At 37.9% G+C, this 243793-nt stretch overlaps 1 protein-coding gene and 2 non-coding genes across 4 annotated transcripts; all 3 read left to right on the top strand.

Moving 5' to 3' along the window:
* Positions 1 to 26717: 26717 nt before the first annotated feature.
* LOC124716854 (CUE domain-containing protein 1) lies at positions 26718 to 243526 on the top strand. Of its 2 annotated transcripts, none has more exons than XM_047243416.1 (8): positions 26718 to 27072; positions 27165 to 27361; positions 28384 to 28565; positions 75269 to 75434; positions 94065 to 94260; positions 135539 to 135655; positions 178559 to 178789; positions 243005 to 243526. In XM_047243416.1, exons 2-7 carry the CDS (start codon positions 27263 to 27265, stop codon positions 178786 to 178788), a joined length of 990 nt encoding a protein of 329 aa, XP_047099372.1. In that variant the 5' UTR covers positions 26718 to 27072; positions 27165 to 27262; the 3' UTR covers position 178789; positions 243005 to 243526. The 2 variants fall into 2 exon arrangements, with proteins under 2 accessions (XP_047099372.1, XP_047099366.1); XM_047243410.1 differs by lacking the exon at positions 243005 to 243526 and adding an exon at positions 196072 to 204064.
* Trnaa-cgc lies at positions 82996 to 83068 on the top strand. The gene has a single exon. It is a non-coding gene; the product is annotated as a tRNA-Ala (tRNA).
* On the top strand, positions 134080 to 134152 carry Trnag-ccc. Its single transcript has one exon. It is a non-coding gene; the product is annotated as a tRNA-Gly (tRNA).
* Positions 243527 to 243793: the final 267 nt, after the last annotated feature.

Here is a 243793-nt window from a genome sequence, read left to right on the forward strand (position 1 = left end):
TAGAATGCAGTCATTCGGTGGAGTGGACATTCTTGATGTTAGCTATGCAAAATTATATTGTTTCTTTAAAGTACAAAAATAATGGACAAGAAGCAGCCAACCAGTAACACACAATGAAATTAGAAGTATAATTACTTATCAATCTGTCACTAGCTGTATTCATAAGAAATACAAGTATCTTCTGCTTGAGACACTACAAATAATTCACATTTTCATCAGTTAATTGGTTTATGAATTTAGATGCATCATTGTGGCAGCTAAAGCTGCGCCTCATCTGTATAACATACAGCTAAAAAGACTGAAAGAGCTAATTTCCTCATTTGTCTTGTTTGGTACATTTAAATATAAATGATTTATAGATATTTTTTAAATTTAGGTAGATGATGAAACTAATTCAAAGAACAAGGTTCTTCAAACATGCAAATTAATTATTTCTCAATAAAAGTGTATTTACAATTACTTATTTCATAATTTAATTTTAAAAAACATTAATAAGAATTGTTATGTTCATCTAAAAGATAAAATTCACTAAATTTATCGTTGAATTTCATCTGTTCAAATTTAAAATCCTCATATAATTTTCACATTGAATCATTTTTATTTATCTTTATTTGGATATGTAAATATAATATGGTGCAGGCTGATGGCTGCTTTAGCTGCTGCTCATCTTGTTTAATAGAACAGTTAGCAGAATGAATATTATAATTAATATCAAACATTTCTAAATTTTCAATAACAAACTCCATTTATATATAAAAGATTTTCATTAAGATTTTAAAAAATTACTTTAGTTAGTAACAGCTAAAACAGTCAAAAGACTGTGTCTTCATTACACAACTATTGTGTTACTTATCGAAACCTAACCATTTATCATAAACCTTATCTCCTTTCATTGTCAATACTTTCTCAAGAAGACAAAATCAGGATATTTTGTTTTACATAATTCATACCCTTAAAAATTTCTTGTTCTTCCTCACCATTTAAATCTTTCAATTTATACTGTATGTGATTGAATTCCACTGAATAACATGTTGAATTTCGAAGATTTCTGTTGAGCAGTTGGCTGTATATCCTTTCCAAGTAATTCCTTTTCAGTTTGTTTATTCTATCTTTATCGACAATTTTAAATTTATTTTTATCTTCAGCTACAACAACAGTTTGTTTATAATTCTTTTTGTTAGCTTCAATTGGGTTCATTTTCAAAATTGAATTTTTCTGTTAATATAAATGTCAACTAATTTCGAAATTAGTTCAACCCATTTACAATATCCATGAGGACAAAATTGTTTCCATATATTTTCTTTAGTGTTCTGTTAAATCGTTCAACAACAGATACGTTTAATTCACTAAAAGTTGAGCAATGACTAATATAAAATTTTCTTGACAATTCCTGAATATTTTATTACAAAATTCTTTTCTACTATTTGTTTGTATATTTTTTTGGTTTGTTATAGAAAAATATTTTTTCAAAAGCATCAACTATTTATTTCCTGTATTATCTATAACTGGAATACACCAAGCAAATTTTGAAAAACATCTATATCTGTTAACAAAAATTTATATTCGCTATTTATTTTTAAAAGTCGTTTCTACATTTCAGAGTCAGCACCAGCTGAAGCTGTCTTATGCCTGTGGCCCATTTCAAATAAATCAAGTTGTGATAAATCATCTATTCCAAAAGAATTTACATTTTTTCTTTTAAAAATTTCTCTCATTGGTTTCCGTAATTCATTAACAATTTCTTCAAGTGTATTTATACCTTCACATACAAAAATTTTTAATGGATATACTCTGTTTAGTTTTATATACTGTACAAAGACCTTCAATTCTCTGTCTTCCATTTATAGTTGCTACTCTATGAGGATTATGTGTTTCAGTAAACATTTTACACTTCAAACAGTAGACATTGTGTTCTATTTATACAGACAAATAAGTCAAGGATTTAAATCATTTTAAGAAATACAATTAACTTTATACCATCTGGGAAGCTTTAACAGAATCTTTTAACCCTTTGACTGCTGGAACCACACCATCTGCCCATCTGCTTGGCGCGCTGAGGCGCCACGGCCTATGGTGTAATCTGGGTACCTGCACTGCCACTGCCACGATGCACCTGCCAGTCGTAGCCGCCGCCGAGACCGGATCGGCCCGACCTGCCCAACCCGCCCTGTACTGAATACTTCTCAGCTGATTACGACTCGCACTGATGCAGTGTGAAGTTTTGGCGACTTCGAGCTGTAATATCTCAGGCAATAGTTTTTGTAAAGAAATCGAATTTGGTCATATTGTAGAACTTTATGCGTTCTCTTAAAAATCATAACGAAAAGAATTTTTCCAGCCACATTGAGCGAGAAAATTGCAAGTAAATCGGCAAAAAAAATAGGCGCTCGAAGAAATTTGGTAGTTTGGATTCTTGCATCTCCTGAACTAATTCTATGTCGAATGTGAAACTTGGCATGTAGTAAACCAACAACACAAGGTTCTTGAAATACAGTTTAATTTCTTCTGCACCTTCCAGTACTGAATGAATTAAGCACCAAATTGAAGATTTTGTGAAAACGTCAAAAATACGATATTTTCGTTCTGAATTTGCTAAAAAACTATGTAAAACATACAAACCTGTATAACTGGAATGAAAGTTAGGCGCGAAACTCAGGCCCAAAAACAATGTAAATTTCTGATTCTCATATCTAGTAGAGTGAACGCATGATGAAAATGGAATTTTAGAGTGCAATCGATTAACAGCACAACGATAAGGAATAAAAATTTTTGTTCCCCTGCCATTTTCCAATATTCTACATATCAGTCGAAAAGATGTTGACTTTTATGAAAAGATGAAAGCAGGGTATATTTGATACTTCTTTTACAAACATCGTTTTCCATTAATTCTTCAAAGCCAGTCTCATGCAAGCAATAAATGTTAAGCCCCACACCCTCCTGTGATCAATTTGTTTAATTTCCAATATTGGCTAACAACAGAGGCAAAGTAGCAAGAAAAATCGCACTGAGAAGAGAGTTTTAGTTTGGCACGATGTTTCCCATGAATCAGTTGTCGAAAATAGATTTTGTACAAATAGACCGAATGTGATTTATATTTGTACTACTGAGGAATAAAGAATATAACTGTCCATGTTATGTGTTAATAAATTAAATATATCATATGTCAATTAATATATGGGTTTTGTTATATTGATGCGATGTACTCAGCATAATTATGTTTGCCATAGTACAGATATTGCACCGTCTCAATCATCAAGTCCGTTCATTTGCCAGTAAACTACTATATATGAAGAAGACAGGCTTCGTTTGAATAATTTTACACCTGTTGCATCTATTTCCCATCCTTCTTTTCGATCCAGGCTTTGGAGTAGCTCTGGCAAAGTTAAAAATAGATTTATATATTGTTTTACATTTTTTCCTTTTTATAGTAATTCATTCAGAAGTGTCAATAAATTTTCTCAGATATAGCTTACAAAGATTAGTAATGCTTCTTTGTATGATAAGACTCAAAGCAGGGTACAAGCATAATGGAATGTTGCAAGTTTTGCATTGGTTCGTAGTATCCCGGCGTACTTTCTGTTTTGTGCAAACCACACATCTGCACATTAGCGTACTGTTCTGCGAATGTTCACTCACGATAACAGCCGGAAAATGTCTCCCTGTGAATCGCAGATGGTCCTCGCCATCGTTGCGCCTACCCCTACCAGCTTTTTTCCGTTCTGTAGCATATTTTTCTGCACTCTCCCTTACGAGAGAAAGGAGAAACTATGCGAGTGCCAGTTTCCACCCTGTTACCGACCGGTGGAGAGCATGAGCATTTAGAATGCACAAATCCAAATAAATATTTCTTGCAGCAATTCACAGTCTTATGCACTGAACCCATTGAGCTCAGTAACATGTCACAACGGTTAACTGCACCCTTACTCGAATTATAATCTACAATACATTGCAGTTTCTTTATTTTTCGCCAATATTTTTTGTCATTCTTCTCTCTTTCAACCATTTGTGTTGTGTGACTTGTGGTCAACATGCTCACCTCTCTCTCATGGCACCACTTAATAGCAAGGACCTTGTTTTAATTTCTGTTGCAGTTTTAGCATGTTGCTCCTATTCTTACGAATAGTGCTACATGTGGTTGTTCCATGGCTGCGAAACCAGAGGAAGAGGTCCAGGCTGGAGTACCAATTATCGACATATAGAATATGACCCTGTTTAAATACGATCCCAGAAGAGTTGCTACTATGTCGCCACTTTTTTCCCAAATTGTTGAACCCAATATCTGTTGTTGCTCCTGTACATACAACAAAATCCTAAATATACCCAATTTGACAGTCACTCAGTACAAATATCTTTCTTCCAAATCTACTTCGCCTGGTTGGAATAAATTGCTTAATAGGTAATCGTCCGTTGAACAGCAAGAGACTTTCATCTCTACAAAGCTTGTGATATGGGCGAAATGAATTACGAGACATCTTACGAACTCTGTCAACAATCGTCCAAATTTGAAATAGACTGTCGCCTCCAGTACTCACAGAGTTATCACTGACGTGTATCAATCTCAGACGTAGACAAAAACGGTCTTAGGACATAATATCGCTGAAAACTGGTGTGTTCAAAAGTGTTTCTCTGGACCAATAATAACTTGCGCCATTAGAAGGCAAATAGCAACAAAACAATACATTTCCACAAATCCAGTGTCTTTCCGCTTTGACAGTCGATAATTCACAGATTCTGTAGTATTTTCTCTGGTGTAAACGTAAAAACGATTTGTTTCGTCTGCAATAAATTGCAACAATTCTTGAGATATAAAATGAAAGAATGCTTGGGTCAGTATCTAATTGACATTTGTGTCCTGAACTCGAGTCATTGAAGTAATGGTTTAATGGCTGGAAACCGGTTTATTTCCAGTCAAATGTGTCACTGTGCTGTTTCCCGAACCGTTTCACTGTCACTTTCTGATTCCTCAGCTTCAGAGGACCTGCGCAAGCAACGTTGGATAATCCACACTCACTGTCGCTCTTAGTGAGCACATCCAGGATTTCTTTATCTGTGCAACCATGGCGACGTGACATTTCTCACATAGAAAACAAGAAAACTGGCGAAAACACAGGAATTGAAGTCGAATTATGCAAAGAGCGAACACAGCAACAAACATATATGCACTCTCGAACTATACAGTCAGACCACTAAACAGTTACTGGAAGAGCAGGATGGAAAGACAGCTCTGCGACTTTACATGGTCGTAGCGCTCAGGTAGCTGTGACTCAGCGCGCATTAACTCGTTCTTAGTGGTGTAAAGGCCAGTGGCGTGGTACGCATCAACAAGTCTTTAGTGCTGTAAGGAAGACCTATGGGCCGCATTTATACATATCAGGCATGCCAGGGAAACGATGAGTTAACACTTCCCCAGCAGTCACAGGGTTAATCTTACAGATAGAAAATTTGATTTGTGTACTGTGATTGAGTGATTGTTATTATTTATTTCATATTTTTTATCATATACACACACTTAATATCAAAATCGTCAAATTCCAAATCTTTGATTATATTCCTAGCAGCAACAATAAATATTTTAAGGCTGTAAGCATATTCAGAATGGTGTATTTTTTGGTTATCTCCAGTCAAAAAGGAAATTCAATTACTTTTCTATCATATACCATATTTTCTAATCTATTACAACTATCTAAAGCAAATGTATGATCTACATGCTTGCTTTTCATTTTTTCATTAAGACTTACTGTAGTGTTAACATTATCTTGAAGAATCTGTGAAACTTTTTCATTAAAATGTGTTTTAGACACACAATTATTCAACTACGTGAAAAAACTTGTATATTCAGCTTTTGTAACATATTCTTTTTCAAAGTACTGTTTAGTAACAATATCATGACCGTTTACTGGATTTATATCTACTATTCTTCTACCTTTAAAATCAATATATCATTAGTAACTTTAAAAATGACATGAGATTCTTTGTGGAATTGTTTAATTAAACTTTCTATTTTTGCTTCAAATTCATTTTTTATGTTTTCTAAATTTATCTGATCATTAAGTGTTTGACCTTTAGGCTGCACCTCGTTTCAAAATGGGTCCATTTATTAAAATCAAAATATAATTAAACTTATAATTAATGCATGATAGTTTCAAAACAAATAGACACAAATATCCACATATTGCTTCATCAAAATTCTGAATTCAGTCATTACTTTTATAATAACAAATCCAATAAGTATAATGATGATCAGATGCATATACTGATAAATAAACTATTCCACATTCTAAATTTTTTGTTTCATTAGCTAATTCATCAATCATAAAAAAACACCAAAATATTAAATTTTTAATTGTTTAACTAATTCTTCTATGTCAAAATTAGGTAATGGATTATTAAATTATTGAATTACTTACTTGATTTTTTTTTACTTTTTTTACTCCTGTGCCAGCTTGCTTTTCCATTGCTTCATTATGCCTTTTATGTTCTTACAAACCTACATCAGCTTGTTTCTTGTTTATTACTGCATTAGCGAATGCTGGAGAACCCCCAGCAAGTGAACCAATAGTTGCTAAACAAGGTAAAGCAGCTAATAGTAATGGAGGAAATCCACCTTTGCGTTGTGTTAGTCCTCTACCTTCTTAATTGTCAGATACTGAATAACCTTTTTACAACAGAACTGACTAATGTAATAAGTAAATTTCCATAAGTTTTTTCTCTTTCTTTCTTTCTTTTTTGTACATCAGTTAATTGTTCATAGTTTAATTTAATTTTAATTGATTATGGTTTAGTCTTTCCACTTGGTAGCAAAGTATAATCAATTGAAAAGTTTAGATAAAGAATTTAACATTTTTTAATTCTATTCTATGTAACTTCATAAAAACTTCTTCAAATAGATTTTAATTACTACATTTTATTTTCAGTCTCAGTTTATTTGTATTTCTTCATTTTCACACCATTATTGATATTGAATATGTCTATGACAGTAATCTCTTCTATATTTGCGTCTTTTCTCTTGATCTCTTGTTTCTTTAACATTGTAATAATATGCTAAACGTGGATTCAATAAAACTGACTTATCATATTATTCTATTTCATTCTGCTCTTATATTCGAGTTTTTCCCTTGATGAAACTACTACAGACCTTATAGGTTCAGTTCTAACAATCTCAATTCTTAAATTTCTCAAATAAACTGAAATTGGTATTTGAATTCCTTTTCTAGCATCATATCGATGAATAACCATTCCTCCACATAACATTTTAGTTGTCAATGTTTTAATCTTGTACATTGTGCCATGTATTACTTTCATTTAAATACAATAAATTTTATTAGAGGATAAAAACTATTAATTTTATAATCCCCACTGTAACATCGCACTTAGTGCATGATCGCCCATTTGTCTATTAAAAGCTTTACTTCAGAATGTATGTGGGCTGCAATGTAAGCCAGTAGAGTATTATACGGTCAGTAATGGACGAGTTGTGTCCTGCAGACTGACGTCACGGCCATATGTTGCAGCTGCGCGTGTGAAAGCAGTGGAGTAGCACTGGAAGGCCACTTACATTATACGAAACGAAATATATTAATAACTAATAAAGGAATAACCTGAGGAACGTCATATTTGATGTACATCCTTCTGTTTTGAAAACAAACAATATGTCAAAGTCTGAGATCAAAAATAGTTGTACTTTGGAAGTTAGTAAAATTCCAAAAAAAAAACAACGTAATTTTCCAAGAGTCAAGAATTTAAATAAATACAGTGATGTAATAGTTCACCTTCAGTGACTATGTACGATGATTGATAACACTTTCAGTGTTCATATATAAATTTGGAAAGTTTTTAGTTTCAGAAAACCTCTGTAACTTTTCTATAATAATAATTTCAAGAATTCTAAGTAAATATGAGTATTGTGTGTTAGGGTGTGTGTGAATGAGAATGTGTGCATGAGAGTATGTGGGACCTTCGGCATTATTAAAAAATGATTCATGTAATTCTCGAACTTACACCACATATAGCTCGAACAGCCCGTTTTTGAGCCAAAAATACCCTTTTTGAATCAGAAGAATTACCCCAAAAAATAATACCATACGACATAAGCGTATGAAAATATGCGAAGTAGACTACTTTCCGTGTTGAAATGTCACTTATTTCAGATACTGTTCTAATGGTAAATAAAGCAGCATTTAGCTTCTGAACAAGATCCTGGACATGGGCTTTCCACAACAGCTTACTATCTATCCGAACGCCTAGGAACTTGAACTGTTCCATCTCCCTTATAATATGCCTATTCTGTCTGAGCAAAATATCGGTTCTTGTTGAATTGTGAGTTAGAAACTGTAAAAACTGAGTCTTATTGTGATTTAGCATCAAATTATTTTCCACAAGCCACAAACTTATTTCATGAACTACATTATTTGTTACTATTTCAATATTACACACATGATCCTTCTCTATCAAGCTGGTGTCATCAGCAATCAGAAATATTTTTGAACCACCTGTAATACTAGAAGGCATATCATTTATATAAATAAGAAACAGCAGTGGCCCCAGCACCGACCCTTGGGGAACGCCCCACTTAACAGTGCCCCATTGGGACTGAACATCACTACCACTCTCAATATTGCGGAGAATTACCCTCCGCTTCTGTTCTTAAAGTAAGAGGCGAACCAATTGTAAGCTACTCCCCTTACTCCATAATGGTCCAACTTCTGCAGTAATATTTTGTGGTCAACACAGTCAAAAGCCTTCGTTAAATCAAAGAAAATACCTAACGTTCGCAATCTTTTATTTAATCCGTCCAAAACCTCACAGAGAAAAGAGAATATAGCATTTTCAGTTGTTAAACCATTTGTAAAACCAAACTGAACATTTGACAGCAAACTATGTGAATTTAAATGCTCCAGTAACCTCGTATGTACAACCTTCTCGATAACTTTAGCAGACACCGATGGCATAGAAATAGATCTAAAATTGTCAACGTTATCAATGTCTCCATTTATATAAAGTGGCTTCACTACCGAGTACTTTGAACGGTCAGGAAACCAACCACTCCTAAAGGAAAAGCTACAGATATGGCTGAGAACTGGGCTAACATACATAGAACAATACTTCAGTATTCTGCTAGATACCCCATCATATCCATGAGAGTTCTTGGTCATTAGTGATTTAATTATTAACTCAATCTCCCTCTTGTCAGTATCATGGAGGAGCATTTCAGGTAACAGTCTCGGAACACTTTTTTCTAAAAGCGCTATATGATTCCCTGTTGGGACTAGGTTTCTATTTAGTTCACCTGCTATATTCAGAAAGTGATTATTAAATACTGTACATATATGCGACTTATCAGTAACACGGACATTCCCACTACACACTGATTCTATATCCTCGGCATGTCTCTGCAGACCAGCAACTTCTTTACGACTGACCATATGGTTTTAATTTTATCCTGAGACTTAGCTATTCTAGCTGCATACCACATACTTTCTGCCTTCCTAATAACATTTTTAAGCACCTTACAATACTGTTTGTAATGGGCTGCTGCATTTATATTTTGACTGTTTCTAACGTTATGATATAATTGCCACTTTGTTCTAGAAGATATTCTTATCCCTCTAGTCAGCCACCCAGGCTGCCTGTTTATGCTAGTACCCTGTTTTAAACGTTCTAACGGAAAGCAACTTTCAAAGAGCATGAGAAAAGTTTTGAGAAAAGCATTATCTTTATCGTCTGCTGTATCAGCGCAATAAAAATCTTGCCACTCTTGTTCCTTTATAAGGTTTACAAACGTCTCTACAGCAACTGGATCAGCTTTCCTGAACAGCTGATGACTATATTTAACACGTGTTGCAGCACAAAAAACTTTTAAAGTTAAAATTTGTGCATCATAATCTGAAAGGCCATTCACCTTTCTGCTAACAGAATGCCCTTCTAGTAATGAGGAATGAACAAAAATGTTCTCTGTGGTTGTTCTACTGTTCCCTTGCACTCTCGTTGGACAGAATACGGTTTGCATAAGATTCTATGAATTGAAGAGGTCTACCAGCATCCTCTTCCTTGCACAATCACTTATACAATTAATATTGAAGTCACCACATATAACTAACTTTTTGTATTTCCTATAAAGTGAACAAAGAATCTCCTCTAGCTTTAGCAAAAATGTTGTGAAATTGGAGTCTGGGGATCTATAAATAACAACAGTTAGAAGTTTAGCTCCGTTAAATTTAACCACACCTGCACAACATTCAAACACCTTTTCAGTGCAGTACTTTGAAACATCAATTGACTCAAATGGGATGCCGTTTTTCACATACATGGCTACTCCCCCACATCGCAAAGAGCTCCTCGAAAAGCTGCCAGCCAACCTGTATCCTGGTAAAGGAAGCCTCTGAATTATCTCCTTATTTAAGAAGCTGCAGAGCTAAGTGCTTGACGAGCACTAGGTCTTGAGTCGTATGATAATACTATTTCCTTTCATTTGTATTGTCATCCTTCCCCTTCATTTCATTCAGAACTTTTTTACTATCTTCTTTCTTTCTTCACTATCTAGCATCAGAGAGAGTACCAGGAGGTTGTTTTGGGAAGAGAGGCAGGGTGTGGCCTGCATAATGTCAGTAAAGGAGTGAGAGGCTAGGTGTTGCCTGCTCAATCGTAGTATTAAGTATGTGAATAAATGGCGTGAGAACCTCGGGAGGTAGTTTTGGTAAGGGATGTTAAGGTATGATACAGAGCAGCAAGGCTATCTGTAAAATAATGGTAATATGTTGTAAGAAGGATATTTGTGTAAGGTAATGAGAAAATGTTTCAATAAGTATGTGTGTGAGGAAATAATTACAGAGCAGCAAGGCTGGCTGTAGAACGATGGTAATGTGTAACAGAGCAGTAAAAATGTTGCCTGCTAAATAATAAGAAACAAAGGAGTGAGAGGCAAGGTGTTGCCTGCTCAATGTTGGTAAAAGAAGGAGAGGCTATGTTTGTAAACGGAGTGAGGTAATGTAAGTAAACAAAAACGGGATCAAAGCTTAAAAACAGGTGGATGTGCAAATGAGAGAAGTGAGAAGGAACCTGACATAACCCAGAATAAATTGAGACGTTATTAACCATTACTAATCTGAGTGAGTGTAGTATGGGTATGTAACAAATACTGAATGTGACTAGAGAAACATGATGTTGAATTTTGTGAAACCTGAGTTGGAGATTATTGTAACAGAGCAGCAAAAGGCTGGCTTGAGAAACCCTAAGTTGACTTTAGTAAAGAGAAACCCATATATGAATCTGAACCATTCAAGTGCCCCAGAAGTCAATAGAACAATTTTAAGATTAGTAGTTTTAAGGAATGTGTAGTGTTTATATGTGTTTTCAGATGATGTTTTTTCTTGTACAGGACTGCAGGAGATTGCCTGGAGAAAAATTGTACATATATGTATAATTTTGTGTTTTGTAAGGTTACGTGGTACACCGGATTTGGAGAGCCATAAGCATCGGCTGAAATTTGAAGTGTATTTGTGTACTATTTGTCAGAAATAATTTGTATATATTTATATGTAACAGTAACTTGTTTGATTCATTGCCATGGAAAAAAAATTGAAGAATAATTAATAGTAAATGTGCCACTTTGGTACTTTTTGTAGGAAAGTTAGTTCACTTTTAACTAAAAACAAAAGTATTTGTAAATAGAAATATTGGAAAGAAAATTTTGCATGATGACTTGGAAAAGTAGAGTTATTCAGTAAGAGTCATGAAAACTATTATTAAAATAATTTTGAGAGGGTTATTGTGTTAGGTTAAGACGTAGCATTTAAGCATGGAAACTGAGGCCAGCTGAATTTTTCAGGTGCGCTGGCGAAAGGTTGTAGTAGCATGAGACTCATATGGACCTCCAAAGCAGGGCCGAGTCGGACAACGAGAGCTAGCAGAAGTGAAAAGTGTAAGTGTTCAGAGGTGATGCTCACCAAAGCAATTATGTTGTTAGTGTGCGTGTGATGTAAAAAGATTGTATTGTAGGTTTGTTTCTTTTGCGGCAACTTGAAAAAAAAACATATGAAGATTGTAACTTATTTATTTTGGTATTGATGATTTACCATATATGTCTACAATTAACTGATTGTAGGTCATCAGCCCTATATATTGATGAATGAAATATATACAGAACCAGAAATGACAAATAATAAGGGTTAAAGTAAATCTTTAATAGAAAAACATTAAGAAACAAAAATTTGTTAAGAAATTAAAAATTTTAGTTCCTCAGGAGGTGTGTGGCATCGCAACCAGTGCGCAATCGCCTATTTGTCTATTAAAAGTTTTATTTCAGAATGTATGTGGGCTGCAATGTAAGCCGGTAGAGTATTATACGGTCAGTAACGGATGAGTTGTGTCCTGCAGACTGACGTCACGACCACCTGTTGCAGCTGCGCATGTGAAAGCAGTGGAGTAGCGCTGGCAGGCCACTTACATTATACAAAACCAAATATATTAATAACTAATAAAGGAATAACCTGAGGAATGTCATATTTGATGTACATCCTTCTGTTGTGAAAACAAACAATATGTCAAAGTCTGAGATCAAAAATAGTTGTATTTTGGAAGTTAGTAAAATTCCAAAAAACGTAATTTTCCGAGAGTCAAGAATTTAAATAAATACAGTGATGTAATAGTTCACCTTCAGTGACTATGTACGATGATTGATAACACTTTCAGTGTTCATATATAAATTTGGAAAGTTTTTAGTTTCAGAAAACCTCTGTAACTTTTCTATAATAATAATTTCAAGAATTCTAAGTAAATATGTGTATTGTGTGTTAGGGTGCGTGTGAATGAGAATGCGTGCATGAGAGTATGTGGGACGTTCGTCATTATTAAAAAAATCATTCATGTAATTCTCTACAGGATCTGGCAAGTGATCCAACTCTGCAACATGGGAACGAATCCACTAGTGGTTCCCCTACTAGTGAATGTCGGATGTCCAAGTATGTATGTTTATGTATAAGACAGCCAGAACATTCGCAACTACATAATAAATTTCCAGATGTAGAGCAAAGCTTATAGTTCATTTTGTTTTGTTTATTTAATTAGAGAGTTTTGTGTTACTTAATTTGATGACGTCAATGTGCCTAGAGAAGTGGTTGGTGCTTGCTAGATTTTGGCGCAAGCCGCACCCTAGAAGAGAGTTCTCATTGGTCGTAAGTGCTGACAGCCAATGAGAAGCGAGACGGTTGGCCGCCTAGCGAGGAGATATAGTTTGAGTTTGGGTGAGTGAGAGGGGAGTCGCGAACTAGCTTTGATTGGAGGCGGTTATGCTGGAGGTGACTTTTCGCATTATGTGTAAGATAAAGTCTTGGGATGACTTCCACGTTATGGTCCAGTGTTAATGGTATCTGGTAGTGACCAGAAACTGTTTATGAAAACTTTAGAATGTTCTGATAATTCGTTCCGACGAAAATCGCGAGTGAACGTTGAATTAGATAGTGTGGCGGTAATAAGTATATTCTTACTGAGTATTTTATGGCGAGCATAAACTTTAACGAAAGACAACCACTGAATATCGCGTGCAGAAGTAATTGGCCGATCATTGACTGTGTTACAAGTAATTGGTTTCGGAATTTCGGAAGGTAAAAGTTCTGGCTGTTTTAGGTATGGTGATAACTGTGAGCAGAAACGTTAGTAATTTTCGTAAATGTGGGCTGATGATCTTGCTTTATGGCAATAAAGATCTATTGAAGTTTTAAATTTGAACTTCGTGTTTAAAGTACGAGTGACATCCCCTTTCCGAATAATTTCTTTAAAGTACATAGACAAATTTCAGCAAATTTTACTTATAGCGGCCTTCTGCGTGTAGCTATGAGGTTACAGTTTCCTCAACACTGCGTTTCTATGATCTCGTAAGTAGCTGCAGTCAGGAGTTTACGTGCGAAGATCTACCGCTGTAAAGAGGTAGGTGAACAAAAATTATAAAAGAAATTGCATTGCAGCAGCAACGAATAATCTGTCGCAGTTGGTGCATCGCACGCACGCACGCACATAAAAATCCGTCGCTCCACCTATTTTCATCAACATCAAGCCACGGACTTCAGCCTGCTTCTGCTGGTGCCACATCTAAACCCATTCTTAATTTTTGTTTTCCATACATAATTCCTCTAACTGCAGTTGCAGCAATTTGTCTGCTAATGAATCATCACTTGCACACATTCTTTCTTTGGGAGCTAATTGAAATTCTTTATCAGATTGATGCCTAGATTCTAAAGCTTTAGGATCACATTAGGTAAACCATTTTTTTACAAGCTTCATCTAATTTATTTTTTCCTGGATCACCACATGCTAATCTTTCTTCTAGTTCAGTGAAAGGTCTGCAGAATGATTATCCTGATAGAAGCGTCTCTGGCAATTGTAAATTATTTAAAGCCCAATTTACTATTCCTTTACCATATTTTTCACTTCTCCAAAAGAAAACACTCCGTCTTCAGGCCACAAGTAGCCCGTTGGGACCATCTGACCGCCGTGACATCCTGAGCTAAAGATTCGGATGGGAGTAGCATGTGGTGAGCACACGTCTCCCAGAAGTAATAATGGGTTTCATTGACCAGAGCCACCACTATTCAGTCGAGTATCTCCTCAATTGGCATCACGAGACTGAGTATACCCCAAAACATGGCAACAGTGCATGGCGAACTGGATAGTCACCCATCCAAGTGGCGGCCACTCCCGATAGTGCTTAATTTCCGTGATCTGACAGTAACCAGTATATCCACTGCAGTAAGGCAATTGTTAATTTTCCAAAACGTAGGTGGTAAACTATTCTAAAATCCAATCAAACATGGAATTTCTTTGGAATTGTTAATAACAAAACGCTAAATTTGTTTGTTAACTTCTGCATCATTCCAACTTTTTCATTATGGTAATTTTCATTTCTAGCTAATACTTCACCATGAATTACTGTTAAACTATCAATTAAATCTCTCACATCTTCCATTCAAATATATTCAACTGGTTCTTCTGAATATATTTTTACTAAAACTTCACCTGTTTTTGCATCTGAATAATCTGAAGAATGTGATGATAATTGATATACTCTTGGAAAACTGACATTAACATTTTCTTTTACCAGTTTAATGTAATTTTTACCTGTACTCGACTTTATTTTATTTGCATTAGTTTAAGAATATAATGCTTCTGAATGGTACAATATATCTGCATAACTTGATAAATCAACAGAATCAAATTTTTCTCCCATATGATCCACAGTAATTTGCGTTTTAGTTAAGATTCATTAGAACATCTGTGCCTTTGTGTTCTTTTCCACAAATTTTTTAAATTTATCGCCATCTAAAACAACTGGGAAACAGCCAACAAATTTAAATCTATCAACATGTTTTAATTCAAAAGTTGCATCTTCACTATGATTAATGTATTTTAACATTCTTTCACTAACATTTATTTTTGTAAATCTTCCTTTTTAATTTTTTTAACAGCATCCTGGCAACTGCCAAAAAAACTTATAGACTGTGTCTACTTTATTTTTTTAACAGCACCTTTTTTCTCTTCTTCATATTTTGCAATGCAGTTTGAATTTCTGATTCACTTATGTGTATAGTCATATTTAATAGGAATATCATGAGACTAATTTCCTACTTTTCTGGTTGCTGAAAAATTTTCAAATCCTTCTAGATGAGGTTGTTGCTGATAATTAATCAATCGTTTTTCAACTTCTCCTTTTAATAGCTTTCAAAACATAATATCCTAATCCTTGTTTAAGTTTTTCAGTTTAATCGATAACTGGTTGACCTTTTTTATATTTTCATGTTCTGTTCATGGTTGTTTATTCCAAAGCTTGAATTTTTCTTTCAATTCTTCAGCTTCCTTTCTAGTTTGTTTAGCTTTTTTAACAACTTCTGCATTGTAAATTGTGAACATTTATTGGAGATGAAAAGAATTAAATAAACATTTATTATTAATGTGTATGTTTAACACTTTTAAGTAATTCTATATTTTATTTTTAAACTTACTTTATTCAGATTTCTAGTCGTATCTATCATAAAAAATCCAAACTGACCAGTCCAAAATTTACTATACATTTCTTTAAAATTGTCAAACTTTAAATCACTACCAACAAACACATGATAAATATGATTTAAATTTGTGTCATCTTGTCTGAAAATACTTAACAATTAAGATTATCTCTTACTAATTATTTTGATATTTTTTAATAAATTTGGGCAAAATAAAAACAATCTGTTCCATTATGTCTTCCTCTAGTAACATATTGTCTAACTGAATCTTGATTTTCAAGAATGAAGTCATCAAATATAACTGAATTATTTTGACATTGATCTGCTGGAATAATTTCTTCATTTCTTCATTATTTTCAATAAAGGTAGCCTTAATTTTTTCACATCTTTTCATAAATTCTAGATATTTTGTTTGATCTAATCTTAATTTTAATCCAATTCAGCCATCCTGTGACTAGAATATAATAGCCAATCAATGACATTGGCTTTCCACAAATGCTTGGTCCTGTCGAATAGAATTTGGTAAAAGTTTACCATACAATTTTTTGATACCTATTCTGGAATTCTTATTTTTGATTCCCAAACTATCATTTACTTAAAAAAAATTTTAATAGCACATACATAGATTATTTCAGTTAAATGATAAATCATCTATTCTTAAAAGAAAATTAATCATTCGAATTAGAGAAACCTATAAAAATGTTTCACTAGTTGGTTTATATTCAACTTTCTTAACTCCAAATGTTATATTGAAAAATAATAAAGTTTACATCAGAAGAGAAACAATTGAAACTCCTATAGGTAATATAGTTTGAAAAATTTAGAAAAATTTATTCAATTGGAAAACCCAAATATTCATTTTTAAACAGATGAAATTTTCAGTAGAGTTGTCATTGAAAGTGATTAAAATTATTTATGGATAAAGAAAATTGTGTTGGTCGAGTTTTGGGATTTAATAATCAAATTATTGAACCTAATAAACAAACTGTTACTGAAGATGTTCCCAAAATTATTCCATAGGAATAAATTACTATAAATTTTAATTTAGATGATGGAATATTTGTTAAATATACTGATCATTTTCATAGAGAAATTAATATTATTGCTTCATTTAAACCAAATGCTGAATTTTGGAGACCAATTATTTATGAGCCACATTATTCTGTAGATATTACTATTTTTGATGCTATTCAAGATTTAAAAATTACTGTAGTTTCTGAAAATGAAAGTCTCTTTGACTTTAATGGTGCTTGTGTGGCAGTTTTTTAAAAATTTCTTAATAAATTTTATCCTTAATAAATCATAACAAAATCTAGAGCTAACAGGTTTACTCATTTCATGTGAATGAGAAAGCAAGAAGTAATTAAAATGCACCCAACAAGGAAGGATACAGAAACTGAAATAAATATTGGAGATAGATGGTTTCATCCGAATCATGCACAATTGTACATGAACATTATAACTGTTATAGCTGATCCAGATGGGTCAGAATCAGATTATAAAACATATGAAGGAAAATACAATAAAAATTAATCGATAATTACATGGCAGGACTGTTTGATTTTGTGACCATAAAGAAAATAAATAATATTTTATCTTGAACGATACATCCTTTTAGCTCATAAACATCTATATTATACTTGACTTCATCTTGTTAATGATAAAATAAGCTTGGTAGATTTTTAAAGATTATGAAGAAATTATGTGGGAAAGAGATTTAACAGTAATTTTTACTAGATCTACTAGTTCTGGAGAAGCAATTCTTAGATAGCCTGGTTATGACGATGCTGGAATTGAAATTAATGATACACTTCACAAGGAAGGAAAAATTGTAACAGAATCGATTGAGATTCGTGTATAAATTGTTAAATATGAACCAAGTTAAGAGTTAGAACAACGAGAAAGTATTCTGAAAAATCCGAAAATTCCTATACTTATTATTATGAACTACAAACTGTAGAAGTTGCAGGATTGAGTGGGAAGATAAATTTCGAACTAGATATCGCAAATTACTATAACTTAGTGGAGTTTGATAGGCCTTATTTCGTATTTCTTACGTTTCAAACAAATTGCAAATATAATCAATTACTTGACTCTTCATTATTCGACCAAGTTAATCTAGAGAATTTGTACTTGTAAAATGGAAGAAACGAAAATTTCCAGCAATAAATATGGAATAATAATCCTCCAAATAATTTTCTCAAAATATTCGATGCATTTCTCGATTTTAAACGAGTTACACTACTCAAATCAGACACTGACGTAACCTCACATAATTTCATGACGAACATCCAATCTATGTGATTAACATGACTCACAGAAAGAATATTGTATCTTCATAGAAAACAAGTATGAAACTTTGTATAACTTTTAATGAAAATATTCCTACAGATACTGTAGCATATGTGATGATGTATGGTAAGAAAACTACAGAGCACAGAATACTTACAGAAAATTTTTATCAAAAATGAATAGAAAATTAGAAAAAATTTTAAAAAATCTTTAGAGATGCAAAATATTCACGGATGTACTGCCGGTCCACAGTGTCCAGCGGACACAAATTTTTGGCGATCATACATGTCGCCATCATCAGGTGAACTGGCGGACTGAGCTACTGTGAACGTGCCGGCACGGAGATCCGTACGCTCAGAGGGAGCTGAGTTCGGTCGCGGTGGCGGCCGATTTAAATACCCTCGGCCCGCGGCGCGCTCCCTCCCCTGTCCGCGCCCCGCGCTAGGGTCGCTCGGTGGAACAGATTGCGACGGCGTCTGAGATGACGACATCGATCCTCGACGGTACGCATCGTCTGACCAACATACGACTTGCCACATTGACAAGGAATCTGATACACGCCGGCCTTTCTCAAACCGAGGTCATCTTCGGCGCTCCCCACCAGTACACGAGTTTTATTCGGAGGACAAAACACAGTTCCGACCCCGTGTCGTCCACGTAACGGAAAAAGCAAGTAGGTTTCCATTCGGATGACGACAGGGCTTCCTCCTCGAAGTTCTCCATGTACAAATTCGTTACCACCAGTGATAGTGGGCTACCCATGGCGACTTGCTCCGTGTGTTCGTAGTATTCTCCATTAAAAAGAAAATACGTGGAAGTCAAGACATGCCTAAAAAGTTCAGTGGTCTTCACGTCAAACTATAATTATATTTTGATTAGCAAATACGCCAGGAGAAACTCAAGAATCTCTTTAGAGATTGTTTGCATTTCATTTTGAAGTACTTTCAGAAGAAAATAAAAACATAAAAATTTGCTTTTTTGAGAATGAATTTTTATTTTTCCTATTATATTTTGTTATCTTGGAATGGACAATACCAAACAGCTATAGCGGCGTGGTGACTACTTAGAGAAAAAGAATGTTAATGAATTTCAAAATGATTAATTTCGAAAAGATGGATTTTGTTAGATTTGTAAAGAATGTGTATCAATACATCTGAAAATAAAAGTTACATGTAATTGTGGTAACACTGTAAATTTCGTCTTACCTCTAAAAACATATCAGATACAACAGATCATAAAAATCTTATTGCTGATAAAGAAGAAAGAATTAGAATGGAATAGATTTCTTGTATTCACAATAATGCATTTTATTTATTTTCTTATGTTCACTTTTTATAAAATAATATTAAATTCTATTTTCTTATGTTCACCTTTTGTAAAACAATATTAAAATTCTATTTTCCTACATTCTCCTTTTATAAAAAATATTAAATATTATTTTCTTAGATTCACATTTTGTGTGAAAAATGATTATTTTTGAAAACTCTTGAACATGATAAAAAAATATTCATTTCTAAAGTTTTTCTATGTTATTTAATTCAAATTAATTGAGTTAGAAGTGATATTGATTTCACAAAGTGGAAGTTTTGATAATGAATTTATTATTCCAGGGCAGATGAGTATACTTGCTGGAAATTCAAAGAATAATATAAAAAAATTTTCATTAATAATGCACCTATTTAGAGACACTTCTTTAATCATGTCTAAGATTTTCTTATTAAATTAAAAATGAGTTGATTATTAATTTTATTTTATATCTTCTTATTACAGAATTCAAAGAATAACAGACACTTTTTTACATTAACCATAATGCATTTAATTTATATTATTATGTTAACCTTCTATAAAACAATATTACATTTTAGTTTCTTATGTTCACCTTTTATAAAGAATTTATAAAATTCATTTTCTTATGTTCACCTTTTGTATGAAAAAACTAATTATTTGTGAAAATTGGTGAATGTGATGTGAAAAAATATTCTTTGTATTAATTTTTTTTTGTGAGCTGGGCCTGAAGAGTGAATTATGGTATACCCATTTAGCAGAAAATGAAAAGTGAGCGAGAACCTACTACATGTGTCTACTGTCCAACATTGTAACCACATATCCATGACATCTTAATTATACAAATATGCTTGATGCTGCACATCTTAAGCTTGTACTGTTCATTGTTTCTATTTGGCTTCTTTCTTCATAGTTCATGGCATCTTCCCGTTCTCATGCTTGATCTACAGTGTGAGTTACTAACTATTGCCACCAAGAATAACTGATAGTATGATAGGAGATGAAAAGTTTGTGAGACAAACGTTTCATGGGACAATGGGGCCCCTAATATGACGTTGGTTTTTTGTCGCTAGGTGTGGTCGCTTCAGAGATATGAAGGTCAACTTTTGATTCTTTAAATGGGGTGCTATAGTTTGATACTTATTTTCTGATAGTGGTTATCAATCATGGATTGAGTGGTATTCCTTATCATTTCGGCACTTATCGAAGCACATGCTCTGACAGTTCTCTGTCGCAAATCTTCATCCAATCCAACGATTTGGGAATTGTCTCTGCAACTCATTACTAGCCATCAGAGAAAAATGTGCCGGACACCCATCGTGTTGATATAACATTCTGTACCTTGTTTCTAAAGGTATTTCTTGCAATAACAGACCTAAGGTTTCTTGCAGGAATGTGGTGTGCTTCCTACCATTAAGATTTCCTTTGATGAGATAGGGGCCTCTAATTCTGTCCTCCTGAATCCCACACCATACATTCACCGGCCATAGTTTTTGGTGTGCAACTTCCCACAGCCAACATGGATTTTCAGTTGCCCTATAATTCATGTTATACACATTAACAGTTCCATAGTTAGTGAATGTAGCCTCGTCAGTAAGTAATTCGATTTAATAAGTGTGTCATACCTCTGAATCTGAAGTTGTGCCCATCAGCAGAATTCAATGTGACACATACAATCAGTGCCAGTTAATTCTTGGTGGAGACTGATACGGTAAGGATGACATTTATGGTGATGCAGAACACGAACATATGGTAGTAAAATGCCATCAGCATTGAACATATTGAAAAGGAAGAAAGGGTAGACTAGAGAGTCTGTTAAGGAATTTGCCAGACTGATTGGGCAAATCTGGAACAGAGTGCAGAGGGGAAATAAATGAGCACTGGAAAAACAGGAAGAAGCAGTGGGCCATACACCAAGAATGCCACAGTGTAAGATCGGTCAGTGGGTGATGCTGTCAACTCAATGCAAAACGTAAATTCAAATGTACTTTATCTACTGTCATATTTTCTGTAAGGCGCAATTTTCTGAAAATTATGTGAATGAAATCGAATATAATCATAACAAGGTAATGCAAGAAAATGATATATTTTTCATAGCAAAGTAAATAAATAAATTAAAAATAAATGTGCTTTTAGTATTTTTATTTTCTAGCATTGTCCAGGTATGCATTTATTCCAATTCTATTCATCCATATTCTTCTCCCCTCACTCTGTCCTTTTGCTCCACATTCCTCTGTGTCCATCTGCTACTCTCCCCTGTCTCAATCTATCTGCTCCTCCCCACTCTTTCTGTCCATCTGCTCCTACTCCTTCTGTCCACCTGTTCCTTCTTCCTCTGTTAATCTCTTCCTCCCCCTCTGAGACGCCTTTGCCAATCCCTCTGTCTTCTTCTCACCCCCTCTATCTACATCCTCCTCTGTCCATGTCGTCCACCTCCTCTCTCTGTCCCTCTCCTTCTCTAGCTTTCCTCTCTCTATCCATCTCCTCCTCATCCCATATCTGTTTCCATTTACACCTTCCCATTTCCTGTCTGTCCGTGCCTGCAACACCCTCCCTATTCTTTCCATATTATCACCCCCAAGCTCAACATGAGGTTGCTGATTCTCACCACCACAGTATTTCTTTCCAAATAGTAAGTGATATGTAAGCCAAGTTTGGCTGAAACCGATCCATCTGTTTCAGAGGAGGTTTTTACCCAGTGTCTTGCCTGCATATGCGCATGTCACAAATATTCCACATATATTGAGCATATTTCACACAAATTTGTACACATCTTTCACGTATATTACTAGCAAATTTCGTCTTGCATTTTCGTTTTCATGCTGCTCAATGTGTATGACGTCACATCTCGTAAAATATGGGTAGTACAATGATATAATTTTGGAGGTACATTCAGTGAAACAGGTGGATACTGCCTGCGAAGTGTATCGCTAATACAGTTAGTAGCAAAGAGATAATAAATTTAAAAGTCATGCATGATGCGGCAGTGTTCACATGTATCAGTGTTTATGTTTCCTGAACTATGTGTTGTACAATGATATAGCTTTGGAAGTTCATTCATTGGTATACGTGCATACTGTCTGCAAAATGTGTCACGAATGATGTTAATAAAAAAGAAGTAATAAAACATCACGTCTGATGCGAGAGTTTTACTGCACAAACATTGAAGACATATTAAGCAATAAACTTTTTTCTTTTCCCCATTCTGTGGAGGTTGTCAGCGAGAAAAAGTTTTGTAAAGGGCTGCAATTGTGTGCAAAGTCTGCTGCAAGTCACTAAGTGCTCTCATTCTTAAGTAATTGATGAATAAATTCTGAGTTTTCGCACGTTGTGAGATACATTGCTTTTTCACCCCATCTGTTTGATAGGTAGGTGGTTATTACCCCCATAGCTATTCTTTCTACACAATATGTGATACATTTGGTTGAAATTGGTCCAGTAGCTTAGGAAGAGATGTGATGCAGCTTGCACACATACATTTTTACAAATGCATGGGTTATATATCGCTCTGTAATGTGATATTCTAATTAAATACTCAACAGAATGTACCTAACTGTAGTGTACTTTTGTAATACACACCTACATGGTTTTACTCGTGTCTGTAACTCCTTTTCTAATGCCTATTTTTGATTTAAAATGTTTAACTCCGAAAAATGAGTACTTACCTCTTTTACATTAGTCATAAACTGACAAGAATGCTGACAGGTCAGTTAAACTACTGATGCCGTCGAACCACTAAACATCCAAATAGAATCACTGACACAGCCCACACTATGCTGTGACAGCAATCGCTCGCCCCCCGTCCATCCCCCTAGCCACTCATGCTTGCCACTGTGCACCAGGAATATGGCCCAGCACAATCCGCCTAAAAAATCCTTAATGACCTGAAACTAATAAAAATTCGCAATTTTATGTCTTTTGCAGGCCATATCTCATGCAGATCACTGGTGGGAACCAATGGTCTAACAGGTCTCCCACCCCCAGACATTATCCGCTGTAAATCTACCACCTAACTAAAAAGAAGTAAAGAAAAAAGCAGAAATCTCCTCATCTGCAAGCTGTGTCCAGCTACATGCTCACTAAAAGAAATGGTGGCAACTACTCAAGAAGTCTGGAAGGTGGCTAAGTATTGGCCACAAAGCATTTAAAATGTGTATACTTCAATACCACATGTTTGTAGAAAACTGATAATGCTTTTAGTAGCAGAATGAAATTATGTATGTATTATTTTAAATATGTGGTGTATGTATTCCGACATTATAAAATAAATAAATATTATTTATTTACAACATCAGTTCACAGTTTGTTACGAGGCTAAGTGAAGTGGCATAGTGTTGCCATCCCGTTTTTTTTTTTTTTTTTTTTAAGAAAATCATCAACATTTGACTGTGTTGTCCAGTGTAAATAGATCTTGCGTTCTGAATTGAAAGATTCTGTGCTCAGGCAGATCCACCACGTTTATATGGCAAATCTTCTGGAGGACGAAAACCGAATTTCGGAAACCGATTTTCGCTCTCGCGTTTAAATGTTAAGGGCTGAAGCGGATTTGCTAGCCCACTTAAATATGGCGCCTGGAAAACAGCTATTAAGCCAGGGTCACACACGCATCTTATGTGGTGACACAGCTTGTGGCTTGTGGGACATCTTCCTCTTACACTACTTTTCCTCAAAAGTAGTTGTCGATACCAGTATTATTTTTCGAATTTTGTATGGGTCAGTATTATCTCAGCTGCTATTCTGAAAACTCGTATAATTTTATACACAGTATGTTATATTTCAAGCTAAAATTTATGAAAAGGAATTACTTTATAAAATATTTTAGTTTCGATGTCATAATCGATAAGTACGAGTTCTGAATGTACAGTTAACGTTTTTTTTAGAAACATTTGAAATTACGAATTATTTGAACACGTAAAATTTCTATTACGCAATCCTGCACCATTTACTATGTTTATTTCTAGATTGATTTATGAAATGATAATCGAAATTAATAATGTAATTTCTTAGACTTTCCTGACAATTTTGTGACATCTCGTCGAATTGGGTGTACTGCCGGTGGTCTGCGTTTTCCTAACGCAATTTCTAGTCACAGGAAGCACCTAATGAAGACGTCGATGTAGGACGTCGAAATATTGCGTTAGAAAAACGCAGACCACCAGCAGTACACCCGATTCAACGAGATGAAATTAATAATGTAAGGAAAACTAGTAGGAATTAATTTTGTAAGAAAAATTGTATACCCTTTGGAATATTGTTGTTTTCACAGAGTGCGAGAGTCTTAAACTTGTCTCTGATGTGATCGGACGTATTTTTGTATAATTGGTGTGAACAATGTAATTTTGGCTTTGTTAATGTGAAAAATCCAAATCCTGTATGATATACTAATACGTGAGAAAATCAGTGGCAAATATATTTCCGTAAAAAGAAAAAAAAATCTGCACCAATGATCTTCTAATTTATTCAGTTAAAACCAACCATGAGGACTTGATGTTATTTTCAGATTTAAGAATCAGGCCCCTAGACAAGAAGAACTGGAGCCATCTCAATATGACAAGCTAAGTAAACGTGAAGGTTCTTTGTAATCTTCGCTCCTCTCGAATCTTCGTAGAAGACTTTGCTTATTAATTACTTGGACTAAGCATTGTCTAATGTGGACAATCGATGGAAGAAGGAAGTAGGAGGGAGATTACAAATGGCAAACAAGCCAACAGTTGGCATGTAGAAAACATCGGCAGACGAGCAATTCTTCCAAGATTTTGGAATATGATTATATTCGTCGATAAAGGCATGTATGGCTACATGGTGAGAGACCCCCAGGATATAGTAAAATTAAGATTTATTAGGAAACAAAAAACTGAAACACCGATCAGTCATAAGCATTGGCAAAGACGTTAATTATGAATGTGCATTAAGGCCCACTCAAATGAAAAAATATTCGTTCAATTTTATTGCTCAGTTTTTTGTTTTTACACACACACTATCGTATGTAGAAGGACGATCAATATGTGCGATTTTAAATATGAAGTGTTACGAGTTTTATGTATCATATGTGTGCATGAATAATAGTATATTGAACAACAGTATCAAGTATTCTTTATTTGTTGAAGTGAAGTGAAAATCATACAAGGAGGCTTTTATAGATTATTGCAAGCGCCGGTGTTCCCAGATTCCACTGCCTGGAATTACAATTCAAATGTAAGTCCGATAGCCAAGAAAAATTCAAATAAGCACATAACATTTCTAATAATACAGTCATATTATATCCCACAAAAACGTGCCTTCATGTGAATATTCAATAATATTTAGAGATATTTATTTATTTTTCCTTTTTTTTATTATTACAACACAGGCTTTTCGAATAACAATTATTAGTTTAACAGCTGCCATATTACACTGTGGATCTATTTCCTGCGTGTAATCCACAATTTATACGATGCTTGGTCTCACAAATTACGAGTTTATACGACTCGCTTTTTCGGTTAAATACATTAAGTTTCTTTATTCGTTCAAAAAGACTGTACGAAAGTGTACGTGCCGGCCATCGTTCACTGGAATCCAATGGTGTACAGCAGCAAATACACCACGATAACTGCGACAGAATGCTCGTGTTTCGAAATATTAACCTACTGCCACCAGGGACCAGTGGTGGTAGGAAAGTGCGCAACGAAGTACTGCCACAGGTTAGACTGTGGTACTACCAAACTGAGCTTTTTGGGGCTTTTTCCCTACTAAAAGCTCTGAGTTTACACATGCAACTGCAATGCAATTGGAGTATGCCACTAGCTGTCGCGATACTTTTGTTGCTTGTGTGAACCCGGTTTTACAGTTTATGATTTAGTCAGCACAGTCGCTATTTCTCTTCAATCAGACGAGGTGTAAACAGCTTGAATCTAATATTTATACTTATCCTTCACTACACAAAAAGCCACTCCCTGCACATTACCCGAAACTTGAAGCGCATTTCCATAACCAATTTTGAAGTGTTAACATGACCGCTCAGAAACGGTAATGGAAAATCGGTTTACGAAATCCGCAGTTTGCAGCCGCACGTGATCGTTGCGTGTTCACAAACAGCAGCCAATTAGGGAAGCAGCCGCTCCGTTATGATCCGCACTTTTTCACGCACAGTATTTGCGGGAGTCTCTGCGAAGCTAGAATGCTTTGATGAGCAGCGTTAAAAAAAATGGCTGTTCGTGTATACATCGCTAAAATTTGTATAGTTCAGTAGAATTTTATTGAACTAATGTCCGAAATGAGGCCATATTTGCAGGAATTCCACGTCTCATTGAAAGAAAATTGAAAATGAGTCATTTATTTGAATATATGTTTGCGTTTTTACAGCTGACTGTTACTTCCAACGGTTGAAGTTCGTTCGATAACTGACCTTATAGGATTAAAATCTTAGCAAACTTAATTTGCTCTTTACTTGAATTGTCCAGCAACTGATGTCGGAAATGCGTCTCCCTAATTCTCACAACACTGATCGTCCGTAGCGTGATACAGGGTTAGCTGTCATCTGTTGTATTACACAATAAAGTATTTGAGTCTTGCCTTACTAAGGTTTACAACAGATACAGTTGTTGTTTTATTTTGCAGTTTTTGCTCTTATGGAACATGATCACAAGATATATTAAGGCAATGTGAAACATTAACTTAATGAGAAAAGTAGGTTTAACATACTCGCCGATTACACGATGGCCACAGTTCAACAGCCAACCACACAATTGGAATTCCACCAAGCCATGGCAGACTTCAGAACAATGTTTCCAGATATGGACGATGAAGTTATAGAGGTAAAAAGTTTAATTTGAATTTGTATATCATAAGAACTCTGTTAAAAATGCAGAAGCAGTTAGTACTATCAGTGGGGTACTAGTACTGATGTGTAACAAAAACAGACTATGCTTCCTTCCCATTTATTTCACCGAAAACATTGTGAGTAAGACATAGTGCATGCTGAATGAAAATTGCAAGTTGGTGAACTGGAACAGAACCAAGAGAGGTAGAAATCGAAGATATATTTCTGATCTGATGATGGTTTTTATTGTGTAACATAATATTGTCATTGACCTCCTGTCCAGTTAATGGCAGGGACAAGAATAAGAGCCAGGGGGAGACTGTAGATTAATACAGTACTGTGCAATAGAAGCAAAATAAGAATGAGGGGTGTGGTATCTTGATTTTTCATGAATTTCGGTCAACAAGCAGGTTTTTTAGGATCTTATGTCAAAATGAAATTTATTTTTTAACTATGAGAGGCGTTCATAATATTTGTAAATATCACTAGCTTTTCTCATTTTACTAGAGCCTGCGACTTGCAGTTTACTCTCTAGTCATCTCGCTTTGGACCATAATAAATGCTGTTGTTGGTTTTTTTATTTTATTTAGGAAAGGAGTTACTGCAAAGATAGGTAGACTTTCTGAAACTTCATTAATTAGACCTATTAAGTTTTGAGATTAAAGAAAAAAATCATTGCTGCTTTGTCAAAGAAAGTCTTTTGAAGATGTTGGCTATTTTTAATGTGTGTTGAATCGTGCAGGAAGTTAATGCTGTCACTCGTACAGAATAAGAGTAATTTTAATTTTTGTAATTTGCCTGTAGAGAGCCAAAAGAACAGCAGATTATTTATTTGTGGTTAGTCTGGTACCAGATGCTTTGTTGTGTTGTTGTTCAGTGGCTTTTTTCCCAATAATTGAGGTTAATGGCATAAAGGTTATATTTGTTCTCCTTTTAATAAACAGTTGTGCTAAAAGCTGTTTTAATAGTGGTCAGCTTTGCATGAACTTAAATATGTTCTTATCCTTCTGCACACAGGCAGTCCTAAGGGCAAATCAAGGTGCTGTAGATGCAACCATTGACCAGCTTTTGGCAATGACAACTGACAATGAGAATGAGAAGTTGCGCAATGAAATTGAACAAAAGGAAACATTGGAAACTTCAAAAGGTCTTGGCACGACTGCTGAGGTTGCCATTATAACAAGTTCATCTCCTGCAAAGTAATGAAGTCAATCTTTTATGCTTTTTCAGTATAGAGTAGAAAATTTTGATATATTTTGAATTTGACTTAACTTTCTGAGGTGTAAATACATAAACAGAAGAGTGAGTTGTATGTAATAGATATTAAGACATGAGTTGGTGCAATGTAACTAAAGGGGATGTGCTTCTTTTGGCCACACCTGGTCACGAAGCTAACAGGGCATTATCAAATTAATTTGATATGCAAATGGAAAGCATAGGTGGCGAAATAAAAGTGAATGGAAGAGGAACACTGTTGCCTTCTACATAACATCAAAATGATCTTGATTCTACACACACTAGATTGTGTACAATGATGTGTTTATTGAAGCTTTAATAAATTTGGAAAGAAGTTACCAAAAGTTGAGATACCACCCATTGGCTTTGATCTGTGACGGTATCAACTTTGATCTGTGATGGCATTGAGAGGGTGGTCACCTCTATTTCAAGTGTATTCAACGAAGAAAGTGATACCAAGAACCCACAACTATTAGAACTAACTCTTATCAGAACCTAATGAGACCAAAATAATAACAACAACAGCACACTCCCTGATACTCACCACTGTAAACTACTAAATACGAACTTCACCTACCAACACAAACCACAAAATCATAAAAAACTAATTCAGCATGAATTTAGATACCCACATCTCAAAGAAAATTAGATACATAAAGAATCACACTACACTCCTTACTATGGAGACCAAAAATACAAAAAATGTACATTCCCACAGTTGACAAATCTACTAAATTTCATTGTAAGATCTATACCTAGTACCATACAAAACACACACAAAAAAAGGAAACAACTTGTAACCATTAACAACACAACAGCCCAACAATTTCAAAACTGAAAACAAATCAGAAGCCAATAATGAACAACATTCAAATAACTCACTGATAAGGCAACAAAAACAAGTGCTCAAAACACTGAGTAACAGCACTAAATCCAGTGCTGCACTAACATCTCTCGTAAACAATTTAGAAACATGAACATCGCACACTAGAGTGCACCACTGTTTACTCTGACATGCTCTCTGCAAAAACGATCCACTTTAAACATGCCGAGCCTCAATGATGTCACACAGCACAACACAGTTACATCACAAACCAAAGCCGATGGACTGTATTCTAGCATTTGGTTGACCTCTGATTGATGTGTTTGTGGAAGAAAAGGAGACATACTGTAGCAGAATGATTATTAACTCTCTCTCTCTCTCTCTCTCTCTCTCTCTCTCTCTCTCTCTCTCTCTCTCTCTCTCTCTCTCTTGTCTGATGATGGTAATCTGCTAAAAACAGTGTGATAGATGATTTTTGTGTAACTTGTATGGCTATCATAGCAGAATCTTATTGAAAGACTTCTCACACTCCAAAGAAATTCAGATCATATGTCTAAGCTGTCGGTATTACAAAAGTGTCCAGACAGTAATGGATGACACGGGAACTGAAACTGAGGGTAGCAAAACAAAAGCAGAAATGCTGAACTCATGTTTTCAAATTTTTCATTGCGAAGGAAGACCAAGGAATAGTGTTGCAGGTAAACTCCTACACTGCTGCAAAAATGAATCGTGTGTGATATTTCTGTCGATGGTATTGTCAAACAGCTGAAATTGCTAAAATTGTACAAGGTCCAAGGCCCAATCTAATCTGTGACACATACTATATTACATTTACTGTAGAGATAGCCCTTCTCTTAACCGTAGTATACAATATATCCCATGAACAAAAAAACTGTGCCCGGTAGTAGGAAGAAGAACAGATCACTCACTTTTACAAGCAGGACGGTAAATATCCACAAAACTATTGTCCAGTACCACTGACATACATCTGTTTTAGGATCTTCCATCAAAACGTACTCTGAGCTCAAACATAATGAGGTATCTAAACAGAATGACCTCCGCTATGTCAACCAGCGTGGATTCCAAAAATGTCAGTCCTGTTAAACCCGCTATGTGCTTTTATTCCTTTTTCTTCTTCTTTTTCCTCTTCCTATTAAATTCTCCTGTACTTTCAGATATCAGCATTCAGGGCATTTTTCTCACATGCATTTAAAACCATGGGTGAAAGCAGTGAGGTAGGTGCAATATTTCTTGACGTACAAAAAGTATTCGACTCGGTAAGACTACATCTATGCTTAATAATAAGAGTATGAACATGTTGGGTATCGAACAAAATTTGTGACTGGAGTGAGGATTTATTGTTGGGAAGGACACAGCATGGTGTCTTGGATGGTGAAATATTGAAAGATTTGGAAGAAATTTTAAGTGTGCCCTAAGGATGTGTGTTGGGACCATCGTCGTTCATACCATAAATTAATGACGTGGTGGACAGCATTAAGTAAACTTTTTTTTTTTTTGCAGTCATTTCAAAGTGGTACAAAGGTTGGCAACTTGCTTTAAATGTTTAGAAACGTAAAATTATGCACTTCACAAAATGAAAAAAAAAACATGGTGTCCTATGCCTGTAGTGTGAATATATCACAATTGGAGTTGATCAACTCTTACAGATACTTGGGTACGACAGTTTGTTGGGAAAAAATTGTCACATAGGTCCCATTGCGAGTAAAACAGGTGGTGAACTCGAAACACTGGCAGGACTGGAAAAATAAAATCAGGTGAGATTGTTGCTGTGTATCATTCAACCTGTTGTAGGCTGTTGCTCAAGTGTGTGGGATCCATACCAAACAGGACTTCACTAATGTATACAAAGAATGATAGCACTTATTGGTACAGGCTTGTTTGGAGTGTGGGAGTTTGTAACCGAGATGCTGAAAAATGGTAGTCGCTTGTAGATTTAAAAGTATGCTACAACCATTTACATATTACTACTATAGAAAGTGCAAAGGTGAGATTCAATTAATGACAGCATGTACAGAGACACTAAATCAATCATTCTTCCTGGGCTCCACACACAAATGGGATGGAAAGAGCCCTAATAAGTGGGACAATGGGAAGTACATTCTACCGTGCCCTTCACTTATAAATTTAGATGCATATATAAATCTAGAGGCAAAACTGCTCCACACAGTTTGCAGGTTAGTTAGTTTGTTAAGTGCTCAATAGGTCATTGGAATCTTCTTTCATCTAATTGATATGGAACGAGTCTGTTTACAGAATATGTATGTGTGATTAGTGTTAATCTACTATGCCTTAGTCCTACTGATGTGACTATACTTAAAAACACAATATTTTTGTTCTTACAGGCTACCAGTTTTTAAATATAAATTCGCCCATGGAACTGAAGACTTTGTCCAGGAGAATGATTTTATGTTAGATTTAAAAGTTGATTTGCTACCTGTCAGACTTTCATGCTATTTGGTGAATGATCAAAAATTTTTGTTGCTGTGTATTGAACTCCTTTCTGAGCCAAACAGCTTTATTAAATGGTAATAAAGGGCATTGTGTTCTCTACTGTTGTAAGTATGGACATCACTATTCTTCTCAAATTGTCACGGATTATTTATGATGAATTTCACTAGGGAATATATGTATTCTAATGGTGCACTTAAAATGGTTAACTCTTTTAAGAGGTACCTACATGACGAGTGGATAAACACCACATATTATTGTTACTGCTGACATTTGTGTGGTCAGTACTTTCGAAGTGATAAGTTACCCCAAAAAATTATTCTGTGAGACATTATTGAGTAGATGCTGATTCATTGGTTTTGGAGACTAGCAATTATACAAATAGCAAAAGTTGATGAACTCAGTTTTTTGAGAAGCACAGTAATGTGCAACTTCCATTTCAGTTTTTCGTCAGTATTTACGCCCAGAAATTTGGCACATTATACCACATTAACTTGTTGATGTGTGATATCATTGTTGGTATGACCATTTGTTGTACAGTACTGAAAATGGTGTGCTTTTTCAAAATCTAGGGTGTGAATCACTTAATTCTTTGAAAACTTCATTAACAATCTCTTCTGCTGCTTTTTCTCCAGTAGGATTTATTATAACATGCATATTGTCTGCAGAAAGTGCCAGTTTTGCCAAAGTTATGTTGAAGGTCATTCACATATATAAAGAATGAGAGTGGACCCGGAATTGAGCCCAGTGGGACTCCCTTTGTGATTTCTCCCCAGTCACTAAAATTTTCTATCATCTCAATGTAGTTTGAATTATTCATAACAACTTTTTGCATTCTATTTTTTAAGTATGATTCAAATCAGTTATGTGTAAAGTCATCGGTACAATAAAGTGTAAGTTTTTCTAAGAAGGTAATGTGACCTATGCAGTTAAGTGCCTTGGAAAGATTGCAGAAAAATACAGTGTGTGTGAATAGTATTCTCAGTTGAGCATCACTTCTGGAATCCAAACTGTGGTAAGCTACATTAGTTGTTTCTACTAAAATGTGGGACAACTATTGAGTACATTATTCCAAAAATATTTTGGAAAAAGATGCCTGTAACAAAATTGGATGATAATTATGTAAGTCTTTCTCATCACCTTTCTTATAAAGAGGTTTGTGTTGTTGTTCTCTTCAGTCCAAAGACTGGTTTTTAATGAAGGTCTCCACAGTACTCAATCCTGTGCAAACCTCTTCATCTCCTAGTGACTACTGCAACCCAGAACTATTTGAACCTGCTTACTGTACTCATCTCTTGGTCTCCCTCTGCAGTTTTTATCCTCCCTCACCTCTCTCCAGTACTAAAATGACAATTTCTTGGTGTCTCAGACTGTGTCCTACCAAACAATCCCTTCTTTTAGTCAAGTTGTGCCACAGATTTATTTTTTCTCCACATGTATTCAGTACCCCTTCATTAGTTGCACAATATACTAATCTAAATTTTAGTATTCTTCTGTAGCACTGCATTTCAATCGCCTTATACTCTTCTTGTGAGAACTACTTACTGCCCACATTTTACTTCCTTATAAGGTTGCACTTGAGACAAATGCCTTCAGAAGAGAGTCGTGCACCGTTAATGACTGCATCACACAGCCGTAGCCTTGCCTGGGCCTGTCGACACCAACATTGGACTGTTGATGACTGGAAACGTGTCACCTGGTTGGATGAGTCTCGTTTCAAATTATATTGAACAGAGGGCCATGTATGGGTATGGAGACAACCTCATGAATCCATGGACCCTGCATGTCAGCAGGGGACTGTTCAAGCTGGTGAAGGCTCTGTAATGGTGTGGAGTGTGTGGAACTGAAATGATATGGGACCTGACACTGACAGGTGACATGTATGTAAGCATCCTGTCTGATCACCTGCATCCATTCGTGTCCTTTGTGCATTCCGATGGACTTGGGCAATTCCAGCAGGACAAAGCGATACCCACACACCCAGAATTGCTTCAGAGTGACTCCAGGAACACTCTTCTGAGTTTAAACACTTCCACTGACCACCAAACTCCCCAGACATGAACACTATTGATCATATCTGGGATCACTTGCAACAGGCTGTTCAGAAGAGATCTCCACCCTGTCGTACTGTTACGGATTTATGGACAGCCATGCAGAATTCGTGGTGTCAGTTCCCTCCAGCACTACTTCAGATATTAGTGGAGTTCATGCCACGTCATGTTGTAGCTCTTCTACATGCTCGTGGGGGCCCTGCACGATATTAGGCAGATTTACCAGTTTCTTTGACTCTTCAGTGTATTGCAAAGATTTAGTGTGAAGGATCTACATTAATAAATATGTTCACTTCATAATTATTCCACTGACATATGGGTCATACATGACAAACAAAACTCATATTTGTATACTTGACAGTTGAGTCGGAACTTTTCAGAGACCTTTGTATAGTGTTGCAGCTTAGTATTTGCAAAGCAGACATCTGTGACTGTTAATACAACTTGCTGAAGTGGGTTTGTGTAAAGGTTTTATTCAGATTTTGTTAAAGAATTTCTTCTAGCAGTTTGCTGCTTCATTAAATAAAACGAAAAATAAGAACTTTGAGTGCTCTTGTCTGCAGCGAGTTTATGACTAACAGCTTGCACAGCCCTTCCTTGGCAAGACTTGCAGAAACACTGAGCTAGCAAGACACTGCTGGCAGCAGGTCTCTTTCATCCCAATAGTGGTTGATGAGCCTCATGACACAATGTTAAAGATAAGAACAGATGTTACTTATATGAAGTACAGCTGCTTGCATGAAGTACAATATTCCGTTAGTCTAAAAATAAATATTTTGTCTCAGTATCACAGCTTACATGTGAATTATGCAGCTAAGTCATAGAAATGAAAAGGGAAGGTGAAGTGAATTTAGCTAAACAATTTAAGATTACAGCTGTGAAAATGAATGCTGCTTGTCACTAGCATACTCAAGACTTTGGAATATTGTAGCCATTGCTTGACAACACTGTTGTCATAACTGTGATTTGTGCCATAACAGTTATTTTTGGGCATGGGACTCATTTATCATGCTAAATTCACTTGACTGTTTTTGTCGCCTTTCAGGTTGTGAGATATCTACCTCAGCTATGATTGTGGCAGTGAGAGCGTGTTTTATTGTAGTAATGCCTTGTCTGCATAATTGTAAAGTCTTCATTTTCTAAAATGGTAGCTGATTTAGAAATTGGTTCCAGTTTTGCTGCGAAAAGTGTACCTTACAACTTGCTTTCACTGCTAGTTTAATTGAGCTGACTGTTACAAGTTAAGTGATGAACCTTAGCATCCCGTGTTTCACGTCTCCTAGCAACCTTGCAGGGATAGCCATAGTCCTCTGCTTTGTAAATACTAAGTTGCATAACCAACAAAACAGAAAAAGTCTCTGAACAGATGTGAATCTACTATCAGTGACATGAAGCTAAATTTGGTTCATCACCTCAGTATCAAATTAGATGGGAAGAATTTTGGAAACAATAAACAAGCTTGTTAATAAGCATTACATATACATTTGGAGCTGAAAATGAATGAAAGTGCACAACTGCACATTTGCCAGGTTTTTTCTGTTTTGCTTCTACTTCAGCAGCCATATATTCATTTTTCATGTGAATATACAGTTTGATTTGTTGCTGCATGGCATTGATGTGTTAAGTATATTATCTTTAATATGTACACATTTTTGTGGTATTACTGATACTTTAGTCGTGTATGACTCAAGACTGAATGTAGATACAGTCTGTTTGAGGTCAACTGTGCATAGTATCTTACTGTTTCTTGGTGCTTTGGACAAAGCAGTTGATACATATTTTTAGTTTTGTTAAAATAAGCTTTAGCTACAAACTGAAAAGAGTATGTGTGCAGCTAATTAGTGTTTTTCAATGGTGTAATCATCTGTCAGTTTGAAGCATTTCCTTTGATCGATGTCTGGTACCGCAGCTCCACAGAGTGCTAGTTTGGAGCAGGCTGTGGATGGCAGTGAGGATGCTGTAAGCTGTGCGTGAAGTTCTTCGTATTACTAGTGCAGAAGAGACTTGGCAATATTGTTGATGATGTTTCGCACCTCATGATCGTTCACTCACTTTCCGGATTGGTGTTGAGTGATCCTGCCAAATTCTGTACTAGGCTATTCTGTTTTCGTATCTAAATAGTCATGGCATTTATATGGCACCGAGATCATAAATTTAAATTTTTGATCCTAAAAAGGTCAGTTCCTTACTTTAGTTTCAACTGGTTTTGTATGTCGTGAAATGTGTGCATTAACTGCCACCAGAGCAATGACAGAGAGGTAATGTTTGCTATGTGGTGCCATGTTCATCTTTTAAGTCAAGGGCAGTTGTTGGTTCAGACATGTATCACTTCAGTTTTTTCTTTTTTACTCTGCAAATAGCCAGAACCGAATTCGGTAACAAAATACCAAGAAAACCTTTGAATTGCACCAATTAAATGATCAGCCTATTTTTACTTATTTTTCTTTTTAATTGTCAACCTTCTTCTGTACTGCAATAAACTTCATTCCGTATTAGTTTGTTATTGTTTGAGAATGGTATGTTAGATGTTTTGCCACGCAGAATACACACATTTACTTCGGCATCTTGTTTTCAGGACAGTACAAGAAGACAAATAAGAAAAGATAACAACAGGAGGCTGGTGACGTAGGCAGAACTCTGCAACAATTACTGGTGATTTAACACCATCACAACACACAAATTCCCCTTGCAGTACATTACTCAACAATAGAATATGTAGTGTGGAACATTCCACAACTACAGATAACTGTAAATTTGTGAGCATAGCTGTGGTTTACCATTGACTCATCTGCTGGTTACAGTGTTACAGTTGCAATAGGAAGACTATGTTTCATAATTTTGTGCTACTGTTGTTTGAGTGAGTTCTGCTGATGTATAAATTATTGTTTCTTCTTGCTTTTATTCATGAGCTACATAGCTAAGTAAACTAACATGAAAATTCTGGGTAATCAAGAGCGTGTTTCACTTCCGACTTTCCAGTTCGAATGTAGTACAATTTGTTAGCCTTTTGGCAACCTTGAGCATATACCTTGTGGGAGCAGGAATAGTAGTCTGCTTTTTGAATACCATGCAACAACACACAAGAAGTTGCTGGAAGATTCGGAGGAACCATCAGTGACATGGATTTGGGTTCTTTTCATCACTCAGAGACTAGACAAAAGGGAAACATTACGAAGGCAATGAACAGGCTAGTTGCTATGCATTATATGTATAAAAGTTGCTATTTGTGGGAATGGAACCCTTGTCTGCAAGTTACCAGACCATGCTTTAGGCATCTCACCCATGGTAGTCACACAACAGAGGAGCGGGACTGCAATAAACACACAAATATTTTGCTATGGAACATTGATGGCTAAAAAATTTGATACCATTCATACCAACAGAGACACTAGCAAAGTATGACACCATAGTTTTCACAGAAACTTTTTTTTTTTTTAACAGAAGAATATACTAAAAAGGATATTATGGATTTCATTCTTTATCACACCAGACTCCAGACTGACCAGCAGGATTAATTTCAACCATCCTCAAACTAGGATTAATAAAGGAAATAACAAGAGGTGAAAATACAATTATTGTTAAAACAAATCATGTCATAATGATAGTCATATATGCTCAACCATAAATGATGGTAGAAAATGAAATCAAAAGAATAATAGATGGAGAAAAAGAGGATAGAGAAACCAAACAGCAAAACAGAACTGGTCCTGGAAACACTAGGAGGAGAGGATGTAGTCTTCAGTAACAAATCCAACCTGAAAATCTACATAGCACCCAATGGAACCAGTGCAGTAGACCTAATATTATTTGTAGGCGAAATCATAAAGGCAGTTAACCAGAAAGTAATCTAGACATCATCAGTAGTGCCAATAAGAAAACATATATCAGTCACAACAACTTTTGAATTTAATTGGCCATTACGAACAACGAAACCCAAGCCAAGCAGGATATTGGACAAATTAGACAGAGAGAAGTTAAAAGGAAGTCTAGCAAAAATAGAAAAGCAAGACATCTGATACACTTACACCAAGCAATGGAAGCCGTGGAACTATATGCAATGCCTGCAATCCTATCAAATAGAAATAAAAGATGGGAAATCACAACCGTGGTTCAACAACAAGTGTTGTGATAGTGGCAGAAGCAGCTTTCAACACTACATTGACCCAAAACCACAACGCAGCAATATGACCTGTCACTGTATCTCAGGCAGAAACACTAATAAAGAAGAAGAAGCAGGAGGAGGAGGAGGTAGACCACATAGAAGAAGAGGCTAGGTGACGAGCAGAATACTGTCAAAGAGACCCATTCATAGCACTCAAAAAACGAAGACCACCAGCAAGAAAAGGGATCTCAGTGACCACATGGTAAAATCTCTTTAAATCCATCCTAAACCTTCAACATAAGGAAGCAGCCTGTGGATAAAGTACAACGGAAAAAATAGAAAGTTACACCCCTACAACAAGACAAGAAATATGCCAAGTGATAATAAAGGCAAAAAGGCTTCAGATGGCACATAAACAGAACATCTCAAGCAATCCTATCACGTGTGGAAGACTACTATGTGGAACTATGCAACAACTGCATGAGCACAGGAAAAATACCAGAATGATGCCCAAATACCAGAAAACCATAAAGGGAAGAAGCACCCTACATGCAGCGAACTGCTTAGGCCGGTATTACACTATCAAATTTCTTTGTCCAATATCTTTGTCAAAGATATTTGATGGTGTAATAGGGAACTTCATCAAATGTCGTCCAATATTTGATCAAATCTAGGGCCTCACTGTAGATTTGATCAAAGAAGTTGCTAGTCTTCTGTTCACTGCAATGTGACATGTTACCACATGGAGCGCTAGCATCGCTGCATTCTGTCATCTGTAGTGTTTTTATAAACATTGCCGGTAAATACAATTGTTGTGTGCCGACAACTACAAAATTAATAGAGATGTATGAAGCTGATGAGGCGCTTTACAACGTGAGGCGCGCTGAGTACAAAAATAGATAACGAAGATTGGAGACCTGACCTAACCTAACCCTCTCCTGTAATGTGTTACAGTGAGCCTGTCTTCTGCAGATGTAGCAGTTGTTAAGTGTATATTGTTCTTTGTGATATGAGGATACACTTCATTGATCATATACAGAAATGTATGCTCATCCATTCTTAAGTAATTGATGTACGACTTGACGTCCGCCACTATAAGCTCACGTAACAAGTTTTGTTGAATGCTTTTATCGTGTCGTCGTAAAACCCACGGCTTCACCCAGGTATGTTTCCTTTTTTCCTCCCGCTTCTCTTCCGCATGTGCACACAGTGCAGTTGTGGTACATGCAACTGCTGTGGTTAATAACAAGTTGTTGTCAGCCATCTTGAACTTTGACAAAAAATATGACGACAGTGTAATACCCCTTCTAGCGCTATGTCAAAGATGTTTGTCAAATATATTTGATGGAATATTTTATCACATCTTTGATCAAATCTTTGTCAAAGAAATTTGATAGTGTAATACCGGCCTTAATAGAGCAAGTGCAAGACACATTAAAACATTCAGGGAAAAAATATAGCAAAGCCTTCATCAGAAAAACATTCATCCAAAAATTCAACCTGTTAATTGGTGCCACACACCAAATAATGAAAGTACTTTCAGATGTTCTAATATACAATGATATCCAAATATCTGACGAAATCACCATATCCAAGAATTTAATACAAACAGAGTACTACTAGGAGATCCAATCAGTCTGTCACTGTTCAACATCACGGCAGCAGACACTTTGAAGCCCATCAGGGACCCCTTCAGGGAGCTCTCCGCTCTTTGGTGAGTTTGTGCTAGGCTACCACAAGGCCGCAGCTGTTGTAGCATTTTTTCCCTTCCGTGTTGCATGTCTATCCTCTTGCTATTGTTTTTCCGCTCCCTTGGGGAACATGTCTAAGGTGTTCTTGGGAATGTCCTGCATTGTCTTTTGCTGACATAAGAACAGTCCCACCACTGTTTATCATTCCCTTTTCCTTTCTTCATTCGCCTTCTCCTCTCCTTCCTCCGCTTTGGCATTTGGGGCTCCTCTTTTTCTTCTTCCTCCTTGTGCACTCCTGAAAGCCAGTCCACATGTCTGACACATAACAGGTGACTGGGTAATGCGTAGTTCCCAGCCTCGGGCCAATCGGTAGACTTCACACATACCCACTGGTACAGGTCAGGCCCAAGGAGGGGTGATTGCCTGAGCTGCTACCATACCAAATTGCTAATTGGTCCCTCTGTCAGGTGTTTGTGAGGTGTGGCCTGAGGTGCGAACAATCACCTAAGGTGGGTACACCCCCTTATGAAGGGGGCTGCCAGTTGGAAGGAGTGCGCCATCAGAGACACTGGCAATCATGGGGGATTCTCTCACAATGAGCCAATAATCTTCACAATCAACATCTACGAAATGTAAAATGAATTAGGCTAACAATTCAAAGATGCTTCCAGCTGCACCGTGGTGCCTCGTGGTCTTATATACTGAAGATGATCAGTCCTTGACAACAGTAAATCCATTTATTATTCAGGAAGGTGTTGTTGCACTTGCTGGCCCTGTGAAATCCCACTCTCATTTATGGAATGTCATTTTGCTTTTGAAGACTACTTCTGATTCTCAAGCACAACACTTGCTTGCTACTTCGCATCTCCATGGCTGTCCAGTTCATGTCAAGGCCCACAGAACTCTGAACCTTCCCATGGTGTTATTTACACTAGGCTCTTTGACGGTCTGACTGAGGTTGAAATCCAAACATACCTCTCTGTTCAGGGTGTCATTGCTATCCATCAGGTGATGAAAAAGATAGATGCCTCCTTAATGCCCATATGCACTCTGTCTCTAACCATTGATAGGATGGTGCTTCTGTCCAAGATCAACACAGGCAATGAAGTTATCACACACCGACTGTATATTCTGAAACTGGGGGCGCTGCTACCAGTGTCATCGTTTCAACCACACTCAAATGTCTTGTCGACGTCTGGCCAAATGTGTAACATGTGGTAGGGATGCGCATGAGGGTGACTGTCTGCCTTCCCCGGGTCAGCTGCAATGGCGACCATGCCGCCGCCTCTCAAGATTGTCCCATGTATCTTGATGAGTGGGCTCGCTTTAGTCAATCTCGTGTTGTCCTGTCCCTGCCATCTACTTTACCGGATATTTTAGCTGATGACGCTCGAGCAGCTGCTCGTGTTCTGTGTTTTATAACTTTGACTGGCTTGTCCGAAGACATCTAACTTTTTTACTTATTTTATCTGCATCTTTGTCAAGCCTTTCTGGTGTCCCCCCTTCCCCTTGAGTTTTACTAGATTCCATGTGCTCTAATAACTGTGACTGGGCGCTAATGACCTCAGTAGTTGAGCGCCCTTAAACCCCACACAAAAAAAAAAAAGAAAGGAAAAAAAAAAATTGATGAGTGGGCTGTCCACGAGATTTGGGTAAAGGAAAAAGTTCCTTACCCGGTCGCTCACAAGTTATTGGCTAGTCGCAAACCATGCATTCTACTGTCTGGCACTTACAGTAATGTTATTGCTACATCTCACTCTGTGAAGGATATATTCATCCAGATGTGCGACCTCAAATTCAGCTCTGAGGTTGTGAAATCACCCAGCATCATGACAGCATCGCCGTCACCTCGTCCAGCTGCACAACAAGCCATCAAACTCTTGGCTCATGGAGCAAAGGCACCAGCTACACAACTGGCACACCGGAAAGAACAGAAGGAATACTTCCGTGAAGACTCCCTGTGCCCCTCCAGCCAACCAACACCCAAGTCTTCCCCTGCTAACCAGAAAGGCTTGAAGAAGTCCACCAAAGACAAATGGTCTTCTCCTTCGCAGACTCGAAGAGCCTCTTCGATGGTGTCACCATGTGATACCTTTGGCCACCGAGCCTCCATGTCACCAGTGCACGCCACCAACCGTTTTTCTGTGTTAGGCTCTGCAGGCTGACAGCACAAGAAAGCCGATGCTTCTGTGGACCTCATGGAGCAGGATCCTCGTACCTCAGTACCCTGTAGCAGCGAGTCTTTGCAGACTGGCTCTCGGCAGCCACTGAGGTGACACCCCTTCATTTTTTCCTCAAATGTTTGTGGCCTTTGATCCAACAAAGGGGATTTATGGCTGCTTTTAACATTGGAGCATCCACTTGTACTCTGCCTTCAGGAAATGTCTTCACAACCGCTTTGAGCTTTTGCATTTCTTCCCATTCCATTTAGGCCTCCCCCCCCCCCCCCCCCCCACCCCGAGATCAGCATTCCATCTCATGGGAGATTCATGCTGCTCATATGGGGTGATGTTCATAGTCAACCTTTTTCCCTGACTACCTGTCTTCAAGCTGTTGCAGTTCCTTCCTCACTTTACCTTTTCCCATTGTACCATTTATAACCCTCTGTCATTCGATGTTACCAGTGCAGACTTCCTCCAGCTTACTGGGCAGCTACCTCACCCATTTCTGCCGCTCGGTGACTTAATGTGCACCATCCCCTTTGGGGTTCTCTCAGAACCTGTCAGAGAGATGCCCTCTTGGCTGACCACCATAATCAACTCTTCTGCCTTAACACAGAAGCACCCACATTCCTTTCCGACTCCTCGCACACCTATTTCCCTTTGGACCTATCCTGCACTGCCCAGCTTACCCATCATCTTGAGGGGTCCATTCTTTCTGACACCTACTCAAGCGACCATTTCCTGTATGCTATCCATTTGCTGACTCCTACACCACCTGCATTCACACCCAAGTGGCAGCTTACTACAGCCGACTGGTGGGTTTACTCCTCCCTGGCGACCAGTGACAAACAAGATTTCTCCAGTTGGGATGACCAGGTGGAATATCTTACAAACATTATCCTTACCGCTGCAGGACATGCCATTCCTTACACTTCCTCTTTACCACGCCATGTCCCAGTCCCTTGCTGGACTGAGGCATTCCGCGCTGCAATTCACGCGCGGAGACATGCTCTCCGCATTTTTAACCATCATCTTACAATGGCAAACTGCATTCATTATAAACGGATGCATGCACAATGTTGTCGCATTCTTCGGGTCAGCAAAAAAGCTAGCTGTATCTCATTCACTAGCACTTTTAATAGTTCCACCCCCTCCTCTGTCGTGGGCCAACCTCCGACGGCTCTCTTGAGACCGAGATCCATTGCCCAGTTTTCGGCCTGACAGTAGCAGATGGTGTCATCGTGGACCCATTGCTATGTCCAACACCTTAGGCTACCATTTTGTGGAAATTTCCAGCTCTTCCCACTGTCACCCTGCCTTCCTCCATCGGAAATGAGCAGGGGAGGGTAGAGCGATACCCTTCTCATCTCAGAATTGTGAGTGCTACAATGCTGCCTTTACTATGAGGGGGCTAGATCATGCTCTCTCTTCATACTGATCTTCTGCTCCAGGGCCAGACAATGTTAACATTCAGATGTTGCAGCACATTTCACTTGTGGGCAAGCACTTTCTGTTTAACACGTACAACCGCATATGGACATATGCTGGCATGAAGACACTGTCGTACCCATACCTGTAAGGACAAACACCTTGCTTCTAACTACCACTCCATCTCTCACCAGCTGTGTTTGCAAGGTGCTGGAACGTATGATTCATGCCCGGCTGGTATGGTGCCATAAGTCTCGCAATTTACTAACCACTGCACAGTGTGGATTTTGAGCACGCCATTCTGCAGTTGACCATATCGTCATTTTGTCCACCTATGTCATGAATGGTTTTCTGTGAAAATCACAACTGGTATCTTTCATACTCTCTACACATGGCGCTTTTGTGGCCGCCTGCCTCATTTCCTTGAGGAATTTTTAAAAGACTGAGTTTTCAAGGTCCATGTGGGTTTAGCCTTATTGGACACCTTTATCCAGGAAAACAGTGTGCCTCAGGGTTCTGTCCTGAGTGTTGTCTTCTTTGCTATCACCATTAACCCTATAATGGCCTGTCTCCTGCTGGGCACCTCTGGCTCTTTTTTTTGTTGATGATTTTGCCATCTATTGCAGTTCTTCATGGATCTGTCTCATTGGGTGTCTTTACTCATGGAGCATTGACATTGGCCTTCATTTTTCCACTGAAAAAACAGTTTGTATGAATTTATGGTGGCGCAATTGGTTTCTCCCACCATTTTTACATTTTGAGCCTGTTGCTCTTCCGCTCTTTGAAACTGCGAAATTCCTGGGGCTCATGCTAGATAGGAAACACTCTTTGTCCTCCCACGTCTTACCTGGCAGCCCGCTGTACGTTGTCCCTCAATGTCCTACGTGTCCTCATGGTACTTCCTGGGGTGCAGATCGAACCACTCTCCTTCATTTGTACCGCTCTCTTTTCCGTTCAAAACTGGACTACAGGTGCTTCGTTTATGCATCTGCACGTCCATCCCTCTTACACTGTCTCAATACTATCCACCATCATGGTATCCATTTGGCCACTGACGCCTTTTACACTAGCCCGTTTGAGAGTCTGTATGCAGATGCTGCTGAACTACCACTGTCTTACCGCCATGACTTTCTGCTCAGCAGGTATGCTTGCCTTTTGTCTGCCATGCGTGTCCACACATCCTATGCCTCCTCTTCCGATGACTTCTTTGATTGTCAGTATGGTGCGCATCCCTCTTCTCTATTATCTCCTGGAGTTGGCTTTCGGCTTTTGCTCCAGCAGCTTAACTTCACACTACCTGCAACTTTCCTGGTTGATATGCACCCTTCAGCATCCTGGCTTTGTGCAATGGCTCATGTTCACTGTGGCCTTCATTTGCTTCCTAGGTACACTGCCTCACTCTATCGCCTTCAGTTTCACGACCTTCACATGGAACTTTGTGATAGTACCTATGTGTACACTGATGGTTCTTGGACTGCCTGTGGTGTTGGGCATGCCTTTGTTATTGGCGCCAGTGTGTTTTGGTATCGGCTTCAGGCACACTTCTCAGTATTTACAGCAGAGCTGTTTGCCCTGTATCAGAATATGGAGTACATCTGGCGACACAGGCTTTTCAATTGTGTCCTTTGCTAAGACTCTCTCTGTGCCCTTCAAAGCCACTGTGTGCTGTACACTGCACATCCCTTAGTGCAATGGGTCACTGTCACTTGCTCACTCTTGATGGAGCCACTGTGATGTTTATGTGGGTTCCTGGTCATGTCGGTCTGCCTGGAAATGAGGCTGCTGACACTGCTGCCAAGCCTACAGTCCTTGTACCTCAGCGCACTAGTTATTATCTTCCCTCTGATGATCTCTGTGTAGCTGCCTGTCGGGAGATATTGCCACTGGTCCCCTCCCTTCAGGGGAATAAACTCCAGATTATTAAGCCTTTCCCAGCGACTTGGACGACCTCCTGTCACCCCTCTCACTGCGAAGAGGTTATTTTAACTAGGTTGGGTGTTGGGCACTACCTTTTTAGCCATCACCATTTGTTAAGCGATGCTCCCCACCACTTTGTGCAAATTGTGCCCTGTCATTTCCTGATGGAAAGCCCATTTTTTAACCGTTTATTCTCCCGTTGGGGTTTGCCATATGAGTTACCAGTGGTTTTAGTGAACTCTGTGCGGGCTGTTGACCATGTTTCACTTTTTATCCATCATAGCAATATGGCAAAGGCCATTTAATTTCTAGTTGTAGTCCTCTGTTTCTCAATGATGTATTTTTATAGATCTTTCTCCACGTCCCTGTTTTTAGCTGTCTTCTCGTACGTCGATTGTGATTGATGTTTAGTCATTTTTTAACTCCTCTCTTTCTTCGAGTTCGATAGTTTTGACATGACCCCTCATTGCTTTTGCTTCTTAAAACAAAACAAAACAAGGCCAAACCCCTAGGGACAGCTCAATAGCATTCATACTTTATTCAAGGACATGGTAATAGGTTCAGGAAACAAAGAAGTGCTACTAAACAGACTTATGTCATGGGCTGTAGAAAATGAGCTACAGGTGATTTTCAGAAGAGGTGGTAAACTCTCATCAAAAGACAGGCTTGTCCATCAGTACAAACTAGTAGTAGTAGCAGTAGTGGTGGTGGTGGTGGTGGTGGTGGTGGTGGTGGTGGTCGTAGTAGTAGTAGTAGTAGTAGTAGTAGTACCACCAAAATATAAATATCTCGGAGTCACTCTGCAAACAGCAGCCTCATAAACTCTCAAAATGGCAATGACACTGTTTAAAATGGCTATAGCACCACAAATCATGGGCATTAGGAAGACAGTGTGTTCAAGATTGACTTACATCTTAATGAAAGAATCCTTCTTCATAGAAAACCTCAGAATGCAGATTCTCCTGCCCAATACCAAGGCCTGTGAAAGCACATGTAAAATACTCATAGAAAAACAGAACTCTGTCTGGGACAACTTCGACTTGACTGACACCGTAACAACAGAAGAGTGGAAACAGGCAAACTATGAACTCCAACACATGGTAACATGATATGCAATACAATGATTCCACCACAAGTTCTGCCCAAACAAGAGATTCCACCAGCTGAGTAAAGACTGCATTTGTGATCTGCGCAAGGAACGCTGTGAAAGATATCGTGCAAAAAACTACAGAAAAAGAACAATGTCAATAATATAACTAGGACTATAGCAATATAAGTCAGCCTTGTATTTGTATTTGTATGTATTTGCACATTGGTTGCAGTTTCATTAATAACTGTTATATGTATAAATCTCAAGGTGAGACACATTGGTGCAGAATTGAACATGCCCACATCTACAGTTTAATTTCTGTGTAATGAACATAATTTTCAGTTTGTTCTCTTCTGAATCCTCAAACAAAATGATTAATGTGTGGCATCAAATAATTAGTTAACTGTGTTTCTTCCTACTTCGGTCCCCACCACCATACTTTGCAATCTCATGGTAGTCGCGAAATTCTGTTAGTACGTGGCGCAAAACTGCTCGTAGACACAGTTGATTTTGGAGTGCAAAGTGTCTGACATTGTACTGTTTTGTGATTTGTGGTGCAGTGTTGATTTTCAATTACTTTTTATTCCATTGAAATAAACTGTCATTGCAAACTGTCAGTGTGAGTGTTTTATTTGTTTGTATTTTGGGGAAAATGTTATGATGATAGAAAATTGTATACCTCAATATTCTACATGCCATATACTGCATGAGCAGAAACTGATATCACTAACTTTCCTGTCCCTGTGCTGAAATTATACCACACAGGCATGAACAGCCTCCTTCCACTCTGAAAGCTTCAAAAATGAGGAAGTCTTGATTAAATCTAATTGAATGCTGTAAATCCATAACACTTGACAGGTTTCATTAGAACACATTAGGAGACAATGTTGCATAGAAATCACACACACTTGTCCCCCCTCAGAATCCTTACGATATAAGCACAACAAGCATTTCAATTCATAGCTGCCCCTAACGCAGCTAAGAAGTGACAAAATTGTTGAAAACATTTGGGAGTCCCATGAATAGTGCATTTCTTTCTGCATGTGGTCCTGATTTTACATAATACTCAAGTAAGATAAGACACCAAGACAGAATATTTAATATTTGGACTCCCAGGATGCCACACTTCATATAAGTAACACCTGTTCTTATCTTTAACATTGCGTCATGAGGCAGAGTAACCATTATTGCGATGAGAGAGACCTGCTGCCTGCAGCATCTTACCTCAGTGATTCCACACGTGTTGTACCAAACAAGGGCGGTGTGAGTTTTCAGTTCTAATTGCACTACAGACAAGTGATAAGTGCACTTGTAGCTCTTAGTTTCAGTTTTATTTAATGAAGCAGCACATTTCTAGAAGAAATTCTTTGACAATATCTGAAGAAAACCTTTACATATGAAGTCTTCTCACAGGTTCGCCTCTGTAAGCTGTGTTTATGGTCATAGGTATCTGCATTATGAATATCAAGCAGCAGCACTATAAGGACATCTCTGAAAAGTTCCATCTCTACCATCTATGATAAAAATTTGAGCTTTGTTTGGCGCATAGAATCCATAAGTCAGGTAAATAGTTATGAAGTGAACTTACTGGCTAATGTAGTTCCACCATGCTAAATCTCTGTAACAGTAATTAGGCACCTCTCTAGATGTTTGCCGACACAGACATTAGCAACTTCCTTCTACTCTGTGTAGCTTCAGAAATGGCAGTTTTGTTGGTTTAAAAGTAACTGAATACCTTACATATAACTTTCAACCATTGTCAAGTTCTCCATGCGTCCATACAGAGACCTCAAAATGTGCAGTGTGCATGCGTTGCAGTGGAGCATGCAGTGCTGTGTATTCACATGGTTTATTCCATACATTTGCTTTAAGGGATCAAACAATGACAGAAAACTCATTGTACCACAGGTACTCACTGTGACTCGGCAAAAACACAAGAATTCTTGGGGAAAAAATAAGGAAAGAAATTTTAAAAAAATTGCATGAAGAATCTCTTCTTAAAGGAAAAGAAATGTGATACACAGCATTAATAACAACATTATTCTGATTGGGTCATAAACTGTATAATTAATTTTGAGCCTTACTCATGTCTTGCATATTAATATAGTACAATACATTTCACATGGAGTATTTGCATCTGTGGTTATTGGGCATGACATGAAAATTGTAAATATTTCTTGCGGAACATCGCTGAATGACTTTAAAGCATTTTATACCATCCAGAGTGATGACCAAGTAACTGGCACTTTTGACAAAGGGTGAGGAAGTGCCTCGGCACTTTTGACAAAGGGCGAGGGACTGCAGTGCTGGAGCTACAGCTGCTACCAGTTTCCAGGTAATGGGTCCCGGAGAGCACAAGCAGACAATCTGCCTAGAAATCTGTCATAAAAATGTTCTCGGATGGAACTGTTATTACCAGTGTGTTGGAAAATGAAATTTGTTGAAACTGTGATACCATCACATCCATGACTTTAGTATGCAGATGAAAGTGCTATAAAATTTTTGGAGAAGATCACCAGACGTTGCAATCAGATGACACATGGTTTACTGCGAGACCATGGGTGCAGACATCATGGAGTGCCACAAATTGGAGACAAGACTTCCTCCAGAAAGTGCCACATTGTGCATTGTTGCCAGATTATGCAGGTAGCAGGGCTTTGAGTATTATTAGTGTGGCCATGTTACTTGTCCCATGTAGTGATAGTCACAGATTTAGACTCTGCAGCGGCCAGCCACCGGCCAGGTTTTATGTTGAAGAGTGTATGTAAGTGCCATCCCTGAAAACAAAGTAGTTGTAGTGTGATAAAAAATAAAGTAATAGCAGAAAGGGACAATCAAATAATTTTGATTAAGTGCTTGTGAAGTATATTTAGATTTTTATAAGCAATAACCTACATATAACTAAGGGTATAATCCACAAGAAGAATAACTACACTCTTCATTATGGAATCAATAATTTATGCCTATCATGAGCCATAATTTAATGTAATTGGATAGATAAAAGAATATACTCACCAAGCAGTGACGGGAAACCACACACATAAGAAAGATTTTACTTATGCAAGCTTTCTGAACAAGTGGCTCCTTCCGGATGAGGGGTGAAGGAAAAGGACTTGAGGTTTAGGAAAAGGGCTAGGGTTTGGAAAAGTCATCCAGAACCCAAGGTCAGGGGAGACTTCCTAGACGGGATGAGAAGGTTCCTATCACAGAATATTTCAAGTGACTACTAAACTGATCTAGCACAAGAAGAGAACTCTTCTCCAATAAAGCACCTTATTTCTCTCCCACACTCTGTTAATCCATAATTTCAAACCTTCCTTGTCCATCTGACCCTTGTCCTTTACATGAACACCACTCCCTGGCAGTATTTTAGAAGACTTTGGCATTTTTTGCACATGAACATGACCATTGGATTAAGTTTAGTACTGTCAGCAAGACGTGAAAAGACAACAGTGTAGTGCATTGTTTCAGGTCTACTTTTTATAGCTACAGTTTTAGCACCTTTTGTGGCAACAGTTCTGTTACTCAGCACAGCAGATGTCAGACGAGTTGCATCCATGTTTGCTATTTGCCTTAGTTTCACACTGGTTTTGTTTTGTTGTTGAACAATAAAGTGGTGGAAAAATAATATTTTCTCTTCATAGTCTTGTGGCATTTTCTGAGATTTTTTGTTTTTGGTTCACATGCTAACTCCATGGTGCTTCATAAACCTGTAGCACCAACTAGCGCCACCCTTAAAGGCTGTTAAGTTCCACTTAGTGTTAGCTTAAAGTGTGTATTTGAATCATTTTTGTGTTAATTCCAGTGCCATTTTGACGATGTCCATGAATCCATTTCAGTACGTCATCTTCTAGTTTTGGCCATTTTGCATTCAGTCCTGTATTTGTACATGTTGTCTCCCTAATTTTTTTCAGTTCTTCTTTACCAGCATGCCAGTTGTGAATGTTCTTTCCATTGGTGGACGGTTGAAATGTTGCTCAGCTGCTCTGTTTCTATGTTCTTCTGCATATGCTAATACTTTAGTTTATGGCCCACATCAAATGAATACCTTTTATTTTTTCCATTACAAAATTAGCTACTAACAAAGATATTGCACTGTTACTGAAAACACAAATTACTTTCAGTTCGAGTTCACTGGCACCATAGACTGCAGTGACACATAGTAGGCTAGATTGTGTTCTGGGTTTGTGATGGTGGGGCAAGAAGGAGACAGTGTTAGCAAGCTTGTGAATCCCTGCAATTCATGTTCGTCGCATCGGAGCACTACTGCTGCCATATGAATCGAGAGTTGTCAGATAGAGAGAAGTTACCAGTAGCATAGAACATGTGGCTATTCTTAATACTGGCAGGAAATTTAAATGAAACACTGGACATTTTTATATTAATTTCAAGTATAAGATGTACCTGAATTTTTGGGCCATTTTTCGAAGAAAAAAGTTGTGTTTATAGTCTATTAAAAATGTGGTATGGTCCATGTTTTGCCCCTGTACAAGGTTGCACTTCAGACAGACTTTTAGAAAAGATTACCTAACACTTAAATTTATATTAGACTAGCTTACCCGACAGTGCTTCTCAGTTGCTAAATAAGTATGAAAATTAGATATAGGTTCTTATCTCCTTCTCCCCCTCTCTCTGTCCATCTCTTCCTTGCCCTTCTCTTTGATCACCTACTCCTCCTTCCCCCTCTGTCCACCTCCTCCTTCCCTGCCTTCTCTGACCTTGAGCTATGGTTGTTATTATTGCATATGAAAGCTTGATTAGGATCCGAAGCCACTTAAAATGATTCAGTAAATAGGTTGGGATCTTTGGTATATGGGGCATGAGAGAGACTTCTCCAGCTGCTGGATCTATGGGGATAGTAACTTGAGTGACAATATTTCACATACATTTAATCTGCGTGAATGTGTAGATTATAAAGTTTCGGACAATTCGGATTCAGTAGTAATATTTTAATCATAAAGCCATAAATAAAATTTTCCTATACTCTGTTAGAACCGACAGCAGAGAAGAAAACAAAACAGCACATCGTTGTGTTTACAATTTTTGTGTAACTTAAGTAAAAGAATACACACTACTTGACAGTTGCTAAGGAACAGAGACAATGTTGGACAGGAACAATCACAGGCAATGATGGACGACATGGAACATAGTACATATGTAATAGAGGTGAAGTGGTATATTTGTTATGAAAAATTATATTCCCACTTGGGAAAGGATAACATACATAAATAACATTTGCGTTTGGCACAGGTGAGATTCTCAACATAAAGATCGATAGTGAACTTTCAGTAAGTAAAGCACACTGGTACTAATACACATTTGGCACCTGTTTTTCATGTTGGCTATCAAACTGCAGAGGAGTGTTTTGGGGATATTATCCCACTCCTCTCTCAAGGCGTTTTTCAATTCTAGCACAGTTTGGGGATGGGTGTTCATTGAGAAATGCATCCTCCAAGAGCATCCCAGACATGCTCTATAGGAGGGGTGTCCTGCCCACGAGCTGTATGCGGCTCAAAAAGTGAGCATCTATCACGTGCTCAGTTAAAAAATCTGTTTATGTAAAGTTATGATAAACTGAATATTTTCAATTTGAAACCTCCTTCATACAATGCTGTTCTGTCATTGGTCCATGCCATTCTTAACATTGCTGCTCACACTATACTTGAACCACCAGAATCTCATTCTTATAACGGGCCAATCCACCTGTTATTATTTTGCGGCAAATTCAGCTGCAACCATGGAACAAGAGATTTAGGGATGAATAATGAAATTAATTTATGAGAAGACAAGGAAAGTCTGTGTTACTTCGGTACAGTTGTGTTTTGATCACTACACATTAGTAGAACTCTTATATTCTGACATGATTGTTGTAAGGAGTGTGACTAAAATATAACTAATAAAAAAATTAACATTCTTCCCCCCCCCCCCCCCCCCCCACACACACACCGCCCCCCCCCCCCCCCCCCCCCCCCGCCCCGCCCCGCCCTTCCACCAATTCAAATACACAACGCATCCAGCCCTCTACACTTTTGATAAATAGCATTTTAATTTGTTTTTGTACTTGTCTGTGTGAAAAACTGTAACAAATGACATCTTAATGGGAAGCTTGGGACTGGCATATTGTAACGTATGTACAACAATATTTTGGTTGTTGTAATGCTGTATTGAGATGAAATTTCATTTCTTTGTTATCATGTCCTATCAACTGTGATGTGCTAGCTAATTTTCAAGCAGTAAACAATGTATACCAATGTTTTGGATTGTGTACGTGTTCAGTATGTGTTTATATTTCAGCTAGAGACTAGTTTCGTTAAGACTTGACAGTGGTGCCATCTAGCACCTGTTATTGTACATTATGTAGGTCCTTTTTTGTTTCTTGTGTTTCTATACTACATTCATACACTCTAGTGACAGAATGGGCTGCCAAGCAAATGGAGGTGTGTTATGTTAGGAAGTTAGTAGTGTGTCAGTCATATGTGAAAGTACATTGTGTTTTGAGATTCTTTTTTCGGAACATAGTAAATTATGTTCTGCATTCCATATGGAAACTTGCTATGCTTGATACACTTACAGTGAGATTATTGCATATATTTATCTCGGAGGAGGTTGTACCATAACCATGATTAAATATACATACAGGGTGTACATAAAGTCCGGGAACACTTTCAATTATTTGTTGCACAAGAACTAAACATTGGACAGATGTAATACATATTGCATTTTGAAGAGAAACTCTGAAAGTTTTTTTTACAAACATTCAATATGCACACCTTGAGTGACCCGGCAGACGCCAATAAGGTAATCGAATTCTTGCCATACTCATCCCAGCGTGGCATCGTTGACTGTGGCAGTCGCTTCCCGTATTCCCTTCCGGAGCTCTGCTACATCACATGGTAGAGGCGGTACATACACCAGATCTTTAATAAGTCCTCACAGAAAAAAGTCACACGGAGTGAGGTCTGGTGATCGGGGAGGCAATTTCATGAAACAGTTGTCCCCTTCTGTAGCACGGCTGATCCATCAATGCAGCAGCTTCGTGTTCAGCCACCCACGAACTTCACGATGAAAATGGGGTGGAGCCCCATCACGCTGGAAGATGAATGGAGAGTCCAATTGCATTTGAGGCATCAGCCATTGCTGCAACATGTCCAAGTAGGAATATCCAATGACAATGCTCTCGGCGAAGAAGAATGACCCATACAGTTCTTGATGTGGCAAGGCACAAAAAATGTTTACCTTTGGGGAAGCATGCTCAAATTCAGATCATTCGTGTGGATGCTTTGTACCCCTGATTTGACAGTTATGCTTGTTCACTTCCCCATAAGTGTCAAAAGTGGCTTCGTTGCTAAAAATTAAGTGATCAACAATGTCGTCCCCATCCTCATTCAATTGTTGCAACTGCGAACAAAACTCAAAACGCTTGTCTTTGTTGTCGTTATTGAGCTTCTGCACTAGCTCCAATTTGAATGGTTTCATAGACAGCTTCTGCTGCAGGACTTTCCACACTGTCATTGGAGCCATTTTGAGTTCACAGGATGCATGATAAACTGATTTCTTTGGACTCATTAAGGATGTCTCTCGTAAGGATGTCTCTCGTATGTGCTCCACATTCACTTCACTCACACTGGGACGTCCGCTTCTCTTTGCCGAGCACAAGCAACCCGTCGTAATGAATTTTTTGTGCCAGTGGTACATGGCCTTCCTTGTTGGTGGCTTCCTACCATAATTGGCTCTAAACATCCGTTGAACAGCTGTAGCACACTTCTTTTGTCGAACTCCAACACACAGAAAGCTTGCTCCGCACCTGAACTCGCCATGTTTGCGACTAGTGCTGACTATCGGCAAATCACCAAACTACGCTGTGGTGGTATACATGAAACAAAAACTTTCAGGGTTTCTCTTCAAAATAACATATGTATGATATCTGTACAATGTTTGGTTCTTCTGCAATAAATAATTGAAAATGTTCCCGGACTTTACGTACACCCTGCATCTGTGTTTAATTTTCAGAATTGTGAATTTATATCATGATAAAAATTTGATCTTTGTTTGGCGCATAGAATCCATAAGTCAGGGAAATAGTTATGAAGTGAACTTATTGGCTAATGTAGTTCCACCATGCTAAATCTCTGTAACAGTAATTAGGCACCTCTCTAGATGTGCTACAGCTGTTCAACGCATGTTTAGAACCAAGTGTGGTAAGAAGCCACCAACAAGGAAGGCCATGTACCACTGGCACAAAAAATTCATTATGACGGGTTGTGTCACAGCAGGACACATTGTAAGAATTCTTGGCAAATTTCACCATGGTGTAGTTTTTATCTATTATACATTAGGAAAAGGAATGAACATTTGGGCAAGCAGAGGCATAACTTGTAGTGACTTGGTTGTGCCCGCATTGCCTCAGTTGCCTGGTCTCATTATTTCTCATAATTTTTGTGAGATGTATGGTCATTATTCCTATTATATATTCTCCAACTGATGTTTTACATTTGAAAATGATGATGTAGTTCGTTGAAACCAGTAATGTAACCCTTTCTCTTTAAAGAAAAATTTTTATATGCTATGACTATGGCTTTACTATTATAGTCGCAAATAAACATTAGTAGAAGTTAAAAATCTTCATGTGAATTGCAGTTACTGCCAATGTTTGCTAACTAATAGGACCATAATTCTGTTACAACAGTTTTGGTATGATATCCTTTGCCACAAATCCATTGCTAAGATGATGATCATCTATATAATCGGCTTTCATGATGGCTCTTTACTTTTGTATGCAAATTCTACCATAGTAAATGATTAGTACTAGGAGATGAGCTTTAATTGAATTCAATTTTTTTAATTTGACAGCCTACAGACTAGCTTCCTATAAGATTTAATCCTCATCAATTCAAGGAATTCCTCAGATATTTAGATGCTGAGTATGGAAATATCGTATACTGGCTCAGTCAATGCCAGGCGTTAAAAGTATTTTATAACATAATTAATGAAATCAAATTGTTCATGATATGAAAAGCAAAATCTGTGCAAGAACTTGACTGTGCTAGATGGGTGGCAGATTTAGTATTTTTGGTGGATTTAACTGCTCATTTAGGTGATTTAGACAGGCGTCTTCAAGATAGAAACCTTCTTATCAGTACAATAAATATGTTCCAAATGAAACTGAAATTATGGCAAGTGCAAGTAAATAAAAGCATTTTTTTTTTTCATTGCAACATGTTGGCCTAACATAAGCCTAAAGGCAGGATGAAATACACAGCTATACTTTTCAATTTGATGCAAAAATTTGAAAATAAATTTTAGGATTTTCGAAAAAGTAATTGAGATTCATGTATTAATGTGACATCTTTCACAAACCACATTAATATATTGACGCAGCTAAGACAGGTCAATCCAAATACATCCAAAATCAATTAATATATTGAGGTGTAGTTTTCACCAAGTTATAGCGGATAATATGGTGAATTTTCCTTACTTCACAAGTAATTTTTATTGTTTATAGTTGCTGAATTAAGACACTGGCTTCAAGTTTTTTAATGGGACTGTGTACTTTTTTCTGTGGCATTTGAAAGGAACTTCTAAGAGAACTCCAACCACATAATATATATGGGACTTGATCCTTGGTATCAAGATAAATGTTGCAAATCATTGTCCTGCTGTCAGGAGAACAAATTCCACAGATGTCTATTGTACCAAAAGTAAGCAAACATGTAACTCACTTACGGTTACAATATTTACCTGTGTGCTTGAAGTCCATCAGTTTGTCCTCAGCTGTTATAGCAATCAGATAACTTGCACATAAAGCTGTTGAGACATTCACAATGTATATGACAGTTGACTGTTCATGGTGAATGTCACCAGACTTACAGCAGCAGTGCAGTTGTATGCTGAAGAGCATTCAGAACATGCCAAGCACTCATGATCTGTCTTTGCAAACATTATAAATAAAATGTTCTAGAAACAGTAATTGTGGGGAATAGAATACACCAAGGAAAATGAAGAGCAACCGAAGAAAGAAATGAAACTTAACAGTTTAACAGCAGTAAAACACAATGCAAATGTCACTTAGAGGCATCTCGGAAGTATGAGAGGATCAACCAAACAAATGTTCTGCTATCACTACAGTCAGTTGCATTTCACCATCTTCACATTTCGTTGCATCTATAGCTTCGTGGCAACAGCTTCCTAAATTGTTTACAGTTATCTGCATGTTCTCTGTGAAAGATGCAAAATAAGTTAGTGATGTGACATATTTATTCAGAATTTTGTTTGCGGAAGAAGAACCGATTACAAACCATGGGATATCACCAGACTGAAATTTTCACTCTGCAGTGGAGTGTGCATTGATCTGAAACTTCTTAGCAGATTGAAACTGTGTGCTGGGACCTTCCCGCAAAAGGCAAAGGTTATGACTTAGAGTCTTGGTCTGGCTCATAGTTTCAATCTGCCAGGAAGTTTAATGGGATGTCAGTCTTTGCAATATGCACTAAATTTCAGTTGAAAATCCACACTGACTCGAAGAAGTGGATAATAACAACACTCTCGGTCTCTCAGTGTTGGGTGTGTGTTTTTCAAAACCTACATCATTCATCATTAGTCCATTTTGTACAGATGGGAATCTAAATACACTGAAATATCTTCAGGCATGCTGTTGCTTGGTTTAAGAATCATGAAAGAAGGTTGTATACATGGAAGAACCCTGGAGATACTAAAAGGTATCAGATAGATTATATAATGGTAAGACAGAGATTTAGGAACCAGGTTTTAAATTGTAAGACATTTCCAGGGGCAGATGTGGACTCTGACCACAATCTATTGGTTATGACCTGTAGATTAAAACTGAAGAAACTGCAAAAAGGTGGGAATTTAAGGAGATGGGACCTGGATAAACTAAAAGAACCAGAGGTTGTACAGAGATTCAGGGAGAGCATAAGGGAGCAATTGACAGGAATGGGGGAAATAAATACAGTAGAAGAAGAATGGGTAGCTTTGAGGGATGAAGTAGTGAAGGCAGCAGAGGATCAAGTAGGTAAAAAGACGAGGGCTAGTAGAAATCCTTGGGTAACAGAAGAAATATTGAATTTAATTGATGAAAGGAGAAAATATAAAAATGCAGTAAGTGAAACAGGCAAAAAGGAATACAAACGTCTCAAAAATGAGATCGACAGGAAGTGCAAAATGGCTAAGCAGGGATGGCTAGAGGACAAATGTAAGGATGTAGAGGCTTGTCTCACTAGGGGTAAGATAGATACTGCCTACAGGAAAATTAGAGAGACCTTTGGAGATAAGAGAACGACTTATATGAATATCAAGAGCTCGGATGGAAACCCAGTTCTAAGCAAAGAAGGGAAAGCAGAAAGGTGGAAGGAGTATATAGAGGGTCTATACAAGGGCGATGTACTTGAGGACAATATTATGGAAATGGAAGAGGATGTAGATGAAGATGAAATGGGAGATACGATACTGCGTGAAGAGTTTGACAGAGCACTGAAAGACCTGAGTCGAAACAAGGCCCCCGGAGTAGACAATATTCCATTGGAACTACTGACGGCCGTGGGAGAGCCAGTCCTGACAAAACTCTACCAGCTGGTGAGCAAGATGTATGAAACAGGCGAAATACCCTCAGACTTCAAGAAGAATATAATAATTCCAATCCCAAAGAAAGCAGGTGTTGACAGATGTGAAAATTACCGAACTATCAGCTTAATAAGTCACAGCTGCAAAATACTAACACGAATTCTCTACAGACGAATGGAAAAACTAGTAGAAGCCAACCTCGGGGAAGATCAGTTTGGATTCCGTAGAAACACTGGAACACGTGAGGCAATACTGACCTTACGACTTATCTTAGAAGAAAGATTAAGGAAAGGCAAACCTACGTTTCTAGCATTTGTAGACTTAGAGAAAGCTTTTGACAATGTTGACTGGAATACTCTCTTTCAAATTCTAAAGGTGGCAGGGGTAAAATACAGGGAGCGAAAGGCTATTTACAATTTGTACAGAAACCAGATGGCAGTTATAAGAGTCGAGGGACATGAAAGGGAAGCAGTGGTTGGGAAGGGAGTAAGACAGGGTTGTAGCCTCTCCCCGATGTTGTTCAATCTGTATATTGAGCAAGCAGTAAAGGAAACAAAAGAAAAATTCGGAGTAGGTATTAAAATTCATGGAGAAGAAATAAAAACTTTGAGGTTCGCCGATGACATTGTAATTCTGTCAGAGACAGCAAAGGACTTGGAAGAGCAGTTGAATGGAATGGACAGTGTCTTGAAAGGAGGATATAAGATGAACGTCAACAAAAGCAAAACAAGGATAATGGAATGTAGTCTAATTAAGTCGGGTGATGCTGAGGGAATTAGATTAGGAAATGAGGCACTTAAAGTAGTTAAGGAGTTTTGCTATTTGGGGAGCAAAATAACTGATGATGGTCGAAGTAGAGAGGATATAAAATGTAGGCTGGCAATGGCAAGGAAAGCGTTCCTGAAGAAGAGAAATTTGTTAACATCCAGTATTGATTTAAGTGTCAGGAAGTCATTTCTGAAAGTATTCGTATGGAGTGTAGCCATGTATGGAAGTGAAACATGGACGATAAATAGTTTGGACAAGAAGAGAATAGAAGCTTTCGAAATGTGGTGCTATAGAAGAATGCTGAAGATTAGATGGGTAGATCACATAACTAATGAGGAAGTATTGAATAGGATTGGGGAGAAGAGAAGTTTGTGGCACAACTTGACCAGAAGAAGGGATCGGTTGGTAGGACATGTTCTGAGGCATCAAGGGATCACCAATTTAGTATTGGAGGGCAGCGTGGAGGGTAAAAATCGTAGAGGGAGACCAAGAGATGAATACACCAAGCAGATTCAGAAGGATGTAGGTTGCAGTAGGTACTGGGAGATGAAAAAGCTTGCACAGGATAGAGTAGCATGGAGAGCTGCATCAAACCAGTCTCAGGACTGAAGACCACAACAACAACAACATGCTGTTGCCACAGTTTTTCAAAGACTTCCCATTGGACAGAAAGCAGTCATTGTGGTACCAGCATGGTAAATGTCCCTCCTCTGCCACACATGTGATGACAGACCCTTGTAAGAGAACATTTGGAGAGCATTGGAACAGTTGTTCAGGAAGCACAACATTGTCTCCACACTCATCAAATTTAACACTTCTATACTTTTATCTGTGGTGAAATTTAAAACAAGAGATCTATTAGGAAACACCAATGACTACCGAAGGCATGAAATGCCTTACAACACGGGCCTGTGTTCCTGTTAAATGCAGATGAAATTCAGTGTGCGGTATTGTTTCTCCAGAATCACTTTAGACTGTGTAGCAATGCTCAAGGTCAACATTTTGAGCACTTGGTGTGACAGCTGTAAGAATAAGCACATGAACAGTATCTGAGTTATATGTTTGCTTACATGTGGTATAATAGGGCAGGCATTTGTGGTAGCTTTTCTCCTGACAGTGGGACAATGGTTTGCGGCACTATTATTTTGATACTATTTGATTAAGTCCCTCCCATACATATTATGTTGTTGAGTTCTCTTCGAAGCTTCTTTCAAAAGCCACACGTAACATTATATAGGTCAATTAGAAGTAAATAAAATTCGGTGACTATAAATAATTGAAATTACTTGCAAATGTCAGGAAATTTGCCATATTGTCCATTATAACTTGACAAAAACTGCATCTCAATATACAGAGTCCGACAGAAAAATGTATACAATCTTTGTCAGTCTCTATCAAAATATCAATATTGTCATTTAATCTGTGTTACAAGTGTGTTGTAGTATGGTGTTTGGCTCAACAGATGTTATTACTTTCATCTCAGTATTGTGAAAAGAAGATGGCTGGAGCACATTTGACATTCAAGCAACAAAAATGTATTGCGAAGTGGTTTTTCAAGTTTGATAATGCCATTGAAGTGCATTGTCAGCGGGAGTTTGAAACAGAACCGCCAACCTACCTAACAATTAAACACATCATTGACAAGTTTGAATTGCATGGAACAATTTGTGATATTCGCAAAGGAAGATAAAGAAAACAGTGTACAACTACAAGTTCTGCTTTGTCAGCTCTTGTGTTGGAAACATGTGTTAATTCTCCACAGAAGTCTGTTTCACAATGTGCACGTGAAGTGGGGGTTAGCAGTACAAGTGTAAAAAGAATTCTGAAAGCTGCAACATGGAAAGTTTACATTCCATGATTACTGCATGTGATTAATGATGATGATCCTGATTGCTGAATGCAATTTTGTGAATTGTATCAGCGAATGGTAACTGATGTTGAACAATTTATGACTAAGGTAGTGTGGGGTGACGAGGCACAATTTAAACTTAATGGAACCGTGAATCAGCATCACATTGTGAACTGGGCACCGGAAAACCCGCATGTTTATGTGGATAAAGTGCTCAATCTACTGGGGGTTCATGTGCGGTGTGGACTATCATCTATGGTCGTAGTAGGACTCTTTTTTTTCTCTGATGCTACTCTCACTGAAGAAGTGTATCTGGAAATGTTACGCACATCAATTTTGCCAGGTATACGTGTGCTTTATGCAGCTGATGAAGTGGTCTTCTAAGATCTAATACCTAAGGACTTTTACTTGTGGGGAACTGTGAAAGATAACGTCTATCGACGTAAGCCATGCAGGCTGGAGGAACTTTGCCAGGAGATTACTGTGACATGTGCAGTGATCTCCACTGTAACATTGACTGACGTAGTTGCGGTGACCACTCGTTGTTCTATTATGTGTGTTACCGTCAACAGTGAAGAGTTTGAACATTTAAAGTAACCATGTGCTAAACTGGAGGTTGTACATGTGTGACCAATTATTAAATGTAAAATAAACACATAAGTAATAATTTTCATTCCTTAAAGTGTGTATACATTTTTCTGGCAGACTCTGTATTTATTCCTTTCAGATATTTTTGGGCTAGCCTGTCTTAGCTGCTTTATCCTGTATATTATATATACCAAAAGTCAGTGTTCAGCACTAAGAAATTTTGAGAAGTGGCGTCCAACAGCAACTGCAAGTATGTGTTGCTTGAGTCAATGTGTGATAAATACTAACCCCCTTACAATAATGACGAAAACCTGGCTGGCCATGGAATTGTATGTGATGTGCAGCACGTGGTTTTGTATCCAACAATCATTTGGATTTACCACTTAGCACAGACATTGACATGTCAGAGGTATTAAGGCTGTGAGCGGTAACTCCAGACTGCCACCATAAGGGTAGCAACCACTGAGGTATGTGCATCAGGGGGTGCCACCCTGTGGCGACTGCATGCTTGGAGCCTGTGGCCTGGGCTCCTGGTGCAGCTCATTCCTTGCTGTACTTTGCAGCTATTTGTATTGTCCCAATGCACAGGGCCACCTGGCTTCTGAATCACCACCATAGGGCTGGCCCTGGGATTCAACAAAATAGGAGAAATGACTCTGAGGTCCTTGTCCTTGTCGCGTAAAAAAGGGGACGGGGCAGGGGTACAAATTTGAGGTATTGTAGACTGCTTAAGGGAGATGTGTACCTCGAAAAGTATTTTCAAACAGCTGGTCCATACAACTGCAGTAAACAGCCCAAATCTTGAAAAGGAAATGATTGAGTCACCAAATATGCTTTGTCAACCATCTGGAAGCCAAAAACAGAAAAGGCATCTAACCTAAAAATATTTTGTGCCAACAGTGAACTAACCACAAATGTTGTTCGACACTCATATAGAACTCAGAGATGGAGACTTGCTCCCTCAAAGGAATACACTGTTTACTATAAGACAAAACTTGGTGTAGTGGCTGTTGCAAAACAAGGCTGCCAAAGATCCTGTTTGTATCTCAGTTAACTATGTTGACTGCTGCTCCACCTACCTGAAAAATGGCCGTCTATCCACAACCAACACTTCCAGCTAGTGTGTGAGGTATGAAAAGCTCAGGTATGCTCATCCACTAACAGGACTTTCATATACCCACCATCCTGTGGATAAATCTATGAGATTTAGGAATAGGCAAACTGAAATCTGCAGCTGAATCTCTAGTTCATGTTGAGGTCCTAAGTGAGTATTTTGCCTCACTGATATCTTTACTTCACCAAATCACAAGGACACAAACCATCAATTGTTGATATAAATGAAAAATTTTCCTTCAGTCGGAAAGCCCTAATGCAGTCAAAATGTCAGATGTATGAATTTGGTACAGTGCAAATTTTCATTTTTTTTGGTCAATCCATTATTGTCCAAAATAACTGACTTTTAACCATTCTCTAACCTTTATCCTTTTCCCAACAGCCTGCTAGCAGGGACACACAAATCCATTACCCAATAAGGAATCTGTGAAACAAAGTTCCAATTACAGGCTCATTTGTGTTCTGCCAATGTTATCCAAGGCTGTAGAGTCTACAATTCATAAACAGCTCACTAATTATTTAAAATAACATAATAAATAGTATAAAATTGACTGACAAATTGAAACAAGCTATGGAAAAACAACATAAATGGACTAAGAACTGAAACAAGCTATGGACAAACAACAGGTGACTATTGTGTGCGTTTTGGATTTCAGCAAAGTTTTTTACTCTTTCTACTTTGACATTTTTCTTGCAGAACTTAAAAGTCAAAATTTTTCTTAAGATGCTATGCAATGGTTCCACTCACACCTTACATTTTGCCAATGGTGTGTAATGATTGAAACAAAAATATCACAGGGGAAGGATGTAGAATCAGGAATCCCAAAAGGACCAACATTGGACTCATTACTCTTCTCATTACATGCTAATGATATGTCAATTATTCTCTCCCACTGCAAGTATCACCTTCGCACTGATGATTTTCAATTAAATTTATTAGGTTGGTGTATTGGTTCACAGCTTCTTTTGTGTTGTGTGTTGGTATTGCGGTTGCTATGGGTTTAACTATCAATTATTTTTTATTTGTAATTCACTGTTGCTGTTTGAGTTTACATATTGTCATTTTGTCATTTGGAGATAGTGAGTGGAGCTGTGGATGCTAGGAAATGGAGTGCGAAGTGGAGAAATCAGAATATTTTCGACATGTTCTTGTGTCTGAGTTCAGTAGAGGGGTAACAATAGTGGAGGCAGGCATAAACATTTGCACCGTGCATGGGGATAATGCCATTGGACAGAGCGTGGCAAAAAAAAAGGTTTTCTTCTTTTAAGGATGATCATTTTGACATTAGTGAGTCTTCACATTCAGGAAGACCCTTGGGATTTGATGAGAATTATTTAAACACACTAATCCACAATTATCCACATCATTGAACTCGAGAACTAGAACTGTGGTCATTTCACCATTGTGGGAATGGTTCAAAAATCAGTTGTATGGGTACTGCAGGCTCTAAGCCGAAATCACAAAAATCAGTGGGTGGCCATAGGCACATCTCTGCTTATTTGTCATCAATTGGCTCATGAACAACACTGACCTTTCATTTACTCTGTTGTTACTGGCGACAAGAAATAGGGCCTTTATGCCAACATAAGGCAAATAAATAAATGATTGAACCCAAACAAAGCAGCAACTCCCCGTATAAAGACCTGTGCACATTCTCAAAAGATCATGTCATGCATCTGGTGGAACAGTGATAGTGTGCTGTACGACAAATTGCTTGTCTGAGGTGTAACCATCACTGCTAACATTTATTGTCAACAAGTGAGATGTCTTGCAGTTGCAGTTCGAAAATAATGACCAGGTACTCTGCGTAAAGTGATGTTATTCCAGAGTAATGCCTGTTCGCATTCTGCTAGACTGACAAAATGTACTGTATGAGAACTGGGCTGGGAAGTCGTGCTGCATCCATTTTATTCATGTAATCTTGTACACTCAAGTTTTCACCTTTTCTCGTCTCTGTTGAACAATCTTCATCAACTTCCTTTCCAGATGAAAATGGGCTTTAAATGTGGCTCAATGAGTTTGTCACCTCAAAACCATGTTATTTCTACAGTTGTGGAATCGAAAATTTACTGCAGCATTGGCAAACAGCAATAAATAGCAAAAGAGAATGTATTAGTGGTTATTGAACTCTTAGTTATCTGTATCTGCTGTGTCTATAAACTTACAGAAAAACACTGTACACTTGTGCACCAACCCATCAAGTGCAAGTCCAACAAATCTGTGCGCAGATGTTCAGCATCCAAAATGCAAGCAACTTAGTCACTCACAAAAAACTTATTTCCTCTTGGTTCAGAGACTGTTCCACCAATAATACTGAATGGCACAGAAATAACCTTTTCCTCTTCTGCAAAGAACTTAGGGATCATTCTGAACCATCAGTTAGACTGGACTGAATACAGAACTACAGTCTGTAAAAAGGCGCTCTCATCACTTCATATGCTATAGAAATATAAAAAAATATTTTCTTTCGAGCTTAAGAAGAAGCTTGTAGAGGCAATAATACTCCATATAATTGACTATGATGATACTATTCTTGAAGGACTTTTGTACAGAAACTCACTTGGGCTGGAACTGGTGATGAATGCTTGTGTAAGATACATTGCAATGTATGCTTTTTGGACCATATCGCTCCTGCGATATGAACAGTTATCATGGTTACGTACATGCTCATAAGGGTAGCAATTATCATACTGTTTGTTCTACGGTCTTCTCAATTAATACACTCCCTCTTATTTGTCTTCAACTAGCACACTACTGTCTGAACAGCATAGCAGAAATACTTGTTCTAAACAAAGTAAAATCCTCTCTGTATCATCACGTAATGCTGTGATGTTCTCCAAATCATTTTATGTATCAGAGCCTAGCCTTGGAACAACCTTCCTTAAAACATCAGAGAAATTAAATTCCTTCCAAACTTCAAAAGGCAGTTAATGGTGCACCTTCTATCACAGTATCCATCTCTTCTATATTCCATGCACCTCACTCTTGTCAGTTGCCCTCCACCACTATTTTTCTCTACCTCTTGGCAGTGAAGTTCTACATTTATATTGTGTTCTGTCATAATAGCCACTGCCACTGTCATTGTCATTTCAATCTTCTCTTTCTGTATTCTTTCTGATTTTAATAATACTAAACATGCCTTCTAATGTACTAATCTAATTATATAATTCTAAATGCCCATTATTATTATTATTATTACTACTACTACAAGGTGTACAACTTTGCTTCTGCCATTTTTTCCCCAACATTTGAGGCTTTAATGAAACAAATTGCTTACACATGTATCATTCAAAGTATTTTCCATCACTGGCCATTACAACTCCCATCTTTCGGGCAGTGTATGAATTGTTCATCTTTTGAAGCAATCCAATTTGTGACTTCTTCATGAGATCAGAAGTGTTGGTCAGCCAGGCCATGCACCATTAATCTAAACCGGTGATAATCAGAGGGAGCAATGTTTGAAGAATACAGCAGGTGGGATAGGACTTCTTATTTTAATGTTTCCAAGTACGTTTTGACCTCTTTTGCAATGTGGGGTCGAGTGTTGTCTTGCTGTAAAATCACTTTATCGTGCCTCTCACTGTATTGTGGCCATTTGTCTTTTAATGCTCTGCTCAAATGCATTAATTGCATTCGATAACGTGCACCTGTGATTGTTTCACTTGGTTTTAACACCTCATAGTACATGACGTCGAGCTGGTCCCTTCAAATGCAGAGCATGACCTTGGAACCATGAATATTTGGTTTGGTAATTGACGTGGAAGCATGGCTGGGATATCCCCATGATTTTTTGCATTTAGGGTTATTATAATGAACCCATTTTTCGTCCACGGTCACAATGCGATGCAGAAATCCCTTCCGTTTTCGCCTCTGAAACAACTGGTCACAAACACACAAACGCTTTCAACATCTCTTGGTTTCAGCTCACATGGGACCCAAGTTGCTTCTTTCTGAATCATGCCCATAGCCTCGAGACATTTTGAAATGGCTTGCTGTGTCACTCTCACTAATCATGCCAATTCTTCTTGAGTTTGACACGAGTCTTCACTCAGCAATGTCTGCAATTCTGCATCTTTGAAAAAATTCTCTCTTCCATCCGTACGCCAGTCTACGACATTAAAATCACCACTCTTGGAGCATTGAAACCACTCACGACACATTCTTTCACTAATAGCCTCCTTACCATATGTACTTGAGAGTATTCGATGAGACTCAGCTGCTGTTTTCTTCATATTGAAACAAAACAGTAACACCTCCCGCAAATGACGAGAATTAGGATCGTAAACTGACATTTTCAATCAAGAACAACTTTATGATGCAGACACAAATTGATTAATGTTTGAATTAGGTTATTTTGACCGAGGTCCAAACTAACTGCCTGACATCTGCAATCTGTTTCTTTCGACCTCTACTCACCGTTGTCGCCACCTATTGGCAAATGGCAGAAGCAAAGTTGTACATCTTATATTATTATTATTATTATTATTATTATTATTATTTCTTTCTTTTCTCAGACGTTATGTCTGGTCAGAAATGAAAAGTGATGCGGACATTGATCAAGCGTAACTTCCTTTTAACTGTACGGTATATGTTATATTGCATTTAGGAACTTTCGGGTAATTGAACATGTATCAATAATTATGGATTTCTGTAGTTGTATATATAAGTTTGGATGTAGCTGTATTGCGTTGATGTACTGGTGAATATTGTGTGGTATGACTCCTGTAGTTGATAGTATAATTGGTATAATGTCAACTTTATCCTGATGCCACATGCCCTTGACTTCCTCAGCCAGTTGGATGTATTTTTCAATTTTTTCTCCTGTTTTATTTTGTATATTTGTTGTATTGGGTATGGATATTTCAGTTAGTTGTGTTAATTTCTTCTTTTTATTGGTGAGTATGATGTCAGGTTTGTTATGTGGTGTTGTTTTATCTGTTATAATGGTTCTGTTCCAGTATAATTTGTATTCATCATTCTCCAGTACATTTTGTGGTGCATACTTGTATGTGGGAACATGTTGTTTTATAAGTTTATGTTGTAAGGCAAGCTGTTGATGTATTATTTTCGCTACATTGTCATGTCTTCTGGGGTATTCTGTATTTGCTAGTATTGTACATCCGCTTTTGATGTGATCTACTGTTTCTATTTGTTGTTTGCAAAGTCTGCATTTATCTGTTGTGGTATTGGGATATTTAATAATATGCTTGCTGTAATATCTGGTGTTTATTGTTTGATCCTGTATTGCAATCATAAATCCTTCCGTCTCACTGTATATATTGCCTTTTCTTAGCCATGTGTTGGATGCGTCTTGATCGATATGTGGCTGTGTTAGATGATACGGGTGCTTGCCATGTAGTGTTTTCTTTTTCCAATTTACTTTCTTCGTATCTGTTGATGTTATGTGATCTAAAGGGTTGTAGAAGTGGTTATGAAATTGCAATGGTGTAGCCAATGTATTTATATGAGTGATTGCTTTGTGTATTTTGCTAGTTTCTGCTCGTTCTAGAAAGAATTTTCTTAAATTGTCTACCTGTCCATAATTTAGGTTTTTTATGTCGATAAATCCCCTTCCTCCTTCCTTTCTGCTTAATGTGAATCTTTCGGTTGCTGAATGTATGTGATGTATTCTATATTTGTGGTATTGTGATCGTGTAAGTGTATTGAGTGCTTCTAGGTCTGTGTTACTCCATTTCACTACTCCAAATGAATAGGTCAATATTGGTATAGCATAAGTATTTATAGCTTTTGTCTTGTTTCTTGCTGTCAATTCTGTTTTCAGTATTTTTGTTAGTCTTTGTCTATATTTTTCTTTTAGTTCTTCTTTAATATTTGTATTATTTATTCCTATTTTTTGTCTGTATCCTTGATATTTATAGGCATCTGTTTTTTCCATCGCTTCTATGCAGTCGCTGTGGTTATCCAATATGTAATCTTCTTGTTTAGTGTGTTTTCCCTTGACTATGCTATTTTTCTTACATTTGTCTGTTCCAAAAGCCATATTTATATCATTGCTGAATACTTATGTTATCTTTAGTAATTGGTTGAGTTGTTGATTTGTTGCTGCCAGTAGTTTTAGATCACCCATGTATAGCAAATGTGTGATTTTGTGTGGGTATGTTCCAGTAATATTGTATCCACAATTTGTATTATTTAGCATGTTGGATAGTGGGTTCAGAGCAAGGCAGAACCAGAAAGGACTTAATGAGTCTCCTTGGTATATTCCATGCTTAATCTGTATTGGCTGTGATGTGATATTATTTGAATTTGTTTGGATATTAAGTGTGGTTTTCCAATTTTTCATTACTATGTTTAGGAACTGTATCGCTTTAGGATCTACTTTGTATATTTCCAATATTTGTAGTAACCATGAGTGGGGTACACTATCAAAAGCTTTTTGGTAATCAATGTATGCGTAGTGTAGCGACCTTTGTTTAGTTTTAGCTTGATATGTCACCTCTGCATCTATTATCAGTTGCTCTTTACATCCTCGTGCTCCTTTGCAACAGCCTTTTATTAGTGTCATTTCTTATTGTAAATGTTTTGTAAAGATCCTAATCTGGTCAGGCTAAAAAAACAGTAGCGAAATAAACAATAAATAAATAAATTATTAAAAACCTAGCAGTATACAGTGGACGATGCTTGTGAGCAGTTGGGGACAGTCTTTGAGTCCAGGGAAAACACTGCATCTCCAGCGTCTGTCCTGCAGCTTCCCAACTATCGCAAACTGTTGCCAAAATTGCCTACTTTACAGCGTACCCCCCACAAGGCATCAGTGTGCGGGCAGTCCTGTCAAATATGTGCCAAATGCCAATCAGGGTAGAACTGCTGGTATGCCCGTTGAGTAGAAACAGGTGTGGAAAGTGAATGGTGCCGAGAATTAGAAAAATGATGCAAGAGGAGATTATGACACTTTGAGTAGTACCCGCTGAGGCCAACATGACTGAAAGCAGGCAGAGCCATGACATCACTGTACACAAATCATGAGTGGCATTTACATATGGTGGCTCATTGGAACGCGAGGCTGCCTGGCTCACCCCACGTGGCATCAGGGCTGTTTATTCAACATATGTAACTTCGTCATCCACCAGTTTTCAGACAGAACATCCTCTGGTTGAAACTGGTGAACAGCATCGGGGGAAGTGGAGTGTTGGTGGGGAAAATTAACGGCAGGTGCTTTGGCCAGCAAGTAGTGTGTTGTGAGCACAGAACAATTTCACATTCTGTTTAAGCTGTTCCTACATCTGCTCCTGCTGCAACTTTTGTTGCTGCTCCTGGAGACACACTCCTGCCAGTGCAAAATGTTGTGCCCATGTTGGTTACAATTTAATTCTGGAAAAGAAAAGTGATGTACATGTAAGAATGTTCTACGTTGCCACTGTATCTCCACAGACATGACAACACTGTACAGCCATCACTGTCAGCACATATATAACTATACTAGCTGACAGTGACCCATCTACAAAGTCTGGAAGCAGAACCTTGGAAGAGGGAAATGAAACTCGATATGCCAGTCAATCTTTGTGGGAGTTAGAATCCAAGCGCCACATAGAGACGAGTGCAGAGAAAAACACAGTAGGATCAGCGCAAGTGACTTACAAACCAAATACATAGAAAACAGAGCACAGCACAAGGCCTAGGTGTGTTCTAAGGTAGTTGATGTCTGTGTAAGAACTGCTGGGCCAGGTCTATTGCCACTGGCAGATAATTTCCTGGTTCAGGAGTCTGTCCATAGTACACTTCTTGCAGGGTCTCAGTGACAGCATTCTGCACTATTCTGCTGTGCTACCCACACCACCTCATCCACATCCATATCGATATCTGTCGACGGGTGTAAAAAAAATAATTTTTTTTTAACCTATCAATTTCTTGTCCTGGATTCTTGAGTGAATTTTGATTGCCAAGTCATGCAAGACTTTCAGGGGCTGCAGTAAGTGTGACATCTTGTCATGCATTTTCTTGCAATCACTTATCTACTTCAACAAACCTAATGTCTTTGTATTCCTTTACTCTTTCACTATTTACTGATATAAGTCCAGTATCAGTGCCTTCTTTCACTATTTTAAATCTAATATCCAGATCCTTTTTCATTTCTTCAAATGTAAATCTTCATGTTAGTTTTTCTGTTCAACAAAGAAAATCCATTCTTTTGGCTGTGTGTCTGCTCAATTTGACTAGTTTGCCCTCTGTATCCTCTTGCCCTTAAATCATTTTTATTTACTGGGCTTATTAAAATGTTTCATCCTTTAAAGGAGATATGATCCTCTTAACACTCTTTTCTCAATGCTAATGTTTTTCTGTCTTGTTATTTGTTGCTTGTCCCTCAAAACTTGATTTCCATCCACCCACTGTGGATTTTTTCCTCTGGCAAATCTTTTTATGTCACTGCTGGGTCCATTACACACCAATGGTTCCCACCTCATCATCTCCAACCAAATGAAATTTTGTACAAATATTCCCCACAGATTAAAAGTAAGCTGTGCAAAATTTCAGCTGAAGATAAAAGAGAATTCTAGGTTTTAGGATTTCACTGGAGTGCTCCAATATCTGAGGCGAGCTCTACAACTGTTTAGGCAAAATTTAACACAGAAAAAAATTGAAACTAGTAGTAATATAAATGAAACAATGGAAAATCCAGTCTGCCCAGAGTGGGCGGTGAAAGTGGTCGCATGAGTATGAGATGTGTGTGTGTGTGTGTGTGTGTGTGTGTGTGTGTGTGTGTGTGTGTGTGTGTGTGTGGGGGGGGGGGGGGGGCGTGTGTGTGCGTGTTTTCTTTCTTTTCTGAAGCAGGCTTTGGCCAAAAGCTCAGTGTGTAACAGTTTTTCTGTTATGACTGACTGCAACTCAGTGTATCATTTTTATGGGGAGTGGCAATGTATCCTTGTCATAAATGTTAGTAATGTAATTGAGATATTTCTGTTAGGTCAGTCAACTATATTAATACCTGGGTGTTATAATTTGTAGGAATATGAAATGGAATGAACTCAGTTCTTGTTCATTATTATATTTCGCAGATCTCTTGATCAGGGATCTGTTCCCTGTAATTGGAAGAAATGTCACACCATAACAGATTCATATAATTACCTTTCTATATTGTGCGTATTGTTGTTTATTGCGGACATTCACTATGTTGGTTTAAAACATGAAAATATCAACAACCAAGTCAAATGGAAGAGACCAGGTTGGAATATTGTGGCTAGAACAGCCAGAGATAGTGGTCACATGTGCGTGAGATATGCTATCTTGTGTGAATGTGTGTATGTGTTTTCTTTTCTTTTCTGAAGAAGACTTAGGCCGAAAACTCGATATACAACAGCTTTTTTTGTTTTGTCTGTCTGCAACTCAGCATATCTTTACAGTGAGTAGCAATCCATACTGTTCGTAATACTGTCAAATGAAGAGACATAGTAAAATAGTGGACCCCTTATTGCAGCAAATGGTAAGAAAGAAAGAAAGAAAGAAAGAAAGAAAGAAAGAGAGAGAGAGAGAGAGGGGGGGGGGGGGCTCTATCTGTTGCAGAATTCTGCAATCCATGTTCAGACACAATGATCTAGTTTTAACATAGTGGAGTTCTTGATTTTCAGGAGGGATTCCAAAACAACAATAGTGTCAAACACAGTTCATTCTATCTGCATGATATGCTAGAACCCATGGATAAAGGTTACTTGGCCAGTTCAGTGTCTTCACTTTTCAAATGTTTTTGATCATTGCTGCAGTGACATGTAAACACAGCACATTCTTGCGAGATATGTAAGAGGGTTGGAACTTTAATAGTGGCAACTATTTATTTACAGCTCTTACAAAATAGATACGTGTTTCAAAGTTTTACTCACCTTCAAAGTAGTCACCAGCACTGTGTATAACCCATTGCCAGTGGTGTGGAAGTCATAGTATACTCTTAGCAGTGCCAGTTGTGTTGACAGTCTGAGCGGCTCAGTCTATTGCCCGATGAATTTGTAGCAGTTCTGAAGCGTATGCCTTGAAGTGTTTCCTTCAGTTTAGAAATCGAGTTGAACTTACGAGGGCTTAAGTCAGGGGAGTGCAGTAGGTGGTATAGCACTTAGCAGCCCCATCAGTCAAACAAATCAGTAACAGCTTGCACTGTACATGCTTGAGCATTGTCCTGCAAAATGATGGCCAGGTCCTGCAGAAAGTGTTATCACTTCTGTCTCTAAGCTGGTCGTAGGTTGTGTTCCAAAAATGAACAGCATAGAGACAGAAGTGATGACACTTTCTGCAGGACCTGACCATCATTTTGCAGGACAATCCTCAAGCACGTACAGTGTAAGCTTTTACTGATTTGTTTGACTGATGGGGCTGCTAAGTGCTATACCACCTACTGCACTCCCCTGCCTTAAGCCCTTGTAAGATCAACTCAGTTTCTAAACTGAAGGAAACACTTCACAACATTTGCTTCAGAACTGCTACAAATATGTTGGGCAATAGACTGCGCTGCTCAAACTGTCAACACAACTGGCACTGTTAAGAGTATACTATGACTTCCACATCGCTGTCAATGGGTTATACACAATGCTGGCGACTACTTTGAAGGTCAGTAAAACTTTGAAACACGTATCTATTTTGTACAAGCTGTAAATAAATAGTTGCCACTATTGAAGTTCCAACCCTTGTAGTTACACCACAGTTGGACAGAACACATACATACTATTATTCTGATGAGTCATACACAGACATAGCAGTAATTCTGGATACAATCCCGGAAATTGCTTACTGTGTTATATTTTACTGACCTCATGCGCAGTGTTTGTTGAAATCTCAGACTTTTTCATAGATGATAGTTACTTAGGTGCTGAAATTTATCCAGTAAAAAATATAATAAAATTAAATCTTATCTAAATAAGAAGCTGATGCTAAGGCTTTCAGCTACATAAGCATATCGAGATGTAAATTTGTGCATTTCATGCCACACAAAAATTAAAAAAAGAACTAGCAGATTTGAAGAAAATGCCTGGTATTTTGTCAAAATCTTAGAATATCAAAGAAAAATATTTTTAGTGCTGAATGTGTGACTCTCCTTAAAGCCCCTTCAAACATGCATGCTCACTTACAGAATATGGTGATAAAAATATCTTTCATGGAGGTTTAAAATTCACTAAGTCATCCTAGATTTCATGTGTGGGTGGAAAAGTGTGGAATTTTAATATTTGGGACAGTGAGAAGTACTGATGTGAACAGTTCCATTGTTTGCTGGGTACACATCTATATGTAGAAAGAGTATTGAAATGGAGATATGGGGATCTTAATACAGATACCAACTTACAGCCTTAATTTACTGACTTTTGATAGTGAAAGTACTGCTGGTGGGCTATCATGGGCAATTTTAAGCTAATATCAGTGCATATGTTTTTTTAAATTATTTACATGTAGTCAGTAGTTTTCAGATAAGAGTTTGATGAATGCTTAAATTGTAATTTTGTGTGATTGCATTCTATCTTCTTATTCACTGTCATTCCTTTTGGGAGTCAGTTAATTACTAAACAAAAGTTACATAACTAATTAGTATGATGTGGTGGCAGAAATGAGTTATGTACAAGAATTCCAGAAAATATAGAAACTTTGTGACAAATGCATACTTGAACATCAGTACAGAGGATAACCAAGCCTGCAGGTTGCGCCATTGTATTTGACCACATATGCCACTTGTGCCACTATACATTATAAGTGTCATTCATGGTTAAAACAGTGTTCTGTGTAGTTGTGAATGCATTATGTCAGAGCTCATTGAATTCAAACATGGGCAAATTGTTCATGTTTGTATGGTGGATGCTTCTCTAAACAAGGCAGCCAGAGTGTTTTGGTGTTCCAAGAAGCACAATATCGAAGATTTATACCGCATGCAGGGGAAGTGGAAAAACATTGTCTGCGAAGTCACATTGCGGTTGAAAGTGGCCATTGAGTGAGGTGACAGATGACCATTGAAGAGAATTGTGATGAAAAATAAAAGGACTACGCCTGCAAAAGTCACTGCAGAACTGAATGCCACCCTTGTGAGCTGTCAGAACCAAAACAACAAGCAGGGAGCTTTATAAGCTGGGAATTGCAGACTGAGCTGGAATTCCAAAACAACATATTAATGATCCAAATGGCTGTAACAGGAAAATGTGCTGCCAAGGCCATAAAACCTGAAATGTGGAGCAATGGAAGAAAGCCATTTGGCAGGATGCTTCTTGTTTCACAGTTTCCAGCTTCTTGTAGAATTTGTGTCCCAAGCGTGAAACATGGTGTGGGTTCAGTGATGATTTGGGCAGCCATATCGTGTTATGCTATCTGCACTGTGGTTACTCTGCAAGCTTACAGTACTGCGAAGGATTATGTCACCATTTTGGCTGATGTGATCCATCTGATGGTACTGTATTTGTTCCTCAGTGGCGATGCCTTATTCCAAGACAACAGGCCCCCTTTTTCACACAGCTTGCATCGTCCATGACTGGTGTTGTGAGCAGGAAGATGAGTTGCTGCATCTTCTCAGGACACTAGTCACCAGGTCTCAATATTATTGAGCCTTTGTGGTCTACTATGGAGAGAAGGGTGCATGATCGCTATCCACCTCCATCATTTATACCTGAAATTGCCACTGTTTCACAGGGAGAATTGTATAAGAGTCCCTTGAAAACCATACTGTGTCTGTACTTTGTATTTGTTCATCTCGAGACAACTGTAACCTGTTTTGAATGTCAATGGGTTTTCTACATTGTATTAGGCATGGTAATGTGTTGTGTTTTTGTTTTTCCATGCTTATATATTGCCCCTTTCATATAAACTGTTTTTTACGAGAAACTTCTCATTAAGGTTATGGTAGACCCAGTGATAAAGAGTTGTGGGAAATTGTTGCTGTTTGCTTCATAAATAAGTAAATACTGAACTGTCCTTCCAATTGCAGTTTTCTATCTTCATTGCTTCATTTTATTCATAGAGGCATACTGTTTTTTCTTGGAAATATTTTATGAAATGCATTATTTCGTCAGTAGACATTTAGTACTTACAGTTGATATAAAAGAATTGTTGTCTGTCGTCAGAAGCCCTCAGAGGCCAGCTTCTGGAGATGAAGTGCCATTGACATTGTCTACAACACCTCCACTACATTCACTCCGTGGTTGGGTACCACCACTTGTAGGACCATTGCCTGATGACTTTCTAAGGATAACACCAGCAACGACATGGGATAGTCACCATAAGAAACAGGTAATTAGCATTGTGTGCACTAGGATGTGCCTAAAATACACATATTTTTTCTGATATACCAACAGTCTATCATCCACATCTTGTGTAAGTAATGATGCCCATTTGCTGTCAATCTCTAGAGAAGAGTGGAAGAAAGTCTGATGTTCAGGCACTTTCTTGTCTTTGTTGGAGGTAACTGCATCTATAAATGTGTGACATAATAATTAGTTGTTGCAGTTCTTCCTGTCAATGTGTATTTGCTATCTACATAATACTTATGGTTAAGTTGCACGACATATCTTCCAGTGGTAAACTTGACTATATAATATTTAGTAAATATCGGAGATGCTGAGTTGCACACACATCTGCAGACTCAGACAGCTGTGAGTGTAGTTTCAGCTCTCTAAGACTGCAGACGTGTGTGCAAGTTGCGGTTGCGTTTTTGTGTGTGTGTGTGTGTGTGTGTGTGTGTGTGTGTGTGTACGCGCACGCGCATGCGCGTTTGTTTGTTTGTGTGTGTGTGTGTGTGTGTGTGTGTGTGTGTGTGTGTGTGTGTGTGTGTGTGTGTGTGTGTGTGTGTGTGTCTACTGCTGACAAAGGCCTTAATGGCCGAAAGCTATGAGTGTGTGAATCTTTTTATTGTGCCTATCGCGACTCAGCATATCCGCTATATGGTGAGTAGCAACTTTCCTTCTCTGTATTGTTACATTCCAACCTGGATTTTCCATTGTTTAATATTCAGTAAAAAATTTTGTTAAGCCAAGATCGCCAATTGTTATAAAATGTCCATGTTACCAGTTTTTGCTCGTTAAGTGCAATTGACAGTATAAGCAAATAACAGGCAGAGAAGGAAGTGAAGGACAGTATGATCACAGTTGCTGAGGAAACAGTTCAGGTTATGAGACCCAAGTAGCATGGATGGTGGAACCAAGAATGTGAAGAAACATTGTCATACTAGAAGGAAGTGTGGCAAGAGTGCTATCCACAAAAAAGGAAAGATGGTTTTTAAAATTTAAAGAAGTGTGATTACAAGCAGCAGAATTGATGATAAACATTAAAGATGCATATGATAATGATCAGCTTGGTTAAATTGAAAATGATTGTCAGGGAAAAAATCAGAGATTTCTACCAAGTTTTGGGTATAACCTCTCAAAGTTTAATCCCCCCAATCTCTGTTGTTGAAAAAATAATGGAAACCTAACATTATCCAACAAAGAAATCTGTGAAGTATTAGCTCAATATTTTGAGATTTTGTTCACTTGTTTATTTTGTTTTGTGGTGATGCCTCAGAACATGTCCTACCAACCGATCCCTTCTTCTAGTCAAGTTGTGCCACAAACTCCTCTTCTCCCCAATTCTATTCAATACCTCCTCATTAGTTATGTGATCTACCCATCTAATCTTCAGCATTCTTCTGTAGCACCACATTACGAAAGCTTCTATTCTCTTCTTGTCTAAACTATTTATTGTCCACATTTCACTTCCATACATGGCTACACTCCATACAAATACTTTCAGAAAAGACTTCCTGACACTTAAATCTATACTCGATGTTAACAAATTTCTCTTCTTCAGAAACGCTTTCCTTGCCATTGCCAGTCTACCGGAAGGCGTAGGCAGCAAAATGAGAGGACTTGCCCATTGACTAGCTTGAATGGGAGCAACTAGACAATTATCTTGCAATTCTTTCAGTTCACTGTCTGCTTTGTCTCTTAAAGCAATAGTAAGAGCCTCTTTTTCAATTTGAGAATAATTGCACCAAGTTTGTGTTAACAACTTTGAGGCAAAAGTGATAGATCTGTCTTGTTCACCAACTCTGTGTGAATGTACAGCACTGATTCTGTAAGAAGCAGCATCGACTTGCAATACTACCAGCTTGGCAGGGTCAAAATGCACTTAACATATGTCACTGAGCAAAGCATTTTTGAGTTTCTGAAATGCATACAATCTGTAGTTCAGACAAAAGGGACATTTATGTGATGCAAGTAATGCACTGGAGCTGTAATCTGAGTGGCATTCAGTGTGAACTGAATGTAGTATGTCATCTTGCCTAATACTGACTGCTGTTCAGATGCATTAGAAGGAACAGGCAGTCACTGATTGCAAGCAAAAGAGATTGGAAGGGGTGCACACCCCGACTGTTTATCACATGACTTAAGCACAATAGTAAAGTTTGAAAAAAGTCACACTTTTCGAGATGACACTTTAGTCTTGCTTCTAAAAAAAAAAAAAAAAAAAAAAAAAAAAAAAAAAAAAAAAAAAAAAAAAAAAAAAAAAGAGAGAGAGAGAGAGAGTACGCAAATTGGCAATGTGTTCCTCTGATGTACGATGCGAGACAACAATATCAGCAAGTTAGTTTGAACAAAATGGCACTTTTGCAGTCAGCTGTCCCAAGTAATGTTGAAAAATAGCGGGTGTGGAAGCACGGCCAAAGGGCAAACACAAATACTTGAACAGTCCAGATTGTGTATTTACAACAAACACTTTCTGTGATTCTTCATCTAATGGAATCTGCAAGTAGGCATCATGCAAATCTAACTTAGGAAAGTAATGTCCTGAACCAAGCCTATCCATGAGTTCCTCAGCGTGAGGTAACGAATAAGTGTCAGCTACTGTCTCTGGGTTGACTGTAGACTTGAAGTCAATAAAAATGCGAAAGCGACCAGAAGGCGTAGGCAACAAAATGAGAGGACTTGCCCATTGACTAGCTTGAATGGTAGCAATTAGACAATTATCTTGCAATTATTTCAATTCACTGTCTACTTTGTCTCTTAAAGCAATTGGAATGGGGTGTGCCCGGAAAAATGTAGGCTGTGAATTTCTTTCAATGTAACTTGCGCTACAAAGCTGTTAGCTCTTCCCATTCCTTCTGAAAATAGTTCAGGAAATTCTCTAAGCAAGCTAACGACACTGTGTTTAGGGTCAAAAGCCGATACTGAAAGTACATTGTCTTGGATGGTAAGGCCAAACAAATCAAAGGCATCAAAACTGAATATTTTCTCACTGTCTCTTGATCTCAACACAATAAAATTCACCTTCCTAGTGTAAGATTTGTAAGTGGCAGGCAAACTACACTGTCCAAGCACTGGAAATTCCTGCCTGTTGTAAGCAGTGAGGAGCTTGCTAGATTTAGAAAGGCATGGTGAGCCTAACTGCTTGTACATGGCATGATTAAGCAAGGTTACTGAGGCACCTTTGTTTAACTGAAAGTTCATACAATGGCCAGCAGTTCATAAAGAGACAAATAGTTTGTTAGAACGTCATTGCACAGCACTAGGGCAAGAAGGAGGCACAACCTTAATCTTACTTTTGTCAGAACCTGTTGTAGGTTTGGAAAATACAACATTCACTGCATGTGCATGAGTCTGTTTTTTTCTAGGAGTCGACAAAACTGGCGTTTTCGTGCCATTGCAAACAAACTGCTTGGATATGGCCTTTTTTTCTACATGTACAACATGTTGCATTACACGATGGACTATCCTCTCTTTTATGGTGAGCAAAACATCTAGGGCAAGACTTGACAAAATGCACAGGTCTGTTTACCTGTCTACCTGACTGTCCATGCGGTTGTGTATGTGCTAGGTGTTGTGGCTGCTTGGTGCGGTTGCGAGCAAGGGCTGACTCAACCCTACAAACTGGGGCCTGATCAAACTAATCGGCTGCTATAGCACCCAAATCATATTGCTCTATTATTTGCAGTACTTGAGGAAGTGATGGATCAGAGTACTTTAGGATCTGTTCCTGTATTCTACTATTGGGGACATTGAATGTTATTGCATCTCTAATCAATAAATCACTGGAAAAGTTGCCACAGCTACACTTAAATTTACACTTCCTAGTCATGCCTGTTAATGCTGTGTACAACTGATGGTACGTCTGTTCCGGATTTTTCTACAAGCGAAAAAACTGATATCTGGCTGCAGCTACTTGGAGTTGCTGGTACTGAGTTAATGCAGCGATTACTTCACCATAACTAAGTTCATCAGGAGATGCAGTAGGGACCCCGCAGTTGAAAGAAAGTATTGTAGCTTTACAGTACCTTGAACTCAATGAAGTTCACAAAGTGTTTGGAAGTGTGTCAGGTATTCAAACCATTCTCTCTGATGTCAAAAATTGCCAGAACGGCGGTATGCTGTCGGCCGCACTTATTGGGCTGGTTGGGTTGTCTGTCACGCGCCCGACACAGCTTCTGTAGCCAGGAGTTGTTGTACCATTGTTAGTAGGGCAGCAATTTGTTGTAGCCCAAGTAATATGCCTATGACTTTCAGATTTCTGGAAATCTGTCCTTTAAACTTGTCATAGTTCAAATTTAATTACAATTGTTTCATGTTATCATATGTTTCTTTCATGCAAGGTGCATACCCAATTGGAAATGGTAAAATATTGCCATTATGCAGTAGCAGACACTTCAAACTTACTTTGGAGGAGTCGATGAATAACCTCCACTGATCACTTTTATAATTAATGCCCATAGCTATCAATAGTCCTGTGCATCACTACAAAAAACAAGTCCTTTTTCACTTTTGAAAAATGGAAGGAATGGCAAATTTACAGTCACATTTACTGCCTTATCATGATGATTCCACTGTTGTAATCTTGACGCCAGCAGTTCAGCTTTACCTTTTGGCAATTCCGGATCCCACACTAGGACATTAAGTTCACACTTTGTTATTTTGTGAATCTCTGTACATTCACCATTACACACAAAATCAAGATCTTTCGAAGAACTGGTTTTTGAAGGTGATGGTGTAGTACTAGTTTCACTACTGCCCTCGTCACTGTCAAATCAAGTGGCCTCCATGAGGCACTGGTCGCATGGCAGACGGTATGTTAGAATATGTCAGGGAAGACTTCTTAGAAATACCATTAACATAGTTGTCATACAAAACTATGTCATTCATTGTCAACCATTGATGGTTCTTGACAGATCGTGGGTATAGCAAAGCCCATGGAAGACCTTTTATGTTCCAACCATGAATGGAGACTTGAGACACAAGTTATGCGACATACATGAGGAGCCCAGGGCCTTTCTCGGTCCCTTATTACAAGCCTAAGTACTGTCTTTTTGCCTTCCTAGTATGTGGGGTTATTGGCCTCCTTTGTGATTTCAGTGTAGCCTGTCTGCAGATGTAGCAAAAATTGTCAGCACTGTTGATGCATTTGCAAGGCATATTGAATCACAGGAATTACGATGACCACACACACACTAACTACACTCTAGAATCCCCATCCCCTTCCCCTTCCCCTTCCCCTCCACTTTCCCCCTTCCCCCCTCCGCTGCCCCTTCCCCCTTCCCCTTCCTCTTCCCCTTCCCCTTCCCCTACAACTTCCTGCTACGAGCTCAGGCTAAAAATAGCTCCCAAATACAGCTATTGCTGCATGAAACTTCATTATTCTGTCTGTCATCAGTGGGATTTTGAAGCCTATATGGGAAGGGATTGACAGTGAATGCTCATAAGATATATTATAGTTAAATCCACCCTACTTTAACTTGGATGTGAGAGCTAATTCGAGTTTTTGATTTTCATTTTCGTTGCCAGTGTGGTTGATATAGTTAACGAACATTTATTTTATCTTAGTTATATTTTCGTTGTTGGCTAGTGTTATTAAATTATGCTCTGTGATAGTTCTACAAGGTTGTTTCCAGAATGAATTTTCCACTCTGTAGTGGAGTGTGTGTGCTTATCTGAAACTTCCTGGAAGATTAAAACTGTGTGACAGCCCAGGACTCAATCACAAGACCTTTGCCGTTAATGGGCAAGTGCTGTTTGAGTTGAGTTACATGAGCAGGACTCATGACCTGTACTCATGCCTTTACTTCCAACAGTAACTGATTTCCTACTTCCAAACCTCACAGAAGTTCTCCTGCGAAACTTGCAGGAAACTTAAAAGAAAGGATATTGTGGAGTTGTGGCTTATCCACAGCCTGGAGGATGCTCCCACAATGAATTTTTATCTGTGAGTGGAATGTGCGCTGATATGAAACTTGCTGGAAGATAATAACAGTGTGCCGAACTGGGACCCTGAATCCTGGACCTTTGCCTTTTGCAGGCAAGTACTCTACCATATGACCTACCAAAACATGACTCGCAACTCATCCTCACAGCTTTACTTCTACCAGTATGTCATTTCCTACTTTCCAAACTTCATGGCAATTCTTCTGCTACTCTTTCAACTTTCATGCGAGAACTTCTCTGAAGTTTGGAAGGTAGGAGATGAGGTACTTGTGGAAGTAAAACTATGAGGAGGATGGGTTGAGAGTCACGCTCTGGTAGCTCAGTTGGTAGAGAGCACTTGCCCACAAAAGACAAAGGTCCTGGCCTCAAGTCCTGATCTGGCACACAGTTTTAATAAGCCACAAAGTTTCTGCTAGGTTGCTTTCCCTTCCGTTCCTTTTCCCGAGTCCATGTCCTCCTCCTACTACTTTTCCTTCTCTCTTCCTTTTCTTACTGCTAAATTCCAGTCCACCATCAATTTTAGCCTCCTGTAACTGTCAGGATAATTTCCTTTACACCCTCATACATCCTCTCAGTGTCTTTATCTTCAGAGATAGTAGGCATATACTCGTATACTAATATGGTGGACATAATCTTCATATGTAGCTTTGCTGCGATAATGTGTTTACTGTGTTCATAGGAGCTTACCCACCTTCATATTTTCTTATTCATTATTAGGCCTGCTTGTGCATTATCCCTGTTTCATATTGTATTTAGAACCCTGTACTCACCTGACTACTAGTCTTATTCTTTCTGCCTCCACTTCACTAATTCCCTCTGTATCTAACATCAACCTACCTGTAAGATGATTAACCTGATTTTTTGCGGTATTTCCTTCTCTCTCTGTCTCCTTGGTAGTACATGTGTACACAACACCTCAGTTTTGGTTTTACTTTTCCATACATTTATTATTCTATTTTTGAGATGATGAACGGTTTCTCAACTTCATAAGATGAATTGTGCTCAAATCAGGTTAGCACTCACTAACAAACAAGAATCCAGTGGCAGAATTCATCAGATAAATTGTGATGTTATTGAAGCACAGTTTTTAGAAGCACTGTCCAAGAATCAGTAGTACCTCTAACAAGTCATTAAGCTGAAATGATAAACTGTGGCACGTAATTCAGTTCCTGTTTGCATTATAGCTGTCTGACAGTAACCCATCAGATAAAAGTGCTCTGTAACACTTCACTTAATTCAGCCCTCAGTGAAGGCCGCCATGCTCAACAATCTCGTGTTCCAGTGACATCTGTATTTTGGCAGCCAGGTTGCACATAGCTGTTACATGAGGGATTACTGGGAACAGACTTGAAATAGGTATTGCTCATGTAGTTGCTCAATTGAGATTGATTTTTTGGGTGCTGTCCCACTATTTAAATACTGGTGTATGAACAGATTTTTGTTTTGGGAACTACACAATCATTTGAGAAACTGTTAGGTTAGATTTTGCTATTCATGACAGTCTAAAAATATTGATAAAAATTTTGTTTGTGAAATATAAGCAAGCAGTAACTGCTTCTGAACTTTACTGTTGATTATCTCGTAAGTTAGTTAGTTCTGTGAACTATGTTACTGAAATGTCACCGAGCGAGGTGGTGCAGTGGTTAGCACACTGGACTCGCATTCGGGAGGACGACGGTTCAATCCCGTCTCCAGCCATCCTGATTTAGGTTTTCCGTGATTTCCCTAAATCGTTTCAGGCACATGCCGGGATGGTTCCTTTGAAAGGGCATGGCCGATTTCCTTCCCAATCCTTCCCTGCCCCGAGCTTGCGCTCCGTCTCTAATGACCTCGTTGTTGACGGGACGTTAAACACTAACCACCACCACCACTGAAATGTCGGAATGTTAGTCTTTATAAGGAGTGGTATCATTAAGCCCATACATATGCATTAAGTCACAGGATATTTGCTGAGTCATACTACGGTAAAAGGTACAGCTATCTGTATGTTTTGATTATGAACACTTCCATGAAAACTACATACATTAGTAGTATCAGCACATTAAATATAATAACCCGATCAGTGTATTTCAATGAAATTCAGTCTGCATAATGTTTTGAAATATTTATGTATGTACCTCATGTAAATTATGTAAATATCTGTATCCAGATGGGATAAATATCCGGGAAAAGGGTTATCAAAAGTTGAAGCAATAACATACAGAGTAATTACAACTTGGTGTGTCTCATATCCATTTCCCTAAATACTGAATGAAGAGCTCTAATATTCCACACTCCAGCATACAGAACATCAGTTTGTGTTTCTTCATGAACCGTGGCTCAAGTTATAAAGAATAGTTGGCCATGCACTGGATATGTACCCAGGAGAATAGTTCATAATGGGAGGGACCATCCAGGGTATAAAGTCACTGTAAAGAAACTTCTAAAGAAACAGAGAGTAGTGCATAAAGGTGTAATACAAAGCTTAGGACTATAGATGGAGATATGTTGAATGAAACATGTTTGGCTGTCAAGAGAGCAATGCATGAAGCCTTCAATGAATACCATATTGTCAAATGATCTTTCACAAAACCCAAAGAAATTCTGGGTTTATATAAAGGCTGTTAGTTGTACCAAAGTTAGTGTCCAGTCCCTAACAAAAGAGTCAGGAACTGAAATTGAGGGTAGTAAAGAAAAAGCTGAAATGCTTAACTCTGTTTTCAAATGTTCTTTTGCAAAGGTAGAGCTAGGAGAATTGCCCCAATTTAACCCTTGTACCACTGAAAAGATGATTGAAATCAGTACTAGTGTTGATGGTGTTGAGAAACAGCTGAAATTGTTAAAACTGAACAAAGTTCCAGGGCCCGAAGGAATCCAAGTCAGATTCTATACTGAATTTGTGGCTTAGTTAGCACCACATCTAACTATAATCTGTCGTAGATCCTTCAGACAAAAAAACCATGCCCAGTAGTTGGAAGAAAGCACAGATCACATCCGTCTACAAGAAGGGTGATAGAAGTGATCCACAAAACTACTGCCCAATATCCCTGATATTGATTAGTTGTAGAATCTTAGAACATATTCTGAGCTGAAACCTAATGAGGTATCTTGAACACAATGACTTCATCCTTGCCGACCAGCATGGTTTCTGAAAACATCAATCATGTGAAACCCAACTCTCACTTTTCTTACATGACGTACTGAAAGCTTTGGATCAGGGCAGGCAGCTAGATGCAGTATTTATTCTTCTCCTGTTCTAAGGCATCATCAGTGGGATCTATAATGATACAGTTTTGTTAGTTTTAGGTTATTAAACAGTTCCCTTCACGATTTTTTTGTAAAAAAAAGTAATTACTTATGATTTGCTGATCTGCGTTTCCTCACATCTGGTCGGGAGGTCGTACTACTACTTTTATCACTGCCATATAATCACATCCTTGTGTTCTCACCTTCTCACTCTTTTTCTGTGGTGGGCTATTGTTCTTTTGTCACTCGATACAACTATTTTGTCGTACACTGTTTTTCACAATATAAATATTGCAACTCCATTATGTGTTTCATCTTCTTTGGTTTGTTTACCTATTTGTTGCCAACCTAACGAAGTATATGTTCGAGACATACTGTGTGTGTGTTTGTGTGTGTGTGTGTGTGTGAGAGAGAGAGAGAGAGAGAGAGAGAGAGAGAGAGGGAGGGGGGTGGGATAGAGCCGACGAGTCTTTTTTTTTTGGGGGGGGGGGGGAGGGGGGGAGGTGGGTGTACTAGCTGTTAGCGGGTGGTTGAAAACTGTGATGACAGTTGATTTGACTTTTTGTTTCAATATTCGGTGTAGGGGTTCATGGATGAGTGAGTGTAAAGCTGCTGGGTTCTATTATTATTATATTGGACAGTATTATTATAGTAATACTTTTTGCGAACATTATTCTATTATTTTATCTGTTAGTGTAAACAATGAATTGCTTGGCATGTGTACTTGGTCATTCAACAGGATTTTCCCCTCTGCTTTGATTTTCTGTATGTGGTAATTTTCTTGTATGGTTAGGAGGTGTCTTTTATTGTTGATTCTAATTATTTTCATGTCATCTTCTCTAGTGGTTGGTTTGTGGTCATTTTCTCTTAGGTGTTCTGCAAATGTGGAGTGGTTTGTCCCATATTTCCAGGCTCTCATGTGTTCTTTGTATCTGACATCAAATGTTCTCTTTTTTTTTGCCCTATGTATGTACCTTCACAAGTGTTACACTGTAGCTGTTATATACCTGCTTTCTGGTATATATCTCTGTTTTTTGTCAGTTTTGGGGTGTATTTTTGTATAGAATTATCTGTTGAGTATGCTATGTTTATTCCTTGTCTTTTGAAAATGTTGGTGATTTTGTGGGTGAGTTTGTGTTTGTATGTCATTGTGTACCATCTTGTGCTTTCTTTCATCTTTTTCTGACTATCCTGTGTTGTTGTTATGGGAGTGTGTGTTTGTGTTTGGTTCTGTTGTGTTGTTGTCTGTGGTTTGGAGCTTTCTGCTTTTATTTTACTTATAATTTTGTAGTTTGGCTTTGTGACTGTGTTATTATTGTAACCATTATTTTGTGCTACCTGCATTATTATGTCCAGTTCTTTTTGGTAGCTTTCTTTGGTGAGTGGTACTGTGTTGAGTCTATGGAGAATGTGTTGAAGTGCTGCTTGCTTTTGTGCTTGTGGGTGGTTCGAGGATTGGGGAATGATAATGTCTGTTGCTGTGGGTTTACGGTAAATTTCAAACATATGCTTATTGTTTTGTTTTTTGATTGTTATATCCATAAAGTTAATTTGGTTGTTCTGTTCTCTTTCAGTTGTGAATTTTATGTTTTTATGTATCTTGTTGTTGTCAGTATGTAATTTTTCAATTTTTGTTTGTGGTTCATCTATTAAGCAAAGGATGTCATCCATATTCCTGAACCAATATAGCATGTTGTATTCTTTTGCTACTATTTTTGTGAAAATGATCTGTTCAATGTGGTTTACAAAAATATTTGCTAAGGTACCTGAAACTGGGGACCCCATTGGTAATCCATCTTCTTGTAAATAAAATTCATTATTGAATTGGAAGTAATTTTGTTCTGTTATGAGCTTTATTAGTGTGCATATTTCCTCTATCTGTTCTTCAGGGAGTTGACTATAAGTTTTCAGGTTCTTATCTATAATTTCTATAGTTTTTGGTACTAGTATGTTGGAATCCATGTTTTCTATGTCTAATGAGTGGAGTGTTGCTGAGTCTGGGATTTTTATATCTTTTATTTGTTGTATTAGCTGTGTAGTGTTTTTAATGGTTCTGTCTCCTTGTACTTTGAAATTTTCAGAAAGTAATTTTAACATGTATCCTGCAAGCTTGTAAATAGGGGATTTTCTGAAATGCAGTATTGGCCTCACAGGAAGATTCGGTTTGTGGATTTTTGGTTGGCTTCGGAGGACCCGTGCAGTGGGACTGATCTGTGTCAACTTCCTTTTGTCTGTGTTATCCAGTGTGATGTCAATGTATTTCAGAGCATTTTTTACTTTTGTCTGGAATCTGTTTGTTTGGTCTGATTTTAATTTTGTAATACTATTTTGTGAGATGAATTCTTGTGTTTTTTCAGTGTATTGTTCTTTGTCTATCAGTACTACTGTGTTCCCTTTGTCTGCTTTTGAAATGATAACTTTTTCATTTTGAAGTTTTATCCTAAGTTTTCTGAGTGCTGCAGATTCTGTGTTTTTGTTGTTTTTGTGTTGTTGTGTTTTTATACTGGTTATTATATTCTGGATTTCTTTTTTTACTAGTTCCCTAGTTAATCCAATGTTGAAACAGCTGTTTTCATTCCTATCTTCCTTTGTCAAAACACATTTGCAAAAAGTATTAATATAATAATACTGTCCAGTATAATAATAGAACCCAACATCTTTACACTCACTCATCCATGAACCCCTCCACCGAATATTGAAACGAAAAGTCAGTTCAGCTGTCACCACAGTTTTCAACCACTCGCTAACTGCTAGTACACCTGCCTCCCCTCCCCGCCTCCGCCTCCCCCTCCCCCCTCCCCCCCAAAAAAGATTCACACACACACACACACACACACACACACACACACACACACACACACACAGTATAAACATCATAAATAGAAGTTATCTCGAATATATACTTCGTTAGGTTGGCAACAAATAGGTAAACATACCAAAGAAGATGAAACACGTAATGGAGTCGCAATATTTACATTGTGAAAAACAGTGTACGGCAAAATAGTTGTATTGAGTGACAAAAGAACAATAGCCCACCACCAAAAAAAAAAAAAAAAAAAAAAAAAAAAAAAAAAAAAAAAAAAAAAAAAAAAAAAAAAAAAGAGTGAGAAGGTGAGAACACAAGGATGTGATTATATGGCAGTGATAAAAGTGGTAGTGCGACCTCCAGACCAGATGTGAGGAAAGGCAGATCAGCAAATCATAAGTAATTACTTTTTTTTATAAAAAAATTGTGAAGGGAACTGTTTAATAATCTAAAACTAACAAAACTGTATGAATTTCCTGCTACTGTAATAACTCAATATTGGTAAGTTCTTAGTGGAATTAAAAAAATGGAAAGACCAAAGAAAACAATTGACATTTTATTTCAGATGTCGAGTAGTACAGAGGCTCATAAACGAGATTGAACTAATAATTAAGTTTTTGGAAAACATCATTCCTCTGTTTATCATCTCATGCCTTTGTATGAGGTCAAGCACATGGTCCAATTCCACCCACATGCTTTTCCCATGACGTTTTACGTGACGTCATTAGTTTACATTGCAAATGATGTAAGTGGCCTGTTGCTAAATGTTTAATGTGGTTGTCTTACTTACTATGGTAATCTTTGATGTTTGTAAGGTTTGCTGTTTATTTCAAATATGTTGTTACGTACATTGGTGTGGTTTGGGTGGAACCTGGGAGCATAGCTTAAACAACTGATAGATATACTAGTAGTGATTTTTCTATTTTTTATTTATACTGAGAGTGAAATATGTTGTTTATTTGACTGTTTTTGTAAGGAGACAAGTTTGTTGAGTGTGAAGGTTAGTAGGAATCTAAGTGCATAACCACATGGTAATGAGGGAAATGAGTAGTGATGTTACTGATAATTTTTGTTTATACAAATATTTTTGAACATGATGTCGTTGAGGCACTGGGTGTATGATATTGATTGCTCTTTTAGGGGTCGTGTTGTTGTTACTGGTGTCACTCTTGTGGTGGATGTTTGTTTTTGTGAAGTGGTTTGTAGTAATAATCTAGTTGAATTGGATTGAATCTTTGGTATTTATTGGTTATTTATTTGTTAGCAGTTCTGAAATATTAGTTTTCATTTGTACTGCAACTCAGATTTTTTAAAAGTTTTTTTAAAGTTCTCTCCCATCTTCTTCTTTTCTTTGATCCTGGCTGAATTACATGATCATTATCGACCTATGATTATGGCGTATGGAAATAGTGGCACACACATCACTGGCAATTCTAGTAAATTATAACTACTGAAAGATTATATCTGACCATCTATAGTGGCGATAAAATAGTGGATGTAGATGCATGTAATGTCATCCACATACATGACTCTGGCATGAATTTGATCTTGGGTATTAAAATTGTACACAAAGGGTATAAAGTAACATTTAAAATGAGAAGTGGTTTCATGTATGATGCAGAATGTGACTAATTGCTGTAGCATAACTTAATAATGGCATTTGTTGCTTGAATGTGATCGATATGGAAGAATGCTACTACACATGAGGCAGTGGATTTGTATGGCATCACAGTTTAAGACATACAAATCAAAAAAGTATGCCGAAGTTGGCAAAGGTTTCATTGAGATTAAATGACAACATGGTGGTAAAGGATCCCCTTAAGTTGTGCATCAAGAGAAAACAATCATGTCTTCCATTGAAAACTAGCAAACAGTCTTCTTAAAATATCTTGCACTTTGTTCATTCTGATTTATGTGGACCAATGGAGACATCGTCTATTGATGGAATGCGTTATTTTCTCACATTTATTGATGCTTTATCAAGATACAAGTTCCTCTTTTTTGAAGAAAAAGTCTGGGGTCATGTAGATATTTAAAAACTTCAAAGTCATGGTGGAAAAGCAGATAGACGGAAGTATCAAGAAGCTGCAGTCTAACAGTGGAAATGAATACGCCAATGATGACCTACAAAGATTTCTGAATTCTGAAGATACCATCCACCAGCTTACTATAATATACAGTCTGCAGCTGTTGTTGAGAGAGCTAATCAAACTTGGGTTGAAAAAGCTCATACCCTGATGTTTGATGCCAACTTACCAAAGGAGCACTGGACTGAAACTTTGTCTACAGCTGCATACCTATCAAATCATTCTGACTGAAGCTGTGTCTACAGCTGTATACCTATCAAATCATTCTCCTTCCTCCAAACATGGAGATAAAACATCACAGGAGAAAGCCTTCTTTATCACACTTGAGAATTTTTTGCTGCAATGCAATGGTTAACATTCTGAAACCTAATCAAGAAGTGACAGAACTTGACATTCATGGGATATTGCTGGGCAACAAAAGGTTATTGATTCATCAGTAGCAAGACTTGTTTGATAACTGCCAGAAGGTATGTAAATTTTCCAGAGAGTGAGACTTTTCCAAGTTAAAAGATGGGAGAACCTAAGATAGCCAATATCTTAGGATTGGAACAAGAAGCATTTCTTCATGACATCAATACTTTACATACTGAAGAAGAAATTAAATCAGAAGACAGTGATAAAGAAGCCTTTTATGGTTTTGACAATGATGCAATGGAAACTGAAGCTCTAGATGAGTAACTTGAGAATTAAAATATGGGTCCTATAGTTCTACAAGGGGTTGCACTTCGAAGGTCAAGCAGGGAACCAAAACCCAAGGAATGGTCTGACTTCCAAATGAAGACATTGATGCCAATGAGGTCTTGGAAGGGATAAATAAGAAAGAATGGAAAAAGGCAACGCAGAAAGAATTCTCATCTCTAGTTTGTAGTAATACATTTGAAGAGGTTTTGCTAACCAAATGACAAAAACCTCTCCAGATTAAGTAACAACTAAAGATAAAGCCTAGGACTAGCAGTACACCAGAAACATTTATTGTATGCCAAGTGGTAAAAGGGTGCTCTTAAGTGATAGGTGTCAGTTCTCAGGAAACCTTCACAGTGGTGGTCAAACGTTGGTTAGCAATTAGATATGTCTTGTCTGTGGCAGATCGGCTTTGTTGATATCACCACTCCTTATCTCGATGGAGACTGAAATGAAAAAGTTTGTGTCATTCCACCAGAAAATTTTGGAGCTCCTGGAAAGGTATGGAGGTTGAAGAAAGCTGTTTATGGACTTAAACAAGTTGATGGAACTGAAATCAAAAAATTGATGATATGTTAAAAAAACATAAATTGACCAGCTAAACCTCTGATCCCTGTATCTATTTTCATAGGATGGAGGACACCAAGCTAGTCATCCTAGCTTTATATGTGAATGCTATGTTGTTATTCTCAAGTGATAGAAGTGCTCTGAATTACATAAACATTCTTTGAAGGAGATTTTTTGAGATATAAGATTTAGGACAAGGGAGCCGGTGTTTAGATGTGAAAATTACATGAAATTGTGAAAAAGGAAAGATTTGGATCTGACAGGAATCCTATGGAAGAAAAGTTCTGGAGAAATTTGGAATGAGTGAAGCCAGGCCAATGTCATTATCACTTGAATTTGGGTTGGAATTTGAGACAGTGGAATCAGCTGCCATCAGTGTACCTTATCAGGAGGCAGTAGGAAGTCTTCTATATTTATCCCAAATCTACAGGCCTGACATGTGTTTTGCTCAGAATGTCCTTATCAGATGTAATCACTGTTTTAAAAAAAGGTCCATTGGTTGTCAGTTAAAAGATATTTAAAGGGAACCATGGGAAATAAGCCAGAACTTTTTGGAGGTGGCAGTAGAGAAGCAATGGCCTTCAGTGATGCAGATGGGAAAATAAAGTCAATTACAGATACTCTGCTACTGTTTTGTGCATTAAAATGCAAAATTCTTACTGTGGTCTTGTATAAAACAAAAAATTATTGCATCGCTTGTGAAGCTGGATATATTTCTTTGGCATCAACTGTGAAATTTACTGTGGTTCAGACAACATGTCTGAGGTAGATCCAAGTAGTGTCATAGAGTGACTTAAAGTATATTGTGATGATAAAGGAGCCCTTGAGTTGGCCAAGAATCTAGTGATAAATTCTAGATCCAAGCATATAGATATAAAATATCATTTTGTAAGGTAGGCATTACTAATATTGAACATCTGCCTTCTGGAGAAATGCTAGCTGATGCTTTTATGAAACCCCTAACCCCAAAGACATGAAACATGTGTAAGAAACTTGTGTTATGATGTAAGTGAACAAGTAACTGTACATTTGAACTTCATATTGTCAACTTAAGGGAGCGTGTTAGGATATGCAAATAGATTTTGATAACTTTCTATTTACTACTTGTTACTGTTACACAGTGTCTGCCAAGAATTCATGTATGTGTAGTCATAGTAATGCACATACTGATTTTCATTTAATAAAATGTTATTTCACAAAGTTTTCATAATTAATTATATTAAAAATGCTCAACAGATTGTGTAGTTGCCATTTGTCCTCACATCTTGTGACCTGAGGATTTAGTGAAATATATGAATTATGTTATATGGTTGCTGAATTACTAAAACAGTCAAAATCATTACGAGCTATACACAACCATAGTAAGAGTAAAACAACAATGGCCACTGACTTGTCATTAACAATGAAGATCTTACTTAAACAATTTGTTTAAATCATTCTAATTTCATATAATGATGTGGTAATATGATCAGCTACAAACATTACATGCAACTACGTACATGCATTTTATTATTATCACAAGTAATTATTTTTTTATACAAATGAATGTCACTCACCATGTTACAAATATTAACAGTCTAGTTTTGCTGACTAATTTTGTGAAATTTCTTAGTTATTAGAGTTATGCTGTCCTGATGACTTTACACAACCTTACTTGCCACCTTGCTTGTTTTGAGACACACTACATTTGATTACAGATGGAGCGGTAAGAATAAGTAAAAGAAACAAAGGCAAGAAGGAATCAAGTAACAAAACTGTACATGTTTGCTGTATAAAAATAGTAATCCTGTATGTTTACATTTTAAACAGATGTTAGTGATTTATAAAAACAACACACAGTAGGGCAATACCCTAACCCCTCCCCATTTTTACACACACACACACACACACACACACACACACAAATGAAGCATATGCCACAGCCTGTAATATCAACATTACAACTTATAACTTTGTTTCATTATAAAAAAGTCTTTTTAATATCAACAGGACACGTTATTTTCACTGTTTCCTTTGCTACCCCATCTGTATTTGTGCTTGTAAAGAAATGTTTTATAGCTATTACATGAAACGTAATTTCTTATCAGTAACATGATATTATTTAATTTTAACAAGAGGCACACAATTCTGTAATCATGGGCTATTACACAGAATCAAGAATTATTTGTTCAGTTATATATCAAATGAATTTATCAGTGTCCCCGTATGAGTGGTCCTCTGTTTGTGTGTCATGAGTCACTGTTGTTACCTAATTGAGCCAATCAACTCAGTGGGCTTTTGTGTGGGCTGCAGCCGTTAGGCAGTTCAGTACACTCCAAGAAGGCCACATGCACTGGACAGTTGCTTTTATTTGTGTTGTTCCTCTTCCATTCATATTTGGATGTTTTCTTGTTTATGAATGATTTACATAAATAGAAAGAATTCACTTCAAAAGTTTTGTTCCACATTAAAAGAAAGTAGGATATTGGAGCCAGTGTTTATGCTAATACTTTATTTTTAGGTCACTGATACTGAGATAAGTTGTAGATAATGGAAACAATGCTGGTAAACTATGAAATTAACTTTTCTGATGTTAACTATCTTGATTTTTTGGGTTGGAGTGTGACAGTTATGAAAAGTTACTTTCTGTAGCAGAAACTGAAGTTTTTTTATACTTTTTTCAGTTGATATTACACTTGCAGTATTTTATCATTGGGTAAAATATTAACTTATGGACATGGTTGCATTTAAACATTTTTCATGAACCTAACATTGTTGACTAGTTTTCTTGGTGACACCACTGGATATGTGCTCCATAACTTTACCAGTATCTGAAATTAATTTGCTCAACTGAACAGTGTCTGTAATAAAATAATTGAGGGCCAAATTATTTCCAAGACTTTCCACTCAAACACTCTACAGTCTTGGTTAGATCTAGCAAAAGAAATTTCTAATGTGGCGTCAAATGATTTTGCGCCTGCAAGCTAAGTCACGCCGTTTATCAACTCGATGGAATGAATACAGAGCTCGCAGGAGGTACTTACTTCGTGAAAAACGGAGACGGAAAGCAGAAGAGGTATAACCATTTGAATGTAGATTTAATGACTGGTAACAATGTGGATTTGGTTTGTTGTCCATAAACTGATAGTACTAATCTACTATAACCTGTAATTAGAATTTTTAATCATGTATAGTTAAAAATTGACTTAAGAATGAAATCCTTTCCAGATTTTTTTTTTCTTAGCTATACTTGTATCTTATGAGAGGCAATAATATGAATTTTGTACATTGAATTATTTTTTTATATTAGCTGGTGGCTGTTTAGGGAAATATTTTTTGTTCTGCACAGGCAATGATGCTTAATCAGCAGATGTTACAGAAGAAATTTGCAGAAAACCAAAAAGTCCGTGGTGTTTTATGTGATGGTGCTGACCCTGAGTTAGATCGCTATCTTGAAGATGAGAGAATTGCTCTTTTCTTGCAAAATGAAGAGTTTATGGCAGAATTACGTTGGAACAAAGACTTTCTTTCTACATTAGAGAAGGGTAAGCCTCAAGTGTAACTTTTTAATGAGTCTTCTATTTGCTCAGAAACTGAAGCTGTAAATGCAAAATTGATGTTTGTGGCATAAGTGCTATGTGTGTTTCTTTAAAGTAACTTTTATTAAGGCTTTTGATTGCAATGTCTTGGAGAACGATAATGTGTGGCCAGTATGTTGTTACATAATAGTAAATGAAACATAATTGAATACTGAAATTGCCCCAAGTTATATATGCCTTATGTTGTTTACATAACATCTTTTTGTATACACTCATTTAACATTCACTAGTTAGAAACTGTAGTTGGCATACTAAGCTCACAATCTATCCCACATAAACATATGACGTCTGAAGATAGATCCATCAGAATGGTGTAGAATAGGTAGGAGGATTGCTATTTATTTAAACACGAGAAAAGTTGAAGAATAATGTGACTAGACTTCTGATCTGGAGTATAATGCAGATCGGTGGAGTATGAGATTCTGAAAGTTACATGTGCAGTGTGGATTTATAGTGTAAATGATGTACACAGGTGGAGCTCAAGGGTTACCAATTATGGTAAACCCCGGGTATGATTTTGTCATGACAGTGAAACATAATGGTTTTCAGAGGACAGGGTTCTTGGCTTAACGGTATAGATCACAAGGATTCCAAAACACACATTAGCAAGTGACTTTAGAAAAATTGCTGCACCTTTGCTGTGTTAGGTTTACTCATGGAGGTGGGACATTCAGAGGGTCTTGAGGGGTTACTGGAACATTGAAATCAGTGAAGACAATATAATTTAGGATTCATCACTATTCATCAAATACAGAAGCAGCTGAACAATGAACAGGTGTGTAAAAAGAGGTTGAAAGTATAACAATGAATAGAAACAGGCTAGACCCCTCATGGCACATATGAAATGAGTATAACATTGGTAAACATGATTATCTTTTTCAGAAAATTATTTGACAACATTCCTACCCTGAAGCTATGACTTTGTTCCCATTTTTTTGTTTATAAACAGAATATTTACAAAGTAAGTCCACAACTTTAAAAAATATTTATTGAATTCTTCTATCAGATTTTATAATTGTTTTTAATTTTTCAGTTAAACTTAATAAAAAAATTAAGTCTAATTGAGGTTTCATAATGAACATCTTATTCAGTATAATAGTGTTAAAAGATATTTTCAGTCTCTGGACCTTATTTGCACATCATGTTGTTAATGAAAGACAACAATTGATGAAATTTTTTGTGGTTCTCCTTCATACATTGGCCGTATGTGCTATTAAAAATGCTTTGGTGTTACTATATCTCAATTAAAATTACTTTGTGATTGACATTTCAGTGATTCAAGTGATAGGGAGTGGGCATCAGCCAATCATAGCTGTTTCTTGGGCTCCACATGATCGGTTTGTTGCCTGTTTTGTGGGCACAAGCCTTGCCAGGTGAAATGGCCTGTAGGAGTTGGGAGAGAGTCAGGCGGGGAGGAAGGACCTTAAATAAGCACTAATTTTTGCATGTTTAGTTGCGCTAGTGTGCAAATGTTTTTACGCAAATAAGGCAAAACTGGATCTACTGCTGAAGTTAGTACTATTGTAAACATTTAGTTTCTGCACAAAACTATTAAAAATAACAATGTCAGATTCACAATCTTTATCAACCAATCATAAAAAAATTCAATTCTTTCACAACTTAGAGTCTCACATCATAGCTTGCCTTTAGTGGTCATAGTTATTATGATGCTTTGGAACCTACAGGAGTTAATTTGGAGAACTTACTGTGAAAAATTTGGCCCCATGATTTTTTACGTTCACTGGAATCTGGGTCATACATTACTGTAAGCCAAATGCAGCTACCATAATGAAATGGTTTTTAAGGGTGGAACGAAAGCTGTCTCTCACTATAAAGTGGAGTAAATCTAATTTACATATTCTTAGTATGCTACTGTGTGCCACAATCAAAGTTGTTTCCATACACTAAGCTGAATTCATTTGTGTTTTTTGTGTTTCTGTTTCTTTAGCAGTTTACCAGATCATTCACAGCTGCAGTCTAAGTTGGCCGAACAGTTGCATTGTACTGTACACAGATAATTTATTACTTTGTGACTGAACTGTAAGTCTTTTACTGTTATTCACCAATAACTAGTGATTATGGTATTTTACACATTGCTGACCATACAGCAGCAGCAGCACTCATCACTGCCCTCCCTACTACCTACAAAGACATGGCAACAGACAGTAAGCAGATAACCCGTTTCTACTTGATGCATGTCCAACTATCGCACCAAGTGAGCATGTGACATGTTGTGTACGAGTGTGCAATCCCGCTCCCCTCCACTGCCATCTGTTAATCACAAAGTAATTTTAAACAGAGAAATAGTGTTAATGTTAATAGTTACTTGGCACATCATATTTTGTTGTGCAGGTCTTAAATAGGTAAGCAACCATTATGTTGAGGGTGATTATTGTTACTGTGGAAGGCTTTGGTCAAACCTGTAATAATAAAGATAATCATCCTCAAATATTTTTAAAAAGCTGCCCTAATTATCACAGCTAATTTCAAATGTTAAAAAAAAATTATATTGTAGGCAATCTGCATTTAGTGGATTTTTTCATCTCTCATAAAACAATTTGTAAAGTTTAATTTATGTATGTTTCTTGTCTCTCTTTGTGTCATGTCATCATGATGTTAAATCACAGCCTTCATTACAGAGTCAATTTCCCTCCACCCTATACGTTTGGCAGCTTTTCTATTAATCTCAGAGTAGTCCCAGTTTTTTATTTTTTATTTTATTTTATTTCTTTTTTAAAGAAGCAGCCTTGTCTCTGGTTCTGAAGGCTTCAGTTTGTTAAATTCTGGCCTCATTGTCTGCTCTGTCTGGAAGGAATTTCTTCTTTTTTTTTTTTGCATTCATTTAGTTGCATTATGCATAGGAGTGCATTTTATTTATAGACATGTGTTTATTTTTTATGGAATTAACAGTTCCATATGAGACCTACCATATAATAGTGCCAGTTAACGAAGTGAGTGGTTATTGTTCATTTTTATTACCCCTGTAGATTTTTCCCACAAAAGATGTCATGGTGATTTAAGGGCAGAGGAGGTAGGGGTATACTTTTATCAAATTGAGACAGTTTGCATTGGGAGGGGAGGATGGGGAGATCTTAAGGATCATCCATGAAATTGAAAACTATACACATCAGGGTTTGAAACAACTTGCACTAACCCATGCAGTCTTTCCTATGTGAATGTGCACCACTCATACCATCAAAGTTACTACTTGCCACACTCAAGTAGTGGAGGCATTGTCAGACTGTTTTTTGTACCTGTCCCATGTTCGACTGCTTCTGTAGATGGTGAGCAATGATCTGTCCTCTTATATGTAATTGTCTCCATCTTGGATTTACCATTAATGCATGAAGAGAGCATCAGGATATAATTGGAATGCACATTTAATATAGCATGATTGCCTAATATAAATTGACAGATTTAACTATCTTCTAATATTGCTCTTGGGCCCACAATTTGGCATAGCTAGCAGCATACGGCACATTATGCACAGTGTTTGCTTAAGTCAGTTTATAAAAAGTGTAGGGTGTAATGTAAATACAACTCAATAAAGTTGATAATGAGAACTGCAGGACAGTGTAATTAGAAACTATATTACGTTAATTAAAAAAAATTTACATCATAATTGAAGTATAATTCCCAAAACATGTACTGGAAAGACAATTAAAAGTGACTTGTTACAGTTATTTGTGTATTTCAACTGATAGCCATAAAAACCTCAGTTAGGCTTAACTTAAAATGCTTGCATTTCAGATAAATCCTTTCAGCTGGACAATGGTAAGAACTACTGCAAGAGCCACTGTACAGCCACTAGTCTTAAGTTGGTGACTATACTTTTGTGTTCATGTCCATAGATACTGAAGAGTGTGCTCCACATTAATGGTTTTCTCAAGGATGGCCATGTATCTGAATTGATGTTTGTATTTGTAATAATATATTTCTTAGCTGTAAATACCTGCTTTGGTAGTAGTATTCACCCCTTCACTTCTAGTAAACATCTACTGCCTCCCATAACTACATACCAAAGATAACAGAACTACTTTACTTAAGTAAATGTAGTGTCCTCATTCTTTATCTCCATTTTCCTTTAATGAATCTGTAACCAAGTGAGATCTAATGGTGGGTACCTCTTCACTAATGACTTTATTTATTTATTTCTCTTTCTTGGTTTATATGGTTTATTCGATGTGAACTAAGTCTCTCCCCCAAAAATTCATTAGACGCATTTTCTTAGGTACCTCAGCAGTTGCTTGTTACTTCATTTATGCTATGTGTATGTGGAGTCAGCCCAAACAAATAGTGCTCCATGTTTCACCCGAAACACAGTGTTTACAGAAAGCATCAGGTTTTTTCCTGTTATAAAATGTTATTGTTTTTTTATAGTAGTTTTGTGTACACATTTGATAGAGCAATCTAATTAGACTAGTCTAGTATTTGATGTAAGAATATGTATTAACAGGTACTGGAATCTGAGCTTCTGGTCTGTCCCTTAAGACCTGGCCAACAACATGATATGGATCTCTAATTTCCATTCTTTTCTGTACCTTCCACTCATCTTCACAAAGCTATAAAACACTCTGAGCTCATTCTGTGTGTTACCCCTCCATTTTGTCTGACGTAGTTCAAATGGCTCTAGACACTACAGGACTTATCATCTGAGGTCATCAGTTCCCTAGACTTAGAACTACTTAAACCTAACTAACCTAAGGACGTCACACACATCTATGCCCGAGGCAGGATTCAAACCTGCAACCATAGCAGCAGTGCGGTTTTGGACTGAAGCGTCTAGAACCGCTCTGCTATAGCGGCTGGATCTGACGTAGTCCTTCAAGATTTATGTTGTTGTATCTTGTCTCATATTTTATTTCTTCCAACTTTCCCCATTTCCATTACATATTTACAAAAAATTGGACCACTGTAGACAAAATGGCAGAAAATTTAACCATTTTGCAATAGCAGGAGAGAAACTGGACTAGTGTGATACATCAGACAGAGAAAGTGAGTAATTGATATAGAAAATGCAGAATATCGTCTCTTGCTTTCTATGACCCATGTGTAAAGTTTATAAATTCAGTAGTTTCTGCTGAACCCAACCATGAAATTTAGGGAAATGCGTACTAACATTGTGTAATCGACTGTGAGAGTAACAAAATGACTGGCCTTACTGCATATAGAGTGCACAGTAATCAAAATAGTTTTAATATTCAGAAAATAGTGAAAGATATGGAGTCTTATATCAGAAAAAATGCCCAATAAATTTGTGGAGTGTGAGTCTTGAATGAAAGAATTGAACTTTAATATTGAATATCTCTCCTCCCCCCCCCCTTCCCCCCCTCCCACCCCCCCCCCTCTCTCTCTCTCTCTCTCTCTCTCTCTCTCTCTCTCTCTGTGTGTGTGTGTGTGTGTGTGTGTGTGTGTGAGTAGGAGGGGGGGCGCACACGCAAATATGCATATTTGTCTCTCAAGAAACATTTGTGATTCCTTGACATTGGATATTTACGATTAAGTACAGACTATAAAAGCCCTGTGCATGAGTGTAGAGGTTCAACAGCAGTTTCCAACAATGGAAGGTGAGTGGTGTTATTTAGTGCAGAGGTGCGACAGTTCGACACTTCGCAGAGGCAACCTCTGGCAGTGACGGCTGATTGGTAATTTCATAGTTCGAAATTGCATGTGTGCAGACATCAGTCTAGTGTTATTACATTAATAGGAGGCAAGCTTATCATGTAAATAACTAGGGGTCGGAAGCTTCTTACGAGGAAAATGAACTATATCGTTTCCATAAGAATTGAACAATAGAAAATCCTGGATGGAATGTAACAGTACCAAGAAAAGGATAGTTGCTTCTCACCATTTAGTGAGATGCTGAGTTGCAGATAGGCACAACAAAAAGACTGTCAGGAAGTAACTTTCAGCCAGTAAGGCCTTCGTTGGAAGTAAGCAACACACACACACACACACACACACACACACACACACACACACACACACACACACACACACACACAGCCTCTTACCCACAACCTACAACCTACCGTCCTATATAAAAGATACCAACCATTTCCTACACTGTCTCTCCACAGTTTTACCACATGGTGCTCTGCTCGTCACTGTTGATGCCACCTCCCTTTACACTAACAATCCTAATACCCATGGCTTTACCACTGTTGAACACTACCTTCCCCCACACCTAATGGATTCCAAACCAACTACCTCATTCCTAGTTACCATGACCAACTACATCCTCACCCACAATTACTTCTCCTTTGAAGACTTTCAGTACAAACAAATCCGGGGTACAACTATGGGTATCCATATGGCACCATCCTATATTCATGAGCGATCTAGAGAAATCTACATCTACATCTACATCTACATCCATACTCCGCAAGCCACCTGACGGTGTGTGGCAGAGGATACCTTGAGTACCTCTATCGGTTCTCCCTTCTATTCCAATCTCGTATTGTTCGTGGAAAGAAAGATTGTTGCTATGCCTCTGTGTGGGCTCTAATCTCTCTGATTTTATCCTCATGGTCTCTTCACGAGATATACGTCGGAGGGAGCAATATACTGCTTGACTCCTCGGTGAAGACATGTTCTCGAAACTTCAAAAAAAGTCTGTACTGAGCTACTGAGTGTCTCTCCTGCAGAGTCTTCCGCTGGAGTTTATCTATCATCTCTGTAATGCTTTCGCAATTACTAAATGATCCTGTAATGAAGCGCACTGCTCTCCATTGGATTTTCTCTATCACTTCTATCAACCCTATCTGGTACGGATCCTACATCGGTGAGCAGTATTCAAGCAGTGGGCGAACAAGTGTACTGTAACCTACTTCCTTTGTTTTTGGACTGCATTTCCTTAGGATTCTTCCAATGAATCTCAGTCTGGCATCTGCTTTACCTACAATTAATTTTATATGGTCATTCCATTGTAAATCATTCCTAATGCCTGTTGTTGTTGTTGTTGTTGTTGTTGTGGTCTTCAGTTCTGAGACTGGTTTGATGCAGCTCTCCATGCTACTTTATCCTGTGCAAGCCTCTTCATCTCCCAGTATCTACTGCAACCTACATCCTTCTGAATCTGCTTAGTGTATTCATCTCTTGGTCTCCTCCTACAATTTTTACCCTCCACACTGCCCTCCAATGCTAAACTGGTGATCCCTTGATGCCTCAGAACATGTCCTACCAACCGATCCCTTCTTCTAGTCAAGCTGTGCCACAAACTTCTCTTCTCCCCAATCCTATTCAACACTTCCTCATTAGTTATGTGATCTACCCATCTAATCTTCAGCATTCTTCTGTAGCACCACATTTCGAAAGATTCTATTCTCTTTTTGTCCAAAATACTTATCGTCCATGTTTCACTTCCATACATGGCTACACTCCATACAAATACTTTAAGAATAGACTTCCTGATATTTAAATCTATACTCGATGTTAACAAATTTCTCTTCTTCAGAAATGCTTTCCTTGCCATTGCTAGTCTACATTTTATATCCTCTCTACTTTGACCATCATCAGTTATTTTGCTCCCCAAATAGCAAAACTCCTTTACTACTTTAAGTGTCTCATTTCCTAATCTAATTCCCTCAGCATCACCCGACTTAATTAGACTACATTCCATTATCCTCGTTTTGCTTTTGTTGATGTTCATCTTATATCCTCCTTTCGAAACACTATCCATACTGTTCAACTGCTCTTCCAAGTCCTTTGCTGTCTCTGACAGAATTACAATGTCATCGGCGAACCTCAAAGTTTTTATTTTTTCTCCATGGATTTCAATACCTACTCAGAATTTTTCTTTTGTTTCCTTTACTGCTTGCTCAATATACAGATTGAATAACATCGGGGAGAGGCTACAACCCTGTCTCACTCCCTTCCCAACCACTGCTTCCCTTTCATGTCCCTCGACTCTTATAACTGCAATCTGGTTTCTGTACAAATTGTAAATAGCTTTTCGCTCCCTGTATTTTACCCCTGCCACCTTTAGAATTTGAAAGAGAGTATTCCAGTCAACATTGTCAAAAGCTTTCTCAAAGTCTACAAATGCTAGAAATGTAGGTTTGCCTTTCCTTAATCTAGCTTCTAAGATAAGTCGTAGGGTCAGTATTGCCTCACGCGTTCCGATATTTCTACGGAATCCAAACTGATCTTCTCCGAGGTCGGCTTCTACAAGTTTTTCCATTCGTCTGTAAAGAATTTACGTTAGTATTTTGCAGCCGTGACTTATTAAACTGACAGTTCGGTAATTTTCACATCTGCCAACACCTGCTTTCTTTGGGATTGGAATTATTATATTCTTCTTGAAGTCTGAGGGTATTTCGCCTGTTTCATACATCTTGCTCACCAGATGGTAGAGTTTTGTCAGGACTGGCTCTCCCAAGGCTGTCAGTAGTGCTAATGGAATGTTGTCTACTCCCGGGGCTTTGTTTCGACTCAGGTCTTTCAGTGCTCTGTCGAACTCTTCACGCAGTATCATATCTCCCATTTCATCTTCATCTACATCCTCTTCCATTTCCAAAAAATTGTCCTCAAGTACATCGCCCTTGTATAGACCCTCTATATACTCCTTCCACCTTTCTGCTTTCCCTTCTTTGCTTAGAACTGGGTTTCCATCTGAGCTCTTGATATTCATACAAGTCGTTCTCTTATCTCCAAAGGTCTCTCTAATTTTCCTGTAGGCAGTATCTATCTGACCCCTAGTGAGATAAGCCTATACATCCTTACATTTGTCCTCTAGCCATCCCTGCTTAGCCATTTTGCACTTCCTGTCGATCTCATTTTTGAGACGTTTGTATTCCTTTTTGTCTGCTTCATTTACTGCATTTTTATATGTTCTCCTTTCATCAATTCAATATTTCTTCTGTTACCCAAGGATTTCTACTAGCCCTCGTCTTTTTTCCTACTTGATCCTCTGCTGCCTTCACTACTTCATCTCTCAAGGCTACTCATTCTTCTTCTACTGTATGTCTTTCCCCCATTCTTGTCAATTGTTCTCTTATGCTCTCCCTGAAACTCTCTACAACCTCTGGTTCTATCAGTTTATCCAGGTTCCATCTCCTTAAATTCCCACCTTTTTGCAGTTTCTTCAGTTTTAATCTACAGTTCATAACCAATAGATTGTGGTCAGAGTCCACATCTGCCCCTGGAAATGTCTTACAATTTAAAACCTGATTCCTAAGTCTCTGTCTTACCATTATATAATCTATCTGATACCTTTTAGTATCTCCGGGATTCTTCCATGCATACAACCCTCTTTTATGATTCATGAACCAAGTGTTGGTTATGATTAAGTTGTGCTCTGTGCAAAATTCTACCAGGCAGCTTCCTCTTTCGTTTCTTAGCCCCAATCCATATTCACCTACTACGTTTCCTTCTCTCCCTTTTCCTACTGACGAATTCCAGTCACCCATGACTATTAAATTTTCGTCTCCCTTCACTATCTGAATAATTTCTTTTATTTCATCATACATTTCTTCAATTTCTTCGTCATCTGCAGAGCTAGGTGGCATATGAACTTGTACTACTGTGGTAGGCGTGGGCTTCGTATCTATCTTGGCCACAATAATGTGTTCACTATGCTGTTTGTAGTAGCTTACCTGCATTCCTATTTTCCTATTCATTATTAAACCTACTCCTGCATTACCCCTATTTGATTTTGTGTTTATAACCCTGTAGTCACCTGACCAGAAGTCTTGTTCCTGCTGCCACCAAACTTCACTAATTCCCAATATATCTAACTTTAACCTATCCATTTCCCTTTTTAAATTTTCTAACCTACCTGCCTGATTAAGGGATCTGACATTCCACGCTCCGATCCGTAGAACGCCAGTTTTCTTTCTCCTGATAACGATATCCTCTTGAGTAGTCCCCGCCCGGAGATCCGAATGGGGGACTATTTTACCTCCGGAATATTTTACCCAAGAGGACGCCATCATCATTTAACCATACAGTACAGCTGCATGCCCTTGAGAAGAATTACGGCTGAAGTTTCCCTTTGCTTTCAGCCGTTCGCAGTATCAGCACAGCAAGGCCGTTTTTGTTAGTGTTGCAGGGCCAGATCAGTCAATCATCCAGACTGTTGCCCCTGCAACTACTGAAAAGGCTGCTGCCCCTCTTCAGGAACCACACGTTTGTCTGGCCTCTCAACAGATACCCCTCCATTGTGGTAGCACCTACGGTACGGCTATCTGTATCGCTGAGGCACGCAAGCCTCCCCATGAACGGCAAGGTCCATGGTTCATGGGGGGGGGGGGGGGGGGGGGGCCCTAATGCCTACTCCCAGATAATTTGTGGAATTAACTGCTTCCGGTCGCTCAGGTGCTATATTGTAGCTAAATGATAAAGGATCTTTCTTTCTATGTATTCGTAGCACATTACACTTGTCTACATTGAGATTCAATTGTCATTCCGTGCACCATGTGTCAATTCGTTGCAGATCCTCCTGCATTGCAGTACAATTTTCCACTGTTACAAACTCTGGATGTACTACAGAATCATCCGCAAAAAGCCTCAGTGAACTTCCGATGTTATCCACAAGGTCATTTATATATATTGTGAATAGCGACAGTCCTACGACACTCTCTTGCGGCGCACCTGAAATCACTCTTACTTCGGAAGACTTCTCTCCATTGCGAATGACATGCTGCGTTCTGTTATCTAGAAACTCTTCAATCCAATCACACAATTGGTCTGATAGTCCACATGCTCTTACTGTGTTCATTAAACGACTGTGGGGAACTGTGTCAAACACCTTGCGGAAGTCAAGAAACACGGCCTCTACCTGGGAACCCGTGTCTGTGGCCTTCTGAGTCTCATGGACGAATAGTGCAAGCTGGGTTTCACACAATCATCTTTTCCGAAACCCTTGCTGATTCCTACAGAGTAGATTTCTAGTTTCCAGAAAAGTCATTATACTTAAACATAATACATGTTCCAAAATTCTACAACTGATTGACGTTAGAGATATAGGTCTATAGTTCTGCACATCTGTTTGTCATCCCTTCTTGAAAATGGGGATGACCTGTGCCCTTCTCCAATCTTTTGGAACACTACGCTCTTCTGGAGACCTACGGTACATCGCTGCAAGAAGGGGGCAAGTTCCTTCACATACTCTGTGTACAATCGAACTGGTATCCCATCAGGTCCAGCAGCCTTCCTCTTTTGAGCAATTTTAATGGTTTTTCTATCCCTCTGTCATCTATTTCGATATCTACCATTTTGTCATCTGTGCAACAGTTTACAGAAGGAACTACAGTGCAGTCTTCCTCTGTGAAACAGCTTTAGTAAAAGACATTTAGTATTTCAGCCTTTAGTCTGTCATCCTCTGTTTCAGTACCATTTTGGTCACACAGTGTCTGGACATTTTGTTTTGATCCACCTACCGCTTTACATAAGACCAAAATTTCTTAGGATTTTCTGCCAAGTCAGTACATAGAACTTTACTTTCGAATTCGTTGAACGCCTCTCACATGGCCCTCCTCGCACTACATTTCGCTTCATGTAATTTTTGTTTGTCTGCAAGGTTTTGGGTATGTTTATGTTTGCTGTGAAGTTCCCTTTGCTTCCGTAGTAGTTTTCTAACTCGGTTGTTGTACCAAGGTGGCTCTTTTACATATCTTACGATCTTGCTTGGCACGTACTCATCTAATGCATATCGTACAATGGTTTTGAACTTTGTCCACTGAACCTCAACACTATCTGTACTTGAGACAAAACTTTTGTGTTGAGCCGTCAAGTACTCTGAAATCTGCTTTTTGTCACTTTTGCTAAACAGAAAAATCTTCATACTTTTTTTACTATTTCTATTTATGGCTGAAATCACCGATGCTGTGTCACCAGAAGATCTAATATGTTATCGCCACGAGTTATTTCTCTGTTTAACTGCTCAAGGTAGTTTTCAGATAACGCACATAAAAAAAATTTGTTGGAATCTTTGTCCCTGCCACTCGTTTGAGTCTCCTAGTCTATATACGGTAAATTAAAATCTCCACCCAAAACTGTAACATATTCGGGAAATCTAATCGAAATATTTTCCAAATTTTCCTTCAGGTGTTCTGCCGCAACAGCTGCTGAGCCAGGGGGCCTGTAGAGATATCCAGTTACCATGTTTTAAATGTGACCTTCACCCAAATTATTTCACACTTCGGATCTCTGTCAATTTCCTTTGATAGTATTGCACTTTTTATCGCTGTAACAAGCCCCGCTCTTCACTGACCAGCGTGTCTCTGCGGTATACATTCAAATCTGAGTTTAAAATTTCATTACTGTTTACATCTGGTTTCAGCCAACTTTTCGTCCCTAGTAGTATGTGGGCATTGGGACCGTTTATTAATGAGAGCAGTTCTGCGACCTTTCTATAGGGGCTCCTGCAGTTTACTACTACCATATTAATATTGTCATTCCCTGTTGCATTTTGCCTACTGCTACCTTGTCGTGTCTCAGAAGGCATCTTGTCGGGCCTAGAGAGGGAATTCTCTAACCTAAAAAACCCACATGTGCATGCCACATGTACTCCACTACCCTTGTAGCCACTTCCTGCGTGTAGTGCATACCTGACTTATTCAGGGGGACCCTACATTTCTCCACCTGATAGTGAAGGTCGAGAAATTTGCACCCCGGATCTCCGCAGAATTGTCTGGTCCTCTGATTTAAGCCTTCCATTCAGCTCCATACCAGAGGACCATGATCGGTTCTGGGAATGACACTACAGATAGTTAGCTCAGATTCCACCCCACAAGCGAGGCTTTCTGCCTTCACCAACTCCGCCAACCGCCTGTATGAACTGAGGATGACCTCTGAACCCAGACGGCAGGAGTCTTTGGTGCCGACATGAGCAACAATTTGCAGTCGGGTGCACTCAGTGCTCTCTATTGCTGCTGGCAGGGCCTCCTCCGTATCTTGGATGAGAGCCCTGGCAAGCAGACATAGTGAACACTGGCCTTCTTCCCCAACCTTTCCGCTATTTCCCTAAGGGGCTCCATCACCCACCTAACATTGGAGCTCCCAATCACTATTACACCCCTCCCCCCGTGTGCCTTGCTGAAGGAGCGGCCACATTTCCACTCACAGGCAGAGCGGGTAATGCCACACGGCCAGCCTCCACATTGACCCTCCACCTCGTGCGATGTGCACGCCATTGAACATGCCACTCCCCTTGGGGAGAGGGTGGCCCAACCACACCTGGTACCTGAAAAGATGTCTCGACAGCAGCCACTACACTCTGAGGCAGCAGCCTGAAGATGGCTGACCGTGGCCATCAGCACACTCAGCTGTTCGCGAATAGTGGCCGGCTCCTCCTGCATCCATACACAGCAGTCACACATCCTACCCATCCTAAGAAATCAACAATTTACTGTAGAGAGTTAAGTAATCTACTTTTAAGTAGACTGCTAATTCACTAAAGGCATCTGATAGCTGACTAAACTGTGGTTACTAGACACTTCTTGTTGGAAATAATGAAAATAAGCACTATCTGTCACTGGACTGTATTCGAAACAAACACGAAATCTATGGAACACTATTACTAGTACTCGAAAAGTAAAGCTTCCTAAAAGCAAAAACACATGGAAAAAGAAGTGACAAGTAAGAAAAAGACAGTTAGTTCTTAAATTTACATAGCTTGCTGCACAGGAGATGTGAAGCAGATGGCAGTTATGACGACATTGGCAGTACTGGCACTACAGCTGACTAAACACCCAAAATTCCATGCCCCACCTGGTTAAGATTCATTGATGACATCTTCATGATCTGGATCGAGGGTAAGAACGTCCTATCCATATTCCTTCAGAACCTCAACAACTTCTCCCCCCTTTGCTTTACCTGGTCTTACTCAGTCCAACAAGCCACCTTCCTCAATGTTGACCTCCATCTCAAAGATGGCTACATCAGTAACTCTGTCCATATCAAGCCTACCAAACACCAGCAATACCTCCACTTAAACAGCTGCCACCCATTCCCTAACAAGAATTCCGTTCCATACAGCCCAGCCAACCGTGGCCGTCCATCTGTTGTGACAAGCAGTACCTCCTGAAATATATTAAGCGTCTCACTGAGGCCTTCACAGACCATAATTACCCTCCCAACCTTGTACAAAAACAGATCTACCATGCCTTATATCGCTAGTTACCCATCAACTCCCAAAGTCCCATTGTCAGACCACAGAGGAGCAATCCCCTCATGAATCAGTACCACCCAGAATTTGAGCAACAGAATCGCATTCTCCGTTAGGGTTTTGATTACCTCTTGTCATGCCCTGATATGATAAATACCCTACCAACTTTCCTTCCCACCCATCCCACAGTGGTATTCCACTGCCCACCAAACCTTCACAGTATCCTTGTCCATCCCTACACAACCTCTGCTCCCAACCCCTTACCTCATGGCTTACATTCCTGTAATAGACCTTGATGAAAGACCAATCCCATACATCCTACCACCACCACCACCACCACCTACTCCAATACAGCCACAAGCATTACCTATCCTACCAAAGGCAGGGCAACCTGTCAGACCAGTCATGTGATATACAAGCTAAGCTGCAACCCCTGTGCTGCATTCTGCGTGTGCATGCCAACGAACAAGCTCTCTGTCCGCATGAATGGCCATCAACAAACTGTGGCCAAGAAACAACTTTACCATCCCTTTGCTGAGCATGCCGCCCGACACAACTTTCTTCATTTCAGTCACTGCTTCACAACCTGTGCCATCTGGATCCTTCCCACCAATATTAGGTTTTCTGAATTGCACAGGTGGGAATTCTCTCTGCAATATATCCTACAGTCCTGTAATCTTACTGCTCTCAACCTTTGTAAGCCCCTCTCTGTTTCCATTCCAGTACTACACGACCCTCTATTCCACCAACACAACCTCAGTTTTTTTACTTTCTTCCTTTCCACTACCCCCACCTCCTCCCGCCTTCCGTCTAACCAACCTTCCTAGTTGCCCTACCCTTTCTGCATCTCATCCCTGTGCACTCCCACTATAATCAGCTCTTTACCGTCCCCCACCCCCCACCTTCTATCCTTCCCCTTCCCTGCCCCAGCTTCCTCCTTACCTCTACCACCCGGATGCCTCTCTCATGGTGTGCTTCTACTAGCAGTCTGGCTTCAGCCGCTAGAAGTTGTATGTCCTAAAAACTTGAAAGTTCTTACACCAAACTTACACTTAACTAACTTAAGAATCATTCCTCTCTGCCTGAGCTTATTAGCTACCTCTTTGATTGCACTGACATGCTCGTTTCAGGTGTTGCTTGTTATGAGTATGTCGTCAAAAGTGACTTCACTAGAGAATGAGAAAGAAGTATATTTCCTAGGTTTTGATTCTAATGTTATCTGGTGGAAACCTGATGTCAAATCTAGGCATGAAAAAAATGTTGGCACCAGAAAACTTATTGAATAATTCTTCTGTTGACTTGTGATCAGCTTCTCTTTCCAAAAATTTATTTAGATGATGGGAATCAAGCATGAGCCTGACCCCACAAACTCTTTTTCGTTACGACAACCAAAGGGTTGTTGCATTGGGTAGTACTCCTTTCAGTAATCCTCTACTTTTGCAAAATCTTCAACTTTCTCTCCACAACCTGTCTTTTACAAAAATAGAAACTGAATATGGTTTTATAAAGAAAGGCTGGTGCCCTTTAAGCCTTAACTTGCATGCATAGTCCTTAACTCTACCTGGTTTCTCACTAAATGTATCTTGATGGGATCACAGTACTACTTCCAGTTCTGACTTCTCATCTCCAGTAAGCTTGTCTGCTTCTTTTACCTTATCAGCAACAAGTTGATCAAAATCCTTATCAGTTGTATTATTACTTGACAAATCATCATCTATATAGCACCTTCTATCTCAGTGTCAATTATTAGTAGATGTGTCACCAGCTTTTAACCCTTTAACTGCTCTGGACGTGTTAACGTGTGCACCTTTGTACCTGTCCCTGTGTGTTTATGCATGCCACCAGTCCTCCTACCTAGTACTCTGAAAGTGTCTATGCATAGAGTAGCAGGTAGAAGGACTGGTGGCATGCGTAAACATGTTCAGAGCACACAGGGGCAGGTACAAAGGCACGTGCATTAACATGTCCAGAGCAGTTAAAGGGTTAAGTGTAACCTAGTATAACTAGAAAAATGTGTATTGGCATCAGAAAAATTTATGTGAACTTCACCCGTTCAAATGTTACATTATTCTTCAATATCCAGTCCATGCCTAGCAGTAACTCCTCATTCAGATCACTGACTACCAAGCATCCTTCCTCAAAAACTGCATTGTCAACATGAAATGTGATTAAAGCTTGCTTTTTACAACTTTACTAAACTTACCTGTAGCACCTTTAATCCTAACTCCCGTTATATAGGAAATTCAATGTACTCAAAGCTCTGCTTAGGTCTATCATTGAACTTTTCAGAAATGATAGAAATTGCACTACCTGTGTCAATCAAACAATAATCTTTCCAATTTCCAACTGTGATTTCGATGTATGGACTATCACATAAATCCTGCTGTCTGTTCACATTAGTTTTTCTAAGCAAATCATCCTTTATGTCTTCGAAATATAAATCTTATTGCAAATGGTTCTCATTATCATTAGGCAGATGTATAGGGCAAAGTGGTATCAGTGTGCTTCTGTTATAAATAACTTCCAATGCTTGATTGTACATAACAATTGGACTTGAATAGCTGTACTCATTAGTGTTGCAAGTAAAATCTGGCTGAGAATGATCAATAAACTGAAATCTGACTCATCCTTACCAACATTTCTGAAATGTTTGATAATCCTCTTATTTACCTCACAATGCTGTGTTCTAATGTCCTGGCACTCACACAAAATATCACTAATGTCGATTGGCACAAGTTGACTCTTCTGAGCCTCAGCACTGGCCAAGTCATAATCAATTACTTCAACGTAAACCATACTGTCCAGCTCTCCTAAATTAAGTGTATCAGCTTGAACCACTAAATCATTAGTGCTGACGCCACCGACCTGAGTGTCGCACACTTCCACCACTACTGACTCGGGATAAATAAGCCCCCCCCTCCTCATCACAGTTAGCCACATAAGTCGCCTGCTCAGGGTACATCAAAACACCAATACCAGAGTAATCACTATCAACATCTACATCTTCCACAGAACATTCCATTAATCAATTTTTCTAAAGCACCTTCTTCAAGTTCATAACGATCAACAGCACATTTCTTACCACTATACACCTGTTTAATTATAACATCCCAAAACTTCCTTTCAAAATTAGTTGCTTTAACAGGATAGTCACATACATTTTCATCATCACATTCCTCCTGATTTGAATTTGTTATTGGCTGGTCATGAAAATTATTTACCTCCCCCACCTGACAGGTACCAGGTAAAGGCATAAAAAGTTTTCCTGGTTCCTGTCACTAAGGTTTCTATTTTGACTATTACAATTTCTATTCCTGTTATTACAATTTCTATTCCTGTTATTATTGTTACTATTATCATAAGTATTATGGTTCCTCTTGTTACCATTCTGTTTTGCTGGTTGTGTTGAGATGACCCCTCATTGTAATTTTTGTTTCTGTTGTAATGTGAGTTATTAACCTTGTCCTATTCCTCAAAAGCTTTGTCAGGCTCATCAACGTGTTTAAAAAAATTCTCTAATGAATCATCAGAACTGCAAACAAGGCCCCTAATGACCCCTCATTGGTAGATGTCTTTTTCAAGATGTCAATGAGAATAAGATCTCAAAAGATTTGTCCAGCTGATCAAGCTTACATAACTGTTTCTCATGAAATTCCCACATCAAGAGATTACCTGGTCTGTACCCACTACCATTCAAAACTGCTGTATTCGTGCACACCTGCTTACTTTCGGACCAGAATTTATTCAAGACCATCTATTAGAATTCATTAAATGTTATTTTTGGCTTTGATTAGCCCATAAAAATGCTTCACCATCTAGGAAACATTTGGCTATTTTAATAATGAGGCAAGTTTGGGAGAAAACTATCTTTACATTGCCATAGGAAGACCACTGGGTGTATTTTAAAATACCCAACAAAGTATTTAAGAGAGAAGTTATTACAAAATGGTCGAAACTTCCGCCAATTTGCGTATATGACATATTTGTTTCAACATCACTTAGTTGGGTGGTAACCTGTTGTAAATTTTCAGATGAAGTCTCAGTTATATTGTTAACACTGATAGGATGTTACGAATTTGATCATTGTTTAATTTTAATTTCTGTTCGATGAATTCATTTTCCTGCTCTATATATTTGTGCACGATTTTGAATTCAGAGTTCCTTCTACCTAACTTGGTATGAATAACATCTTCAACGGTCTCCACATGCAACTGTACGTGATCAACCTTATCATTTACTGTTTGAATTTCAAGGGCAATTGAGTCACCTAATTGACTAAGTTTTGGAAGGGAGTTTGCTACTTGTTCCTGTGTTGCCTGAATTTTTGTCCCCATTGTTTTAACAGTGTCATTTGGATGAATAAAACTCATTTTTAGGTCATTACGTTTTACTTGTAAGTTCATTCTTTAGACCATTGTTCTGACTTGTAAGCTCGTTGTGTTCCAGGGGTTGAGACTGACTTGTAAGTTGAGATAATCTTTATAATAAACCTGAGGCCCGTTCACTCGGAGAAAATCCTAAGAAATGTGACGCCTCAGATGACTGTTGCAGGTTTAGCATTGATGATTGAGGATTTATATGAAATTTCTCCAGTTGCATCAAGATTTTCGATGCTTGCCATATTTGAAGATAATATTAGGTACAAAACCAAAAAATAAACCTAGCTAACCAGATTATTGTCACATGCAAATTCACAATAATCCTGCCTGTCAACAGTCACAGGCCAAAAGAAAATTGTAAAAATGATAGTCTGAGGAAAAGTAATTTAAAATTCAAAAATTATACTCACCTAAAATGTGGTCGAACGACGAGTTGCCACACCACACTCTCTGTCTCGTTCCAACTGTTGTCCAATAATTGATTGTCACATGTCACAATTAGACTCTGAAATGGAGTGCAAAAATTAGTACACAGTCTAACGTGTAAGGGGAGGAAATCATTTTAATTACCACTGACACTCAGTGAGAATAAAATATGCAGTTTTTGTAGTTCCGTCTATAATTGGACAGTGGTAATAGTGAATTCTCAGTCATACCATTGGAGCAACTTAATAGTCTGGGTCTCCACCATTCACAAGTATGAAGACGAGTGAAAACTCACAGTTGATAAAAAGTTCACATAATAACTTAGCTGCTCCATATGATGTGAGACTCAACTTTGATATCGTCGGGTGTGGTTGTTGCTTCAGGAAATCCCTGCATTTGACGTTGCTGATATACTAATTTTTAAATAAAACCCAGAGTATATCACTTGTCTTGTGTTGTGACAGATTTGGATATACATAGATGATATTTGCATATCTTGTCTGACAGCTTCCAAAAGTCTCACACATACAGCTTCCGAAAGGTAAGAATGCAGACACACTGCCTCAAACTGTCTCTCATTTGCAAGCCTCTTCCATACTCTTACTACTACTCACGTGGCTCATGCCTTTTATACAGAGTGTCCCAGTTATCTTGACCACCATAAATAGCTGTCTGTCCAGATGCAAGTTACAAAATGTTTCAAGCATGTTTAGATGTCAGGGGAACATCATTCAGCATGATTGCATTTGTTGCAGCTGCTTCTTCTTCTCTTTTTTTGCAAAGATATGAACAGCGGTATAACTTTTTTAAATGGCACCCTGTATTTTTTATTTGGTAATTCATTTCCTCTCCTAAAGACATATTCAAAAATGTATCACAGTGTACCATTCACTGAACCACAACATTATTAATTACATAACACAAGATTGATGTTGATGCTCCCAGTGGTTAGTGCAGGTACTGGTGGTAAAGGACCACATCCACGTGCTGATGTTGGCAGAGGACAAATGTAAACATAAGTAGACTGCACACCCATTATTCCATCAACCATCGTCAGTTGAAGAGTTGTGTATGTACACCAGCAAATGCTACTCATTTATGGGGAATGTAAGTTAGCAGAACAGTAATCGCAATACTGTTTTCTTATGTGCGAGTACATTTAGTAAAGTAGTTTAGTCCTTTTAAATACTGTTGTGTAGAGTAGGCATACAGTAAAGGCTGTCCTTTCTACAAACTGCATCGACATAACGTTTCTTTTATTGCTGTTGTTAAAGGTAGGCATACTGCTACGCAGGCTGCGGAACTGTACAGAGAGCAATATCCTGACAAGAACCCACCTTCCCAATGGATGTTTTCTTGTCTTGTAGCGATGCTTCAGGAAACGGGAAGTTTCAACCCATGACAATGCAATCGTCGTAGCATTTGCACAGACGAAGCTGCCGAAGTTACTATTCTTGCTTCCGTTGCTATGAACCCACATGTGAGCCCATGACAGATTGAACACAAGATTGGCATTCCTAAAACCAATGTACATAGTATTCTTACATGTCACTAGTTCCATCCTTACCGTGTACACCTACATCAAGAATTGCATTAGAATGATTTCCAGAATTGTGTACAGTTCTGTCAGTGAGCACAGCAGCAAATCCTCACCAACATGAACTTCCTTTTATATAAAACTGAACTTTTATATAAAACCGGAATACGTTATTAAATGTAAGATTTGCAAAATAACAAAAGTCATTAGATAGTTTTTTGTTACTTACACCAAAAAATGGGCCATATAATGCCGTGCATGTTCTGATAGGCAATTTGGAAGAGTTTACTTAATTTCATGTACAATTTCAATGAATTTTACAGTACAACAGTTTGAACTACATTTAGTAATTTATAAACAAATTGCTTTGAATAAGATATTTTTGTTGGTGTTTTGGATTTGCACTCACATAGAGCAATCATTTTAAACAATCATAATGAATAAATAACGTAGTTTTTCAGAAATAGGGAAGAAGCACATTTTCAAGAATATATGGTGCAACATGGCTCCACAGTTCATATCACAAAATTTCACAGCTGGATTAATAACAAACGGCTTACTCCCCTTAGTTGCTGATATAAATCTGGTAACACATTAATGTGAAATTTAATCTGAGATAGTAAACTCATTTGTACTAATTTTTAAATTGGAAGATTTCTACTGGAGCATAGACATAACAATATAAAGTCCAGAAAGTTAAAAATTGTGGCTCAATTGACCTCTTCAGAGAATGTTGACATGGGGAAGGAATTTCAGATTGGGATGTGAAGGTAGTCTCATTTCTAATCACCTCACATATTATGTGACATGCCTCTTGAATCACCCTGTATATAGGTGTCCAGTTATGGTCATTGCTTTTTGAATGTTCAGTCAGGTCCATAATCAGTTAAGAAGCCAGCAGGTATTTTATAGTGTCTTTAAAATTAGTTTCGACTTTTGACGTTTGGCTGACCGGAGGGGGATGTGGTGCCATTGCCCAGGTAACACGAATGGCAAGCTGGCTTTCCCTACCATGCTGCCTGCAGTTTTGCTGGTAAAGTGCGCCTGTTGCCATACCATGAACAAACAGTACCATGTCGTGTCACACATTAGATACATCAACATTTGTCAGCTCGGTAGTAAAGTCATATTTTCTGACTTTGAAGTGTTCTGTAGTCGTTGGGTATTGTGAAAAAGTGTTTTGCATGCGCAGTACATTTGAATATGTGATTTTCAATAAAAGTGTCATCTAAGAACACATTCATTGGCTGGGAAGATAACGTTTTGCTGCAAAACATCCCTTGGAATTCGACAACAGTAATGGACGAAATGCCATACCACTCTGTTGTGATGCAAAAAGCTCCAACACTGCAGTGAAGGAATGCGGAAATTTTTCAAAGAAATGTTCCACAAGAGTAAGTTGAACCTAGCATGTATAGAGTGAAGTTAGTGGAACTTGTACTGCTATACAAGCCAAAACTTCACGCTACCTGGTCGACGAACAGGCCGACAATAAAGGGCATAATTAAATTACGCTTCCTCCACATTATGGTCCATTAAATCTGAGTGAGAATATATGGGCCTAGGTGAAAAGTAATGAGACAAAAAACAGCAAGAAGTTTATGCTTACTGCAATTGAGATGTTGACCAAAGAAGCCACTGAAAATTTTGCATGAGAGGACCGATTTTGAGGCGTTAGCCATACCAGGAAGGTAGTTGAGGAGACACTGATTCATGAAGGACAGTAATGAGTTTTGAGGAATATGTAGCTTCTGTTTTTGCCATGTTAAAAACTGCAGCTTTGTCAAAACACATTAGAGCTTAGAAAAATTCATCTCTGTAACATTCTAATGCAGTTAAAATGGCCACAGAATCGAGAGATTAGTGTATTATTGAGTGTGATTCAGGTCAATAGTTGATGAAATGGCCCATTCTCAATACAAAAATAAACATGTAACGTCTTTATTTACATTGTTACAAAACCCACAGCAGTTCTCATTTCACTAGCTGTGATGGCACACAATAATTACAGTAGTTACTTGAATACCATAGATATGGAACTTTCATGTATTTATCATATGGCAAAACACTCTCGCGTTTGTGTGCTATCATTTACCAAAATCTTGTTTCAATATCTCAGACCCTTTATGAAATACAAGGAATTCATGAATATTTTATTCCAGTTTTTTTCACTGACACACAGTTTTGTGATGGAGTGCTTTACATACATTCCATTTTCTCAAGATTGGAAACAGACAGTGATATCGCTCCAAGTTTACAGAATGATTCAATATATTATCTTAATTCAGTATGCAACAATATGTAACCTAACACACACCAAACACAAATTGATAGTGTCACCTATTTTTCACTGCAGACTAAGAATTTCTAGCGGTAGTAGCAGTAGTTACCTACTACTGAAATATCACAATAAGTATGGCCATTAAGGAAATGATAGGTGTTTCATCATGAAGCTGACTAATTAAACTTTAAGATGTGCAAGAATGAGAGTGTATTACCGATTGGCTTCTTTAAAAAGCGTTTGAGGAAGATTGCAGCATGCTGTCAAGTGAGCTGCTGACGCACCTAGCACATGCTTCCCTCCACTCGCTCCATACAGAACTGTCAAAAATCACAACTTATTTTAAACACACTATAGAGCACCCTCTTCTAGCCAGTCAAGTAAGCAATCTTTACACATGGGGCATTGGCAGGTACAGAGTGAGAGTGGATATCTCTTATTTTCTAAATCAGTGACTCAGTTTCAAACTTCCCTCTCATAATTTAAAACTTTACGCTCAAACGCCATTGTACATGGGATTAAAAATTTACAGTAGATTAAATAACACAAATCTGTTAAATATGGAGTTTGACCCGCTTAAAAGATTGTTATTTAATACACTAGTCAGAAAATGTTATTATTCAGTGCAGGCCGGTTTTGTATTTTGAAAAGAAAAGAAACAATAAAGTTTATATATTGTATAATAAATTGTTAACATATTGTATAAATTGTATTGCACGCTCCAAACTGACTGTAAGTGTTAAATATGTTCTTGATAAATTGTTCATGTATAAAAATTCAGAAATGCCTGCTGAAATAGGTTAATTATTATAACCTTATTTTCTAAAATAATTTGATGTGTCTCCAGTACAAAAATCTTTGTTTTGTGGCTGTACGTTATGAGGTGAATAAACTACATTCTACATTTCCTCTGTCTGATGTCTCATACTGGACTGTTTTTTTTTGCTGCTATTGCAAAATCGTCTGAAAATATCCTGCTATTTTATCTGCATTGGCTCAATTTTTTACTGTTGAGTGTACGTTTTGATTTTGACTTGTTAGGAATTTGGGTTGATGATGACTTGACAGGCCCTCCTGTGCCAGATGTAGGATTTTTAAGCCAGTTTCAGTATTTCATTGTTGTTTTTAAATCTTTTTCCCTGCTTTCACACTGCTTGGATTATTCCTCAGAATCTTCTATGAAGTGGTTTCTTTCTGTTGGATTTTCAATTTTATGCCATTAAAAAGATATACAATTTTCTTCTCTTTTATCAACAGTTTCTATCCTCAAGGACTAAAGTGGGCCATCCCACTGTTCAGTCATGCTGCATCTAAGCACAGTTTATACTGGTCATTAATCAGTTACATTTTAGTTGACAGCCCTTGCCTACTTGTGCTGTTTTGATGCTACCAGTGCTGTGATAACAGGCAGCAAGGAGAGTCATTCACCTCATCCAACATTAAGATAGAGTATGAATAACAGATGTTAGAGCCATTGGCCCTGTAAACCATCCAGACAGGTGACCTTGTGGTGTGTTGTCATTCAGATCCAGGTGAGTCCTGATTTGTAATGAGAGATTACTCCTGCTACTCATCCTCCTCCTCTTTCATTTTCATCCATACTTAGTAGATCAAATAAGGCAGTCAGGCCAAACATGACGATTTTCTCCAGGAGCTGTAAGAACAGGATGCTTCAGAGAAAATTTAAAAGATTTAGTAAATAAATTTCCTTTTTAGTGTAGTAATAGGCGGAGACTTCAGTTTGTCAGCTATAGAGAAGGAGAGTCGAGCAGCTGAAACTGGTGCCAAGGACAAAGATTTATGTGTGATTGTTCTTAGCGTCTTTTCTGAAAATTATCTTGAGCAATTATAGTACTACAACCAAGAGAAACATTTTAGATTACCTTCAAACTAATAGATTAAAAATTTATGGAATCTGTAGAAATATGATAGGGATATTGTTGATATTTGTGTTATGGGCATTGGGCTGCTGTTCAAGGCATGTGTCAGTAATATTGCAAATCCCGGTCACGAGAGCCTGCATTCTATGATACAAATGGGATTGGTGATCATACAATTGTTGCAGCATTAACGGCGACAGGAGCTAGAATAATTTTAAAAAATAGTAGAAAAATATTTTTGCTCAGCAAATATAGCAAGAAATAGATTACATGTTCAAATAACTTACGGGTTTGCTGCCGGGTGACATCGTCGAACACCGCCGATATTTCGACAGGAGCACACCCTGCCATTATCAGGGCACAAATGCAAGGAAGAAAAAATGTGCAAGCAAATTTAATACCCCGGTTCACAGAGGAGAAACAAGGAAGACACCACACACAGAACAAGTGTCAACACAACCAAAGATAACCATCAGAAATATCGATAGTTACTATTAATCAACAGGTGAGGTAGCACTAATTCTGTCCCTCTGATTTTTGATGAGAGACAGAGCTGGATTCCAAGCAGCATTTACACAAAATCCACCATCTCTGTTAATAAGGTTGCTTGATAGTCTGATTTCAACAGCTTCCTTAATAACACTATCCCAATAGCTGGACGTGCAAGCCAGAATCTCCGTGTTGTTGTATTCCATAGGATGACCGGTGTCAAGGCAATGTTCTGCAATAGCGGATTTGCTCGGTGGTTGTAAACGTGTGTGACGCTTGTGTTCAATACACCGGTCTTCCACAGTCCTGATTGTCTGACCAATATATGACATGCCACAACTGCAAGGAATACGATAGACCCCAGCCTTACGCAAACCAAGATCATCTTTTACAGACGCCAACAGGGCCTTAATCTTAGAATGTGGTCGAAAAACATATTTCACGTCACATTTCTGCAAAATGCGGCCAATCCTGGTGGAAATGCTTCCTGCGTAAGCCACAAAGGCCGTAGACTTAGGTGCCACTTTGTTGCTATCATCACTCACCCGTTGCACAGAAGGCTGATGGCGCAACACATGTTTGACCTACCTCTCACTATAACCATTCTGACGAAAGGTGACTTCAAGATGTGCTAGCTCACCTGCCAAACTTTCAGGGTCTGAGATAACATGGGACCTGTGAACCAAGGTGCGAAGTACTCCTTCACGCTGAGCTGTATGGTGACAACTATCAGCTCCCAGATACAAGTCAGTTTGGGTGGGCTTCCTATAAACAGAATGTCCCAACGTACCATCAGTCTTCCTTTTGACCAACACATCAAGGAAGGGAAGGCATCCATTCTTTTCCACCTCCATAGTGAACTGAATATTCGGGTGGATTGAATTAAGATGTTCCAAAAACCGATTTAAATTCTCACTACCATGAGGCCAAACAACAAAAGTATCATCTACATATCTGAAAAACGCGCAGGTTTCAAGGTCGCTGACTCCAATGCACATTCCTCAAAGTGCTCCATAAACAAATTGGCCACAATAGGTGACAACGGGCTTCCCATTGCAACTCCATCAGTCTGTTCGTAGTACTGACCATTGAATAAAAAGTAACTGGAAGTCAGCACATGTCGAAACAAATTTGTTAACTCGACACCAAACTTAACCTTAATTAGCTGCAACGAATCAGAGAGAGGAACGCGAGTGAAAAGAGAAACCACATCATTTTTTCAGATATGTAGATGACACACACACACACACACACACACACACACACACACACGACTAAACTGTCTTGGCCAACTTGACTGAAGTGTTACTGCAGCTGCTCACCTATGCAGTTGACTAACCTTTACTCCTTTCATTATTTCTATCCCAGTAAGGATTTTCCATTGTTATATTTCAATTATACTTTAGACAGGTGTGTGTCAAAGAGGACTGTCAGGGACAAGAAAGACTCACCATGTGTCAGTAACTGTGTTGAAAAGATGTTATCAAAGTGAAGAGGGCTTTACATTGGTTTAACTGAAGTGGAAACATATCTGACTAACAAGAGCCAGAGAAAACTGAAATGAGTGTACAGAGAGCCATAGAAGAAGCATTTAATGAATTCAAGATTAAAATTCTGCTGATCAGGGTGACAAAAAAATCCCTAGAAATTTTAGCCTTAGATAAACTCAGTAAAAAGATTAATAATAACCCTTTCAGTCACTTTTTGATCATATTATTGCCAAAACACAAGACAACCAACAGAAGGTTGAAATACTTTATTCAGTCTTCCAAAATTATTTCTCTGCAATAGATTGCAATACAGTTTATCCTGTCAGTTAAACCATGACTGCAGAAATAATAAAGTAAGAGATAAATAATTGTGGAATAGAAAATTGGTTAAAACTGTTCAACAATAGGAAGGCAACAGCTCAGTGGAGAAACGAAGGTTCCAGGTAATTATGAAAAGACATAGGTCATTTCCATTTCCAAGAAGGGTTATCAGATACATGAATATTAATAATTAGAGGCCTATATTCCTGATGATAATACATTGTAAAAGTATATAGCATCTTCTATGCTTACTTACTGTGACCTTTTTGGAGGATAAAATCGACATGGATCCCACCTAATGCTCAGCTCACTTTGTTCATCCATGGAATTCAGAGTGCTATCGACAATGACAATCAGGTTGATGCCATATTCAATGACTTCCAGAACACATTTGAATTAATTCTTCATCATTTAGTGAAAAAAAATATGAGCTTACAGAGCACTGAACCAAGTTTGTGAGCGGGTACAGGGCTTCTCAGCCAAGTGAATTCAACATGTCATTCTTAATGAGGCTAAAACATCAGTTGTAAAAGTTACTGTGAGTTTAGCACCAAGGGAGTCCTATAGGGTGTTTACTTTTTGTGATTTATATAATTTCCTGGTGGATAGTGTTGAAAGTTGAATAAGATTGTCAATGTTGATATTCTTGTATATGGCAAAGTGAAGATAGGTGAAAACTGTATTGAAATTAGGGAAGGATTGACACTTGGGGGGCATGGATTGCAGATACAATATACTACTCATAAATAGGCAGAAAGATGCATTACAGTTACAGTACATTATTGGCAGTAATTCACTGAAGGCAGTAACAACAATAAAACAGTTGCGAGTGATTGTCCTGAGTGATGTAAAATAGAATGACAAAATAAAATCATTTGTAAGAAAAGCAGATGTCAGCCTGAGAACTATTGGAAGAACATTAAGGAAATGTAATTAATCCACAAAAGAAATGGCTTACAAAACACTTGTTCCGCTGATTCTTAAGTATTGATAATCATTGGGAAACCTTACAAGCCAGGATTAATAGGGGAGATAGAGAAGATACAGTGGAGAGTAGTGTGTTTTGTCTCAGTGTCATTTAGTTAGTATAAAACCACTTTCTTTACAGAGACGCTTATTAAACCCCAAGCCAGGCACTACAATAGAGGTGCTGTACATAATACTGTTTACTGTCAAAATTCAAAGAGTGTACATTCCAAGTAGAATCAGGCAGTATATTGCTTCCTCCTTCCTTTAAATTGCATTATGACCGCAACAGGGAAACTGGTGAGTTAAGCACTCATATGGAACCTTAACAACCATCATTCCCCTATATATTTTCAGAAAGGAATAGGAAATATGTTACTAAAATTGCCCTCTGCCACAACCTGTTTGGTGACTTACTGTGTGTGTGTGTGTGTGTGTGTGTTTTTAATTGCTACTGTTCTCCATCTATTCACTGGTTTAAAATCTACTGTAATCAGTGCCGACCCCCATCTTCAACGTTCAACATAATCCCAATTGCAATTTACCCAGAGTTGAGATTCTCATGATAAACCATTGAAACAGTGGCAAATTTAGCCAGATTTCTTTTGCATTCTTGTCCTATCAGATCTTGTGCTACAACTATGAAAGAATTTATAATTGAGGAGCCATTAAAAAAATTTCTTTTTTTTCTGCCTTTTGGTCCTTTCTCACGTTAGCTCTCAGTTTCATTTAATCTCTCATTAAGTAAACTTTGAGCAAATTGTTAAGTGATTATGTGCCTACCTGTAATTTCACACTATTTCTAGTGGTTATCCAAGTTTTTTTCTTTTAGAGATAACCAGAGCCTGGAAATTTAGGCATTATAAATCTTTAAAATATATATAGGCAAATGGACATTATTTTTGTAAATAGCTAAAATAGGCAAAAAAGTCAATATAAAAAAATCTTACATTATGCCTATTTATTTACTAGATTTCATTATTCAGACAATCTTGCAATCAGTATATTTATGTCAGCATCGTCCTATATTTTTAAACTTACTTAAATCTTTAAAAAACAATGCTGATGGTACCTGAGAGAAAAAGCCTGTGCATAAAAATGTCTTTTTTAATGTGTTTTTAAAAATTTCCTGGAGTCATATTGAGTTTCAGGTAATATATTCTTCATCTGAGAAAATTACTTCTCAATATCTACAGGGAAGCAAATCTAAAATGTTGAACTATTGTAGGGTCCATTTCTATTGCAATAGAATTATCACCTTGTAGAATTTTTGAAATACTTCTCAGTTTGTCGAGAGCAGTATTTTTTGAAAATGCCATTTTATACTGTACCCTAATTAATGAACCCCATTTCCCTAATATATTCTACAGTCTTTGCACTGCATCTTGCTGAAATCCATGTTCACCATCTGGTTATGGTAGGCTGAGGGATGACATACCTGGTGCAATGTCTTTGAATGTGTGAATCCTTGAGAACGCTTTCACAAATATCTTCTTAATATTGGAAATCAGTTTATTGTCATCTGGAAACAAGCTTCGTATCTCTTCAGACACCCTGTGAAAATCATGCAACATGGGTCACGTGAAGCATGTTTGGAAATAGTGCCTTCAAACTTGTCCCAGTCTTTTTCATTTAAGGTAAGCATCTGACGTGAAAAGTAATCCACATCTACATCTACTTGATTACTTGGCAATCCACAGTAAAGTGCCTGACAGAGGGTTCAATGAACCATCGTCAAGCTGTATCTCTACCATTCCACTCTCGAACAGCGTGCGGGAAAAATGGGCACTTAAATTTTTCTGTGCAAGCCCTGATTTCTCTTATTTTATCATGATGATCATTTCTCCCAAAATAGATGGGTGCCAACACAATGTTTTCGCAATCAGAGGAGATAACCGGTGATTTAAATTTTGTGAGAAGATCCCATTGCAACAAAAAACACCTTTGTTTTAATGATTGCCACTCCAGTTCACATATCATGTCTGTGGCACTATCTCCCCTATTTGCTATAATACAAAATGAGCTGCCCTTCTTTGTACAATGGTTTTGTATTGAATTTCTTCGAGCCAGAGTAACTGCAATGAAATGGTAGATAACAGTGCGGTAGTTGAGTTATTAACTTTTTCCAGACACTCTGTTGTATGCTGGAGTGCTTTTATTGATTCACCTTCTGAAGGATCTAATGGTCAGACAATTACATTGGTAGTAAAACAATCCATAGTGTCAGTTGACTTTTCAATTGAAATCCAGATCTTTTAATTTTTTACTTCATTCCTAATGATTTTCATTACTTCAGCATAACATTCATTGTAACATATTTGCAAACTTGACTGGCTGGATGTAAATTTGCCCACATACTTCTCCAGAAACTCTGTTAATATAGATTTCTGTAGTTTCCACAGAGGATTCCAACATCAGTAAAAGCTTTATATAACTCAAATGCAAATTGGGATTTTCAACTCGATGTTACAATTGTCATTGGAAGCAAAAACAAAAAAAAAATCTTTTTCTCAGCACTCTTGGAAAGTGAATTGAGTAAATTTTTGTGTTTGGTTGTACTGATGTGTTAAGAAATATTTTTATTTATAGTCCACTGACTGCTCACGTATTTTGCATGAAAGCATTTTACTATTAGCAGAAAATATGTCAGATCTGAAAGCATTAATGTAGTTTCGCAATTTACTGCATAAAGGAGCACTGAATTTTGTCTTGTTCATAACTGTCTTGCATGACAGTGTCACAGTGGAAACTGAAAGAAATATAAATTTAGAACAATAGTGAAACTCAAGCACTCACTGTTGTTTTTGGAGGTACAATCTGATAGGAAGCCAAGTAAACACAGGTGATAATTAAAGCATTTACCTACTGTTACCTGTTTCACCTCAACACTCATTGTTGTTTGTAATATTAAAGAAATAAATAACAATCAAAATGGCAAGAAAAGGCAGTTATTGTGACAGTTGGGCATTTATATTAAAAAAAAAAGGGCAGGAAAAGACAAAATAAAACTGTGGCATTTCAATCACAAGGATGTAAATTGTACAGAGTCACATCAAAACCAAAGGTAGATTTAACACATTTAAAAAGGCATTCTGACAAAAACATGATCTCTGTTGATAACACAAAAAACTGGATGTAATTTTACACCCCATGATTTTATGAAATACCTCTGAAATTCGTATGGAGCATAGATGCTTTAAATGTGCTAGTACTGTTCAAGGCATGAAAAACTCAAACTTGTAAAACTTTAAATGTTTGTATTAAGAAATCTGCACCTCCACCTAACCTCTCGGACAACACAAGATAATCAGATTGTTATGTATAGTGTTATTTTAAATGTATGCACTCTCTCAGTTGTGAATGATTAGTGAAGTGTTTCAATCATACCACATTAATGAAAGCAGCAGCCATATTAAATACTTGCAGTGTTTGTCACTATTACACTTCTTCTTCACAAAGAACCATGTACAAGATGTCTTGAATAGAGAACATTTGTAATTTATTTTATTTTTGCAGTGACATTTCATCGAGGACTTGATCCCTTCCTCTAAGAATTATTCCAGACTGTGAAGTACTTTTCTATTCTAAGACATATTTTTGTGTTATATTGAAATGATTTGAATTATGGTCAGCTGTCTTGCATTGTTCTGCACTCAGTCAGATATACATTCAAACCAAACTTTGTTGAGAGCTGCTGAATTGATTTTGTAGCTGTCTGGAGCTGTAGCTCCTCTTTCAGATCAATGAAAATGATCTTGTAGCTGATGAGATCTTATAAAGACATTGGTGTAAAAATGATGGGTAGAGTGATTTCAGAGGAGTGGAATGTCTAGTTTGTAAACTGTGATTTATTCATTTCATAATGTACATTTTCAATTCACTAGGTTTGCATGCAGTAGACATGTCAGAAATGTAAGTACAGTTACAATAATTTTTACATTTGTAAATAATAATATAATACTAAAACTCCAGAAAAAGACAATGTCCTATTTATGGGAGGACTTCACTGTCTGGCTAGGAAAGGAGAAGAAATACAGAAAGAAATGTTGGATACTGATGGAATAATGCTAAGCACACAATATGATCCTGAAATCCACAGCCTTTAAAAAGCTACTTCACAAACAGAGAATGTGGGTTTCACCAAACCAATACCTTGGTAAATTCCAACTCGATCACGTGACAATCATATTGAAGTTCCATACAGAAATACAAAAGGCAAAGTCCTCAGAAGAGCCAACTTAGATTCTGACCACTACTTTTCTAAAACAAAACTCAAAGTCATCCCCAAAAGGAAAAACAGAACCAACAACCCCCAAAAAAGAAAATATGATCCAAATAAGATAATAACTCCAAGTAGTTTCCCCTGAGAACTGAAGATATTCAAAACCAAAACTAGCAAGTAAAGCAGAACAATTAACTCCCATAACCAAAGCTGAAAAACTTGCCTGGTGAACAGAAGAATGTGACCAACTCCTTGAACTAAGAAGAAGAGTCTGGAAACAGTGAAAATCACAGAAAAATGGACATAACAGACAAAACTTCTTAAACATAAGAAAATTAGTGAGCAAAAATATCAAAAGAATAGAAAAAGCCAAGAAGACTAACTCCTCTTTCAGATCAATGAAAACTTTATCAAAATCAACACAAGGAATTTTTGTAAGACCTTTAAATGAATAATAGCCAAATACAGCACACTGACCCTACAGCTCCAAGACAAAAACAGGAATATTCTGTCAACAACAGGTATAATTCCAAAATATTGATAGAGTATTTCAGAAACCTTCTCAGCTGTGAAGAACCCACAGAAAAATTGACTTTAAGGCCTCAGCAATAACCAGCCCTAACTCTGAGCCACTTTCCACCAAGGAACTACAGTCAGTCATTTCAAATCTCAAAAACTGTAAAGCCTTGGGAGAAAACCAAATCACAACTGAACCTTGGAAAAAATCAATAAAAATGCCATAGACTCTCTCCAAAACATCTTTGAAGAAATCTGGATAAATGAAAGAATTCCAGATGAGTGGAAGATGGCTCTCATCCACCCACTTCATAAGAAAGGGTCCAATATAGATACCAACAACTACAGAGCAATCTTGCCCCTAGACGTAACATTCAAGATACAGTATTCTTTAAAGTCCTACTAAACAGAGCAGAGCCCCAATTAGACCATCAACTTGGAGAATACCAAGTAGGTTTCAGAAAAGAAAGATCCTTCCCAGAACAAATCCCTAACCCCAAAAACCTCATGACCTATCAAAAATGAAGAGCAAAATCATGTGTTATTCACTTTCATTGGCTTTAAGAAAGCGTACAACTCAATAGACTGGGAATCCCTCATATCCATACTAAAAGTATTAAATCTAGACGACAAAACCACGAACCTAATCAGAGAAACCCTTACTAACACGTACTCCAATGTCAAATTCATGGGAGAACTCTCCAACCCATTTGAATTAGAAACTGGTGTACACCAAGGAGGTGGACTCTCTTCACTGCTATTTAACTGTGACCTAGAAAAATTAGTCAGAGAGTGGAATATGAAGATCCATAGTTGAATCTGACTAGGCACAAGAAACAAAGGCATCAAAGTCAATTGTCTAGAATTTGCAGATGATATAGCCCTTATAGCCAAGACCTAAAAGAAGCCAAAGAACAAACCCTTGAACTTAAAAAAAAGGCTGAAGAAATAGGTTTCAAGATCTCCTTTGAAAAGACCAAGATAATTATAAACATAAAAAACCCACCAGAATATTTTAAGGTGGGAGAACGAGAGAGAAAGAAAGAGAGAGAGAGAGAGAGAGAGAGAGAGAGAGAGAGAGAGAGAGAGATAATCAAAGAATTCAAATATCTTGGAGACTGGATCAGTTGGGAGAGACACCAAATGGTGCAGGAAGCCTACAATGATGAATGCTTAAGCCATACTCGGTACAAATGGTTCACACAGTTTAAAAATGGTGACCCTCATTCTGGATGCCTTTCGAAGTCTGCCAACGATGCTCATGTCAGGAATGTAAATGAAATTGTGTGTGCCAATCAAAGACTGAATGTCCAGGAGATTATACAAGAATGTAACATTTCAGTTGGCTCATGTAATGAAATCCTGTGAGAAGGAAATGACCTGAAATGTGGCGAGACAATTCATGCCCTTGCATCAAGATAATGAACACACACATTCATCCCTCTTGATGCATGAGGATTTCACAAAAAACAAAATCACTGTGCTGTCTCATCCGCCAAATTTTTTAGACCTGACCCCTGCAAACGTTTTTTATTTCCAAAGTTGAAAACCATGTTGAAAGGATGAAGATTTGCAATGATAGATATGGTAAAAGATGCCCTAGCAAGGGGCATACCAAGAATGCTTCCAGAAGAGGAAACGGGAGTTGTGCATCAGTTGTGGAGAAGAGTATTTTAAGGAAACCATGCACAATAAGTAAAAGGTAAGCACAGAAAAATTTTGTGTCCAAAGTTCTGGAATTTTTTGAACAAATCTCACATACCAAAAAGTTCCTCTCAGGGAATGCAAAAATAAGACATTACAATAAAGTAATCAAACTGGAAGCCCTGTATGCAGCTGAAACATTGTCCATCACCAAGCATGGCTTAGTTGAAGGGCTGGAGCTCAAAGAAAGGAAGATACCAAGAAAAACCCTGGGCCCCATATTCAACAATAACAAAGTAGTTCACATAAAAAATGAAACCGTTTACTAAACTACTGAAAAATTCTCTAACACAATGAGGAAAAGTGTGTATATGTTGTATCCAGCTCACATTACCAGTTCATCCTCATGAATTCATCCATTGAGTAATAGCATTTTAGTATCAGTGCCTCATACATCATACATCTTTCGTTTCAGTGGGCCAAAGTTCATTGGCATTAACTTGTTCTCTGTTAATTTATTATAAATTTTCATTCCTGTGTATTGAAGTGTTGGGGAATACAAGTTGAGACTGTGGGTACGAAGCTCAATGTATTTTTTCTTTATTGTGTCACGTGTTTGAACAAAATGGTTTCCCTCAAATAATTCCTGTTTGTATGCAAGTTGATGCTAGTCTTATGAATATGCGGAGGTGGGAGAGCTAATGTTTGAGTTTTCTAACTAATAGAGTACAAGGTTCTTTATGAAATGCAGCGCACATATTCTGAACAATTGTTTTCTGTGCCTTTTAGAACCTGCACTATGTTAGCCTAGTTTCTCTTCCAAAAAATACCATATCTGATAATAGTTTCAAAGGAACTTGAATATTACACTACTTTTCGTGTGTCCATGTCAGTTGTAGTTGATAATATTTACAATGCAAATGCAGAGCGGCTCGGTATGTTAGCTAATTTATTGATGTGTGCTCCCACCCCAACTGCAGTTCTTATCAAATTTAATCTTAAAACTTTGACTGAAATGATTTCTTCTATATCTTGTTTGTTGGGAATAATCTTGCTCTGCTCACATTTTGACAGTTTGAATTTCATCAGTTCGGTCTTAGATATGTTTGGATCCAACCCATTTAGCGGAAACCAAGTTTCTAAGGTGCTGAGGATATCGATCAGTGGTTCACACATATTGTTTCCTCATCCTCAGTTTCAACTAATGCAGAACAAACAGAACTGACGGGGACCTGATCTTTAATCATAAATTATTAACATACTCATAGAACAGAATATTTGAAGGATTTAAATTTCAGGTACAAGGAATAAAGGCTTTGAAAGTTTGCTGATTATTTTGTAATTCTGTCAGGGACAGCAAAGAATTTAGTAGAGTAGACAAATGGAATGGACAGTGTCTTGGAAAGAGAATATAAGATGAACATGTTGCCAAGGTTGTTTTGACTACCGGAGAAGTTTCTCTGGGAAGCATTTTTCCATGAAAGTGTTGGCCGTTTTGTCTCACAATGGGACAAATGTATTAACATTGGTGATTATATTTGAAATAAGGAGCAATATTTACTTTTTCCCATCTGTCTTGTTTTCATTTGGCTGCCCTTTATACATTTACAATGAAATCATTGAAACACCTGGGTATTTGAGTTGGACTTGATAGTATTATTTCCTTGAGGGTTAATTTCCAAAATTTTTTGGTTACAGACTTTAACAGCTAATTCAGATTTAGTGAAAAACCAGACAACCTTACATTAATAGTTGAAAATTATCATGTTGTTTGCCTTGGTGCCTTGACAACTCTTTTTGAATGTAATTGTGTAAAGTATAACATATTCAGTTAAATCAGTATTCGTATTACATTTCAGTTATCTTTGCAGCTGATTTTTCCTTACAGTGGAAATTTTTATGTCCTAGGTGATCCACCTTAATTTATTTGTCACTTAATTGCTTCAGCTCTTGGTGGAAATCTTTCATTTAAGACATAGGTCACACCAATATTCAAGAAAGGTAGTAGGAGTAATCCATTAAATTACAGGACCATATCATAAACAGGATTTTGGAACATATGTTGTGGTCAAACATTATGAATTACCTCGAAGAGAATAGTCTATTGATACACTGTCAACATGGATTTAGAAAACATCATTCTCGAGAAACGCATCTAGCTCTTTACTCACACGAAATGTTGATTGCTATTAACAAAGGATTTCAGATTGATTCTGCATTTCTAGATTTTTTGGAAGGCTTTTGACACTGTAGCACACAAGCGGATTTTAGTGAAATTGTGTGCTATGGAATATTGTCTCAGTTATGTGACTGGATTCATGATATCCTGTTGGAGAGGGCACAGTTTGTAGTAAGTGATGGAAAGTCATTGAGTAAAACAGAAGTGACATTCCCCAAGGTAGTTTTATAGGCCTTCTGCTGTTCCTTGTCTATATAAACGGTTTAGGAAACAGTCTTAGCTGCCATCTTAGGTTGTTTGCAGATGATGCTGTTGTTTATTGTCTAGTACAGGCATCAGAAGAGCAAAACTAATTACAAAACAATTTAGAGAAGATATCTGTATTGTGCAATAATTGGCAATTGACCGTAAATAATGAAAAGTTTGAGGTCATCCACATGAGTGCTAAAAGGTTACATGATAAGTCAGTCTAATTGAAAGGCTGTAAATTCAACTAAATACCTAGGAATTACAATTACAAACAACTTAAATTGGAAAGAACACACAGAAAATGTTTTGGGAAGGAAAAGCGAAGACTCCTTTTTATTGACAAAACACTTAGAAAATGTAACAGATCTACTGAAGAGACTGTCTACACTATGTTAGACCGTCCTCTTTTGGAGTACTGCTGCACGGACTGGAATCCTTACCAGATAGGATTAATGGAGTAAATCGAGAAAATTCAAAGGAGAGAATCACGTTTTGTGTTATCAGGAAATAGTGTAGAGTGTGTCACTGACATGATATAGGATTTGGGGTGGAAATAATTAAAACAAAGGTGTTTTTCGTTGTTGTGGAATCTTATCATGAAATTTTAATCGCCAACTTTCCCCTCCAAATGCAAAAATATTTTGTTGATGCTGATCTACATAAGGAGAGATCATCATCTCCATAAAATAAGGGAAATCAGAGTTTGCAAGGAAAGATATAGGTGTTTGTTTTTTACACACACTGTTCAAGATTGGAAAAATGGAGAACTATTGTGGAAGTGGTTCAGTGGACCCTCTGTCAGGCACTTAAGTGTGATTTGAAGAATATCCTTGTAGATATAGATATAGATATAGATGTAGGCATAGATGTAGAAAACTATTTAGATCTTTTCAGAATTGTGTTACTTGAGGGAAAGTGATCACAAGACCATTTTCTCTCCTTTTGCATATTACTAAACATGAAGAATTTCTTTGCCAAAATTCCTTCTCATAAGGACTTTCATACACCTCAAGTGTTTCTATCTGTGGTGGCTCAATGAGCAATTATCAATGATCCAAGGTGCCTAAATCTACTCAAAATTTACTCTCATCTTCTTATACATATTTAGTTAAAATATTGGAACTTCCTGGCAGATTAAAACTGTGTGTTGAACTCTGACTTTAACTTGGTACCTTTGTCTTTCACATGCAAGTGTTCTATGACTGAGCTGTGTAAGCATGACTCAGGACTCACCCACAAAGTTTTATTTCCACCAGTACTATATCTGAAGTAAAGGTTTCAGGGTGGATTGTGAGTTGTGCATGGATAGCTAAGTCAATAGAGCATTTGCCTGTGGAGTGCAAAGGTCCGAAGTTCAATTGCAGGTCTGGCTCACAGTTTTATCCACCAGCAAGTTTCAGTTCAGTGCACATTGTGATGCTGAGTGAAAATTCATTCTGAAGTTAAAACATTGTTGATACATGTTAATGACTGGCTGTCTTTTCATAGATTCAAAGAAATTCAATTTGAAACCACATGTCTTTACTAGTGAATCTTCAAGCATGATAGCTTCCACTTGTGATATCAGTGTTAAATGAAATAATGGTACAGCATTACTGACCGGGAGATCTCCCCTGGTGTTGTTTGGACACCTGGTGCAAGTATTTCTATTTGACATCATTTTGGTAACTTGTGGATTGAGTAATGATGACACACACACACACACACACACACACACACACACACACACACACACATTGTGTCGCCAAGCGAAGAAAATCTCGGACTTGGCCAGGAGTTGAGCCAAGGCCCCCATGATCAATAGGCAGCAACGCTAACTACTAGACCATTAGCAGCAAATGTATCAATGTTACAATTAGCAGCTATTACAGTTTCTTTATTTTATTTCTACAAAGATCTTTTAGCATATTTTACAGCTTAGATAGGAAGAGCTCTGTTATTGATCTTCCTGGGTTTCTATATATTTGAATAATTCTAACATATGGTGGCAAGTGCCTTATTTCTACATATCATTTGAAATTTCCAATTGTGTTTAAAATTTTAATTGTGTACACAGTAAACCAGTGCTCATTTGGACATCTAACTAATATTTGCACATTCTGACAGAATAATTACCAGTTTGTTTGTTTTAAAGCTTATGTTATTCGAAGCATCAGTATTTAACCCATTTTACAATGCTCTACTCTGACACACTAATTATAAACTTTGGCATATGTCTTTTTGGGTAATGGCGTGCTTTGTCTTTCTTATTTCCACACATATTTTATCACTCCTATCACTACTTACCAGTTTCCCTTATTTTTTATAAACTGGGAAGTACTGTGAACATCATACTAAATATTTTTGCATGTAACCTATTTAGATATAAACCAACTTTTATGACACACATTGTATGTAGAAATCACTTGGGCTCAATAAATAGCAGTCCTTGCTTATTGCATTGTTCTTTAATTTTGCCTTTTATTTATCTGTTTATGTCTGTCTGTCACTGATTATTAGCCTTGAATTGTGTAGAGGGTTCTTGCTGTTCGAATTATGTTCCTTGGATGGTTAATGATTTCCTCTTTGCTGCTGCCTCTAAGGGAACTTGTACCCATGCGGATATAAATACCTTTGGGATTCCTCTTATGCTTATCTTTTGCTCTCTTGAATTTAAAATAGTGTTGAATTGTTTATTAATTGGTGCTTCCTATTTCCTGATTGAATGTCAATTTTGGATTTAGGAACAACTAGGTTTTAACAAGCAGTCACCTATAATGAATTATTTGCTTTGTCTTACTATGATGCTTCTTTTTCTGTAGCATGTGTTACTCTGGTCCACTTACATTTGTTTTGTGCCTTCGTATCTTCAGTTTCTTTTTCTTCCATAATGGTACCTGAATAGTTTCTGAATCAGACATTTGTATCACTCCATATTTGCTGGTTTACATTCAACTATCACTGAAGATTTTCTCAAGCACAATGATTTTCATGCTTCAATTCAATATTTTCCTTCTTTAGCAACTACAGACCTGTACTCACAACATTAGTATCACTTTGAAGGACACAAATGATTTTAGGTTTAGAACTCAGACTGAGCGAGGTGGCGCAGTGGTTAGCACACTGGACTCCCATTCGAGAGGACGACGGTTCAATCCCGTCTCTGGCCATCCCGATTTAGGGTTTCCGTGATTTCCCTAAATCGCTTCAGGCAAATGCCGGGATGGTTCCTTTGAAAGGGCACCGCGGATTTCCTTCCCCATCCTTCCCTCACCCGAGCTTGCGCTCCATCTCTAATGACCTCGTTGTCGACGGGACGTTAAACACTAATCTCCTCCTCCTCCTCCTCCTCCTCCTTTAGAACTCAATGTGGAATTTAGTTGCACATTTTCGTCACTTGTACAGCTGTGGCATGACTGTTGAATATCGTCATTTATACATTGTGAATTGTGGTTTGTGTGTCTTGTAACATACATAATTATTTGCTTCAGGTACAGGAGACACATCAAATTGTGGTAAAATTTCACCACATATAAAGAACAGCTGATGTTAACAGACAGCATCATAATAATAATACTGTTCTCTTATACATACATATAATAAAATGTAACACTTAATTACCTCTTGCTCAAGTGATCATTTCATCCTCTATGAATTCTTCTATTGAATAGTATCATTTCTCCCACAAAATCTGCTGTAGCCTCATTTTTAAAATTTCTGGCTTCATATTAAATATGTTTTTGCACAGAAACATTTCAGATAAACTTTTGTGCAGTTTTTGTCGGACCAAAAATTGTACTTAACACGCTGCATTCCTTTCACTACAAGTTTTTTACACTTCCAACATGAAGAAACATTTAAATTCAACCATTTTTGGAGTGTCATGTCAGTACACAGTCCTAAATGCACCATCCTGAAACTGGTCACTGTAGTGAGTTGGGATTAGCAGACAAATATAGAAAACGCAATGAAGAAGAGTTCCACATATTATCAACGGGTTTGTGAGTCTATTTGTGAGACAAACTATAGCCACAACTTACAAAATAAGCTGATAATATAATGTTATTGGATATAAAATAAACTGTTAGTTTATCATGATAAAGGTTGCTTCTAAAATTCCAAGAACCCTATTTCTGAGAGACATGATTATACATACGTGTCATATAATTAAAATGGTGGTAAAGTTGGAGATACTTGGTTTTATGTAAAATTGTTCTGACATTGCTGTAATGTATTCACATTCGTTAGAGTATATGCATCATATGACAAGTTGTGTAGCCCAAATGTAAAATGTACAAAATATTAATGGAGAAAATGGTAGAATATTTTTGAAGTATTATTCCTCACCATCATTGATGTTGCAATAGAAACCTTAATGTAAGCATAAGAATTAGAAATTTTCTTTGTGCATTCATTTACCAAAGCTGTGTAAAGATACGACTCTATTTCCCCTGTAATCATTTGTGTATATTTTTCTCTAAGTCTTAATTAAAGATGATGTTTGTGTTTTGGCTTGCGTATATCTATTTAATGTGCATGCTTTGCTTTTGTTCCAGACCAAGCAGATGAGAGCCCTCCTGAAGAAACACTTGCACCATATCCCTTAAAGCCATTGTCTGCTGCACATGATGAGGATGACATATTCAGAGAACGTCTGCGTAACATGGGAAAAAGTATGAAATGCAATTTATCATCATATATTGTAATGTTTGAGAAAGCTTGTAGTCACTTCAGACAGGAAGAAAATCTTTGCAAAATAACTTCTTCAGTGTTATTATATATCTCATAGTGAAATTCTTCAGACCATTTGTGATTGCCAACAATATTTTGGGAGTGTATCAACAGAGGAGGATTTAGCTATTACTCTCATCAGTTCTGTATTAGGGAATATTATGCTTTAAAGTAAGGAAAGGATGTATTTTGTCTCTGAATATCTTACTTAACTTGGACAAAAATCTCATGAGACTGCCAAAACTTTAGTTCTGGGAACCAATATCTTCTGATAGTTTTAAATTTTTCCCTTATTTTTGTGAAATTGGAGGTTAGTATTGTGCAAAGGGAATATTTTTCCTTTACAACTTTTATTTTATAGAAAAGCATGTGTTGGAAAGTCATGCTTCTATATGATATTTCGATCTGACTGCTCAGATCACAAGCATGATACAGTTTTAGAAATGTGGTGAATGGTTTTCATGTTCCAAATATTTGTGTGTTGTTTAAATATATATTTTTGATGTTGAAAGTTCTAGCAGAATGTAAATAATAGTTCTTGCAGAATAGAAGATAGTCCAGTCAGTGAAGGAAGATTGGAAGGGGGGATCATGTGGTTGCAAGTTTTTATATGGTAGTAGGAGGAAATGTCATGAACAACATACTAAAAATCCCCACTGCTGGGCTGTGAAGTGTGGGGCCATGCAAAGGTTACTTTATTATATTTTTCTCGAATAGCTCAAAAACCACAGCTGTGTACTGTTAATTATGTGAGTTAAGAACACACACTAAATATATGTATCAGCTCTTAGTGCAATATAACCATATTAAGATGTAAATTGTGTTCTCGTGGTGTTCACCACAAGTGCTGCTCACTTTTCAGTAAGTTATTGCACTTCTGTCACCGTTAATTGCATTACTGGTAGCCTGCAGATATCTCTTACATTCTGGAATTGCTGGCACTTGTAGAGTAGACTACACAGAGTGGATCCAGTTACAAGATGTCCACAGTATATTTTTGAAGGTGGGTGTGAATACTTCTACTGGAATGTAACTGATCACATTCAAGTCTAGAACAGTAATCTTCTGTAAAATATCATTTGTCTTATGTTGAAGTGTCAGCAGTTCCAGAACATCTAGGCTATCTCCTTCTGCTGCAGAGAGAGATGATTTAAGCCTTAGGAGCCCTTTAGATGTTGGTAGAGCTGAAACTGGAATGATGCTCTTGATATGCCACATGCTGCCAAAAAGTATTCTAGCTAGTGATGGTGGAGACAATGAAACCAACATTATCGAATACATATTGACAGCTTGTTACACTCTGGCTAGGCTGTTCTTTGGAAGATGATGCTACCAGCTATTGAACTTTTTTAGTAATGGACATCTAACAACTACAAATAAGTTCTCATGTTGTTGTTGTTCTTGTTGTTGTTGTGGACTTCAGTCCAAAGACTGGTCTGATGCAACTCTCCAAGCTACTCTATCCTGTGCAAGCTTCTTCATCTCCCAGTACCTACTATAACCTACATCCTTCTGAATCTGCTTAGTGTATTTATCTCATGATCTCCCTCTACGATTTTTACCCTCCACACTGCCATCCAGTACTAAATTGGTTATCCCTTGATGCCTCAGAACATGTCCTGCCAACCAATCCCTTCTTCTAGTCAAGTTGTGCCACAAATTTCTCTACTCCCCAATTCTATTCAATACCAACTCATTAGTTATGTGGTCTACCCATCTAATCTTCAGCATTTTTCTGTAGCACCACATTTCAAAAGCTTCTATTCTGTTCTTGTATAAACTATTTATTGTCCATGTTTCACTTCCATACATGGCTACACTCCACACAGATACTTTCAGAAATGACTTCCTGACATTTAAATATATACTCTCTTCTTCAGAAACTCTTTCCTTGCCATTGCCAGTCTACATTTTATATCCTCTCTACTTCGGCCATCATCAGTTATTTTGCTCTTCAAATAGCAAAACTCATTTACTACTGTAAGAGTCTCATTTCCTAATCCAATTCCCTCAGCATCACCCAATTTAATTTGGCTACATTCCATTATCCTCTTTTTGCTTTTGTTGATGTTCATCTTATGTCCTCCTTTCAAGACACTGTCCATTCCATTCAACTGCTTGTCCAGGTCCTCTGCTGTCTCTGACAGAATTAGTGTCATCGGCGAACCTCAAAGTTTTTATTTCTTCTCCATGGATTTTAATTCCTATTATCATTTAATAAAATTAAAGTAACTCCACTGTATAAACATGAGCTGAGTGAAGTTATTTTGACAACTCACGTAAGATAACCGGACAGAAAATGCTAGGTGGGTATAGACTGTCTCCAGAATGAAAAGCAAGCAGCTCTTGTGGTGGGGGATGCTGCCTTTCCCAGAATAATACTGAAGCTGCTGTAAAGGATGATTATGAATCAATTGCCTCTTTAACCATGTTGAACAGTGTGCAGAGATTTACGTAGATTGCATCCATATGCATTCCTTGCATTAGCATTATCAGTAACTCATATTTTTATTTCATGTGATTGTAATGCACTTTGTGGAAAATAAAAGCCATTCTTGCAGGCCTATGAAGGAGGAAAGTGCATGGCAACAATCGAGCGACCTACCTTTCCTTGCACTATTACACTCCGCCCTGCCCCCTCCACCCTGTGACACACGCGGAACACACTTTGTCCCTTAATACCATTTTACAACACTTAGACGTGGTAAACAAATAATATTTGTTCTTAAACCATTTCATTTAACAGTAAACAGTAATTGTGTACCATTAAAAAGCTATTTTTTATAATTGAGATTTTTCCCGTCTCATGCAGTGTGGAAGCTATTAGTCCCACCCCAAGAAATCTTCCCATACAGCCTGGTCACCTGGGCTCAGCATATCAGCAGTGACAGGAGCTCCCTTCCTAGCATGCTGAGGGTCTCACAAAGCCCATCACAGACAGTCACCAGCCTCCAGACCCAGCCTGCAGACAGATTTCCTGTGCCATATCTCCACACAACGCCAATCCTCCCACGACCCCCCAAGAACCAACTATAAAGGAGCACCCTCTTTGTTCGACTAGAACAACTGAGCCACGTCCTTCATCAGGGCTTTGATCATCTGCTCCTGCCCTGAAATGATAGACATCCTGCCTCAAGATCCTTCCCACCACGCGTAAAGTGGTGTTCCATTGCCCATTCCACCTCCACAGTATCCAAGTCCATCTCTATGCAACTCCCAATCCCAACCCCTCACCAAAGGGATCATATTCCTGTGGAAGATCCAGGTGCTAGTCCTGCTCAATCCACCCACCCAGCAATTTCTGCTCCAGTCCTGTCACACGCTTATGCTACTCCATCAGAAGCCAGGCCCCTATGAAAGCAGCCGTGTCATATACCAACTCTGCTGCAATCGGCATTGTCCATGTATTTATTTATAGCTGTGCTCCCACACTGATACCACACTGCACCTAGCCTTATGCTTAATGTATATGAAACTATCTCCTGCACTGTGTGTCTTACAATGATATAGTTTTGTAGGTGCATTCAGTGGAATATGTGGATATTGTTGGTGAATATTTTTCCTTTCATCATTTTGTAGGGGTTGTCAGAAAGAAAAAATTTCATAAATGTTTGAAATTATTTATAAAGTTCGTTGCAAATCACTGCTCCCATTCTCAAATAATACGCTTCTTTTATACCCCACCACCCTCCCTTCAATAGGCGAGTGTTTCTTACCTGCACAGTGACTGTTGTCTGTCGATAAGATATGTGGGTACCAAACAATAAGGTATGCGTGTACCAAGTTTGGTTGAAATTGGTGTACTGGTTTAGGAGGAGACGTGGAATTTACGTACATACATTTTTAATAATATGTGTGGATGACAGCAAACCAGCTGTCCACCAGTATGAATGGCCACCACCAAATTGTGGTCAAGAGCAAAATAGACCACCCTATGGCACAACATGCAGCTGAACATAACATGCTTGATTTCAGTGGCTGCTTAACAACCAGGGCCACCTGGATCCTCCATTCCACCACCAGCTTTCTGGAACTGCACAGATGGGGATTACTCCTCATAACACATTTCCTGCTCCCAAAATTGTCCTGGCCTCAACCTACGGTAACGTACTGTTCCTGCAGACTCCATCCAACAGTTTCCACCCCTTCTGTCCTACCATCTCCTCCCAATTCACATCCTCACCTTCATTGTGCACTACCCTCTGCTAATTCACTTACCAGACTTTTCCACTTCTCTGCTCCTCTCATTTCGACTCCCTCTCCTATCCCCTGCCCCTCTCCCATCTCCACAGCCTCCTGACACTGCAACCGGCAGTGTTGTCCCGCTAGCTCTAGCTGCTGCCTGCTCCACCCGGCAGTGCTGATTCCTCTTCCCCCACCCCATACCCTGCTGTCACTTCCCCTTCCCCTTCCCCTTCCCCACCCCATACCCTGCTGTCCCTTCCCCTTCCCCCTCCCCCTCCCCTTCCCCTTCTCCTTCTCCTTCCCCCTCCCATTCCCCTTCCCCCTCCGGATTCTTGCTCCCATTTAGTGTTTTAGTTGCATTATGGCTGGAGATGCTGGAGATAGTGGTCATATGTGTGTATGAGGTATGCATGCTTTTGTGTGTGTGTGTGTGTGTGTGTGTGTGTGTGTGTGTGTGTGTGTGTGTTTTTATTTTCTGAAGAAGGCTGTGGTCAACAGATTATGTAACTGTCTTTTTGTTGTGCCTGTCTGTGACTCAGAGTCACTTGTATTGTGAGTAGCAATTTACCTTTTTATAATATTGCTGATAGTTCTAGAGAAAACATGAATAGAACTTTTCGTATAGGAAATTCATGTAGTTTAATTTTGTACTGGAAGACATTTTTGATAGAAACTCCCCTTTTTGAGTTATTCAAGAAAATCATAAAAAATGACTTGCACGGCCCCCTACTACCACGTTCACACTCTAATGTTGGGGATTTTTAGCATATTATTTATGACAATCCATCCTACCAATGTAAAATTATTTGTAACCATTTGATTTTTTTTCTCCTGTTTGTTCTTTTTTGGTTTTTGTTGACTGGGCTGTGAGATGTTGTTGAGTCATCGGCAGGCACATAAACAAGACTCAAAACTTAAATACACACACACACACACACACACACACACACACACACACACATGCGCGCGCACACACACACACCTCTACAAGTACATTCTGCTGGCTGAATGCATGTTGCCAGGACTGCTGTTCTGCAAGTAGTCTGCAGGACTGTCTCCATTTATATATTCATCCATACTCTGTAAAACAACTGCAATGTGCATGCCAGAAGGCACTTTCCTCTGTACAAGTTACTAGGCACAGTATGAGGCAGGTTGTAGTGTACTCTTATTCCATTTAAAATCTGTTCTTCAAACCTTCTTGGGATATTTTATGTCTGTATTAAAGTGTCTGCCAGTTCAGTATCTTCAGCATCTCTGTGACACACTCCCACAGATTGGACAAACCTGTGACAATTAGTGCCCTTCTCTGGATTTGTTCATTATCCCCTTTCACTCCTAGTCAATATGGGTCCCACATACTAGAGCAGTATTCTAGGATGAGTCATGCAAGTGATTTGTAAGAAGTAGACAGCATTTCCCTAGTATTCTACCAACAAATCAATGTCTCCCACTTGCTTCATCTACAACTGGGCGTATTTGATAGTTCCGCTTCAAAGTGCTGCACACAGATATTTGTATCAATTGACTGAATCCAGCAGTGACTTGTTGATACTGTCTACAAGGTTTTGCTGTTCCATGGGGTGCACAGTTTTACATTTTTGAACGTTTAAAGCCATTTATGAATCTTTGCATCACTTTGAAATCATATCATGACCTGACTGCATATTTGTGCAATTTTCTCAGACAGTACCTCAATATAAATAAATGCGTCATCTGTTAAACATTTAGGTTATTATTAATAATAGTCAACAAGGTCATTAATGTACAACATAGAAATCAAGGGTCCCAACACACTTTCCTGGAGTGCACCCAAAAGCACTTCATCTGTCGATGACTCCCCATCCAAGATAACGTGCTGTATGCTTCCTATCAAAAATCCTCAATGCAGCCACAAATGTTGCTTGATATCCCGTATGATCATACTTTACTAGCATAGATTTGGTACTGAGTCAAACGCTTTACAGAAATTGAGTTAGGCTATGGCTGTGTGGATGTCACATAGGAAGAGTGTGAGTTGGGTTCCACATGATCGATGTTTTCGGAATCCATGCTGATGCCAAGGATATTAGACGGTGGTTTTGTAGATCCCTTCTACTCTTCCTGTAGATGGGTGTGACCAGTGCTTTCTCTCATCTACTGGTCATTTTTTTCCCCAAAAGCTGGTGAAGTTTTTGATATCTTCATGTGTCTCTGCCATTGTTTCAATGCGTGTTCCATTTGGTGAGCTGTTACAGCTGTTACCTTTGCACTTATATTATTTAAGTATTTGTTTGTTACTCATGCTACAAGATTCTTAAGATTGAAGCATCATAGGCAAGTGCTACATTATGTTGAGCGCCAACTTTCACAGCTTTGTTAGATTTTTATTCAAATGCTTAATCCCCCTGTTCCACATTGGATTGTACTCCTCATGCTATTTTATATTATTTTTGTCAATAAAAACATCGGTTGTAAAAAAAGGTGGCTCTAGAAGGCACCCTCAGAACTCAGAGAATTATCAGTCATGGAGAAGTGTGATGTGAAACTAATTACCCCAGGTGGTCAATCTGCTGAACATAAGTGTGCAAGCAGACATTTGGATTCTGGGGAATCTGCAAGATCACACAAAGATGAATTGGCACGTCTTGGAACCCCAAACGAAAGCAAACTACTTAGCAAACGTTAATGCCAATTCAATTTTGAAAGTGAGGGAACTTAAGACTCTAATGGTCACATTAAATGAACATACAATCATCATTATGGCTGTGCAAGAGACCAGGTGCTTGGATGAGGACAGCTTTGAATCGGGAGGATTCAGGATACTTAAAGGGGAAGACAGGGACACATTATGAAAAATGTTCCCCACCTTGGGACAGATTTCGTAATTGACAAGAAAGTATTAGGCTCCATTATAAGCTTTGAGCGTACCTCTGAAAAGCTATCAACACTTACGTTATGTCGACCAACAAAGTATATACCATAGTAAGTGTTCACACCCCTATAAACATTGAGAACAAAAAGAATAAGGAGAAGGTTGAATAATTCTGGGACAAACTAGATGGCACAATCCAAAAGATCCCTGAAAAACATAACGTCATCCTTCTAGGAGATTTTAATGCCCAAGTGGGGGGAGAGGCAAAGTTCAGGCATATAGTGGGGAGATACCCAACACCTAACAGGACGAACCAAAATGGTATCAGGCTTGTTGAATTATGCCAGATGCACAGTTTGGTTCTAAAATCAACTAGCCTTAACAAATTGCCAAGAAAACAGAAGACATGGATTTCACCTAACCCCCTTCTGGGAGAATTCCAGTTAGATCATGTTGCGATAAAGCAGAAATTTCATAAGGAAATTAAAAATGTTAGGGTTATCAGAGGGGCCAACCTCAACTTTGACCACTACCTATCTAAAGTGAAACGGAAGATCATCCCCAAGAATAACTTTCATAGGAAAAACCTTGCACGAAGAAGATATGATCCAGAGAAAATAAAGGAGAAGGAGGAGGAATGGGGCAAGTAAACCAGCGACTAGAAGACCAGGACTGGAAGAAGATGGAGAAGAGTCTTGTAACCAAAGCAGAGCAGCTTGGTCCTGTTACCAGGATGAAGAAGCACAGGTGGTGGAACGATGAGTGTGATGGACTACTTGATCTGAGGAAGAAATTTTGGTATATCTGTCAAAACAAAACGGACGAGAGTGCCTGGCAGCACTTTGTGGAAACTAGAAAGATGGTGCCCAAGCAGATCAAGAAAGTCAAGAAGGTGCAAGAAGACCAATTGCTCAGGAAGATAAATGACGACTTTGTGAAGAACAACATTAGGAACCACACCAAAAGATGGCGTTCAGTGGTGGATCAAAGTCGTTCACCATCCCAGACTCAGAACACCCATCTGTAAGTGAGATCCAGGCAATACTAAATTATATGGAAAATTTCAAGGCACCAGGGGAAAATAAGATAACAGCCGAATTATGGAAGTATACTAGCAAAAACTTTTTAAGGAGATATGGAAGAAAGGAATCATTCCAGAGGAATGGAAAATGGCCCTGATACATCCTCTTCACAAAAAGGTCCTAAATCTGATCCTAACAGCTATAGAGGGATTTCCCTGGTGGTTGTGACCTACAAGATATTGTCCAGAGCTTTACTTGAAAGAGCAGAATCCTAGGTGGATTGCCAAATTGGGGAGTATCAGGCAGGGTTTAGGAAAGGGAGATCGTGCCCTGAACAGATCTTAAACCTGAGAAACATTTTAGCATATCAGAAGCAGAGGGCGAAGCTGTATATAGTGGCTTTTGAAGACTTCCAAAAAGCTTACGATTCTATAGACAGAGAGTTGTTGTTCTGTATTTTGGAGGAGTTTAGCTTGGACAGGAAAACTCTAAACATCATCAAGGAGATGCTCACAAATATGTCCTCTATAGTCAGATTCATGGTTGAACTATAGAAACCTTTTGAGATTAGAACAGGGGTCCGACAATGCGATGGTCTCTTACCCCTGCTGTTTAACTGTGCACTCAAAAAAATTGTGAGGGAATGGAATGCAAGAATGAAAGGGAGAATAAGATTTGGAACAAAAAACAAAGTGTTTGGCATTTTCTGATGACATGGCGCTTCACGCGGAAACATGAGAGGAAGCTAAAGAACACATTGTTGAGTTACAAGAGCGGGCAGGGAAGATAAGACTTAAGATTTCTTATGAAAAAAATGAAGATTATGATGAATATACTAGATACTCCTAAGAGAATTAAAGTAGGAGCTCAAAAAGTAGAGGTGGTTAGGAGTTTCAGGTACCTAGGGGAATGGATTGAATGGAGCAGCCTTGAAGGGAAAGCAATGGAAGCAAGAAGGACCAAAATTAAACTTGCTTTCCAGAAAATCAGAAACACATAAAATAAGAAATCCCTCTCTTGGACCACCAAAGTAAGGCATTATAACACAGTAATTAAGCTGGAAGCACTGTATGCAGCAGAGACAGTAGTTGTGGGGAGGAAAGGGCAAATGGAGAAATTGGAAATCAAGAAGAGGAAAATTTTGATGAAGATAATGTGTCCCAAATTTCAAAATAACAAACAAGTTTTCTATAGAAATGAAGCCCTCTATGCAAAGTCAGAGAGACTCTCAGAAACGATGTGGAATAGAAGATACTCTGAATGAATCCTGACAGACTAACTAAACAAATCTTTGTTGACTATACAAAAAAAAAAAAAAAAAATAAAATAAAATAAAAAAAAATAAAGGACTAAACCCAATTGGTTTAAGGAAGTGGAAAAAGATTTGAGAGAACTCCAGATTTATGAAGTCATGTTAAAGAATGGTACAGCCAAGATCGTGACCAAAGACAAAATTAAGAGGTTCCAAGTTAAGATCAACACCAGGAAACCGATTCAGATATCAGAGGAGGAAAGAAAGAAGAGATCAGACAGAATGAAGAACTATTGGGAGAAAAAGAGAGCACAAGCATGTAAGTGATTGATCTGATGTATCCTAAAGATGGGTGATTTGAACTGAACAAAAAGAAAAAAAGAAAAAAATAAAAAAAAAAGTTCTTCCCGTATACATTCTTGTAACCCCATGTTTATCATTAACATGGTGTGTCACCTATCTGTGCCCATGCGTGAGAGATGTAGGCCTACTCCAAGATCCAGTTTGGTTAAAAGTGTTTTATACCCAGTGTACTTTCCATATCTTAAATATCTCCGCACATTTATCAACTGATTTCCCAGTATTTTCAATTCATCCTTGTTAGGAACACAAATGTAATTACTATATTTTTTGTTGGAATTCAAGAGGGATTATTAAGTTTTGAAATGAATAGAGCGTTTATTTATTTGTTTGTTTGTTTACATATTTTACACCCACATTGGAGCACTTTATTCAATCCATATATATTTAAGTCTTAATACTAGTTGTAGATTTGGCTTTCCTCTTCTGCTCCCAAAACTTCTTCATCGTTTCCAACCTGGCTACCCTTTTCACCGTCAGTTATGGTGTGTTTTTTGCATGTAAATGTCTGTAGTTCAAAATATCGTGACACTGTGTTCCAGGATCTTCTCTTCTCTGCCTTCAGTTTGTTGCATTGTCAAGCCTAACTCATCTAAATCTTCTTGAACTTCTTTAAACCAGTTGTTTTTGGTCTTACTTTTCCAAAAGTAGGTGAACAGTTGTTTCAGTAGCCTGGTTTCTGGTAGTCGGGAAATGTGGCAGAAAAAAGCAACACTCCTTTTCCGCATTGTGTCAATTATTGATTCAGTTTCTTGGTATACAACTTCATTAGGTAGTAGTCACCACTGTCCCTGTACTTGGTATTTTTGTTTATAATTGTTCTAAGGATTCTTCTGTCTGCTTTCTTTAGTTTGTCTGTGGTTGATTTGGTGTTCATCTTGAATGGTGTTTCACTAGCATAGGTTTTTTCAGGTTTAATGGCAGAGTGGTAGTGTCTAAGTTTTGCATTTATCGTGAGAGATTTCTTCTTGTATGTTGGCCGGGTGATGCATTGTGCTTGTTTCAGTTTAGTTGTTCTGCTTTCTATTGATATTTCCTTGTTTGAATTCCAACTTATAACCTCCCCAAGATATTTGAATGTATTTAAAATTTTAATTTGTTTGTTATCATTCAGTGTAATGGTTGGTGTTTCGGCCTTGAAGGATGGCATCATTTCTGTCTTTTCAAATGAGATCCATAATCTGACTTTTGCTGCTATTTTTTCAAGTTCTTCAATTTCATGTTTAGCCTCTTCCACAATATTTGTGAGTAGCATTAGATCTTCAGCAAAGGCCAAGCTATTGAGTTTGATATTTCTGCCAATCTTGATGTTTGGTTGACATTTCTTATTCCATTCTCGCATGACTTTCTTCAGTGCGCAGTTAAATAGTAGTGGTGAGAGAACATCCTCCTGTTGAAGTCCTGTCTGGATTTCAAATGATTCCGATAGCTCCTCTCTGAATCTAACTTTTGATTTAGTATTCTTAATGGTGAGTCCAATAAGATTAATGAGTTTCAAGTGCAATCCAAATTCCACGAGGATTTTAAGTAATGACTTATGATGAATACTGTCGTATGCTTCCTTGAAGTCAACAAAAGTGGTGACCAACTTCTTGTTTCTCAATCTTTGATGTTTCATGACCCACTTAAGGCTGATAATTTGATCTGGACAGCTTCTTCCAGGATAAAATCCTCCTTGATATTCTCCAAGTTCTTGGTCAGTTGTTCCTGAATTCTTGTAAAGATAGTTCTAGACATGATCTTATGTGTGACATCAAGCAGCGAAATCCCCCGATAGTTGTTTGGATCCGATCTATCACCCTTTTTGTGTATTGGGTGGATTATAGCTGTACTCCACTCTTCTGACATTTTTTCAGAATTCCGAATGTCTACTATTTGCTTATGGAGATTCTAAAGTGTTTGTTTATTTGTGTTCTTCCACAGCTCTGCGACCTTTTATTTGTGTTCTTCCACAGCTCTGCAATCTGTAGCTTCTCACCTGTTGCTTTGTAGTTCTTGAGCCACCTAGTTACTTCGATCACTTCACTGAGATCTGGTGGTGTAATCTTCTCTGGATGTGTTTTGCTTCTTGGATGTGGTTTGAAAATAGGTATTCTTTTGGTTCCTCAGTATTTAGTAATTCTTTGAAGTGATCAGCTAGAATGTTGGCATTGTCTTGATTATTGTGCACTAGTTTCCCATTTTTATTCTTCATTATTAGTGTGGGTGGAGTATACTTCTGGCAATAGTTAGCTCTTCTCGAGCTTTTTCAGTTTTCTTTCGCTGGTCATTCAGCCATGTTTTGTGCCTTTTCTGTATTGCTTTATCACATTCTTCATTCCATCAGGCATGTTTCTTTCTTCTTCTGACAGGAGCAATCTCTTCAGCAGTGTTTTTAAGTTTATCAATAATCGTTCCCAGTTCATCGCTTGGAACTGTTTTGGATCTCTCTGAATACAACACATTATTTATTAAATAGCTGGGGTCATATTATCTCCTCCTAGTGAATTTTGATGATGTGCTTTTCTTTCCTGTGGTTAACTTAATTTTTATCTTTGAAATGCAATGATCTGAATCGATGTCCATCCCTTGAAGGACTTTGATGTTGTAGATTTCCTTGTGGTACTTTTTATCTATTGCGGCATCGTCTATTGGACACTTCCCCATTTTAACATTAGAGCATTTGCAGGTCATTAACTTGTGCGGTCTTCTCTTAAATCTTGCAGTTTCGATAATAAGTCCTTGATCTATGCAGAGTACAATTAGTCTTTGATCTTTCTTGTTTGTTGTTTATGAGCTGGCCATTTACTGACAACACTGTGATATTTTCTTTCTTTCCCAGTTTTTCCATTGGAATCTCCAAGCAAGATTTTAATATGGGTGTCAGGAATGTTTGATATCTGTTGGTCCAGTTCTTCCTAAAATATTTCATTTCTTCCTTATCTTTCATGTTTTTGTCATTTGTTGTGGCATGGACATTAATCAGTGTGTATACAGGGTGTACATAAAGTCTGGGAACACTTTCAATTATTTATTGCACAAGAGCACACCCGTAAATTGAAATGGGATAATGGATGCTGTTTTAGGTGCAAATGAGAAAAATATAATTAAAATTTAAAATGATAGTGTGAAAAGGGGCAGGAGGTGAAAACTGTGCATTTTGCATCCGTATTCTCTTATTACATAATTGGAATTTAATTTGAATATCTTATCACTTCTAACTGCACTTGCCTCATTATTTTACTGTGGGTGCCGAAGACAACAGTATTGAGTACACAAAATACTTTCATCAGTAACTTTTATTCCTTATTTCATTAAAGTGATGCCCTCTCGCATTCCGAGCACATTTTTGCAACTTTATTGTTAAGCTTTGTTCCAAGAGTGTCTAGTTACTTTGCTGAGTCACTGTGCCTTTTTTATTTATGTTCATAGTCCTTGACATCAACTGTTAAACATTAAACAGGGCAATTAAATGAAGTCATTCTTTGAGTACTTTAATACAAAAGCCTAAAGTTATAAAAACAGGATAAGGAGGAAATTGCCACTAAATTATCATTCAAATTGGTGTTGCAAAAGCAATGATTAGTAACTGGAAAAAAATTGCATTAGAATTGAGCTGTTTTGTTCTGCTCCAAATAAAAGAACTCTGTATCTTCGTATGAAAAACTGAACAAGGCTTTCTTCTTGTGGTTCACTCAAGAAAGACAGAAAGGAATTCCCATTTCTGGTCCTTTGGTAAAAGAAAAGGTGCTTCAACTGAACAAGCTTATGCAGGGTTTATATGACCTGGAACAACCGGGAGATCCGGGAAAAACCCAGAAATTTTTTCATCTGGGAGAAAACCGGGATAAACCTGGGAATTTGTGGGTGGGCACCACTATCTAATATAGACTCGGTTCGGAAATATCGGAGATCCGAGGCTGATCCACAGAGTAGTCTGAGTTGTAGTGGGGAGTCTCCACGTGACCTGTGTTTAGGTTTATTGATTTTGCTGTTTCCTCTGCATTTTTTCTCTCACTTTAAATGAAAACAAAACAGATTTCTGTGGCCGGGAGCTATCAAATGAATTAAAATATGTTCGCATAATTACAGAAGGCTAAAATATGTTATTAGTTTCAGGTTTTATTTCCACCTTTCTGACAGTCAAGCATTAATCGTCTTGCAGAACAGTGAAGTTATTTTTGTTGGTTTGCTAAAGAAATTTGGCTTTTATTAATCTTTTCCGCTGGGGCAGTCAATTTATTTGAAATGAAGTGTTTAATTCCATACTATTGGCTAGTTTCAACTGTTCCCTGCATTTCAAAAGTGCATGTTTTCATCTTCTAGCATGTATGGCATTTTCCATAATAAAGAACCAAACATGAAAGAATACAGTACCGGTACTCAAGAAAATTTGCATCCGAATCTGGACATACGAATGTGCACTTTAAGCCAAATTATGCATTTTAGTATGGTTCACAAAATTCCAATGCTCTTGGAGTAACCAGGTGGGGGTAAGGAGGAGGCTGGGACGGGGAGGGGGAGGGATAGCAGGGTAGGAATGGGGGACAGTACTGGAGCGTGCAGGGACAAGGTGGAGAGTAGGGCATGTAGGTGCAGTCAAGAGGTTAGATGGAGGACAGGGGGAGTTGGGGGTACCAGAAAGGAAGAGAAGCAAAAAGAATGAGGGTGTGTTGGTGGAATAGTGGGCTGTGTAGTGCTGGCATGGGAACAGAGAGGGGTTAGATGGGTAAGGACAATGACGTACAAAGGTTGAGGCCAGTAAGGTTACAGAAACATAGGATATATTGCAGGGAGAGTTCCCAACTGTGCAATTCAGAGAGCTTATGTTGGTGGGAAGGAACCAGATGGCACAGGCTGTGAAGCAGAGACTGAAATGAAGAAAGTTGTGTTGGGTGACGTGCTCAGCAAAGGGGTGGTCCAGCTGTTTCTTGGCCACAGTTTATCGATGGCCATTCGTGCAGACAGAAAGCTTATTGGTTGTCATGCACACTCAGAATGCAGCACAGGGGTTGCAGTTTAGCTTGTATATCACATGACAGGTTTGACAGGTAGCACTGCCTTTGATAGGATAGGTGATGCTTGTGAGTGGACTGGAGTAGGTGGTGGTGGTGGTGGTGGTGGTGGGAGGGACAGGTCTTGCATCTAGGTGTATTACTGGGATATGAGGCAAAGGGTTAGGAGCAGGGGTTGTGTAGGGGTGGACAAGGATATTGTGTAGGTTTGGTGGGCAGATGCTTGTGAGTGGACTGGAGTAGGTGGTGGTGGTGGTGGTGGTGGTGGTGGTGGTGGGAGGGACAGGTCTTGCATCTAGGTGTATTACTGGGATATGAGGCAAAGGGTTAGGAGCAGGGGTTGTGTAGGGGTGGACAAGGATATTGTGTAGGTTTGGTGGGCAGCAGAATGCCACTGTTTGTGTGTGCAGGTAGGGAGGGGGGGGAGGAGGATAGTGGGTAGGACATTTCTCATATCAGGACACGGCGAGAGGTAGTCAAAACTCTGGCGGAGAATGTATTTCAGATGTTCCAGTCCTGTGAGAAACTGGTGTCTAAGGGAAGAATCCAGATGGTGCAAGTGGTGAAACAGATACCAAGGTCACGAGTGTCATGTTGTAAAGCATGCTCTGTGACAGGATGTCTTAGGTTAGCGGTATATACCCACTGCGTGCTCCCATTCGTCCTAATTGATAACTGGGTGGTAGTCACGATTATATAAAAGGCCAGACAGTGTCCAAATAACAGCTGGTGTATGACGTGTCGTTTCACAGGTGGCTCTCCTTTTGATAGTATATATTTTGCCATTTACATGGCTGATAAAGGTGGTGGTAGGAGGGTGTGTTGGGAGAGTCCTGCAGTGGGGAAAGTCTCAGGGGTAGGAGCCATAGAGTAGGGAAATGGTGTTGCTGTTCTATGAGGTTCATTCAAATGAAAGCTGGTCAATGCATTTACCTTTGCATTTCATGTAAGGTGGCATCACGTAACTGTGGGAGTGGTGGCACTATCTGTTGGTAGAGAGATTGACGCGTGCACACCATTTGATCTTGCATAGTGTGCCATTGTGATTTCACGCCAAAGAGAAGGTGGCCACCCAAGTTATCATCCGCTACCAAACATGCAGGCGAGTAAGCTGGGACAACAAGGAGTGATTCAGTTTTTGGCGGCAGAGGGAGTTGGAGGCCATGAAATGTATCGACAGATGAAGGCTGTGTACGGTGAGTACAGTCTTCGTCATTCAAGTGTTGTGGAATGGCGCAAACAATTCCTTGAGAGGTGCGAGTCACTGGAAGACAAAGCTTGTCCTGGACAGGCTCATTGTGTCATCACACCAGAAGTGGTTGCGGAAGTGAATGCTTTAGGCCTGGACAATCGCAGATTCACTGTGGACGAGATCCATCACTTACTGGGTATTAGCATGGGCACCGCCCACACCATAATGCATCAACACTTGAACTTACGAAAAATTGTTTGCTGTGGTTTCCCCTCCAACTGACTGCCAAACAGCACAATTCTTGAATGTTGCTGTCTTTGAGTCATCGATCATGAGGAGGAATACAGTTTACTGTTGCTTATTGTCATAGTTGACGAAACATGGTGTCACCACCTTAAACCAGAAAGTAAGTGTCAGAGCAAGCAGTGGACACATGCAACTTCACCACCTCCAAAGAAATCAGAGGCTGTGCACACCAGTTCTGGTAAGGTCAGGATGTCCTTTTTTTTTTTATCACAAGGAGCCACTGCTTGTTGAGTTCTTGGAATAGGGAACCACCATCAATGCCCAGCATTATGAAGCCACTTTACAGAACTTAGATGAGCCATAAAGTCAAAATGCCGAGGCATGCTGTCCAGTGGTGTTCACCTCCTGCATGATAATGCCTGCCCACACATGGGCAATGCGGTAAAGACGATATTGCAGCAGTTTCAGTGGGAAATGCTGGAACATCCACCGTACGGTCCTGACCTTTCACTGTGTGACTTTCGCGCACATCAATTTGCAAAGGATGACAAAGTGTGTATCTGGGTCCAGGTCTGGATCCGACAGCATCCTACTAGCTTCTTCAAGGGTGGAATCAACCAGCTAGTGTTGACTGGCTAGTGTCACAATGGGATAAATGTACCTACAGCTTTGATGACTATTTTTGAGTATGTGTGCTGTGTATATCTACATTTTTGAGTTAACAAAGTCGTTACCATCACTTTACATTAGTGGATGGGTTCCATTTGAAGCAAAATCTCAGATAGAATGGATCTCACTGAGCAATCCAGCTTATTGTAACCATAGATGAGTTGAAACTTCCTGGCAGATTAAAACTGTGTGCCAGGTCGAGAGGTCCCAAGTTCTAGTCTCGGTCTGGCACACAGTTTTAATCTGCCAGGAAGTTTCATATCAGCACACACTCCACTGTAGAGTGAAAATTTCATTCATAGAGGAGTTGTTTATGAACACTGAGCACAACATTAATGGAGACAGCTAGAGGCTGATTCCCCCCCTCCCCTCCATTCTTAACCGAGTAATATTTCAAATCTAGATTTTTGGTGCCTTTTTTAGACTGATGTTACCAGGACAAACAAAAAAATTAAGCCATAAGTGTTATAATTTTATTCATAGCTATTAATAATGTAGTACCCTCAATAGCTCAGTAGACTTCCCCTGCGATATGCTCTATTTCTGATAGAAGACTGTAGGAAGACTGTAGGAATCAACAGGAACACTGATTGTAATCCTCTCCTGAGGTGTGTGTGTGTGTGTGTGTGTGTGTGTGTGTGTGTGTGTGTGTGTGTGAGAGAGAGAGAGAGAGAGAGAGAGAGAGAGAGAGAGAGAGAGAGAGGTGGGGGGGGGGGGGGTGGGAGAGAAAATTTTTATGTGTATCTTGTTTTTAATAATCATGAATTGTTACTGGAGGACACTTTTCGTAAAATTTTGAGCTCCAAGTGTCTCAACTGTGCGTCCTGAATGCTGATAACTGCTGCTTCTTTAGTTGATCTCTTCTACATGATCTGTCCTCCATGAAGATATTGGAAAGACCTTAGTGCCAAAGCTTTGGAACCTTCGTGTATGAGTTCCTTAATGTATGACATGATTTTGAGTTTTGGTTGGTCTCACCAATTGATGTCTAACAAGCAACTCTCTGATCTCGGTGTAACAAACTTGAATGTATTAACAATAAGGCCTTGGAGAAAATATTCAACTCAATCACTAAAGAGGCCAAGGCTATATTCAAGTTTGAGGGAATGAACTAAATGTGTTAATTAATTAATTAATTTATTTACTTATTACATAATTGTTGCTCTATATTATGATTAGTTGTGGTTTGCTCATACAATATCATTTACCTAACAGATGGTGAATTACAGCACTCTCTTATCACCATTTCATTATTTCTACCATTTCTGTGTAGACAGACATATAAAATTTAATGCAAGATAGTATCACTTATACCCAGATTAATTACATTTAGGCTTCTCTCATTACTGCTCACACCATGACATTAGTTGAACATTTTGGGTAAATCAAATGCCACAGTATTGTAGCATGTACCAATTTTAATCTTAAATAAACATACTAATTAAATGAGTTTGTGTAATTAGCCATGGGTAAGTTCTGGACTGTTACATAGACAAGTGAATGCTGAGTAATTACTGTTTATAACTTTATTTCAGAAACATATTAAGTTTTCACTCTTCCTACACCATCTCATAATCACTGTATCTATTCCAGTAAACCATATAATAACAGCATTTTGAAACTCCACTATGTGACCCTACAGACAGTGCAGTAATAAGCTTTAACCATGATAGCTTCCCATGAACTGGCCACTAGGTGAACTGTCCCCTCTTTCAGACACCCAGTAGTTCAAGCTATTTTGATGCTTGTTGTTTGTTGACTATTATGGTCACCAAACCAATGTATTCGTAATTAGACTGAAATAAAAAAAACATTGTGCAACAAAAGCTAAACTGCACAATGCATGCAAGTTTACTTATTCGTGTAAACAGTCTAGCAAATTGTGATGATGTTATACAGTATTGATTTATATGCATCTGATTCAACCATGAGTTATCTGCTAAACACTGCCAAAGCTCATGCACTAACAGCATCAGTGCAAGCTGTGTTTCACAATAATCAATACTTCTGGTGTCAACTTCCTGTGTTGTAGTAGTAGTAGCAGCAGCAGCAGCAGCAGCAGCAGTAGTAATCATCTTCATGTTCTGTGATCAACTGATAGCAACCAATCATCATCATCATCATCATCATCATCATCCAGTGTACTGAGTACCTGATTACCTGCTATTCTGTGAAGCAGGATTCAATAGTTAGAGCAGTTGTTAGTGGTCCACTGCGTTCATTGTTGGTAGATGCTCACGAACATAAGCAGTTCATTCACCATAGGTGTGTCCCAAAGTGAACAGAAGCTCGTACAATAGTTTTCTCCTTGTAGGTGTCGAAGAGTCGCAGAAAAGTTACTGCAAATAATTTGTATCCACATTGTTGCCCAAGGCATCAACATCATCACTGCCCATTCTGTGACACCACTTGTTTTACATGCGACAAACCAGGGCATCTAGTAGGTGTCTACTTTTGTTGGTGAGTGATGACAGTAACAACCACCAGCATGCTGCACACTATCTTACTGGTGTCAGTAGCAGAATGTGGTGAATTTGCAGAAGCTCATGCTGCAGCTGAAAATCAATGGAGCAATGGCAAACACCATCTGGACACAGGTGCAACCATGTCTCTGATTAATGTGGACCTTTATTGGTGCATCAGTGTCCCACATCTGAGGTGACCTCTGTGCAGATTGGTGACATACAGTGGACAGTTGACCCTGTTGTGGGGTCAAATCATAATCCATGCTAACAAGGGAAATGTATGACATGGAATACTCAAAACCATATGAAAATGTGCTCAGCAAGAAAATCACTCATCCCATTCAGATGCATAACACAGCTGTTGGCTGCAAGTGCCACCTGACAGTGATTTCGAGTGAGGCTGTAAGGGCTGTACCCTATTGGATAAAGTTTTCTGATCAAAGATATTGTGTTCAAGATATCAGCAACAAAGACAAAAAAATATTGCCAAGCTCTTGATGTGTACTTCTTCATGCAATATAAGCTTTACCTGATGAGGAGTTTTGATTTTGTAAGACTACAACGTGAAAAATCACAAGCAAAATTATACAATCATCACTCCATCATCAGATTGCACTCTGTGCCATATCATCAACTTTCTGCAATGTAATACAAGCGTATGTTACAGCATGCTTGGCACTAGGAAGATTCCAACATTGACATACCAATATCATCATTTGAAAATTTAATTAGTGGGGTGTTTGTATTGAACTTTTTGAATGCAGAAGTGGTATGGAATGTGAAAAAGTGGCTTTGGTCAGATGTGCATACTGTTCTGTTCCACTTTGCTATGACCATTTCATTGAAATCCCACACCTCTGCTTCAAAGGCTGAATGGCTGTGCAACAGTAGCAGATCAGTAGAAAAAAATGGTTGTTTTTTTTTTTTTTTTTTTTTTTCAAATTTTGTGATTATTTTAAGCAGTGGGATATACAACGATGAGTCATGCCATTGAGATGGGTATGTTTTTGGATCTGTTATATTGGTATTTTGTTACTTCATGTTACTAAAGTTCTCCTCTTAGATCTTGAGTAGGCAGTCATTCAAATGGCTTTCCTGGTAAGACACGCAGTTTTGCATGTGAATGGCTCATAGCACTGTTTTTAGGAATATGATTTATATTCTAAGCACATTTTTGTGGGGTTCTTAGCATTTGAGGCCATGCACTTCCAATGTAAGTACAAAAATGTAGCTCAGCAACTAACTCTGTCAGTAGTAAGCTCTAAAGCGACAACTACCTTTTTGACTTAGATGCTTAGGCAATTTTTGGTTTCGAAATTTAAGACTAAGTACATCTAGATTCAACTGCAGTTCTATTGCAATGTAAGCAGCCGTATGAACCTATATTAAGTTATGCAACAGAGTTCCAAGGCCACATGTCCTTAAAGCAGTCAGTAACACTTAAGTCTTGTAGAGCATGTCCAGTGCCTTTTGCCATGTGTGATCAGGTTAAAGCAGAACTAGACAGGCTGCAATATACAAGAGTAATATCTCCACTATTGTCTTGCTAGTGGGCTGTGGTGGTGTTAATAAGACAAATGGATCACCTGGAATTCGTGGTAATTTTAAGTCTACCATTAATACTCAAGCTAATGTAGATCAGTATCTCATTCCTAAATCACAGGAAGTGTTGGCTAACTTGGCTGAAGGTCATCATTTTCGTAAGATAGATCTCGCAGATGCTTATTTTCAATTGCCTATAGATGAACAGACAAGACACTTTTTAGTGATTAATACACAATTCGGCATGTGTCATTATAATATATTGCCATGGCATTGTGAGTCCTCCCCTAATATTTTGTAGATACCTTGAGCAACTTGTCCAAAGTATGCCCACTTGTGTTGGTTATTTATGACTTGCCATTTACCAGGGCCATGCGGAAGCAGCACTTTCAAAATCTACAGTTTGAATTGCTCCAAGCCGATGGTTTGTGTTGTCACCTTGACAAATGGAGTTTCTTTGAGACAAGTGTAAGGCAGAGTTAATTATTATTCAAAATGCATTCCCAATGTAACATAGTTATCCTCTGTATTGAATCAACTTGGGGGGGGAGGGATAATAATAATAATTCGTGTGGTCAGAGACATCTCACAGAAAGTGCCTTACCTTAGCCCCTTGTTTAGCAACCTTCAACTTGAGGAACTACTTAACACTTGGCACTATTGCATCAGCTTGTGGCATTGGTGCAGTGCTGACAGCACAGAACAGTGCATTGCATTTTCATCTTAAACATTAAATAGGTCACAACAAAATCACCCACAAATAGAGAAAGTGGAGTTGGCTATCAAATGTGGTATCAAGAACTTGCCCATATGTCTCTATGGTACTAAGTTTCACCTGATCACTTTTCACAAATCTCTCATTTCGCTATAGACACCAATTAGTGACACACTTGATGAATTCCCAATTATGACATGCAAAGTAGCAAGAGAAACATGCTGTGATCAGCTATTCCACAGGGTGATGTCTGCTGTACAGTAGGGCTGGGCAGAGAATCTGCCTAATGGTGCAGACCCTGCTTGGTACGCAAATTTTTCAATATGACACTAGTTTGATGCAGTTGATGGAGTCTTATTGTCTGCCATGGACAAATCTGAATGCTAGGAACTTCAATAAGGATTAGTACAGTGTTTCAGCACTTTGCCATGCCTTACTTGTTGATTTTGCCAGACTATTCCGAAGAGGAATATAGTTCCTAGTGACTAAATCGCAAACTTTCCCTTGTCATTGGCCCACAGCATGTATTAGTTTGAAGAAAGAGATATTACACAAATTATTCAAAGTTTTTGCTGCTTTTGTATTGACATATTAATCCGTTGTATGTCAATCACATCAAGCTCATTTCGGCATTTTTGCCATTGTCAAGTGATCTGCAATGATGGTGCAGTTTTTCATAAAAATGTATGACAAAAGTTTGCTGGTTACATGCATAGCATACCATAGAATTATATGGCTTATGTATATGTTTAATAGTTACTTGTTTTACATCTCAGATGTTATGATGTATATTACATATTTCATCTTGGACTGTCTTTATGATACTCTCTCATTGCTATTGGTCATGTTTATAATAGTATTTATATAGTACTTATATATGTTAGACAGTGTTCTCCAATAATGCTTGCACACTAGGGCGAGAAAAGTCATAGGATAGTGATATTCACAGTCACAGATGGTCTTAATATCGCATACACAAGGTATGAAAGGGCAGTGCAGTGGTGGAGCTGTTATTTGTACTCAGGTGATTCATGCGACAAGAATTCTGATGTGATTATGAGCACAGAACTGACAGACTTTGAATGTGGTATGGTAGTTGGAGCTAGTGTACAGGACATTCCATTTCAGAAATAATTAGCTGAATTCAGTATTCTGAGATCCACAGTGTGAATAGTGTGCAGAGAATGCCACATTTTAAGCATTACCTCTTACCACAGGTAATGCAGTGGCTGATGGCCTTCACTTAATAACTGAGAGCAGTGCATAGAGTTTGGGATGTACGACAAATGTATCCATTAGGACAGTGCGCTGAGTCTGTGGCAACAGATGACTGATGTGAATGCCTTTGCTAACAGCACGACATAGCCTACAGTGCCTGTCCTAGGCTTGTGACAACCCTAGATGACTGGAAAACTGTGGCCTAGTCAGATGAATCCTGATTTCAATTGCTAAGAACTGATGGTAGTGTTCGAGTGTGGTGCAGAACCCATGACACCATATTTTCATGGAATAGGCTGGGTCCGCTGGTCCAACTGAACCAATCATTGACTGGAATTCGTAATTGGTTTGAAGAACATTCTGGACAGTTCAAGCGAATGATTTGGCTACCCATATTGCCCGACAAGAATCCTATTGATCATTTATGGGACATAATTGAGAGATCATAAAGCTTTCTAGACTTTTTTGTGCTTTAGTTATTTTTGTTCATTTAGAATTTCATTTGAATATGCAACTGTATGCATATAAATTTCCAGTTCCTCTAGAATGTTCATTGTATGTTTTTTGGATAACCTGTCTAGAATTTTTACTGCATTTTCTATTTTTCTGCTTTGTGCTTTTGGGTTGTAGTTGCCTGTAAAATGTAAACTGATTGCTCTCACAGTCCCGGATGTGTTCTGTAAAACTTATTCTGACAGTTCTCCCTGTTTGTTTCATGTAAAATTTGCTAATAGGCTAATAGAAGTACAACAACCATGTAGCAGATATGCACCACTACGTGAAATCACATCACTGTTCAAATTTTTGAATGTGTAAAAGACCTCACGTATATAGAGTTCACAGATGTCATAATAGAGCTGCTTAGCGAAGGCCTCAAATGTAATGTAGAGCCTCAACACTATAATGTGGCTGTGTAATGCCTAATGGCTAGAACTAAGGTTGCAAAAGACATGGCTATATTGTCAGTACAAGGACAAAATGACCTCACAGTAAAAATAGCAAAACTTAAAGCAACAGAAATACAAAATAGAAAGGCCTCAATAGAAGTACATACAATGAATGTAACACTCAAAAATATAGATAATAAACTGATAATATGTAATGCAATAATAGTGAAAGCAGACAAGAATAATAATGCAATCATTATGAAAAATGAAAATTATCTAGAAAAGATATCTAGTATCTTTAAATATAACAACATCACAACCATACAGGAGAACCCTAGTAGTGGATTTAATGAAAAACTTAAACAAACAGTTTAAAAATATGTAGTCTTCACAGGTTGAGAAAAGGAAACTGCTTTGATATAAATGCCAGAACCCTATCTGTATGTGCAAAGATAAAGAATCAATTCCAATCCATCCAGTAATAAACTGCATTGATAGCCCAACGTATTTTCTCAGCACCAAACTGAATACACTGATAACCAAATTACATACACAATAAAAAAATTACAATAAAAACTAAAGTGATAGAAATGTCAGAATAAGGTTCAAAGAAGGCACATGGGACTGTTAGAGCAATCAGTCTGCATTTTATTTACAGCTGTGAAACCAAAAATACAAAGCAGAAAAAATAGAAAATGCAGTAAAAATTCTTTCTAGGGTACTGAAAGGACATATAATGAATATCCTGGAAGAAATGGAAATTTCCACCCACACAGATGTGTACCCAAATGAAATTCTAAATGACCAAAATGACCTAAAGTGTAAAAAAATAAAGATAAATGATAAATTTTCAACATTTCACAACACTTAAAAGACAATAGGATATTAAACACGAATACCTTTGTACAAGGAACAAAAAAATTATAGTTATACTATATTTGTAATGTACTTATCGCTGATTTCCTGTGAATAAAATTCATTATAAACATGTAAGTGTCACTAGAGAAAACCGTCAAACATATATAAATACCATTATAAACATGACCAATAGCACTGAGAGATAATCAAAAAGATGCCCCAGGATGCAATATGTATTATACATCATAACATCTGAGATGTAAAACAAGTAACTATTAAACATAGACATAAGCCATATAATTCTGTGTTATGTTATAGATATAAGCAGTGCACTTTTATGGAGGAAAGTTCACAGATACTCGAGCTTCGCACTTAGGCCGTAGCTTGCTCCAGTGGAAGGTGCAGCCGCAGGCATGTCAAGTGGATCTGTCCAGTGATGCAGCACTGTCTGTAATAACATAGCCCTGCACTGATATGGCAATTCTTTCTATTCTATGAAGCCTTCGATACACACCATTGATAGTAGAATGATTGACCTCACCTTTGTTTACATTTTTTATTGGGATCATTTCCTGGATGGCATACACATGCTTACAATGGCTTTCACTATGCAGTGGACTTTGCTTCCAGCTAGCCATTCATCTTTTGAATTCAGCCGCCATCGACCACAGGAATTGATGTTTGTTCCACGGGTCTCTGCATCACCAGCAGAGTGGGTAATCATGAACTGTGTTCTACCTATATCAGTTAGGTTATAAAAAAGTTATGATTTGTTAATAAATATGGGATAAAAATAAGAGAAAAAAATATGTTGCTACCAACAAAATTCAAACCAACATCTTTATGGGTTAGGTATGAGGACTAATGGTAGGAAGTGAATATTTAGTTTTTATTGACATAAACATCTTACAACAACAGTTAAGCTCATAGTGACTACCCAGTGTGACCCATCAGCCTCAATGTGTGATTCACAACAGTATATAATATTTCACCACACACTCTCAAATGTTCTTGATTTAAGTTGTTTGATGAAAAGGGTTCTTCAGTTTCTACTGGATTTTCGAACTGCGAGTTCGTGTCAATTATGATGTTCTGTTACATTACCCTCTGGGAGTGTTTTTGAAGTTTGACCTAATGGGCAGAGGGTATTGAACAGTGTTTTCGTTTCTATGGCAGGTAATAGAAAGACTAACAGACTGAGTTTTGGAGATAATGAAAGTAATAAATTGCATAAAAATGAAATAATTGACAGTCACCAGCCTAATTAGGGATAATACTTTGAAACAATAAGTTTGAAGAAAAATGAACATGGATTGCTGAAGTGACTTTCATTAATACTCCTTTTAAATAGTGCAATGGATACACACAACTAACAAACTATGCAGTGGTTAGCAGTAGATAGCTTTTAAACAAACCAGCAAACGTAGAGAAGTAAATAATATTTCACTCATAGTAATAAAAATTACTATTGCAGTGATTAATTGATTCAGTACTAATTCAGCATTAAGAATTACTTAAAACACACTGGACTCAAATTGGGCATGGAAAGAGTTCTGATTTCAGCTAATATATACATACCACAAATGAAATTATATAATCCTACACCTATCGTTATTATGCCTTTGTTATTAGCAATGTCGCAGATTTCTTTTAATAGCTACGAAAAATGCAATTATCTTTCAATTTGAGAATAGATTACTGTGGGAACCCGTAAACTGTTAATTTCTGTACATACAAACTCTGTAATTATTTCAGACACCAACTGCAATTTAATAACATTAAATTTTTAGCCCCACTTGCTATGTTTTAATGCTTTAACACAAGTTAGTCAAATAGTAAGGTCAACCAATTTCAGGAAATAGTTCATAAAACTAATCAATGCAAGTTACTTTTCACCATAGTCCAATATATATGCCTTTCTCACCACCTGTGAAGTGTGAAAAACATTCAAATATTTTAGCACTGAACTTTAGCACCTTTAGTGCAACAACAAACCATTATATTTTCAGAACTAGGATGCTTGGTTATCTGTACGTTAAGGAAAGGACCCTGCATTGGTTTGTGATTAGGACAAAATTTAAGGTGCAAACACAGTTTTATGTCACTGGAATTATTTAAAAAAAAAAAAAACACGTCAATATTCTGGTCCGTACTGTGATACATATCTGAATTCCTACAGTTGGTAGAGCAGTGGCACAATAGTGGTGGCAAGCATGTGGCGGCTAAGTGGTCCCATGCTCTTGGAGTTGAATGCTCTTTATAAATTCTTCTTGGCGACGTATTTCCTTCATTTCAGACCGATTCCATGATAACAAGAGCACCCATACACCAGCCAAATGCCTCACTTGGCACCTGTGTTGTTAACAGTACAGCATCTAGTCACTGACTGTGTAATGTGCTCTCTCTCTTGCTGCCCAGATTGACTGCCAGATCCACCTTTTCCCACGTGCCATGCCCCTTCTGTAGCAGAGCGGGTTCCCTAGATCTTTTAAGTTACATTATACAATTTTCCTAAGTATGAACCAGTATTCAAATTACAAATTCTCTTTTATAAACAGACATAATTTACAAAATTTCATTATTTTTAAACATCTTTTAAGTTTTTATATTACATATATTACACACATCAACTTTCCTTCCACAACTCAATGAACTTAATCAGTAAAGAACAACTACTTCATAGTTATGTACACATAATTGCATTGTATAAACTACTTACAATCGATACTGGTGTTACAAAGTGACTTCATGTAACTTCAGGGCTAACATGCCATTGTAGTGAGATCCTGTGATCACATGAGCTATGAGACAGGACCTCTCTTCCTATACAATAAAGGGGTATTGATGGTTCAGGTGTCCAGACATTGGTATTAAAAAGGAATGGTATGGTGTTGTGTTGAAACCACATCCTTTCACAGGCGACAGTTACAGTCTTCAAAAACTATAGTAGTACATATGGAATGAACACCAGTTAAAATACATACTGTAAATGACCAGGCAGTCCTATTCTTGTAGAATTCCAGCCCACAAGTTAGTAGAGAATCGTTATTGGCGGTCTGAGATGAGTGTGTCGATATTTTCACTGTTCCAGGAATGACTAATGTGACAGATGGAAACACCATCACAGTTGAAAAAAGCCTCAGCTGTGAACAGGATAATCCGTTGACAGAACTTTGTTCAAAATCATTTGGTCTCATTGATTGCACACATTGTTTATGATAGCACTGGAATTGCTGCATCTAAGTGTGCATTTTACACGCAAGCTAAATGCTTATTGAAGAAGATGAAGACGCTTCTCACACATGATCTGATATCATCTCCTGATTTTCTGTTGTGTGAAAATTTTTTTGGCCAGCCGTGCATGGCTTAAACAACTTTGTTTCTTTTAAGTTTCCTTCAACACTGATACATTTCTTACAATTGGGATGATGTGTATTGCAAAAATCTTCAATCTCCGTTTGTTGAATTTTCTGGTCTCAACATCCAGCTGCACCGTACATTAAATGTCTCTACAGGTTCCTTTAACAATTAATGCACATTCTCTGATACCAAGTCAAGAACTATAAACAGTGATAAACTGCATCACTTACATCACAAATAACTGTGTTTTGTTTTTCAATTTAGCGCCACCAATTTAGATTTGGCAGGTAGATTTTTGCTCATTCAAGACCTTATACTGCCTGAAATATTCATTGCTGACTATTGGTTCCTGTTTTCAAAATACTCAGTTTAGAATCCTATACCATCTGTATAATTTTAACTTTAGTAGATGTGGAACACACACAAATTGTAAGAATTCAAAGGATGATTGTAGTATATATGACATCTGGATTGTGTTTGGTAGATAATGGGTAGGAAAAGGGAAAAGAAATCACATTATTGTTTGGCCAACTCTGGCATTACTCTGACCAATTTTGGCATTACTTTTTACCAATTTTGTGTTGCTATCTTGCCAATTTTTGTGTTATTGTATGATTGCTTCTTTTTCAAGTATGTTTCTTATTTTTTTCTTATTTATTTGTCAGTGTTATGTGGAAAATATACCTATCAATTATATTAAATTTACAAATGTTACACATCTCATTTATTTCAATTATTGAAAACAAAAACATTTGCTTTAAATATAGTAAATCTAATCAATTAAAGAACAGTTAACTCTCAGCAAAACACAGTTGAAAGTTTTTCAAAAATAGCATTTCCGTAACTTCCAAGTGCTTCTGAGACATGCTTCCTATCCCTTCAAAATATCTACATTCCAGAGCCATACCATTCCAGGCTCTTTACCATGTCATTATTAATAGAGTGTATTGGTATGTGGTCTGACAATATGGGCACAAAATGTAATTACAGAACAACTTCCTTCGTTACTCTCAGCACAGAGAGTGACACAGAACTACTGAGAATTGACTTGATAATGTGCGCATAGCAACGTATATAGACACCAAAGGTAATTACACAGTGGTAAAATTTGAATCCCACAGAGTCCATCATCTAGGGTTGAAACAAAGACCTAGAAGTGTGAACACAGATGTTCATGAATCTGTGACCTTAAGATTTGATGGTCTAGTTTGAAACAGCAACCCAGCAAATTAGTGTTTTCTTCACTTCTCCTAACTACAGGGTGATTGTAATCAAACTTTTGCTACTTGAGCCAGTGTAGATGGAAAGCTGTTTACTGTTTCAGTATCCAACTTTATAAGAATGTTGTTCAGACTGTGCACTGCAGGATTTGCATTGTTAGTAGTGTTAGTGTCACAGCTAGCCATTAGGTGCTGGTAGTGGTGAGGAACTCTGACCTCAAGGACTAAGGACATGCAGCCTAAACAGCACAAGTTACTGTGATATGCCTTGCACACATGTGATCTCTTCTCTATGGGAGAGAGGTGCTTTGGACTCACCCGTTTTGATGCATGGCAGAGGTCCAATCTCATTGTTCGTGAGGTCACTCGGTTACTCCATAACACATTCAGAGAAACTGAATTACTGGCCAATCGTTGCGAACTGTGTGGCCACTAAGATCACCAGATTTGAATCTGCGTGATTTCTGGCTGAGGGGTTCTCAAGGATTGGGTTTATCAACAGATACTAGCACACATTTGAGGTTGAAGATGAACATAGAGATGGAGGTAGCCAACATAACATGGGCAGCAGTAGGGCAATCTCTGGTGCAGTTCCAAGCTGTCATCAGTGGAGCTGGTCTTTACATTGAGCAACATTTGTGATGTGGGACATAAATGTGGTATGCAATTAACAGATGTTACCCTCTCAAGTGGAAATTAAAATTTGTTTCTTTCAGTGCTTTTTTCATTATTTCTTTTCTGCATGTCCTTACAAAGTTTCATTGTCCTACCATCACTTGTTTTTCATGGGAGCCCTTTCAAGTAGCAAAATTTTAGGTTTAAACACCCAGTATTTGTCTCTTGATGTTTTTCTGGTTTCATCACCAAAAATTCTCTTTCTGACACTAATGAATCCATCTTCAAACTTTTTAAACTTTCAATAGGGGAAAAGTTTTATCCTCATCACATTTCTCGTCACTTTTGCACAACAAATCTTAATACCAAATGTAGCAGGTTTTGGTGAGCTCTTCAGTGCAATGCACGTATCACAGTACATTAGTATAAATGTGTGAACAACCAGACATGACACTTAAGCTTTGCAAAACTGTAGAGCAAAATATCACCTCCTGGTTTCACTTCTATCAGCCATTCATCGTACTGGGCACAAAATACAACATAAACATATTTTAATGATACAAGAGTTGTTCAGGAAACTAAGGTATGATTCTTATAAAACGCAATTAACAAATGTTACCCTCTCAGGTGGAAATTAAAATTTTTCAAAAAGCTATTTTTATTTAATTCTTTACAAGTATTTTCTATTTTTCTATTATTTTTCATGTTTGTTTAAACATATGTCATAATGTTCTAAAAACTTTCATATCCGTCAGTCATAGATGTGTACCACCAGTGAGGATAACCAGTCTTTCACTGCTTCTTTCACCTAGTCTTCTGTTGTGAAGTACTTCCGAACAAGAAACTTCGTTAGGTAATGGAGCAAGTAAAAATCGCATGGCGCCAAGTCTGAAGTCTGAACTGTACAATGGGTGGTCATTCTGTTTCTTCCCAAAAGATCTGATAAGATTTTTGATCCAGACGCCAGAAAGCCACATCGCTTATTCTGTATTGCGTGTCGAAGTTTAGTCAGAGTAGCACGTTAAGTGGCAGCATTTATTGTTGTTCCTTGTTGCATAAACTTGATGAACAAGACTCCAAAAACACAGTTGCTGTAACCTTGTGTGTTGAAGTTGTGTGCTTGGCTTGATTTTGACTTTTGATGTCGTGTGGCACTATCCCAGTGACTGATGTTTAGATTCTAGGGTCATATGGGAAACCCAAATCTCATCCCTGTGACAATTTTCTATAAAAATTGATCACTGTGCTTATGATATCAGTCCAAGAAATCAAGAGCACAAACCATTCTTTCCATTACGTGTATCTCAGTAAGCATCCTGTGGACCCAGTGTACATACAGTTTGTGAAATTGCTGCTTTTCAATATTGTGCTGAGTTGTTCTACCCACAGTCAGAAATCCCCAATGTAAAGTTGAAATTGTGAATCACTGTTCTTCACAAATCTTTTCGCCCATGGCTTTGACCAGCTCTTCTGAGATCACTGATAGTCAGCCTAATCGCGGTTCATCGTGCACTTTTTACTGTCCATCCTTGAAAACTCTCATTCACTCATGCACTTTGCTGTCACTCATTGCATTAGGGCTATACTGCTCACTTACCTGTTGATAAATTTCTGTTGCTGCAACAATCCTTGCTGTTAAAAACTGAATCACCGACCTTACATCAGAGTCAGTGGGCTATTTCATTGATTAAAAAATTTTGAACTGACACTGTCAGTGGCATGCTGTGACGGTACCAATGCAAATGGTGTCATATGGCAAGCAAGGCATCCCAGGTGTTGGTGTGCTTGTGTGTTTCAGTGTCCACATGACATTCAATTACCAATGCTGATTCAGACCTTATTTCTGAACAACCCTTGTTCTACAGGACACTGAGAATGTTTGTTCCAATATTTATCCAATATTATTTGTATTGTTTTTCGTGATGGAGTCTGTGGTGACAGCTTGATCTTAAGTGTAGCTCCAGATCTGATTGAATGATACAAACAAACCTACATGCATCTTGTTGATTTACCAGCAAATGAAACGAGAAGCATTTGATGGTTTTTACAGTCCTGCTCATGCAGTAAAAAAATATGAAGTTTATTAATCCAAGGCACTGAAGAGCTTTAGAAAATGTGTGATTTTTGTTACAGTATGTTTTGCAAATGTATTGGCAAATGTGATGTAGGAAAATAATACTGTTAATGGCTGATGTTATATGTAGGCCATCAGTCCATTACACAAGAAATGAATAGTCATTTCAATGTTGTATGTGAACATCTACCTGGAGAAAGTAGTCAGGATCCCATTTCAACATTAAATAACAGCCAGTTATCATATGCAAACTTATCATTTCCCAAGCAATAGGTCCTGCAAAAACTGGTTGGAATGTAACAGAATAGGACTTAAACTGTCATGTGAACTGGTTGTATAGCTCAAATTCAACATTATTTTCTGAAAAAAACAAGCTTGCTCATGAAGCATACTTACACATGTTTTCTGTGGGACTGTTTCTAAATCATTAATTGCTTCTATGATAATGTAATAAATTAGATTTAATGTAAACATGATTAGTCTTAAACTGTGAACATCATAGTAAATGCTTTTATTTTGGTAATCTGTAAGAATAAAAATTATTAACACACTTACAGAGTATCTAATAGCTGCAATTCAGTAGTTCACATGGGTACGTAACTGATAATGAATCACACATCTTGCATCTCATGCATGCCCATTGCCTGCAATAGTTTCAGGGATGCCTAATGCTGCTTTGGTAATTGTACAGCAGCTCCGCAGTTTGAAGGGTGTGGAATGTGACCTTGTGGAGCGTTCTCAGATTGTGCCTCGCTTATAGTGTCTGCAAGTGAAGTTTGTTGAGCATCTCCATAAAACTCTTGTACACTATAAACAATGTCTTCATTGGATCATCTATCCCCCCCTTCTCTCCCTCTCTCTCAATCTCTCTCGTATTAATTCAACTTGGCAAGGGTCACAGACTATGAACAGTATTCAAGAATCAGTATTACAAGCCACTTCTTTCATGGATGAATTAGATTTTTTTAAGATTCTTCCCATGAATATCAGCCTTGCAGCTGCTTTTCCTACAATTTGTGTAATGTGTTCATTCCACTTTAGGTCACTTTGGGAACATTTGCTCACTGTGTTTTTGAGTTTTCTTTACATTGAAGTTGTCTAGTAAATTTTGTGCAGTAGTTTTCAATTGATGTTTCTTATTGTTTCTAGTGAAATATTTCAGTAAAATTTTCATTCACTGTTTTAACTTCGTTGAGTGTTCCAGTGCCTCTTGAATTTTTGGTTTTAGCTAATAAATTGTGTGAAGTTTTGTTGCTATTGGTATTAGTTGTTGTTTAGTAGTATTAATAAAAGTTGTTGCTTTCTTAGAAGGGAGAAAATTTCAAGACCACTATTGTTAGTTTTATAAATAGTTCTACTGGTGTAATGGAACTTAGGTAACATAGACATTCAGTTTTTTTCAGAAACTGTAAAATTGTACTATGAGTGGGCTTTCTCATAGGTTTGTGAGCAGTGGGTTATGATGTGGGATTTGTTCAAAGTATTTTCATTATTTTCATTAGGGGGGGGGGGGGGAGGGATGCAGTGGGGAAGTCAGTGGGCATTCTAGTGAGATCCTCTCTTGGGAATATAGAATATGTAATAGAAATAAGTTGATGGAGGAACAGGAGCATAAGATCTGTGCCCTTCAGGTGCAGTTACAATATGCAAAGGAGGAGCTAGATGGATTGAGGAGGGTGAAGTCTGATGGGAAACGGGAACTGGCAGTTTTCAGGAAGGCAGTTAGGAGTAGGAGGTATTCAGACAGTTTTGGCTTGTGTATGTGAAATAGATTTGATCAATTGTCAGAGTTAAGAGGAGACGAGCCTCTTGTAGCTGTAGGTGCAGGAAACATGCAGCAGTCTTCAGCAGTTAGGAGGCCTAAGTCAGCTGCGAAGTCTAACAGAAAGGAGGAGGTTCTGCTGCTATGTATTTCGCACGGTAGAGGTGTGGGCCACCAGTTCCAGGAAGTGTTGGGGAGTGAGTACCAGGTCGCCAGCATTGTGAAGCCTAGTGCAGGGTTGGCTCAGGTGACTGACAGAATAGGGGAGTTATGCAGGAATTTTATGAAAGAGGATCAGATAGTGATTGTGAGTGGAGGAGGGAGTAGTCTTCATAGGGATGGCAAATATGACGTAGGTCATGACACGGTAAAGATCGCTACTCAAACTGGTGACACTAACGTGCATTTTGTGCAACTGATTCAGCATCATGATGGCCTCATCTTCATGTGACTATTAGGCATGTTAACAAGTGGCTGGAAAGTCACAGATGGCTGAGGGCATGGGTCACATTGCAGTGGTGCCAGTTGAGTCTTTCAATAGATTGGGTTTCACTAGGCATGGCGTGCACATCAATAGGCATGGGAAGGGAAGGCTGGCAGAGCTTATAGGTGGCGTAATGAGTGGTGGTGGGATCACTCGTGGAAAAATTCTCGTAGTAGTTGATGTTAGAGCTGCACCTTTTTTAGATTGAAGTCAGCTGATAGATACACCTGCTTAAAGGAAGTCCCTCTAACTAAGGAATCACCTTCAGAGGAGGTCAGGTATCCAAGTAGAGAAGGAATTAGCATATTTTATCAAAATATAAGAGGTATTAGAGATAAAGTTAGTGAACTGCTTATAGATGTTGACTTTGACATTATTGGTATCCAGAGCACCAGTTAAATAATTTGACAATTCAGAGGCTTGCTTTACCAGGATACAGATTATCTAGCTTTTTTTCAAGGCATTCCTTGCAGAGTGGGGGAGTGGCCATGTATGTAAAAAACAGTATTCCGTTTTGAGTCCGTAGACGTATCACAGCGCTGCACTGAACAGATATTTGAATGTTGTTCAGCAGCAGTACAATTTAGTGAAACTAAACTTCTAATTGTTGTTGTTTATAGGTCCCCTAACTCTGACTTCAGAGCATTTCTGCTCAAGCTGGAGAGGGTTCTTGGTTCACTTAATAAGGAGTACCATAAATTAGTCATATGTGGTGACTTCAGTATCAGTGTTTTATATGATTGTGCAAGAAAAAGGATGTTGGTAGTGCTCCTAAACTCATATGATGTGATGCAGACTGTTTTTTTCAGCTAGGGCGTAGGGGAATAGTAGCACAGCCATAGACACTATTTTTATTCATTCTCCATTAGTAGATGGACATTCTGTTAGTAAAAGGGTGAATGGCCTTTCTTACCATGATGCACAATTTTTAACACTAAAGACTTTTGGACTGAAATAAATGTCACATATAATTACAAACTATTTAGGAAAGCTAATCCAGTGGCAATAGGGAGTTGTTTTAAACATCTTCAAGGAACAAGAGTGGCAGGATGTTTATAGTGCCGACAACATAGATGACAAATGTAATGATTTCCTTAACACATTCCTCATGCTCTTTGAGAGTTGCTTTCCATTAGAAAGTTCTAAATAGGGTACTAGCAGTAAAAGGCAGCCTGGGTGACTGACCAGTGGGATAAGGATATCATGTAGAACAAAGTGGGAATTATATCACAATGTTAGAAGTTGTCACAATCAACTTATAGTAGCTCATTACAGAGATTATTGGAAGGTGCTTAAAATGTTATTAGGGAGGCAAAGAGTGTGTGGTATGTAAAAAGAATAGCTAATTCACAGGATAAAATTAAAATAATATGGTCAGTTGTGAAGGAAGCTTTGGTCAGCAACACAAGGTCGATGGTATAAAGTCAGTTCGTAGTAAAAATATTTCTGTTACTGATAGGTTAGATACATGTACAGTATTTAACAATCATTGCTGGTGAGTTAAATAAAAACTTAATAACTACAGGAAATGATATAACTCTGTTGGAAAATGCCTTTCTGAGACTGATGTCAGAAATACTCCTTGTGATACTGGTAAGGGGTAGGGGGGGGGGGGGGGGATGGAGTCAATTATTAAATCACTGAAGACTAAGGACTCTCATGGATATGATGGAGTGCCTAGTAGAATATTAAAGTACTCTGCTGCACATGTTAGCCCTGTACTTAGCTATATTTGTAATTTTTCCTTTAGGAGTGATCAGTTTCCTGAATGATTAAAGTACTCAGTAGTAAAGCTGCTTTATAAAAAGGGAGAAAGAGGTAATGTACACAATTTTAGACCTATTTCTACCCCATCACTGTTTGCTTAAGTTATTGAAAAGGCTGTGTATGCAAGGATAATTGATCATTTTATATCACATAATTTGCTATCAAATGTATGCTTCAGCTTTAGAAGTCGTTCAACAACTGGAAATGCTATATTCTCTTTTCTCTGTGAGGCATTATATGGATTAAACAAAAGGTTTCGAACACTAGGCGTATTTTTTGATTTAACTAAGGCATTTGATTGTGTTGATCACAAAATATTGCTCCAGAAGTTGGACCATTACAGAATACAGGGAGTAGCTCACAACTGGTTCACCTCTTACTTTAACAACAGACAGCAAAAGGTCATTATTCACAATGTTGATAATGGCTGTGATGTGAAGTCTCAGTGGGGTACGGTCAAATGGTGCCCCCAGGGATCAGTGTTGGGGCTATTATTGTTCCTTTTTTTATATAAATGAGATACCATCTAGTATTACAGTAATTCTAAAATATTTCTGTTTGCTGATGGTAATAAAGGATGTTGTGTGCAACATTGGCTCTGTTTAAAATTGTACAGTTCATGACGTAAGGTCATGGCTTGTAGAAAATAAACTAATGCTAAATCACAGTAAGACTCAGTTTTTACAGTTTCTAACACACAATTCAATAAAACCCGACATTTTAATTTCATAGGATGGGTATATGGCTAGTAAAACTGAACAATTAATATTTCTAGATGTTCAGATAGATAGTTACTGTCGTGGAAAGCCCATGTTCAGGATTTTGTTTATAGACTTAATGCTGCCATTTTTACTGTTTGTACGGTTTCTGAACTAGTCTTCTTTGTTTATTTTGATTCACTTATGTTGTATGGTATTATATTTTGTGGTAACTCTTCCCATTCTAAAAGGATATTTTTGACTCAGAAACGGGCAGTTCGGGCAATAAGTAGTGTAAGTTCGCAAACCTCTTGTCTAGCCCTGTTCACTAGTCTGGGTATTTTGACATTGCCTTCTCAATATATATATTCTTTACTTTCATTTCTTGTTTACAATATCAACTTATTCCCAAGAGAAGCAGGTTTCACTCAGTTAATACTCTGCAGAAATCGAATCTGCATTTGGATTGCACTTCTTTGACTCTAGTGCAGAAAGGTGTGCAGTATACTGCTGCATTCATTTTCAGTAATCTACCACAAGAATACAAAAATCCTAGCAGTAATCCACACACTTTCAAATCAAAACTGGAGTGTTTCCTCATGGGTCACTCCTTCTATTCTGTTGAGAACTTCCTTGAAAAATTAAGCTGTTTCTTATGTTGTATTGTTGATTGCGTTTACCTAAATGTATGGCTTGACTTTTTTGGGTTCATAAATATTTTATTTTATCTTTTATTACTTTTATGTTGTAATTTCATGTACTGAGACATTCCATGACCTTGGCAATTTGCTCCTCAATTTAGTCCTATGGAACTAGAAGTGTAAATAAAAATAAATAAACAAACTGCTACACACAGATATTTATGGTTGTTACTGATGACAGTGACCTATTCTAATGGTGTAATTGAACAGTAATTGGGGCTCTTCACCTCTTTATGCCCAATGTGTTAAATTTATTTATGTGCAAGGTCACCTGTCAGTCCCTGCACCAGTTATCGATCTTTCACAGGTCTTCTATGATTTTGTTACTGTCTTCTGGCATTGCAACCTTTCTGTAGACAACAGCATCATCTGGGAGCAGATTCAAGTGATTTCCAACATTAACAACGTAATCACTCATGCATATTGTAAACAGTAATGACCTTATAACATTCAATTTCTGTACTATCAAAATAACCTTTATGTACGTCAGTTTCGTTCCAATAAGCATAACGTTTTGCATTCTGTCTGATCATATGTCTTGAATCTAGCCACAAATTTTGTCAAATATCATCCTGTATTTTGTTCACAAAATGACAGTGTGGAACTGTTATGAATGCCTTCTGGTATTGTGAAATGTTACCAGGCCAGCCATCTTCAATTCTTTTAATGATTTCTCACTATTCTCAAATTATCGTATATTTGCGGGATAACAGTGTGAAATGAACTTGAAATCATCATCTTAATGACCTGCCAACAATACGTCAAGTGTATTTTGGTGTATGCTGGATTTTTTCTGCAGCAAAGAATAATGCCATTCTTTCATGATTTATATTCTCATGTTCTGTCACAGTTTCCCTTTCTCGTGATTTTATACAACACCACTTCAAGTTCTACAAAACCTGAATTGTTGTTCTATATTTTGGTTTGTGTGCTGTAGTTTCTTCTTCACAGCTATTAGTGTACAATAAGAATTTTTTTTAAACTGTACCAATATAGCCCACCCACATATGGTGGCTTATCTACAGTTACGAGTATTCCATTGTCCAATGTGCTGAAGGTCTCACAAAGGCCTTCACAGAAAGTCAGTACCCACCCTTCCCTCCCTCCCCAAACTTAGTCCACTACCACATTTCCAGTGCCATATCCACAGACAACCCATAATCCTCCCACCACTCTCAAGAATCAATGACATAGGAGCATCCATTTCGCCACCCAGTGTCACCCTGGACTGGAGTAACTGAATCATATCCATCACTCCTTCACCAGGTCATTAATTATCTATCATCTTGCCTGGAAGTGAGGGACATCCTACCGATGATCCTTCTCACCCCACCAAAAGTTGCATTCCATTGCTCACACAGCATCCCTATGGTATCCCAGCTCCTTGCTACAGGGCTTGTATCCTTCTGGAAGATCCTCGTTCAAATCCTGCCCAATTCACGCATCTAGTACATCCTTCTCCAGTCCTGTCACAGGCATATCCTGTACCACCAGAGGCAGGACCATCTGTGAAAGTAGCCATGTCATATACCAGCTTTCCTGCAATTTCCATACAACATTTGATGTGGGCATGACCATAAACCAGCTGACCACCAGACTGAATGGATACCGCTAAACTGTGGCCAAGAACAGAGTTGACCGCCTAGTGCCACAACATGCTGCTGAACACAACATGCATGTGAGAGAGAGAGAGAGAGAGAGAGAGAGAGAGAGAGAGAGAGAGAGAGAGAGAGTGAGTGAGAGAGAGTGTACTCTAGCTCATCAAAGGATGTCTTCTAAAAGCTAACAAAGTTTTCACTCTTTTTTTGTGTGCCTGTTTATAACTCAATGCTTCTGCTACTTAGTGAGTTGTTGCATTTACTACTAAATGAATCACATGCAGAGACATTTATATACTACTGTTGCAGTGCCAAATTAAGTTTCTGATTGATCCTTTACTTCTTGTTAAATTGCAAGCTGAAAAAAGTAAGAGTTCAGATCAAATAATCTGACATTCCCGTAAGGATTTGTAAGGGGTAAAGACAAGTTCTAGTAATGTCGTTCAGAGCTTGGTAATGGAGACCTCATATCTCCAGAAGTGGAATTCTTCTTAGTAAAAAATTTTGGAGAGTTCTGGTTGCAATGTGAGGTAATGTTTATGTGTAAGTGACGATAGATTTGTTTTCTTGTTAATTCCTTTGGTAAAAGGTGGTTAAGGTTTGAAACTAAAGAAAAGGTTTCAATTTCACACAGGACAAGTGTAATATGATCTACCACACAATATAAAATCACAGAACAAATACAAAAAGTGTCTTTAGCAATAGTGCGAAAGACTATGAAAGTAAAGAAAGAACTGAGAACCAAGCTCCGACAATCCACACCCGACAACAATTTCTCAAAAACCTTTACCAACCTAGAGATCACAGAAGCACTGAAAGAAATAAAATGGGTAAAGCGGCTGGTTTAGATGAGGCCTACCCCGAGTTCGTACGGCACCTAGGACCTCGAGCTCTACTGTGGCTAACTCAGTTTTACAATGACATCCAACGATCGGAAACACTACCACCACTATCACCACTATTTAAACAAACCAAGATCGTCGCCATTCTTAAGCCTGGCAAAAATGGAAAGCTCCCAGGGGACTATAGACCTATAGCTCTTCTAAGTGTATGCTACAAACTATTGGAGAGACTTATTCTCAACAGAATAAAACCCATTGCTGAGAATTTCATTCCTATTGAACAAGCCGGATTTAGACCCGGTCGGAGCTGCTGTGATCAAGTATTATCTCTTACCACACATATTGAGAGTGGATTTCAAAGGAAGAAAAAGACAGTTGCCGTGTTCATAGATCTATCGTCAGCATATGACACAGTGTGGAGGGAGGCAATGATTCTTAAACTCCAACGCATTGTTCCTTGCAAGAAAATGCCTACCCTAATCAACAATATGCTTTCAAATAGATTTTTTGAAGTACACCTAGATGGAGAGATAAGCAAGAAATATAGGTTAAATGATTGCCTGCCCCAAGGATCCGTGCTAGCTCCATTACTTTTTAATATATATACATCAGACCTACCACAGACATCTTCTAAGAAGTTTATCTATGCAGACGATATTGCTCTCACATATCAACATCAAGACTTCCACAATTCTGAAAGAATCATTGAGGAAGACCTTATCAAAATGGATGAATATTTCGAAACATGGAGGCTCAGACCTAATACTTCTAAAACCCAAGTCTCCTGTTTCCACCTCAACAACAGACAGGCAAACTATGCACCCCACGTAGAGTTCAGAGGCCAGCTGCTTAACTACAATCCCCTTCCAAAGTATCTGGGAATTACATTGGACCAATCTCTGATGTACAAGGAGCACTTATACAAATGCGCAGCAAAAATCGAAACCAGAAATAATGTCCTACACAAACTCACTGGAAGTAGCTGGGGAGCAAGCACCACAGTTCTCAGAACATCTGCTCTTGCACTAGTATATTCGGTGGCTGAATACTGCGCTCCGGTCTGGCTAAACAGCACTCATACAGCAACGGTGGACACCCAGCTAAACGACACCATGAGGCTCATCTCAGGCACTATTAAACCGACGCCCCACCAATGGCTCCCGGTACTGGCTAACATAGCCCCACCTCATCTAAGGCGAAGATCTGCACTGAAAAGGGAATGGCAAAAGTGCGCTAACAGCCGTGACCTACCTTTACACGAAGACTGCAAGAATCCCAGCCACAGGCTCAAGTCCCGTAAGCCATCATGGAGATTAGGGCAGCAGCTGATCGAGGACAATTATGATATCGACGAAGCCTGGCGTCGGGAATGGGATATGTCTAACACTGATCACCTTAACTTAGTCTCTGACCCAACCGTACGGCCCAAGGGCTTCGGTCTTCCCAGAAAATCTTGGACAACTTTAAATCGTATCCGAACAGGCTATGGTAGATGTAATTACTGGAAGCACAAATGGGGACAGACTGACTCACCCAACTGCGACTGTGGGAATCCACAAACTCTACATCATATCGCAATGGACTGCCCTATGAGGAGATTCCCTGGCACAATGCAGGAGCTGCACCTCCTGGAGGGAGATGCTTCTGGCTGGCTGAGGGACTTGGACATACAACCATGAGTCTGGTCTGCTCTTCTCCTTCTGAAAAATCTATTACTAGATACTATTACTATAATTTCTATGTAATTTTGTGTATTTTGTGTTTTACTTCCTTTTTTAGATCTAATAATTGTTTGTTGCCTGTAACATTGACCATTCATTGTTTTTATACGTTGTTTGTGTTACTACTTACTTACTGCTGTATTCTATTAGCCATACGAAATATATACTAGAGATATCAATTCTGATTAATGTTTTCCAGTTTGAGTATATATAAAATGTTAAACTAAGTCTGCAACATAAATTCCAGTGCCTCCAGAAAAGATATGCGTATTCCAACAAAGTAACTGCTAAAATATTTTGCTCCCCAACTCTGAAATTTCTGCTAAATCTTATTTAGTTTGCACTCCTCCTTGAATACTTACACTCCTACCACAAAAGCCCGTACTCATGACTGCAACATTTGTGTCCTTACATGTAGTTACACTTGACATTTCGGCATTCTTCATTCCTTCCATGTCTCCGCACCCCCCCCCCCCCCCCCCCCCCTTTTTTTTTTTACCCACAGACTAGTATCTCTATTCCTCTCACACTGCTACTATATAAAGCTGAGTTACTTTGATTTCTCATCTAGCATTTGACAAAAATTACAATGAGTCCTTCTTTAACATTTATTTCATTTTTTATGTTTTAATTGTGCTGTAGTGTGTCATTCTACTCACTGTAACTATTACATGTTATTGACTCACTGTTTACTTTCTGACATGCATTTTTGCTTTGGTGAGCAACTTTGACTTCCTTGATATTAATTAGCATTTACTGCCATTTCTTTTTAGATATAATTACCCTTGTCATATATAGCGTTACACCATTTTAGTAATTTTATAACTACTTTTATGTGTTTCAGACTGTAAGTTAAGGTCACATTATTATTATTCACCTTCTTCATGACAGTGTTACTTGATGTTACATTATTTGGATACTTAAACACATTCATTTATAATTTTGACAAACAAGATAATTCATTTTAGACAAACTGTATCAAACTACTAATACATTAGAGAATTTAACTGGAGAAAGTCTTGGTATATATTGTTCTTGTAATTATAAATTTGTGTGGTTTGAGGACAGGTATGCATCAAGCTGCAAGTCTGGTATTTTATTGATATTCCCTAACCACTGATTTAATATTAGGTTTTGACAGTATTGTGTGTGTGAAAAAAAATGCTGTATAGTTCTGATCTGATCTTAAACTGTAAGTCTGACAACTGACTTGAAGAGAGATAGTTGCCATGTCTGAGATATGCAATGACACACTACCTTCCATTGAAGAACTTTTCAGAGCATTGTGAAGGTGTGGTGGTAGGTGCAGAAATACATGTTACCATGTTTTCTTCAGTCATTGTCAAAAGGAGTGAGTGTTATTATTTTAATCTTCCTTATAAGTGAACTGCTGGCATTTTATTACCCTTCTTAAAGTTACCATTAACATTAGTGCTTTTGTTTTCAGTATAGGATACATTATATATGATTAATACTGAAACATGACACTGATGTTGGTTCTAATGGCCTTACATAGTTCTCTTTACAGTATTTTTGTTTTACAGTGTCACGAAAGAAGTTTGCACAGTTGGCCAGAGTTTTTACTCGTCGTAAGAAACGAAGCTCTGCAAAGGCAATTCTTAGCCAAGGTCCTGCACCATCCAGAGATAATTTGCTTTTGAATGCTGAACCCCTCTTAGATGATGATGATGATGATGACATGGATGGGCATGTTGATAAAGAAGCACAGAGTGGTCATGTTTCACCCCAAGTGCGAATAGAGCACCGAGAATAAGGTAGCTAGAATACCTAAAATATTTGAGAAATTTATTAAAATTTTACAGAAGAACTTACAGTGTGTTTGTTTCTCAGGAAGAGTAACATTTATAGTTTGGGCTGTAATGTAACTTTTACACACTTCGCTACCTTCACAGATTAATCATAGGCAACTGCTGCTGGCATATACACACAGTTATTATTATTGGTGTCTCTCAGTTCTTCAGTCGTTCATTTTTAGTTTGTGTTGCACCTTCTGTGCTCACTTATTTCTTATCAAGTTTTTTTTCTAATATTATTACCCATTCTTATGTCCATCCCAGCATCTATTAACTTGTAGGTCAGCATGAGGTTATTTCCCCACACTTCAGTGATAGTTTGCTTCCTGTTATTATTACCTATCCTTCCCACATAAGGATATTGGCTAGAATGACTGGGGCAACCTTCTAATGTGAGACTAATAGTGAAAAAATCCTCTCTACATCCAGCTGTTATTGTTGAATCGGCATAAAGCTAATGTTAAGTGGAAGGTCATTCACATATATAAGGAACAGGAGTGGCCCCAAAAATTGAACCCTGTGGGACTCCCTTTGTGATTTCCCCCAAGTCACTAAAATTTTCTACCTTCCCAACATTGTCTGAATTGTTCAGTGTGACCTTTTGCATTCTGTTTTGCAAGTATGATTCAAACAAGGTGTGCGTAAAACCATCAGTTCCATAAGACTTGAGTTCTTCTAAGAGAGTATCATGATTTATACAATCAAACACTATGGAAATATCACAAAAAATATCAACTGGTAATATATTATCAATTAAGGCTTGTACTATTTGATGAGTGAATGTATAAATAGCATTTTCAATTGAGCAACCTGGAATGCAAACTGTGATATGCTAAGTAAATTGTTTTCACTTAATTGTGTGACTGCTCTTGAGAATATTACCTTTTCAAATGTTTTGGAAAACGGTGTCAGTAAGGAATTTGGATGATAATTATTTAAGTCTGTCCAGTCACCTTTCTTATGCAGTTTATTAATAACTGCATGTTTTAACCTGGATGAAAAAATTCCCTGTGTCAGTGACATACTGCATATGTCACCAAGGACATTACTTATTAAGTTGGAATAACTTTTAAGAATTCTGTTTGAAATTCCATCAGCCCTACAAGAGCTCTTGTTTTTTATATACTGACTGGCTGTCCTGCCTCCCGTTTGACAATGTCCTCCTTAAAATACTACAGTATTTTTTGTAGTATGCAAGTAATGCCTGATCTTCAGTCACTCTGGCCTTTACATAAATTTCACTCTTCCTCTGAAGTGAGATTTTAATTCCCTTAGTTATCCACAGCGTACTTGTTTTTAATGGATTTTCTAGATAACCTTTTTATGTGAGCAGCTTTCAGATATTGACACAAATGACTATGGAATAAACTAAATTTGATATTAGGATCTCTTTCTACATATACCTCATCCCATACCACCCCTTTTAGCTTACTCTGCTTTGCATGAACCTGCCTCAGAGTTTTAAGATGTCGTATTGTTTATTTCCATTAAATGTGCTTCAGATAGTTCATTAGCAAGGTGCACATTAATTGTTTCAGCCTGAGCACTGTCTATAAAAATTTATGAGTAAGTGTCCTACTAGCTTGCTGCACATGAGTTGGAAAGCTGACTACTGAAATTAGATTGAAACACCCAAATAATAATTCTATTTCATTGTTTCTATCCACATCTTTTAAGAAATCTACATTGAAATCTCTACAAACTATTAACTGTTTCTTCTTGTCTGACAGGTAGCTCAATAATGCATCTAGGTTTCTCATAAATAGCTGAATGTTTTGTAGAGGGGATCTGTAGACTGTTATAATTGTCAAAGACGTATTCTGCAGTAACAACTCACAAGCATATTTTTCTTGGTTTTGATCAACACAAAAACTACTTGTTTTAACATTTTTTTCTCTGTGTCCAACTGTTACATATGTTGCAACTCCTTCTTTTCCCATGTTGCGTTCCTCTGAAAATCTGGAAATTAGATTATTCAGCATTTAAAAACATTCTTGAACATTTAAAACTACTTTTTTTTAAGTGTACATTCTTACAAGTTATGAATTTAGGAGTGTTATCCACAATATTACACATTTTAGCCCATAGTATGATCTAATAAAAAGGAATCGTCACTCTTTACAATAACATTTTACTGATCTGTATTTTCTGCACATATTTCACATCACATCACAGAATGGGACAGAGACAGCCACTTTTCATAACTGTAACAATTTTGTTTTGTTGTCTTTGCATTTATAACAATGAGCATATTTGCATTCTGGAACCCACTTACTTCTCAATGGTGATCCCAGATAGCCATGCTCCCAACTGATGAATGTTCCTCAGAAGAGTCTCCTGTTTAACCATGCGTACCATGTGTGCTTTTACCAATTCCAATCTCAGTTGTTTGAGTAATAGCTGCTTGAAATATCCAGTCCTTTGTTTGCTTTGTGTATTACAAATGCACTTATGCCAGCAAAGTTCAACATGGCATAAAATATGTATAATGAAAAGCACCTTTGTTGCCTTCCAACATTATATTCTGAATACATGGCATCAACCACATCTGCTCCACTCTTTGTTGAATTACATAGCATAATAATCTTTGGCTTCTCATTAATCTAATTGTTTGTATGCAATGATGACACCAAGTTTACACACTTATCTCTCTTTGATATGTAGGACATCAATGTGAAATTGTCCCTAAATCTGAATATTTCTCTGTTTTTTGTGAGGCAAGAATTCCAAAGGAATTTGTCTTTTTTTGTGTGTGATGTTCCCCTGAGTGTAAGCTTATAATCTGTATAAAGTTTTCTAGCAAGATTTTAGCTTGTGAGATAATTATCAAGGGTAATTCCTTCCTGTTCACTTCACTGGCTCTGAAAATCTGAGCACAGCCTCCTTGGAAAAAACCTGCAGGTTATTGTCCCACATATACCTCTAAACTTTTTACATAGTATTTTTTTGAATTTGCAAGGTTAAATATTGTGATTTCATACTGTCCATGGAAGGAATGTGCACTTGGAAAGAACAGTGCCCCCAACAAAATAGGAAGATTTCATCCACTGTAAGGTATTCAGTTGTTGTTTAATGCCTTCTGCATTTTTTTTTTTTTTTCCAAATCTCTCTGTAAAATCCTTTTTATGTTCCCCTCTTGTGTGAATATCCAATGTATCACATCTCAAAAGAAAATGAAATCTTTGCAGTGACATACTTTGAGGAAAGATTTTTGTCTCTGTGCCACAAGCGACCCAGAATTCTTCAATATTCGTTTTGCCCCTACAAAGAATGTCATGAATGTACAAAAGACCTCAAAATGCTGTAAACTCCCTTTTTCCCAATTTTCTTGCAGCATTCAGCTCATTTTTCTAAAGAGGTACTACATGATCTGTGTAAGTATTTGTGCTCTGTAATATCAATTCAAGTAAGACAACCAAGTGACGTGGCGCAGTGGTTAGGACACTGGACTTGCATCCGGGAGGACAACGGTTCAATCCTACATCCGGCCATCCTAATTTAGGTTTTCTGTGAGTTCCCTAAATCGCTTCAGGCAAATGCTGGTATGGTTCCTTTGAAAGGGCGTGGCTCACTTCCTTCCCATCCTTCCATAATCAGATGAGACCAATGACCTCACTGGTTAGTCTCTTCCACTAAATCAACCGAGCTAAACCCAATCGAGCAAGTCATCATCAATGAATAGTTTCCAGGCCTTGACAATGGCATTATAATTTCTGGCTTTGCCACTGGCACCGTGCAAATGCTAAATTATATTGTGATATCTGGTATGGACATTTTGGTTGGGAACTTTTTCAGCCATTTAGTTTGTCTGTGTCTCAACAAATAGTAAGGTGATGATTCACTGCAAGAGGGATCCCAACCGAATGCGCTAGTTGCTAGAGAATCTCAATTAGTGTTGGTGAGTGTACCCACATTTCTGACACTAATGACAGCATTGTTTTCACTGCCCAGTTGTTGGCCACTCACATCACTTTCTTTGTAATGATCACATCATCAGTATCACTTTCTAATAACGGTTTTTCAATTTCTTTCATACTTAGTGGACATGGACAAACCATTTTTGAGCAGTTTCATAGCACACAGTCAGTATAACAAGAAAAGTGCAAAAGCAGAAAAAGCTTGTAACGGAAGCAGGGTGTATACGACCCGGGACAACTGGGAGATCCGGGAAAAACCTGGGAATTTTTTCATCCGGGAGAAAACCAGGAAAAACCCTGGAATTTTTTAGAATTCCGGTAATTTTTCATTGTTTTAGTTTTCTGTTCCTTCCCATGAACCATGGACCTTGCCATTGGTGGGGAGGCTTGCGTGCCTCAGCGATACAGATGGCCGTACCGTAGGTGCAACCACAACGGAGGGGTATCTGTTGAGAGGCCAGACAAACATGTGGTTCCTGAAGAGGGGCAGCAGCCTTTTCAGTAGTTGCAGAGGCAACAGTCTGGATGATTGACTGATCTGGCCTTGTAACTTAACCAAAACGGCCTTGCTGTGCTGGTACTCGCGAACGGCTGAAAGCAAGGGGAAACTACAGCCGTAATTTTTCCCGAGGACATGCAGCTTTACTGTATGGTTAAATGATGATGGCGTCCTCTTGGGTAAAATATTCCGGAGGTAAAATAGTCCCCCATTCGGATCTCCAGGTGGGGACTACTCAGGAGGATGTCATTATCAGGAGAAAGAAAACTGGCGTTCTACGGATCGGAGCATGGAATGTCAGATCCCTTAATCGTGCAGGTAGGTTAGAAAATTTAAAAAGGGAAATGGATAGGTTAAAGTTAGATATAGTGGGAATTAGTGAAGTTCAGTGGCAGGAGGAACAAGACTTTTGGTCAGGTGATTACAGGGTTATAAATACAAAATCAAATAGGGGTAATGCAGGAGTAGGTTTAATAATGAATAAAAAAATAGGAGTGCGGGTTAGCTACTACAAACAGCATAGTGAACGCATTATTGTGGCCAAGATAGACACAAAGCCCATGCCTACTACAGTAGTACAAGTTTATATGCCAACTAGCTCTGCAGATGATGAAGAAATAGATGAAATGTATGACGAGATTAAAGAAATTATTCAGGTAGTGAAGGGAGACGAAAATTTAATAGTCATGGGTGACTGGAATTCGTCAGTAGGAAAAGGGAGAGAAGGAAACATAGTAGGTGAATATGGATTGGGGGGAAGAAATGAAAGAGGAAGCCGCCTTGTAGAATTTTGCACAGAGCATAACTTAATCATAGCTAACACTTGGTTCAAGAATCATAAAAGAAGGTTGTATACCTGGAAGAATCCTGGAGATACTAAAAGGTATCAGATAGATTATTTAATGGTAAGACAGAGATTTAGGAACCAGGTTTTAAATTGTAAGACATTTCCAGGGGCAGATGTGGATTCTGACCACAATCTATTGGTTATGAACTGCAGATTGAAACTGAAGAAACTGCAAAAAAGGTGGGAATTTAAGGAGATGGGACCTGGACAAACTGAAAGAACCAGAGGTTGTCGAGAGTTTCAGGGAGAGCGTAAGGGAACAATTGACAGGAATGGGGGAAGGAAATACAGTAGAAGAAGAATGGGTAGCTCTGAGGGATGAAGTAGTGAAGGCAGCAGAGGATCAAGTAGGTAAAAAGACGAGGGCTAATAGAAATCCTTGGGTAACAGAAGAAATATTGAATTTAATTGATGAAAGGAGAAAATATAAAACTGCAGTAAATGAAGCAGGCAAAAAGGAATACAAACGTCTCAAAAATGAGATCGACAGGAAGTGCAAAATGGCTAAGCAGGGATGGCTAGAGGACAAATGTAAGGATGTAAAGGCTTGTCTCACTAGGGGTAAGATAGATACTGCCTACAGGAAAATTAAAGAGACCTTTGGAGAGAAGAGAACCACTTGTATGAATATCAAGAGCTCAGATGGCAACCCAGTTCTAAGCAAAGAAGGGAAGGCAGAAAGGTGGAAGGAGTATATAGAGGGTTTATACAAGGGCGATGTACTTGAGGACAATATTGTGGAAATGGAAGAGGATGTAGATGAAGACGAAATGGGAGATAAGATACTGCGTGAAGAGTTTGACAGAGCACTGAAAGACCTGAGTCGAAACAAGGCCCCAGGAGTAGACAAGATTCCATTAGAACTACTGATGGCCTTGGGAGAGCCAGTCATGACAAAACTCTACCATCTGGTGAGCAAGATGTATGAAACAGGCGAAATACCCTCAGACTTCCAATCCCAAAGAAAGCAGGTGTTGACAGATGTGAAAATTACCGAACTATCAGTTTAATAAGTCACAGCTGCAAAATACTAATGCGAATTATTTACAGACGAATGGAAAAACTGGTAGAATCGGACCTCAGGGAAGATCAGTTTGGGTTCCGTAGAAATGCTGGAACACGTGAGGCAATACTAACCTTACGACTTATCTTAGAAGAAAGATTAAGAAAAGGCAAACCTACGTTTCTAGCATTTGTAGACTTAGAGAAAGCTTTTGACAATGTTAACTGGAATACTCTCTTTCAAATTCTGAAGGTGTCAGGGGTAAAATACAGGGAACGAAAGGCTAAATTTTACAATTTGTACAGAAACCAGATGGCAGTTATAAGAGTCGAGGGGCATGAAAGGGAAGCAGTGGTTGGGAAAGGAGTGAGACAGGGTTGTAGCCTCTCCCCGAAGTTATTCAATCTGTATATTGAGCAAGCAGTAAAGGAAACAACAGAAAAATTCAGAGTAGGTATTAATATTCATGGAGAAGAAGTAAAAACTTTGAGGTTCGCCGATGACATTGTAATTCTGTCAGAGACAGCAAAGGAGTTGAAAGAGCAGTTGAACGGAATGGACTGTGTCTTTAAAGGAGGATATAAGATGAACATCAACAAAATCAAAACGAGGATAATGGAATGCAGTCAAATTAAATCGGGTGATCCTGAGGGAATTAGATTATGAAATGAGACACTTAAAGTAGTAAAGGAGTTTTGCTATTTAGGGAGTAAAATAACTGATGATGGTCGAAGTAGAGAGGATATAAAATGTAGACTGGCAATGGCAAGGAAATCGTTTGTGAAGAAGAGAAATTTGTTAACATCAAGTATAGATTTAAGTGTCAGGAAGTCGTTTCTGAAAGTATTTGTATGGAGTGTAGCCATGTATGGAAGTGAAACATGGACGATAAGTATTTTGGACAAAAAGAGAATAGAATCTTTCGAAATGTGGTGCTACAGAAGAATGCTGAAGATTAGATGGGTAGATCACATAACTAATGAGGAAGTGTTGAATAGGATTGGGGAGAAGAGAAGTTTGTGGCACAGCTTGACTAGAAGAAGGGATCGGTTGGTAGGACATGTTCTGAGGCATCAAGGGATCACAAATTTAGCATTGGAGGGCAGCGTGGAGGGTAAAAATCGTAGAGGGAGACCAAGAGATGAATACACTAAGCAGATTCAGAAGGATGTAGGTTGCAGTAAGTACTGGGAGATGAAGAAGCTTGCACAGGATAGAGTAGCATGGAGAGCTGCATCAAACCAGTCTCAGGACTGAAGACCACAACAACAACAACAGCTTTCTGTTAAATTTTTGTAATTTTGGCTGGTAAGAACCGATACTCTAATGAAGGATGTTACTGTATCCTGCTACTGCAGAATAATACTTAATCAATAAAACATAAATGAGAGAAAAAAACAAAAATAATTTAAATTGCAAAGGAAATGCGCCATATACTACGACGACGACGACACACAGTGCTCATGCAAGCGTGTGCGAACAGCAATGTGTCAAAGGCTTTAGGAAAACTGTGCAATGGTTCATAACAAGAAATTACCTCCGATGAGCGTGAAGTCACAACTGTTGACATTAGATTCGTTTTAGCAGTTACGAGCGTGCTCATGCGCATGCGCAGTTGAGTCGCGTTTGAGTTGTAGATTCTCCCACTTCTGGCTACAGGAATGTGGCTATTGGCTGTTCAAGCAGTTGCAGCAAGTAACTAGATGTTACCGGGGAAAGGGGGAGCCAAATTCATAATCGCAAGGGAAAAAGAACTTGTTTCACAAAGCGCTTAGCATCCAGCGCACGTTGGTCTGACAAAGATTCATATAATTTTGAAAAGCATCCCTGTTGGTTTTTGAACATTTTTGAACACATTTTAAGTTGATTTCTGAATGAATCTTAAGTTGATTTCTGAATGAATCTTAAGTTGATTTCTGAATGAATCTTAAGTTGATTTTTGAATGCGTGCATAGTGTATGTGATGTCTCTGTCAGGAGAATCCTCGTCGCATCTAGAAATAAACTTTCCGCAGACAAAAGGGGACGGGGCTATACGAGCTGAGGGAGTAAAGCCGAACGGATGAATGCCAATCACTATCTGATTATGTTGTTGATTGGGTTTGCCAATGATCAGCGTTGTTATCATTACTAGCGAAATCCATAGATTCAGACTACCGGAATGGAAATAAACGCCTAACAGGAATAACAGGTGAGAAAGATTACGTATTGTCTACTCGGTGTATCCAAAAAAATGAAATTTGTACAGAAAATTTTTGGCCAGATCGCTACACTAGTATGGACCAGTTGTCAGCCTTTTAAGTTATATTCTGGAAGTAACGCGGAAAACGTCTTGTACGAAAATGTAACGACGCCTGGAGAATAATCGCGGGATAACTAAACCTGCTAGGGTTAGTGAAGTTAATTGATGAACAAAATTTGACAGTGGCAGGAATAGCTACAGAATTGGTGATGACAAGATTGATTGTTAGAATGAGGAAGGAGAAGAAACGGGGACATCACACAAATTATGGAAGAATAAGACAATTCCAAATTTATATAAAAATTGCGTAATACTACTTTTTGATCTCATGCTTGAGACACTGGTGCGTATGAATGAAATGTGAAACTATTCCCTAATATAAAGCGTTTTGCTTGTAGTAGGCCTAATAGGCATTTGACATTGGTACTTTCTGGTCTATTCTGTCGTGTTATAAAAATGACCATTTGTGCCAAAACAATCTCGTTTATTAGATGTGTGTTACAAAATTGCTACAATATTGGAAAGGCCTATTTTGTTTTATCTAGCAGACAGTGACAAAATAGACGTAATCAGATCGAGAAACCCCACCAGTCTTGGGTATTATTTGTATTAACAGCTTTTTCAGTATTAGGTAACGACATTTCGATTTTTCATGTAGCAAAACGTTTGATGAACTTTGATGAGGTAATAGATTCTTTCACAAAAAGGAAAGCACACCATGTAAAGCTGCAGCAGTATTAGAGAGAGAAAAATGCTAGAAGCTAAGAATGAAGAAATCTGTACTTTCATGGTCGCCTCTTGTCTTTATTGGTTTTATGTGCCCTATATTTAATTTTACGTCACACAAAACAGCAAGGTGTTAGTTAACAGGCAATAAAGAGTACAGATTTTCTGAAGAGTTCTTGTTCTCCCGATTACAAATAATCCCATTCGCTATTAATTGCGAGATTTTTTTGTGTGTGGGGGGGGGGGGGGGGGGGGGCTGTCAAACCGGCTGACTGGGAGAAGGAGAAGCACCACAGGACATTTCAATTTCCACTGTCCTGAATGTAGTTTGATGGTATCCATTACAAAATATACACGTTTCAATACCACAGAGCGAAATACAGTGACGTGCGATAGAAGAATGCTGTCTGAAGAGACGTGGCACTGCACTTTGGCATGCTTACGACCAAACAACATGTCTTACATTTCCTCGAACACATATGTTCTATGTTTCAAATTTTTCAGAAAGATGTGTGCGCTACAAGATGAACGTATTTTTGAAAATTCGATTTTTTTTTAGTATTGACCCGGTTAGCAAATATCGTAGATCCGGGACTGATGCGCAGAGCAGTTTGAGTTATTGTGGGTAGTTTCCACATAACCCATGTTTAAATTTAGTGATTTTGCTGTTTCTCCTTCGTTTACTCTCACATCAAATGAAAACAAAATGGATATCTGTGGCCGGGGGTTATCAAGTGAATTAAAATACATTCACATAATTACGGAAGGCTAAAATATGTTATTAGTTTCAGATTTTATTTTATTCTCAACTTTCGGACAGTGGAGTTATTTTTGTCTGTTTGCTAAAGAAATTTGACTTGTATTAACCTTTTCTGCAGAGGCAGTCAATGTATTTGAAACAAAATGTTTAATTCCACAGTTTCAACTGTTCGCTGCATTTAAAGTGCACGTTTTCATCTTCTAGCACGTATGGCATTATGCCGTAATAAAAAAGAACCAAACATGATGTAATACAGTACGGTGCTCCAGGAAAATTTTAAATCCCGAAAACCACACTGAAAAACTTAATATCAGGTCGAGGTCTACTCCATTGGGAATCTGGACATACGAATGTGCACTTTAAGTAGGCTATGCACTTTAAATGTGCACATTTCAGCATGGTTCACGAAATTCCGATGCTCTTGGAGTATCCTCTGATGGCTTTGTTTCTTTTATGACATAATGTATGAGCTTTCAATGTTTTACACGTATGTACATACAGGCTTGTAACATCATGGTAGCTCCGCAAGCGCGGTGTCGCCTGTTATCTGCGCTCTGTGGCAACTGCTGAAACGAACCTATTTCTAACAAGTCGCAGGAAAATATTGCGGATGGTGGTTTGAAAGGCATTACTTTCAAAGTAAATATCCTTTTACGTAAGTTGAACTATGTGCGAGAATGTTCCATGAATTTCTTAAATCACAGAGCGTTTGACTCTCATTTAAAAATCAACTCTTTGATGACGACCCATTTAGAAGAATTTTGTACCCTGAAGATCAGACATTTATGTCACTATTAAAAATTTTACTGGCACATTGTGTGATATATCTTAAAATGTAACACTCGCAAAAAAGATCAACATTATATGCAAAAGCTTAGCTTCTCTTGCAGCTTATTAACCTTACAGACGAAAATTATGTGTGAAAGCTTTGCTTTTCTTGTAGCAACACTATGTATATTTATTTAAAACTATTAACTTTCTCTGTTTGTGTGTTCGTGCTACGTAGTGTTGCTGTTGACTGACTATATCACGTGTCCTATGCTCTGAATACCCGCTGTCATCGGCTGGCGATATCATGTGACATGAGCCATAACTGGCTTACAGAAGCACATCGCAATCTCGATTTCAATGATTCGGAAAGTAACATTCGGTGTTTGGTGGAGTTCCAATGTATACTTTTGTAATACGAAAATACGCAGCGTACATGTTGTTGTACATCAAAGATATTTCCAAAACGTGTTTTTTTCCCTGAGTTTCGTTTTCTAAAGTTCCGGGAAATTCAACGCCCGTGTATAAAATCATAACCATTCAAAGAATTGATAAGTTTCGCATGGAAAATATAATGTCACTTAACACGGAAAACGTGTTTTTTCACCCAGGAGAAAGTGTATTTTTAACCGAGAAATCCGGGAATTTTTTTTCCTTGTCCACGTGTACACCCTGGGAAGAGACTGGATCTCTCAGACCCAGAACATGTTTCTTCTTGATTCAGCAATCAGCGGACTCTCTAGGAACTTGAAAGTTACTGTGAATGGCTTACTCATAAGTTGCATACTCTCACAGCTATTTTTTTTAAAACAAAATCTGACTGGATGTGAGCGCTCCTCCAGCCCATCCATTCCAGGGTTGAAACCATATTTCACACTCATCTTCAGTTGGTGTTTCCATGTCAGTTGTTACATCCTTTTAAATAATTAATAGTTAAACCTGTCATAAATGCTATAGCTCAGATGCCAGTTGCATCTTAGAACTTGCCCAGGTAGCCAAGCACATTAAAGCACCCACTTCTGGGACTTGGGAGAGGGGGGGGGGGGGGGGGCACAGGCCCCAAATGAAATTCGCCTCATGGATTAATGACAGCAGCCAGTGGGCTGGTCAGCCTGGTTGTGGTTTTTCATAATTCCTTGTTTCCATGTTCCACGTCAGTTACACAGTGAGCAAAAACTTTTCTCACACATAGGTGGAGACTGAAGTGGTACATGGATTCCTCCTTGGAGGGGAGGGAGGTGGGCTGGTGGGAGTGACAGTAGCTTTAAAATGCCTTGGGAGTGGAGTTCCCATCATAATAATAGGCCATATACAGGTATGGTTGGTTCTCTATGATAATTAATAAGTACCATACTAGTCCCGGCCCAGGTTGGGCTAGATATAGGGCACTGGAGTATTTGCATCTTAGAACATGTTAAATGGAAGAGAGGAAGAATTGGGAGCTTTATTATCCTTCAAAAGTGTTGCATTAAGAATACCTTAAGAAACTGTTTTCCCTCCTCATTAATTATTGTCTGCTACATACATGATCATTTTTAGTATTGTCCAAGCATTTCTGTGGCATTGGACAGAAAATCATCTATAATGTTGAATAAACATGAGTTACACAAGGGAGTACTGTGCAGCATGCAGTGAGAAGTAGAAAGGTTAATGTAATACACATCCAGAACTAGTTAACACAAAAGATGAAATTGTATGCAGGTGTAAGATTTTATTGCTTAGTTCCTTTCTAATCATAAATTTTATCATGTGTCTGCTAAGAGATGTCAGTCACATTTTCTCTGGTATTTTGACAGATATTCACATTGTGTAGTCAGCCAGCCCAAAGAAATATTGCTCATCAGTGTTTCATTGAACACTCAATGTCAAATGAAAAAATTGATTTGTTTCTTGTTAAAAAGAGAGGGGTGGGGGGGAGAAGAAGAAAAAGAAGAAGAAGAATTGTAATTGAAATTTTACTTTTTCCCATTCAATGGAGTGTCTCATTTTTGCCTAGTGTGAGATTCCTTTTTACTATATATATATTAACAGGGAGACAAAAATGGAATGTTTCCAGAATGAGATTTTCACTCTGCAACGGAGTGTGCGCTGATATGAAACTTCCTGGCAGATTAAAACTGTGTGCCCGACCGAGACTCGAACTCGGGACCTTTGCCTTTCGCGGGCAAGTGCTCTACCATCTGAGCTACCGACTGGGCGTGAGTCGTGCTTCTGTAAAGTTTGGAAGGTAGGAGACGAGATACTGGCAGAAGTAAAGCTGTGAGGACCGGGCATGAGTCGTGCTTCGGTAGCTCAGATGGTAGAGCACTTGCCCACCAAAGGCAAAGGTCCCGAGTTCGAGTCTCGGTCGGGCACACAGTTTTAATCTGCCAGGAAGTTTCAAAAATGGAATGGATGACAAATTTTTCAGTAGTGACTTTTTAGTCCCGTTGTATGGTGGTAGCAAACAGTGTGGCTTGGATCATTGCATGAGACTGGGCAAGTCAGACACAAAAGGTGTGTGAACAAATATTAACTGATCTTTCAGCACCTTTTGTTGTTATCAGATACATTAGAGACTGATCATAAAACAGTCTTGTAATATGCTACTTTCAATATCTTTCAACAAAAACAATTATTGATAAATTTATTTAATTGGATAGATAAAAAAATCTGCTCACAAATTGGCGGCTGAACACACACATAAAAGGCTGCTGTGATAGGCAAGCTTTCAGAGCCAGTGGCTCCTTCTTCAGGCAGAAGGGTTGAAGAGGAAGGAAGCAGGGTGAAGGAAGAGGACTGGAGTGGTCTAGGAAAAGGTGTAGATACAGTCTTTCCTTCTCATCCTGCAGGGTGGGTCTCCCCTGACTCTGTGTTCTGGGTGACTTTCCCAAAATCTGTTCTTTTTCCTAGACCTCTCCAGTCCTTTTCCTTCACCCTGCTTCCTTCTCCTTCAACCCTTCTGCCTGAAGAAAGAGCCACTGGCTCTGAAAGCTTGCCTATCACAACAGTCTTTTACGTGTGTGTTCTGTCGCTGCTTGGTGAGTAGATTTTTCATCTATCCGTTTCAATATATTTCTTATTACAGCCTGGTGGAGTTTCAGTTTCATTATGCTCATTTGTCCCACCTCATGTGCTGGCTTGTACACTGTGGACTGTCTGTTACTGCCATGCAGCAACACTATACTGTTGCCGCTATATTACTCTTCGTTCTTCATGTTTTCATATACCTATTAATATACAGGGTGATTCAAAAAGAACTCCACAACTTTAGGAATTTAAAACTCTGCAACGACAAAAGGCAGAGCTAAGCACTATCTGTCGGCGAATTAAGGGAGCTATAAAGTTTCATTTAGTTGTACATTTGTTCGCTTGAGGCGCTGTTGACTAGGCGTCAGCATCAGTTGATGCTAAGATGGCAACCGCTCAACAGAAAGCTTTTTGTGTTATTGAGTACGGCAGAAGTGAATCGACGACAGTTGTTCAGCGTGCATTTCGAACGAAGTATGGATTTAAACCTCCTGATAGGTGGTGTATTAAACGTTGGTATAAACAGTTTACAGAGAATGGGTGTTTGTGCCATTTCAGCCAATAAAGTTTTTGGTCCCTTTTTCTTCGAAGGTGCTATTGTAACTGGACTACAGTAACTGGAGATGTTAGAGAATTGGCTGTTCCCTCAGCTCGAACAAGAAGCACAACAATTCATATTTCAGCAGGATGGAGCGCCACCACATTGGCACTTATCTGTCCATAACTACCTGAACGTCAACTACCCGAGGCGATGTATCAGCCGCCAGGCAGCCCGTGACAGAGCACTTCATCACTGGCCTCCAAGAAGCCCTGACCTTGCCCCCTGCGACATGGTGTTTCGGCCACCTCTCCCAGCCACCATTGATTTGAAACGAGAAATAAGAGCAGCTATCCAAACTGTTACGCCTGATATGCTACAGAGAGTGTGGAACGAGTTGGAGTATCGGGTTGATATTGCACGTGTGTCTGGAGGGGGCCATATTGAACATCTTTGAACTTGTTTTTGAGTGAAAAAAAACCTTTTTAAATACTCTTTGTAATGATGTATAACAGAAGGTTATATTATGTTTCTTTCATTAAATACACATTTTTAAAGTTGTGGTATTCTTTTTGAATCACCCTGTATATTGTTAAACTGAAAGTCTCACTAGGCATATTTAGAATTGGTGTACTAATGTGCACATAAAATTTGAATGCTGTGTTGTTCTCCATGATTTTTATCATGCATCACTGAGAGGACTGTGGCCCAGAAAACCTCCACTGTTATACACAGACCTGAACAGCAATTCGCTGTGGTGGACAGTTTGGAACACCAATAATGTGACAATTCACTGATCCCCTTCTGACCTTATAGAAAGACCTACTGGGTCCAAACTTCCCTGCTGGTGACAATAAAAAGCTCTTGAAAGGATTGGGACATATATGGATTATGCCATTATGCCAGGACCTTCTGTACTAGTTGTGCAAATCCTCAGTGTGACCATGGTGCTCTGTGCCATGTAGTGGATCTACTGTGAGTGACTGCAATATTAGTGTGTACCCAGGACCAAAAACGGTTCTATATGAACTGATGAAAGATGCTGCAATTTCCTGGCTGGATGGCAAAGACATTAATTTTTAAGGATTATGAGTTTACTGTCCATCTTCCTTAAAACTGTCAACTCTTTTAATGTAAATTTATTGTTTCATTTAATTGCCCTTTTTATTACTTACATTATTGTTAATTTAATGTTATTTTTATTGCTAATCTTGAAGTCTACAATTACATGGCTACCCTGGAATTCACGCATAAGAGCCTGGCAGAGGGTTCTTTGAATCAACTTCAGACTATTTCTCTGCCATTCGACTCTCTTAACAGCACATACGAAAAATGAACACTTAAATTTTTCCTTATGAGCTATGATGTCTCTTGTTTCATTGTGATCATCATTTCTCCATATGTAGGTTGGCATCAATAAAATATTTTCGCATTCAGAGAAGAAAGTTGGTCATTGAAATTTCATGACAAGATCTTGCCACAACAAAAAACATGCCTTATTTTAATAATTGCCACCCCAACTTGTGTATCATATCCATGAAACACACTGCTTATTTCGTGATAATACAAAATGAGCTGCCATTCTTTCGATTTTTTCGATATCCTCTGTCAATCCTACCTGCTACAGATCCAATACTGCACAACAATACTCTGGAAGAGGGCACCTAATCATAGCACAGGAAATCTATTTAGTAGACCTGTTGCATCTCCTGAGTGTTCTGCAAATAAAACAACAGTCTTTGGTTTGCCTTCCTCACAAAATAGTCAATGTGATTGTTCCAATCTGAGTTAATCGTAATTGTAATTCCTAGATATTTAATTGAATTGACAGCATGTGGATTTGTGTGATGGGTCATTCACTTTATTGTTCCTTTCTACTGGTTCATACAGATTAGTTTTACTGGCCACTTTAAATTCCATTACGTTGCACATTGTTCTGCCCATTTTATTGCCTATTTTATATTTATTTTATAGCTTATACACACAAAACTTGAGATGATACTTTTCTCAGCTCCTCAGCTGGAGTAATGTAAAAGTTTAATGTACTGTGTACCATATATTACCATGTACCATATTTATGCCAAACAATAAATAAAACAGGTAAAACAATGGTACAGTGTCCATCCTTGGCACTCTAATGTACAGAAGGTGTCACAAAATCAGTTATGTTTAAAATTGTTGTATCTCACACATTTATTTTTATATAAGAAGTGGTGCCTGGTATTTACTTTATATGCAGTTGAAATCAGATGTTTGGTAAATTCACAGTTTTTAAATGTAGATCTTGACATTTTATGTCAAATTTAAATGTGTTGTTCACTCATTATCTTTCACTGATTGTTTCAAAACTCCTGTATCATGGAAATTGTGTTATTTTGAATTCTGAGTGCTACAAAAATGTATTTTGTACGACAATAGACCCTTTCATCAGTTGTAAACTACATATGTGCTTTCTGTAAATTTTGGCAGTAGTATCCTTATTGGACAGTCATCCCTTATATATTCAATGTATATCTACATGGTAACAAGGGAATCAATGTGAGAATGCCAAGTAATTTAAGTGGGTCACTGGAAAATCCATTTGCTGTTAAGCAGGGTCTATTGTTATTCTGCATATCAAATTACATAAGGCATTAGCAGGGGCATTAGCAGAAGACTACCTGTATAATGTTCAGAAATGATTTTTTTATATGAGATTTAACACAGCTTGTTGTCTCTGATAATTATACTATCCTGGTGAATGGTGTCAAATGTTTATGAAGAGTACTATACACTGCAGTACTGCTTAGTTTTAAATATATATCTTCTGATTTTTGGTGTCCAAACTTTAAATAAATACACATTTTAATTTAACCTTTAATCAATACCTTTATTTTAGGTATATTGTCTGAATTGATCATTTGAAGCAGGCTAATTGACACCCTTTTTTTTCCAGACTGATTCTGGAGCGAGAATTCACCTGTAAATGGAAAAGCCTTAGTTTTGTCTTGGCTTATGTCTACAATGCTTGCATCTTACTTAAATTATGTGATTTTCACTTCTGTATAGTATAAAGTGAATTTGTAAGTATGTGCCATTTGTGTGTGTGTGTGTGTGTGTGTGTGTGTGTGTGTGTGTGTGTGTGTGTGTGTGTGTCTGAGAGAGAGAAGGCAGTTGTCAAGCTACAGTAAATTGCTGCCATTTCACTATGTCTTATGTACATTTATCAGGGGCTCATATTAAGTAATCATTTCCACCATTTCTGTTATAAATTATCTCTTTATGAATATTTAATTGGTTTAGGTTGCTTTGAAGAGTACTGGGTTTATTGTATTAACAGAATTAGATCACCTGCTTAGAAATTGGACTTAAAATTTATCTTTGTTTATATGACACACATCTTTCTTGTTTAAATTAAATTTTTGTTTTGAGGAAAGAATTTGGAACAGCAACGAGAGACATGAAAGATACATGAAATATGCCACTTGCAGACTTGATTCTTGCAGCACAATTTTTCCTTCTTTGATACAGGCTAGTACAGGCAAGAAACTTTACCACTGGTAGAGTTATTAGGCAGTTCTTCCATACTACCTATACTGACATGTTGCAGTTTATTGTCCACAGTGGCTACTTCATAATATTTTTGTTTGATATGCTTGCTGAAAAAGTTAACATTTATTGAGAATGGTAGAACTTTATAGCTTTGAGCACTGGAGATAATGACAGGCTTGTACTTCCTTCAAACATTATTTGTAGGTTGTAAAAACTTCTGAGTACTTTGATAATGAAGTAAATGAAAAAGGTTATGATTGTCTGTGAAAGTAATATATGTTTCTCAAATTGTAAGTTAAAGACATTGTTAAGTGAAGTGACAGTACTGCAAAGTTTTGCAATCACTGAAAAGAGTTCATCATTGTTAATCACATACTAAAACAATTATTAGTAGTCCACTCAAGGTCAGACATATCATTAGGTTGCAAATTGAAGACCAGAAGGAGGAAAGGGGATGGGAGAGCCAGTGATACTTCATTGCATTTACTAAGATACTTGTAGATCAGCAGTTTCTTAACTATTTTTGTAGGCAAGAATTTATCCAATGGGGGGAGGGCAGCTGACACCCCCCCCCCCCCCCACCCAAAAAAAAAAAAGTCCTCACAAACCTAACTCTCATTCTGCCATCTCAGATAGACAGATGCAGCAATTCCCTACCACTTTGAAGAAAACTAAAACAGGTAGTGGATACTGACCAGTAGCAGATATACCCTTTGTCACTTGTCATTAAATCTGTAATCTGTTTCATAGTTCATCATGAAAATAACATGAATTAACAGCCCCTCCCCATCCACCTCCCTCCATCAACTCAGATCCTGGGTACACTCTTGTTTGTAGATACACAAAATGAATGGAGATATCATACAAAAAACCATATTACAAAGAAATTTCATTCCCTTAGCTGATTGCCTATCAACAACTGTGTTCTATACATCCACCTTGCCTTAATTTTCTCTGTTGTTGGCTCTGACAAGGGGAACATACCTACTCATTATCACTGATTTCGTCCAGTTGTGTGGTATACGCAGAGCATGGCCACAAATGAAAGTGGCAGAAATGTGAGTTCCAGCTGGCCAAGTTTTGGAAAAAATACCATTTGTGATGTGGGTGAGGAAAGGCATGAGCCATTTATGTTAGCCTAATTTCCAGGCAATGATCGGCACAGTGGAAAGAGTACAGAATGTTTATCGGAGGGTCGTGGGGATGAGTTCCAGTGCAGGAACTTTGTTATTTACAACATTTTCATTATATACACAACAAATAAACCAAATAATGCTCAGTATACTGTATTTATTAATAAATTTTCCATAAAAGGCTTGAGGAGACAAGGCAAAGGAAAATTGGAGATTGCAAGCAAATTTCCTAGACAGGATTCCCCTGCATTCCACTAGTGCATCTCTGCAATGTTTGTCTTTTGTGTCAGGTAAGGAATTTGACCAGAAACCCTCAAACCTGCTCTTATCTCATTGAGAGAGAGAAAAATAAATTGCTTTCTGAGAAAACTGCATAAAAATTTATTCTGCTGTAAATCATGAACTATCCTCACCAATATTTGGCTAAATGATGCACAACACATGGATTGGTGTGAATCTGTACAATGAGAGAGAACTTTTTATGAATGTAAAAAAATTGTTTTTCTGTAGAAACTTTAAAACAACTATGTAGCATTTATAATATGTGCAGGGTGCTGAGAAAATAACTGCTTCCCCTGTTTTTATGATGAGTATCACCCCAACACAAGTAAATTATCAACTGTAAGATAATAAAAGTGTCTAATTTTATATGTCTAATTTTATATGTCTAACAATCCCTCCCTGGAAATTGATTTGCAATCCCAAATTTTCCTTTAATTTTCGTGTATTTTGTGAAAAATATTAATAAGTACAATATATTGGGAATTATTTTTGTTTATGTTCTATGCACATAACATAAAATTTTGGAAATAAAAATAAATGAAAAATTCCTGAAGAGAGACTCAGCCCTGCAACTCTTAGATTCCCGTTCTGTACTCTTTGTGCTGGCTGAGAACTACGCTAATGTAAATGGCTCATGCATTGCCCGAACCATGACAAAAATACTTTTTTTTTGCTAAACACATGCCCATGTAGAGTTACCACTTCTGTCACTTTCATTTGAGCCCAAGCCCTCCATATGCCCTAAACCTGGATGAAATCAGTGATAATGAGTAGGCACAGTCTCCTGCCTGAACTCATTAACTTCATGCAATGTTTATTACTTTCTTTGGTTAAAAATTGATTTTTGATCTAAATAAATGTGTATCACTATTTTTAGTCAGTTGGGGTATAATACTCATACAATAAGTTGTTAGGAGCATACTTTTTATCTGTCACAACCTTTAAAAACAAATTTCTGAATCCAAGGGTGTGGTGTATTATTTTATTACATTCAGCCTATCCTAAGTCACATTATTAGTAGTTATTTTGACAATTTTTATTCATTTTTTTGTAGTTCATCCTTTGTAAGATATCTTAGAATCTCATTCAGTTGATAAAATGATCTGATAATGATGTAGCTTGTTTTAAGGCAACTGATATTTGAAAGCTGTGATGGACTTCAGTTTCACTTTTAAATTGAATTTGCTGTTTTCTGTATAAAAAAAGCAGACTCAAGATTCATATTTTGTTTTGCTCATCTTTGATTGTTACAAATTTGTGTCCTGATTTCAGTAGTGAAAATGGCATCTAGTGGTGTGCTGTTATATGATTCCAAGTTTGTTAAGTTCATGTGTGATAGATTTCTCTTGTCAGAAATAGATTTAATATTTTTTGAAGTATCACAAGTGCTTGAATAATCTAATCTAAACCAAACTATCATGTAATTATTAGTATTTCCCATCCTCAATACCATAGTCTGTTCATGAGACCAAAAAGTTTTTGTGTTGCTCGTTGTTAAGATTTCTTGTATAGCTTCCTACTACTTCTGTATATTACACTTCCTTCATTCCAACAACTTATTATTTTATCTATGGTATAGTATTTTCATTTATTCTCTTTTTGATATACATCACATGGTATGTTTGTTATTTTTGTTTCTTTTGCTTGTACACTCTTAGTACATCTTAAGTTTGCCTAAGGAACACAATAATAACTGTTGTCTGTTGACTCTTATTTTCTCAGTATCTTTTTTCTCCTACAACAGGAACTCTTTTTAAATTGTTTTTTGTGTTTGTCTCTCATGACTAGTCTCTTGGCTGCAAGTAAGGTTCCTGATGATTTACTTGTTAAGTCATGCATATGAGTTTGAATAGTGCATTTTTTACTTTCTTTGCGGTCATATATTGTGGCATATTTGGAGTAGTGTGATCTTTAAGAGAAGCAAATTTAAATCTGCATGTGATGATAGGACATACAGATCTCTTCCATTAGGTTATTAATTAGGTTTATTGTTAAGAAAATACTCGGTTGTAGATGAATTAATTGTCTGTGATTCTAGGATAATTGATTTATTAAAATGGTAAAGAAATAATGAAAATATTCCAGGCTGCTTGTTTGGTTGTGCACAGAGGGGCTGGGGCAAGGAGACAAAACGCAAAGCACATCAACCACATGCCAAAAGAGAAACACAGAATCTGAAGCCAGTAATACTTCTTCATCTTCATCATCTTCTTCTTCTTCTTCTTCTTCTTCTTCTTCTCCCCAGTGAAATACGTTTGGAACCTTTTCAGAATACCATTACAGTAACCAGATCTCTGTGTTTTACACTCTTTCATAATTTTTGTTGCTTCAATTAAAGATTTGCTAGATGTTATATTCTCTATTAGTGTTTATTTCACCTAAAAATTAAATTTAAGCTCATCACAGATCTTGACATACATGATGCATTAATATTCATTTTTTACTGATTTCTCTCTCACTTCTTTGCCTATTACTTCTATATATGCATGAATGGTTGAGCTATCTCTATGAGAAACAATTAGTCCCAACTCTTCCTGCATTGAGTGAGCGGCGCAGTGGTTAGCACACTGGACTCACATTTGGGAGGACAACGGTTCAAACCAGTGTCTGGCCATCCTGCTTTAGGCTTTCTGTTGTTTCCCCAAATCACTTCAGGCAAATACCGGGATGGTCCCTTTGAAAGGGCGTGACCCATCCTTCCCTAATCCAATTGGACTGATGACCTCACTGTTTGGCCCCTTCCCCCAAATCAACTGGTCATCTCTTCCTGCTGCTGTTTTTCCATGCTGATTTACACTAACACCTATTTTCTTAAATAAGACAGAAACTATTTCATTGTATCTGATGTTGATTGCATTCATTCTGTATCATTAAAATTATTTCACTGAAATAACATTAATCAGTCACATTTGGAAACAATGTTCTGTTGGAAACATTTAGTTCAACCACCAAAGTGCGTTACTGTTTTATATTGGATGGTGATCCAAAAGCAACTTTAAAAGGGTGCAAGTTGAGATTATTGTAATTGTTATTTATAATTTTTATTGTTGTTACTTTTATTTGTATTTTCAACCTTTAAGAAGTTTGATTAGAATATTTTCCGTATTGTGTGTCTTACTGAAATTATTAAGACACATGTTGTGAAGTGGTTATCTAACAGTATTCAATTTTATTGGAGTTCATACAACTTGTACTGCAATCTGAAAGACACAAAATTCTTTGATAGATCTGATTACTTTAATTTTCTCAGAAGCATTAAGCAAAAGGTAGAAGCCTACTACTCAATGGCCTACTTGATGTCAGCTTGCTGTCAGTTTTTAATGAGTTTATGTGTAATTGTTTTCTAAGCATGTAATAGAAATGATAACTACACAACTCTTCAGCTTCATTTGTATATTGCTCTTACACTGGTACACTGTTTATTATGATTCTTACTTTGTGAGGGGAAGGTATAATGGCAACGAAGCATTTTTCTTGTTGCCAAAGAATCATAATATGTAGGAGTAACACTTCTTCACAAGTTGGATAATGTGTTAGTCTTTGTTTAACTTCCAGAATGTTGATCTATTTTCTTTTATGTGATACAGTGAAAAAAGATGAAAAGTTATCTTATATCAATGTACAAAAGAAACTGTATTACAATACTTTGTTAATCATGGTTATGGTTTATGTAGTGCTGTTAAAGTGCTAGTAATTGCAGCTGTTTATTCATAATGATTCATTGTTGCTCATTTGTTTTGTTATGAATTTCATAAATTATTTGGAACGTTAATTTCTTGCTAAAAGGATTTGTGAAATGATGTGGTTCATTCATTATTATGTGTAGTTATTTTAGATCAGAATACCACATATGATTCTTTTGAAGGTACTGTGATAGTGAAGCAAAAAAGTATAGTACAGAAATTGGTGACTAGGTATCAGAATAGATAATTAAGAGGCCTTCACTAATATATATGTATATAAATAGATTTAAACTGATCTTATGTGAATTTGAAATATTTTGTAAACATTTGATTTTTATAACAGTTATTTCATGTTGTGAGTTAAGACAGCGGTTGCTTGTGAGTGTTTTTGCTTTGCAAGGATCAAAAGAGAAGAAATTGAAAGCTGAGCTTTGTGCTTAATGTAAATGAATCTTATATGCTAGTCACTTCTGAGCTAGTCGCATCTCCTTTTTTATTGCTGCTTTTTATAAAAAGAACTTATAATGCATAGTGCTTACAGTTTCTTTATTCAGTATAAACAAACAATTGTAAATCTGTTTGTTGTTTCACTTTATTCAATACTGTAAAAAGTTAGAATAGCAGTTCATGGTGTACCAAAGATCTTAGCTGTTGTAGAGTACCTAATGTACTGTTTTATGAAATGTGACTGACAAATAATCTGTATTATACTGTACCAATTATCAGTTGCAGTCAGTCTGATATGAAAAGTACTCTGTTGTGATATTTTAAGCCATCCATTGTTTTGTATTGTTGATGGGTTGACAGTAACATAATATGTCCTAAATAGTTCTTTTTGAATACTTGTTGATATTAATTTACTTGCATTGAAATATTTCAGATTTGCAAGTGGATTATACAAGATAGTTTTATTACAGAAAAATATACTTAAATTATGTTACTATTATTACAGACAATGTGAACTCTGTGCTAATGCCCCTATAAACAGGGAAGTAATATTGTATAATGGTTGTTTTTATTGCAGTTCCCTTAAACAAAATATCAGTCTTCTTCTTTCTTATTTTATTTATTTATTTATTTATTTTTGTAGGAATTAAGTGAATTCCAGCTCCATTCATTGTCATCCTTGCCCAAACAGATTACACTGGTTCAGTATTTGTAGTTCAGACACAAGAGAACAAGTGTGAGGTATAAAATATCTCACTGATACATTTACCATACAGCAGAGATGCTGAGTCACAGATAGGCACAACAAAAAGACTGTCACACTATAAGCTTTTGGACAGCAAGGCCTTTGTCGAAAATAAATGACAGACAGACACACCCACCCACACATGACTATAACCTCTGGCAGCTGAAGGGTGTGTGTTCAGTTTGTGTGTGTGTGTGTGTGTGTGTGTGTGTTCACAGATAGGCACAACAAAAAGACTGTCACACTATAAGCTTTTGGACAGCAAGGCCTTTGTCGAAAATAAATGACTGACAGACAGACAGACACACCCACACATGACTACAACCTCTGGCAGCTGAAGGGTGTGAGTTCAGTTTGTGTGTGTGTGTGTGTGTGTGTGTGTGTGTTCACAGATAGGCACAACAAAAAGACTGTCACACTATAAGCTTTTGGACAGCAAGGCCTTTGTCGAAAATAAATGACAGACAGACAGACACACCCACCCACACATGACTACAACCTCTGGCAGCTGAAGGGTGTGAGTTCAGTTTGTGTGTGTGTGTGTGTGTGTGTGTGTGTGTGTGTGAGAGAGAGAGAGAGAGAGAGATTGTGCGTGCACGTGTGTCTGTCGTCTATTTTCGAAAGTGGCCTTGTTGCCCGAAAGCTTATATTGTGACAGTCCTTTTGTTGTGCCTATCTGCAACTCAGCATCTCCGCTATATGGTGAGTAGCAACTTTCCTTTTCATAATATTGTTACATTCCATCCTGGATTTTCCATTGTTTGATTCATTGATCTATTTGTTTACTAAGCCAAAATAACTGACTGATTTTGATGTAAATGCATTAGAGTGGTGCCAGAATGTTCTTTCTGTAAATTGCACAAAAATCCTTCAAAGTTTTGTACAGAAATTTGCATATTTTATGTTAATAACTGACTCAAGTATAAGTCTTTTTACAAAAGTTTTAATCATCAACGTTGATCAACCTCTTTACAGTGATAATTGTAGATTATGCTGATGCTGTTGTGGTAAACTAACTCCTCTGCACACACTTCATAATTACTCAGTTGCAAGGAACACTTATCTTCTGGAATGTAAGTTTCTTTCTGAATATACTAATTGCCAGTCCATTAAAATTTTCATATTTCAAACTACTTCCTTTTTTGTTTGTTCTGAAAACTTAGTGTCAGCCCTCTGTTTTTCCAGTTTATTAGTGGTGTTCACTATTGGTTTACTGATTAGAAAGTCCAATTTTTACTCTATGCTGAAAAATACAGTAAATTCAGGTTAATTGCAAATGTCTTTGCATATGAAAACATAATGACTCAGTACAATGTGACACATTCTGCAGTTCATAATATATTTGCTATTCTACTGAACTTATCAGTGTAACTCAGTTGCCCACAGAATGGAATTCCCTCAGAATGGATTTCCCTCAGAATGGATTTCCTGATTACTCTATGACATTGCAGTTAAAAATTTTACTCTACTGTCACTACAACAGAAGAAACAGTAACCAGCAAATGTGCTTGTAGTATGTAGATGCTAGATTTAAATTCCAGTACAGCCATTTGTTGGTCTGTGTTGTTAGCATTGACAATTGCCTAGTAAATGCAAGGAAAGATTCCCCACCAAGCCCATACTGATTTCATACCAAGGTTTTTCAGGTAAAATGATAAGTTTTAAAGAGAACTTAATGGAAATTTTGCTTGCTGTCCTTATCAAAAGCTTGTCATTCCAGGGACCAGTACTTTTTGAACATTTGCAACAAAGCTTCACTTTTTTATAATTGATTTGGAATAAACCCACAATAAAATTATATAAGCCCAAGGAATGGTTTCAACAGCTTTATAGATCTGGGGATCAGAAAATTATTGACTGAACTTAATTTTTCATTGTCAGGTTCAGTTCCTTCTAGAGTAATAATATGTTCAAGAAATGTTATCATGTACAAACTTAGATTTCTGTAGATTTGCTGTGACTCCAGCCTCTTTAAATTTTTGTAGAACTTTGTCCAGTAATACAAGATGTTCTGATCAGATAGGTGTACCATAACTGTCAGCAAGTCATCAAGAAACAAAGTTACTCTACATAATAACTCGGGTCCTAGTACTGTATAAAGAGTGGATGTGAATATGTGAGAGCTTACATTCAAGCTAAATGGCAATACAGTAAACTCGTAGCTTCTAGCAACAAAAACGAAAGCAGCAATTAGCACAACTGTTTGGTAAGAGTTATCTGCCAGTATGAAGTTTTTAAAGTAAATACTAGACAGATACTTTACGCCGTAGAAGCTCTGAATTATTTCTTCCAAGTTTTCCTCTTGGGTTCTGACTGGAACTGATATTTTATTTATGGGCCTTGCATCAGTCACTTGACATAAGCCACCACCTGGCTTGCAGACAGCAAGCGATGGACTGCAATACGAAATTTTTTAGGGTACAAATATACCCCATCATTTTTCTATTCTCTTTAATTCCTGCATATCATTTTGCCCAAGGAACAGAGTAGAAGCATGACAGTTGGTCTTGTGAGGGTTCCTACCTATTTTACATTCATATCCATGGATAATGAGGGGACAGTCTTCAAAGACTGTATCACAAAATGTTGGTACTGGTTGTAGTTCCATTCTTTGCATAGCATGGAGACAATCCAATTCATTAAATTTCTAGTTTATAGCACCCAATACATCCATGCTGTTACTGTTACCATCAACTGGCTAGCATCAGTGAACTCTCCTACAACGTTATTTTAACTCCCTGGCAAAATTCCCTATGACCCACTATTGCACTAATGAAATCAATAGTAGCATCATGACAACCAATACTAACACACAATTTGCCATCAGAAAGGTTGAAAATTGTGTTACTCTTGTTGAGAAAATTGATTCTTACAATACAGTTATTACTTGTATGAGGAATGCTGGAGAAAACATAATTTCCCTAATTTGGTTTGTAACTGGACCTGGACTTATATGGGCTTAGATTTGAGGCTAACTGCTCCCACGATCTTACATCCACTCACAGGAGTGCAAGTTCTTCCTGTCATTGACAAATCCTCTCCAGTAATCCAGACAAGAGAGCATTTAATTGTGCATCAGTGTCTAAGATTACCAAAACTGGTAACCTGTTAACTGTTGTCTTAATTGTAAACTGATCTTCAGGTTCCATGTCTTTAGTGCAATCAGTGTCCTCATGACAAAACTTGTCTCACTTGCCTACTCTGTCATCATACCTAATTACATTAATCACCTGTTGCATGCCCTTGTCATTCACAAATGCCGAGCCTGTGGGTCACTTGCTGGCCGCATCCAATTTTTTGAACTATGGTGGCTCAAGTTGGGGACAACTTTATTTACAGTCACTCCAGTTTCAGCCTTCTTGATCTGTGTTCACTGTTGTTGTTGTTGTTGTTGTTTCCTGAATTGTACCTATTTTCATGCTGGTACTGCCACACAATTTGCAAGATGATAGGAACGGTTGTTGTCACTCATGTTCTCTTGGTTTCAGTTGTTTTTGTTGCCTGTTGCCTTGTGGGTTGTAGCTATGCAAATGAGAAAATCCATTTGATCGGTGCTGTTCTTTGGGCCATCGACGATTTTTCCCTCACTCTGAGACTTCGTTGCAGTGGTTGTGTGACCAATAATAATTATGTAGTTACTGGAACAGTGTATTTTATCCTGCCCACACATCATCATGTATCATGTAAATATTATCTAGTACAAGCATAAAAGTATAAAGATCTTTGTCTGGTATAGTTATTAGCTTTTGCCCTTACGTTGACAGGTAACTTTCCCTTCAGAATAGAAAGTGCATCCTGGTTTGTTATTGCCTTACCACAGTATTTAGTTTTATTAATATATTTTTTAAATTGCACTGAAGGCACCCCCTGGCACTTATTTGCAGTGTTCTGGATTAAATGCAATCTAAGATAAAAAGGGAGGGGGGGGGGGGGGGGGAAGAAAACACATGGACCACGAAATATTTATGCAAATTGTTCACAAATTATTATTATTCATATGGTTTTGACAGAAAATGCAACTGTAAACTTTAGGAGCCTGTGGACAAATGTGTGATGCTGCAGTGCAATTTCACCATGCAGCTGGCAAGAATAATAAACCGGGGACATCTCAGTACCAGGGTATAAAATATCTGTGAGTTTCATTCTCTGTGCTCAGCTGGATGGCAACTCTGCCTTGCAGACAGGCACCTGAACAGTGTAAGCAGATGTCAGCATTTTAGAGAGGATGTGTAGTTAGGCTCAAAGAAGCCAGTTAGAATAATGAATACAAGTGTGCCACTATTCGATGATATTGGCAGGAGTGGATGACCACAACCGAACACAGTCTCAAGAAGGAATTGATCAACCCAGAGAGATGACAGACTGTGGAGACTGAGCAGTCATCAGAGAGACACTCAGAGCTCCAGATCGTCATTGATGTGACATGCAGCTTTTGCTTCAGTAACTACAAGGACTATTAATAAATGGCTCACAGTAAGGGGGTTGAGTTCACATCACCCCTTGTGCCGACTGTGATGGACCTCTGTATGCCAACAAGCCTGTTTGCAGTTTTGTCATGGAATCTCATTGACTGGAGTATAATTGTCTTCAGTGAAGAGACCCATTTCAAACTGATCCCCCATGACGAGGGAAGACGTGTCTGGAGGTGTGCTAGACAGCGGTGGGATACAATCTGAACGTCACCCGCCATACAGCCTGACAACCAGGAGTGGTGGTCTGGTGTGCCATTTGATTTCATAGCAGGATCCCTTTGGTTGTCATCTGCGGCACCGTTATAGCACAGCAATACATCAGTTATATTCTTTGTTGTATTTTGTTGCTGTTCATGGCAAGCCATTCTTGGCATACATTTTAGAAAGATAATACCCATTCACACATGGCGAGGGTTTCTACTGCTTGTCTTCTTGCTTGCCAAATCCTACCATGGTCAGCAAGGTCCTTGGGTCTCTCCCAAATTGAGATCATTTGGAGCATTATGAGCCCAACCAGTTCAGGATTTTGATGATCTAGTGTGCCAATTGGACAGAATTTGGCAAGATATACCTCAGGACATCCAACAACCCTATTAATAAATCCCAAGCTGAATAACTGCATGCGTAAGGGCCAGGAGTGGACCAATATGTTGTTGACTTGCTCAATTTGTGAAGTGCTTTCACTTTAATAAATCATCCAGTTCTTTTGGAATTGAAATCACTTATTTGTCCATATATGTACATCAAATATACTGATTTCCACCCCATTCCAATAATTCCTTTGTGGTGCAGTATTATTACTATTTCCTTAAATGATAGTTCTGTATGAAGGCTATATTGCACTCCTTGGAACTAGTATCTTGTGAGATACAATCTGTCAAAATCCTTGTATGTTTTGCCATTGTCCACAGTTTCTGTTAACCAGAGCACTGTGTCAGCATGCATGTAATCACTCACAACAAATTTTTTGTACTGTGCTCAATGAATGGGTGAATGGGGTAAAATTCCTTTGAATGACCAGTTATATACAACCAGGTACACATTATTTTTATCTGGTGTAATACACTGAAGTACTGATGTCATATGATTTTTTTTTCCATGGTTGTATTCACAATCAAGGGTGTTGCACCTTCTCTTAATAGTACTTTGGTGCTAGGGCTTAGTTGCATGCTGTTTCAAGCTTGTGGTACAAACATACCATTCAGATTGGATACATTGTTAACATCACTATTTGCAGATGTGCTCTTAACAATATTTTCCATGTGACTTACTAGGTCAGTTTGTCCTTTGGCATCAGTGTTAGGTAATTCAGTTTGTGCGTTACAGATTTATTCAATCAGAATTTTTGTTTTAGCTTGGTTTTTGGATATTTGTTTAATTTTAGTGAAATTAAATTTATACGGGTCAAAATAGTTGTCATAGCAACAGTTCAGGTTTCCCAAATTTACATTGATTGGATTTACAGGATTTATGTAGGGCTGATCTTGTTTGTCCATTTTCTTTATCAATGATATTACAAAATATTCACAAAACAGAGGTATAAATTATTCTGTATTACAAGGTTAATCAATTAATATAATTGGATGGATAAAAAATCTACTAACCAAGCAATGGCAAAACACATACTAAAGGAGGTTATAATTAGGCAAGCTTTTGGAGCCTGTGGCAGACTTTCCTTCTCATCCTGTCTGGTGAGTCTCCCCTGACCTGCAGTTCTGGGCGAATTTCCTGAAATCTACCCCTTTTGCTAGACCTCTCCAGTCCTTTTCCTTCACCCCTCTTCCTTCCTCTTCAATCCTTCTGCCTGAAGAGGGAGCCACTGGTTCCGAAATCTTGCCTAATTACAACCATCTTTTATGTGTGTTTTTTGCCACTGCATGGAGAGTCAATTTTTTTATCTATCCAATTACACCCAAGTCCAACATAGCCCAGCTGTAAAAAATCCTTTATGCACATCGTTGTCTACCAATTACACTATTTTGTTGATAATTGATTTATTTCAAGGTTAATAAATTGAAATTACCAAAGATAAATGTTTCCTAATATGATGATTCATGTTGAATGTTAAGTTTCTTCTGCCTGGTCCATTGAGGAATGAGTGCAAAATTTTCATGCTTAACAAAATTTATTCACATTAATTGACATTGGAACTGCACACTCGTCACGTAAACAAAACACGGACAGACTTCACTGATCTCTTTGACTTCCAAAAGTAACTTCCAAACTGACTGACAAAACAACAACTCAACCACTAACTTGCAGCCTCACTGCATCGATTTACATAGAATTTTAACAATACCTTCCAAAATAAAGCATTATTAATTTTCTACAATTTTGATGTTACAATTAAAATTTACAAAATGTAAAGAAACTGATAAGAAAGCCATTCTGAACTTCAATAACAATAATGTCTTTCATATTGTTTATGTAATGAATTACAGTTTGGATTTGGTTACTAACATGTAATGGTAGTACAGAGCTCGTGCTTTATCCGATTAAATACATAGAATGTACAAATGCTGCTTGGTAATTCCTCAATTAGCAATTATACAATTTATGGAATGTACCAACCCAATTATGTACAGCCTACCACAATTACTTTAACCTTTAGAATAATTTAGAAGAACAATGTTGGGGATATGATTTCATAATTTCTGTATATTCCACAAAACTAAGTTGAATATTCATCACAGCACCAGGTAAGTTGTCGAATTTGATTTCTTTTTCTGTCTTACTGACATAGAACTTAAGCCAAAATTTTGATCTGGGGTACCGGCTCATGGGATTGAATGCCTAGTAATTCAACTCTTACCTCTTAAATCAAATACAGATACTAAATTAGGGTTCCTAAGTGTGTTCATCATGTGATTTACTATCTTTTATGAAATAGGAAAAGACAAAATACGAACATAGTTAACCTCCCTCCATAGTTAAGACCAAACTACTTCACAACTTAAAGCATGAAATCACTACAAACGTAAATAATTTAATTTGCCTTGTTTTATACCAAATTTTGGCTTAGATGTGACCGGCAGAAACAATCCCACAGATCTGTTTCTGCATCTACATATAGATAGTATAGATGTAGATCTATATTCTGCGAGCTCCATGAAGTGCATGACAGAGTATACGCCTCGTTGTGACAGTTATTAGGGTTTCTTCCCTTTCCATTCACCAATGGAGTGCAGGAAGAATGGTTGTTTGAATGCTTCTATTTGTGCTGTATTTATTCTAATCTTATCATCAGAACCTGTATGTGAGCCATACATAAGGGGTTGTAATATATTCCTAGAGGCATCATTTAAAGCTGTTTCTGGAAACTTCATTAGCAGACTTACTCGGGATAGTTTCTGTTTGTCTTCAAGAGTCTTCCAGTTCAGTTGCTTCAGTATCTCTGTGTCAATCTCCCATGGATTAAACAAACCTATGGCCATTCTTGCTGCCCTTGGCTGTATATGTTAAATATCCTCCATTAGTCCTATATGGTATGGGTCCCACACACTTGAGCAATATTATAGAACTGGTCACATGAGTGATTTGTAAGCAACCTCCTTTGTAGACTGATTGCACTTCCCCAGTATTCTACCTATTAACTGAAGTCTACCACCTGCCTTATCCACAGCTGAGCCTATGTGATCATTGCATTTCATATCCTTACAAAGTGTTGCACCCAGGTATTTGTATGAGTCTGCCAATTCCAACAGTGAGTCATAGGACACTATGTTTATTTTAATTTTTTAGTTTTATAGGAAGTTGCCAGTCTCTGCACCCATCTGAAGTCTTATCTTATCAGATTGAATATTTATGCAGCTTCTTTTACACAGTACTTTATCAGACTGTAGTTTTGTGGATCATTTCTACAACCCTCCTGGTATTCGGGTGTGACCATTTCTTTTTTCCAAGAAGTGGGTACAGATTTTTGTTCAAGGCATCTACAATAGATTATAGTTAAAAGAGGTCTATGTCAGCCACAAATTCAGTATAGAATCTGACAGATTCGATCAGGCCCTGTAGCTTTGTTCAGTTTTAATGATTTCAGCTGTTTCTCAACACCATTGACACTAATACTTATTTCATTCGCCTTTTCAGTGGTTTGAGGATTAAATTGAGGCAATTTTTGTGGGTTTTCCTTTGTAAAGGAACATTTGAAGACAGAGTTAATGCTTTGCTACCCTCAATTTCAGTTCCAGTCTCATTCATTAGGGACTGGACACTAACTTTGGTGCCACTAACTGCCTTTAATACAGCCAAAATTTCTTTGGGTTTTCTGAAATATCATTTCACAATATTCTGCTATGGTAGTAATTGAAGACTCCATGCATTGCTCTTTTGACAGCATCTGTCTGTCTATAGCCATATGCTTTGTTTTCCATCTGTTATGCAGTAATAGATAGAAGCCAACCTCGGGGAAGATCAGGTTGGATTCCGTAGAAATGATGGAACATGTGAGGCAATACTGACCCTATGGCTTATCTTAGAAGATAGAAAAGGGAAAGGGAAAACTACATTTTTAGCATTTGTAGACTCAGAGAAAGCTTTTGACAATATTGACCGGAATACTCTCTTTCAAATTCTGAAGGTGGCAGGGGTCAAATACAGGGAGCGAAAGGCTATTTACAATTTGTACAGATACCAGATGACAGTTATAAAGAGCAAAGGGGCACGAAATGGAAGTAGTGGTTGGGAAGGGAGTGAGGCAGGGTTTTAGCCTGTATATTGAGCAAGCAGTAAAAGAACAAAAGAAAAATATGTAGTAGGGCTTAAAATCCATGGAGAAGAAATAAAAACTTTTAGGTTTGCTGATGACATTTTAATTCTGTCAGAGACAGCAAAGGACCTGGGCGAGCAGTTGAATAGAATGGACAGTGTCTTGAAAGGAGGATATAAGATGAACATCAACAAAAGCAAAACGAGTATAATGGAATGTAGTCGAATTAAGTCAGGTGATGCTGAGGGAATTAGGCTAGGAAATGAGACACTTAAAGTAGTAAATTAGTTTTGCTATTTGGGAAGCAAAATAACTGATGACTGTCGAAGTAGGGAAGATAAGAAAAGTAGACTGGCTATGGCAAGGAAAGTGTTTAATTATGTTTGCTATTCTCTGTTTGTTTTTCATCTCTCTCTCTCTCTCTCTCTCTCTCTCTCTCTCTCTCTCTCTCTCTGTCTGCCTCTCTTTCTCTCTCTGTGTGTGTGTGTGTGTGTGTGTGTGTGTGTGTGTGTGTGTGTGTCTGAAAACCTCACTATTTTGACTTTATTTCTAACAGAGGAGCAATCACTTTGTACAGTATGGAATCATTTAATACTACTCAGAAAAGACCACCTGCTTATACTATAAGTTTATATGATCCAAATGATTCAACAATTGTTTCTAAATGATTGCTAATATGAATCTGGTATTGCTTCCAAAGATGAAGTTGATCCTTCATATAGACCTATGATGAATCTGAAGAAAGTAGTGATGCATCAAGGGATGTAAATGATATAGACTTACCAAAGATCGTCTGGTCTGGTAATACAGCACAGCCTGCAGATTCAAAAAATGTAGCAAGTACACACCAACCAGCAAATACAAATAATATACGAAGCAGTACTTTACCTGAAAGTCCAAATAATGTAACAGGTCCAGCCCAGCTTGTAAACTTTTTGTCAGGTGCGATGGAGCTTAGTGGAGCAAAACGCCTCTTATGGAACAATTACACAAATGCCAAAATATAGTTGGAATTACTTCATCACAAATAATATTGTAGTTGAAATAGTTCATTTCACTTATCTGGAAGGACAATGCTCACCATCTATAAAAAGCCAAACATGGCGCAATGTCACAAATGAGGAAATCAATGCATTTTTTTGTAATTCTCCTATTAGCTGGCAGTTACAGAAGCTGGGATGTTTCTACAAGAGAATTATTTCAGAAGGACGCTATTTATGTAGCAGCTTTTTCCATAAACAGGTTTGGTGAAATAAGGAGAGCCATAAGGTTCGACAGCAGACACGCCCAACAAGCTAGGAGTCGAAGATGTTAAGATGACAAATTTCTGCAAAAACAAAGATTTCATCCAGGAGAGAACTCCACAATAGATGGGCAGATAGTGTCTTTCATTCCATGCAAGCAGGAAATTATGGAATAAAGATACTCTGGCTCTTCAATTTGGACATCATACACCATAGACGATCTAGTTACTCAGGAAAAAAATCCCGATTGCCCTCATTAAGATAATTTTTCAGCTGATCTGTTGAAGACCCTGCCAAAGATGTGTATAGGAAGCTCATCTGATATCACAGTGAACAATTGCTTCACCAGTGCTCCCCTGTTTCAAGATTTATTGAAGGATAAAATTACAACAGTCAGAACTTGGAGGTGAATTGACTATTGTGAGTTATGTACCAAAGAAGAATAAGAGTGGGGTGCTACTAAGTTCTGTGAGTCACAATGCCATAGTTAATGAGACACTCAAAAAGAAGAAACCACAAATGATTTTATTTTATGTTGTTGTTGTAGTCTTCAGTCCTCAGACTGGTTTGATGCTGCTCTCCATGCTACTCTATCCCGTGCAAGCTTCTTCATCTCCCTGTACCTACTGCAGCCTACATCCTTCTGAATCTGCTTAGTGTATTCATCTCTTGGTCTCCCTATACGATTTTTACCCTCTACACTGCCCTCCAATGCTAAATTGGTGATCCCTTGATGCCTCAGAACATGTCCTTCCAACCAATCCCTTCTTCTAGTCAAGTTGTGCCACAAACTCCTCTTCTCCCCAATCCTATTCAATACCCCCTCATTAGTTATGTGATTTACCCATCTAATCTTCAGCATTCTTCTGTAGCACCACATTTCGAAAGCTTCTATTCTCTTCTTGTCCAAACTAGTTATCGTCCACATTTCACTTCCATACATGGCTACACTCCATACAAATACTTTCAGAAACGACTTCCTGACACTTAAATCTATACTTGATGTTAACAAATTTCTCTTCTTCAGAAACGCTTTCCTTGCCATTGCCAGTCTACATTTTATATCCTCTCTACTTCGACCATCATCAGTTATTTTGCTCCCCAAATAGCAAAATTCCTTTACTACTTTAAGTGTCTCATTTCCTAATCTAATACCCTCAGCATCACCTGACTTAATTAGACTACATTCCATTATCCTCCTTTTGACACTGCATCACATACACGAGCGCCTGCAATGGTGTACTCAATGATGAACCTTGGTGCACGAATGGCCAAACGGCATTTTTTCGGATGAATCCAGGTTCTGTTTAGAGCATCATGATGGTCGCATGCGTGTTTGGCGACATTGCGGTGAACGCACATTGGAAGCGTGTATTTGTCATCGCCATACTGGCGTATCACCCGGCGTGATGGTATGGGGTGTCATTGGTTACACGATTCGGTCACCTCTTGTTCGCATTGACGGCACTTTGAACAGTGGACATTATATTTCAGATGTGTTACAACCCATGGCTCTATCCTTCAGTCAATCCCTGCAAAAGCCTGCATTTCAGAAGGATAATGCATGACCGCATGTTGCAGGTCCTGTACAGGACTTTCTGGATACAGAAAATGTTCGATTGCTGCCCTGGCCAGCACATTCTCCAGATCTCTCACCAACTGAAAACGTCTGGTCAATGGTGGCTGAGCAACTGGCTCATCACAATACGCCAGTCACTACTCTTGATGAACTGTGGTATCGTGTTGAAGCTGCATGGGCATACACAAACAGCAGTTGACCGGCATTGCCTAGTAAAACGTTGTTGTGATGCCTTATATGAAGAGGAGAAATGCATACCATCACGTTTCCGACTTTGATAAAGGTTGGATTGTAGCCTATCACGATTGCGGTTTATCGTATCGCGACATTGCTGCTCGCGTTGGTCAAGATCCAATGACTGTTAGCAGAGTATGGAATCGGTGGGTTCAGGAGGGTAATACGGAATGCTGTGCTGGATCCCAATGGTCTCGTATCAGTAGCAGTCGAGATGACAGGCATCTTATCTGCGTGGCTGTAACGGATCGTGCAGCCATGTCTTGATCCCTGAGATCTAATGGCATCAAATAGACCTGTCTTCTTTGAGGCTGTCCACATCGAAACCGCTATCAGTGTTTGCCATCCAAGCTCTGTTTGACTCAATGCCCAGGCTATCAAGGCCATTATTACGGCCAGAGGTGGTTGTTCTGGGTACAGATTTCTCAGGATCTATGCACCCAAATTGCATGAAAATGTAATCACATGTCAGTTCTAGTATAATATATTTGTCCAGTGAATACCCATTTATCATCTGCATTTCTTCTTTGTGGAGCAATTTTAATGGCCAGTAGTGTATATGAAAGCTTTATGCAAATTGATTTGTATTGTACCTCATCAATGTGCAATCCCTAGGTTATACAAATGGCAATATAAGTTGTTATAAGCCAAAATAATAAAGTTAGTAATGATTAAACTGAAACTTAATCCATTGCAATTAATATCCAACCCTTTTCTTGAACATTTTCCTAATTTAAACTAACTACATATACATTTTATAAGGCTGTATTGACCTGTTTATAAAAGTAAGTTTATTATCAAAACATAACATCTGCAAATTAATGATTTTATAGAAATTTATGAACAACCAAGGGTTAAACTCAAGCCATAGTTCCTCTACTTGCTTTTGCCCTGTGTTGAAAGTCTCAAGCTCCTCATTGAGGTATGACACTCCTGATTTTTATTAAGTTTACTGGTTTTTTTATCTAGTTGTCTGCTTGTTTTAGTTGTCATTTGTATTTTGGTAATCATTGTTGCCACAACCGCATCACAGTCACTGATAGCGGTTTTGATGTGGACAGCCTCAAAGAAGACAGGTCTATTTGATACCATTAGATCTAGTATATTTTCATCGTGAGTGGGGTTCCTAACTGTCTGTTCTAGGTAGTTTTCAGAGAAGGCATTTAGTAATGTTTGACAGGCTGCCTTTATCACACCCAACACTAACGAAACTGTGGTTTTCCCAGTTAACTTATGGGTGATAGAAGTCTCCACCAATAATTACAGTATCATTGTGGAACTTATGTACAAGTGAACTGATGTTTTCTCTAAAGTTTTTGGTTACATCAGGAGATGCGTCTGGTGGGCAGTTGGAGGATCCAATTATCATTTTATGCCCATCCCTGATATTGAGTCTTGCCCAAACAATCTGACATGCAGCTGAATTTCTATCTTGATGGATTCGAATTTCTTGTCTTCTGTGACAAACACAGCACCTCTATTTCCCATTTGCCTATTCTTTCAATATACACTTAAATTTTCCCCCAAAACCTCACTGCTATCAACTTCAGGTTTCAACCAGCTTTCTGTTCCTCGTATTAAGTGAGATTCACTACTTTTCAGGGATGCTTAGAACTCTGCCATTTTGTTGTGAATTCTGCAGCAGTTAACCATTAGGATTTTAATACTCTCACCTGTGACAGGCATTTCTTTTGATCTTACACTGATACTTATGGTTTTCCTACAATTGTAGTTATCTAGATTGGATAAAAGCCCTTGTTTGCACCCCACACACCATCAGCTACCAGAGTAGCAGCCTTTGATGCATAGTGCACACCTGACCCATTTATGTGAACCCTACAGTTCTCACCCCTATGGCACAAGTCGAAGAAGTCCAGCCTGTCTTGTGTCAGTTTACCATATAAATGCAAAAGAGGAGCAAGCGCAGCAGATTGCTGTTGCTTGTTGTGTATCTCTCCACAGCTGAAAGCAGTTATTCAGTCAAGGCTTCAGGTGACAGAAATGGACAGCAGTTCACAACATGATCTTTTCACCAATAGAGAGAAATCATTGTTTACTTGAAAGTAGCATATGAGAGTGGATATTTGTTTTTGAGAGTGACTGACAGGTGCCAGCCATCAATAATTGCTGATATTACGGCTTTTGCTAGTCTTCTGACATTGCAATATTCTTATAGGCAATAGCATCATCAACAAATAGCCTCATAGAGATAGTACACGAAATTAACACCTTTTATGAATATGCTTTTTAAATTGCATTCTTGTCAGTCTGTCTAGTACAAATTTTGAAATTGATTTTAAAGTAACTTCCTGATGAGCTAGACACCTGAAAATTTAAACGTAACTCAGAACTGGATGACAGTGCAGTATTAATTCACTTTCTTGTCTGGCTGTTCCATTGTGGTGGGGGAGAGGGTGAGGATGGGTGTGGGTGTGAGTGTGAGAAAGGTTGGTAACATCTGAGATCTTGCCTATTCCACAGGACTACCGTGTTGTGCAGGTATTATCAGGATGTGTTGTAGGTGGTACGCATGCAGATGCTGAACAGAGGGAGAGGGGAACAAGAATTGGATAGACACAGGAGGAGGAGGAGGAGGAGGAGGAGGAGATGGAGATGTGAACGACACTAAGTGACATACAGCCATGAGTAAAAAGCTTTTGTGTGTGTGTGTGTGTGTGTGTGTGTGTGTGTGTGTGTGTGTGTGTGCACGCACGCGCGCGCGCGCGCATCTACATATAATTCCCATTCAATTAAAATTTCTGTATCATTATATTTAGATTACTTTCATAGAATATATGCTAACTAACACATATCCAATTACCATTTTTATGGAAATTGCATCTGCAGCTCTTGGTCTCGTAGTAACGTTCTCACTTCCCAACCACAGGATCTCTTGGTTCGATTCCCGGTGGGGTCAGGGATTTTCATCTGCCCAGAGATGACTGGGTGTTGTTGTGTTGTCTTCATCATCATCATTCATCCCCCATTATAATCGGAGGAAGGCAATGGCAAACCACCTCCATTAGGACCTTCGTTTCCACTTCCCTGGATATTGCATGTGAGTTGAGGAGAAATACAATACCAGAATGCCTCTGTAGGGAGAAGGTTAACAACACATGTGTCTGTGTTTATTTACAAACTTTAGAGTATGAGCTTTACTATTAGTGGCTTATTATTGTCTTCACTCATTCATTTCATTGTGTAGCGACCGATGGGAGTACATAGTGCATATTTTCTTGGTGGCTGTTAACAGTTCATTCAGCACAGCCAATTTGGTCACCAGTAGTGAGGAGATGACAATGTGTTCAGCTCATCTGCATAGGTGCAAATAAAAGCTGACATAGCATTTGCAGTTAGAAATTGCAGAAATGTTATATGCATAACTGAATTTAAAATAGTTTACCAATATTATGGAATGGATAGTTGCTATTCACCATATAGCGGAGATGCTATACTGTCACAAAAAAAGCTAATGGCCAGTAAAGCCTTTGACAAAAATGGATGATACACACACACACACACACACACACACACACACACTAACACACACACACACATATGATCTGTGTCTCAGGCAACTGAAACCACAATACAAGCAGCAGCATGATGGGGTGGCAACTAGGTGTGGGTAAGGAGGAGGCTGCGGTGGGGTGGGGGGTGGATAGTAGGGTAGGGGTGGCAGACGATGTACTGCAGCTTAGACGGATGGCTGGGGAGAAGTGGGGAGGGGAGGGGGACAGGGAGGTAGCATGCCCACATAGAATGCTCCTTAGCTTATAGACCACATGACTGGTTTCACAGGTAGCTCTGCCTTTGGTGGGATAGGTGATGTTTGTGACTGGACTGTAGTAGTTGGCGGGGGAGAGAGTGTATGGGACAGCTCTTGCATCTAGGTCCATTACAGGGATGTAAGGATGGACAAGTATATTGTGTAGGTTCAGTGGATGGCGGAATACTACTATGGGAGGGGTGGGAAGGGTAGTGGACAGGACATTTCAGGGTGTGACGAGAGGTAGTTGAAACACTGTCAGAGAATGTAATTCAGTTGCTCCAGTCCTGGGTGGTGCTGAGTTATGACGGGAATGCTCCTCTGTTGCTGCAAGGTGGCATTTCGGGAGGTGTTAGGAGACTGAAAAGATAAGGCACGGAAGATTTGTTTTTGTAAGAGGTTGGAGGATAATTACTGTCTGTGAAGGCCTCAGTGAGACCTTTGGTATATTTCAAGAGGAACCGCTCATCATTGCAGATGCATTGACCATGGGTGACTAGGCAGTATGTAAGGGACTTCTTGGTATGGAACGGATGTCAGCTGTTAAAGTGGAGGTATTGCTCATGGTTAGTAGGTTTGATATGGATGGAGGTACTGATGTAGCCATCTTTGAGGTGGAGGTCAACATCCAGGAAGATGGCTTGTAGTGTTGAGTAGGACCAGGTGTAGCAAATGGGGGAGAAGTTGTTGAGGTTCTGGAGGAATGTGGGTATGTTGTCTCCATCCTCAATCCAGACTGCAAAGATGTCATCTGTGAATTTGAACCAGATGGGGCATGGAATTCTGGGTTTTTAGGAAGGTTTCCTCTAGATGGCACATGAATAGGTTGGCATAGGATGGTGCCATGCAGGTGCCCATAACCATACCCCAGATTTGTTTGTAGGTTATGCCTTCAAAGGAGAAGTAATTGTGGGTGAGGATATAGTTGGTCAGAGCGACTAGGAAGGTGGTTGTTGGTTTGGAATCCGTCGGGTGTTGGGAAAGCTAGTGTTCAATAGCAGTAAAGTCATGGGCATTAGGGATGTTAGTGTAATGGGAGTTGGCATCAGTAGTGATGAGCAAGGCACCCTGTGGTAAAGGGACAAGAACTGTGGAGAGTCGATGGGCAAAACGGTTGGTATCTGTGGTATAGGAGGGTAGGTTCCGGGTGATACGTTGATGGTGTTGGTCTACGAGAGCAGAGATTGTCTCAGTGGGGGCACAGTAATGGGACACAATAGGACGTCCTGGGGGGTTGGATTTATGGACTGTAGGAAGCACGTAGAAGGTTGGATTGCGGGGAGTGGTAGGGGTGAATAGAGAGATGGACTACAGGGAGAGGTTCTGGGATGGGCCTAAGGATTTGAGGAGTAACTGGAGATCCTGCTGGATTTCTGGAATGGGATCACTGCAGCAAGTGAGTCAAAAAATGAAACATTTCTATGGTGTTCTCAGTGTTATGAAAATTTTTGCTTTTCATGTTTTTACAATGCTATCACTGGCTTGTGTGAGAGACATCTGTGGTATGGAACAATGAACACAGTCCAAGTAAAAGGTATTTGATGATTCATTTCTAGCTAAAAAATTTAATTTGTAATGGTTTTGTATCTCAATCAGTAAAAAAGGAACACTTAAAACATTACTTTGTTGCCTATCTGTCTGTCTGTCCATCTGACTACTCAAAATCTTTGTTTTTAGGTATGGGTGGAGGTATCAAGTTGAAATTTATGTCACATACTAAGATCAATGGTCCCTTGATGGTATAAGAAACATTAGCATCTTAGTCAATGCAGTCAAAAGGTGTGGCCGTTTATGTCACATATTTTGATACCTGCAAACTCACTCATTAAAATGTAGAGTGTTCTTCAGCTTGATGTAGAATCATTAAATTTGACAAGAAGTACGATTTTATAGTACAAGTAAAGGAAAAAATCAGAAAATTGTTAATTTTTAAATACATCACATGAAAAGAAATTCTATTTTTGTTTGTTATCAGACCTCAAACTTTAAATTAAAACATTCATGAAAGTCTTTGAATTCATGGAACCGATATCTTGCCAGTAACAGATTTGACAACAGGCAAAAACTGTTGAGATCCTCAGTTCCCGGAATGGATGAACTGTCCATTTTTTAAAATTCAAACAATCTTTGTTTACAATCTTTTATAAAAGATCATAGTTAAGACTTTATATTTCCAATGAAAAGTGGAATTTTATGTGTGATATGATAGTAGAAGTAGGAAGACTTGCATATTCCATGAAAATTATAATTAGACATGTGTTAATTGGCATATATTTCTTGAATTTTATCTATAAATTATGTAGGTATTCTAATTGAACAAAATGTAATGATATAAACAAGACTCAAACTAGCAATCCAGTATTTACCAGTACTGTGCACCACCCATTATATATTTTATACTTCATGAAAATGTTCATAGAGCATTCACCCTTGTTTGAAAATTTTGCATTGGTTACATATCAAACCCAGGCTACCCATGCAACAATCAAGCAAGTCTACCACAGATCCATGTTGAAAAATTAGCCTGGCTTTAGTAAATTAAAGTCACTTGGAAAACTTAAAAACCGATTTTCTTGAGAATTTTTGAAAGTTGCATTCTTTGGGTGATTGTATTTTAGTTCTGAACTTCACTAACCAAAATATAAAAAATTAAAAGAATCTGATTGCACTGTGATCTCCTTGTAAAACGGAGAAAATAATTTCCCCTAATCCAAAAGACTTCTAACTACATATGGATAACTCTGAAAATTTATGCTTGTGAATTTTTAATGGTTTGTGACAATACTTCTTCATTATTAAGCTTACTGGTATCATTATAAGAATTAAAAATTAACAAATTCAGATTTTCGGGTCTAACTGTACGGTGTTAGAAGAAATTATTTTATACTTCTTTATTGGATTTAAAAAGAGGCATATTAAAATAGATTTTTATTTAAATAATTATTACCTTGTTTCAACTTCATTTTCGATATAAACAACCGAAAATTCATCATTCTTGTTGTAACAGCAGGTTTGCTGAGTCACTTGACTGAATTCCAAAGGATTAGAGCACTCAGTTATATGGGTTTGTTTCTTCAATGGCTCTATGAATAATGGACAGTGAGTTAAAGACTGGTACCTATAAATGGGTAGAAAGAAAGGAAGAAATAACTCATGGATGACCAGTATCTGAGAAGAAAAGTATACAATCCCAAAGCCCACCCTCCACTCTATGAACCTATCAGTAGCAGGGCTTGACTGACAAGGCAGAAGGTAGAGGTGTTCATCAATTCTAGAGAAATGTGACTGCTGGCCTTTCCTTCTGCAGGCCCTAAAAATGGTTCTGGGCTCCCTGACTATGGACCTTCATTTAGAACAAACAGTTCCTGTTGTCATGCAAAATAAGGGGAAGGCAACCAGTCACCTATAATGGATCAATGTGTGGAACACAGTAACATATCACAGGAAACAGCATTCATGCTAGCTTTTGAGCACTACCTCTTTTCCTTGCAGTAGTATTCACATTTACACACACAACCACACAGACACCCAAACACACCCTCCCTTGGCCATAGCAAGACTAATTATTGATACTCGATTATTGAAAACATTTGCTTGAGCTGATGGAGGTAGGAAGGGCGTAGGGAAGGACACAGGGAGGGGAAAGTAGTAATGAGGCAGGTCTTTGGACAAAGGACTTCACAGCTGCACAACAAGGTGAAAAAATAATCTTGCTAGAGCCTTTACTGACAGACATTATACTATCCAGCTCATCCACAAACAAGTCTCCAATGCCCCTCTGACACCTGTAAACCTATTAACCAGTGACTGAGCAGCACTCCACTAATCACCCAAGCTCAACCACATTCTCCACCAGGACTTCGTATACCTCTCATCGTACACTGAAGTGACAGATATCCTACCAAAAGTCCTACTCACACTCCTCTATCTACTGTTTTGCTGTCCACTCAACCTTCCAGAATGGAGGACATTTATCACAGTGGGACAGGAGGATACTGCTTACAGGAAAATTAGAGAGACCTTTGGAGAAAAGAGAAGCAGCTGTATGAATATCAAGAGCCAGAGGGAAAACCAGTACTAAACTGAGAAAGGAAAGCTGAAACATGGATGAAATATAGAGGGGCTACACAAGGAAAATGAACTTGAAGGTAATGTTATAGGCAGGGAAGAGGAAGTAGATGGTGATGATGATATGGGAAAAATGATACTGCAAGAAGAACTTGACAGAGCATTTAAAGACATAAGCTGAAAAAAGTTCCCTGTAGAAGATAATATTTTGTCACAAATGTTGAGATCCTTGGGAGAGCCTACTGTGACAAAGCTATTCCATGTCGTATGCAAGGTATATGAGTCATGTGAAATGCCATCAGACTTCAAGAAGAATGCAATAATTCAAATTCAAAAGAAAGCATATGTTGAGAAATGTGAAGGTTACTGAAATATCATTTTAATAAGCCACACTTGCAAAATACCAACACACACAATTTACAGAAGGGTAGAAAAACTGGTAGAGACCAGCCTCTGGAAAGATCAGTTTGGGTTCTTCAGAAATGAAGGAACACACAAAGAAATACTGATCCTACAACTTATGTTAGAAAGATAGACTGAAGAAAGGCAAACTTGTGTTTACAGCTTTTGTAAGATTAGAGAAAGCTTTTGTCAATGTTGAGACTGGACTACACTCTTTGACATTCTGAAGGTAACAGGTATAAAACTGGGGAAATGAAAGGTTGTATACAAATTGTATAGAAATCAGATTACAGTTACAAGACTCAAACCAGTGCTTGAGAAGGGAGTGATACAGATACATAACCTATCCCTGACATGATTCAGTGAGTGAGCTAGGAATGGCTAGAGGTCAAATGTAAAGATTTAGAAACATATATCACATGGGGAAAGAGAGATGCCACCTACAGGAAAATTGAAGATGTCTTTGGAGAAAAAGAGAAGCAGGTATATATCAAGAGCTCAGATGGAAAATCAGTCCTAAGCAAAAAAGGGAAAGCTGAGAAGTGAAAGGAGTATAGAGATGGTCTATACAAGGGAGATGTATTTAAGGGGAATATTATAGAAATGGAAGAGGATGTAGCTGAAGATGAGAGGTGAGATATGATACTGTGAGAAGAATTTGACAGACTACTGAAAGATCTAAGCTGAAACGGGGCCCTGGGAGTCAACAACATTCTTTCAGAACTGATGATAGCCTTGGGAGAGTCAGCCATAACAAAACTTTCCATCTGGTGTATAAGATATATGAGATAGGTGAAAGATCCTCAGACTTCGAGAAGAATATAGTAATTCCAATTCCAAAGAAAGCAGGTGCTGACAGATGGAGTATTATTGAACTATTAGTTTAATAAATCATGGTTTGCAAAACTCTAACACAAATTCTGTACAGACGAATGGAAAGAAGTGGTACAAACTGACCTTAGGGAAGATTAGTTTGGATTACAGAGAAATGTAGGAACATGCAAGACAATACTGACCCTACGACTTCTCTTAGATGATAGTTTAAGGAAAGATAAATCTAGGTTTATAGCATTTGTTGACTTAGAGAAAGCTTTTGAAAATGTTGACTGGAATACGCCCTTTGAAATTTTGAAGGTGATATGAGTAAAATACAGGGAGAAAAAGGCTATTTACAACTTGTATAGAAACCAGACAGCATTATGAGAGATGAGGAGCACAAAAGGGAAGCAACGGTTGAGAAGGGTGTGTGACATGTTTGTTGCCTATTTCTGGTGTCATTCCATCTGTACATTGAGCAAAAAGTACATTGAGTAAAAAGTAAAAAATTTGGAGAAGGAGTTAAAGTCAAGGAAGAAGAAATAAAAGCTTTTAGGTTTGCCAAAGGCATTATAATTCTGTCAGAGACAGCAAACGGCTTGGGTGAGCATTTGAATGGAATGGGCAGTGTTTTGAAAAGCAGGATATAAGATGAAAATCGACAAAAGTAAATCATGGGTAATGGAATGTAGTCAAATTAAATCAAGTGATGCTGAGGGAATTAGATTAGGAAATGAGACACCAAAAGTGTCACAGATTGTGATATACAATGGGGCATGTCATTAAGATCCACAATGAAAGAGAAGGGGGCCAAGGACAGAGCCCTTTGGAACACATGCGCCAAATTTTACTAAGAGGAATGTCTATTTCTAATTGAGACAAACTGCCTTTCATTGTTCAGGGAGGTAGAAATTACTGCTAATGTCAATTTGTGTACACCGTAATATTCCCATTCTGTTAGTAATGTTTAAAAAGGAATGCAGCCAAATGATTGACTTTGATGAATAAAACAGGTGACACCATCTTCTTGTTTTTGAAAGCTGATATTGTCTGATCAACATTTCCAGAACAGCTGCATTGGTACTTTTACTTGTCGGAAAACCATACTCATTGTTGCAAATGACGTCATGCTATTCAAGATAATTGCTTAATTGAATGTACATGACTGATTCAAAAAATTTTAGAGTATTGGTACAACAGAATCTGGTTTGTAGTTCTAGGAAGTTTTTTCCAACATTTTGAATACTGGTATAGCTTTTGAGATTCTTAATGAATCTGGAAAATGTACTCTAAACACATGTTGAAAATGAAACTTAGTGGCTTACCTATCAAGTGAACTTTACTTGAATTTAAATTCTATGAGGATAGGACAGATGGTCAGATGTAACCTGGACCAAGGAATCACCCTGACATTTGCCTGAAATGATTTAGTAAAGTTACAGAAAACCTAAATTAGGATGGCTAGAAAGAGCTAACTCCATCCTCCCCAATATGAGGTCAGTGTCTGAACTGCACTGCTTTTATTGCACAATATTCTTTATTATACACAAAATTTGCTCTAGATAACTTATAGAATAAAACATAGTTTTTTCTCCATTGCTGCTCATGTTCAGGACACCTGCTGGTAACTTCTGTAGTATGTAATGAAAATGAAAAGTATTTAATATTCTTATGCACTATCTGACAACTCATAGTAATACATCAAATCAGTTTACTTGTTTCAAAAAGTTACTTGAAGATGCAGGTTTGAATAATGCCAAAAGAAAATTAACGATCAACATCCCTGTTAATTGCAGTGTCAAGCAGACTCAAAAGTATAGTGCACACTATAATACTCTTACCAGTGGATCACTTTAAATCATGAAAAATGAAATCATTTTGTGATTGTTTATCCCAGGTTCTGTTCTTAATAATAACATGATAGTTAGCTCACATTGTTCATGATTTATCATCATAAATATTAGACAAGTCTCTCAATAAGTTCTTCTTTACACAAGCAAGGGCAGAATTGCAACTAAATGGGTTTTCATAAATTCTCATAATTCAGTGAGCAAAAGAAGAAGCATGACAGAAATTCACATTACATGCACATATACATTTTGAATCTTATGTGACCAAGAACAGAGATTACCAGTATCGCAGATCATGAAAGTTTATTCATGAGATATCACATTATGAAAACACGGGCAGGATTGCTATGTAAAAATGACTGCCGCCATTCTGGTTTCACACACTTCAACATTTTTTTCACAAGGGCCAAATTATTTTCATAGATTCATTTCATTTCTTTCCCTTTGCTTTAGGGTTAAAATGAGAAGGTATAGTTAGGAATACACCATGATTGTCATTACATCATATCCCACATCTATTCAATTGGAGACAGGTCCAGAGATCATGTTGGCCAGGGACATTGCTGCACATTTTGCATAGCACACTGAGTTTCACGGGTGGGCAAGCATTATCCTATTGGGACAACACAACACCTTCCTGTTGCAAGAACAGCAAAAGAATGGGTCTAACTACATTCTGCATGTAACACGTGCTGGTTAGCACTGCTCCCAGAAAGATCAAAGGTGAACAAGAGTTTTAGCTTATCACATCCCAGACGATAAGGCCTGGGGCAGGGCCAGTGTGTCTTGGATGCATACACTCTTACAAGACCGTACTCATCAAGTTTACATCATACTTGCCTACGACCTTCATTTGCATGCAGGATTCATCACTGAAGACCATGGCACACCATTCCATCTTCAAGTGATGCCGTAAAGGCACGAGTCAAGCCATGCATGTCAGTCTTGCGGTGTGAGTGGAAGATGGGCTAGAGGTGTGTGTACCCATAGACCCACTGCTAATAATCAGTTTGCAACAGTTTGGTTGACATGTCTGGGCTCACAAGCCCTCTTATCTGTGCTGTGGTAGCTGTACAATCTGCTACTGCTGCCCTCACAATACGACGATTCTGGCGGGTGTCTGTGCTGTGTGAACATCCAGTGCCTCCTCTAAAAGTGTGAGAATGTTCAGCTGGCCACTGGTACCAGCATAATTGCACAACTGATGCAGCATGTCCAACTTGTGTGACAATTCTTTGAAAGAACTATCCTGTCACTTGAAGGCCCCCTTTCAAACTTGCTCAGCTGGCTGTAAAAGGCACAAGTGCACCTCTGTGGCATGATTGCCTGCTTGTTTCACACATTTGCACCACACCGAGTCTTCTGGCTTGAGCATTCCCTATTAAAGGTTAGACCCCAATGGCACTCTGATAGGTATTCCACTATACTGTATGATGGCAGACAGCATTGAAACCATTATCAGTATATTTATCTTCCCCCAGGTGGCATATGCTGTCATCAGATCAAAATTGCCATTGTCTTTCCAGGTGCTCTAATGTTTTTTTTCAGGCAGTGTATCTTTCACCCTGGATTAAAAGTTTCATAATGCTGCTCCATCATTTGATCTGAATATTATGGAAAACCAGTGAAAATTGCAAGAGGAACCTTCAGCTTCATGAGACATTTGATCATTTTGCTTGATTTTTCTTTTGATAAATGGAACATGCAATAGAGATCTGTATACAGCACCCGTCTTGAATATTTCTGACTACTTTAGATGTGTCTATCGACTGGAGGATTTCACAGTCTTTTAATAATGATATGTTAACAACCATAACTCTTTTTGGTCTTTCATTTTGGATTTTTCAATGTGTAGCAGCATAAATAGTAGGTCACATCATTTGTATATGGAGTAAGTGGAGTGTCATCTTGAAACCATAGCCGAGGGTTTGATATGTTTGGTTCATCTATGATCCTTGGGGTGCTATCAGGTACAGCTCATGTGATTGCTATCCAGCATCAAATGGCAGCAACTCTTGAAACAGCTGTACAACAAATGTCAACAATATGCAACAGCAATAAATACAGTATGACAATTCAAAAAAAAATTTTAACTCGACGCAGAAGTTCTTAACATTCTGAAAAACATTTTAACCTAACATAAACTGGAATCATGAGAGTCTGGGTAAAGCAGCCTGCAGTACAAATTATTTGACAATGGTAAGCAGATTTTATCTGATAGCTTAAGCAGTTCACTATCCATCATTTCATGACTCACACCAAATATTAGAGATAATGTCAGTTGAGCACTGTACATAAAACCAACAAGCCCATTCTCACAGTGTCTTTGCAGTTACCCAATCACAATAACAACAACTTATATATTAGTTTGTTGCATAAGTTCATAGCTTTTCCCATAAGTTTAATCAACACAACAGATACACATAACAGAGACATTGATCATCAATAATACACACATCAAAAAAAAGTTTTTCATCACCCCAGTTCCCAGAAGTTCTGAAGATAGATGTTGACTGTGGTTATTGTATCACAGAAACAGTCCCTTTGACTGTTCAGAGATGTCATTAACCCCAGCCACAGATGTAAACAACCATGCACGAGCAGCGCCTATTAGACGGAGGGAGTCTGACGGCCAATCAGTTCCAGTCATTCCACCAGGAAGGAGGTACACAGCTCGTGTTGTCTGTAGTTCAACCAGGCCTAGATGGTCAGTACCGTGGTTTGATAGCGTCCACATTGTTACTTTGTGCCAGGAAGGGCTCTCAACAAGGGAAGTGTCCAGGCATCTGGGAGTGAACCAAAGTGATGTTGTTTGGACATGTAGGAGAAACAGAGAGACAGAAACTGTCGATGACATGCCTCGCTGAGGTCGCCCAAGAGCTATTACTGCAGTGGGTGACTGCTACCTATGGATTATGGCTCAGAGGAACCCTGACAGCAACACCACCATGTTGAGTAAGGCTTTTTGTGGAGCTACAGGACATCGTGTTATGACTCAAACTGTGCACAATAGGTTGCATGGAGCGCAACTACACTCCCAACATCCATGGTGAGGTCCATCTTTGCAACCACGACACCTTGCAGCATGGTACAGATGGGCCAAACAACGTGCCAGATGGACCACTCAGGATTGGCATTATATTCTCTCCACCAGTGAGTGTCACATATGCCTTCAACCAGACAATCATCTGAGGCGTATTTGGAGGCAATCTGGTCAGGCTGAATGCCTTAGACACACTGTCCAGTGAGTGCAGCAAGGTGGAAGTTCCCTGCTGTTTTGAGATGGCATTATGTGGGCCCTGCATACACCGCTGGTAGTCATGGAAGGTATCGTAACAGCTGTATGATATGTGAATGCCATTCTCCGACTGAGAGTGCAACCACATCGGCAGCATATTGTCAAGGCATTCATCTTCATGGATGACAACTTGATATGACCCACCAACAGTGCCTTGATGAACTTGTGGATAGTGTGCCACGATTAATACAGGCATGCATAAGTGCAAGAGGATGTGCCACTGGGTATCAGAGGTTATGTTATGTTATGTGTTATGTGGTTTATTCATCTCATTACATACAATTTTCAAATCATTTGATTTGATGTACAGGAGACATGTCAAGGTTTACAAAAGAAACTTTTTTCACTTTTTTTAAGAGAAATACAAAAGTTTACATCATATTTTACATTTCTAAGTTACAGCTACACATGTACATAAAATAATAAATGTATTACAATCCCTGTGTTCAGATTGTGAAGCTGTCCTCAATGAATTCATCGACAGAATAATAACACTTTTCCACCAGGAGAGTAAAGAGCAAGCTTTTCAATGAACCAATCTCCATTTTAAATATATTACTGCCTTTTATTTTATTGAAAATTTTTAACCCCATATACTCTGGCGTTTGGGCATAAAGTTTTAAACGATGTGTTGGAAGTTTGAAGTTATCTCTGTGGCGAGTGCTGTAGTTGTGGTCAAAATGGAAATTGTCTAGTGTATGTTGATTTCTATATAGGAACACCATCATCTCATATATGTAAAGTGAGGGGATAGATAGTACTTTTAAATTTTTTAACAGTGGTCGACAGGATTCCCATTTTTTTGCAACACACATGTTTATAATTACTTTCTTTTGTAATACTAGGAGCCTAGTGACATTTGTTGAATTTCCCCAGAAGATTATGCCATAACGAATAACTGACTCAAAGTAGCAGTGATAAACTATCTTTCTGGTATCCATGTTTGTGGCACCTGACAAAATACACATTGCAAATGCTAAGTTGTTCAGTTTATTTGCTAAGTAATCTATGTGTACCTTCCAATTTAAATTTTTGTCAAGATTTAGGCCTAAGAACTTCACGTGGTTTGCTTCTGTGATATCCTGATCATTGCAAGTTATCTTTATTTCACTCCTTTCTACTGATTTAGCTTCAAATTGCATCATTTTGGTTTTAGTTACATTTAGTTTTAGTCCATTTTGATAGAACCAAGATTCAAGTTTTTCTAAAGTATTTTTGGCTTTTTCTGGAATATTTTCAGATGCCTCATTTTCAATTAGAACTGATGTATCATCAGCAAATAAGACTGAATGAACATCAATAGCAAGTGGTAGGTCATTTACGTAAAAAAGAAACAGATAGGGACCCAATATCGAACCTTGTGGGACTCCTTGGGGAACTGTTTTCCAGTCTGATGAATAATTGGTTCCATTTGAAGTTAAAATTACTCTTTGTTTCCTACCTGACAGGTAAGAGCTAAACCATTTTAAAGCAGTGTCTCTGATTCCATACATCTGTAATTTGTGGAGGAGTAATGCATGGTTCACTGAATCAAAAGCTTTAGTCAGATCACAGAATATACCTGTGACCTTTCTACCTTTATCTAACGTGGAGCATATTTTTTGGATAAACTCATTTATAGCATTCACAGTGCTTTTACCCTGTTGGAGTCCGAACTGGTTTTTAAAAATTATATCATTTACAGTAAGAAAGTTATTAATTTGTTTTGCTGCAATCTTTTCAAACACTTTAGAGAAGACCGGCAAGAGAGAGATAGGGCGGTAATTCCCCATATCTTCTGTCGATCCTTTCTTGAATAGAGGTTTGATCTCACCATATTTCAATACCTCTGGAAAGCATCCCTGTTCACAAGATTGATTTATAATAGTTGACAGTGGTTGGGAAATAATATCGTACACATTCTTGATTACAGATGTTGTTATTTCATCCCACCCATGTGAGGTTTTGTTTTTTAGAGACAATATTTCCTTTTCCACATCCCTTTGGGTTATTTTTTCAAATTGTTTAAAAGATGTGTTCTGGCTGTTTTCCAAATTTGTGATGCCCTGATAGAATGTCATATCCACATCCGATCTTACTACGTTTAGGAAGAATTCATTGAAACAACTTGACATCTGAACAGGGTTTACTATAATTTCATTTTCATGTCTAATTTTCGAAATCTCATGAATTTTTACTTTGGCTCCTAGTTCAGACTGAACAACTGACCACACTGCTTTTGTCTTATTTCTGTGTTCTCGTATGAATTTATTATTTGCCATTTTTTTAGCTGCCGCTACAACTTTCCTAAATACAGCTTTATACTGTTTGACATAAATAACAAAATCTGGATTTCTGTTTGATTTTAACTCATTGTGGAGCTCTCTCTTTCTGGCACTAGAGATCTTTATTCCTGTTGTAATCCATTTGAGTTTACCATTAACCTTCTTTTGCTTATATCTATGAGGAAATGATTCATTAAATACCTCTAAGAAAGAATTTAAGAATTTGTCATAGTTTATCGAGCTTGAACTATTGTAGTCTACAGGCCAGCTTATTATACTTAATTTACTGCGGAATAAATCCATTTTACTTTTACTGAGATCCCTTTTTATACACACTTCTGGAGGCTTTAGGTTATTTGCTTTTGGGAGCTCAATAAACAGAGCTGAGTGATCTGAAATACCCAAGTCTAAGCAGTATTTGTGCTTATTTCCACTGTCAAATATGTAGTTAGTAATAATATTATCAATGCAGGTCACTGATCTGCTGTTTTCCCTAGTGCCTTCAGAAAAATTTAGCTTGAAACCAGATTTCTGAATTAAGTCACGAAAATTTGTGGAATCGTTGCTTTCAACTAAAACATTTAAGTTGAAGTCTGCTGCTATAACAACTTTTTTCTTACTTTCTTTCTGGAGTTTTTCCAGGAGGCATTCGAATTTGGTTAAAAACACTTTTGTTACCGCACATCCAGGAATTCTGTAGATTGCTATAACCAATGTATTCAGATCACTCAGCTCTACAGAGCTACTTTCAAACACGCTCTCTTCATTTAAATAATTAAAACTATCTCTTACTGTATAACTTATGGAAGAATTGACAAGAATGCAGGAGCCTCCACAAGATTTGCTTATTCTACAAAAGCTAGCAGCTACCTTAAAATTATTAATACTATTTAGTACTTTTATACTATCTTCTGTTAACCAGTGTTCATTTAGGCAGATTATTTTAATATTTACGGATTCTGAAAGCAGAATTTTTAGTTCGTCGATTTTTGAGAATTTACGATTTGGTAGTTCTGTCCCTAAGCCATTTATATTCAAGTGCATCAATAGATCATTTTTGCTTTTAGTTATTTCACGTGCATCCTTTGTTTGGTACCTAAACTTTTTATTTTCAGTTTGAATTTTTTCTTTGTCACCCCTATTACAATGAACTAGTTTCCCTTGCTTCTTAGGACTTTACACATGTCTATGAACATTTTACTAAGGTTCACAGAGCCTAATCTATTCAAGTGCAGGCCGTCTTTTCCCAGACACTTACAGTTTAAGAATTTGTTTGGGTCAATGAATACTGCACCGAGTCTGTTGCACTGTTCCCTAATGCCGGTATTTATCCTGTTGATGTAAGTATCACTTACCGATCTTCGATGAATGATTCCACTAATTACCAGCCTGGATGTTGGGTATACAGTTTTCGCCGATCTAATCAGATTCCGTGTTTCATTCATGATTTCTTCCTCACTGTTTCTGTGGATGGAGTTTGTGCCCACGTGGATTAAGACACCTCTGTAATCGTCGCTAAAATTTCTGCCTTCAGCGCTTCAATGTCACTTTGAAGCAATTTAATAATTTCTTCTTTTGGTACTGGTGTGTACAGCAATCTGTACCAGCACCTCTGAAGGTCTCGCTGTATGGTGGTACAATATGCAATGTGTGGTTTTCATGTGCCATAAAAAGGGCAGAAATGATGCTTATGTTGATCTCTATTCCAATTTTGTGTACAGGTTCCAGAACTCACAGAACTGAGGTGATGAATTCTTTTTTTTGATGTGTATATTCTCCTTCACTATTTACAACATTCTGCCAATACAGGGGTAACTTTTCAATTTTGCAACTGTAGAAATCACGTGGTTTTGAGGCAAAGAACTCAGCGAGCCACATTAGGAGCACATTTTCATCCAGAAAGGAAGTTCCTTGAAGGTCGTTTGATAGGGAACAGAAATGGTAAAAATCTGAAACTGTAAGACCAGGTGAATAAGGTAGGTGTGAAATGACTCCCTAAACCAGCTCCTCATAGTGTTTTTTGTCAGTCCAGCAGAATATTGGCAAGTGTTATCGAGGGGTTGTGTCACTTCACACAGTCTTCCCAGTTGTCGTTGTTGGAATGCATCTGTGAGACATCCCAGTTGTTGACAGTACAAGTCAGCAGTGATGGTTCTGGGAAGAAATTTGTAGTTTTCCACAATGTCACTGTTATACCAGATGCATAACATTGTCTTTTGTGGATGCATGCAGATCTTCGTCTAGGGAGTTGCTGCTTTGTTTGGCCTCAACCATGCTTTTCTTTTCCTTATTTTATCATAAAGACACCATTTCTCATTACCAGGATAGGAATGGTCAGTACTGTTCGTGTGGCTTAGAGCACGTGGAACCTATACATCCAATATTTGAACCTTCCCCATTGCATGTAAATGTCATATGATGACGGAATGATCACACTTCATCACATTTCCCAATTCTTCAGTACCCTGATGTGAATCATTGTGGATTAGTGCATTTAAACAAAGATCTTCCTAAATGTGGAGAGTTACTAACATCAAAACGATCCTCCTTAAAATGAATCATTTTCTTGCCATGCTCTGTTCAGTGGCATTATTCCCATACATGGTGCAAATGTTTCTGGCTGCCTGTGCTGCTGTCACCACTCTACTGAACTCACACAGAATAATACGTTTGAAATGTTTCGATTTCTCCACTTGAGACTCCATTTTCTGGCATCTACAGCTCCACTCATTATCTACAAATGCCAATATGTAAATTCAAATAGCAACAGTGAACTACAAATAACATTCCAGTCAATAAATAAACCCATATTAACTGGAATACCACCATGCAAAACAAAAACACTACGAACTTATGCACTAACAAAATATTATCACATGCTTAATGCACATAATCCATCAGCAAAGATACTCACTGAAGTGGCAGTTTCCCAGCAGTAATTTGTATTTACTAGTATTCATGCTTGTGATGCCAAAGCAGGTTCTTCATGACACATGTACCCACTTTAACTCATTACCACCCAGTAGCAGATGGAGGTCTTTGTTTTCATTCATTCTTCTTCTTCTTCTTCTTCTTCTTCTTTACTTCACATAGTAGGTGAGCTGCCCCTAATGGTACTGCAGTTCCTGTATGGTCTTCCTTCACTTCTTCCAGTGCATTTGTAACTGACGGCCTTTACCAGGAATCCTCCTCAACCAATATGGTTCACATTTCCTTCCATTTTCAAATCTCATTTCTTGAGCCTATATTTTACTTTCTTGATGTCTTGTTGTTGCCCATGCTTCATTCCCATATGTAAGGGTTGGTACTGGTGTTATTTTATAAAACTGTGGCTGAGTTTCTTCCCTGACTTTATTCTGCAAATTTTTTATGGTTATTCTACATATAGAAGTAAATCTATTTAATATTTCTATCTATTTAATCTATTTAATATTTTTTAAGTGATGTCACGCCCTAAATACTTAAAATGTTTTACTTGCTCCAAGAGTTCATTATTCAAGACTGTTTTACATCTTACTGGCAGTCTGTCCTGAAATGTCTTCACTTTTGTTTTATTTGCCAACAATGTTAGGTTGTAACCTGAGGCTATCTGCTGCAACTTATAGGCTCGCATGTGAAGGTTATCTTCATTCTCTGTAGTTAGAGTTAGGTCATATGCATTGCATTTATGAGATGAAATGGACAACCTCATTCAGCCATGGTACTCCATAGCATTTCTTTATTCACATTATTCAATGCTTTCACAAAAGCAAGATTGGTCTCTCTATAGAACTCTTATCACTTTTCTATAAATTGTTGCAATGTAAAAAAAATTATCATAGTTTTTTCTAAACCCTAATTGTTCTTCAGATATTGGCATTCCCATGATATTTTTAATTCTTGCATTCACGATTTTGGTATATAATTTATAGGCTGAATCCAGGAAGCTTATTCCTCAGTAGTTACTACATTTATTTTTATCACTCTTTTTAAAGACAGACATTACTTTGACTCTCAGCCAGTCTTTTGGTGCCTTCTTATTTCTCCAACATTGATTAAATATGTGAAGAAGTCTTCAATGTAAAAATAACCCTCCATATTTCAACAGTCTCATATGAATACCATCTAAACCAGTGACTTTCCTATTTTTTATAGCTTTTAGGACTTCCGTCAGTTCTCTCATGTCAGTATCATCCAGGTCTTTCATGTTATTCAGTTCAGGTAATGTCTGAATTCAAGTATCATCATACCACAATTTTTGTAATGACTTATTAATTCATTCTCTGCTATATTATTTACATTTATATGATCATTTTCTTGTCTGTTGAGTGATTTCATCACTTCATAAGCAATGGTTTGTCTGCCATGTAAATCATGCTCTGTATTGCTAATAAAGCATTCCCATTATTCTGCATGTGCTTTCAAAGTTATATATTTTACATTATTTCTCTTCTCTTTCATTGATGGGATTATTTATATAGTGCTTGAAAGCTTCTCATTTTTCTTTGCTGTTTCCACCCCTGGCATCCAAATCCTTATTCCTCTACATATCCTGTACTGCCTTTCCTTCCCCAGAACATCGTTGGCTATGTCTGATACAGTTGTTTTTAAGTTTTTCCACCTCTCTCCTACTGTCCCTAAATTAGATAATGTTTTTGTCATCTCTTATACTGCTATCTTCTAAAGTTAAACTTTAAGAACTTGTTATTGCTTTTGATCCTTAACTGGTTTCTTTGGTTTCTCTCTTTTGCATAGATGTCAATAATTGACACCAGTAGGAAGTGATCTGATCCAATATCCACACCTTGATAAACTCTGGTATCTCTAACCTGCCCAGAAAATCCCTAATTTATTATTATATAATCTGTAATACATCTATATCCTCTTTCTGACCCAGTAAATTTGTATGTCTTTCTTCCTAAAGAAACTATTGGTAATTTTTAAATGATTTAAGGTAGCACAATCTCTGAGCATTCTTCCATTTTCATTACATATGTTTTCTTCAAATGAACGAACTATTTTTGGAATTGGTATATTTCCAATTCTAGTATCGAGGTCTGCCATAAGTAAAATCTGACTTTTATTGTATCTGTTTAAGATCCCTTGTAACTGTTTGTAAAAGGCCTTGCACTTGTCAGTTTTTCCTTCTTCTGAGGCGTAAGTTGCTATTATTCTTAGGATTTCTCTTGGATATTTAATTCCTACTAGTACAATGCATTCATTATATATTCATAGTCCAGTATTTTAGATTCTTGTTTTCTGTGAATGCAAATGGCAACTCCTTCACTTTCTCTTTACTCCTCTGTAGATTGTAGCACAGTTGACTATGTATTTAATTCCAGATGTTTTCTTCTTTGTTTCTGTAACTGCTGTAAAATCCATTTAGTTTTCTTTCAAATGTTTAGCTAATTCGACTTCCTTAAGAGCGATTCCCCTAATGTTCCAAGTGAGAAATTTATTCTTCCCAAGTTATATACATGGTGGCACAGCAGAAGCCCTTGACCTCACACTAAGTTATTTGGAGCAACAGCCCACTGCTACAATTGCTGATTTGGTGTTTATGAGATGATGGCGCAACTATGCGTCATGTAACAGAATGTCTTCTAATTGGGCAGGTAGGTTAGAAAATTTAAAAAGGGAAATGGATAGGTTGAAGTTAGATATAGTGGGAATTAGTGAAGTTCGGTGGCAGGAGGAACAAGACTTTTGGTCAGGTGAATACAGGGTTATAAATACAAAATCAAATAGGGGTAATGCAGGAGTAGGTTTAATAATGAATAAAAAAATAGGAGTGCGGGTAAGCTACTACCAACAGCATAGTGAACGCTTTATTGTGGCCAAGACAGACACGAAGCCCATGCCTACTACAGTAGTACAAGTTTCTATGCCGACTAGCTCTGCAGATGATAATGAAATTGATGAAATGTATAATGAGATAAAAGAAATTATTCAGGTAGTGAAGGGAGACGAAAATTTAATAGTCATGGGTGACTGGAATTTGAGAGTAGGAAAAGGGAGAGAAGGAAACATAGTGGGTGAATATGGATTGGGGGAGAGAAATGAAAGAGGAAACTGTCTGGTAGAATTTTGCACAGAGCATAACTTAATCATAGCTAACACTTGGTTCAAGAATCATAAAAGAAGGTTGTATACATGGAACAATCCTGGAGATACTAGAAGGTATCAGATAGATTATATAATGGTAAGACAGAGATTTAGGAACCAGGTTTTAAATTGTAAGACATTTCCAGGGGCAGATGTGGACTCTAACCACAATCTATTGGTTATGAACTGTAGATTAAAACTGAAGAAACTGCAAAAAGGTGGGAATTTAAGGAGATGGGACCTGGATAAACTGACTAAACCAGAGGTTGTACAGAGTCTCAGGGAGAGCATAAGGGAACAATTGACAGGAATGGGGGAAAGAAATACAGTAGAAGGAGAATCGGTAGCTCTGAGGAATAAAGTAGTGAAGGCAGCAGAGGATCAAGTAGGAAAAAAGACGAGGGCTAGTAGAAATCCTTGGGTAACAGAAGACATATTGAATTTAATTGATGAAAGAAGAAAATATAAAAATGCGGTATATGAAGCAGGCAAAAAGGAATACGAATGTCTCAAACATGAGATCGACAGGAAGTACAAAATGGCTAAGCAGGGACGGCTAGAGGACAAATGTAATGATGTAGAGGCTTATCTCACTAGGGGTAAGATAGATACTGCCTACAGGAAAATTAAAGAGACCTTTGGAGATAAGAGAATGACTTGTATGAATATCAAGAGCTCAGATGGAAACCCAGTTCTAAACAAAGAAGGGAAAGCAGAAAGGTGGAAGGAGTATATAGAGGGTCTATACAAGAGCGATGTACTTGAGGACAACATTATGGAAATGGAAGAGGATGTAGATGAAGATGAAATGGGAGATATGATGCTGTGTGAAGAGTTTGACAGAGCACTGAAGGACCTGAGTCGAAACAAGGCCCCGGGAGTAGACAACATTCCATTGGAACTACTGACGGCCTTGGGAGAGCCAGTCCTGACAAAACTCTAGCATCTGGTGAGCAAGATATATGAGACAGGTGAAATACCCTCAGACTTCAAGAAGAATATAATAATTCCCATCCCAAAGAAAGCAGGTGTTGACAGATGTGAAAATTACTGAACTATCAGTTTAATAAGTCACAGCTGCAAAATACTAACGCAAATTCTTTACAGACAAATGGAAAAACTGGTAGAAGCCGACCTCGGTGAGGATCAGTTTGGATTCCACAGAAATGTTGGAACATGTGAGGCAATACTGACCCTACGACTTATCTTAGAAAATAGATTAAGGAAAGGCAAACCTACATTTCTAGCATTTGTAGACTTAGAGAAAGCTTTTGACAATGTTGACTGGAATACTCTCTTTCAAATTCTAAAGGTGGCAGGGGTAAAATACAGGGAGCGATAAGTTATTTACAATTTGTACAGAAACCAGAAGGCAGTTATAAAAGTCGAGGGGCATGAAAGGGAAGCAGTGGTTGGGAAGGGAGTGAGACAGGGTTGTAGCCTGTCCCCACTGTTATTCAATCTGTATATTGAGCAAGCAGTAAAGGAAACAAAAGAAAAATTTGGAGTAGGTATAAAAGTCCATGGAGAAGAAGTAAAAATGTTGAGGTTTGCCAATGACATTGTAATTCTGTCAGAGACAGCAAAGGACTTGGAAGAGCAGTTGAACGGAATGGACAGTGTCTTGAAAGGAGGATATAAGATGAACATCAACAAAAACAAAATGAGGATAATGGAATGTAGTCGAATTAAGTCGGGTGATGCTGAGGGTATTAGATTAGGAAATGAGACACTTAAAGTAGTAAAATAGTTTTGCTATTTGGAGAGCAAAGTAACTGAGGATGGTCGAAGTAGAGAGAATATAAAATGTAGACTGGCAATGGCAAAGAAAGCGTTTGTGAAGAAGAGAAATTTGTTAACATCGAGTATAGATTTAAGTGTCAGGAAGTCGTTTCTGAAAGTATTTGTATGGAGTGTAGCCATATATGGAAGTGAAACATGGACAATAAATGGTTTGGACAAAAAGAGAATAGAAGCTTTTGAAATGTGGTGCTACAGAAGAATGCTGAAGATTAGATGGGTAGACCACATAACTAATGAGGAGGTATTGAATAGAATTGGGGAGAAGAGCAGTTTGTGGCACAACTTGACAAGAAGAAGAGACCGTTTGGTAGGACATGTTCTGAGGCATCAAGGGATCACAAATTTAGCATTGGAGGGCAGTGTGGAGGGTAAAAATCATAGAGGGAGACCAAGAGATGAATACACTAAGCAGATTCAGAAGGATGTAGGTTGCAGTAAGTACTGGGAGATGAAGAGGCTTGCACAGGATAGAGTAGAATGGAGAGCTGCATCAAACCAGTCTCAGGACTGAAGACAACAACAACAACAACAACAACAACAACATGTATGTACAGCAGTTTACCGGCACAGTTTTCTATACTAGACTAACATTTTTCATGTTCGGATTAACTGAATGTTTGGATTACCAGAGTTTGGATTAGCAGGACTGCTGTACATTACACAACAAACAACACTTCACATGACTGTTCGTATAAAAACTGTTTCATCAAGTATTAAAACAAACATAAAAAAAACAGGAATTTCTGTTACATTCAGAAAATATATACTATTCTACACATGAGTCCATCTTGTAAAAAGAATATATATAGGAATTTGAATATTGCTTACACATACAGCTTTCATTGCACATGGTTAGTCTGTACCTGTTTGTCACTGTATGACCATGAGGAAGCTATATTTTGTCTGCTTTAAATATTCATGCAGTTCATTAAGAAATACAATACTTCTTCTTCTTGTGTTACGGCCTCTGTAGGACCATGGGTAGTCCCTTCGTGGACTGCATTTTCCTCTTCTTCTCCGAGAACCTGCTCATTCTTTCTCTTCTTCTCTCCCACTCTTCTTCTGAGCTCTTCAGTTTCCGTTTCTCCTGTCGACTCCACTGGTGACACTCTAATCTTTCCCTGTATTCTTCTCTGTCATTGATCTCTGACATATTGGTCAGTGTATATTTGTTCCTCCAATTTTCCTTTCCTTCGACCTTGATCCCCAATTCCAACCAGTCCTTCTGAAGTTCAACAACCCACTCGGTTCCTGTCTTTCCCCTTGTCCTCCCTGTTGTTTCCCACACTCTCTTTGTCATTCTGTCCATACTCATCCTAACTACATGTCCAGCAAACCTTGCCCTTTTGAGTCTGTTTTCCCCGGATATTGTTCTGCCTATAAACATATTTGGCAGTACTCCTGATGATGCTGCAATATTCAATCAATGCAGCCCTTATGTATGTCATAGCCTGGAGTTTACATGTAATTTGTGTATCTAATTATGTTATACCAAATCTGAAACTTATAGACATCTATCAGTAGTCTCATAACAAAACAGTTTTTCCAACATAACAACACCTGACAACACAACATCATGAACAAGAATGTATAGAGTAAAATACTATAATGATTAAGTACATATACACTTTTTCATTTTGCCCCTTTTACCCATTTCTGTGGACATAAGGTTTTAAATCTAAAATGTTACGAACACCTAATGGCTTCTTTGACTTAGGATAAACAAGATAATAGGCGTTAGTGTGCAGAGTTCCTTGCACTTCCAAGGGACCATTATAAATATATTTGAATTTAGAAATGTATTGGTTTATTTCACTAGATTTTTCGTGAGTTTTTGTGAGAACAAAGTCCCCAATTTCGAATTTGGTCACTTTAAGGCCCTTATCATGCCTTTTAGATATTGTTTACGCATTTTCTTTCATTCTTTTTCTTACTACATCTTTTTTCTCTCTCAGATCCAGTTCTACGTAGGGTGGAAATTGTAAGTTTTCTTCAACTATACTTTTGCTCTTATGATTAAGTAGAATTTTCTTGGGCGTATATCCTGTAGTTTCATGGTGGAGGGTATTCATTACAATTTCAAAGTATGCAATACACCTGTCCCATGCCTTATGACGGTGGCAGCAGAAAGTTCGACACAATCTACCTAGCTCACTCATATAGCGCTCCACGATATGTTATTTACTGGTCAATCACCTATGTCTGAGGGCTTCTTCAGTTTTTTAGCATTTGGATTATTATTAACACCACACAGACAAATTAACTGGTCCATGCTCATATACATAGCTGGATGTATGAAGTTAGTAAAGCAGTGGCGAAGTTTTGGTAGCAAGCAACATGGCGGGTAACTGTACTCACAGCTCTTGATGTTCAAATGCTCTATAAAATTTCCTCTTGGCATTGGCTTTTCAACATATTAGAGGCACTCCTTTTTGCCAAGAATACCAAATAATAGCCAGATCCACATCTGAGGCAAAAATCCTTTGCAAAGCAGCTTCCAATTGCCTCTCTTAGCACTGTTGAAGTATTCAGTGCTATGGCTAGCCCCAGACTGCTTACCATTCGTACCAAGGAGCCGCCCAGTTTGACTGCCAAAACCACCTTTTACATTGCGCCATGCCGCTTCCATTGCGGAGAGACTTCCCTACGTCTTTTATGTATTACAAATACAAGTGCCCTAAGCATGAACCATCTTTCAGCAAACATTGTCTTTTTTATAATCATACACATATTATAATAATTTATACTTTTAACAATTCATTTTGATTTTTCCATATATAAATTATAAAACTGTAATTCCCTGTCACAAATAAAGGACTTTAACTAACAAAGAATATGCACTCCATAATTGCAGATACACAGTTACATGATATAAACCTGCTTCTGATCGATAACCGTGTTATGGACCGTAGACCACAACAGCATCAGGCTGTTTGTGCTGTTCGTGATCATACTGTTCATTGTATAAACACTACACCTGGCCCACCTGTCTCGTGTAGACCTCAACACCTCCCTTCTCACAAACTTAGAGTGCGAAGGCCACTGTGGACAAATTAATGCCCATCGTACAGTCCCTGGATGACCGCCATAAAGCTCATTTTAAAAAAAAGGCAAATTGTAGAGCCTGTGTGGCCACTACTGGTGGATCAGTGACTGATCTACTATGGACAGTTATCCAGTGCCTAACTTACAGGACTTTGCTCAAATGTTAGCGAGTGCCAAAGTATTCAGCATTATTGACTGTAAAGCAGCATACCCCCCAGATTCCCGTAGTGGACGAGGACATATGGAAGACAGCAGCCACTACACTTTTCACACTCTCTGAGTTCTTGTATATGCCTTATGGATTAAAAAATGCTGCTTAAACATGGCAACATTTTATTGACAACGTTTCTTTCAGTTCCTCATTTTGTTATACCTACATAGATGACTTCCTTATATTCTCATGGTCTGCAGGAAAGTATGAGACTTACTCACAACAAGCCCTGGGCAGACTAGCTGCCCATGGGGTCATGATTAATGAAGACGAATGTTAGCTACAACAAGTCCATGTGACATTCATCAGTCACCAAGCAGCTGCCTGAGGCATCCTCTCAACACCAAAGAAGACTGACCATATAAGTTATTTCTTGTAAACTCAAGAAGAAAAGTCAGTATCATCAGCTGAAATATAACCAAATTAAGAAACGTCTGAAACATGGTATAAATAAATTGTAATAGCCTATTATTCACAAAAACTGTACTTCCCAGAAGCAATTTTGCATCTGTAGAATTAAAGTTTCAAACTATTATATCACAACGCAGGAATAAGACACAAACTAAAAATCAGCATGGGTGAAAGCCACATGCCTGTAATACATGCTAAGTAAGTGCAAGGGCCGTACAGAAGCCAGTAATTATGAGCTGTGGTCATGAAACAGTGTGATGACTTTGTAATGCTATTATAAATATAATACTGCCATTAATCTGTATATTTTAAAATTTTTTTTGTTCCATAATAATTTTGAAAAATTAAGAAAATACTATAATGAGAGTAAGCTTTTGTTAAGTGTAGTTTATCTATTTAAAATAAGCTCTTTGACGTAGGCGGAATAAATGTATTAAAACATATTTTGTAAACAATTATGTAATATTTCAAGTACAACTGTAATTAATTATGTCAATTTTGTTTGTATATGCTGTCATGCAATTGTAGATGGTTCATACTTAGGGTTTTTGTAAGCAGAAGTGTAAATTGAAAGGGTG

The sequence above is a fragment of the Schistocerca piceifrons genome, chromosome 1 (genome assembly GCF_021461385.2).
Source record: "Schistocerca piceifrons isolate TAMUIC-IGC-003096 chromosome 1, iqSchPice1.1, whole genome shotgun sequence".
Classification (NCBI taxonomy): domain Eukaryota; kingdom Metazoa; phylum Arthropoda; class Insecta; order Orthoptera; family Acrididae; genus Schistocerca; species Schistocerca piceifrons.

Excerpts from the sequence above, each read along its gene's own strand:
- LOC124716854 (XM_047243416.1), top strand. The coding sequence starts at position 27,263 with ATGGCCACAGTTCAACAGCCAACCACACAATTGGAATTCCACCAAGCC. Across the intron at positions 27,362-28,383 it reads TGGACGATGAAGTTATAGAG|GCAGTCCTAAGGGCAAATCA; the intron begins GTAAAAAGTTTA and ends TTCTGCACACAG. Across the intron at positions 75,435-94,064 it reads ATAGTCACCATAAGAAACAG|GCAATGATGCTTAATCAGCA; the intron begins GTAATTAGCATT and ends TGTTCTGCACAG.